The sequence below is a fragment of the Talpa occidentalis genome, unplaced genomic scaffold, assembly GCF_014898055.3.
Source record: "Talpa occidentalis isolate TD23 unplaced genomic scaffold, MPIMG_talOcc4v2.1 talOcc4.12, whole genome shotgun sequence".
NCBI classification, from domain to species: Eukaryota; Metazoa; Chordata; class Mammalia; order Eulipotyphla; family Talpidae; genus Talpa; species Talpa occidentalis.
The window spans coordinates 32,637,729-32,847,099 of NW_023601212.1; the positions used below are offsets into that span (position 1 = coordinate 32,637,729).

At 37.2% G+C, this 209,371-nt stretch overlaps 5 protein-coding genes across 8 annotated transcripts in view; 2 read left to right on the forward strand and 3 right to left on the reverse strand.

Moving 5' to 3' along the window:
• Window positions 1-3,742: 3,742 nt before the first annotated feature.
• Window positions 3,743-29,928, forward strand: CUNH11orf65 (chromosome unknown C11orf65 homolog). The gene is made up of 8 exons (XM_037507908.2): window positions 3,743-3,787; window positions 4,905-4,997; window positions 9,820-9,873; window positions 10,223-10,423; window positions 12,492-12,622; window positions 20,073-20,243; window positions 27,462-27,517; window positions 29,704-29,928. The coding sequence occupies exons 1-8, from the start codon at window positions 3,743-3,745 to the stop codon at window positions 29,847-29,849; spliced, it is 897 nt and encodes a 298-aa protein (XP_037363805.2). The 3' UTR covers window positions 29,850-29,928.
• On the reverse strand, window positions 6,072-6,430 carry LOC119239966 (26S proteasome complex subunit SEM1-like). The gene has a single exon (XM_037504350.2). The coding sequence runs from the start codon at window positions 6,428-6,430 to the stop codon at window positions 6,218-6,220; it is 213 nt and encodes a 70-aa protein (XP_037360247.1). The 3' UTR covers window positions 6,072-6,217.
• Window positions 29,929-35,426: 5,498 nt separating the features above from the next.
• ATM (ATM serine/threonine kinase) lies at window positions 35,427-143,191 on the reverse strand. Of its 4 annotated transcripts, XM_037505679.2 has the most exons (64): window positions 143,041-143,191; window positions 142,578-142,721; window positions 138,550-138,651; window positions 138,347-138,459; window positions 136,661-136,806; window positions 132,120-132,284; window positions 129,321-129,486; window positions 128,118-128,356; window positions 126,447-126,610; window positions 124,377-124,546; window positions 122,751-123,122; window positions 121,574-121,765; window positions 120,732-120,827; window positions 119,706-119,931; window positions 117,694-117,819; window positions 115,722-115,847; window positions 114,437-114,526; window positions 112,785-112,953; window positions 111,870-112,069; window positions 109,758-109,840; window positions 109,504-109,659; window positions 108,360-108,435; window positions 107,810-107,940; window positions 105,942-106,062; window positions 102,735-102,908; window positions 101,550-101,719; window positions 100,195-100,441; window positions 99,842-99,957; window positions 98,462-98,588; window positions 97,503-97,702; window positions 96,388-96,562; window positions 95,711-95,875; window positions 94,674-94,806; window positions 93,263-93,358; window positions 91,754-91,925; window positions 88,236-88,377; window positions 87,054-87,230; window positions 85,246-85,423; window positions 81,682-81,769; window positions 79,624-79,779; window positions 77,967-78,054; window positions 77,163-77,251; window positions 76,961-77,063; window positions 75,981-76,129; window positions 74,500-74,604; window positions 73,207-73,326; window positions 63,561-63,795; window positions 62,628-62,795; window positions 61,145-61,258; window positions 60,370-60,587; window positions 59,565-59,772; window positions 58,577-58,690; window positions 57,965-58,123; window positions 57,383-57,521; window positions 56,375-56,457; window positions 55,201-55,341; window positions 54,347-54,463; window positions 50,374-50,523; window positions 47,475-47,640; window positions 46,394-46,480; window positions 44,359-44,473; window positions 43,343-43,406; window positions 38,874-39,010; window positions 35,427-38,766 (listed from the first exon to the last, which is right to left on the reverse strand). In XM_037505679.2, the coding sequence occupies exons 3-64, from the start codon at window positions 138,619-138,621 to the stop codon at window positions 38,583-38,585; spliced, it is 9,168 nt and encodes a 3,055-aa protein (XP_037361576.1). In that variant the 5' UTR covers window positions 138,622-138,651; window positions 142,578-142,721; window positions 143,041-143,191; the 3' UTR covers window positions 35,427-38,582. The 4 variants fall into 4 exon arrangements, with proteins under 4 accessions (XP_037361576.1, XP_054549208.1, XP_054549207.1 ...); XM_054693233.1 differs by lacking the exon at window positions 142,578-142,721; XM_054693232.1 differs by lacking the exon at window positions 143,041-143,191 and having other exon boundaries at window positions 142,578-143,001.
• Window positions 143,192-143,451: 260 nt separating this feature from the next.
• On the forward strand, window positions 143,452-198,714 carry LOC119240887 (protein NPAT). Its single transcript, XM_037505681.2, is given in 19 exon segments — window positions 143,452-143,676; window positions 162,375-162,493; window positions 166,113-166,173; window positions 168,487-168,559; window positions 170,025-170,065; window positions 170,787-171,011; window positions 171,213-171,294; window positions 171,819-171,906; window positions 172,429-172,520; window positions 172,599-172,686; window positions 178,481-178,577; window positions 179,181-179,309; window positions 182,842-184,509; window positions 192,371-192,475; window positions 192,478-192,485; window positions 192,559-192,667; window positions 194,731-194,791; window positions 194,916-196,059; window positions 197,231-198,714. Coding segments are annotated over 19 exon segments (4,305 nt in total). The 5' UTR covers window positions 143,452-143,639; the 3' UTR covers window positions 197,309-198,714.
• Window positions 198,715-206,753: 8,039 nt separating this feature from the next.
• Window positions 206,754-209,371, reverse strand: part of ACAT1 (acetyl-CoA acetyltransferase 1) — a 24,757-nt gene continuing 22,139 nt past the window's right edge. The window contains exons 10-12 of the mRNA XM_037505682.2: window positions 209,220-209,284; window positions 207,476-207,633; window positions 206,754-207,078 (exon numbers count right to left, since the gene is read on the reverse strand). Coding sequence (XP_037361579.1) covers window positions 206,958-207,078; window positions 207,476-207,633; window positions 209,220-209,284 — 344 coding nt within the window. The 3' untranslated portion in view covers window positions 206,754-206,957. The remainder of the gene's footprint in view (window positions 207,079-207,475; window positions 207,634-209,219; window positions 209,285-209,371) is intronic.

A 209,371-nucleotide genomic window follows, 5' to 3' on the forward strand; every position in this document is an offset into this window, starting at 1 on the left:
AAATTAAAACAGTCCTAAGATGTAAAGAGAATACATTTGATCTTAATTCCACATATATTCTTGGCCCTGGTAGTGGATAATTTGCATAGCAGTGTTAAATGCATATTTTCTGTTATTTTAAACATTTTTGTCAAAGTAAAATGTGCATTTCTTTAAAGCAAGTAAAACAATGTAGACAAATTTATAATGAAAAACAAGCCTTTTAGCCCACCCCATTCTTCTATACCTTCGTATCTTAAAAGCAACCACTTTTAGCTGTATTTTGTTTTAGATATTCTGGTACTTACTGCCATGCTTCTAAGTAATATTCTTGTGTTGTTTTGTATTTATAAACTTTAGGAATGATATGTTAACTTTATGCATTGAAAATTAATTTTACTTATTCTCCACTACTAATCTTTTTTCCTAGTAACACATGATTATTCTTTATTTCCTCTATTTGTTAACCTTGCTGCTATAAAGAATATTTAAACCTTTGTTTCTGGTTCTATCATGGTAGCATAGGATTACTTGAATCCTTATCATATCTGATAAGGATATAAATATAGTTATAAAAATCACAATAGCTGCAGTAATTTGATATTGGACACACAGTGTAAAAAAACTTATGCATTATAACATCAATAGGCCAAATGACAATAGCTAAGCTTTGGAAACAACCCAAATGCCCAAAAATAGATGACTGGATCAAGAAGATGTGGTATATATACACAATGGAATATTACTCAGCAATCAAAAAAGATAAACTCATGCAATTTGCAGCAACATGGATGGCGCTGGAAGGGATCATGCTCAGTGAAATAAGCCAGAAAGAAAAAGAAAAATACTGGATGTCTCACTCATAGGAGGAATCTAGAAAACCTAAATAAGGGACCAGGAAAAAGAATAACTGTAATAAAGAAAAAATCAAAATCAACAAGCAACTATAAACCAGAGACACACTATGGGGGGTGGTTGGGAGAGGAGGGATGGGAGTCAAAATAAGGGGGGTGCAATTGTATGGGGAATATAAAAAAATAAATTTAAAAAAATGTTATAAAAAATAGGCAATTAATATTTGTCTAGAGAGGTAAGAATTCTCATTGGAGAAAAGATAGTTTCCTCAGTAAGTAGTTTTGAGAAAACTCGGTATTCACTTGTGAAAGTATGACTCCAGACCCCGATCTTACACCTCTCAAAAATTGTAAAGAAACAAAACAAAGCGTCAGACAAAACCAAACCAATAGCAAAACTTGGAAATCTGTGGAACTGAGACTAGCAAAGGGGGAGGTGCATGGTGCAACATGTGGAAGGTGCCCAGTGGACTATAATGGAGGACTATGGATGCTTTGGTGGTAGGTGTGGTATGGTAACATATGCTAAAGGGGTTTGATTCTGTGACTCTAAGTGAATACAGTATTATGAACCAATGTTACCTCAGTAAAAAAAAAGAAACATAAAATTACAGTGCATATGTAAATGTAGCTGGAGATACATGTACCATTTGTATTAGCTAGATTTTCATATAGTACAAATTTTCAAAATTGAAAGCTGAAATTTAAAGTGCTAATATTCAACTAACTAAAAAAAATGCTTTCAAGGGTCCAAGATTAGCAGAACTTTTACACTACAACATTTTCATCCCAATAGTCACTTCTTTTTTCTGAGAAGGAAAATTTTAATGACAATGAATGTGAACCTTAAGTTAAGTATCATACTGCAGATTTCCTCGGATAAAAATAAAACTTTATTGAACTCAAAAAAATTAGATTGGAAGACTTAAATGTAAGAACTGAAACTTTAAAACTATAGAAGAAAACATAGGGAAAATGTCCTTAACATAAGTTTTGGTAATGATTTTTTGGACATGACACCAAAAGCAAACATAAGCAAGTGAGACTTTATCAAAGTAAAAAGCCTACAGAACAAAAGAACCAAAGAATGAAAAAGCAACCTATAGAATATGAAGAAAAAAATTGAAAACCATATGACTAATAAAGGGTAATATCCAAAATACATAAGGAACTCATATGACTAAATAGCATAATAAAATAATGAATGATTATTCAATATATAAACTGACTTATAAAAACAAAAAATATAAACTGATTTTAAAAATGGACACAGAAGCACTATTCATAATAGCTGAGATATGGAAACAACCTATGTGTCCACTGATAGATGAACATGGTATGTATATATAAAGATAAAGATGTGTTATGTTTACATGGTGGAACACTACTCAGCTATTAAAAAATATATGAAATTTTGCCATTTGCAAAAACATGGCTGGACCTTGAGGGTATTATACAAAATGAAATAAGTCAGGGCCTCCCTGGTGGTGCAGGGGTTAAAGTCTCAGCACTATCATCAGCCACTGTGACATGACTTCTGTCCCCAGCCAGGGAACTAACCCACATGGTGCAGCATACCTCTCCTGTCTGTCCCTCTACTCCCCTCAGCAGTGTTTTCAGTATATACATCTGTTCTGCTCCCCACTCTGTCTCTGGTAAATTCTCTCACCCAACCCCTCAGAACCTCTGGCCTACACCCCAGTTCTTGTATGCATAAATAAATCTTTTTAAAGAATAAAATAATTAAGACAGAAAGACAAACATCATGTGATTTGATTTATATGTGGACTATAAAGAAAGCAAACAAAAAAATTAAACCAAAATTCAGATACAGAGAACAGATTGGTAGTTATCAGAGGGGAATGGAGTTGGGGAATTGGTGGAACAGGTAAAGGGAGTCAGTTGTATGGTGATGAATGGAAACTAGACTTTTGGTGTTAATCATGATGTAGTGTATATAGTTGTCAAATTATAGTGCAGTACACCTGAAACTTATGTAATGTTATAAACCAATGTTATCTCAATAATGATGTATTTTTTTAAATAAATAAATATTAAATTTTAAATGGAAATAAGGAAATTTTCTGAAGAACAGACATTTTTCCCAAAGAAGATACAGTGGGTGAAATGGACTACAGTGCATGAAAAAAGCACTCAACATTAGAAATAATAAAGGAAATGGAAACCAAATCTCATACCTGTTAGATGGCTATTATCAAAAAGACAAGGAACCAAGTGTTGGCAAAGATGTAGAGAAAAGGAAAGTGTTGCATACTGTTAGTGGGACTGTAACCTGGTACAGACACTATGGAAAATAGTATGGACATTCCTCAAAAAATTAAAGAATCACCATATGATGAGCAATCCCACTCCTGGATATTTATCTGAAGGAAATGAAATACTATTTTCTCCGAGATATCTGCATCCCTGTGTTTATGGCAACATTATTAACAATAGCCAAGACATGAAAACAACCTACATTTGCATTTATGGTGACTGGATAAAGACCCCAGACATTTTTGTCACCAATTTTCTAACCATGTTCTTTCCAAATCCTTAATCATACAACTAAACCATTGGTCACTGCCTATCTGTAGATCTGTACCTCTGGCCACCTTTCCTTCCAATACTATAGACAACTTAGTTGGTATTTTGCTTGACATTCCATATTGTCGAAGGATTGCTTCACCTCTGTCTTTCGTGGACATACTTCCTGAACTTTGAACTGACCTCCTGAGGCCTATAATGTCTTGGGTTTTTGACCAACAGAATGCAAAAAAAGTGATGCTGTATAAATTCCAAGACAAGGCCTTCCAACTTCTACTTTTTCCTCTATCTTTGGTGCTTTGAAACCTCAGTGGTATGAAGAAGCTCAAACTGAAAGTCTGTGAATTGAGAGAGGCCCAGGTATGCCGGATGTTTCAACAATCCAAGCTAAAGACCCAGATGAATGTGTGAGGCCTGAAAACTATCCAGTCCAGCTGATCTAGCAGTTAAAGAGAACTACATGCCTGAGTCAAAGCAAGACCATCAGAAGTTCCTTATCAACACACTGAAAATTGTTATTTTATGCCACTAAGTTTTGGGGTGGTTTGTTATGAATAATTAGATAAGTGATACAATAATCTACATATTTAGAAGACATTATTCAGATTTTCAACCCCCAATTTTTTTTCTTGATTTAATTTAGAGTTTTATTAGGGGAAATTATATTTTTCTTTCAGAAAGAAAATTACTTGTGTGAATTTGAGCTTACCATCTCCCACAGACAAATGCAGTGGGGCTTCAAATTGATATATTGGTGCTGTGCATTGCTTCTATCTGAATTTGTTCAATTTGATTTAACATCATCAAAATAAGGGAAAAGTTTACCAAGAGTTAGTAAGGATTTTATGGGGGAAATAGAATATGAGGAGAGGTTTATCAAAAAAATAGATTTCCAGCATAGAAAAGTTGTTTGAGGTTGCTTGACTAAATTTGTTTGACTAGAATAGATAGGGTTTGTAAATAGTAAAATCACTGCAGGAATATGAATTCTGTAATGATAATATAAGATAAAATTTATTGAGAGCTTTCTTCTGCCAGAATTTGTTCTAAATTTTTTATATTAACTCATTCATTCGTCACCATAGCTATTATCATGCCCATTTTTTAGATGAAGAATTGAGCAGGGAAGTTAAGCTACTTGTCATATAGTTTATAAGTACTAAGAATTTAATCCAGATAATAAGATGCCATACTCAGTGTTCTGAACCACTAGATTCTACTTTGTCTTTCTCCTTGATTACTCTGGAGTATACAAAAATGCCCTGACTAAAGTTCTGGATATTTAATTTATAATTACTAGTGACACAGTTACAAATATAAAGGTATTATTTTCTTGGTGAGAATGCCAGTATTGCCTGGCTTGTCAAAAAAAAAAAAAACCTGAGTGGATAATATATCTAAAATCTAGTGATATACATAAAATCTACTTTATGTTTCTTTGATCGTTTTACCCTAATTAGGCAAAGCTAATGAGAGTAGAAAATCTAGTTTTGATCATAAAATCTTATGTGTTTGGACCTTTAGAATGTCTCTGTATACCAACACTTTAAAAGTCTGATTAATATAAGAAGACAAGGGGAACCACATCAGATAGTGAGATATATTAATCCTAAAGAGGTAAGGACATTGGTTATTGATTTTGCATCTTTTTTTTCCCCTTAAAAAGTATGGCTGTTTTATTACCTCAATGTACTTATATTTGTTTCTTTTTCTTTTTCCCCCCAAGATTTATTTATTTATTTATACAAGCACTGGGTTCAGTCAGAAGCGCGGGAGGGTAAGAGAATTCACCAGAGCCACAGAGGAGAACAGAGAACAGGCAGACTGACGAAACACACTGCTGAGGGGAGCAGCAGGCACAACAGGAGAGGTCTGTCGCGCCATGTGGGACCCTCCCCAGTGGCCAGGGATCGAACCGGCGCTGCAGAGGCTGTGGGCAGCTTTGCAGCCCAGCGCTCAACCACTGCGCAACTAGGGGAGGCCCTATATTTGTTTCTTTTAAAAAACTTTTTTATTAAGTATTATAATCTTTAAAAAGTTAATAAAGCATAAATGTATTAACTCTATGAATCATCACAAGCAAATCCCTATGTAGCCATCACCCAGATGAATGTTTTCATATTTGAAACTAGTGCCTCTACGTGCCCTGCAAATCACTGTTAACTCCCTTCCAAAAGGTAGTCATTATTTTTATTTCTATCATTGCTTTACTTTTCTGTGTTTTCAAACTTTAGCCTTACCAGAACCTTATTGATTTTTATTGATCTTTTCAAGGAACCAGCTTTTAGCTTTTTTGTTTTCTCTGTTGATATTTCATTAATTTCTATTCTAAATTTTATTATTTCTTTTGTTCTGTTTACTTTCGATTTAATTTGCCTTTCTTTTCCTAGTTTCTTAAGGGAAAGTTTAGGCTACTGATTTCAGATCTTTCTTGTATTCTAATATATGTATTCAGTACTATAAATTTTCCTCTAAGCATTCTTTTGCGGCATCTCAATTTTTAATTAGTTGTGTTTTCATTATCATTTAGTTTAAATATTTTAAAATTTCTCTTGAGATACTTATTGGACAGATTTGTTATGTAGAAGTGGTTTGTTTAATTTTCAAGTTTTGGAGCTTTCCAGATATCCGTCTGTTTTGATTTCTACTTTATTTATTTATTTATTTGTTTGTTTGTTTTTAGAGCAAAACATTTATTTTTTGTGTTACAAAAACAAAAATAAGTTCAAACAGGTAATGAAATAAACATGTAATTTTTTAAAGTGTTCCATCCTGGGTCCTCTGTCCTGGAATTTAGGAAACAGGTCAAGTTTAGGTTGCTTCAACACTTCTGGATGCTATGAGGTCTCCATCTTATGACCATGTTTCTCTAGTTCAGCTCGTAATTGATTGGAAAAGTCATATTCTACATTGTCATCATCCCAATTATCCTCCCAGACATGTGCATCTTCATCTTCATCCAAACCAACCCAATCTTCCGCAGGGAACTCCTCGAATTCGTCGCCCTCCTCCAGGAGACCCAGGTCTACCCGCTGTTTTTCCTCTGACATGGCGACCCTAAGCACCCCAAACCTCCAGGCCCATCAGAAACTCGGATCTCACACTCTTCCTCACCGCCGCTGCCGCCTCAGAGGCCGGCTCTACCATACAGACGCTTGATTTCTACTTTAATTCCATTGGGCCTTAGGAATATTCATTGCATAATTTCTATTCTTTTAAATTTGCTAAATTGTTTTATGACCCAGCCTAAGTTCTAACCTGATAAATGTTCAGAAGATGATATTGCTATTGTTGAATGAAATATTCTGTACACATTAGTTAGATTCAGTTGATTGATGATGTTCAGCTTAATTATGACCTTATTGATTTTCTGTGTGCAGAATCTGTCCATTATAGTGGGGTATTGAAGTCTCCAACTATCACAGTGAATTCCTCTAGTTCTCCTTGCAATTCTACCAGTTTTCACCCCACATATATTTTTTGCAAGTTTTCTTTTTATTTTGTATGACATTTTAAAAATATCTTTTTATCTTTTTTATTTAATTTTTTAATATTAATTTTTTTAAGTTTTTTACATCATTGTTCATTTTTAAAAAATATTTGCTTTCCCACCCCCTCAGGTGTAGTCCCCATAGAGTTTCCTTCACCAATGCACCCATGCCCATCACCATAGTCCCCTGTGTTCCTCCCTCCCTCCCTCTGATCCCTCTCCCTCGTCCTTCCCTGCAGGATGTCTCTGATTTATAATTGTCTGTTTTTGCTTTGTTGTGTTTTGTACTGTTATTATTTTTTTACACTGATGTCTTATTGGGTTCCCCTATATTCCTGCTATAAGTGAAACCATCCAGTATTTTTCTTTTTCCTTCTGGCTTATTTCACTGAGCATAATTCCTTCTAGTTCCATCCATGTTGCTGCAAATAGCATGAGTTTCTCTTTTTTGATTGCTGAATAATATTCCATTGTGTATATGTGCCACATCTTCTTGATCCAGTCATCTATTTTGGGGCATTTTGGGTTGTTTCCAGGTTTTACCTATTGTAAATAGTGCTGCAATAAACATAGGCGTACAGGTGTTCTTTTGAATCAATGTATTTGTGTCTTTTGGGTAGATCTCTAGGAGTGGAATTGCTGGGTCATATGCTCCCAGGTTGAGGAATCTCCACACAGCTTTCCATAGTGGTTGGACCAGTTTGCACTCCCTCCAGCAATGTAGGAGAGTTCCTTTTTCACCATATCTTCCGCAACATTTGTTGTTGCTTGTTTTTTTGATAAGTGCCATTCTTACTGGTGTAAGGTGGTATCTCAGTGTGGTTTTAATTTGCATTTCCCTGATTATCAGGGATGTTGAACATTTTTTCATATGCCTGTTGGCCATTTGCATTTCCTCTTAGGAAAAATGTCTTTTAAGTTCTTCTTCCCATTTCTTGACTGGATTGTTTGTTTTGTTTTTGTTGAGTCCTGTGAGTTCTTTGTATATCTTTGTGATCAGTCCCTTATCGGTTGACTGGAGTGCAAAGACTTTTTTTCCCAATCAGTGGGGTATCTCTCTGTTTTGGTTAATGTCTCTTTTGCTGTGCAGAAGATTTTCAGTTTGATGTAATCCTAGCTGTTTATGTTTTCCTTGACTTTCTTTGCTTTGTCACCCTATGTATTTTTATGTTCTGTTTTGTGCTTACACATCAGGGGTTGTTAAGTCGTCTTAGATACCGATCACATATTCTGCTCCTCTTTACCCCTGATAAATTTCCTTGCTTTGAATTTAACTTTGTCTGAAATTAATTAAAATGCTCAGCTTTCATTTGATTAGTGTTATTTAATATATTTTATCTTTCTCCATCCCTTTGCTTTTAATTTGTGCTTTTTATATTTAATAATGGGGGTTTTTTGTAGGCAACATATATTTGAGTTTTATTTATTTATTTACTTGTTTTACATATTTTTACATCATTTTTATCCACTCTAACAGTTGCTGGCTTTTAATCTGTCCATTTATACCATTGATATTTAAGAGAATATTAACATATTTGATTGATATCTAGCTTATTTTTCACTGTTTCCTATTTTTTTGCCTTTGCTCTATTTCTTTTCTTTATTTTTCCTTTTTAGGTTTATAGTTTTTTTACCCTAGAGTTATTGTGAAACATTTACAACTTATCTAAGTCCACTATAAGTAACACTACTCCACAAAATAAAATCTTCCATAATCTTTCATAAACTCAGCAGACAAGTCATGTTCAAGGGAAAGGATCTGGCTCAGACACAGAGTTTACTCCCTATCCTCATTTGAGTATGCAAATGGTAGAAAGATAATTAAATTCAAATCTTCCACAAAGTATAACTGACTCTCCCACATTCTTTCATGGTTGAGGAAAATAGATCTGGCAAGACCACAACTCAGAAACTGGAAAAAAATAGATATAGACAAGCCAGATATAGATAACTAAACTGAGTTGGGTCAGTCTTGAATTGGACTGACATAATCAACCCCTCACCTTAACTGACTGAAAGAGGAAGGTTAAAAATTCATGAATCTATACACTTAAGATTTACCTGTTTTAGGCAAAGATTTGCCTTTTTTAAAAAAAGGTAATATATGTGGTGAATTTCATGAATATGCAATTTGAGATCCTATAAATGTTAAAAATATTAGAAAATATCTAGAGATAAGCTTGAGCTATGTTCTGATAAAGGGCCAAGAATTGTTTTCCTCTACTTCTAATTAGTACAAGGCACTAAAATTTAGAAGAACAGTTACATGCAATTCTTACAAAATTTAAATATGGATTTTTAGGGGCCTCTCTAGTGGCACAGGGGTTAAAGTCTCAGCACTATCAAGCTATCCACAGCCACTGCAGCATGAGTTCGATCCCAGCCAGGGAGCTAATCCACATAGCACAGCAGACCCCTCCTTTCTCTCCCACTGCTACCCTCAGCAGTGTATTTCAGTAAATCTGCCTGTTCTGCTCCCCACTCTGTCTCTGGTGAATCCTCTCACCCTCTGCATCTCTGGCCTGTACCCTAGTTCTTATATGCGTAAAATTTATTTATTAAAATAAAATAAGATAAAGCTTAAAAAATATATATATAAATATGGGTTTTTAATTTAACAAAAACTGGTAAGGAAAGGTCATCTGTTGTTAACTCAGATTAACCAGTCAGAAATATTTTTCTCTGAATTAATGCATAAGATAATATTGAATATACAAATCACTTGGCTTTAAATTTATATATTGCATAGGAAGAAAACTTAGTTTGGTATTATTTTTCCTGTTATCATGTATCCTGTTTAATTTACTGAGTATCCATTAGAAAATTATTTTCTAATTAAAAATTATTTGATATTTACATCAAATACTCAGTATTCAATGGCTATTTTAACATAATGGAGTGAGAAATAATATACAGAATGTTGAATTGAGCAATACATATTTTTTATAGGCAGAGCTTCTAGATGCTGCTGCTGGTGTTCAAGTACGATTCAGATTAGGTGGTGTAAGTATAGATGAATTCTTATTTAGTAGTTTTAAATTAACATTTCACATTTATATGAAATTTAAAAAGTATTTTTTAAGATTAAAATATTTTTATTATAAAATAATTGTACAACTCGCCTTTTATAATCTTTTTATAATGAAAGTTTAAAAAATAAAGTATATAAAACAAAGCTCCATGCTTCACAATTGTTCGACTTTTGAAAATCATTTATTTGTATCTCCCCTCTTGTTATTTTTATTTTCTTTTACTGCTGGAGTAGTTTATTACTTTTTTTGATGTAATTTTTAAAAACAAAACCATTTTTGTAATTAGATTACAATGGTCCTTTGAACTTTTCCATCTACAGGTTACCTTTCCACCTGATATATACTATAAAATTTTCACTCACAGACCCATTGAAGATCTGTGTGCTAATAGCCCTAGAGATTATGCAAAACTATCAGCAAAATATACATCGCATATTAAAAATAATAATCTTCACGAAGAGGATCATGGTGGCTGGTATCGTCGTGTAGAGAACAATGACTGGAGGCCTGTTTCTGATAATGTAAGAAAACAAAAATATTAATTTTGAATCGTATGTTTAGAAATCCCTTTGTATTTTTGAAAAATTAAATTTAAAATTATTTTTTAATAATCCTTATTTAGCTGACAGTTTGTGTGGGACTACTAATAATACTTGAAGTTACAGTAAAATACCTTTTTTTCCCTTTAAATTTACTTTTCCTTTTGATAATTAGCTTTGAATCTAGACCATCTGTAGATACTCTCTGGTACTCATCAACTTACTATCTTTATATCAAACAGCAGATCTGAAGATCTAGTTTATTCTGTATTAATCCTTGTACTAATGTGAGGGTTCTTGAGAATAATATTTCTTCTTAAAGAACATGCAATATCAAAAAATGGTGGTTAATCACATGAATTTTCTTGGTGTGGAATAATTCAACATATACTCAAACTGAACAGAGTGATTTTTTATTTATTTTTCTTACATCGTTTTTTATTTTTGTACAGTAATTGGAATCTCCCCTCAGGTTTACTGCATAGCTCTCCCACCACCATATTACCTGTGAACAGTCACCATAGTCTCCTGTGCTCCCTCCGCCCCCCCACCTCCCCTTTTGTATGCCTCAGATCTATGGTTTGCCTGCAAGTTTTGTTTTTTTCCTGATCTTTTATTTGGTTTTCCTATATTCTCCCTGTAAGTGAGGCCATCTGATATTTTCCTTATTCCTTCTGACTTATTTCACTTGGCATAATCCCTTCCACCTCCATTCATGTTGCCACAAATGGCATGAGTGTATCTTTTTTGATCACTGAGTAGTACCCGCTGTGTTTATATACCACATCTTCTTGATCCATTCATCTGTTTTGGGGCATTTAGGTGCTTTCCATATCTTAGCTCTTGGAAATAGGACTGCAATAAACACAGGAGTGCAGGTTTCCCTTCGAATTAGTGTTTCTGTCATATGTTAGATTGGATCATATATTAGATCCATTTTTAGTGTTTTAAGGATCCTTCACACAGCTTTCCATAGAGCTGGACCAGTTTACTTTCCCACCAGCAATGTAACAGGGTTCCCTTTTCTCTGCATCCTCTCCAGCATTTGTTGTTTCCAGTTTTTTAAATAATAGACCATTCTCTCTGGTGTAAAGTGCTGCCTCATTATGTTTTTGATTTACATTTCCCTGATATTTAGTAATGTTGAACATTTTATCATATGCCTGTTGGCCATTTGCATTTCTTCTTGGAGACATGTCTTTTTAGTTCTTTTGTGCATTTTTTGTCTGGGTTGTTTGCTTTGTTTTTGTTGAGTTGTATAAGCTCTCTGTAGATCTTAGATATCACTCCCTTTTCCATTGTATGGTGTTCAAATATGTCCTCCCAATCAGTAGGATTTCTTTCATTTTGATTTATTGTCTCTTGCTGTGCAGAAGCTTTTTATTTTGATGTAGTCCCAGCTGTTCATCTTCTCCTTGTTTTTTTGTTTGTTTGTTTGTTTTGTTTTGTTTTGTTTTGTTTGCTACTGGAGAAGAATCCTCAAAGATGTTTATATGGTTTATGTCATAGAGCATTTTGTCTATGTTCTCTTTTATATGTTTTATGGTTGCAAGTCTTACATTCAAGTCTTTTATCCATTTTGAGTTGATTTTTGTATATGGTGTGAGATAGTAGTCTAGTTTTGTTCTTTTGCATGCTGCAATCCATTTATCCCAATGCCATTTATTAAAGAGGCTTTCCTTCCAAACAGAGTGATTTTTAAATACACATAGTTTATATGTGATTCAAGAACTTTTCTATAGACACTTTTCTGTGTTTAGTCTCCCTTTTTGTGGAGACAGTTTCTACCTAAGAATATCTGTAAACTTGCATTTTGATCTGGTTCTATAGCTCTAGATGTCTGTTTATATGGCTTCAAGTATCTTCACTCAAATCCTCAATCCCTGGTATACAGATTGTAAGAATGATCTTTAAAAAATAAACAAATAGAGGGTCTATCTTCTCCTCTCTTTCTATCTTGGTATATTCCTAACAAGATCATAGAAGTTCTTGTCTATAGTCAGATAACCTTACAATCAGTATTTCAACATTTTGTTTTCATTTTCAATAGTTTTGGAAGTCTCCTGAAAATGTAATGATGGAAGACAAAAAGGAAAGTGAATTCCATTTCTCTAAACTGAAACGAAGACAAGATATGGAGAGAAAAAGAAAAATTAGAAAAATAGAATGGATGAGGCAAATGTAAGTTAATAAGTACTTACACTTACTAAAGAAGATTACAGTATTTTATTTTTTTAATTGTTTTCACCACTAAAACAACCACATTATTTGAAAAAGAAAATAATGAGATTACGATTATATTTTTAAAAATGCATAGAAAGGAAATATTTGATAAATACCCACTACTTTCCAAACACTGTTACTCTCTGGGATATAATAACCTTGAGGAAATTACAGTCTTTTGGAACATCAGATATGAAAGTTGCATTTACTCTTGTATGCTAAATAACTTTAATTCACCTTCCAGACCACTCTATACCTTCTCCCCTAAGAGATTGTCCTGTATGGTTTACATTAATTATTCTAGACCTAGTGAACAAATCTTAAAAGCAGATTTTAAAATAATCAGCTTGTTTCCAAATTCACTTGACTATTTACCAGACCAAAGCGCCAAAGTATTTAAAGGAATACAAAAACAAAAAACTCTAGTATCCAAAATCTTATCATGTTAACAGAAATCAAAAGAAAGCTGGAGTATGTATACTAAAACAAAGTAGATTTGAAACAAAATAGATTTCAAAGCAATGTGTATTTCCAAAAATAAAAGTCATAATTTAAAATAATAAAGGTGACATAATTTGAAAAAATAATAATACAATAAAATAATAAAGGTGTAAATTCATCAAGAAGACATAGCAGTCCTAATGCTTTTGTACTTAATAACAGTGTTTCTAAATACATGAAACAAAAATAAATAATACTGAAGAGAGGTATAGACAAATTCAAATTCAAAATTCAAATTTTGACAAATTCAAAATTCAAAATTATAATCAGCAATTCCAAAACCCTTTTCTTAGTAGTTGATGTAAAAAAAAATGGATAATAAATTGCTGAAGCTGTAGAAGACTTGAGCAATACTACCAACCAATTTGACTAAATTGGCATTTATAGAGAACTACACCCCACAATAAAAAACATACAGCTTTTAAGTGCACATAAAACATTCAGCAATGTATACTATATTCTGGGCCATAAATCAAATACCTACAAATTTAAAAGAAGTTTCTCATCTCATGATGAAATTAAAAAGAAATTAAAACCAGAACAGACTTAAAAACAGAAAGATTTGTGGGAACTCTCCAATCTGTTGGATATTAAATAGCATACACTGAATAATCCACACATCAAAGAAGAAATCACAGGAAAATTTGAAATATTTTTTACTTAAGAGTCTAACTAAAACAGAAAAAGAAGGGCCTCCCCGGTGGCGCAGCGGTTGAGCACTAGGTTGCGAAGCTGCTAGGTTGCGAAGCTGCCCGCAGTCTCTGCAGCGCTGGTTCGATCCCCGGCTGCTCCCCGGCTGCTCCCCGGCTGCTCCCCGGCTGCTCCCCAGGCAGACCTCTCCTGCCGCCCACTGCTCCCCTCAGCAGTGTACTTCAGTCTGCCTGCTCTGCTCCCCGCTCTGGCTCTGGTGAGCTCTCTCACCCTCCCGCACTTCTGACTGTATCCAGTGCTTGCATAAATAAATAAATAAATCCTTTTTTTAAAAAAATAAATAAATAAAACAGAAAAAGAAGAAAGATCATAAGTCATTGACCTAAACTTGCATCATATGAACCCATAAAAGAAGTAATTAAACCCAAAGGAAGGAAATAATAAGATTATAGGAGAAATCAATGACATTGCAAACAAAGCTATCAGGGAAAAGCAATAAAATAAAAACTGTTTCTTTTGAACAGAGCAATATAATTGTTAAATCCCTAAATTTTTAAAAAGAGAGTACATGTGTAAATCAGAAATATCAGAAATGAAATCAGAGATATACTATAGGCCCTACCATTTAAGACTATAAATATAACAAGCAACTTTATGCCCATAAATTTGAAAATTTAGATGAAATAGAAAAGTTCATTTAAAGACATAAACCAAAGTTCATATACACAAACAAAAGATGGCATGAATAGTTTCATGATTATTAAAGATATTTTTTAGTATAAAAAAATCCCACTAAGAAAACTCCATGCCCAGATGGATATCCTGGTGAATTCTGGCCAGCATTTAAGAAAGATGTGTTACAAATTCTACACAAATATTTCCAGAAAGAGAAGGAAACATACTCCAGCAATACAATCATATATAAAAATCACTCAAGGTTTATAAGAGAATAAAAAGATATTATAAGAGAATAGTGATATCTCTCATGAACATTATAATACAGTGTAATAAATAACATCATAAATAAGTAGAGTTTATCCCAGGATTATTAAGTTGACTTAACATTTGGAAATTAATGAGTACAATTCACCAAATTATCAGAATTAAAAAGAAGGTTGGATGTGATCATCCAATAGATATAGGAAACGGTTCTTACAAAAATCCAACAATCATTCATAATAAAAGCTATTGGCAGTAGGAATGAAGACAACCTCCTCAACTTGATGAAGGGCATCTATAAAAAGTCTACAGCCAACATTATACTGGCTATATTTGCCATTAATGGCAAAAGACTGAATGCTTTCTCTCTTAAGATCAGGAACAAGGCAAAGATATCTGCTATTACCAAATCCTTACAACTTTGCACTAGGGATCCTATCCAGTGAATAAGGTAAAGGAAAGTGGCGTGGGGGAGGGAACACTGAAATTAGAAAGGAAGAACTGTTAGTCTGTATTCACTGTAGACATGATTGTCTAGGTACAAAATCCTAAAGAATATGCAGATAAGTTACTGAAACTAATAAGAGTTTGTCGGGCCTCCCCAGTGGCGCAGTGGTTGAGCGCTGGGTTGCAAAACTTCCCACAACCTCTGCAGCACCGGTTCGATCCCCAACCTCCAGGGGAGGGTCCCACATGGCGCAACAGACCTCTCCTGCCTGCGCCTGCTGCTCCCCTCAGCAGTGTATTTCGTCAGCCTGCCTGCTCTGCTCCCCGCCCTGGCTCTGATGAATTCCCTCACCCTCCTGAGCTTCTGACTGTACCCAGTGCTTGTATAAATAAATAAATAAATCTTTAAAAAATATATATAGAGTTTGTCAAGATTGTGATACAGAAACCTATACATTGTGCTCCCATATTCCAGCAATTAATATAACCACATAGACAGATGTACACCAAGAAGGAGATAAACTTTGCAAAAAGTTAAGGGACTGCTGCATAACTAAAGCTTGCAGATATTTGGGGATATCCTTTCTAAAGTGACAGGCAAGTTGCTGTACCTAGCACCATCCATCTTAAAGATAACACTTAGAGGGCCTTTTGGCATATGGAAGGTAAAATATTCCACATTTGGGCTTGCTGCTCCAACCTGTTTAATAGCCAACTTAATAAGGCTATCTAGCCACAGTAGGACATGAAGTAGGAAGAACAAGGGTAGCGGGTCCACAATGTGATCAGGCTGTCCTACCACTTGGGCATTATGACCCAGCAGTGTAAACAATACTGGGGATGTTTTGGCAGACAGGGAAATACCCTAAACCTCTAAGGAGTCATAATAGAAGGATCACAGCACAGAAGTCTATGGCTTAGGAATAAGATTTTAAAAAGCTATTCTCCATTTGATCATCATTTCCAGGCTTGTTACTGAGCTCTGGTAGAAACAGGATGCTTGACAATGGGAATCCAAGTGCTTCGTGATTATGAACTGCTCTAGGTTTTGTCAAATTCATTTCAGTACAGAATAGATGTGGTAGGGCTTCCCTGGTGGCACAGGGGTTAAAGACTGCGCTATCAAGCTCTTGTCAGCCACTGCAGCATGAGTTCGATCTCCTGTTGGTCAGGAGCAACCCACATAGCACAGCAGACCTCTCCTGTCTCACCCACTGCTCCCCTCAGCAGTGTATTTCAGTAGATCCACCTGTTCTGCTCCCCACTTTGTCTCTGGTGGATCCTCTCACCCCCCTCCCCCACCACACCGCTGGTCTGCACTCCAGTTCTTATATGCATAAATAAATAAATCTTTAAATAAAAAAAAAAAGAATAGATGTGGTATGTAGGAGAATGAGTCTGAGAAAGTCGAGAAGGCCAAGGTATTCTTCATGAGCAGGTGGCTCAGATTCTTCAATAATTGTTCGTGCTTCATCTGCTCCTCTTTATCTCCATACCTCTGGCTTCATAGGGTGTTACCTGTGAGAAGTTAAAAGAGGGGAAATATATTGGGTCTAATTCACCATGGATCTGCACAGGATGCTGGCACCATCCAAAAATGGACTATATTACAATCTCTCAGTTGGCCCAGAAAATGGTCTGGTTCTCCCAGTGAGTACAACTGGAGCTGCTACATCTGGTTTTCTGCTTCATACGCAGGGGAAATAATTGGAGATAGGGAGCTTATTGACTGTTTCTTCGCTGATCAGGAACTTGGAAAGAATTAAAGTGGAAATTTGGTGGTTAGGTTTGGGAATGGGTATATTCAGAATTGACACAGATTATATTTATGTCCTCTAAAGGGCTTATATAAATCAGAAAGCTCTCAGTAATCAGATGGACAAGATGATCCATTCTGTGGATATCAGCCTTTTATTCCCATCACTTCTGTGTTTGCTCAACAGAGCCATCTACACAGTGGCCATGGTTACAGGGATAGAGGCTGTACAAGCTCATAAACATGATCTTTCCTTCACCAAGGCTGTTCTGGCTGTGTAGGCACAGCTGAGTATAGAGTGAAGGCTATTGCTTGGCCTCAATAATGGAATATGCAGGCTGCCTAGTGACAGATTGATTATATTATTCTCTGCCCATAATAAAGGGGCATCCCCTTGTTTTCACGATGATAAAGAAATATTCTGAATATGTATTTTATTACTCTGCTTGTATTACTTGTCAGCAATATCATTCATTTCAGAATGTCTTTATTTTTATCATCATTTTATTCCGTACAACTTTGCCTCTAACCAAGGGGACCCATTTGCAACATAGTAATGGGCTTAGAACAAGAAACAAGCTCTCCACATATGCCATCACCTAGAAATAGCTGGTTTTGACAGAATGATGGTACAACTTGCTGAAGCTCAGGCACAGCACCAGCTGGGAGACCCTTCATGATAACCCAATGCACATGCTTAATAGTCTCTTATTTTATTTCTTCTTTCTGCCTAGTCTGTTTACTCTCAAGACAATCTTCAGAACAGAGCTCTGTATTTTTTTATAAAGAGAATCCATGATTTAATGAAGTTTCATTTATTTATTTTTAAAATTTACTTACTTATACAAGGGCTGGGGTACAGACCAGAGGTGCAGGAGGGTGAGAGAATTCATCAGAGACAGAGCAAGGAGCAGAACAGGCAGATGGACCAAAGTACACTGCTGAGAGGAGCAGTGGGCGTGACAGGAGAGGTCTGCTGTGCCATGTGGGAATCTCCCTTGCCAGCGGGGAATCAAACCCAAGCTGCAGAAGCTGCGGACAGCCCCACAGCACTGCGCTCACCGCACTGTGCCACCGGGGAGGCCCCAGAGCTCTGTATTTTTATTTATATAGATACTTCCATCTCAGTTTAACAGGTCCAAAACTGAATTTCTGATCTCCCCCACCATGTAATTTGTTTCTTCTTGGCTTATATAAATTGTTTTGGCTTTAGTTTATGACACCATCATATACCAAGTCATGCAAGTCAGAAATGTGGGGGTTATCCTAGGCTGTTTACCTTTCATAAGCTTTGATGTGTCATCTGATGGCAGGTCTATTACTTCTGTTTCCAAAGTATCTCCCAGATCTGACATTTCTCTCATTCCCTACTGTAGTATCTTCTCATTCTCCTCTTCACTTCATCTTTGAGTCCTAGCCGGTCTTTCTTCCTAATCTCTTCCTTACTTCTATATTAACATTGATGATGTTTCCAAAACATAAATTACCTAGATGTTAGGGTCTCTCCCTTACCTATACAACCTCCCTAGGTTACTCTTTTCTGGCTCAGCAACAAGATCTTCCTATTTCGGTATTTAGCTCAGGTATCTCCGAAGACTTCTCTGACTTACCTAGACACAGTTTAATACCTCCTATTGATGTTCCCCCCCCAGATACTTTAGATAATCAGTTGTACTGTTTTTGCTATAATCTATATATTTGTCTGCATCCTCCACTAGACTTTGAGCCCCTCAAGAACAGAGACTGTTGCTCATTAGCACAGCATCTCAGATATTGTAGATGGGAATAAAAATAACTCACAAATAACTGTTTTCTTTTTTTTCCCAAATAACTTTTCTTAAGAGAATTAAACAAGATAATGTTTGAAAAGTGTCTGATACAAAAAAAAGATAGTACTTCTCTCTACTCTCTCTTATCACCACTTTCTTCCCTTTCCTTCCTTCTTTCTGTGTGCCATTAGCCACATGACCTTGTAAAAGTTATTCAGCTCTTCCAGGATGTATTTCCTCACACATAAAATGAGTGGATTTTTTGGTCTCCATGATTTTTTTTTTTTTAACAACACTGTAGCTAAGATTTTTTTTTTTAAGATTTATTTATTTATACAAGCACTGGGTACAGTCAGAAGCGCGGGAGGGTGAGAGAATTCACCAGAGCCAGAGCGGGGAGCAGAGCAGGCAGAAGGACCGAAGTACACTGCTGAGGGGAGCAGCGGGCGGCAGGAGAGGTCTGCGCGCCATGTGGGACCCTCCTCCAGTGGCCGGGGAGCAGCCAGGGATCGAACCGGCGCTGCAGAGGCTGCGGGCAGCTTCGCAACCCAGTGCTCAACCGCTGCGCCACCGGGGAGGCCCTCTCCATGATTTGACTCTGTGGTTCAGTGATTTTGTTAGGGGGAAAGGATGTCCTGAGCAAACTCCATACAGGCTTTGTGGATACCACTCCCACTCCATCAAGACACTGGGAACTACAAATCCCCTGATCCCCAAAGGGAAGTTTCGCGGACCTAAGAGCAGAGCTAAGTAGCCATTTTCTCTGTGAATATAACCAGCCATATTAGTGGGGTCTCTCTCTTGGCTCGTGCTCTTGGCCAGGCAGCATTTGGTCTTGGCAGGTCATTTGGGATTCCAGGTCGGCAGAATGGGTAGGACACATTTAAGAATTTATCTCCCTGTTTTCTCCCTGAGTTGTTCATTTCCTCATTTCCCCTTCCCTTGTAAATAAACCTTTTGTTAACCTTTGGTGTGTGCCTGCAGTTTTAAGTTCCCTTTAAGCACGCGGGTGAGGACCCACAGTCAGGCAACCCATTTTATATTGGAGTTGCCCTGTAACAATTTGATAACTTAGGGCTTGGTGTTTTGTTTTGTTTTGTTTTGTTTTTTTGGTATCATAATCAACTTAGTGAGAGGTGATTTTGAAATGAGGTTTCTCCAGCTAGTGTAGTGGATTAAGTTGTTTTGTTTTTTTGTAGAAGATACCATCACATACAACTTGGTTTATACATTATATAGGATGAAAAATATGTAAATAGTTTCACAGCAGCGTATTTCATTTTCTGCATCTGCTAGTAATCACTTATCCCAAAGCATTCACATATTTTTCCTTTTCTCTATTTAGGTACTACACAGGAAAGCTGGAGGCTAAGGCAACAAGTTACACTACTATAAATTTAATTCACACAGCAACAAGAGGGCTAATAAAAGCTTTTGAAGATGGTGGAATAGATTCTGTGATGGAGTGGGAAGTGAATGAAGTGCTGAACTGGACAAATGCACTGAACTTTGATGAGTAAATACATGTTGCTATTTTTGGGGACCAAAGGCAGGCATCATATATTTTCCATTCTAGTATTTCCTACACCTATGTTGAATCCTGGCACCATAAAAATAATTTTTAAAAACCAACAAAAATATTTAATACTGTCTAGAAAGAAAAAAGAAATAAGACAAAAAGGGATGATCTGAAGGTAAAAACAATTAGAATTATGTATTCTTTATTCTAAAACATTATTCTTATGCTTTAGTCTAAATCTACTTTGGAATTTAGACACACATCTAAAAACATGAAATTAATAACACAAAAAATTTCCCTAATACACACACATATACACACATGTGCATTTCCCTAGTACGCTGTGTATTAGGGAAATATATATTCCTAATCTTGCGGTGTGAAATACTAAAAGGCTCAAATTTTCAGCAACACACTGTATCTCTTGAAAAACATTTTTAGGATTTTTGTGTGGTGGTAATATAACCATCAGAGAAATGCAAATCCGAGCCACAGTGAAATCCTACTTCCCACTAAGATGGTTGTAAGATTAAAAAGATAGTTGGCCAAAAATGTAGCCAAAATTGGAACCCTTATACATTGATAGTGAGAATATATAATGATGCAACCACTTTGGAAAATAATCTAGTAGTTCCTAAAATGGTTAGAGTTGCCATATGATCTAGCAATTACACTCCTCGATATACAGAAGACATTTGAAAAAACACCTCCATATAAAAATTTGTGCATGAGTGTTCATAGCAGTATTGTTCATAATAACAAAAAAGTAACCCAAATATGCATCAACTGATCAATAGGTAAGTATAGTTATTCACACTGTAGAACCTTATTCTTCAATAAAAAGATACTGCTCTATAATAAAATGTTGGTGATCCTGCTATGAAAGAAGCCAGTTACAAAGGAACACATGTTGTATGGTTCCATTTATGTTAAATGTCCAGAAATAGGCACATCTGTATAGACAAAAAGTCAATTAGTGGTTTCTTAGAGCTGGGAGATAATGGCTAATGGGTATGGAGTTTCTTCCTGAAGTAATGAAAATGTTCTAAAATTGATTATGGTGGTGGATATGCAACTCAACACACTCAAAGCCATTCAATTATATACTTTAAATGGGTGAATTGTATGTGAATTATATCACATGTCAGTAAGACTTTTAAAAATATTCCATATTAAAGCTGTGTGGAGATTCCTCAACCTACTAAAGATAGAGCTCCCATATGATCCAGCAATTCCACTCCTAGGTATTTACCCAAAGGACACAGAAACATCAATTCCAAAGAGCACCTGCACCTCTATGTTTATAGCAGCACTATTTACAATAGCTAAGCTTTGGAAAGAACCCAAATGCCCAAAAATAGATGACTGGATCAAGAAAATGTGGTACATATACACCATGGAATATTACTCAGCAATCAAAAAAGATAAACACATGCAATTTGCAGCAACATGGATGGCGCTGGAAGGGATCATGCTCAGCGAAATAAGCCAGAAAGAAAAAGAAAAATACCGGATGGTCTCACTCATAAGAGGAATCTAGAAAACCTAAATAAAACCAGGAAAAAGAATAACTATAAGAAAGAAAAAAATCAAAATTAACAAGCAATTATAAACCAGAGAACACTATGGGGGGGCAGGAAGAGGAGGGATTGGGGTCAAAATAAGGGGGTTGCAATTATATGGGGAATATAAAAATAAAATTAAAATAAATAAATTTTAAAAAATAAAATAAAAATATTCCATATTTACTCAGATATAATGGTGAATGAATATTGCTTAAAGAGGCAGAAAAATTAAAATGAAGATGGTAAGTAAGGAAATAGAAGAAGAAATAAATTAGAGGGAGATAAGTAAGAAGGGCAGGACAGATCACCTTGACAGATATTGAACAATAGAACAGGAAAAAAAGAGACCAGAAGAAGCAGAGAAAACTCTTGTGGGGGTTGGGGGAAGGGAAAGAATGACAAGAAAATAGGAAGATGAGTAAAAGAGAAGGTATTAATTGGAAGGATATATATTTTTTATATTCCCCATACAATTGCACCCCCCTTATTTTGACCCCCATCCCTCCTCTTCCTGCCCCCCCCATAGTGTTCTCTGGTTTATAATTGCCTGTTGATTTTGATTTTTTTCTTTCTTATAGTTATTCTTTTTCCTGGTCTTATTTGGGTTTTCTAGATTCCTCCTATGAGTGAGACCATCTGGTATTTTTCTTTTTCTTTCTGGCTTATTTCGCTGAACATGATCCCTTCCAGCTCCATCCATGTTGCTGCAAATTGCATGTGTTTATCTTTTTTAATTGCTGAGTAATATTCCGTGGTGTATATGTACCACATCTTCTTGATCCAGTCATCTATTTTTGGGCATTTGGGTTCTTTCCAAAGCTTAGCTATTGTAAATAGTACTGCTATGAACATAGGGGTGTAGGTGCTCTTTTGAATTGATGTTTCTGTGTCATTTGGGTAAATACTTAGGAGTGGAATTGCTGGATCATATGGGAGCTCTATCTTTAGTAGGTTGAGGAATCTCCACACAGCTTTCCATAATGGTTGGACCAGTTTGCACTCACACCAGCAGTGCAGGAGAGTTCCTTTCTCAACACATCCTCGCCAATATTTGTTGTTGCTAGTTTTTTTGATATGTGCCATTCTCACTGGTGTAAGGTAGTATCTCATTGTAGTTTTGATTTGCATTTCCATGATTACAAGTGATGTTGAACATTTTTTCATATGCCTGTTGGCCATTTGCGTTTCCTCTTTGGGGAAGTTTCTTTTTAGATCTTCTGCCCATTTTTTGACTGGGATTATTTTCTTTGTTTTTGTTGAGTCTCATCAGCTCTTTGTAGATTTTTGTGATCAGTCCTTTATCATTAGTGTTGTGTGCAAAACATTTCTCCCAGACAGTGGGGTTTCTCTTTGTTTTGGTTATCATCTCTTTTGCTGTGCAGAAGCTCTTTAATTTTATGTAGACCCAGCTGTTTATCTTTGCCTTCACTATCACTGCTTTGGGTGATGTGTCTGTAAAGATGTCTTTGAGGTGCATGTCATGTAGTGTTTCACCTGTATATCCTTCTATATATTTTATGGTTTCAGGTCTTATGTCTAGTTCTTTAATCCATTTTGAGTTGGTTTTTGTGCACAGTGTGAGGTAGTAGTCAAGTTTTATTCTTTTGCATGTAGCAACCCAGTTTTCCCAGCACCATTTATTGAACAAACTTTCTTTGCTCCAGTGCATATTCTTTGCTCCTTTGTCAAAGATTAGTTGGCCATAAATCAGTGGATTTATTTCTGGGTTTTCTATTCGGTTCCATTGGTCTGTGTGTCTGTTCTGGTTCCAATACCATGCAGTTTTGATTATTATGGCTTTGTAGTATAGTTTGAAGTCTGGGTGTGTGACGCCTCCATTCCAGAAGGATATATTTTTTAAAAATAGGGAAAGGTAAGAAGAAATGGAGAACTAATTACCCATACTAGATGGTCTAAAATATTTAGTAATAAATGGCAAAAAGATTGTTATGATTTCATAACTCTTATATGTGAATTATTGGAATTTCTTATAAATAACACCTCTGTGGCTTTAGGGCCACAGATAAGTATAGTTGGTGATGATGCAAAAAATGACATCTGAAGGTACTTTAATGCTTCACTCCTGCTTGCTTTCTCAAGAGTAAAAATTGCTGGGTAGAGAAGGGAGAAAAACAAAGGGGAGGTCATTCTGATTGAGCTTCTACCAGCAGGATAGAGAATTCTCTCAGGTTAGCTTTTGAAGTGATGTCTTATATAGTTGGCTAATTGAAGCAAAGGACCAGCAACTTTCCAGGAAAGATGACCAAAAAATCTTATATTCTGTCACTACTGGAATACAAAAAGAATAAAACAGCTAAGTTCAAAGGGAATAAATAAGCAGCCATCTCAGTCTATCTAAGACTTCTCTACTATCATCCCCTGAAACACTTGTTTGGTAGGTGATGAAGATTCCTAATGGCTTTCCTTTGTGGAAAAGAAAATAAAAATACAATAAACTAATGAGACCAGAAGTAGGATTTTTGGGTCATATGCTCTATTTGGAGTGGCACTAATACATTGAGCTTTGATCTGGTAAAAATAACTGAAAATTTCCATGTTTCAAAATGCAGATACCTCTGGGTCCCAATGTATGTAAAGCTATCAGTTCATTCTCTGACTTGAACAAAATCATAATTTGACATCAACTTGAAACTCTTAGAAAGCAAGTTTTTCTTCTGAGTCTGGCACAACAAAAATTTCAAATGAATACTGCATGATTATTTAGAAATGTTTCAGTAGCATTACTAACTATAAACTACTGATTACCTCTGGCAGGACCACACTTTGCAAGGGCCTTCCCTTTGCTGACTATAGATATTAGCACTTCTTCTCAGATGACATCTTTGTCATCATCTAGGTATTTGTTACTGGCTTGTTGACACCTTGTTTAATGAGAATTTCAGAGTCTGACATTTCTCCTTTCACTAAAATTAGTAGCTATTGATTCCTGGGAGAGTATCAATATGAACAAAATCTGTGGACAGTTTCCAGTAGTTGGACTGTGAACATTAAAATTGAGTAATATAAGCCAGTTTCTTCCCAAAAGGCTTTTGTACAAGCCCCTTATTATGACATATGCCATAACATTTGGGAAGAAGTCATGAGCATATTCAGATACACATTGCAACAACTTCAACTGAGTACAATATTATTTTAATCTTGAAGAATGGACAGATAGAATTTTACTCTTGACACAAAGTCACTGATGAGCACTATTGCAAATTCCACAGTATCCAGAGATATGTTGTTGCTATAGAACTTAGAACATAAACATCCCTGCATCACTATCATTGAATTACCCACAGTGCTACATGGTGACTTTTGTGAGTGTTACTGGCATTTAGTCTCTATCAGTATGGATTTTCCTCTTACAAGATATTCATATTTTTCTAACCGCAGTGAGTTTTGGCGAAATCTGTTCAAGTGATCAGCAACAAGGATATTTAAACTAATTTCCTGATATTTTATTAACCTTGTTGGTGAGAGCTCTTTGCCTATGTGTGTTTGGGGTAGTAGCTATATCTGAAGCTGCTCCTTTGATTTTCTAAGATAGGTAGTTATGTGGCCTCTTTGGTAATGGACTTTCCCTAGACAGTTAACATGTTAAATCTGTATTTCTTGAAGGATTCATTGTAGACTTTATTCTGCAATTGCTATCTAAAAAGATCCCCAAAATTTCTAGTGAGGAAGAGCAGCTTAGTGAGAAAGATAAGCAATACGATAATGGTATCAGCATACTGCTGCTTCCATTTGTACTCTTAGATTGCGTATCAGTTACTCCTGGCATGTTCTTTATAAGCAGTTATTTTGAAATAAATCAGTAGGTTCATGTCCTAATCTCAGGTGAAGCACGGTCAGCAATCAACCTTTAATAAGGCACATGTTTGGGCCTCCCTGGTGGCACAAGGGGTTAAGCACTGCAATATGAAGCAATCCATAGCCTCTGCAGCACTAGTTTGATCCCCAGCCGACCAGGGAGCCACCCACATGGCGCAGCAGACCTCTCCTGACTCGCCCACTGCTCCCCTCAGCAGTGTATTTCAGTCAGTCTGCCTGTACTGTTCCCCGCTCTGTCTCTGGTGAATCCTCTCACCCCCACATCTCTGGCCTGTGCCCCTGCTCTTGTGTGCATAAATAAATAAATCTTTAACAAATAGGCACATGTTTGTACCCAACACTGTCAGGACTTAGCATATAATTGTTTAAGGGTCACTATCATGGTTTCTTGACGGTGGAATGAAAAGCTTTTTGGTATAAGGAAACAGGATGATTGACACCTAACTCTTCATAGTGTTCCTGAGCAACCACTGAAGTTCAGAGTTTAAGTTAAGGCCAAACCAGATTGAATTGTCTAAGAGATTCTGGAAGAGGTTTATACTGCATGTTGTTTTTCTTCATCTTTTTATTTAACAGTAATCTAGAAGTTTCCCATTTAAGGTCAGAGAATGAAGTCCTTGGAGGAACAACAAGTAGCTGTAACAAGAAGTCAGCTTTAGGGCCTCTCTGATGACGCAAGGGGTTAAAGCACAGCACTGTAAACTATCCTCAGCCTACTGCTTCAGTCTGCCTGTTCTGTTCCCCACTCTGTCTCTGATGGGTCCTCTCACCCGCCCCCCACCCCCCCCCCCCCGCTCCTCTGGTCTGTACCCTAGTTCTTGTATGCATAAATAAATAAATCTTTTTTTAAAAGTCAGCTTTAGACAGTAATTTATTATAATGAAATTCAGTTGGATAGTATGTTGTTTCTTGTAACAATTACAAAAAATAAAACCTTCAGGAACACAAAGTCAACAAAAGTAAAAATAATTCAAATGGAAAAACTACTTGGAAAATCATGGTGTTTTTTGAATTATGTGACATTTTTAATCCTCTTCATTCCTTCTCTGCTAGCTCCCTTTTCAGCACCTAATTTCTTGGGTGCAGTTGGAAGAAAGACTTGGGAAAGGAGGACACAGAGGCTAACATGAAGTGGAATAAGTCACAGGAAACTTGTCTTTGGAGTTTTCCCTTCATAACTCATCATACGTGTCTATGCTTATCTCCCTATTTCAGTCTATTTAGGGACCTAAGATGGTAGCTGCATGTGCCCTACTCGATTGTAATCTTTTTTTGTTTAATGGACACAGAAATTATAGCAGTTTTATTCTAATAAGACCATAAACCACACACTTTAAATTTCCATTGACATCCAGGGACCGGTAACTGATCCAGGACCCTGGAAAAAATTTATTGTTCTTTTAACCTGACTTTTTCCCTCTCAGAGAATATTGTCCATACTTTTAATTCAGAAGTTAATTAACATCTTAAGATATTGGGCTGATGATATGATCCTGTAGTAATGAAACAGGATAGAGAGAGGAGAAGTGAGCAGGAGGGAGGCCAAAGGGCACAGATGTGGGAAATAGTGGGCACCCTCCTGTCCCTCCTCCAACTCCTCCTCAGAAGGACTGTCTTGGGTGCATGAGAGCTGCTTAGGTGCAGATGGTAAAGTCATGTAAATTGACATTTGTGCTAGTGAGTTTGTCACCATTAACCTAAGATTTCATAGGGCAAGTGGAATTTTAGCAGTAGTTTAAGCATGTACTAATGAATCAATTTATTACTTACTAATAATCTGTTTAATTTATGAATGTCCATGTAATGTGCTTAGGTATATTTCCAACTGGAAAGAAATGGCTACAAGCAACTCCTCAGCTAACTTCACACGTAGGTGATATTGAGTAATACTTTATGGGAATTTCTTGTGAACCAAAATGATACATTTCCCACATGTACACCTTTCTACACATCTAATATTTCAACACTGAGCACAATATCTATATGTGCATGAATTTGCTAAGTCATTTTTATCTTTATATGTAAGATTGTTAATTGGGTATAGTAGAAATTTTTGTTTTATTTAGGGTTTAATGAGTTTTTTTTAAGTGAACCCTCTTTTTAAAAATTGCATATTCTCATAGTTTGGTAATAATTTTTAATGAGCAAACGTAAATTGGCAAAATAAATGCCTCAAAATGTTAGAAATATTTTTTAAGTTTATACAACTATTGTCCAGCCAGTGGCCTACAACACAGCTGAATGTGATAGCATGCTGAAAGCAGCATACCATCATACCCCAGAAATATCATAATTTTACCATAACCAAGGCCATCTTGTGCTTACTGGATAGTGTATGAGTTCTATCCTGTTGTCATCTGTGAGTTCCAGTAACACAGAGAGGTTATAGTCGTGGAGTGTTGATTTGGACTCCCTGATTTTTATTTGGGCTCTAGTGTTTACTGACTGTGATCTTGGACAAGTTACTAGCTCAAGTTTAATCATCTCTAAAATAAGAAGTAGCAACTAGTAGTAGTAGCAACTAGTTCGTAGGTTATGGTGAGGTAATAAGAGGTGATACATGTAAAGAGCTTAGACTAGTGTCTGGCACATGGTATGCACTCTATAAATGTTAGCTGTCATTTAGCCTTATCCACTTATTTCCAACTTACTGCCTTCACCACAGTTCAAGCTGCCATCATCCCTCTGCAGGGTTCTGCAACAGCCTCTGAACTGATAGTTCTGTAGTCCAGTTTCCACACAACAGATAATGCTATCTTTTACAAATTTAAATCAACACAATTAAAACACTTTAATTTATTTAACTCTTCTTTAGCAATTAGTATGTGCAAGTGTTGTCTTAAAATGCTTTCATTTGACCTTTAGAACAACCCAGTGAGACAGCTCCTATTATCTGCAATTTATAGGCGAACTGAAAGATGCCAAGTTACTTGCTCAAGGTTACAGTGTTGGTTCCTGTCAGGGCCAGAATTTGAATTGAGACAGCTAGCTCCAGAATCCATGCTCTTAACCATGACTATCTTAGTTTTCCACCACCCTGAAAATCCTAACTTTATCGTGGCCTTCTGACCCTGGCTCTGGCCTGGCTTTCCTCCCTTCTCACATCTCACTTTCCCCCTCACTCACAGCAAGCATGCATCACTGGCCTCTTATCTGTTCCTCAAAACAAACTCAGGGTTTCCATGTCATGGTTTTGTTGGAGTTGCTGGCCTTCTAGAGAATAGTTTTAAGGAACTCTCTTCCCTAGAGCCCATGGAGTGGTCAGTTTTGTTCACTGTTGAATCCTAAGTGGTCAGCAAGCACAGAGTGGGTTCTTAATGACAGCAAAAGAATAACATGTACAAAATGAAAGCAGAGAATATAAATTACTGAGTTTAAAAAGATTACTGTGAAAAGAAGAGAAGGTATAGCATGGTAGTTAGAAGAAACATAAGAGCAAATGAAAATTATGTCAAGTAGTGGAGGTTTGCATTGTAACTGAAGTGTGGAAGTCAGTACATTGAAGATGTTAGCATTGGAAAAGAGAGGATATGTATCCCTTTTTCCAGAAGCAAGAGGAACTCCAATCCAGAGCAGATTTGGAAGCTTCATCTTGAGAGAAAGGCTTCTCTTCATGAATAAAGAACTGTTTGCTAATAATTAATTATGGGGCACTAACTAAATGCCAAACTAACTAAAGATTAGGTTTTTACATATACTACCACATTTAATTCTCACAAAAATATGATGAGGTAGGTGCTACTAGCCCTGTGTTGCAGACAAGGACACTGAGACTTAGAGAGGTTAAATAACATGCCCCAGTTATGCAGCTACTTAGTAGTAGGCCTCAAACCCAGGTCCTGCAGACCCTTTTGTAATAATAGATAATGAAATGTGGTAGTGAAAAGTAGGATTCTGAAATTTGGGCCATTTATGGTTTCAGTTAAATAGAATATAAAGATAAGTGCTATAAAAGTGATGAAAGGAATATGGAATAGCTTTTACCTGGCATATAGTAGTTTATCTGTATCTGATCACATCTGGCATCTTTCTAATTATTTGTCATTCCTCTCTAGCTTTCAGATTTAAGCCAGCACAGAAAGAAAGAAGTAACTATGAAGAGGAGGAATATATATCAGAGGAGGAAAAGAGAGCACCAAATGATACTTCATTTGAAAATAATTATGAAGAAACAAATTTTCCCCAGCTCTTGTATAAATAAAAAAATAAATAAATAAATCTTAAAAAAAAAAAAGAAACAAATTTTACTAGATAAATGCCTACTTTCACTTAAGGAGTATAAAATTATTTTCTTTTTGGGCTATAGCCCTTCAAACCCTGTATCAATCAGTTATAGTCAAGAGATACATATTCATACGGAAATGACTCATATTTTTGGCACAGATGTAGCCCAATTTAAGCTAGGAGATTAAACAGAATGAACATAAAACATCAGATTGAATACAGTGGTCATGGAAAATGTAGAAATTATTACTGGTATTCCGAGAAACTAGTATTTCACAATCACATTAAAATAAAGATATTATACTTAGGTACAAAACATTTTTCAGATTATTCATTTGATGTATTTGCATATTTGGGCAGGTAGAGCTCGTTTTCCATTTATCCCATACCCAAATATATGGTACCTTTTCCTTCCCTCTTGTGCTTTTTGTCTTTCCATTTTCCCACCGCACCTTTTCCTCTCCTCCCTTGAGTCTTTGCCTGCATACTCGTCTTAGTTGTCTAGTTATCTTTCTGTTTCACTCCCATGCACTCCTACTACCTAATAGTTGTTTCTTGCCTTCCTTTTATGATACTCTTTATCTTTCCTTTTTGCATTTTTCTCTTCAATAGCTTTCACTTAGAAAAGATAGCTGCTCTTCCTTTTTTCATTTTTCTTTCTGGATTCTTTCCCTAATCTGTTTTTTCAGGGTCTACAATTTGTCTTCACTACTTTGAACCTAATAGATCTCTTGCATTCTTGTTCCTTCTCTTACCAATCAGTTGTGAATTAGTTATCTATCACTGCATAATAAATTATCCCCAAACTTTGCAGCCTAAAACAACATTTATTGCCTCATATAGTTTCTGAAGGTTAAGAATCTGAGAGTGATTTAACTGGCTAGTTCTGGCTTGAGATCTCTTGTGACGTTTCAAAAAGGATTTTGGCCATTGCTGCAATTATTTGAAGGCTTGACTGGGGTTAGAGGATCTGCTGCCACTTAAGAGGGTTATTGGCAGGAAGTCCCAGTTCCTTGATACTTGGATCTCTCCATGGGACTGCTTAAGTGTCCTCATAACATGACTAAGTGAGCACTGTAAGAGACAGGGAATGCAGAGGAAGCTGTACTACCTTACATTCCAGTCTCAAAAGTCACACACATCATTTCTCCTATATTTTCTTCACTTAGAAATGCATCAGTAAGGCAAGCTCATGCTCAAGGAGAGGCAGACTGGGCCTGATGTAACCACTATTTTACCAACAAATGATTGACTATTCTACTCAAGTGATGGGCACCATATCTAGGTCTGGGTCATTCTCTAGGGCTAATAGCAGTTGGAAGTAGCTAGATTAGTCTTTGTAAGAGGGGCCCCATAATTTTTGAACCTGTGGTTTCTACCCATGTTCTTGTGACTGTTTTGTTCATGGATTGATTGCATAAGCACTAGGTGCCCAATAGGTGGACTGGCCTTCATTTCCATTTTTCTTTCATGGTTCATGCTTTTAGTGTTTAATCTAGGAAATCTTTGCTTAAATCAAAATTGTAAAGGAGTTTTATACCAATTTCATAATTTTTACTTTCACATTTAGTTACAGGGTAAGAGTTATATATCATGGGAAATTTTGAGATTTGTTTTCTTGCATATAGATATGCACCACTTTTTGGAAAGACAATCTTTTTCCTTTTACTTTTGTTGAAAATCAATTAGTCATATGTGGGTTTATTTCTGGGTTCCTTACTATGCATCAATGATCTTTGTATCTTTAGAGAAATGCTATTTTAGTTCTTTTGCATTTCATACAAATTTTATGTTTGTCAATGATGGGGTGGGAAGAAGCATTCAGGGATTTTGATTGAGAGTACATTAATCCTATATAGCAAAACAATATTGATTCTCCCAAACCATGAACATTGTACATCTCTCTGTATATGTAGGTCCTTGGTTTCTCATGTATGTTTTATATATTTCAGTGTATACTTACTGCACACATTTCATCAAAATTATGCCAACTATTTCATGTTTTTTGATTCAGTTGTTTAATTTCAACTCCAAACTGTTCATTGCTGGTGACCAAAAATTTGGAAACTTAATTTCATGATCTAGTTGACTTTTATTTAACATTTCATGAATCAAAACGCATCCTGTCTAAAAATTAGTAAGGAGCTTCCAAAAACTGTACAAAAGGGTTTCACAGACCAAAGTACACTGGAACATGAATTTATACTGGGTATTTGCTGATTCGTTAAAGCATGGTCTAGTATATGGAGCAAAGAGAAGTTTTGGAGCTTAGTAGGTAACTTGTGCTGAGCAGGCAAGCACTGATTGGTTGGCCTAGGACTTTCTTTTCCAGGAGAGCAGAGTATAGAATATTATATTACAGTTTGCTGATTTGGGGCTTAGTATAAGCATCTCCATACTAGGCCTTGTCTTAACATTTTAACATTGGTATATAGAAATACTGTGCTGGCTGATAAATTGACCTTTATCATGTAAGCTTATTAAACTCACTTGTTAGTACTGCACTTTTTTTTTTAATAGAGAATTATTAGGATTTTCTACATAGACGATCATGCCATCTGCAAATGTAGATAACTGTACTTCTTCCTTTTCAAACTCAAGACTCTTTATTTCTATTTATTGCAATTGCTAGAAACTTTAATACAATGTTTAATAGAACTGCTAAGGGTGGCATCCTTGCATCCTGATCTTAGGGGGAAATCACTCACCATTAAATACAATGTGAGCTCTAGGTTTTTCATATACATGCTTTATCAAATTGAAGCTGTTCCCTGTATTCCTAGTTTGATGAGTTTTATAATGAGTGAGTATTGAATTTGTCACATGGTCTTTCTGCATCGATTGACATGATCATAAGATGTTTGTTAATTTATTAGCATTGATTGATTTCCAAATATTAAATCTATCTGGTATTACTGGAATAATGCCATCTGGTCTGATATATTATCTCTTCTTTATACCAATGGAATTAATTTGCTAATATTCATAAAGACTTTTATCTCTATGGTCATGAGAGATATTGGCATTCAGTTTTCTTTTTTTTTTTTATTTTGATGTAAGGGTAATACTGGCCTCATAAAATGGACTCATCTAATATTGAGAAAAGTTTGTGTAGCATTTCTTCCTTAGAAGGTGTGACTCATCAGAATTATTTTCAATATTTTTTGTTCTCTTTGAATGCATTTGCAAAGCCTATGAAGTCTTTGTTGTCTTTGTTGCTTTACACTGCAGTGATTCAAAAAAAATCTGCAACCAACTGACTTCATTTGTCCCTCATAAAATAATTCTCTTATAATTAGCTATCTTTAAAAATTGGTTAAGAAATAAGTTTAGTTTACAATTCTAATTCTATAGCAAATGTTCAAACACTAGAAAATACCAGGGAACATTTTGGGGTATTTTCCAGTAACCTAATATTAAGATCTGCTAGCCAGGTTAATGGCACTACACACAATCGGATTTTGAAATTTTCAATTAAAAGACATATTTTCCTTCTGAAAATTTTTTCTGCAGTATCGGTCACTTGTAGGATTTGTATAAAGTGTACGATGTTTTTACTTACAAAAATGACTCATCCATACCCATTAGGATAGCTACTATTGAAAAAAAAAAAAAAAAAACTCTTCCACTTATGTGCGGTATCTAGAGTAAATGCTAAAGAGAGAAAAAGAGAATGGTGGTTGCCAGGGATTGGGTAGAGGGGATAAGGGGGCTGTTGAGTGGGTATAGACTTTCAAGTTTGCAAAATGAAGAGGGCTGGTGATTTGCTTGCACAACAGTATGAAAATACCTAATACTATTGAACTGTACACGTAAAAATAGTTAAGACTAAATTTTATATGTATTTTACATTTTTAAATTAAAAAAATGCAACTTGCCATTAATGGAAGACCAGCTGCAGACACACACCTTGTAACATGGCAAGAGCCACCAGCAAAATCGCAACCTGTTGCAATGGGAACTTTGTTGCCACTTTGCTGCAGGAACACACAACAGTCATGGAGCAGGTTTGCAAGGTAAGACTCTGCTACTTGAGTAGAAGTTCGTGTGCCATTTAACGAAAGCATACAGGTTAGTAAAAGCTGATCAGGTGATGATGGTGTTAAGAATAAGGTCCTGGGAGCAGGGAGGACAAAAGGTTTATAAGGAACAGAGAAGGGAACATTGTGACCATACATCAAGGGACATTTGTGTCAGCAAAGTATGATGTTATCACAGGCAGAGTTATCCTGAGACCACCATGGAGATAGTCGCGTAATCAGGTCAATGGTGGTCTGGCGTCCCCGGGCCTGCCTCGTGATACGGGCTATAGGCAGTCAAGCAGAAATGCTCTGTTGTGCTTTGCAGATAGCAGATAGGTCACAGTTGCCCATAAATGATCAGCTCATACGAACCCACAATAACCATGCCTTACCTACGTGTTCCTGTCTTACTTTGGAAACTGAGTTTAACATTTAACAGTGCATGCCAGTATTTTGTTCTCACCGTTGTCAGTGACAATAACAACAAAAAATGCCTTGAGATATTGCCCAATATCTGCTCTGGGGATAGTGAAGCAAAATCATCCTTGCTTAAGGACATCTGCTTTAGACTCATACACTGTACATTGTTATAGTAAGTATACTTTTACACTGTGCTATACATTAAAAAATCAAGCATGCTGTACTTCCTGGTTAAAGTAAGGGATTTTTGAGGTAATAATTTCCATTATGAGATTTTTACCTTACCAAATTCTGAATCTAATCTGTATGAAAACTTCGACTATATTGTACTTATATAAAACTCAACTTTTTCAGAAACTACACCAAAGATCCTAAAACTCTGATGACAGCTGCATTTATTTAGAAAATGATAATTATGTGAATACTTATTTATACAGGATTTTTTTTTTTAAAGAGGCTTTTTTTTTTTTTATTTGTTTGCTTGTTTTTGTTTATACATGCACTGGGTACAGTCAGAAGCGCGGGAGGGTGAGAGAATTCACCAGAGCCAGAGCAGGGAGCAGAGCAGGCAGAAGGACCGAAGCACACTGCTGAGGGGAGCAGCGGGAGGCAGGAGAGGTCTGCGCGCCATGTGGGACCCTCCTCCGGTGGCCAGGGAGCAGCCGGGGATAGAAACGGCGCCGTGGAGGCTGCGGGCAGCTTCGCAACCCAGCGCTCAACCACTGCGCCACTGGGGAGGCCCTATACAGGATTTTTTTGGTCACATTCCAGTGAAACCTCTTAGACTTTAGGCATGTCAAATAGAGCACTTGAGTCCCAAACTCTGCTTTGTCCTTTTGTCATGGGGTAATTAAGAAAAACTGTGGCATATTTGGACCAAGCCTATTTAGACTGAGTTGCAGCGTACACAGCTGGTTATGTTGACACAGGCTTCCTAGCTACACCACTTTACAAGTTGTCTATCTGGTCTAGACTGTGAGTTCTGTAATAGCCAACTATGCTTGCTTTGTTCACTGGTATCTCCTTAGTAGGAACTAGCACCATGTCTTGCACACAAAACACTCAAATATTTGAACTAAACAAATACATTTTAGCACACATTTTCTCTTAAAATGATTTATTCAAAAATAGTTATAGTGTAACAGGACTCTGATAACAGTATAATAAAGAAATACATTCAATAGTATTGAAGTAAATCTACATAAAACATCTAATTTCATTATGGTATAATTAAAATACCTGAAATGGCACATATCTCTTAATTCAAGCCAATATATTGACTTTGTAATTTAAAAGACCAGCCTACTTTAATCCTTAAGAAGTCCATTGTTCCTCTTTGCTTTTACTTGCTTTAAACCATGTGTCTAAGTCTAGCATTTCTAAGTGCATGTACTTTAATAACTACTCATTTATGTACCCCCTGATCAGAGATACTTTGAAATGGTATGACCAACACAGAGAATGATGGAAGAACTATTATCTCCTTTAATCTGTACATAACTGCTCAATAGTTCATTTAGTAGTTTTTCTAGTAGCTTCTTAGTTTCCACTTCACCTTGTGAGCAGACTCATGAACCCTACGTTCTTTTACTTTAAATTTTTTTCAAGTTAGAGATGATCCAGATTCAAGTTGTACTTTCAACTTACTATATTGTGGCCTTGGAAAAATTAACTTATTTTGTAAACATCACTTTCTCCATTTTAAACTGGGATAACATTACTAATCTTGCAAAGATTAGAGATGTTATATAGGTTTGTGGTCTTCAGAATACACAAATATTCTATGATTGATGTTTTAAAAATCTAACCAATTCTGACAAATGTCTATCCTATTCATTTCTAGATAGTGTTCTAGACAATTTTACCTGTGAATTAGCTCTTCTTCCTAGGTTTGTCATCTGCAAATTTGTTAAATTTTACAAAGCCATTAGTAAGAATATTTGAATAGGAAAGCAGCCTTATGGTATACCATTCAAGGTTAAGAATATATTAGTAATAATATTCAATACTCTTTGGATATACAAGCCAAAAATAATTACTTACAAATTCACTCACTTATACTATTGTTTTACTTCTTACTCCATCTATGAAGATTTCAAGGCTTTACTTAAAGACAGTCTAAGTTTATTACAGTCTTTTAACTCAATAAAGTAATAAAACTAGCAACAGATAATAAACATTTCATTTAGGCAGCTAAGTGATATATAAAATTTGCATTTGAAATGCAAATTAATTTTAAGAACAATTCTCCAAAAACCAAACCAAGAAATTTACAGTCCAAAAAGTTCTGGAGATTATCTTTTTCTTTTTCTTTTTTTTTTTTTTAAAGATTTATTTATTTATTCATACAAGTACTGGGTACAGTCCGAAGCGCAGGAGGGTGAGAGAATTCACCAGAGCCAGAGCGGGGAGCAGAGCAGGCAGACTGAAGTACACTGCTGAGGGGAGCAGCGGGCGGCAGGAGAGGTCTGCACGCCATGTGGGACCCTCCTCTGGTGGCCAGGGAGCAGCCGGGGATCGAACTGGCACTGCAGAGGCTGCAGGCAGCTTCACAACCTAACACTCAACCGCTGCGCCACCAGGGAGGCCCTGGAGATTATCTTTTGAGGGAGACATAAGTGGGGAAATTAGATCTGAGTGAGTGTTTGCCACCAGCTGTAAGAAGAAAAACAAAAAACCCTTCACAATTTTCTTCATAAGAAAAAAGTGGGAAATATATTTACCAATAGGATAGAAAAGCATTGCTTCCCTGCTACCTATCAAACTCTGTAACAAACTCTTCCCCTCCAACACAACACAAATGCTAGGTGAGATGCAAGAAACGATCTTTAAATTCACAGAACTTAAAAGAAAGTAAGGGTCAAAAAAGAACTGAAAATCAAAGGGGCAAATATGAGCTGGTATTCTAGCTGTCCTGACAGAATGTGCCAATCTTATTAACCTAAGTTTCAGCTTTAACCACTAGTAGGGGACTCATGAAACTTTGAACTTGCAAAAGGCAGAGGATAGGAATTTAAAGTGCCTCTCCTCACACTTACCACAAAGAGGTGGGGGATGTTACATGGAACCTCATACCTTCAGGAAAGGGGAGTCACTCCAACATGCTGCCCACTAGCATAAGAAATAATGAAGAAGTATGTCTCTCTTGGCCTAGGAGTTGGTTGCGGTAATTTATACTATTCTTGAGGTTTGGAAATCCTAATGCCAAAACATTAAAATGAGAATAGTCTTCTGTCAGTTGATAGGCCCGGGACTTTGACAACACCGGAACCAAAACTTATTTGGGAGGAATTATTATTAATCCTGGTACTCAAGATTCCTCTTGAAATAAACTCACTTTTCACAGTGACAGAATACATAGATAAACAGAACTTGATTTAATAGAACCATTAAAGAGACTACAGGGATGTTTAAAATGTTTAGACGTGAAACGAAAAGTTAAAGAATTAGACACCATAAAACATATATAACAGGCAGATTTGGAGAGTGAAACATAGCTAGACATGAAAAGTTTTTGAAAGGAGAAACTCAATAAATAGATCATAAAATTGATGAGAATATTAATGAACTAAGGGCATCACAGAAAAACAACATAAATGAAAATACGGAAGGGCTTAAAAGAAACGAGTAATTTCAATATACATTTAAAAAATTATAACCATACTGTGTCTTTGAAATTTGTTCTCTGTAACAACTTTATTATTCAATAACATTGGATGATCTTGTTATTGAAAATTACATTTCTAAAATACTACTTTGTTTTTAACACTTATTTTTTAATGTAGCTTTACTACAGATAACGTATCTATATAATAATTTTTGAAGCTCATTTCTCCCTTTTACATGTTAATATCAAATAATTTATCACTTTATGATGTGGCAAGTAAGTTTAAGTTAAAAAAGCCACCTCAAGACTAATGGTATATTTATTTGTTCACCCTGAAGGAAAGGCTGCCAGTGGTGTCCTGCACTCCTGTCGCTTCCATTTCCAACTAATGCATCAAGTCAGTGGTTCAACTGAAAATGGTACAAGTGTAGACTTGAGGAGAAAAAAATATTTAGCCTAGACATAGAGCATTAAAGACAGTATTTTTGAAATGTGAGAGAGGAGCTATTTTTGAGACTATCAAAGCAAGTATTAAACATTTTTTAAAAATACAACCAGTAATTATATAGTAATACATTTCCAAGCCTATGGGTGAGTTAAAGATGAAAGCCAAAATAGAATTTCTAAATGTTGAATTCAAGGGTAATTCATATGCTGAAGCTCACACCCAAGCCTTCCATCCTGGGAAGAGTCGGCTGAGATTTTTGGGGTCCATGGCCTGTTGTATGAGCAAATTCACCTGTCCACCCACACTGAGCACAGTTCCTTCCTCCACTCCCTTCAGTTTCTCTTGCAGTCTCATCAAGACACGTTCAGCCACTTTGTTGAAACTCTGGTCGATACCACTAATGACAGAAACACAAGTTTTAAAAAGGTGGGACAGTTTCAAAGGGCATGAGAATAAAAAATGTGAGCAGCGACAATAGGTCCTTCCTAAAATACCAGTGCTCACCTGAGATTGCCTTTGCATTCTGGGTCATCTGCACTGGGGGTCGAGTGGAGCTCAGTTTCATCTTCTGGCCTCTGCTGTAAATATAAAGCTTTCAAAGGATTCATGGTCCAATCAAAGAGAGGATCATACAGGAGGACCTAAATAGAGAGAACTTGTATCAGAAGAACAGTGTGATGATGTATTTAGAAATAGTAGATCAGTATTATAAAAACTAGAGGTCCAGAGCTGTGTGGAGATTTCTGGACCTACTAAACATAGAGCTTCCATATGATCCAGCAATTCCACTCCTAGGTATTTACCCAAAGGACACAGAAACATCAATTCCAAAGAGCACCTGCACTCCTATGTTTATAGCAGCACTGTTTACAATAGCTAAGCTTTGGAAACAACCCAAATGCCCAAAAATAGATGACTGGATCAAGAAGATGTGGTACATATATACCATGGAATATTACTCAGCATTCAAAAAAGATAAACACATGCAATTTGCAGCAACATGGATGGCGCTGGAAGGGATCATGCTCAGCGAAATAAGCCAAAAAGAAAAAGAAAAATACCGGATGGTCTCACTCATAGCAGGAATCTAGAAAACTTAAATAAGGGACCAGGAAAATGAATATAAGAAAGTGAAAATCAAAATCAACAAAAACTATGAACCAGAGACACTTTTTGGGGGGTGGGGGGCGGGAGGGGAAGGATTGGGGTCAGAATGGGGCGTTTGCAATTGTATGGGGGAATATAAAAATAAAAAAAAAAAAAAAAAAAAAAAAAAAAAAAAAAAATAAATTCAAAAAAAAAAAGTGAGATGACCAGGACAAAAAGGAAAAATAAAATTGTTTTCTCCTTAAAAAAAAAAAAAAAAAAACTAGAGGTCCATTCCATGGTAAAAAAAAAAAAAAAAAAAAACAACGCATGTCTCCTTGTGGAGGGAACTATATTAGCACAGGATTCTGGGCTTCTTATCCATTCTGAATTCATTCTTCCTCCATGGTTGGGGGTGACATCTCCTGACCTATGTGTCCTGACTGGGTGAAACTATTCTATTAAAAGGAAATACACACTAATCACTTCTTTCATCTCCTCTTGAAGAGTGCAGACAGGTAAAATCATTTGCAGGCTTTGCAGGTCAAGTTTTCCAACAGCTGGGCTGTGCCAAAGTATAGATTAGGTTATGGGAGTTGAAAACATTAGCAATAGCCTATTTGGACCTCATTCCTAAGCCATGTTCATAACCTGCCATAGTGATGTCTATACTGTTTCTAAGATTCCTTCTTTTTTCTCTGTTACCAGTTTGGGTGAGGAGAAAGACTCTCGTGTACTGAAAACGCCTCAAAAACCAAGGTCTAGAGCCCTATCTGTGATATTGAATATATATGTGAGTAGAATTTGAGTACCAAAATAACTTGCACATCCAGAGGAAGTGGTTTTAGGTCTTAAATCTTAGTGAGGTCATGAGGGATCTTGACCCTGACAGTCCAGAACAGCTGGTGTTTATAGATTTTTTTTTTTTTTTAAGAGGACTTAGTAAATGCTTGCCATGCAGATTTTAGTTGTAAGTGAAGACTGAACTCTAGGGAAAGAATGAGGTTCGAGAGGCATTCAAATAGTAAATCTTCTGATGCCCTGAAGGAACTAACATTTTCTACTGAGTGTTGACTCAGGATACACCTCCTAAGGACTCCCTAATCTACCCAGGTATAAAAAATGATTCTGAGAATGAGCAGCATGAAATACTGGGTAATATGTTAAACTTCTTTGGCTCTTAAGTTAATTTGCTAAGTTTGGACTCTTAATTGTAAAGAAGGATAATTTTATTATTTTTACTCCTTAATTTGTATTGACATAATGTGGTTTACAACATTGTATATGATTTGAGGGTACAGGATCACACCTTTTCAGATGTATGTTACAACACCAAACCCATCACCAAAACACCCAGAATCCTCCACAATAGACCTTTAGATCCCCTCCTCTGTTTGCTCCACTTCTGATAGCTTCAAATTAGTCAGATTTATAGGATTTATTTTGTTTAGTGTCTCTGTATTCTACATACAAGTGAAATCATCTGTTGTTTGTCTTTTTCCTTCTTATTTCTCTTAACCCTTTCCAGTTCCATCCACATTGTTGCAAGTGACAAGATTTCATCTCTTATAGCTGAGTAGTATTCCATTGTGTATATGCACATCTTCTTAATCAACTCATCTGTACTTGAGCACTTAGGTTGTTTTCCTAACGGCTATTGTGAATAGTGCTGAAATGAACATACGAGTACACACATCCCTTCACATTAGTGTTTTTGCATTTTCTTGGATAAATACAAAGGTGTGGAACTGCTGAATCATATAGTACGTCTATTTTTATTATTCTGGTGCCTTCTATTGTTTTCCATAGGGGATGGACCAGTCTGTATTCCCACCGACACTGTACAAGGGCTCCTTTTTATTCACACCCTCAACATTCGTTTGTCTGGATATGGACCATTCTCACAGGAGTGAGATGGTTATCTCATATGGTTTTGGTTTGCTTTTGCCTCATGATAAATATGGTATTGAATATTTTTTCATATGTCTGTTATCCATCTGTTTTTCTTCTTTGGAGAAGTGTCTATTTAGCATTTCTGCCCATTTTTTTGATTGGGTCTTTTGTTTTCTTATTGTTGAATTATATGAGTTCTTTTTAGGTCTTCCGCAGGATTTCTTTTCATCTTAACGAGTTTCTTTTGATATTCGAAACTATTCAGCTTTTATATTCCTTGCCATTGAAGTCAAGCCCCCAAAGATATCACTGAAGACAATGTTATAGCATGTTTTGCCTATGTTTTCTTCTATTATTTTCTGGTTTCTGGTCTCACATCCAAGTTTTTAAATCCATTTTGTGTATAGTGTGAGAAGTGGTCTAGTTTCTTTTTTTTTGCTTAGAGCTGTCCAGTTTTCCCAACACCATTTGTTGAAGAGATTTTCCTTTCTCTTACTGGCTCCTCTGTTTGTAAATTCATATAAATGTTGTTTATTTCTGGGCTCTAAATTCTAAAAAAGACATATTATTCAGTGTGTCTATTTTATTCTACTACCATGCTGTTTTGATTACCAAAGCCTTGAGTATAGTTTGAAATCTGGGAATGTGATACTTCCATTCCTCTTTTTTTTTGCCAACATAGCTTTAATTATTTAGGGTCTTTTGTGGTTCCATATGAAATTTCATAATATTTGCTCTGTTTCTTTGAAGAATTCCATTAAAATTTTAATAGAGATTGCACTGAATCTATATTGCTTTGGATAACACAGACATTTTAACTATGTTAACCTTCCAATCTGTGAGCATGGAGTATCTTTTCATCTCTCTGAGTCATCTTCTATTTCTTTTAGCAATTCCCTATAGTTTTCATTGAATAGATCTTTCACCACCTTTGTTGGGTTTATTCCTAAGTATTTAATATTTTTTGATGATACTGGTACCTAACCTTAAAGGGAAAGTTTTCAATTTTTCACCACTGAATATGGTGGTAGCTGTGGGCTTGTCATATGTTATATTGAGGTGTGTTCCTTCCATTCCCATTTACTAAGAGTTTTATCATAAATGGATGCTTAATATTTTCAAATGCCTTCCTTGGATCTATTAATATGATATGATTTTTGTCTTTCCTTTTGTTGATATGGTGAAATACACTGATTGATTTGCATATGTTGAACTACCTTTGCATCCCAGGAAAAAAGCCCATTTGGTCATGATGTATGAATCCCTTTAATTGTTGGATTCAGTTTGCTGTTTGTTATGGATTCTTATATCTATGTTTATTAAGAATATGGTCTGCAGTTTTCTCTTTTTGTCATTATTGGTTTTTGAGAAAAGAACTATGTTGGCTTCATAAAATGTGCTTAGGAACAGTCCTTCTTCCTCAATTCTCACTTGAGTAAAGCTAACATCACAACCACTAGAAATGTGACTTCTTTTCCTTTCTGCCCTGATCAACATGAGGCAGTGGTGTGATTACAAGTGTTTGCTCTGCTGGCCCAAGCCCTCACTTAGTAGGCTGTCTTAAATTTAAAACAGCAGAGAGGTATTGCATGTGAACCAGCAGTCAGCCTGCCATGTTCCTGCCTGCTGATACTTTGATCTCCATGTGTCTGACTATAAGCTTCTGAACCTGGGCAGGGGAAAAGGAGCTATAATTTACTGTTTTTTCTTAAAATCCCAATTGGAAACCATTCTGAAAACATACCATGTCAGGTATCTAAGGTGTGAAAGTATTGATTTATGTATTGAAAACTAATATATAATTCTGTAACATTTCAAGAAACTTGAGGGGACCGAAGGCTCTTCTAAAGCAATAATCACTGACGTGTGCAATATCCTCGCTCCTGCTGCCCAGAATTGTCACATTAAAATGAAACACAGATCCTCAAATTGGTGACTGTGTAACAAAAAAATCTATATCAGCTAGAGAAATAAAAGGTTTCTTTATATTTTACCTCTACAATGGTTAACAAAGTTTCCTGAGAGTTTCTCATAACTTCCATGGTTTTCTCACAGCATCTACAATCAAACACATTATAAATATGAATTTGTTGTGCATCAACATTTTCACCCTGTCTTTACCTACATATATTCATATGTAATGTGCTGAGACTATTCATTAGTAATTCTCTTATTAACATTTCAACGAGCATAGTACTTGGCAGAGCGGGTTTTCAGTAGATACTTCTAAAATGCAAAATATATGTGTGAATATCTTATTTATAAAAATAACCACAATACTATTATAAAAAACTCTTTTAGTTTTGATGATAGTGCAATTATAAGTTTACTTTCATTAGAATGTGCTTCATTAAAAGTGCTGGGGAGGGCCTCCCTGGTGGTGCAGCGGTTGAGCACTGGGTTGCAAAGCTGCCAGCATCCTCTGCAGCACCAGTTCGATCCCCAGCTGCTCCCCAGCCACCGGAGGAGGGTCCCACATGGCCCGCAGACCTCTCCTGCCACCCGCTGCTCCCCTCAGCAATGAGCTTCGGTCCTTCTGCCTGCTGTGCTCCCTGCTCTGGCTCTGGTGAATTCTCTCACCCTCCGGCGCTTCTGACTGTACCCAGTGCTTATATAAATAATATTAAAAAAAAAAAAAAAAGTGCTGGGGAAACAACAGGCAACTGCGAGTTCCTTTTGCTGACATTTGTACTAGATCATAACCTCCTTTAGGATAGTTTATATCCTCAACAATAAGAACCCAACAGGAGCTTGATTCAGTAAACTGAAGTGGGCTGTTCCAGAGTAGGTTAGAGTAACTGTGTGTATGTTATATTGGTTAGGTCCTGTGTGGCCTGAGAAAAGGAAATACCCTTCCTTAATACCCTTTATACCCAGGGTCTTTTTATAGTATTCATAAAGCACTGGGATATAATTCTAGTAATGAACTCTGTAATCTAGAAAAATCCATAGTCCAAATAATTTTGACACCACATCATCTGTCCTACCTTACCGTATATCTATCACTCACCTTCTGAAAACACCTTCAACACCAGTAATACCCATCCCATCCACAATATCTCTGGTGAGTCTAAAAGGGACTGTCTCAGGAGTAGGAAGGATTTTACCCTGTTCAAAAGCAACTCCTAAAGTAAAAAATACAGGAAGATTAGGTTTCATAGCTAATTTACTTTCCTCCCAAGCGGTACTTGCAGAGGCAAAATTCATTTGTCACCTCTTGTCTAGCAGTACTGAAACACATAGGTGTTTATTCTGTTTCTCTTCTGCCTGCCTTCATTATCTCCACCATTGTCTAAGAAATCCACTACAAATTCAAGAAATTTAACTAAATGTTGGCATTATTACAGAATTCTAGATTAAGGAATGGTTTTCAAAAATAAATAGTAATAGGTAGAAATGTCTGTTCATGACTTTTGCCCATTAATAGCTGGATTGTTTTTGCTTTTGTACTATTGAATTTTGAGAGTTCTATGGACTATGCTTTTGGTGTCAAGACTGAAAACTGTCTAGCCCTAGCTGCTGAAGATTTTCTCATGTATTTTTAACTGTTTTCAGTTTGAAAAGGTTCTACTCTTCTGTCTTAATGTTCACTGACTCTTGTATCTCCTCATTCTGCTGTTAAGCCTACCCATTGAGTTTTCAAATTTTAATTACTATATTTTTCTGTTCCAAAATTTTTACTTGGTTCTCTTTTACATTCCTATTTCTATGCTGAGACATACCATATTTTCATTTATTTCAAGAATGCCTTGAAGCATTTTTATGATGGTTGCTTTAAAATCTTCATCAGGTAATTCTAATATCTCTCTCCTTTCAATGTTGACATTTATTACCATATTTCATTCAATTTGAGATTTTCCTGGTTGACAAATGACTTTCAATTCAGATCTGACCCTCTTGGATATTATGTTATTAGACTCTGGATTTTAATTAATTTCTTTTCTTGCTGACTTTGGAAGTCACCACCTTGCTACTGCCCAGTGGTGATGGAAGACAAGGTTCCCCTTTGGCCTCCACTGACATCCAAGGAGAAAGGGGGCATCTTGGTACAGCTTGTGAGGCTTCCCATGTGGATACCACAGGGAGAGGTGGGGGAAGTTAAAAAGAGACTAGAAAAAATACAGGAGGTAAGAGGCATAGATGATACAGTTGCACTGTCCAACATACTGTTATTAGAGTCCCAGAGAGTGATGGGAGAATCTGAGTGGGTCCTATGACACAACTTTGGCTAAGAGAATAGTGTGTGAGTGATACTGGCCAGTTTTAGGCCTTGTCTTTAATTTCTACTTCCTTCCTCTTGGAGTCCTGACATGCTATGTAAAAAGTCCAGATGACTGCTAGACAGATCACATTTAGGAACAGTGAAACAACAAACATGTATTTTAAAAGTTGGAAACTCCAGCTGAGTTTTCAGATGACTCCAGACTCCACTGCTGACTGTAACTGCATGAAGGATCCTACTTGAGAATTTCCCAGCTGAACTCAGTCAAACTCACAGGCCATGAGATAATTATAATGGTTTTAAGCTATTACATTTGGGATGGCTTGTTATACTGCAACAGATAACCAAAGAGCTACATACAGAAAACTATACAGATCATCCCAGCTATCAAAACTTCAGTTAGTTCTGAATTTTTAAGAGATTAAAGTTGAAACTCTTAACCTGGCTTTTGACAGTTTAATATAACAAAATTATCTACAAACTTCTCAACTACATGAAAACTTTACTCCAATCACAGTTAATGTCTAACATTTCTATAACTTGCTCTGTCTTCATTATTCCTCCTTGCATATCTGCTCTGTCTCCTATCTCAACTATCCAACATTTATTTAGACCTGGCACAAAGGTCACCTTTTCTGGTGTCACCCATGATCCCAGGCAGTGAGCCACTCCCTGCAGCATCACTGTTTCTATACTTTCCTTAAAAACAACATTCATTGCTTTGATGTGTCTCTATCACACTTGTAATATCCTGGCAGGTAAGCAACATTCCAAACCAAATATTTATTAGATAGAACAAAGATATCTATCTTTTATTACTTACCTAAATCTATATGTACAAGTTCCGCTGACTGCTCATTAATCAAAATATTCTGCACATGTCTATCACCAAGTCCAAGTATGTAGCCAACTGGAAAGAAGAACAACCCCAAATCACTGAGTTTATCTATTTCTAAAACATATTTAGCCACAGTTTCAACTAAACACACCTATTCTATATTAAATTTTGAGTATTTAAGACTAAAGGGAAATATGTATGTACCTATTCTGTGTTTAAGCCAAATCTTGCCAGCTATTTTCATGCATACTACATTTTATTCAATTCCTCAGGTATATATCCAGGAAAAACTGCATTTCCATTTTTTAACACAATGACATGCCTTGAAATGCCTTTAATAAGAGGAAAAACATACTGGCTAGGAAGTCAGGATGCTGGGGAGCTGGGTAACCAGGTCGACTTTATAAATGAAGTTACTTGAATCACAGGAGTGATTCTCACTGTGAGAAAGTTTTCATAATTACCCAGGAATCTTTCCAAACATACATGCCCTACCTTGCTAGGATATGGTGCCTAAGTGATGGAGGACGTCCTTTTTAGTTTGAAACTAATAAACTAAAATCTCTCTGATGTTTCTGTTAGTTTTCATTCTCTAGAATTTTGTTAGTTGTCCTATATAGCTATTCCATCCTCTTAGAAATTAAAAAAAGGCAAAATATATGTTGTACATCGAATTCTTAAATACACTGAATACTCATGATTTCTATAACACAGAATATAATCTCAGTGTAAAAAAGGTGGTAATATCACAGTATTATAGATGTTCTATGCAAAAGAACAATAGGTAAAGGAAATAAATGGAGTTAGCATGGGTTTTACTAATTTCCAAAGAAAATCTCAAAAAGTAATATATTGAGGGAAGAGAAAATAAGCCATCTTCATTACTAAACAAAGAAGAACCAATCTGCTCTTCTATAAAAGCTAAGAGCTGCAGTTAGAAGTTAAGAATTAGGATGAACAAGAAACACAATGATCTAATGATGAAATTGGTTTAACTACCACCATTGCCTCCCTGCAACTCAGAATATAGAAAAGTACTGAAATGAATAAAATGTAAGAAAATTACCAATTGAAGAAGTAGCCACACTGCGAGTGTAAGCCAGTCGTTTCTCAAACCAAACAGCCGGGTCCAAGAATTTTTCCATAAAGAAGTAACGGAAAACTGGTTTAAAATTTTGGCAAATATTCATGAAGATTTCATGTTTCTCTTCAAAAGATCTCTTTTGTACATCCTGTAAATCAATCACAAATAAAAAATTATTCTCAATATTGTGTTTAATTCAACTAATAAAAGTTCCTTTATGGAAAATATAAGAGCTGTAGAAGCAATGAAAAGACAAACGAGACATTATCTCTACTCACATAAAGCTAACAGTCTAGTCAGGGAAGCAATTACAGTCCCTGTAGGAATTTCATAGTAACCCTATGGGAAGGCAGCATTCTCAAATCTGTCCATCAACATCTTCTCACTATGTAACATTTTCTTGAAGCACAATTTATGTACTTAACAGATTCCACCCTCTGATGACTTCCAAACCTTTATTAGCACAGATATCTGTAGTAAGCTCCAGGTTGATGTGATTCTTCACCTGCCCCACTCAACACATTCATTTGGATCACTTCCCTATTCAAACTAATGCACCTCTCCTCTTTGGCAGGTCTGCGTTTCTTCAACACATAGACAGCCTCTCCATTGCCTCTGACACGCCAACCAGAAAACCAAGAAGTTATGATTTTTTTTTTCTAACAACCCTACTTCTAACCAACAAATTCAATCTATTCTCTCTCCTTAATATTTCTCATACATACCACCTATTCTCCATTCCCACTGTTATCCTTCTTAGTCCAAGCCTCCTGTCTCATGCCTTAGTTCACTTTCTCAAAAATATAACCCATAGTGCTGTCAGAATTATCTTTCTGAAATGCAAATCTGATATCACTATCCTTCTCAAGGGTATTTGACAACCAACAGGATGAAGTACAAACCTAATAGCATTTCATAAGATAACCCTCTATTTGTTGATCCACTGCTCTCCAGCCTCATCTATTTATTCCTCAAAGGCTACGCCTGTGCTCTCATTAACTGCCTATGTAGGCCTCCTTTCTTTCGCAAAGAAGCTCCTTGTGCTTGGAAAACCAATTAATTTACAAAACTCCTTGCAAACACCATTTCCTTTATGAAACCCTTCTTGAATTAAATTTTCTCCATTCCACCTCATCCCAGATAGTGCTAACCACTTCCTCTTCTATGCCTACACTACACCTTCTGTACCCTAGATGCTGTCTATCACACGCTCTCCTCATACATATGCTTTACCACACATTTTTAAAAACATGGAACATACAGCAAAATAAAAGGAAAGGTGTAGGGGACAGGAATGAGCACTGTGCAGGTTCTCTAATCCAGCAGACAGGTGAAGGAGGAAAGTGTCCTGGAGACCTTGGTGGCTTTTGCAGGCTTTTATTGGGATTACCAGGTACACGGCAGGCAGGGGTGCTGGGGGGCCAGAAGGCTGGCAGGCCTCCCAGCCCCCAACAAGTCTTCACTCTGTCTGGGCTCTCCGGCATTCTCTGGTGGTCTCTGCTGCTCTGCTTCTGTCTCGGCTTCTGTTGGCGTCCCCGTGACGCCACCCTTGAAAGTGCAGTATGAGCCCAGGTGAATCCTATCTACGCATGCCCACACCCTACTTCAGGTGCCCGCCATCAGGCATGCATTCGGGATCACAGGGTTCCGTCATCTATCCTAATGGTGGGAGGGCAGAAAAGCCTGATACTTTTTACCTTACCCTACAAAAGGTAAATGGACTTTACAGTTGGACAGACAAGGCTCAAACCCTTAGTCTACTGTTTATAATGTTATAGACCTTGGGCAAATTAAATTCTCTGAACTTTTTCATCTTAAAATGGGCTACTCTCCGGTGGCGCAGTGGTTGAGCACTGGGCTGCAAAGCTGCCTGCAGCCTCTGCACCGCCGGTTCAATCCTGGCTGCCAGCGAAGGTCCCACATGGCGCGCAGACCTCTCCTGCCGCGCCAGCTGCTCCCCTCAGCAGTGTACTTCGTCAGTCTGCCTGTTCTGTTCCCCGCTCTGGCTCTGGTGAATTCTCTCACCCTCCCGCGCTTCTGACCGTACCCAGTGCTTGTATAAATAAATAAATCCTTAAAAAGGAGAAAATATGTGCTAAGTACTAGTTCATTAGTCATGTTAATGAAGTATCAGCATAGTACTGGTAGAAGGCATTGTAGGGTAAGGAAAAATGTCAGGCTTTTCTGCCCTCCCGCCATCAGGATAGATGATGGATCCTTGCATTCTGAATGCATGCCTGATGGCGGGCACCTGGAATTAGGGTGTGGGCATAGGTAGATGGGATTCACCTGGGCTAAGACTGGGCTTTTAAGGACAGCGTCATGAGGATGCCAGTAGAAGCCGAGAGAGAAGCAAGAGCAGCAGAAGCCGAGAGAAGGCCGTGTACCTGATACACGTGCCTGCCGTGTACCTGGTAATCCCAATAAAAGACCTGCAAAAAACCACTGAGGACTCTGACTCCTGCTTCACCTGGTCTGCTGGATCATAGAAAACCTGCACTGTGTCTGTTCCTGCCCTTTACAGGCATTCAGTAAATGCTGCTGAGTAGGTGAATGAATGTCAGACCCAAATGGCAAGTGTGATGTGGCAAATGTCTTAGGTCTCTTTGTCTTAAAAATTCTCTTAATCTGTTTTAAGATTTAAATTACCCTAAAGTAGAAACAAATTGGCATACATTGAATAATTTTAAATTTCTCATCTGACAACAGCTGACACCTTAGTTTTAAAACCTTCCTTTTTCACTCATATACACTTTCATTCTTGTGAGATTACTTTCTTTTACTTAGACACCTGATATGCCTTTTGTACTCTGATTTTGCTAAGTCATCTTACTAAGTTTTTAATGATCTTGGAATAACATAATTTTGAGAGGAAACTCACCATCATCTTCTTTTGGCATTGGTAAGCACTGAAATCGTTTGGCCTGTATCTTTTGTGGGCACCATCCTCATTGTTAACAAGAAATTCACCAATAGGGACCGTTCCTGTGCACCACTCGAGAACGCCACTTCGCTGAGACAGAGGAACCACCTGAAATTACAGATTAATTACCTTTTGATTATAGAAAGGCATGATAGAGCATCTGACAATCATTCAAAGTCAATGTGAAACATTTTCTCTAGTTGTATGAACTACTCCTCTGTTCAAAGGAGACGAAATTCTGGTGAGGAAACCAACTGAAGATAAATTTAGATTTAGGATTTTCCAGTCTGCTTCTTAGACTTCTGAGAACCTGCTCCATAATTGCATGAATGGCCAGTCCTCTCTGAAGTTAATGATACTCAGCTTCATCTGTGATTAAGTCACACCTAGTCTGTACCTTTTAAGAGGAATTACTCTACGTTTTTACTTTCATTATCAATCCAATTTGAAGAATTTCACTTTGAAAAATACTGCGTGTGCTGTCAATTTTAATATACCTTAAAAATTGAGAGTACAAGTATTCTTAATAGCTTCAGCACGAGGAAATGCATTTCTAAACATAAAATGAGCCATTTCACCGGAAGGTTTAGAAAATAATGACATTATAAACATACATAATATAGAAAATGATACAAATAAGCACCTTTTTATCCACTAAACAAATTTATCAAATTTACAACTTTCTCTTATTTGCTGGGAAAGAGATGAAGCTCCTTTTGTGCCCCTTATTGACCTAAGACCCCTTCCCACTCTAAAGATGACTAACTTACTCATCAAGCTTCCCTCTAGTACCTCCTAGAACTTTAAAGTTAAGCACAACCTGCTCAAAATACAAATAACACAACTTTCACACCTTGGAGTAATCTCAAAATAACAGATCTACTGGCCAGTGCTGTAATTCTTTGCAAAAAAGCCAAGCAAACCTGAATTCTCATGTTCAGAGATGACCCTTTAATATTTAAATGTATAACATTAAAATAACTCAATTACTTAGTTGGTAATTTAATTCTGCACAAAAATTAGATATTAAGAAGTCGTAAGGTAGGTGTGGAAGTTTAGTAATTTCTGCCTTCAAAATATTCTAGGCCAAGGCCTTCTCTCTCTTCTGTGCTTTATAGCAGTGAATTCTGGAGGCTCAACTGTTTATCTGCTTGGATATCTTAGCTGCTTTCTGATAAAATTAGGAGGGTTTCCTATAGCCCATAATTTCTGTAACCCATTGTGGCCCAATTCATCAGCTATCACCTTTCCTACCTACAAGACTGGCATTTAGACCATAAAAAACTTTCATTTACACTGTACCCCTTCTAAGATCTTCTCAACAATCACTAAATTATCTGCCAGATAAGAAACTGTTATAGCTCATCAACTTTGTCCTACAACTAAGCTAGATTAACAGACAGCAAAGGAACTAGACCAGTGAGTCTCATACTGTGATCAGTCCTTGAACCACAGCTGCACAGTTATCACTTGGTGTCTTGTTAGCATTCTCAAGTGTATTCTCAGTACTGTCCTAGTATTAGACATTTTAAGGGGCCTCCCTGGTGGCACAAGGGGTTAAGCACCGCAATGTGAAGCAATCCGCAGCCTCTGCAGCACGAGTTCGATCCCCGGCCGTCCAGGAAGCAGCCCACATGGCACAGCAGACCTCTCCTGTCTCGCCCGCTGCTCCCCTCAGCAGTGTATTTTCAGTCTGCCTGACTGTTCTGCTCCCTGCTCTGTCTCTGGTGAATCCTCTCACCTCCCGCATCTCTGGCCTGTACCCCAGCTCTTGTATGCATAAATAAATAAATCTTTAAAAAAAAAAGAAATTTTAAGAACAGGACTCAGTAATCTGTTTTAATAAGCTCTCCAAGTGATTATGTAAAACTTCTGTTTTCAATTATAAAAGTCTAAATAAGAATTTTGAAGAATAACTATTTTTCCCATTCCTCTAACAATTTTGTTTTTTTCTATTTAACAACTATTTCTATAATAAAAAAATATTTTGGAAACTTGGAATATATAAAAATGCAGATGTTACCCACAATCTCATACCTGAGATAGCACCATTTTTAGGCTTATTCAGGAACTTTTAAAGAGTCATAGTTATAGGTTCAATTCTTATAAATATACACTTAGATATCTGCTTTGGCTACTGATTCTGTTTTATCTGTTCTTATGCCATGACACACCATCTTCATTACTAAAGCTTTACTACTTGTTTTAGTATGATGGATTAAAGTGCATTCTTGCCTATTTTTTTCAAAGACATTTTAGTCATTCCCATCAAAACATTTTTCAAGACAAACTTTTAGATCATTTTTCAAATGAGAAAAAATTTGATTAGATTTCATAATTTGAAATGAGCTGACATTTTCAATGTCTCCCTACTTAAGACATGGTATTTCTCTTTTATCCTAGTTTCCATTTACTCTTATTTTGGTTATATTTTGGTAATTTTTTTCATGCACTCTTGCATGTTTCTTGTTACTATTACTCCTAAGCAATTTATTCATGTAAGTTACTTCTAATTAATGTAAAAGGGGTGTTGTTCAATTACAATTTTAAACTTGTCTTAATTGATGGTTAGGATACCGCTAGGCTAAGAAGAACTATCTTGTTAGAGAAAATAAACACTTGTTGGTATTACCTTATTACAGGTATAAGAGTAAGTTACAGGACTATCATAAGAGTCTTCTTTACTGTCTAAATATTGTTTCTCTACTACACAGTGAGTTATCCATACATTTTCTTCTTGACTATATCCTCACAGAAACATGAAAAATGAATAAATAAATAAGCCCTGTTACATCAGTAACAGAAAAATAAAGGGCAAATATGAGATACAGAATATATGAATACAGACACTGCAAAAAAAAAGACCTCTGGAAAACAAATTAGATGCTTTTAGCCTCTGACTCATCAAGCCAACTTTTGGAAATCTATCCCACAGATTCACCACAGATATGAAATAGTCTGTGTTCAAAGTTACTCACTACAAAAAAAAAAAAAAAAGTTACTCACTGCAGCACTGTTTGCAAAAGCAAGACTACCAGCAATTTGAATGCCCAGTTTATATGAAGGACTTGAATAACTGCATATATACATATATAGCTCTTTAAAAAAAAATAAGATTTCCATAATGGTGAGATTAAAAATACACACACATACACACACACACACACACATAATGTGTTGCCTTTTCTCTAAGAAATGGGAGGTGTTGGGGGTCTCCCTGGTGGTGCAAGGTGTTAAGACGCAACCTATGAAGCTATCCGCAGCTACTGCACAATGAGTTCGATCCCTGGCCAGGGAGTTACCTATATGGCGCAGCAGAACTCTCCTGACTCACCTATATCCTATTTGCATAAAATGGGAATCAAATGAAAATGGGACTTACAGTAGGAGTGAGAGGAGAATGAGGTTGGCAGGGATGAGAACCTTTTCATTTTATACCTTTTTTAATTGTTTGGATTTTTGAATCATGCAAATGTATTACCTAGCTAAAAAACTAACAAAGTTTAAATATAAAAAGTCTATTTTATAAGCTACAGTCTTTGTTAAATCAGTATTTTCTTCTTAAGAGCACTTTCATATCAAAAAATAGGAAAAATGGGCAAAAGTGGTAGAAAACTACTCATTGATTATAAGAAACACCTAACTATAATTAATGTTAAAGAATCCTTTTTAAAAGAAACATAAAAAGCAATATTGTTGAAATCAGAAGTTGGCAATCCGTAAACTGATTTTGTATAGCCTGTGAGCAGAGAATGGGTGTTCGGGTTTATAGGGTTGTGAAGAAAAAATAAAGATATGCAACAGCTATGTGGCCCACAAAGTCAAAAGTATTTACTCTCTGGTCCTTCACAGCCAACATTTGCTGACACCGTTCGAAATAATGGCGTCTTTACATGTCCTTGGTGAAGCAGCAGCAATATAGCCGAGTTACCTTATATGTGCAGATAGTCAATTTCCTCTTCCTGGTTTCGGTGTTTCTCTGCAGTAAGGTATTACACATCTGGAAAACCTGCTGCATGACGGCATCTTGTCTCAGATCATCACGGCCCTTCAGAATAACCAAACACAGTTCATTTTCATATTAGAAAATCACACACAGACTCATTTGAGGGTAGCAAAAGGGCACTCAGAAATCAATCTGAGCATCTGTGCTCCTCTTAACAGTCTCTTAAATATTTAAGACCTAATGCTGTTCTTTCATTTAGAATAGGCAATAATACTGGGTCCACAGACCAGTTTAGAGGAAAGAATGTCCCCTAGCTTCTTTAGTGATGAGACTAATTGGAACTCTACCTGAGGGAACACAGCAGGAAACTGGGCCAAATGGTGGTTCTCTCAACCCCTCTTTAGCAAGACCTAGAGAGCAGTAAGGGAGGAACTTGGACCCTTTGGGGGATGTGTATAGGACTTGGCACAGTGCCACACTCAGGATCTTAAAACAAGAATCTTGACCTTGAACTGTTCAAGAAAATAAGCAAAATTACCAAAATTTTTTCTTTTACAAACAAGTAGATTATCAACTCCATCAAATGTATACATGTTACAAATGTTCTTTTACTTCAGTCAACTGTTAAAATAATGATGATCTTTCAGAGACACACACGAAAAATGGGGGAGGTACTCTGCATCTAGAAAATAAGTGTTTCAATCCTGAAAGTTTTCTCTACTTTTAACTATTGAGGATAAAAACAAAGATCCAAATAAAGCAGGAAGAAAATAGCAGTTATCATTCAGTTTTGACTTTTCCCCACGGGCCCTCTAAGAACCACGCAGCGAAAGGCTCACCTTGACAAGCTGCCGCCTCTCCTTGCCATCAGAGCCTAAACAGTCAATTATTTTTGGTAAATTTAAACCTCCTGCTAAACGAAATTCTCCTTTAAATGACTGTATAGTCACCAGGTTTCCATATTCTCCTGTGGGGTCCACCTAATAAAAAGTACAAGTATGATAATAGGTAGAAATGCTATTTGCATTTAAAGAAAAATGCATTATAAATGACAATTTTAATATTAAACACAGGAATGAAGAATAGTATGCTGTTTGTTAAGAACTGGAGCTTTATTATTTCTTTGACGTTAGAAAAGTTTAAAGATGACAAAAGAACACAATTTAACTCCCTAAATATCTCTTAATAAAACTAGTGCATACAAAATTAGAACAGTTATCACTATGAACCTTTGAAAAAGTAGGATTCAGATCTTACCATTTAACTTTCTATATGTTAAGGCATACAAGAAATAGCCGTCTCCTCAGAGACAGAGGTAAATTGTAGAAAAGGGTGGTGAGATGTTTTCTAGCATTTTCAGGAAATCTAGCATTTTCAGGAAATATTCAGCCAAATAACTTTCCTGGTATAGTTGGAAAGATACTACTTAACAGCTATGATGTAGCTACATTTCAAATCAAACAATTACAGATATTAAGCACTAAACCGCTAATATGAAGAAGAGATTTATAATGTTGTTAAAATAATCATATTCTAGACTGTGATCTTTATTATTACATATATCCTTGACCACATGGTACTTCTAGCAATAAACTATCATTACACATAGCTGAAAGTAGCATTGTGTATATTACAGCAAACAAGTATAATACATCACAGCCAACACATTCTAATGAATATAGAATTTTAAAAAATACAAAATAATTTAAAACTTTCTTGCCAAGTTAAAAATTACTCTTGGGAGAAGTACACTAACTCTTTCTTCTGGTTAATGAAAATAACCAGACTAGATATAACTAGACTTCCTTTCCAAGAAAGAGGGGAGTTGTAAAATTGAAAACAAGGAAGAGAAAGCAGGAGAGGCCTTTAATGATGTAAAAACTTGGGCAAAGGGAATCTAATAAAGAAAAACTATAGCTTAGTACAAATGAAATTGCAAAAAAAGGTGATTTCAAATGGTTGAACTTAATAAAAAAGAATTTAGTTTAATCAAAACAGTTAATGGTGACTTACCTTAATATCCATAGTAGGGACAATAACATCTTCTAAATTCCTAAGTTTAGTAATTGGCTGGTCTGCTGGAATAGTAATACCTTCTGTATTTAAAATAAAGAGGTTTTAGTGACAACTGCAAATTTAGAAACACCAAAAGTAAAGCAAGGGAATTCAGCAGATGCCATAGGCCCAGCAGATGCCAGGGGCTAACCTGTGGGTCTGGTCCTGCCTGCATGAACTGCCTGAATGTCTCCCAGGGCCTGGGAGATACTGTGCTCAGGGTCAGAGCACACCAACAGTTAGCAGGGCTTATATATGAATCTGCAGTTACCTGCCACTGTCATTAAACCATATTCCATTCAAGGTGCCAAGCAGAACATCTTTGAATAATTACATACAGTTTGTGTAGCACACAGGTCATGTGCTCTTGTCATTATTAAATGTGACTAAAGGATATGACAATATTCTTTGCTTACTTACAGGAAAAAATGCTATGAGAAGTTCTACTTTTAACCTAAATAAGAATTTAAGATATGATTCTGACCAGAAATAGGAACACAATTATTAAAGTATAAGGACAGAGATTCTTCTAGTGAAGTCACATAACCAAATACTACATCAGCCTGTATGTGAATAGACACAGCAGGAAGAGTGATAGATTACATGCAAGGCATTCTAACACTTATGGAGGAAATTTTTAAGTGCTAGGGCACAGTGATTTACCAATATCATTTAAAAAAACCTTGACCCTAAAACTCTCAATTATTCAATTATTTTAGTGTTTGCAACCAGATGATTACCCAGAAAAATCATATAATTGATTTAGTGCAGTTAGCTACAGTTTCACCAAAAGATATTAAGTAACGAAATGGATGATATGTAATTATAATCATTGGGACCTTCATATCTGTAATTACACTACTGTCTGTAATTTTAAACGGATCTACATATTAGGTTTTATAATTAATGCATTGCTATAGAGAATAACATAGCAAGAAAGCAACAATCATTCTTTCAGATACATACTTCTCTGCATCTTCCACTGAGTAGCATCTAGGTTTGCTAATATAATATAAGCATCACAAAGAGCCTCTACACTTTTGACCATTTGAGGTCTCCTACTTCTGATAGTTTGTATTATTTTGTTTGCAGCCTCTGTTCGATCCTATTAATAAAGGACAAAAACATTATATCAGGAAATATTCAACATTTTAACTTTTCAGATTTATAATAATGAGGAAAAACAGGATTTATGCACATATCCAGACAATGGAAAGACTAAGTCCCTCAGACAGAAAACAAAACAGTCACTCAATGAATGAAGTAATTAAAATATGCAATAGTAAATTACTTGGGTAGCTTTCCAAATCCATTTTTTCTTTGCTATTACTGGGAAGAAGAGAGTAAAACACAATTAGTATCTCCCATACTTTGAGAAATATGCAGAAATTCTGAACCAATTTTAGGCAGCATCCTAATAACAAAAGGATTTATGAACTGAATAGTGTCAGCAAAACACATTCTTAGAATCCCTGAGACTTAAAGGAATTTTGGGTGGAAAGAATGAATCTCTAAAGTCAAAAAGGTAGAAATATTAAATTCAAATACCTCATCCAGCTGAGAGCTTTGTTTAGGTGCATTTTTAGTTATTCTAATCCTTCTTGCTGCCTCTGGTTTAGTCAGAAATTCATCTTTGTTTGCATTTGCTAAGGCCAGTATAATAAACAAAGTATGATGGGGGTGATCCATTGAAATTCTAGAGATGAGCTGTCAGAAAATAAGGAATTATTACTTTTAAGCAAACAAATAGAAAATGCATAATCTTTTAAATTTTGCTTAATGTCCAGGTATGTGTTGCTATTTTAGATACTGCAGTGGATGGAGTGTATGTATATGCATGAGTCACAGGGGTACATAGGGAGTACGACAGAGAAAATGAGTAACTTATGTGGGGTAGGAAGAAACAAAAGGAAATCTTTATTCTTGTCCTTATATAATACCACGCATATGACTAAAATGTTTTTGTATTTCCATTTCCTAGAGTGGAACAGTAATATAAAGATTCTATAGTATATAATGATACAAAAACAAGCAATTTTTGCCCTCTGATTTGCTAATCTGCAAATTAAAAAAAACAGAATCTTCTGACCACTGGGTCGTTGTTTGCTGATCTGCCCTTTTGGTTCTTCTTATTTTGTTCTGATTGTCAGGTTTACTTACATTATTGAGGACTTCATGAAATCCTAGGCCTCCCATCATCTTGGTCCCCATTCTAGCAGCCAGTTGGTACATCAGAGGCAAAAATTTGTATGATGGAATCTTCATTCCATCTCTCTACCGTTAAAAAAAAAAGTTAAGAAACAATTCAATTTCAAAGTTTCATATCTAAACAAATAAATTATTCTAAGATAATGCTCATCTACTAGAACACTATCTAGAGCTTATTACTAAAACTTCATCAAGTAATTTTTTTGTCCTTATCACTTATTTTATTTGCCAATCTTTCTAAGGGTATTCTAGATCAATTCATCTCTAAGTCATATATTTGATACTAAGTTAAAGTGGAGTCAGAACTAGGATACTTGACATTGATTATATTCCAGTGAACTCAAAGAGGACGAATGTGGATCTGAAAGTCTACTGTGATCTTGCCTCCTGAGAAGTCAAGAGGGTAATAAAATGAAAGAACTATTTTCCCCTTTATGCTAAAGTAAAGGACTTAATGGACACGAGTAGCAGAGATTGGTTGTTTCTATTATAAATCTTATTCTTTTCACCCAGGACAACCACGTACTTTTAAACTTCAAACTGACTGCCAATATATATCTTGTTAACATAACCTTAGAATTAGGTATCATCAGTAAAACTTAAGATTTTTAAATAAAATCTTATGAAATATTGCCACCTTTGTTATCCATTTACCAAAGTAATTCACCGTAAACATCTCAGAAAAAGCAAAAAGCAGGAGAAACCCTTGCTTGTGACCACATTTTTACTTGCTTTCCAAATCCCCCAATCTAACATTCTGGGTAATTTCCTGTGGTAATTGCAAACACAGAGGAAAAGACCCACAGAAATTCTGTCACATCCACATAAACCTGCATCACCAGTGCTAATCATGTACTAGTGAGAAGAGCAACGAACCAAGTGGGGAAAATATGCCACGACAATGGGCGGCTAGAGTATCAGACCACAAAGGAAGACTTGCCTTCATCATGCCATTGACTTCAGAAACACCAGAATTTTCAAGCCAGAGAGAACAAAGACGAAATATCCACATATCATGTTCTTCTCCACTTAACAAGCAATTGATGTAATTTTCAACTGCTTTACATAAGAAACGTTTACGATCCTCTTTCAGTGCTCGGAGGGCACATTCATCCAGCTCTAGCTCTCGCTGCACCTTTACTGTGTATCTTGCGTGGGATAATTAAAGAAAAACACAAAGCCATTACATTTTATACAACTCCAAAATCATACAAAACATACAACAAACACAATGAAAAATCAGGTTTCCATTCCAGGAGAAAAAGCAAAATTCTAGGATTATAAAAGGAAGACATTTACTTTTGTCTGAAAATAAAAAATTGAAAAGCTATCCTAGGCAGCCAAGGTATTTAGTTAACTTTCTTCTCTAGTTATACAGGCAGGCTTAAATGAAGGCTTTCATTATATCAAAATAGGTAACTCTTCTGTATTTAATTTCAACACCTATCTTGTTTTCAACAGTGACACAAACCAACCAACCAAAAATGCACAACAAAAAACTAAAATCTATCTACTCTGCAATAAACTCAGAACCAGAGCATGAATTCTTCAGGAAAAAAGTATGTCAAAGTCTTACATATTAATCTAAGTTTGGGCTAACCACTTTAGAGCCAAGACATCTAAATATACGTAAGCCAAGCTTTAATGCTTTAAGCTACCAGATAAAAATAAGACCAAGTCACATTTTCTTACACTAACACATTCACTCAGTAAACTGGTGCACATCAAAAATGTAACCTAGTTACCTGTTGGTCTGAATTTTATGTTCCCTAAGAAGGCCCACTTCCTCTTTGGCCCTTTTTAGGAGAGCTTGCTTGTTTTCAAATTCTGATGATTTCATGTAGTTTTCGATTCTCTGGTACTGAGTGTCTGAGAACCGTGCTAATGACAGAAATGCCTTCATTTTTCCATTTCTGAGCTCATCATTGTTTTCTCCATCATAATTTCCAGCAACTTCCACTGCCTTCAAGAAAGCATAAGTCATTTATATTTACAGATACTGAATGCATCTAAAGGATCACTCAGATTGAAGTCACAGTTACACTAAAGTTTAACATATATAAACTAAGTTATATGAAGTACAGTATTTTCTTCACATTTCAAACAACTTTGGCAGTACAGAAATAAACAAAACAGTTAATATTTGTAAGGAACTATGCAAAAACAAAGGATTATATAGAACTTAAAAGTCTTGGTCCTATTTTTGAGGGTGGTGGGGCTACAAATGAATGAAAGCTGACTCATATCTTCCTTAGCTAGCTATTTTTGTAAATAAATGAAAGAAGATAAGGGTCAGAAACAACCTGCTGAAAGAGTAGATGCTACTGGGGAGACAGAAGACATATCTGGGTTTACTTTCAAAATATGCTTCTTTTGTTGTATTTTTCTACCTTATTTTGACCTAAAGATTATATAGAGCCAAAACAAATATGGAAAGGTGAAATTATACTTTTATTTGCCCCTGATGAAACAGTGTATTCATGCCAAACAACTATCTTAAGGGCTGTTCAAAAGTCTTACCTTTTCTAGATAGGTCTGCATGATAACTGTAGGATTTTCTAAGCAAGTTTCTGCCAACCAGTTACCACAAACTCTCAGACACTCTGTGTATATAAGCCTTAGGTTGGGATCATTCTGCACAGAAAAAGAAAAATCTTAAAATGTAATTACTTATCATAACTGTACCAAAAAAATTCTATGTAGGGGGAAAGGAAGGTCAAAAATGTTTTTTTTTTCTCATCTGTTTTCAACCAAGCACCTATTTTAATAAATCCAAGTATGTAAGTTTACAAACTAATCATCCTCTATTGTTTGTTATTATTACCATTATTGGAGCAACTCACATTTATTGAGTAGTTTATATTCCAGGTACTTTCTAATAGCTTTATGTATATTAACTCATTTAATACAATGAGTACTGTGAAATGAGTACTATTATTATCCTTAATTTGTAGAGTAGGAGACTAACACAGAGGGAGGTATATCTAGCCAGTCTTACTACAGCACCCATATTGTTACACAGTATTTGTTTTCTTTTTTTTAAAGATTTTTTTATTTATGCATGCAAGAATTGGAGTAAAGACCAGAGGTACAGGGGGTGAGAGGATTCACCAGAGACAGAGTGGGGAACATAACAAGCAGATTGACAGAAATACACTGCTGAGGGGAGCAGTGAGTGAGACAGGAGAGGTCTGCTGCGCCATGTGGGTCAGCTTCCTGGCCAGGGATGGAACTCATGCTGCAGTGGCTGCAGAAACTTCACAGTGCTGAGACTTAACCCCTTGCGCCACCAGGGAAGGCCCTGTTATACAATATTTCAACATCTTATATCAGCTCCCAGGGCTTTGGTATATTGATGAAACCTCTACTAAGGGAGACTGTAACTACAAGTGCCTGATACAACAGGAAGGTAAACTGACTGTTTACTACACTAGGTAAACTATACTAGGCAAGTGTAGGTCAGAGGAACACCACTGTGGCCAAACTTGAAACACTTCATGATTCCTGAAAATGCTCTACTCTGTCCACTGTGTGCCTGAGATAGAGCTGTAGAAGCAACCAAGTTTGCAGCAACTAACATACACACCATATGTCCAGAGTATTTGGACTGACAACTTGCTGACTTGCTTTCTCTGCCATCTGTTCTCAGGCATTTCTGCTTCCATTTTCTAATTTTCAGATTCAAATTTCAGTGTGAAAAATTTCATGTTTGTTTTCCACATACCCCTCTTGACTTGTATAGGAAGTTTTTTTAAAAAGGTTTAACACTGCGATAAATTAATCTGACACATGGTGGGCTGACAGAACTGTAAATAGGAGAAATGAACACTTTCCAAATTTCTTTTTCAAATATTACTTTTCAAGACTCCTTTTTTTAAATTTCTTATTCAGGGTCAGTAATTGTATAGCTTAAATAAAACCGTGAATTTATTAAAAACGCTTTAAAGCACCATAATTTTTATAACAGGTAAATACAAATTTAGCCCATTTAAAAAAAGCATACCTCTGTACAGCAAGCATCCAACTTCTTGATCATTTGTTTGAGAATATTCAGGGCAAGACTCTGCTCCTTTTTTGCCCAGAATACTTGTGCTTCCTCTAGTTGCCACTCAGAGACTCCATGACTGGCTGAATTATACTGTTTAATTTGAAATATCGCCCTTTCAGGTAGCTGAAATGACACATGGGAATATTTTTACTGTAACAACTTAACTACCATTAAGAATAATCATGAAATGCTAAGCAAAATAAGCCAGAAAGAAAAAGAAAAATACTGGATGGTCTCACTCATAGCAGGAATCTAGAAAACTTAAATAAGGGACCAGGAAGAAGAATAACTATAAGAAAGAAAATATCAAAATCAACATACAACTATGAACCAGAGACACTCTATGGAGGGTGGGGGGCGGGGAAAGGAGGGCTTGGGGTCAAAATAAGGGGGTTGTAATTGTATGGGGAATATAAAAATAAAATTTAAATTTAAAAAAATATTGCCTAAAAAAAAAAGAAGAATCATGAAAGCAGAAACTACTATTTGTTGAGGACATGACTGTTTGTCAGGGACTGTCTTAAGCATATCTCTACCTGCCTTCTCCAGGCCCTATTACTGTCTGTCTTTATATATACATATATATGTATGTACACACAGTATATAAAATCATTCAGTTGTTATCAATACAGCAAGTTAAGTAACTTCTCATTTGTAACAGGAAACTGAGACTTAGAGAAGGTGCAAGGCTTAAAGCCCTGTGCCAGGCTTAAACTCAGGTCTAATTCCAAAATGGAAGATTTTAAACAATTATGCTTTAAAGTATTTTAATAGCCAGCCACCACTGTCCCTCAATGACATTTCATTTTCACTCATGCTTTGTATTTCCTGAGTGGTAAAAGGAAAGCTCAAGAGGTGAGATAATATGCTTTTTTTAAGTCTTATTACCTGTATGTTCTTGAAAGTCCGGGCTAGTACAGAGAGCTCTACAAGGTGCTTGGTGAGAATGTCTTTAAGACATTCTCTTTGGGAGTGCGCCATTTCTTTTTCCATCAACATCTCCAAAATGACTGTGCGTAGAGCCATGATAGGCTCCTGAAAACTGAAATCACTGTCTTTAAGAAGCTGGGAGTGTTTCCGCCACTTCATGTACACCTCAGAAGGCTGTCTACCTGTGACTGATCTGAAAGTCAAATCATAGAGTTCGTGTGAGCAAGAGAAATGCAAACAAAATTGCTGTTATGCAGATACTGAAATGTAAGATATAATAAAAAGGCGTTTTTGCAGTAACAAACTGGAACTTCTAAATCACCTGAAATATGGACCAAAGTTTCGAAAAGTAAAAAATTATCAGAACTTTGAGACTCAGCAAAGAGGTCACAGATGATGAACATTTTAAAAGATTTTCTTAAAGACACCCTTCAACTTCACAAAAAGCTATCCTTTTAAATAAGTATTCTGCTGAAGTGAGAACACATTCATCAGTCTATGGCACAGAATGCCTACACCTCTAATCCCACTTCACTGATAAAAAGAGACATGTCAGCATAGGAACGGAGTAAAACCATTAAGTACTGTGCCTGCCAGGCCCAGGGCATGCTGCTATGCCTAACTCTAGCTGTTAAAGAAATCATAATCAGTACAGGACATGCTGGCATCTAGAGGAGGTTTTACTTAGCAACATCACTAAAAGAAGATGCATATTGTACAATTAGTTAGGTGAACAGTATGTTTCCTGCGTCTTCAAAATGAGCAATACTGTCCAATCCTCCAGGAATACTATATTGAGAGAAATTAAGATGAAGCAGGAAGACTAAGAAAGTGACAAGGTGGTAACTATGAAATGAAACTCTTTTAGCTGTTTGACAACCAGAGAAATAATAACACATATTCCAAGAACAGGAAGGTCTCAAACTTTTTAATGTCAGAAACCGCTTTTTACTTTATACACTTTTCATACAAATTATTAAAGATCCTGTAGAACAGGGACCTTTCTTCAGTAAAGACTGCTTGAAACCAGCAGAAGGCCCCCGGAGGAGCCAGAGGTGAGCTGGGAAGTTCGCCAACGCCAGGCCCCTTCTGGCCAGCAGTCTGAGCCCAGAGGGGAGCAGGCACCCACCGCTGGGGCAGACCGGGCGTGCAGGGGAATATGTCCCCATATCGCCATTTTAGAACAGGGACCTTTCTTCAGTAAAGACTGCTTGAAACCGGCAAAGGTCCCCGGAGGAGCCAGAGGTGAGCTGGGCTCACCTTCTGGCCAGCAGTCCAAGCCCAGAGGGGAGTGGACACCCACCACCTGGGCAGACCGGGTGCACAGGAGAGTGCGTCTCCCCATCACCACTTTAGAACAGGGACCTTTCTTCAATAAAGACTGCTTGAAACTGGCAGAAGGCTCCCTGTGGAACCAGAGGGAAAAGGTTCCCTGTGCAGTCAGAGGTGAGCTGAAGGCCCCCACAAGCCTCGTCCTACCTGGCAGGAAGTTGGAAACCAGGGAGGGATCCAGTGATCTGGAACCCAGAGTGCAATCCAGCTGCCTAACCTCCAGGGAAGTTTGTGGGACCTCAAGACACACATTTGTAATTAAACACAGAAGGAGGAAATATTCTGTGCCAGCAACAATTAACATACTTAAAGTACCACTGCCTCACTAGACTTCTGGCTAACAGTATTTCACTTGTTTAGACCGCCAGTTCCTGAACCCCACAAAGAGCACACCAAAAAGATGCCGGCCAGTACCAGCAACACAGTGTGCCAAGGCATATAGCAAATTAGAAAACAGGCAGTAGGGAGTAGAAAAACTACATGCAACCCAGCAACTCCTCAGGAAAAAGGCACACCACAAAAAGAAAACCACCCCCCAGATTGCAACGACAGTAACTTGGAAGAACTTCTGAGCCTTCCAGAAGGAGAATTTAAAATTGCTGTGATTATGACTGACACAAGTCATAAAGGAAAACAATGATAAGGGAAAAATAATCAACGATCAGAAGAATGAAATTGAGTCCCTAACGAGGGAAGTAAAAGAAATGCAGGAGATCAAAGAATTAATGGAGGAGCTAAAGAACTCTGGGAAAAGCAATGAAAGCAGAATAGATGAAATGGAAGAATGAATAAGTACTCTTGAAGACACAGAAATAAAAAGAACCAAAACAGAAAAGGAAAAAGAAGTATGAAGGAAAAAGACCGAAGAAAGACTTTGGGAACTACCTGACTTCATGAGGAAGGAAATATAAGAGTTATAGGAATCCCAGAAGGAGAGGAGAGAGATGTAGGAACAGAGAAAATATTCAAGGAAATAATAGAAGAGAACTTCCCAAACGTGAAGAAGGAGCTGAAAATTGATATACGAGAAGCAAGAAGAGCACCAAACTTCTATGACAAAAGGGAAAATACGGCAAGACACATAATAGTAAAGCTCCCAAGAATCCAAGACAAGGAAAAAATAATGAAGCTGACAAGAGGGAAGAAACAGATAACGTTCAAAGGAAAACCAATCAGACTGACATCAGACTTCTCCAAAGAAACACTATGGGCAAGGAGAGAGTGGAGGGATATAGTCCATAGACTCCAAGAAAACAAATGCCAACCAAGAATATTCTATCCCGCAAAGCTCTCCTTCCTCTATGAAGAAAGAATAAGGACCTTCCCAGACAAACAGAAACTCTGAAATTTCATTACGACTAAACCCCCACTCCAAAAAATACTACAAGGAGTCCTAAAGCCAGAACCTCAGAGAGACGAATAACAACGAAAAAAGGCCAAAAAAAAAGTTATTAATAGAATAAATAAATAAAATCAAAGGAAAGACAAACACAATGGCAAATACAGATGCTAACATATCAATATTAACTCTAAATGTAAATGGACTAAACTCTTCAATAAAAAGACACAGAGTTGCAGCCTGGATTAAGAAACAAAACCCAACCTTTTGCTGTCTCCAGGAAACACATTTAGCTACAAAAGATAAAAATGGGCTCAAAGTTAAAGGATGGAAAACAATCCTACAAGCAAATGGACCAAAAAAGAAAGCAGGAACAGCTATACTTATATCAGATAAAACAGATTTCAAACTCAAAAAGGTAAAAAGAGACCCCAACGGTCACTACATTATGATCAAGGGGACAATACTTCGAGAACAAATAACACTCGTTAACATATAGTCACCAAATGAAGGAGCACTAAAATATATCAGACAACCATTGTCATCTTTGAAAACAGACATCAGAGAAAACATATATGTAGTGGGAGACTTCAACACACCACTATCAACAATGGATAGATCAACAAGACAAAAAAATAAGTAAAGACACTAAAGCTCTAAATAAGGATCAAGAGCACTTGGGCTTAACAGACATCTATAGAACACTAAACCCAAAAAAATCTGAGTACACATTTTTCTCAAGCTCACACAGATCATTCTCCAGGATTGATCACATACTGGGACACAAGACAAACATCAACAGATACACCAAGATTGAAATCATACCAAGCATCTTTTCTGACCATGAAGGCATAAAACTAGAAATAAACAATAAAAAGAAAGCAAGGAACTCTCCTATCTCATAGAGATTGAAAACCACACAACTGGAAGACCACTGGACTAACGGGATCAAAGAAGAAATTAAAAAATTCTTTGAATTGAATGACGAGGGCATTTTCCAATTTCCTGAATGTATGGGATGCAGCAAAAGCAGTAGTAAGAGGAAAATGTATAGCAATAGAGGCTCACATCAAGAAACAAGAAAGAACTCAAAGAAAAACCTAATCCCGAAGCTCAAAGATCTCGAAAAAGAACAACAAAAAACCCCCAAAACCATTTGAAGAAAAGCAATAATAAAAACCAAAGCAGAAATAAATGAAATTGAAACTAAATAAACAATCCAAAAGATCAATGAAACCAAGAGCTGGTTCTTCAAAAAAAATAAATAAAATAGACAAACCCCTAGCCAGGCTCACAAAGGAAAAAAGGGAGAAAGCACAAATAAACAGGATCATAAATGAAAGAAGAGAAATCACAACAGACACAGCAGAAATCAAAAGAATAATCAGTAACTACTATGAACAGTTATATGGAAACAAGTTCAACAGTCTAGAGGAGATAGACAAATTCCTACAACTCTACAATCACACAAAGCTACAGAAAGAAAAAATAGAACACCTAAACAGACCAATTACAAGCAGCAAAATTGAAATGGTAATCAAAAACCTCCCCAAAAACAAAAGCCCAGGACCTGATGGATTTACAAATGAATTCTACCAAACATTCAGAGACAAATTAGCACCTATCCTTCACAAACTCTTCCAAAAAATTGAGAAGGAATGGATAATACCAAACACGTTCTATGAAGACAACATTACACTAATACCAAAACCAAACAAGGACAACACAAAAAAAAAAAAAACTACAGGCCAATCTCCCTAATGAACACTGATGCAAAAATCATCAATAAAATTTTAGCTATCAGAATCCAACAATGTATCCATAAGATAATTCACCACGACCAAGTAGGATTCATTCCAGGGACACAAGGATGGTTCAACATCTGAAAATCAATCAACGTTATCCAACACATCAACAAAAAGAAATATAAAAACCATATGATAATATCAATAGATGCCGAGAAAGCGTTCGACAAAGTGCAACACCCATTCATGATAAAAGCCTTTGAAATTCTCGGGATACAAGGAACATACCTCAACATCATAAAGGCTATATATGACAAGCCAACAGCCAGTATCATTCTCAATGGCAAAAGGCTGAAAGCATTCCCATTAAGATCTGGAACAAGACAAGGATGTCCACTCTCACCACTGCTTTTCAATATAATACTGGAAGTCCTAGCCAGAGCAATAAGACAAGAGAAAGACATACAAGGAATCCAAATAGGAAAAGAAGAAGTCAAACTATCACTATTTGCAGATGATATTATAATATACACAGAGAACCCCAAAAACTTCACAGAAAAACTAACTCAACTCATCAATTAGTTCAGTAAAGTGGCAGGATACAAAATCAACATGCAAAAGTCAGCAGCCTTCCCATACACAAACAATAAATCTGAAGAAGAAGAAATTAAAAAAAAAATCCCTTTTATAATCGAAACAAAAAAAAAATCAAATACTTGGGAATATATCTAACAAAAGAGGTAAAGGACCTATACAAAGAAAACTATGAAACACTGTTAAAAGAAACAGAAGAAGACACAGAGAAATGGAAAGACATCCCCTGCTCATGGATTGGAAGAATAAACATTATTAAAATGGCCATCCTACCAAAAGCAATATACAGATTCAATGCTATTCCAATCAAAATTTCAATGTCATTCTTCAAAGAAATAGAACAATTATTGATGAAATTCATATGGAATCACCAAAAACCCCGAATAGCCAAAGCTCTCCTAAAAAAAAAAATGAATGGAGGCATCAAACTCCCAGACTTCAAACTATACTACAAAGCCATAATCATTCAAAACTGCATGGTATTGAACAAGAACAGACACACAGACCAATGGAATCAAATATAGAATTAATCCAGAAATAAACCCACAGATTTATGGTCAACTAATCTTCGACAAAGGAGCAAAGAATATGCATTGGAGCAAAGAAAGTCTGTTCAATAAATGGTGCTGGGAAAACTGGGTCACTACATGCAAAAGAATGAAGCTTGACTACTACCTCACACCATGCACAAAAACCAACTCAAAATGGATTAAAGAACTAGACATAAGACCTGAAACCATAAAATACATAGAAGGAAATATAGGCGAAACACTACATGATATGCACATCAAAGACATCTTTACAGACACATCACCCAAAGCAGTGATAGTGAAGGCAAAGATAAACAGCTGGGACTACATCAAATTAAAGAGCTTCTGCACAGCAAAAGAGACAATAACAAAAACAAAGAGAAACCCCACCAACTGGGAGAACATTTTTGCATACAGAACTAATGATAAAGGACTGATCACAAAAATCTACAAAGAGCTGATGAGACTCAACAACAACAAAGAATAATCCAGTCCAAAAATGGGCAGAAGAGCTAAAAAGAAACTTCTCTGAAGAGGAAATGCAAATGGTCAACAGGCATATGAAAAAATGTTCAACATCACTTGTAATCAGGGAAATGCAAATCAAAACTACAATGAGATACCGCCTTACGCCAGTGAGAATGGCACATATTAAAAATACTAGCAACAACAAATGTTGGCGAGGGTGTGGAGAAAAAGGAACTCTCCTGCACTGTTGGTGGGAGTACAAACTGGTCCAACCACTATGGAGAGCTGTGTGGAGATTTCTTGACCTACTAAACATAGAGCTTCCATATGATCCAGCAATTCCACTCCTAGGTATTTACCCAAAGGACACAGAAACAGTAATTCCAAAGGGCACCTGCATGCCTATGTTTATAGCAGCACTATTTACAATAGCTGAGCTTTGGAAACAACCCAAATGCCCAAAAATAGATGACTGGATGAAGTAGATGTGGTACATATACACCATGGAATATTACTCAGCATTCAAAAAAGATAAACACATGCAATTTGCAGCAACATGGTTGGAGCTGGAAGAAATCATGCTCAGCGAAATAAACCAGAAAGAAAAAGAAAAATACCGGATGGTCTCACTCATAGCAGGAATCTAGAAAACCTAAATAAGAGACCAGGAAAAAGAATAACTATAAGAAAGAAAATATCAAAGTCAACAAACAACTATGAACCAGAGACACTCTATGGGAGGTGGGATTTGGGGAAAGGAGGGCTTGGGGTCAAAATAAGGGGGTTGTAATTGTATGGGGAATATAAAAAATAAAATTTAAATTAAAAAAATTATTAAAGATCCCAAAGAGCTTTTGTATTAGAAGCTAAAACTGAGAAAAATCTAATATGTATTAATTTATTTTAAAATAACAGTAACAAAGATTTTATATAGTATAAATAACATTTTTTTTTAAATAATAAATTTTATTTTTATATTCCCCCATACAATTGCAAAAGCCCCATTCTGACCCCAATCCTTCCCTTCCCACCCCCCAGCCCCAAAAAGTATCTCTGGTTCATAGTTTTTTGTTGATTTTGATTTTGACTTTCTTATATTCATTTTCCTGGTCCCTTATTTAAGTTTTCTAGATTCCTGCTATTAGTGAGACCATCCGGTATTTTTCTTTTTCTTTTTGGCTTATTTCACTGAGCATGATCCCTTCCAGCGCCATCCATGTTGCTGCAAATTGCATGTGTTTATCTTTTTTGAATGCTGAGTAATATTCCATGGTGTATATGTACCACATCTTCTTGATCCAGTCATCTATTTTTGGGCATTTGGGTTGTTTCCAAAGCTCAGCTATTGTAAATAGTGCTGCTATAAACATAGGGGTGCAGGTGTTCTTTGGAATTGATGTTTCTGTGTCCTTTGGGTAAATACCTAGGAGTGGAATTGCTGGATCATATGGAAGCTCTATGTTTAGAAGGTCCAGAAATCTCCACACAGCTCTCCATAGCGGTTGGACCAGTTTGCACTCCCACCAACAGTGCAGAAGAGTTCCTTTTTCTCCACACCCTCGCCAACATTTGTTGTTGCTAGTTTTTTTAATATGTGCCATTCTCACTGGTGTGAGATGGTATCTCATGGTAGTTTTGATTTGCATTCCCCTGATTACAAGTGATGTTGAACATTTTTTCATATGTCTGTTGGCCATTTGCATTTCCTCTTCAGAGAAGTTTCTTTTTAGCTCTTCTGCCCATTATTTGACTGGATTATTTTCTTTGTTGTTGCTGAGTCTCATCAGCTCTTTGCAGATTTTTGTGATCAGTCCTTTATCATTAGTGTTGGGTGCAAAAATGTTCTCCCAGTTGGTGGGGTTTCTCTTTGTTTTTGTTATTGTCTCTTTTGCTGTGCAGAAGCTCTTTAATTTGATGTAGTCCCAGCTGTTTATCTTTGCCTTCACTATCACTGCTTTGGGTGATGTGTCTGTAAAGATGTCTTTGATGTGCATATCATGTAGTGTTTCGCCTATATTTCCTTCTATGTATTTTATGGTTTCAGGTCTTATGTCTAGTTCTTTAATCCATTTTGAGTTGATTTTTGTGTATGGTGTGAGGTAGTGGTCAAGCTTCATTCTTTTGCATGTAATAAATAACATTTTTAATGAAAAGCACACAAAACAAAGTGAATGAAAGGACAATGTTTTTGCATTTCTGCAAATCTCTTTGATGTCTGGTTTGATAGTGATAATTGTATTCTCATCCTTGCTTGTGCTTTAGGTTTATTGTGATACAATGTTTTCACTGATTTAAGTGAAGACTAACTTCATACAGATGTGAAGTTGGAAAAGGGAGAAACGTGAATATTTGCCTATCTTTCTGTGTTACCTCATCAAAACTTTACTCATGAGAGTACGAAACCACAAAAAAAATCAAACAATACCTTCTTATAGTTATAACGACAGTTTTGTTTCATGGATGCTTGGAAAGTATCTTGGAGACCCCCAGGAATCTCCATACCACATTTTGAGAACTACTCTTCTCAAGCTTAAGCACATAAGTTCAAAGCATAAGTTGCTAGGGTGTAAGTATTTATTCACTAGTATATCAAACTTTTCCTCTGCCTCTCTTCCTTATAATGCCCATCAGAGAAAGAGCTATAATTACATATCAGGGTTCCTTGAGAAATTCTTTCCTGTTTTTTAGTTGAAAGCATCTTTCATTCAGAAGAAAAGTTCCTGGATTTTTGGCAGTGAGAACTACCAATGTATTTATTGGTGAAAGCAGAAAACAGTTTGTTCCTTTATTCTCTATTAAGAAGAGTGACATAAATGGCTCTGTCTTTTGCTATGCAATTTTGGAAAAAGTCATTATTTTCTGACTCTAAAATTTCCTTCTCTGCTTTCCTTTCTACTTACAAGTAATAAAGTTATGGTAATCGTGGTCATTAATAAGCACTTTCCTTCTTCTTAACAATGGTGACTCAGAATGACAGCGCTAAAAGAGGCCCTAAAGACCACCAAATATAAATCCCCCCTTTTCGAAGTAAGGAAATGAGGCCCAATGAGATCAATGACTTCTCAAAGTCACAAAGTACAAACTTAGATCCAAAGCATTCTGAGTAACTACTTCATCTCATATCCCATCATTTCTGGAGAAGCTATTTCTAGATTTCTTTTTACCATTTTAAGAGGCAACCTCCAAAAATTCATCAACATTCACCGAATATAAAAATCAATGAATGTTTACTGAAAATCAGGAAAAACACTGGGGTACAACAATAAATGAGAGAATAGGCCCTACTTTTTAGAGCTCCTAGTATCAGATGGCAGTGGACAGTAAATGGCACTAATGCAATGCAGTGCTCCACTGAGCAGGAACCATGAACATATAGTTTTGTCTGGAGAAAAACTGTAAACTAAATTTGAAAACTTCAATTTTTTACTAGGAAAATCTTTGAAAATATTTACAGGACACAGTTCACTAAGGCTAATCAACTTGTACCTTGATAAAAGGAACGAAATATACATCAGATCTCTTTTTAATTTTTTTAAAGTCATCATTGGTAACAGGAAAGCTGCACATTGGGATTTAAAGTCCTATGAATCACATACCTTGAGAAAAGGTCCCCGATGTTTTCAAGCTCGCCAATGGCCTGCAATCTACTAAGTGTGGGGTAGAGGGAATACACAGACTCAAGACTACCCTTACACAACTCTTCCACTTCCTTTACCCTGGGGGCAGAAAAGACAAGACACTCTGATAAGTAAGAGGTTTTCAGGAAAACCTCTAAATAGTTTCACAACGTAGATAAGTTATAAGTACAAGCATAATGCAGTGGAGACAAAGTCAGTTCTACGGACAGAAATATAAATCCCAGTTTTGCTTCTTAAGGCTGTATCGCTTTGGGCACATCACTGGCCTTCTGAGAACCTAAGGTTTTAACTTCCAGAATTATTCTGAGTAGAGTATACAAGTGGAAAGAGCTGAATAAAGCAGCTAGCCCATAATAAGCACTTAAATAGCAACAATGCTATTTCTGTAATAAAATGCAAGAGTTATTAGGTCACTTCTATTAAGCAAAAATAATATAGCATATTTGGTTATCAAGTTACAGTGAAGTACTTTCTTTGGTATTCTCCTACTTGTACCTCCAAACATACCTCTAAGAATTTAAGCATCAGTCACCACTTAGTAAAAAGAACCCTCATGCTAAGAGAAGTAAATGCCATATAACCACTTAGGGAGGCAAAATTTAAACTTTCAGTATACTAGTCCAGGAGGAAAATCAAAAGAGTGGAATCAACAAGACATTTTTGAGGGTTCAGAGTAAAGATTTGATCTGGAGATCCCAGAAAGAATTTTTTAAAGGAAAGAATATATGTGAACACATAAACACCAAAAAAAGTATTAAATAAAAACTTATGTAAATATCTAACATATACACATACTTGTATATCTAAAACAAAAAATACCAAGGTATGCATAAATATTTGCCAAGTGTACATTAAACAATCCTTTAACATAATACACTTAAAGCATTGAGAACGCCTTTGCAATATACAGAAAACAACTGTTAAAATAGGCACACCCCTAATTCTTAAAAAACATGATTGCAGAAGACAAATTCATCACCCCTCATTCCTCAGATATGCAAAAGGAATAAAATGGTTCATCACTGGATACTGCCCACCCTTTTGCACTTTGGAGTTTCAACGCTGATAGCTATGCATCACTATGACAAAGGGAGTGTGCAGTCTAGGAGAGGGCTGGAAATTTCAGGGAACCACCTGACCATCACTACATATCGTAGTCCCTTCACCACTGCAAATCCTTATGCTGAGGTTTCTTGCAGAAAAGACGTCATGACATTAAATGCTAAAATACAATAACTCTTTTTGTAATACCTGGCATATTTGAGTGTTTCATGAAATGTGGAGAATTCTTTATCTCTCAGAGATTGCAGAGCATTATACAGAGATTCATGGTAACTGATTCCTTCTGTTTTATTGCTGTGAGATAATTTAAAAAAATGAAAGAAAAAATATATTTAAAACCAAAACCTTATGATATTCATGCATAAATAACTTCATCAAGACACAAAATTTTAAACCTGAAATTAGGATTCCTCCTAACGTATTTCTGGAGATTTTCATAACACAAAGAATTTTGTGGTCACCTCAATTCTTCAAGGAGAAAAAGTAAATTTCTTTTATATTTTGCTAGATTCTAGATATGCTCTCTTCTTATGTGTAAAATTTATTCAGTGAAGACCTAATATGTGCCAGGCTCTGGGTACCAAGGTCTTGATATACAGAGGACCCACACATGGACAAGTTATATCCATTTCCCATTCTCATAAAGTTATGTTCTTGTTTGGAAAAGATAGACAAAAAGAAAAATATCAAAGAGTGACAAGAGGCATGCAGATAATTAAAATGTGTGCTACTTTAGAGTGAGTAGTTAGAGTGGGTTTCTCTGAAGATGTGACGTTATTAATGTGAGTCTAAATGACAAGAAATCAGCTATATGAAAACAGGAAAAGAGAAGGTACACAGAAGGTCTTCATAGGAAAAATTTGGCCCGCTGTGGCTAAAATATAGTAGGCAAGGGTAAGGAAGTTTTATGGTGACTTACAGAGGCTAAGTAGGAGGAACAAGTTCATAGAGTTTACTTTTTTAAAAACATGAACACATATCTCTAAGTTTATAACAATCTAACAATTTAAAATTTGAAAGACACCCTAATTAATGAAATTTATTTTCTATGGAGGCAAATAAACAGTTCATTTTTTTTTGGTATTATATCATCAAATGACTTTCTTACACATAAATAAAAAAACTTTTATTAGATTAAGCCATTGGCTTTTCATTCAGAAAACCTAGTGACCTTACAGAGAGATTATAAACACTCTCTTCCTGATAGTGATTTATTGATGCATACATATTTTTAATAAAAGAAAATATTTTCAACTGAGCTAGCTATGTGCCTCGTAAAAGAAAATATTTCATCAAAAAAAGATAAGCAGTCATTTATTTACCATCCAAACTATAAAAGTGCTATCTGACTAAAATCTCTGCAGTAGGGAGTGGGGAGGAAAACACCTGTACTTTCATTTAGATATAAGAAGATTCAATGACAAGATTCTCATTAGACACTTTATATTTCTATTTTCAAAAATACCCTAGGGGTGGGATGGAGTTGCTCTAGTGAAAAAGGAAGTGAAATTTAAACTTAAATGCTATCTTATTTAAGCATTTTAGACATATCTCTAATTTGCAGCATCAGCCAAAAATACAACTCCTGTTACATTCGTAGAGCAAGATAAAAAGAGTTTACTATTTGTAACTGGAGATATGACAATATAAAATATCAAAGCTCTTCTTACTTGACAGAAATGCAGTCATCCCACTGCATGTTCCTCCATGCTGCCTGGAAATGAAGTTCCTGGAGCTCAGCACACCACTCTTTATTTTCTTGATCTAATCCTTTTAAATAGACAGAAAGAATATGGCGGAGTCCCAAATTCTGCAAGGCCTGAGTGGGAGTTAAAAAAAAAAAAGATAAAAGAGGGTGTCCCTGGTGCAAGGGGTTAAGCGCCGCACTATGAAGCAATCCGCAGCCTCTGCAGCATGACTTCGATCCCCGGCCGGCCAGGGAGCAACCCACATGGTGAAGCAGACCTTTCCGGTCTCGCCCGCTGCTCCCCTCAGCAGTGTGTTTCAGTCAGTCTGCCTGTTCTGTTCCCCACTCTGTCTCTGGTGGATCCTCTCATCCCACCCCCCACATCTGACCATCTCGTGTATGCATAAATAAATAAATAAATCTTTAGGAAAAAAAAGTAAAAGATAACAGAGAAACAAAAATAGCAATCAACCCTAAATAGTAATTTTAAACAATTGTAGTAGTCATAATAAGTCCCTCAAATGTTTGTTTAGCATATTCCCTGTAAAACACCAACACAGAGTTCCAAGGGTTCTAATATTTGCTGGAAGAATGGCTAAGGGATATTAGCCAGTAACAGGCAGGGCACTTTCTGGGACCACCACAATGCAAACTAAGAGAAATAGTTCGCATCAGATTTTTCCAGTGACGCATTTAATATATACCCAGGCACACTGTACACAGTCAGGATGAGCCTTCCCCTGTTAGCTAACAAGATTAGGATCAATAAACCTACAATTTCTTTGAGGTGAGTGACCTGTCTGATTTTCCTGTGTACCCCTCTGAATCATAAGCTCAATGCCTGGAAAAAAGATAACTTCTTATCTCTAGAATTTGCCTGACTTGTGTAAATATTCTATGGACATCCTGAAATAACCTCAGCACTAGACTTTTAGAGCTTTACAAAAGCAGAAAAAAGCATACCTGAATTATTCCTGCCTGGCGGACTGATGAGGAGATTGCTGTCTCAAGGTCGTATGTTACTAGGGCTTTCCCCCACATTGCTTCATGTTCATATGTTCGTAGTCTATAAAAAAATATTTTAAAAATACCTTTAAGTTGTATATGCATGTGGCTCCTTCATAAACAGAATTACCAAGCCATCATCTAGAAAAATTCAATTCACCTAGTGAGAGGTTGTAACATTTTTCCTCCACCACAGCCATACAGACTATCTGGTTCTCCTATGCTTCTGTAGATTTCTAAGAGCAGGTCCTGGAAGCAGGTAAATAACAAAAATTGGAGGGGGTAAACATAACACTTTATGAACTTAACAAGTTTGAAATTATATCATTACTAACATATGACACCCAATACTAAATGCTATGTTAGAAAAGTGAAATGTGATATTGACATATATACTAAACACTGGGTCAGTAACATAACAAACTGATCCCAGGAAACGGGGAATAATAGTAGGCTACCTGAGAAGAATTGCTTACAACTTCATAAATTAGATAAGAAATAAATTCCAACCTACTAAGCATTTAACACCTACAAAAATAATCACAACAACAAAGCAAATAATCCTGTCAGCAGTTAAAAGCATACATGGGAAAATGAAGTCATGCAAAATCTGACTTCTGAAAACTGAATGTAGTTCAACAATTTTCAAATTCTTGAAAGAAAAGTAAAAGATGAATTGTTACAATGAGTAAAATGTAATATGGATAAATATGGTTGATACTCAAATTCTTGAGTATTTACTATAACAGTTTACTATATAATAATTATATATAATGTGAAATAAATTTCATGAATGAAAATTGCATTTTAATGACAATGCATATCATAATTTTAGTAAACTATTATTATGACAGACCAAAAAGTAACTTTAACTTGAAAACAAAATGACACCTGTATAGCCTCTATAACAAAATAATAATCCAAATATTATCACATATTTGGATTATACTTGGATTATACTTGCCTGTAAACTTATTCCAGTTTCTTCTTTACTTTTTTCACTCAAACTAGAAATAGTTGTATTTTGGCTCCCTTCTTCAAATGTAAGATTTCTGTTTGTCACAAAAGCACTTATATTAGTGAGAATATACCATTTGGAAGCTTGTTGATACATATGTTAAAGACTTTGACAGATCAACTAACAAAGGTCACAAATAAAACAGAATGAACCATTTATACTTTAAAACATAATGCCATTGAGCGGTTGAGCTGGGTTGCGAAGCTGTCCGCGGCCTCTGCGGCGCCGGTTCGATCCCCGGCTGCTCCCCGGCCACTGGAGGAGGGTCCCACATGGCGCGCAGAAGCAGTGTACTTCGAATTCTCTCACCCTCCCGCGCTTCTGACTCTATGCATGTTGCCATTGAGGCCTAGAATGAAAAGAATTTTACGAATGTTAATTCTTTGAATGAAAATTGCATTTTAATGACAAGCTCTTATATATAGGTAGGTTATATGTCAAAATGTGATTATTTATAAACCCCAATTCTCTTCCTGAATGTTCTACCAGTGGCTTTACCTGAAGTTCAACCTTATTAATAATCACAGGCACACAAATTTGTAAGAGCATAATCAGATACCACTTAATACCTGATAAATTGCCAAAAAATAATAAGTCTGATATTAGTAAATGTGGGGAAGGAAGTGGATTAGTAGACTCCACTGAAACCCAAGATTATAAAACTAATAAATGACACTGAAAGGTCAGAACTCAAATTTATCTCCAATGTGTTAGCTCTAAACCATTTATACCTGTGAGATTTGGTTGGTCCTATTAGTAATTTCAGTTTTAAAATCATGCCAGCTGCAGTGTCTATAACAATGATAATCCAATGTATAAAATAATGTCATGAATTGGTAAAACCTCTGTTATTTACCTATAAATTTACTCCAGTTCCTTCTTTACTTTTTTCACTCAAACTAGAAATACTTTGGCTACCTTCTTCAAATACAAGGGTTCTTCTTGATCTATTTCCTTGCAAATTACATTTCTGAGATGTATTCAAACTGGGATGAACACTTTAAAAAACAATTTGGCACATCAGTTGAAAATCTGCATGCCTTGCAACCCAGTAATTCTACACACACACACACACACACACACACACATATATACACACACACACACATATTTACCCATATATATATATATCATCAGTAGAAGAATGGGTAAATCTATGCTGGTACTCTCCCACTGTTGCCTCATGAGGCAGTGATATATTAATGAGCCACAGCAACAAACTGCTTCCATTAATCTTACAAAAATACTGAGTGGAAAAATGAGTTGCAGAAAAGCACACATATACTTTCTTATAAGGTTCAAAAACAAGGAAAACTAAGCTATATGTATGGGTTCATATTCAAATGACAAAATATCATTTAAGGAATGATAAGCACAAAAGACATGGTACCATTTACCTACTGGAGGGAGAATAGAGAGGTGGCACAAAGGAGACCTCAGACTGACAAAATGTACTCACAACATTCTGGTAATTACCATTTCATTTTAAAATCCAGAAAATATCTTTTAAATAGGGCAATGGAAACAAAAAAAAATCTTTAATAAATACCTTTACTGAAAAATATCACCAATTTTCAAAACCAAGAACTTTAAATTTCATTACCTTTTTTCTTGATCATCCATACTTTTCCTATCTGCGTAGATTTCTGCATAGAACAATGCCGTGAAGTGAGCAGCACAAGACTGAGCTACCTTGGCAACCTCTAGATAATTCAACTCCAGCCAGAAAGCATCATCAAAGACAGTTCCTGAAAAAGGTCTGAATAAAAATTAAACATGTTACCATGTCCAATTCTTTAATTTCAATATCAAAATAAAAGTAGGTTGATACCGAATACAATGGCAGCTAGGGCTAGTTAAATAGAAAATTACCTTCAAATAATCAAAGCCACAATTCCCTACGAGCCCAATTTCTCACTTTATTTGGATCACAAGCTCCTCAAATGAAAGCTACAGACCATCCTCCCATACAAATTTGGGATTTGTACTAGCCTTGCACGAAGGGACTCATGGATCACAGACTATAACTAGGTGGCAGAGAATAGCTAGTAACATACACAGAGATCTTTTTAGATGACCAACTTAATGAAAACATTATTTTTCTAAGACACAATTACATGTTTTTCCTATTGCAGTTCATATGCTCCTGAGTTTATTGCCTAGGTTGAGTTATTTCATAAAAACCTTCCATGGTAATAGTAGTAGAGCAGAATTGAAAGGGACCATAGATACTCTATTTTGGAAAACTAATGGAAAAGTGAAGAAGTAGTGGTTGAGAGCACACGTTTTAGAGTAGGATAAAGCTAGGTTCAAATCCAGTTGGATCAGCTACTTCAAGCTATAAGATCTCTGGCAACTTATGAAGTAGTTTCCTCACTTATAAAACCGGAGAACAGAACATACCACAAAGAACAGTGGCAGTGATTAAAAAATGTTTATAAAGCTGATGAGAAAATACCTATCACATAGCATACACTTAATCATAGCTATTCTGAGGCACTTGAAGTTCAGAGATCACAAAGCTTCTAAGTACCAGACTTAGACCTGAACGTAAGTCCATACCCTTCACTCTCTGTCCCATTCATATTTTCTGAAGGACTCTTATTTAAGGTCATATTCAGAATGAAAACTTGATTGTTAACAATTTTTACTTATTTCCAAGGTCTACCATTGTCCACACCATTCTGTCTAAATGATAAATCAGAAGTGAATAATTTAAAGGTGAGACTGCCTCCCAACATCAAGGAAGGAGATGCTCTCAGCTACCCTTAGAGCTTCTCATGGGGTTTCTCAGACAAGGGTCTGGTACAGTAGGTGAATCAGTACTTTTCTAGCCAGGAACAAATATACTGGAAGGCCTATCACTTGTCTAAGAGTGAAATGAAAATTTAGGGGGATACAGAGGAATTAATTAAGATGTAGATACATTTAAACAATTTTTCATTTGTTTCCCATTCTTTATCAACCACTGCGCCACAACCTTTCATATTCAGCAGGTAACAGTTCTTACCTATTCAAGTGCTAAGCCTACAACATTACTTCTTCAAAGTTCTGGTCAACTCTTAAGGGTACAGATCAGACCAACCACCCACTCCAGCAATTCCTGCCTTGAATCTCATTGAGAAATAACAGAAACCAAGTAGTCTAGTATATAATTTCTCAGAATCCAGAAAATAAACACTGCCATACACAGTGCTACTGTACAAAATCACAGATTTTAAGGACTAAGGTCTTCAAGAAAATAAAGATACACAAAGGGGACTTACATATAACCCTAGTTACTCTTATGAGTTAAAAAGTAGAGAGAAAAGTTAAAAGAAGGGCAATATAACTACAAGTAACCCTGGAAAATCACTTATTGTACTCCTATCACTTTATAGACAAAATAAACTAAAGGCCAAAAGACTGCGTGATTTCAAAAATAGTACTTTACTGTCACAGTAAGGACTAGAGTTCAGAGTTCCTGACATTGATATAACCGAATTTACACCATATTCAGCCATCCTGAATATGGATTATTAACAAGGAGATGTTAAGCATCACCCAAATTAAATACAGCACCTTCGAGCAACATCACCTAAAGTAATCATGTTAACATTCAGCCAGCAGAAACATACTACACTTTTATCTCCAAACTCAAGAGCATTAGTCATCATATTACCTCTTTTGTCTCCTCATGTAGTCCACAACAGCAAGCATTGTTCTTTGTGACTTTTTATCCAAACAGCATCGGGGAACATGCTCTGACTCTGAAAAAAAATCAAAGATATCGACTGTCAGTAACTGCAGACTGGTTTAAGACTTCCTCCATATCTGTCTTCCTCTACACTAAAAAGGTTCTAGTGGACTGTACCTAGCACAAAGGTGGTTCTGAATAAATAAACATGATTTGAAAAATGGAATGTAATGGCATTTTCTTTAAAAAAGAAGCCACTATGCTTAATAAAACTGAGGTTTTCTTTTTTTTTTTTTTTAAAGATTTATTTATTTATTTATACAAGCACTGGGTACAGTCAGAAGCGCGGGAGGGTGAGAGAACTCACCAGAGCCAGAGGGGAGAGCAGAACAGGCAGACTGACGAAGTACACTGCTGAGGGGAGCAGTGGGCGGCGGGAGAGGTCTGTGCACCATGTGGGACCCTCGCCTGGAGGCCGGGGATCGAACTGGCACTGCAGAGGCTGGGGGCAGCTTCACAACCCAGTGCTCAACCTCTGCGCCACCGGGGAGGCCCTAAAACTGAGGTTTTAATTCTGTATTTTGTTGAAGAAGGGGATAACTTCATTTATTCAATAAATACTTTCCTAGGTATTTTTTATATACTAGGTGCTCAGCATACCAAGCATGAATAAGACAGACTTCTTCTGACCATACAGAACTGACTAGCCAGAAAGACTCTTGATGTAGTGTGATAATGCTGCCACAGGGAAAGCTTAGAATGCTGTAGAGGTAGATAGACAGCAACCTACTCCAAACAAGAGAAGCTTTCAGGAAAAGTGGACTCTGAAAGTAAAGGGCCCTCAGGAGAAGAGGAAGAAGAGAGTTTCAGGCAACAGTAACACTCTCTGAGTAGGCAGGAAAAGGAAAGATTCTGAAGAATATCCTGAAAGAATTACAGTTGTGACTAGAGTGGGTGAATTTTTATATTATGCCTCAATAAAATTGTTATTTAAAAAATTAAAAGAAATAAAAAAATAAAAAAAGAATTCCAGTTGTGCTGCAGCAGGGAGCTGGAAAGCAGGATGCCAGAGACAGGCAGAACAGATGTACTGATGTGATTTATAACAAAGAACTGGCAAGACTGGGTAACTAGATAAGACATGGAAGGGGTTTCTGGCTTGGGTGACTGAATGCCAAGGGTGGGGAGGAACAAGATAAGTTTAGCCTCAGACAATTGAGTTAAAGATGCACATGGAGGGCCTCCCTGGTGGTACAGGGGGTTGAGCGCAGCGCTGTGAAGCTGTCTGTGCCTCCACAGCACAGGTTCGATTCCCGGCTGGCCAGGGAGACACCCACATGGCACTGCAGACCTCTCCTGTCTCGCCCGCTGCTCCCCTCAGCAGTGTTTTCAGTCTGTCTGCCTGTTCTGCTCCCCACTCTCTCTGGTTAATCCTCTCATGCTCCTGCACCTCTGGCCTGTACCCCAGTTCTTGTATAAATAAAAATAAATCTTAAAAAAAAAGACAAATTAAAAAAGACTAAAACAGAATTATTAAAAAAAAAAGATGCACATGGACATCCAAGTGAAATTTACAGACCTCAAAAGAAGATAAACCCTTTAATTTGATGGAAATCCAATTTACTTTCCTTTTATAAAAGAATTTTACATGTGATATTTAAATTTTCATTTAAGGCAATAAAAATATTGGCACTCTATACAGACATAAAGTGAAACTGGCTGATTTTACCCTTGAGTGCTTCTATCATAAATTTATGTGAACAAATGAAAAAGAATCTTGGCCATGTTCATGATAACAAATTGTCAGTTTATCACAGGCAATGATTATGTTAAGCTTGACATAATAAAACTCTTCAGTACTACTATAAATGATATAACATTTAAAGTTAAGTGCTTTCTGGCAAATACTTATATTTCCCAAATAAAGGATAGGAGATACAATCTAGTTTGCAAAGTATGAGAATAGTAATATTAGAAATTTTTTATTCAAAGGCCTAAAAAAATTCATGTAAGCATATTCTGGATCATTTACATGACCCTCTTATAATGTAATAGAACTCCAGAATGGGCATCCACATCTGTGTTTATAAGTACATTATTTCAAGTAGTAGATTTACAGTTGCAGTTAGATAATAGAAAATAACACAAAAAACCATGAAACAGAACAAAGTGAAATCAAAATAAGTCACATCAAGTAAATATAGTAGAGTAAAAGAAACAACTAGACCAACCAAATAATCACAATTGATGCCCCCATTGACTGGAACCACAGTCAATTTTGCGAAGAGCAATTCAGTTGCAGCAAAATAGGATATTAAATTAATATTTTTCTTAGAATTATACTAGTTTTGAAGTACAATAAGCAAATATGTGCCTAGTTTTATATTTTTGGATAATATAAATTAATAATGTATGTTAAAGACAACAGATTAACATTACAGATCTGTGAATATTTTTCTTTTTTAAAATTTAGATTTGAAAAACTAACTCTTAATGAGTCCTCAACTATACACATATGTATTATGTGTCTGGTAGAATTTCTACTCATAATAGCAATTAGTATGGAAAACACATAGCATGAAAAGAAAGTAGGTTGTAAGAATATATAAAATGTAAACTAATTATTATTTCTAAAAACATATCAAATGTTAATTGTGGCCATCCTAAATCACAGGATTACATGGATAATTTAATTTTTTTAATTTATGCAATTTTTCTGTATTTTATACAAAAATATAATTTTGTAATTTAAACAAAATTTTAAAAATGAGTTGGCCAGAGCTTTGATATGAAAGTTCCATCATAGGTACCATACCTAAAATATTTGGTTGCATTTATTTACTGGACAAGAGCAGTAAAAAGCTGCTCTTTTTTTTTTTTTTTTTTTTAAAGATTTTTTTTTTTTTTTTTTTTAAGATTTATTTATTTATTTATACAAGCACTGGGTACAGTCAGAAGCGCGGGAGGGGGAGAGAATTCACCAGAGCCAGAGCGGGGAGCAGAGCAGGCAGAAGGACCGAAGTACACTGCTGAGGGGAGCAGCGGGCGGCAGGAGAGGTCTGCGCACCATGCGGGACCCTCCTCCGGTGGCCGAGGAGCAGCCGGGGATCGAACCGGCGCGGCAGAGGCCGCGGGCAGCTTCACAGCCCAGCGCTCAACCGCTGCGCCACCGGGGAGGTCCAAAGCTGCTCTTATTTACTGGACAAGAGCATACCAAAAGGTCAGTGAGTTGCCACATATTAACCACCATCACTTACGGAGGAAGCATTATGCAATAAATATTACCCTAGGAGCCTTACAGACAACATTTCATTGAAAATTTACCATAACCTTTATCTCTACTGCACAGATGAAGAAATAGATGATTAGAGGTTATAGAATTAAGCCTATAAAGCACCTTAATGATTCAAACAAATTTACCTTTCTCTAGAACTGACAAGGTAACAGTACAAATTAGTAAAAAAAAATTGAAGATTCATGGACATATCTTGTTTTCAACACATACACACGCACACACAGAGTACACATGCTAGAAATTTAACAGAATACCTGAATCCAAATTTGCAGGGGTTGTGGATCTACTTGTTTGTAAAGACTGTCTGAAACAGCTGGTGAAGAATCCCTGAATGTGCGCAGAAAGCAGATTTCTCCATGATTTATCTGTATCTTGAAGTAAAACATCATGAATCAAGTATGGAAGCACAGTCTGACAAAAGTCACTTTTCACCTAGAATATACAAACACAGTCAACAGTTTAAGATACTATATTATTTAAAGTTTCCATTCCCTGTTACAAACATATTAAAATTTTTTCAGAATGACAGATGAACCTGTCATGAATTTAATGTACTGCTAAAAATAAACAAAACACACATGTACCTGGTAGTGTTTAGGGAAAAAAAAAAAATCACTAAACTAGACTATATCAAACACATATGAGTTACACTATAATTGCTCATTTCCAGTATAGGCCATTTGCAGATGAAATAGAACATTGTTTACAAATGAAATTATGTTACTACTGTAAATAAAATTTCATAATTGAAACAGAAGTAGTTTTCTACTTTGACATAAAAGAAAATGGGAATCCAAGTTTTAAGAGAAAAGCTGAGAATTTCATTTTCACACATTTTCTACACTCATTGAAGAGCTACAACGGTCATGTGAAAATTTAAAAAATTTCTTTTTTTTTAATAAACTCTGATTTGGGGATATAAAAATTGGATGTTTTAGTATACTCCAAAGTGCTTTAATACATATGGTACACTAAATCAGCACACAGCCTTATTTTTGCCAAGATACCATCTTTATATATTCACCATATACCACCTGAGACATATTTTAGATTACCAATGCACACTTCTTCCTTTTTAACTAAAGACAAATCTAAAAATCAGTTTTGGAAAGAGAGAATTTAAGGAGCTAGAAATATATATATGGATATTATAAACATTTTATCTTCTATCACAAAAAAATTTTTGTTTACTAGTGAGAAACGAGGTGTTTGTATGTGTGTGTGTCCTGCTTCTCTGCTGATGTGTCCACATGCAGTGTAGAGTCACAGAGTGCAATGATTTCCTCAGTCTACTCTTTCCCTGTAGAAACAAGGAGTTCTTTTAAAACTGTTTTTAATGAGGCCACTTTACCACATACTCATTTCCCTATTGGTTACTTTTGATGAGTTGGCAGGCATTTGGCCTAGTCATATACGTTGTGTTCTCACATTTCTGTTGACCCATGCTTGACACATTGTAAATCAGGTTAGCTTTTTTAAGCCTTTAGGGCATTATCATATTGTGCAGTTTTAGATGACACATTTGATAAAAACATTTATACTACTGAACTTTACACTACTGAAAAAACTGTATAATACCTTCAAAAATAAAAAAGCATGGCTAAAGACTTCCCCACCTTTTTCTCACTGCAGAAAGTCAATCAGGGAAAGTAAATGACGCTGATCTTATGAGAAGAGGCAAAAAGTCAGACTTTTGGTTAATAAAAGAAATTGCTATCATTAGTATTTTAACTATGGTAATAAATTATTCAAGGCCCCTATGCGGACCCATCTGGTATGCAGCTACCCTACCCCCCAGTGGAATCCCACTGCTTACCATTACAACTAAATAAAGAAGGCCTGCCTGCCTAGCTACAACTGCATTCTGAGATGCTGCACGGAGACCCCACCACCCTGTAATCAGAGGCCAAGACCACCCACCACCCAGCGCACTGTAGGCAGAGGCCACATACACAGAGACCATGGGATGGAGCAAGCAAAAAAAACTAGTACTAAAGAAAAAGCTTAAAAGGAAACAAGCAGAGGTAGAAAGGGATTAAGCCAAATTAATGAATGTTCTTACTTCACACATTGGCTTTAAGAATTGAAGAATTTCACTTTTTGTGCCCCCACTGTCCAGAAAAGCACAAGTCAATGTCTTTATCCAAGAGTCATGATTTTCATTTTGCGGAATCCACAGGCTTGTATCATCCAAAGTTTCTAAAGGGTTTTCTTTGTCAAGTCTGGGTACTTCTAAAAACTAGAAAGAGATTCAAAAATGTAAATAAGCTAATTAGAAATACATTTTACTCTCCCTACACAAAACAAACATAAACAAACCTATTTCAAATAAAACAAATATAGGCAAAACTAAATGGAGGCAATGGCTACCTTTTAAATTAAAATACATTTGTTTAATGACAGAGTGGTATGTAAAAAATGACTGGTGTAGACAACAGGAAATGGGAGCCTTACTCTCAGCTCACTATTAGTATAATATATGAATCACAAACTGTCTGCCTTGCCTCTCTGGTACAAAGCCAGTTCAAATCTAAATCTAACACACAGAATTGATTTCAAGAAGTGAGATTTTAAAACTTTTAAACCTATAGTACTTTACAGGTTATAGTGCCAGTTTTATTAACAGTTTAAGTTAGTAGTCATTTCAGCGAACCCCAAAGTTATATTTATGATATATTTAAAAGTACTATTTCCAAGATGAGTTTATGCTGCTATTAAATTGATGACAATTCAACTATATATTTCCCCGTCACTTTATGAAAATAAAATATTTAAAAAGAATGCTTAGACTAAAGGAGAAGCAAGAATTCTTAAAACATCTTTCAGAGAGAACTTTCCACAGAACCTTGATAATCAACATGGAAAAGGGAGAACTCCAGAGGTCACCTTATATTTCACTAGGGGCTGTGATACTCTAACTTGCTATGGAAATAAACACTTGCTTATTGGAAATAAACACTTGCTCAATGGGATAGAAGTAGGCCTTTCTACTCCTAAGAAAAAAAGTCCAGTCCTTAAGAACTGTCCCCCCAACTCAGCCATTACTTCTCTATCTCTACTACCTATTTCTGCTCTTCCATGCTGCCATAGTAAAAAAGCACATCTTTTGAATACAAAAAATGCAGCTGGAATTACTTTTAAGAAAGTAGAATATCATTTAAGCAACTTGGTCTTCATAACTCACAACAAATAGAACTGTTCTAGATATAGGAGGCATTCAATAAACGTTTATTGCTTGAAAGACCTTTTTTCTCGATGTTCTGAAAGGCTGTAGATAGATCAGCATGGGATCCGAGGTCACTTTGTAAATCTCCCAGAAACGATGTCCAGTCTTTGTGGCCAAAATGCTTTTCAAACAGGAAACAGCAGCTGATCGCACTTTGACACTAAAAAGCAGATACAATTCAAATGTCTACAAAACTATTAATCTTGATGATTTTTTCCAATGAAAAAATTAAAATTTAAAATTTAAAATTTCTTTTGGGAAATTTTTCTTTTTTTAATAGGAAATCCTTATATTTATCAATAAAATTCTATAACATCAAATCCAAAGTAATCAAAGGACTTTTAATATTTCTTAGTAAACTTGAATTACTCATGGGGGCAACAGCAATTCCCTTCATTCACTACAGTAGTTTCCTTTATAACTACTATAAGTTAAGAAGGACTCATAAGACATATTTCAAAACAGACAGAAAAAAATTAGTAGAGAGAATGAAAGAATACTAATTCACCTAAGAAAGTAATTTTTGATAATATAAGAGATACAAATAATTTGGGGTAGGGCAAAATGGCTAGAACTGTCTTGAACATTATTCTAGAACAATGATCTAGAATACTTTTAGACAGAAGTATATACTTATTCTGAGTAGAAGTGAGTTGAAAATCATTAGGAAAACATCTAAAAGTCACTAAAAAAATAAATTGAAGGTTCTTTTACAAAAACTAGAGGAAAGGAAAGAAAGGAAGACTGAACTAACCAGAGCACTAACAGTGTGACAGCTGTCAAGAATTGCCATAAAGCTCATACTGTAAATGAGGATGAGCTGCCAAGTAAAGGCTTACTTTTCTTTACATAGAAGAACTGGGGTGTAGGCCACAGCTGTGGGGGAGTGAGAGCATTCACCAGAGACAGAGTGGGAAGCAGAACAGGTGGATTTACTGAAATACACTGCTGAGGGGAACAGCAGGCAAGAGAGGAAAGATCTGCTGTGCCATATGTGGCTTAGCTCCCTGGCCAGTATAGAACTCAGGCCTATTGGTGATAGCACTGAGACTTAACCCCTAGGCAGCCAGGGAGGGTAAAGGCTTACTTAATCCCTTTTAGGTTTCTCAATATAAGACCCAGACACATGAACCGTAAATTTGCATTGATCTTCCATTCCGCTCTTTCCCTCACTCCTCCCTGTTTAATTCCTCAGCAAGTCCTGCTCGCTCTATATTAAAAGCACGCTCTGCTTCCATAATGCTTCATCTCCTCCTCACTGAGGTCACCATCACTTCCCCCACAGACTACTACAATAGCTTCACCGGCAGTCCTTGTTTTTCACAATACCCATCATGATCCATTTGCCATTTAAAAAGCTGAAGTAAAAATGTAAGTTGTGACATGACACTGCTTTGCTGAAAATTCCATACTTCCTTAAATATTTTAAATAAAATCCAAATTCCTTAATCAGATCTAGTCCTACCTTTCTAATTTCATCTCACATCATTTTTCTTTGCACCATCTTCTTTCTGTTCCTCAAACACAGCAAGTTTATTTCGCTCTTGCTATTCCCTGCCTAGCAAATCATCTAGCTATGATTTGTATCCTAAATCATCTTTCATGGGGCATTGGCAGGATGGTTTGGTGGAGAGTGAGTGGAACATGTGCACATATGGAAGAACAAAAATGCAACCCCCAAATAATTAAAAAAAAAATCATCTTTCAGCCAATTCCTGGTGGTTCATCTAGGTGGCACTTGACCTCAAGAAGTCATCCATAACCAGCTATTCTGGGAACAACTTGGTCAACCTGTCCTTTGTACACCCAAAGCCCCCTATACGTGTAATGATTTTTTCCTCTAAAAAAAGACAGGAAAAACAAATGGGACCTGTTCCCTACTGTTCTCAAATTGAAGTCACACTAATAGTTCTGTGCACCTTTTTCAGAACAGCCATTGCAAATTTCTATGTAACAAATGTAACACTTAATGCTTGCACATTTTCTCTGGAAAATCTCTTCAAGAGCTATGCCAGATATACACTGAGATACATAAATGACATGGCTTAATAAGTGGATAGAAGGATGGCTAGAGATGAAAGCAAGGATAGTAGTAAAATATTAATGCTAGATAGATAGATGATAGACAAGTATTTATTGTAAAATTCTTACAATTTTATGATGTTTGAAAATTTTTATAATACAACGTTGGGAAAGAAACGGTGCCAGCCTTTTTATTACAATAACAACAATAAGAGAAAGATACATGTTCATTAAATCAACAGTAACAGCACTGTAGGCAGACATACAGCCAATCATTTACTCCCTAAGAAAAGGGAAAACAGGGCCTCCCCTGGTGGCGTAGCGGTTGAGTGCTGGGCTGCGAAGCTGCCCATAGCCTCTGCAGCGCCCTTTCGATCCCCGGCCACTGGCGAGGGTCCCTCTCCTGCCGCGCACGCTGCTCCCCTTAGCAGTGTATTTAGTCAGTCTGCCTGTTCCATTCCCCGCTCTGGCTCTGGTGAATTCTCTCACCCTCCCATGCTTCTGACTGTACCCAGTGCTTGTATAAAAAAATAAATAAATCTTTAAAAAAAAAGGGGGGGGGGAAACAAATGCAAAACACACATTTACTTTAGAAAGATGTACAGTTGTGGGCAAAAATCATTTGAACCTACCATGCCGAGAACAGGTTGAAGGGGTGCTAAAATATATGAAAAATAAGTGGGTAAGTGGGAAAAGGGTAATAGAAAGCAAAAATAATTTCATACCAGCAAGGTGAAATTATAATATCTGTTTCAATTGTGTTTTGAATAGAGAATGGGAAAGGAAAAACCCTGTCTGATCAGTTTAAGACTTTCAGAGGCATGAAATTTCTGCTCTATAACTTATTTCTAAAAAGATCAAAACAGGGCCTCCCCGGTGGCGCAGCGGTTGAGTGCCGTGCTGCGAAGCTGTCCGCAGCACCGGTTCGATGCCCCACCGGCCAGGGAGAAACCCACATGGCGTGGATGACCTCTCCTGCCTCACCTGCTGCTGTCCTCAGCAATGTCTTTGGTCCGTCTGCCTGTTCTGTTTCCCACTCTGTGTCTGGTGAGTTCTCTCACCCTTCTGTGCTTCTGACCTGTACCCCAGTTCTTGTATAAATAAATCTTTGAAAAAAAAATAAAAAGATCAAAACAGTCTCATTGAGAGTAGAGTGGCAGCTCTGATTTTGATAAGTGCCTCAAATACATCTTCTCCCATCTTAACATTCTGTGTAGAACCACCTAACAGATTTCTTATTGTTTATCTAGTCTGCTCTCACTAGAACTTAACACAGATTTTAACACAGTCTGATAAGTTTATCGCTATCAAGTGGCTGGCACATAACAAGGTTTCAGTGATTATGTGAATTAAAAAAAAGATGATATTCATTAAATACCTGAGATTAAAAAGGCATGTCAATTTAAAGGAGAAAGCTTTAGTTACTGGAAATGTTAATTTATATGGGAAATTATTCTCCTAGCATATGAGATTTTAAGTAACTGCTATCAATAAAAGTATTACTAAATACTCACCAATCTTCTATCAGTGTATTATTAAGGTAGGTGAGCATTATGAAGGTCCACTGAACTTCTTTATCTTCACATAATTGAAGGGCCTTGGTATAGCATGTATCTTTACTATGTTGTATAGCTATGGTAGAGAAATCGAGAGGACCCACTTCTCCCAAGCAGCTTCCGACAGCCTCTATATACAGAAATTCTATTTTAGTAGTTATAGCTAAGAGATCTTACATAAAACAAACTATCTAATTTCAAATATACAATGGCATTTAGGCATCTTTCCAGATTCATATTACTTCAAATATTTTGAATAGGTAGAAGAAACTTCAGAATACTGTATTTTTTTTTTTAGAAATCACCTAGGTGGGCAACAGATATTTCCTCCCATAAAACCATATCCAAGAGACAGATTAATTAGTAACAGAATATAAATATTAAGGATGGATAAAATAACCACTATATGAGATTATTAATAAATTCTTAAAACATTTTTTAGGTGCTGCACACTCTTAAGCACACAGTTCAGTGAAAATTCAAATATGCATTTACTGTTTTTTCCACTTGTTCTCACTACTGGCAGGAATATAGAACGTTTTCAACATGCCAGAGGACCCACCCATGCTCTTTCCCAGTCATAGCAGAACTGATTCAAATCCATCACAATTTGTTTGACAGTCCTTCTTTCATAAGGTGAAGCCTAATTCCCCTCCCCTTGAACAGGGGCTACATATATTTACTGACTCACTTCTAACAAATAACGTATGTTCAGATCTTTTACCTCCTTGATTACACTTATCCTTGGGTTCTTATTTCTCTTAAATGCTACTGTCAAGGGAATTATAGATAAAATGGAATTCCCATTTCAGAGTGTTCTTTACTGGTATACAATTGAATTTTGTGGTCATCTTGTATCCTGCAAGTATAGCTCTCTTGCAGACTCTACAGGAATTCCTAAATATATGTTCATGTCACCTTTCACTGAGGTAGTTTTACTTCTTCCTTTCCAATTTGGATGCTTTTTATTTCTTTTTCTCATTGGCTTGCCCTGGCTGGAAGCACCAGTGTAATGCTGAAGACCTGTGGTAAAAGTGCACAACCTTGCCATAGTCCTGATTTGAGGGACAAGTATTCAGTGTTTCACCATTAAATAGGAGATAAGATGTGGGCACAAAACAGTAAGATTTTATGCTATGTAATAAAGTCACATAGCTTCCTGTATAAGTGGGGTTTGTCCCCAGAAGCAATGCTCTTAGGGACAAAGGGATAAATTCCTTGGTCAAAGTAAACTTCTAGGGTGCTGGAAAAGTAATGTTTCTTGATCTGAGAGCTATATATACAGGTGTGTTCTGTTTGCAAAAATTCTCCAAGTTAACATATCTATGATCTGTGTACTTTTCTGTAAGATATATTTCAATAAAAAATTTAACAAAAAGGGAAGTACCCTAGTACAAATAGACATTTCCAACTTTCCTAAGGTGACCACTCAAACAAAAAATTCATTCATTCAGCCAAATTGTTTACCTAAAACTTCTCTTTCACCAGTGTGGTTCACTGCCATCTTGGATAACTGCAGCAAGCTGATGACTAACTTCACCATTATGCCATCTTGCGGGTTATCTAGGAGCAGTTTTGAATAAATTAGTTTAAACTATCATGGAGCCAACACTTAACACATGCTTATATATTAACTTTTCAGACTGGGAAACTTGTATATCATTTTCTAAAAAAGGCTTCAAATCATGAACAGTTCAAAACACGAACTGAATGTGTATGAACGTCCCTAGGAAACAGAACCATGGATAAGAGAAGAGCAGTAAATTGTTCAGAGAAGTCCATACCTTAGCAAAATCACAAACAGAAACACAGGAGTCATTCAACATTACAAGAAAGGGTCTTGGGAGCATACTTGGTTTACTAACCTCTAGCTAGCATTTAGTCTAGACTAGCACACCCAACAGAACTTCTGGCAGATTATATACAGAACTTCTGTATATAATCTTGCAGATTATATACAGACAATATAATCTGTATTGTCCAATAACAGTCACAAGTCACCTGTTACTATCGAGAGCATGACTGGCTAGTATGGTAAAGAATTTGCATTTTAAATTTTATTAAATTTTAATTCATTTAAATTTAAACACTAGTGGCTATATTGGACAAGACAGGTCAAGGCCAATAAAATACCCAAAGGAGACAGAGGTGTTCACATTTTATGTGTGTATCTATGTTCTGTAGTTATTATGTACATTTATTGTCTATAGATATTATATATTTATGATGTTATAAAGATAGCTGAAAACAAGTTCACTAGAAACTGAGTTCAAATGGTCAAAATAAAAATTAGCTTTCAAAAGTACTGATAAAAATAACAATATAAATATGAAATTAATGGGTACTAAAAGATGAAAGTCAAAAGGGAAATAAATCAAATTAACATAAATATGGTTGTGTTCTTATGTTGGAAAAAAGCTAGAAATACTTATTCATATATGTATGTGTGTATATATACACACACATATATACATATACACACCCAACACATATTCATATACATATGTACATGGCTAAGAGGCTTAAAATGAGACACATTTATCTAAGGAAGTTAGAAGAATAGACAGAGATATAATCTTGCATGCTTTGACTCTAAACAATTCCAATTTTTTAGGCACTAGGAAGTAAAATTTTTTGAGTAGTAGAATCGCATTATTACATTTGGTTTAGAGAAATCATTTTGGCAGAGGTATAAAGAGGTTGGATTAAATAAGAGTAGTTAAAGTGGAAGAGACCACTTAGAAAGTGATACAGGTGATGCAGGTATGAACTAAACAGGTAGGATCTAAATTAAGTCCATGGCCAAGTAAACCAAGAGCAAGAATTCACAAGAGTATTTAAAGAACAGGTACAAATAACCATGTCATTAAATTAGTACCCTGAGATGCTCTCATAAGATCAATCATCTGATCTTTATGTTGTTCTAGTTGTCTTCTGAGATCTTTTAATCCTTCAAGCCTCGTCAATGGAAGTGCATCATAAACACTCACTGAGAGAAAATGGTTAATTTCCTAAAAGAGAAATTAGTTAAAAATGTAACTGGCTTTTGATATATATTGGTTAAGTCTATGAGGGAAGCAATAAAAGAAAAAACTGAGTGCCTTTTACAGATAATAACGAATCACTATTACTACCAAACAAGGTGGAAATAAATTTTTCTTCCATTTTGTATCCTACAGTGTTTTAATCATTTTAAATATTAATAGATTCTCTCATGATAATACAGATTTTAAGGTTATTATAGCATACTTGGGAAAAAGCTCATATTTCTATTTTTTTAGTACTTTAATTAGTTCTATATCTTAATAAATTTAACCACATTTTCATAGATATATAGTCAAACAGAGAGCATAATTTTAAAATTATATAGTAAGATTTGTAGGGAAAAATATACCTGGACAGAGATATTATTAATTTCAAATGGGTTGAAACAGGATTCAAACTTAAAATACTCTTTAAAACTTAAATATCATCTCCTTTGCAAACATTAAATTGTCCCTCCATGCAATTGTATGGGGAATATAACCAAAACGAAAATGCATACATTGTGCAAAGATGAAAAAAGATGTAAGAATTATATAAAATAAAATATTTAAATAAAAAATAAATAAATAAATTGTCCCTCCAAGGATCAGATGATAATGTTGAAATAATGGATCTTGATGTACACTGAAAATCAAGCTTACTTTATGACACATTTCATCCATATTCAAAGTTTACTAAGAAACTTTACTATTAATATTTTTACTGCAATGTGAGAGGCTATAACATTCAGTTGTTTGTTACATGAGAGCTTGTTTTATTTAATCAAAAAAGAGCATTACAGGTTTTCACTCAGAGCATTACAGGTTTTCAAAAAGTACTACTGTCTATGTTCTCTAATACAAAATAGTAAAATAACGGAAAATTTATTACCTCCAAGAGTGTAAAAGGTCCCCTACTGTATTTGATTTTCTGCTGAGTAATACGCAGATCCTTAAAGACAGCATGGTCAGGAAAAGGATCTAAGAGTTTAATTGTGAGATAGAGGTTTTCATTATTCTTGTTATCAATCACTAAGTATTTCAACAAGTCCAATACCTAAAGATAATTAAAAAAGAAAGTCAAAAGGGAGACATGATTTAATTTTTATTTTAAAGCAAAATATAACCAAGCCCATTGTAATAAATGACAAAAATTCTATAAACTGAGTTCAGATGAAATGTCTAATTACATCTAAAGTACCCAACTATTACTGTCTTTGTGCTTTCAAATTATTCAACAGATACATGAGGAGTTACTACAGATTCGCCACTGAAATACAGAAAGGCAGATATTACTGAAATATTTTTCATATGCACTACCTCACACAGTCATAATGAAGTGTTGACTACATCTACACTTTACCATAAAAGACAGAAACCATTGGGTTATTTATTAGTTCAAAATTATTAAGTGATCTGTAATTAAATGATTTACTGACAACACTTTTTTAGCCATTATGAGGAATATTTTCACTAAAATTACATCAAGTAAGCACAGTACTCCCAGCAACTTCCAAGAGTAACTTTATCAATGTATTTCAATTATCATTATGAAATGTGGGGAATTACCTCTTCCTGAACCTCCATCTGGTCACCCACAAGGGGTAGAAGTGTCCCAACAATAACATGAAGATGGTTTTCTAAAGCATCCTTACAGAAAGTGACAGCCGTGCGGCAAACCCGGCTTAACAGGTCACAACAAAGGGAGAAGCTACGCAATGACACATCCATGAAATGAGAAGGCCTAATGTAGGGAAAAAAATAGTAAGTTCTAGAAAACTACTTTGATATAAATTCCTGCAAAAGTCATTTTTATTTAGCATCTCTAACTTTGCTGTGGCTTCACATAAAAGCCACTTTTATATCAATCCCTTAATAGTTTTAAAGCCAAAAAGAGAAGTGACAGCAAAATTTCAGAGTAGGCAGTTCTAAGCTCCCAGCCTGACAGAAACATTGAACTGTCAGAACTTCCTCAGAACTCTATAAAACAACCAGAGGTTTTCAGCAATCAAGCAAACAGTGAATCAAGGAAAAGGCAACTTTAAACATACAGGAAAGTTTTATGGGGATTTTAATCAACCAAGCCCCACCACTCTCCCCAACTCGGAAGCAGTCATAAAAGTTGCAGTCCCCATTCCTAATGGGGGACCCTGGCCCTTGGCTCTGGAGGGAGCAAAGCAGACCTTATTCACCACGGAAAACAGAAATAAATAAAGAATTATTATATGCCCCCTCACCCAATACTACTCCTTGGTATATACCCCAAAGCAATGAAAACAATATCAGTCTTGTAGGACTGAGACCTTCACCTGTGGGATCTGACACTATCTCTGAATAGATGGTGTCAGAATTGAGGTGAATGATAAAACAGCCAGCTAATGCCAGAGAACTCTTGGATGTGTGTGTGGAATTGGTAACCAGAAATGCTACTGTAACACACATTTCAGGTCATCTAAAATGAGAATATTTTATTTAAAATGTGAAAGACCCTTAATGTTTAAGGTTTCTAGAGATGGAGTAGTTATACATTTTTTTTTTTAAGTAATACGTAAATACAACAAATATTTAAAAAGCAAAATTCAGAAACAATACTTTGGCTTTTACTTCTTAGAAGCATATACATTTTCAATTAAAATAATAGGGTATAAAAACTACTTATATATTGGCCTAAATATTTTATTTACCTTTTATTGATGTAATGAATCAAAGTATAAATAACATCTCGAAGAACAAATGCCCAAGCTCCTCCTAAGCCACTTTTTATATCTTTCAGTAATAAACTAACAAACAAGTGATATATTTTAAGGATTCTGTGCTTTTTATAAACATTATTTGTCTCAGCTGCTTGTTCACATATAGCTAGAAGAATTTTCTGATAGGAATCCTAGAAAATAAATACATATTTAGTAAAAACTTAAGTAATCACATGTATTCAGTTATAGTAAATACACTCTATATTCCAAACAACCAAATTGTAGAATTTCATTCTGGACTTGATATCAAATGCATAGTTTAACATTAAGAAAATAACTATCTCAAACTTTTAAAACAACTGTCTAATTTGTAGTACACTATAATTAAATAGCATATATATTATATTCCTGAGTTAATACATGACCATAGTATCACAAAATTCATGCCTCACATGTAATACATTATAATTAAAAATGAATTCAATTAATACTTAGTAAAATAGCAAGAAATAAAGTTGCAAATGAAAGCATTTCTTCATTTATTTTCACTTATTTACTTTTTTCTCAAGATGCACTTACACAGATTTTCTAGCTTAAAAATAAGAAAGTCTCCTGATGGGCCTCCCTGGTGGCGCAGTAGTTGAGCGCTGGGCTGCGAAGCTGCCCGCAGCCTCAGCAGCGCCGGTTCAATCCCTGGCCACTGGGCGAGGATCCCACATGGTGTGCAGACCTCTCCTGCCGCCCGCTGCTCCCCTCAGCAGTGTATTTCGTCAGCTATCTATTCTGTTCCCTGCTCTGGCTCTCGTGATTTCTCTCACCCTCCCTCACTTCTGACTGTACCCAGTGCTTGTATAAATAAATAAATAAATCTTTAAAAATAATAATAATAATATTAAAAAAAAAAAAAAAAAAAGAAAGTCTCCTGAGTTATAATCGTAACGTGTACTTACAGGGCTTTTGGAAAGAATTTCTAAAATGCTTTTATGCTTAGTCTTATGGCAGTTGCTGATATAGGCAAATGTTGCTTTGATAACATGTGATGGGAAATGAGGTGGATTAGGAGCAGGATCTAAATCCCTGAAAGTTACAGGAAAAAAAATGCAATCATTGTCAGAACAAAATTATCAAAAAAAAAAACAAAAAAAAAAACCCACAAAATAAGGTTTTGTTGATAGATCATTGAACTTCTAAAATGAAAATTTAGACTGTTAATAACTCCAGATTTTAAAATTATTTTTCTATTGAAGAACTACACTTTCAAAATCACAAGTGACTTATCAGTCTATCTACATCAACCAGAATATCTCAACACCTTTACCATCTAAGACTTAATTTTAAATGATTTACTTAAAAAACCTTTTATCCAGGGGCCTCCCCGGTGGCGCAGCGGTTGAGTGCTGGGTTGCGAAGCTGCCCGCGGCCTCTGCGGCGCCGGTTCAATCCCTGGCTGCTCCCCGGCCACCAGAGGAGGGTCCCACATGACGGCGCAGACCTCTCCTGCCGCCCGCTGCTCCCCTCAGCAGTGTACCTCGGTCCTTCTGCCTGCTCTGCTCCCTGCCCTGGCTCTGGTGAATTCTCTCGCCCTCCCGTGCTTCTGACTGTACCCAGTGCATGTATAAACAAATCAAACAAGCAAATAAATAAATAAAACATGCCTCTATTAAAAAAAAAAAAAATCTTTTATCCAGTTATGGCAAATCCACAAATAAGTCTTAGTATCACTTCCCTTCAGGTCTGAATTAAAGCCCTATGTTAACAGTACAGTCCAATACAATTTTAAGACACAGCAATCCATACCATAGATACTACTATTTTACGTGCATAGCACTGTGAGGTATATAAAAAAAGTTGGTGTGCTTTCAAGTAGCTTACAGGCAAGCTGGAAAAATAACTCCAACATTCACAACCAGGTTTTACATCCAAATTAAACTGTAGCACAGTAAGATTCTGATAGCTAAGGAACATGATAAAGAAAAGGAGATCTCAAAATGCAAGTCATGAATAAGGAGAAGAGAACAAAGAAACAATGAAGAACATTTCAACAGAAAACAGATGGCACAATGCTCAAAGATTACAGAGAGGTCAGGAACAAAGAGGTCCTGGATTTGCAAACCAGGGGATCAAACTAGAAAGTGCAATTACCATAGAGAGACACCAGTAGAAGCAAATAGTCATTACTTCAATCGAAGGTAGTTATTTTTAAAGAAACAGAATGCAAAAGCAGAGTATGTACCTAGAAACTGAAATACCCAGTGGAAGATGTCAACCAATAAATCTCCCAAGAAACTTCTGAAATTGCAGCTAATTCCCCAACTTGAAAATGCCCATACCCTGAGAAGTCACTGAGGTCAGTGCTTTGGCTGCCACCGGAAGTTGCTGGTTCGTGTAACGTCATCAACAACTCCACCACAATCTCTGGTAAATTACTAATGAATAAGTGATCCATCTGCAAGGACAAAATGAAAATATATTTAAGTTTGTGTACCTGTGATCTTTAAGATAGCTCAAGGGGCTAATGTTCTTGCCTCATTTCCAAATTTATTCAGTGACTATAGACGATGACCAAAAATGACATAACAAAGATGTCAGATCTCTAAAATATACTGCTAAGTCTACTTAAGATGTTCCAATTACATGTAAGACCAGTGAGGGCTTAAAATGTAGGTAATAGTGGAAGCCATACCTGTTTTCCCAATAAGTTCTCATCTTTAAGTATATCATAGACTTTGGTAGCAATCTCTCTTTGCTGCGCCATCCCACTCTCTCCAGAACCCTCATAGGCAAAGTAAGGGAGAATGTTTACAAGAATCTTTGGAAAGCAGTCTGTGAGAAGACTTTTACAATCCTCTTGAATCTGATTAGCAATGTACTTCACCTCATCAAATTGACTTCTAATCACCAGATGAGGAATCAAAACCTTATAACAAGATCTAAAAATACAAAATTTGAAAATTTTATATATATATAACTTTGCAAAGTAAAATTTTATAATATAGTTCTCAAAATAATAAAGTGCTTTATTGAGCATAAGAATATCACTTTATCTGAATCATTAAACATTCTTACTCTAATTCTATAAATTATGAAATGAAGCTAAGTCACATAATGGGTCTCCCTGGTGGCACAGGGGTTAAAGACAGGGCTATCAAGCTATGGCCAGCCACTGCAGCACCAATTTGATCCCCAGCCAGCAGGGACCTAAACCACATGGCACAGCAGACCTCTCCTGTCTCACCTACTGCTCCCCTCAGCAGTGTATTTCAGCAGATCTACCTGTTCTGCTCCCCAACTCTGTTTCTGGTGAATCCTCTCACTCCCTGCACCCCTGGCCTATACCCCAGCTCTTGTATGCATAAATAAATAAATCTTGAAAAAATGGTCACATAAAAACAGAGTACTTATATAACCCTAATTCTGTGATTAAAAAAATTAGAAATGGAATTCTTTTTTTTTGCATAATCAATTTATGCAAAAGCATTATAAAATGAAAGTGACTTATAAATTCAAAGAATAAATGTAAATATTGTTATAGCCAAATGAACAGACAATAAGGGTCACTAAACAATTGTGAACTACATTCCATCATCTTGATACCTAACTTTCTAGTTGTTTTTAAACCTCTTCACTTTCAAAATTTTCTTCTCCAAAGCAAGTATATTAAACTTTAAATCCAACAGAAATAATGATTAAATGGCTTATAGACAAGTAACAGAAAAGAAAAATGTAGAAATGATTAGTAATTTATTGTTGATTTTTCAAAAGCAAGATTATCAAATATCAAAACTGAAAGGGATTTTAAATATCTTCTAGTGTAATGGAGTATGGTGGAGGTCTGTAGGTGTCTGGGTGGTGGGTATGGTGTAGTGATAGGCATCTAAGGAGAAGTGTTATAAGCCAATATCAGGAAGAGGGGAGGGGAGAAGAGGGGAGAGGAGGGGAGCAGGGCAGGAGAAGGGTGGAGAGAAAGAGAGGAGCGGATAGAAGGTCATACCTAATTTTAAATTAAATATTTATCACATGTACCATAAATAAGCCTACCTATAGAAATCCTCAACACTTGTGTAGTTCAATAAAATAAAAGGAAAAGAAGATAATCTGTATGCAGTATCTTGAAGATTCAGCCATTCTAAAACCAGATAATCCAAATGAGAAGCCATGAAGTCCTCTAAATGTCTATATCCAAAAGTTTCAGAAACTTTTTGCAAAACCTGTAAATCAAAAAGAAGTCAATAGTTTTTTTAAAAATCAACAAAACAATAACATCCAAATCCCTGCTAATGTTTATATACAGTATAACTTTGAAGCATTCATTTTTAAGCATTCTATACCATGAATTCCTCACCCATGAGATGGCTAAATGAAAAGATGTATTTAAATATCATTGGCACTGTGCTTGGCACACATCAAATCTGTACCAACTGTAAAATGAAAAAAAATGGGAAAATGCTATAATTTTCCACATTTGATTATATTTCAGAGGAAGATTCTAAAGTAAAATAATTCTTTTCAGTCCAAGATGTGAGTAAGAAAAATCCAAACACTATATTCCCCTTATTTAACAAAGGAATCAAAGATTAACATGAGACCAATGACTAGGTCACATGTACATGGAAAACATGCTGGTAGACTGAGGAAAGGTCTATCAAGCTACTGGTCTATCACTGGTTTATCCTGTAAACATCCACAATGGAAAGGTTTGGAACTTCCCAAAGCATCATTGCTGAGGGGGTGGAACAGGCCAGGGAAGAGCATCCCACATTTTTTTGCTGATATAATTGTAAGGTTGAACCCAAGTCTTCCTCCCCAAATCATGCAAATTAAAAGCCTCACAGCTCTAAAATTTGGCTTCTGGATTTGCTCGATCCCAGTGCCCTGCCTCAGGAGCCATCAGGCAAAACACTTGCTACTCCCTTTTACCCATGTTTCCCTCAGTACAGGCTATTCCAGCGGGCCTGATCTGCACACCCACAGGTCATTCACTATTGTCAGTTTCATCACTGCCTTGTGAAATGCTTTTTAATTGAATGTATGAAATGACACTGTATATAAACCTACTTTTATACTTTTTAAAGAGTTACTGCTTAACAGCATTCCGAAATCTGTAAAACAAAACTGTCTCCAAGTTTTTAATAAGCACCACTTTAAAAATCTAGCTTTAACTTTTTTAACCATTTAAATGTTACTCAAGGAAGACCATAATGAAAAATAGTGATTCACATGTACCTTTTTAATGAGGTGAGGTTCTAATCCATTCTCTTTCACAGACTTACACAGAGCAAACAGAGCCTGTTTTTCACAGACAGGGCTACAGCATAAAACCACAGCTATCATCATCAATAAAAGAGATTTTCTATTATAAATCTCATCCAAAAGTTCATCATTCTCAGCTCTCTGGGACTGCAAAGGAATTTAAAAAACAATACTGTAAGTATTTAAACATTACAAATAAACTAATAAGGCTAAAATCAAAGTATACCTTGACAACACCTAAGCACTGACCAGTTTGAAATCCTAAAGTGATGGACCTAAAAGTAGATAAACACTACTTTTGATAAGATCTTTTGAAAAGAAATGCCAGGAATTTCAGTCAATATAAAGCACTTTAAAAAAAATAAAAAAGAAATTATAAGGAGGTAACTGAGCTTAACAGCTTCTCTTCAACTACCAACTGTATTTCTAAGATGCTTAGTATCATTATACCTCTTCATACTTTTTAAAAGACTGTTAAAATATTATCAAAGGGAACAACAGAATCAGCAATTACACAGAATGATAATGCTTCTAGTTTAATGATCAATCATTATAATATTCCAACAGATGCATTTTTTTTTAATTAATGAAGTACCACTGTTTTACATCCTTGTTAATATTTTGACAATACAGGACTTCTCCCTTCAGATTTGGACATCAGAGCTCTCCCCTTACCACATCCTTTTGTTTTTTTACTAGCTATACTTAATAGAGATTTCTCTTCACATTTAGAAAACTCTCCTCATTAGTCCCAGCTTTCTGTACAAGAGACAAAAGGATTTAATTCCTTCTGTAAATGTCAACCCTTGAAACGTTTGATAATGGCTACAAGGTATTTCTAGTAAGTCAGATCCATCTACACACTCCAACATCCTAGTTGAAGAAACTGTTCTACTTTTAGTCGGAATCAAACCCAACAAGCTAGCTGTTCTCCAAAACAAACAAGATCAAAAGTTCTTTTTATCAATTTGTTAGTTATAGCTATCCTCCCATTAATATATCCAAGACAGAATATGCTTTTTTTGATAACCATTACAATGCTGATTTGTATTGTGTTCTTGAGAGGTAAAAATTTGTAAGTCTTTTTTCAAAAGAACTGCTGTCAGGCCAACAGTTTCCCTTTTTGCATGTGACAGACTGATTTTTTTTTTAAATATTTTATTTTATATAATTCTCACATCATTTTTCTTTGCACAATGTATGTATTTTCATTTTGGTTATATTCCCCATACAATTGCACCCCTCCCCCTTATTTTGACTCGAGTTCTTCCTCTCCCTGTCCCTCCCTCCTACCCCCTCCCCCCATAGTGTATCTCTGGTTTATAGTTGCTTGCTTATTTTGATTATTACTTTGTATTAATTAGTCTTTTTCCTGTCCCTTATTTAGGTTTTCTAAATTCCTGCTATGAGTGAGACCATCGGGTATTTTTCTTTTTCTTTCTGACTTATTTCGCTGAGCATGATCCCTTCTAGCTCCATCCGTGTTGCTGCAAACTGCATGTGTTTATCTTTTTTGAATGCTGAGTAATATTCCATGGTGTATATGTACCACATCTACTTCACATCCAGTCATCTATTTTTGGGCATTTGGGTTGTATCCATATCTTAGCTATTGTAAATAGTGCTGCTATAAACATAGCCGTGCAGGTGCCCTTTGGAATTACTGTTTCTGTGTCATTTGGGTAAATACCTAGGAGTGGAATTGCTGGATCATATGGAAGCTCTATGTTTAGTAGGTCAAGAAATCTCCACACAGCTCTCCATAGTGGTTGGGCCATTTTAAAATGCATAATATATGTCATCTATTAAATTTTATAGTATTTATACTCTTCTTTCCAACCTATTGAATTTTTTTAATTCACTTTCATGCAATTGTCCTTATCAGTTGTATGCTATCACAGACTAGTCATTTAATTAAACTGCCCCATCCTTTTTTCCTTTTCTTTTTTTGATTCAACAGAAACTTATTCTCTAACAATTCTAAAGGCTGAAGATTCAAGATCCAGGCATCAGCAGAATTAGTTTATTCTAAAATCCTACGTACAGGGCCACCCTGGTGGCACAGCAGTTTAGCGCTGGGCTGTGAAGCTGCCCACAGCCTCTGCAGCACCGGTTTGATCTCCGGCTGCGCAGAACTCTCCTGCCGCATCTGCTGCTCCCCTCAGCAGTGTACTTCGTTAGTCTGCCCGTTCTGCTCCATGCTCTGGCTCTGGTGAATTCTCTCACCCTCCCGCGCTTCTGACTGTACCCAGTGCTTGTATAAATAAATAAATCTTTAAAAAAAAAATCCTAGTTATAAATGACCATCTTCTTTGTCTTCCCAAGATGTCCCCTATATACTATCTGTGTCTAAATCTCATCTTCATATAAGATATGAGGTCTACTCCAGTGACCTCATTTTGACTTGATTACCTCCTTAGTTTTTTGAGCAGTCCCTGAAATTAAAATTTTTATATACATATTTTACATCATTCCTCCTTTTTGTACAATGCATGCTTTCTCCTCTCAGGTACAGTCCCTGCAAAATTCCCATTAGCAATTCACCCGTGCACCATCACCATAGTCCCTTGTGTAAAAACACATTCCCTCCCCTGTTTTGATCCCTTTCCCTCCCCTGCAGAGTGTCTCTCATTAATAGTTGCCTGTTAGTTTTGTTTTTTAATTTATTATAATTGTTTTTTTTCCTGTTAACAGCCTCATCTTTTTTACAAAGCATAAATAAATGAATAAATTAATTTGAACATGAAGACAATTTTGCCACTTTAAGAAAAAATATTCTATAGGGATATATGAAATCACAAGTTCAGTGAAAAACACCAAGATAATATAATAGTCTGTTAACAGCATTTTTCTAAATCCATCTTCCTATGGCCATCTGTTCTCTGAATTAGTTTTTAATCAAATCTTACCCCAAAAGATGCTTTTAATTAGGAAAGGAAGCCATAATTTTGTTTTTCTCACAAAAATGTCACATGAAAGTTGGACCAAAAGAAACTGCCATTATTTTACCAATGCTGTCCTACAAATAAGCAATGTCAATCAACTCATACAGTTGCTTTAGTCCAGCTTGATACTGTAAACTGTTTACTACAGTTTGTCTTAGGCCAAACTTGGTAAAGTAATATATGGCATATTTATAGAAAGCATATGATAACAGCAAATATGCATTACTAAAATTACCATTTCTCTCATTCCTTCCTGAACTTTCAAGTATGTGTTGTCAAAGGCTGTTTGCTGAAGCTTCAAAGGAAGTGCTTTCAACAACTTAAAAGAACATCCTTGTTTCATATCTTGAAATAATCTTTAATAAAATGAAAAAGCAAAGGTGAAATTTTTTTAACTTAAACTTTACCTTCCAAAGCACATTACAGGACAAAATAAATCACTGTATGACATACTATCATTCTGAGTCTTGTTCCAAGACTTAAAGTACACATTCATTAGCAATCCTTATACTAGCTACGGTCTTACTGACAAGAGTACCACATCTGAGGAATAAAATACATACAAAAACATTATTGGCAGCATATTCAATATCAGTGGATAACTAACACAAGTTATCAATGGATAACTAGCACAAGTTTTTATATGACCACAAAGGCAATTTCTTTACAATGGTCTTTAATTATTAGTCACTTACATTTGAACAGTATACTCAAATTATTTTCAGCTTTTATGTTTTTAAAGCATATAATTTTTTTTCAAATATTCATTTCTTTTACAAATTATTAATACCTACAGCATGCCAAGTTTTGCTTAAGGTGTGAAAGATCAGACAAAACCAATGCCTTCTAGAAGCTTATATCTTAAGTAAATGTATTAAAATTTAGCAGTCTTTCAAGTGGTAATAAATACTCTAGAGAAAAATAAAGCAGAGAGGTAGATAAAGATTTATGTATCAGAAATGCAAAAGGAGACGGTAGAGGTAGACTGCATTTTAGTTTTAAAATAAACCTGAGGGCCTCCCTGGTGGCACAAGGGGTTAAGATGCAACCTATGAAGTTATCCGCAGACTCTGCAGCAAGAGTTTGATCCCCGGCCAGGGGGCTACCCACTTGGTGCAGCAGACCTCTCCTGACTCGCCCACTGCTCCCCTCAGCAGTGTGTTTCAGTCAATCTGCCTGTTCTGTTCCCCACTCTGTCTCTGGTGACTCCTCTCACCCCCCCCCACCTCTGGCCTATACCCCAGTTCTTGTATGCATGCATAAATAAATCTGTAAAAATAAATAAATAAATTAATGAATGAATAAATAAGATCAACCCAATAAGTTGATAAATATGTAATCCTAAAGAAATTATTTGCTTCTTTAGGTACTCAAATATGTTATAGAGCCCTATAACAGAATATAGGATATCTAATTGATATCTAATATGAAATGTGAAATTTTCATTTTACAAATTCATGTAAAACTATACACCTATTCAAAAATTCTATATATTGGACCTCCCCGGTGGCTCAGCGGTTGAGTGCTGGGTTGCGAAGCTGCCCGCGGCCTCTGCGGCGCCGGCTCGATCCCCGGCTGCTCCCCGGCCACCAGAGGAGGGTCCCACATGCCGCGCAGACCTCTCCTGCTGCCCGCTGCTCCCCTCAGCAGTGTACTTCGGTCCTTCTGCCTGCTCTGCTCCCCGCTCTTGCTCTGGTGAATTCTCTCACCCTCCCGCGCTTCTGACTCTACCCAGTGCATGTACAAACAAACAAACAAACAAATAAATAAATAAAAATACATGCCTCTTTAAAAAAAAAAAAAATTCTATATATCACAGAAGTGACAATAGACATCTCTCTTCAACTCAAATATTTACTAGTTATATGACATGGAGCAAATTACAAATCTGAGTCAGAGTTTTCATTCATAAATTGGACAAAGTAATAGAATCTGATAGAGTTGTCAGAATTAAAAAAAAAAATCAATGCCAGGCATGGGGTGCATTGGGTACATGCTCAGTAAGTGCTGGTTGTTTTTAACCTCACTGCCAGTGACTGGCTGGGCTAGCCTGACAATGCCATCTGTGGCACTACAGACACTTCAGGATCACATGACCAATACCTATTGATAGATGTTGCAGCCAGCATGCGGACTTGGTGATGATTATCAGCAAGAAATTGTGGAAACACTTCATTTACAGGGAAGTCTTTTCCTGTGACATTAAGAATAGCCCATTTTGAATAAGGATCAACCTATTGGAAAAGAAAAACTGAGTTTAAATAGGAAATATTAAGAAAAATCACCACCATAAAAAAAAAAAAGTGGCTTTCAAAGTTTCAGGGAATGGCCTCCTGGTGACACAGAAGTTAAAGTCTCCGCACCATCAAGATGTCACCAGCCACTACAGCATGAATTCAATCCCCAACCAGGGAGCTAACCTACGTGGCACAGCAGACCTCTTCTGTTTCCCTCACTGCTCCCCTCAGCAGTGTCTTTCAGTAGATCCACTTGTTCTGCTCTCGACTCTGTCTCTGGTGAATCCTCTTAACCCCCTGCCCCCAGCCCCGCATCTCTGGCCTACACCCAGTCCTTGTATGCATAAATAAATAAAAATAAATTTTAAAAAAGGTTCAGGGGAGACCATTCTATTGTTTAATGTGAAATAACTCACCTCTAGCAAAGTTTTCAGGCATTTTACTAGTGCCATTCTTACAGAGAATATGAATTTCCCCTCCTTTGTTAAGTGCCTGAAATAAAGGGTTTCAATGTCAAATAATTATTCCAATGAAAACACAATCAAAATAATTAATGGACATTCAGGTTATTCTAGGTTGTCTCTAAAATTTCTTTCTGGGCCTCCCCAGTGGTGCAGCAGGTTGAGCGCCATACTGTGAAGTTGTCTGCAGCCTCAGCAGTGTGGGTTCGATCCTGGCTGGGCCAGCAAGAATCCCACATGGTACACAGACCTATCCTGTCACACCCGCTGCTCCCCTTAGCAGTGTATTTCTGTCGTCTGCCTGTTCTGCTCCTTGCTCTGTCTCTGGTGAATCCTCTCACCCTCCCGTGCCTCTGGCCTGTACCCCAGCTCTTGTATAAAAATAAATATTTTTTATAAATAAATAAATAAATAAATAAAATTTCTTTCCATACTAAATTTAATCCTTATTCTGTGGCACATAATCTCACTGCTGACCTCCCAAATTTCAGCTAAAAGAAATTAATTTGAAAAGGAGTTTATTTTATTGTCTATTTATTTTATATGATTATGTCCTATTGTGGGATGACCAAGCTTCAGCTAATGATGCTATAGTAAAATTGTTTTACAAGGATAAAATTTTAATTTTTTGCTGTTCTATTAAAGATTACAAAACTGCATTCTGTACTGATGCAGAAGTCTTTATCACTCAAATAACATGATAAATGACATACATGTGCTGCTATAGAAGGATCATGGTGTAATTTCAGATTGTGACTGTATGTATCAAATAACCAGATAGTGACAAGTGTTCATTTTCGGAATATGAACAATTCTATTTAGTCTTATTATACTGTGCTTTATTCCCATATATGTTAACCTATTAATTGATTCACAGGGAAATACACTAGACACACTAAGAAAGGCAAGCTTTAAGAGAAAAGCAGTGTAGTTATTAAAGCAGTTAAGGAGGGAAAACAAATTACTTTCTACTCTTGTTAAAAGATGTCTATCATTACATTCCAGGACTGGAAGAAATCACTGAGAGAAATGCAATTTGCCTTTGTATCCAGAAATAGCAAAAGAAAAATAAGAAATCCACAAAATAGTCTGTACCTACCAAAATGCTCCAACCACTGACAGAAACTGGCCTTGAGCGTCCCTTGTGCTCTCAGCGTCCAGATCACTGTGACACAGGTTTGTCACTACATGAAGGACGTGGTTTAAAATTGTTTTACAAACATCTTGGTCACGGCGATACAAAGAACACACATTGCTGTGACAGAGAAAGTTTAGCTCTTTATAAGCCTAACAGAATATACAGGTTAGCTTCTAAATTTAAAGTGAAGATAATATATGATTTTAGTTTCTTACGATAGCGGTTTCAGAAGTTCAACAACATCTTCCATTGGCAAGGGATAGTCTTCTCCAGGAAGCTCCCTTAAAAGTACTAAATACTAAGATAATAGGTAGATGATGATTTTTCCATAGACCATTTATTTAAATAAGTATAAATATACCCAAAAATTCATATATAGGTACAAACACACACACACACACACACACACACACACACACACAAAGGGCAGTGAATTTTTAAAACAGGCAATGGTGTATAAAGAGGGTTTGAAGTCAAACAGAACTGGCATAAAATCTCAGCTGCACTAAGTATTATTTGTGGTTAAAAAACCTGACTTGTCATCTTAGCCTTTGTACTCTTACCTGAAAAATGGGGGTATAGCAACTACCTGGCCAGGTTACTGTGAGGATTAAGGAAATGAAGTAAACGTCTAGAATTTATTGCAGGAATTCAACAAATGATAGTTGTTAGCACTGTCTCAGCAAGAAATTGAAACTATATTATAACCCTACCCACTCAAAATAGTGCCTGTGGATAAGAGTTGAATGGTTGAAATTTACTCTATTAGTGAATTTTGGAAAGCAGGGAAGAAGTGAAATTAACTGGCTTTGCATCCCGGAAGGCAACATTGTAAGGCTGTCTCAGTACCAGGAACGCAAAGGGCTGCACAGCAAGTGCCAATCATAATGGCTTCTACCTTGTCTGAGAGCTGCTGCCAAGTAATTTCCTAGATAATGTCTAAGAAATCAGGAGACTTTCTTTCCTCTCATGTACATATATAAAGATGTTTCTTAATCCTTCTCAGTTATTATGAGAACAGTAAATTAGACCATTTTAAACACTTAAAATATTTGCCATAAGAGTCATACGTGATGTTACTCTGAGTATCTTGACTTTAAACAATGAAGTTGCAAGATAAGCATGCGGCCTTCTCCACTGCTCAGGGCCAGGGACTTTAAGCTACACTGTCTGCCAGGATGAGTCCAGGGTCAAAGGATTCGACCAAGCAAACTTCCCGGGGCCAGGGAGTGACCAGCATGTTCACAACAAGAACGTGGCCAAGACCTCTGCCAGCACTCACTCTGCATGTTTTCAAGAGGTTCTAATTAGAGGATCACCTGGCATGTTTCCCAGGGCTACGGAAAGCACCTGGCATGTTTGTCAGCTGCTGGCACTGGGGACATGACCATGGAATCCCCCAGCACACTCATTCTCTATGAGTACACTGGTGGGGGCTAAGGGAATACCCCACACGATCAGATTAGTCACACATAAGAATACAGTAAACCTGTAAATGTATTGAGGTTAAGTCTGAAGCCAGGATTCTGACTGTTGGAAAAGGAACCTACAAATTCAGAGAAAAAACCATTGGACTAGAAATGGAGATATCAGTAGGTAGATAGGTAGATAGGCAGGAGAAGGATTATTGTTGCAATATTCTCCTAAAGTCTAAGTGTAATCATGAAAAAACATGAAACAAACTCAAAGTGAGGGATTCTGCAGAACAAGTGGCTGTACTGTTCAAAAATTTGAAGGTCACAAAAGGAAGAATGAAGAAAGTTTGACTGTTTCAGACATGAATTAGACAACTAAATGCAAAGACACAGAGTTAGCTTCCTGATGAAAATGCTGTGGTAAAATATTACTGTCTTTAGGAAATATATACGGAACTATGAGGGACATCACCTATGCAACTTAATCTCAAATTGGTTCCAAAAAAAGGGGGGTGTGAGGGGGTGTATGTAGAGAAAGAGAATAAGGCAATGTGATAAAATGGTAAGTACAGAAACTTATGAAGGTAATATGGGAGTTCTTGTAGTATTCTAACTTTACTGACATTTTGAAATCACATCAAAAACTTTAAAGCATATAGACTAAGGCAAGATTCTGACTTCAACTATAATGTTTATCATTTTTTCATTCAAAAAGTGTTAAAGTTTCAGTATCAAGTTAAATTTTTTTCTTGGGCCATCTTTAAAAAAGTTTATTTTTGTAACTAGATTCTCAGCTTTTTTTCTCAAGGAAGCAATTTCAAATATGTTAAGGTACTATATGATTTTTCTACATCCGTCCATTACATTCAGCCTGCAACATCAGACAGAATCAAAGCACTTCACTTAACTCACCATATGTAAGTAGAGAGGTTTAGTCAGGTCTAGCATGCTGGAATCAGTTAACATTAACAATTTCCTCCGAATATCAGCTGCTCGAAAGGACACAGTATTGGTCTGAGCAGTAGTTACACACATACACAAGAACTTGAGCATGTCTAAAAAAAGTAAATCTTGCTTTGACAGATGTTCTTCAGCTAAAGGATTCATGGCACCTAAAAATAAAAAGCACTTGCAGAGCTAAAGGGTACAAAACCAGCATCTTAAACATCAATTCCATATGCTCCCCTCTAAAAACAAAAGAGAGATAAAAGTATATGGAAAGCAAAATTATGGTGAAATTGATTACATACTAAAAGCATCAAAATACTTCTTAAAAGGCTTCCTTATGATTTTGTCATTAAGAAATAATCTGTGGAATAATCTCTATAGACAACATTCACTGCAGTGCTGTTAATTATGGGAAGTAGGAATCTAAATTTCTGGCAATAAAAAATGGTCAGTTAAGATACGCTCTATGTGTTAACTGGAGTATTATGAAGTCATTAATGTATAACTATCAATATAAATAGCTACATGAAAAACACAAAACATTAAAAGAAAACAGACAAGGTATAAAAAGGCATTTGAATGTTAATGCTGATTACAAATTTCAAATGGTCTATATACAGTAACAGCAGTGGCACTATGGACACTTTTTCACTGTCCTATTTAGTGGTCATTTTAATTTCCCTCTATGGAGAATAAAATAGGAAGCTAATTAGTTTTAAAAAGTCAAAAACATCTAAAATGTATAGAAGGGGACAATCTTAAATAAGCTATACCGATGGAAAATGAAATAAGTATAAAATTGGTGTCTATGAGGCCATTTATACTACAGAATCAAACCAAAGAGGGAAAAGAAATCCCAAGCAGTAAATATATATTTACCAATAGTAACTTGGCTCTCTCCAGATTCATTTACATCACTAACACTAGCAGAATAATCACTAAATTGACTCATGGATGACTGATCTTCTACCTCCATTAGATTTTCATCAGACTCATCTTCCATTGGTTCTATTTCTCCATAATCAAGTGGCTTTCTGATAAAGGATGCCTAAAAATAAGAAAAAGAAGGATGGTCTTTTCAATTTAGTTCCTTTCAGAACAATGTTATACCTAAAATTTCCAGACAAACAACTTAAGAGTCATGTATATGAAGACTGCAGTATTATTTCTATCTAATGTAAAATAGGAAAATGCAGAAATAAACTGCACATCTCTATATAACAAAACAATATGTAATCTTTATAAAAAATATTGCATATTAAGAAATTTTACATCAAATAAATTTAAAACAAAAGAAAAATGTTTGGTAACATCCAACACTGATGAGGGTAAGGGGGGAAATATGCATTGTTATGCATATTACTTAGAGAGCAATGACAATACCCAAAACTGAAATTCACATTTGTTCTCAACATTTCTAGAATTTATCCTATAGCCTTCATAGCATAAATAAAAACAGACAAAAGTATAAGAATCTTATCAAAGAACTCCTTGCATGACAAAACCACTTAAAATGTTAAGATCCGATCATGTAAAAATGCCTATGTTCTATTCCCATATAATAAAGCACCAAGCTACTGCTACAAACAATGTAAAATACAGCAGTATGCAGTGACAGAGGAAACCACCACAATTCATTATTAGGCAAAAAAAATCAAGTCACAGAATATTTTTTCACTCAGTTGATACATGTATGTACTTGCTGTGTTAGGCACCATTCCAGACAAAAAAAGTAAGTAGAACATAAGCCCATTTGTATGGAAGAGGAAATATAAATACCACAGCAAGAGTTTTGTTTTCATGTTTAACAATAGAGAATTATTTTGAATTCTGGGTACAGTGTTAAACAGAAAGAGCATGTGCCTAGACGATTAGTTCCCAATTACAATTCAGACTATTACTACTTACTGAGAAAATAAAAACCACACTTGGTATTGACATTAAAAAGCAATCAAGGGGGCCTCCCCGGTGGTGCAGCAGTTGAGCACTGGGTTGCGAAGCTGCCGGCAGCCTCTGCAGCGATCCCTGGCTGCTCCCCGGCCACCGGAGGAGGGTCCCGCATGGCGTGCAGACCTCTCCTGCCACCCGCTGCTCCCCTCAGCAGTGTACTTGGGTCCCTCTGCCTGCTCTGCTCCCCGCTCTGGCTCTGGTGAATTCTCTCACCCTCCCACGCTTCTGAGTGTACCCAGTGCTTGTATAAATAAATAAACAAATAAATCTTAAAAAAAAAAAAAAAAAGCAATCAAGGGCCTCCCCAGTGGCGCAGCAGTGTACTTAGTCAGTCTGCCTGTTCTGCTCCCCCCTCTGGCTCTGGTGAATTCTCTCACCCTCCCGCGCTTCTGACTGTACCGATTGTTTGTATAAATAAATAAATAAATCTTAAAAAAAAAAAAAAAAGCAATCAAATATATTCCCAAACCAAATAACTCCACTTAATTTCCACATTTTAAAAAACATACTGCGTATTGTGAGGCATCTCTATAAGCATTTCCATGGAAGAAAAAAAAGCATAAGACAGGAAGCATACTTACTAAACTTCTACAAATATCTGCAATATCATTCATTAGCTTTGATGTTAACAATCGTAGGAAAAAGCCAGATGCTATCTTATGTGGATTGTGCTGTAATTAATTGAAAAAAAGTAAACAAAGAAATAAACAATTATTCCTGAGAGGAAATATTTTCTCTATCTTAAATAAAATGTAGTCTTTCTTTTACACTGGCTATTCTTTATCATAAGAAACATGGGAATGAGTTTACTATTTAGGTCCAAGCTATAAATTGCTTCAAAAACACTAACCTCTTTTGTTAGTCATAATAAGTGTAGCACATATCTTTCATAGTACATAAATAACATGAAAGTAAAATACCAGCTATTGATACTAAACATAAGCAAGCAATAATTGTAGCTTACAATTCTCTCCTTTTCCAGTTATTCCAAAATCCAAAAACATGTATTACAAAACCCAAAATCTGGGCCTCCCTGGTGTTAAGACACAGCCTATGAGGCTGTCTGCAGCCACTGCAGCACAAGTTCCACCCACCGCAGGTCAGGGAGCTGCCCACATGGCGCAGCAGACGTCTCCTGACTCGCCTGCTGCTCCTCTCAGCAGTGTATTCAGTCAATCTACCTGTTCTGTTCCCTGCTCTGTCTCTGGTGAATCCTCTCACCACCACCCCCACCCCCGCCACACACACACACACACACACACACACACACCTCTGGCCTATACTCCAGTTCTTGAATGAATAATAAAATAAATCTTTAAAAAAAAAAAAAAAAAACCAAAATCTATGCTGGTAATATTGCTATATGGTCATGTACTTAATATTAGCTTTCACAATTGTTTCCAACAATTAGCAACACTTGGGCCTGGCGCAGCTATCACTTAGGCCTCCTCCAAAGATAACATACAGTAGCACTTTTCTGCCAAATGTTATGCAAGACTCTCTGGGCAAAGAGTACTACACATGCTGGAGTTCTCCACCTCTGTGGCCCTGTATAGTGGTTTGCACATCACATAGTTACTAGTCAGTAATTTTTTATTCAGTAAATGAAAATAAGTCAGAATAAAAGCTACCTAAGTATCTTTATATAAAAGTGGTAAGATAATCTCAGAAACCTTTCTGAAATGATGAGTTTCATGAGAAACTCCAATGACCTCCAGCTCTATTCCTCTAGATACTACCTTTATTTACCATTCAGTTTAATTTAAAATCAGTATGCAATCTTATAAATGACCCAAAACATAGTAACACCATCCAGTGATCTGCCTCCTAGAAAGGCTCCACTGTCAAGTAGGAAGAATATCTTACCTTGGTACAGCTACACAAACAACTTGTACATAGATGCATCATATTTCTCAATGAAGCAATTCTAGATTCCTCATTTGTCTTATTTTTGAACAAAGTGATACTTTCTCCTGCACACTGCATTAGAGACTATTAAGAATAAAAGAAGGAAAAACAAAATTAACAGTTGACTATAAATCAGAGATATTCTGCAGGGGAGGGGGAGGGAGAAAAATCAAAACAGGTTTGGGAAGAGCACAAGTGACTATGGTGATGGTGCATGGGTGAATTGGGTGGTGGGAATTTTACAATAATTATACCTGAGAGGAGAAAGTATGAAAGCATACCTTATATAAAGTTTTACTTAAGAGGCAAAATTGTTTTAAGAAGTTACACTTGATGAGAGCGTATAATTAAAAATTATGAACAATTTTTTTAAATAAAAAACTCATCTTGTTCTTTTTTTCCATTAAATTTTTTTTTGCTTTATTCTTTTTTATTTAAATTTTATTTTTATATCCCCCATACAATTACAACCCCCTTATTTTGACCCCAAGCCCTCCTTTCCCCGCCCCCCAACCCCCATAGAGTGTCTCTGGTTCATAGTTGTTTGTCGATTTTGATATTTTCTTTCTTATAGTTATTCTTTTTCCTGGTCCCTTATTTAAGTTTTCTAGATTCCTGCTATGAGTGAGACCATCCAGTATTTTTCTTTTTCTTTCTGGCTTATTTCACTGAGCATGATCCCTCCCAGCAACATCCATGTTGCTGCAAATTGCATGTGTTTATCTTTTTTGAATGCTCAGTAATATTCCATGGTGTATATGTACCACATCTACTTCATCCAGTCATCTATTTTTGGGCATTTGGGTTGTTTCCAAAGCTTAGCTATTGTAAACAGTGCTGCTATAAACATAGGGGTGCAGGTGCTCTTTGGAATTGATGTTTCTGTGTCCTTTGGGTAAATACTGAGGAGTGAAATTTCTGGATCATATGGAAGCTCTATGTTTAGTAGGTCAAGAAATCTGACCAGTTTGCACTCCTACCAACAGTGCAGGAGAGTTCCTTTTTCTCTACAACCTCGCCAACATTTGTTGTTGCTAGTTTTTTTAATATGTGCCATTCTCACTGGTGTAAGATGGTATCTCATTGTAGTTTTGGTTTGCATTTCCCTGATTACAAGTGATGTTGAACATTTTTTCATGTCTGTTAGCCATTTGCATTTCCTCTTCAGAGAATTTTCTTTTTAGCTCTTCTGCCCATTTTTTGACTGGATTATTTTCTTTGTTTTTGTTGAGTATCATCAGCTCTTTGCAGATTTTTGTGATCAGTCCTTTATCATTAGTGTTGTGTGCAAAAATGTTCTCCCAGTCAGTGGGGTTTCTCTTTATTTTTGTTATTGTCTCTTTTGCTGTGCAGAAGCACTTTAATTTGATATAGTCCCAGCCATTTATCTTTGCCATCACTATCACTGCTTTGGGTGATGTGTCTGTTCCCATTAAATTTAATAGTGGAAAGTTTAATCTCAAAACAAAGAAAAAAATCTACATAATTATGAGTTCTTCTCCATGGAATTAAAAGAGGATCTTATAACTTTCAAGAACCGATTCTTACAAATACTGACATAGTATGTAGAGCTGAAAATAAGTTTCATGGTTAGAGTCTACCTGATTAACACTCTTGGTCAAGAATTCTTTAGGGTAGTTTATCACAAGAAAATTTGGGGGGAAAAAAAAAAGAAAATTTTTGAAAAACACAGATAAAAATCTGTTCTTTAATGAGATTAACTTTTGTGACATGCTCTTACTACAGTTATCTTAAAATAATTTCAAATCTTATGGAAGGACACAAGTATAATTTCTTTTCAAACTGCATAAATGAAAATAATAGGGTTAACCTCCATAAAAATTTGTCTTTTCCAAACAAATATATCAATTTTTCCAAGAATACATTTCATTAAAAATAACATAAATGTTATTAGTGTAAATTGTCCTACCTTAGCTTTCTGGAATAACTCTGATTTATACACTTCCTCTTCAGTTATTACACCCACAGAACAATAGCAGCCAAGGACACCCACCAAAAGACTTGAACATCGGACAAGTGTTTCTGAATTTGTAGTCTTAAAGTAAAACACAAATCAATACATATTTCATAATAATTTTGAATATTTTACAATTATCTTTTCCAAAAACAAATTTTATGTACCTATTAAAAAAAACAAAAGTCCAGGGGGCCTCCCTGATGGCGCAAGGGGTTAAATCTCAGCACTATGAAGCTGTCCACAGCCACTGCAGCATGAGTTCCATCACCGGCCAGGGAACAACCCACATGGCACAGCAGATCTCGCCTGTCTCCCCCACTGCTACCCCTGGCAGTGTATTTCAGTAGATCTGCCTGTTCTGCTCCCCACTCTGTCTCTGGTGAATCTTCTTACCCACCCACCCCCTGCACCTCTGGCCTACACCCCAGCTCTTATAAGTATAAGCTCTTATAAATAAACCTTTTTTTAAAAAAAGAAACAAAAGTCCAGTTAATTGAGTTGTTAGTGAAATATTCTGATGATCGCTAAAAACAGAACTGGGATAACCTGGAATCTCAGGAAAAATAAATGTATTTCCTAATGGCCCAGTAAGGTATCTTCTCATAAAATGAAACTGTATACTGCACATGAAGTGTCTGAGGTAGAGGAAAAAGACAAAAACTGATAGGCAAATAAATGTCTGTAATGCTTAGTACATGAGTAGAAATTAGATTCATATAGAGAAACATTAAAGTGACACTCTGAGCATCTGAAGGACACAAGCCTTGACTTATTCACATTTTTTAACTACACAAATTAGCACAATATATTTTTGTAAGTAGGTACTGCTTCCAACTTTATAGGATTACATAAGAATGTGCAAAGGTTACCAAGGTTTTTAGATTATTTTTTAAATTTGATACTATAGGAAATGTTTAGTGGTTAAATGATGAAAAAGAACCTCTCAGTACAGAGAAGAGATACTGTAGGAAGATACTGTAGGACATGGCATTTTGGGAAAACATAGAAGACCATTATTACTTTGCAATCAAAGTAGTTATAACTATAATGCAGAATGTCAGTAATGAAAGGTGGGACAGATGACACAGTCACATCATGTCTTCTGGTTCTTTGAGTTATTCTCCCTGGCTACTGTATCCACACCTTAGAGTAGTTTATAGATTTTATTTTGTTCAACAAATATTGTACCATTTACCGTGCAACAAGGCACAGCGGATGATAAAATGATTAATAAAAACGTGTATGCCCTTTAAGGAGCTCACAATACAGGTTAAGAGATGCTTGTGTGTTAAACTTACATACAAATATCCACAGCATAAAGAGGCTGTGTCATTTAAAAATAGATATATTAACTACTGTGCCTATGAAAATTAAAACATGAGCTATTATGGCTGACATTATGGCTTTAGCAAAGATTCTGACATGTGGATGAGTTCAGCACACAGTCATAGAAAGACATTTCATGTTGAAGAAACTGGATTTTTGGTAAGAGAAGAACACACACAGAAAATTTGTAATTTTAAGAAGACACAAGAAAATGGTATGAGAAAAATTATCCAAGGACCTCTAAAATAAAGGTGACTTCAAATTAATTTATTACAATAACCATGTCTACCTCTCCTACCGGTGCCAGTCCCATCCTATTACTGTAACATTTCTCTCCTCTGTACTGAGAGGTTCTTTTTCATCATTTAACCACTAACCATTATTCCCCAGTAGCTTACCCAAAGAATTCTATGTTAATGTCTACTGGAATTCCTGATAAAAATGAAATAACTCATTATATTTCTTCAGTTTTTCCTTTTTCATGTCAATTTTTCTCTATTGTACTTCTGTACTCATCGCTTTGCTTTTAAATCAAATTTCTCACCATCCTTAGTGCTTTTCCTGCCTCTGTTTTTCCATCCTAACAGTCTACCAAAATTGAACCAAAACCAGATTTTAGTTCTTTTAAAAAGTCTCACCTCAGATGTGTAGTTATTGAGAAGCTGCTCTGATAATCCCAGAAGATAGCGATCCAGTGATTCCTTGAGATTCTGATGGACAGAAAGGCCTACACTGGACTGGTGCTTTTCTACAGTGCATTCTTTCCCAACAGTTAAAAAGTCCATCTTGTCAAAAGTTGTCTGGAGAAATAGTTCTTCTACTTCTGAGAATGAAGAATCTTCCTTCTCTTTATGGTGCTGTTCACTTGAAAATAATTAATTAATAATCAGACTACCTAATACTCCACCTACACATAGCATCAGTATATTAAAAATGAAAATATTAACTTAGAATCTACATTATTTAAAGACTGCTTAGACAATTAATAGAGTATTTTTTTAAATGTTTCTCTTCTTTGAACTTTGAGACACATGCTATCAAATTAATTATTCAATAGCAAATTTTACTAATAGCTGAAAAAGGAATACCAGTTACAACCTCAATGGCAAAGTTTCAGAAGGAAAACATTAATACCAATATAAGCCCTAAGAATAGCATCCCTCTGATTTCTCTGAAATGCAGGAATATTTCTTATCTTATGCCCTCTTGAGGCAGAGTAAGAATCTTCAAGTCAGTGCATCAGTTTAAGTTACAGTGATAAAACATTAGCTTCTTAAGACAATCAACAAAAATGAAGTTTTATAATATATGTTTTCCATATCCCCAATTATCTTTAGTTCTAAAAGCTAAGTCATTTTACTTGACATATAAAAATGGGTTACATCTTTAAAGAACTCATTTCACATAATTTTGTGTTCTTAATTTCCCATCACAACCATTCTTTTTCTTTCAATGATGTGTCATACTCTATAGCATTCAAAACGGTAAGCTAGATCTAAAATTAGAGATAGTTTAAATCATTCAATTCAAAGAACCTTTGCCTAACAGTGGCGATTTTTTAATTGACCTAAAGTTCATAATTATAAGATGCAGCTGCCAAAATCATTACCATTGTAATTAAAGCTATATCTTCAAATAACACAGAATTCTATTAGATAACATACCATTCTGGCAGACTTTCAAAAAAATTCATTGCAGCTTTACAGTTTTTCATAGTGAGACTCACAAGAATTTTCTCCAATGAGAGAAGAGGAAAATTACTATAAAAAAAAATAAAAATCTTCACTTAGCAGCAAAATGCATTAAACTTAAGTGTCTATGATTATAAATCTTGGCCTCAAGAATTTGAATCCAAAATTAAAACTGCTTCCATGTGCACAGAATTTCATAACATCTAAAAGGAGAATTTATGGAGCATACACTAGGTACACTTCCTAGAAACAGACTTATGTCCAAGTTTTAAAGATTATTTCTGAAATAAACATTATGAGACTCAAGTGAAATCACCATGATCCAGAGGTCTGTTTGTCAATCATTCAGTTCAATTACCATCAGCTGAAAGGCTTACTGGGCAGTAAAGTCCCATCCTAGAGCTTACGTGCCATTTTTGCCTTTCTTTCATTTCTTTACCCCAATAATTTAACCTGTTTCATGTACAAGATACTCTCTTTATGATTCCAGAAGACACCCTGGATATATGTTCAGATGAGCCAATTGACAAAAGATCACAAAGGAATACTTCAGCACTCAAAAAATTTTAGGCCTGCTCTTCATTCGCATCCCCCTATTCCCTCTGTCTAGGCAGAGACCGAAACAAAGTAAAAAAACCTAAACACAGAATACAGAAACCTAAAAGCACTACAAAAAGGGTGCTGTTTAATACTGAGAGCTAGTTCTGGGAAATTCTGCGTTACCACTGTGAAATAAAGCCACCTAGCATCAAATTAGTAATGGAGGGCAATTTATGAAATAAAAAACAGCACATGTTAACTGGAACTCAAGTTACCTGTACAAAATTGGAGGTACTGTACTGTCTTCTAAGTCATCCTCTAAATGACAGGATAAGAGCCATTTCATTATCAATTCCTTTAAAGAAAGACTTCTATTTACTTCACATATATTCTGTTCCATTCCTGTTTTTAATGTTTCTGGAACTACATAGATGGTCAATGCCAAAGTCAAGCAGCAGACTGCAGGACTGAAACAGAACAGGATGATCAAGGTTAAAAGTACCTTGGGAACAAAAACTTTATCTTAGTTACTGCTGTGCTGTCAGTGATACATGGTAAGCATACAGTAAATTTTTGTTGACTAAGTAAACACAAAATGTTGAAAAAAATCTGACTACATTTAAGAAGATGTTTGACAATATGCAGTACTAGTTAAAAAAAATAAGGTTTAGGGGCCTCCCTGGTGGTGCAAGGGGTTAAGACACAACCTATGAAGCTGTCTGCAGCCACTGCAGCACGAATTCGATCACCTGGCCTGCCTATATGGGGCAGCAGACCGCTCCTGACTCGCCGCTGCTCCCCTCAGCAGTGTACTTCCATCAATTTGCCTGTTCTGTTCCCCACTCTGTCTCTGGTGAATCCTCTCACCCCCCACACCTTACAAGTAGCAAGCAAATAATTACTTGTCAATTAAAATAATAGAAATTTAAATGCTTAATTTTTCAAAATTGGCCTTAATAATTGCTCCACATTTGAAACTAACTTGATAGTTATTCATTTATTAAGACGTTTTGGAAAAACAACAAAGTTTTTGAAATACAATTTATCATATCTTTTTTGTTTTTAAAGATTTATTTATTTATTTATACAAACATTAGGTACAGTCAGAAGCGTGGGAGGGTGAGAGAATTCACCAGAGTCAGAGCAGAGAGCAGAGCGACGAAACACACTGCTGACGGGAGCAGCGGGGCCGCAGGAGAGATCTGCGCGCCATGTGGGACCCTCACCCGGTAGCCGAGGATCGAACTGGCACTGCAGAGGCTGCAGGCAGCTTCGCAACCCAGCGCTCAACTGCTGCGCCACCGGGGAGGCCCACAATTTATCATATCTTTAACTGAAGTTTCAAACTACAAAAATGAGCAGGGTAAGGGAGATATGCACATATATGCTCATGCATGCCCACACACATTCACTCACATACACAGAAAAATCTAGTACAATGCAGTCACTTACCATGAGGGTTTGCAGGCTGATCCAGTAAATAACTTCCAGAATTCTCTGTCAAACTCAACTAAATTGCTTTGAATTATGGCTCCAAGCAAGCCAAAATTTTCAGTTTGTATTTGTTCAGAACTTATACCACGAAAGGTAAGAGACCAGATTTTAGCCCAGAGTCTCAATAAATCTGACTTTTGTGAGCTTTCTAGGTGTGATTTCCCACCTTGACACAATGCAACCTCTGTAAGGCAGCGTAACACATATGGCGTGCGCTCCCCACGGCGCTGTTGGGGTAGAAGCTGGCATAATATCATTAGTAACGATGACATTTCACTGTTAGGTAGACTTGCAGGATATTTTGATATTAATTGAGTCACAATCTGTAACCTAAAAGAAAAAAAGGATATATAATTTGAAAATCATTCTATTAACAAGCTAAATGAAAATACAGACATTGTACCCATATAATAATCCTACTTACAGGATCACCATCATCCTTTTTCATACTACTTTCAAATAAATCTTAATATCTATTAGTCATTACTGCCTAAATAGCAAGAAGTTGACAGTTTTTTGGCTAGCTGGGTAAGTTATATTTTCTTGACCTAAAAACTTTAAATAATAATTAAATTAGCAATATTCTATATTCAAAGTTATTAGACCTAACCCTGAGCTTCAGCCACGAAAAATATTCCTCTAAAACAGAAAAACAAGTAAAGAAATTTTTTTCTTGACATTAATTAATTCAATATCTGAGGCAAGTCCTCTAGAATGTGAATTACTCAAGCTAGAAGCTTTATCTTATTCATCTCTGTGTCCTTCAGGCTTAGCACACAGCAGGTATCCAAAGATAACTCCTGACTGAATAGGCAAATTAAAGAATCTGAAATAGGTATCTTCAACTATCTAAACTAAATATGAGCTTAAGCAATGGTGTCTAAATCAACACACTCCTCCCCACCCCCATTTCATCTATGTTTAAACATTCCATCAACATGGTAAAAATCAAAAGAACACCGATCACAAAACTTTTTGACAAGTTCCTGATTGTCCTTAGGTGACTCAAACTTTCTAGGTTTCAGTTTCCTTCTTCGTAAGGTGAACAGGACAAATTAAAAGAATTCTAGAGTCCTACGTGATCCCACAGAATCCCACAATTTCTTTGTTTAAGAAATTGTGACTGTTTTAGGAGACTCAAGAACATAGCAAATAAGAAAAAAATTACTTTTCATCATGGCATATAGTCAAAAATTATTCTATGATTTCTAAATGCTATTTTCAATTTCTTCCTAATTTAATAGTTTGAGGTGCTATGCATGCTAACCTCTTTGTGCTAAGGTATACAACTTAGTAAATTCCAGGAGGCAGATATTACCGACTTCCTACCAAGCAGCCATTCCCCCCTCTTTCTTCCTATGGCAATATTCTTAGAAAGGTGGCTCTGGCCCTGGGCCAGCAGCTGAGCCATAGTGGTCGAACACAATATATCCTGGCAATCAACTGTCACCTTCTTCGCCTTTGTCAGTGGCTGGCTTGGAAGTGGACAATTGACCTAATCTGGCCAGTGAGATTACAGGATTCAACTGGAAGTCATGCAAGAAAAACTACTAAAACGACACTGACTGAAAAAAATAATTTTACCAAGGTATAAGATGAAAATCATTCTGTGACTTCTGCAGATTATCTTTTATTACTTCCCAGCCTAATTCTATTTTCTTCTTTTTGCAGGGTGAACTGTAATCATTAAAATCTCTTTGTGTGATAGTATAAGACTGAGTAATCTCCAATGATTTGCTATCTTCACTAAAAACCTGTAAAACAACAAAAAGAAAAGTACATGTTTTCATCACTATTGCTTTCTAACAGTTCATTAGGAAAAAAAAAAGTTCCTCCCAAATAAAGATACAGGGAAGTCATAACGCCAGAGAAATTACAGAAAGATATATATGATAATATAGTAAGAATCAAACATTTTGCATGATTGTGGTGGTGGCTCTCTTGAAAGCAGATATGCCCAAGTAATGTATTAGTTTTATATCTTTGGAACATTTACTGAAAGCATCAAGATGTCTTGGTAAAGTGAATACCTGTATTTTCAAAGGGATTAAATCATAAAGTTAGCATTAAGAAAATCTTTGACTTGCATATCATTTGAAAATTATTACATAAAATCTTAAATCTCCAGGATAGAAAGTTTTACTTAAACATTAAGCCTTCCACCCCTATGTTTATTGCAGCACTATTTACAATAGGTAAAAGCTGGCAACAACCCAAATACCCAAAAATAGATGACTGGATCAAGAAGATGTGGTATATATGCATAATGGAATATTATTCAGCAATCAAAAAAGACAAACTCATGCCATTCGCAGCAACATGGATGGAGCTAGAAGGAATTACGCTCAGTGAAATAAGCCAGAAGAAAAAGAAAAATATTGGATGGTTTCACTTATTGCAAGAATATAGGGAAACCAAATAAGACATCAGTGCAAAAAAATAATAACAGTACAAAACACAACAAAGCAAAAACAGACAATTATAAATCAGAGACATCCTGCAGGGGAGGAGGAGGAGGAAGAGGGATCAGAGGAAAGGAGGGAGGAGAATAGGGGACTGAGGTGATGGCACAATGATATAAAAAATTTTAAAAATTTAAAAAAAAAGGGCCTCCCCTGTGGTGCAGCAGTTGAGCGCTGGGCTGCGAAGCTGCCTGCAGCCTCTGCAGCGCAGGTTCGATTCCCGGCCCCCGGGTAAGGGCCCCACATGGCACGCAGATCTCTCCTGCCGCACCTGCTGCTCCCCTCAGCAATGTGCTTCATCAGTCTGCCTGCTCTGCTCTGCTCTCTGCTCTGACTCTGGTGAATTCTCTCAACCTCCCGCGCTTCTGACTGCACCCAGTGCTTGTATAAATAAATAAATAAATCTTAAAAAAAAATTTTTCAAAAAAAAAAAAGAAAATGATGAATGAAATGAGGAGATGGCTAAAATACTAGTAATGTGAGTGTATAAATCGTATAAAACCTTTTAATGTAAATCAACCTTCAAAGTTCCACAGTCCCATTAATAAAATTAAGTCTTTTATTTAAAAAAAATTTTTAATAGGTAAATAAAATGTGACATATCCACACAATTGAATGAGATACTGATTCATGGAACAACATGAAAGAACCTTGAAATAATTATGTAAATGAAAGAAGTCATACATGAAAGACCACAGAGATGATTATATGATTCCACTTACATGAAATATCCTAAGTAGGAAAATATAGAAACAGAAAGTTGAGACATAGTTGCTTGCCAGGGAGTAGACAGCAGCAAGAATTGTGGAATAGGCTGCTAAGAGGTATGAGTTTGTTTTGGGGGTGAAACAAATGTTCTAGAATTTCAGTATTGATGGTTGCAAAAATCGCTGAACTATATACACTTTAGAGAATTTTGTGCAATGTAATTTCCAGTTCAATATAAAAAAAAAAAAGTTACAGTATTTCCTATAAACAATAATAGAAGAGTTCATCATTATTTTTCATTAACTCTATACATGTAAAAGAGTCATCTTTTACATTAGAAGATTAATTCCACATATTTATGATGTTTGGAAGGAACAGTTACAAGTCCAGAGTAATTTTGCAAGATTTTTACCCAAACAGAGGTTTTTAAAGCCCAGTAGAATGAAAATTAATGGTAAATTTAAAAATGTGAGATCTACTATACCTGGTGACAAATATCTGCCATCAATTCAATCAAGTTTTCCTTGACAGCAATATTACGAGATCCTGAAGAGTACTTTCCTCTGCTTCCTATGTGACTTATCTCATTTACTAATAGGTCATATAAGTTGTATAAGATACTTTTCCATTTTGTTGATTCATAAGCCCCTGCAATCCAAAAAATTAAAATTAATTTCTATATGGACTCCATTTGTATTGCCAACTCCCATGCATGTTGGTAAGGATTAAACAACATCAGAAGACACCTGGTCCAGCCTTCTATTCCGTATTTGAAGCGTCTCCTGAAAATATCCTTTATAAGTTTTATTTCATAACAGTGTCCATTTTACTCTAGTCAACTAAGAATGAAATTCTCCCATATTCAGATCTAACTTTTTCTCATTAACACAATCAAAATTGCAATCAAACTTTCTCTAAATTCTTTTCTTCCCTGAGGTAACTACAATTAATAAGACCTTCCTTTTCTATAAGGGCCAAGTTCTCCATGCCTTTATTTTCCTCTCTTAAATTGCTGACTCTGCAGTCTGGTAACCATAATACTCCAACTGTGGTCAGACCAGTATGGACAGTAATGGGGCTATCATTTCCTACAATCAAGGTACCACAAATCTATTACTGTGGGCTAAAATTACATTTGCATCTCTGGCAGCCTCCTCTTCCTGCCAATTTTCAATTCATCCAAAATATGTAGTTTAATAAAGCCCTAAATGTGTCATTAGGAGCAGGCTTATCTCAGTGAGAGCTATGTGATTTCATCTGAGTGAGAGCTATGTGAAAGAGAAAAACTAAGAAAAGGCACCATTCCTTGACTTACAGTAGATTCAGAAGGTACCCTTAACTCTACATATTGGAAGCGCCCACAAAATACACATCTACATTTGATAAAAAGTGACTACAGCAGTGTTTCTGTTTTCGCTGCTATTATTCAATGTAGCATAATTTCTTAACAAGTTTTCTGAACTAGCCATGATGAACTGGTCTGAAAGCTAGTTCAAGCCCAAGGGCTATGATAGCCTGAGCACGAGGAAATGCACTGAGCTCCAAATCCACCCAATAAACCTCCTATCCACTAAATGGAGCTATTCTACCCATGTAATACTCTTTTGGTGAAACAAAAAAGTAAGGGAATTAAGGCAAGGTAAGTCATTTATTTCTGGTTTCTCAGCAAACAGATTTGGAGCAACTTAAAGGTTTAATGCACTAATTTTCTTTCTACTTCATGTTTCTATAAAGTAATAATATGTGCTTATCTTCCTCTGGAACTGAATAATTTAACCGGCTGCTCAGTCTGTATTTACCTATTTGATCTTCTAATAAAAGCAATAGAGAGATAAGCAAGATCCTCCTTTTTCTAAACTCTTTTGAGTCTCTATCATACCTCTTAGCACATAATTAGTGCTGCATAATCAGCAACTTGAGGGAGCAGTGTGCTGTATTTGTTTGTATTCTTCCTAATCCCTAGCACTGTACTGACAAATGGTAAGGCATAACACAGCTACCACAGCTCTGGATTCTAAAATTATAAGTGAGAATTATTCTCATTAACATGCACAGCAATCCAGAGGAAGGTGATCTCCTACAAGATACAGTTTTCATACTTATGCTTCTAAGTCTAAATGAAGCAAATTTTAAACAGTAAAAGCTTTCTTCCTACCTTTTTCTTGGGTCTTGGCTCCCTTTGGATGATGGATATAAATTTGCAGTTGAAATAATTCAATGATTACTTCTTTTAAGGAATTATTAAGTCTATGTTGAGCCCAAATATAAAGCAAGGTGGGTAAAATTTCATCTCCTAACTCACATACTCGAATTCGAAAATTAACAGCCAAAGTCTTGAGGAAGATAATGAGTGCTGCCAGGATATGATTTAGACCTGCAGTGCTTTTTTCTTGTCTATGACAGAAAATAAACGGAAACAACTTGGGTGTGGGGAAGGCACAAACTGAAGACAACTGTGAAGTTACATGCTCAAAAAAAAAAAAAAAAAAAAATGACTTGGTGCTAAAGAAAATCACCTATTCTTCCTGCTTTAAAACACTATCTGAACTAATTTGTAATAACTACTATTTAAAAATTTTTTCAGGGCCTCCCCTGGTGGCGCAGCGGTTGAGCGCTGGGCTGCGAGGCTGCCCACAGCCTCTATAGTGCCGGTTTGTTCCCTGGCCGCCCAGCGAGGGTCCCACAAAAAAAAAAAAAAAAAGTATTTGGGCCTCCCTGTTGGTGCAGTGGTTGAACGCTGGGTTGCACAGCTGCCCGCAGCCTCCGCAGCGCCGGTTCAATCCCCGGCTGCTGGGCGAGGGTCCCACGTGGCATGCAGACATCTCCTGCCACCCGCTGCTCCCCTCAGCAGTGTACTTCATCACTCTGCCTGATCTATTCTCTGCTCTGGCTCTGGTGAATTCTCTCACCCTCCCATGTCTCTGACTATACCCAGTGCTTACATAAATAAATAAATAAATAAATAAATAAATAAATAAAATTGGGGGGGAAATAAATAAATAAAAATTTTTTCACATTACAAATTGGGTAATGTTACACAAATGTAAGCTACTAATATTTCCAAAATATATTCCTATTTTATTTTATTCTTAATTATTTTGGTCTTCAAAAAACGGTATAATCAAGCTATTTAGATATTAGGAAGAATACAAAAGGTCTACCACTTAATATTCTGCATTTTGGATATTCAGGAGGTACTGGGTGACTGACAGTCTTTGGAAATCCAGCAATCCTATTACAATGGGCAAATAACTTCTAAAACTTGGTAGTATTTTTAGTTACTGAACGAAAAACATGGTGTTGCAAGAAGAGCAAATTAATTTTCAATATCAAACAAATCAAAAAGAGATGAAATTACCTTGCATGTTGAATAGCCTTCGAAAAAAACTCCAGATGTTTGGAATTTAATCCATCAGTTTGTGAACAACATCCTTTGGTGACAGCTTGAATTATACGGGCCACTAAAACTCTATTAATATCTTGTGAAGGCCTGAGATACAGCTTGAAGTATACAGAGAACAATTCTTAAAAAAAAAATTTTAAAAAAACTTGTTACATTTTTAAAAAGAAAATTATCAAAGCATATAACTTAAATGTCACAGTTCAACTGACATATTTAATAATTTCTCATAGAAAGATTTAAAATGATGCTAATTTCTATCAATACAATTGAAATAGTCCACCAACGATGGTGCATGGGTGCCTTGGGGAAGGAAATTCTATGGGGACTCAATCTGAGGGGGTGAGGGGAAGCAAATATTGTCTAAAAAAATTTTTTTAAATAATAAATGTTAAAATAAATTAAAAAAAGAAAAACTAAGTTTACGTATACCACTTTTCAATATTATTTTTAATAAACTAATGCTATATTTCAAAGTAAAAAAAAAAAGAAAGAAATAGTCCACCAACATTTAACTATATTTTATATGAACTGCCTTCAAGGAAGAAACAACTACAGGCAGCAGAGTGTGCAAGCACCGGTTGAACAGCCAGCACTCAGATAAGCATCCTTAAAACATTAGTGTAGGAAAAAAGCAGTCATTGTCTCTGTTGATAAGAAATGTAGAAATGTGAAATGCTTTGAAAATTATATCCCAACAAATGAAAACAAAGTTACTAATTCAGGATTTTCTTCCCATCAACAGATCACTAAAAGGTCCTCAAGAACAACAATTATGGATATCTTCCTTTTCACATGTGTATGTCATGTGGATTCTACAGAAATATAGTTTAAAATGAGAAAGATTAAGCACAAGTGTATAGGGATATAAATACCTCAAACACTAAATAGTAAGGTAAACAATTTTGAAATGATTGCTATCATATCTGATGTTAGTTAACAGAACTGTGAGCCAGTGGTTCCCAAGGTTTCCTCACTATCTAAAATAATCAAACAATGTTTAAACCATGAGTTAATATATAAAAATCTGGAGGTAAGGAAACAGGAGAGACTATATCATTTCTCACTTATAGAGAGGTGAAAACAGAAAATGCCAATAAGGACAGTATACTATATCTGACTAAAGCTCAAGCCTCAGGTCTTTTAATATATATTAGTTGGGGGAAACGATGCAAATTCTCTAAGAATCCACATGACAAAAAAAGCTGATATAAGTGAACAAAAGTCTCAGAAGAATAGAGCCAAACTTCTTCAAAACAGGCTACAGCAGTCCCTCCCTGGTGGTGGGAGGGGTTAAGTCTCAGCACTATGAACACTGCAGCATGAGTTCCATCTCCCGCCAGGGAGCTAATCCACATGGTGCAGAAGACCTCTCCTGTCTCGCCCACTGCTCCCCTCAGCAGTGTATTTCAGTGGATCCACCTGTTCTGCTCCCCACTGTGTCTCTGGTGAATCCTCTCACCCTCCCGCACCTCTGGCCCACACCCCAGTTCTTGTAAGCATAAATAAATAAATCTTTAAAAAAAAAAAATAGGCTGCAGTGAGGAGCACTGCCCCGTGACTCAGGAACACACAAGGAGCAGATGGGAAATAATATGATATTAAAAAGGAGTAAAGAGAATAAAATAAAATCCCAAGGAACATTAGATATGGATTTCTTGAGGACTTTATACATACTCATGCCATCTGCAAACTGAAAGATATATAAGACATCTGGCTTAAAGTCATCTCAAAGACAAATCCTACTTTCACCCATTTAACACATTCTGACCTAGCAATCAAGAAACTCCAATATATTGGTCTTAATCATAACTTCCTTCCTTTGTGGTCTCTCAGTACCACTCACCTATAAATTGTCAAAAATACCAGTTTTGTCCCTGGTACTCACACTCCCACCTTTGTGGTAAATCACTGGGTCCTCCATATTCTACTGTGATATGTTTGACTTCCATTACCTTAGTAGTGACCTGACAACTGTCTACGCCAGTGGATATTTGTGAGTCTTATTCTTTCTACTACATTTAACAAAGCCAGTCACACAGTTGAAAGTCTCTTGCTTTTGCTTTTATGAAACCTCAGTCTGGTGGTTTTCTTCTTTCTGCCTTAATTATGATTGAGCTTAGGTATCAATGATCTGTGAATTCACTATACTCAAACATATCTATCGATATATCATGTTGAATTATCATTTTTGGTTTGTTTTTTTCTGCTACTGAATTGTCATCTCTTTGAGGACAAGGGATGTCATCTTTCAATTCTGTAAGTCCAGTTCTGATAGCAGGCACCCAACATATTCTTAGCAATAATAGTCCAAAAAGTATATAATAAATAAAAAATGTCACATTATATAACTACATAATTTTATTAAGACACTGTAACTCTCTGAAGTCACTTGAGGGATGGGGATTCAGAAAGATTGTCTGCTTTCTTTTTGGTGAAATTTCATAAGCAAAAACTCACAGAGGGCCTCCCTGGTGGCACAAGGGTTAAATTCTCAGCTCTATCAAGCTATCCCCAGACACTGCAGCATGAGTTCGATCCCGGGCCAGGGAACTAACCCACCTGGTACAGGAGACCTCTCCTGTCTTGCTTATCGCTCGCCTCAGCAGTGTATTTCGGTAGATCTGCCTGTTCTGTTTCCCATTATGTCTCTGGTGAATCCTCCCACCCTTCACACCTCTGGTCTACACCCCAGTTCTTGTATGCATAAATAAATAAAATAAATCTTTTAAAAAAAAAAAATTACAGAAAACATACCTAGCCACTGTTGCTGAGATATTTCACACCAGTATTTTCTCACTGAAAGAATGTCCTTTAGCAATATGTTGCTACAGTCAGCTCCATAAATGGGACCGTTAGATGACTCTTTCACTGTATCCATAACATAATTCAAAAGTTCTGGACATTTTAGCCTGGGTGCTCCTATTTAAAAATAAAATCAACAAACAAAAACATATAAATTTAAATAAATTAGCAGACAAATGGGATAGAATTGAGAGACCAAAAATAAACCCATACTTATGTGGACAATCTGTGACATGGGAACCAAGAGTATAGAATGAAGAAAGGAAAGTCTCTTCAAAAAATGGTGTTGGGCTCAAAGAGCTAGAAAAACAACAACAACAACAACAAAAACCCTAAAGCCATTGGAAGAGAGAAAATAATAAAAAATAAAGCAGAAATAAATGAAATAGAAATTAAAAAAGTAATCCAAAAGATTAACAAAACCAAAAGTTGGTTCTTTGAAAAAATAAAAATAGACAAACCTCTAGCCAGGCTCACAAAGAAAAAACTGGAGAAAACACTTATAAATAGGATTATAAGTAAAAAAGGAGAAATCACAACAGACTCAGCAGAAATCAAAAGAATAATCAGAGATTATTATGAACATTTACATGCAAACAAATTCAACAACCTGGAAGAGATGGACAAATACCTAGAACAATGTAATCATCCAAAGCTGGATAAAGAAGAAACAGAACAACTAAACAGACCAATTACAAGCAGTGAAATTGAAGCAGTAATCAAAGCACTCCCCAAAAACAAAAGCCTAGGCCCATACGGCTTCACAAATGAATTCTACCAAACATTCAGCTGCAAATTCGTGCCTATCCTACCCAAAACTCTTTCAAAAAATTGAAAAAGAAGGAATACTACCAAATACATTCTACAAAGCCGCCATTACACTAATACCAAAACCAAAGAAAGACAGCACAAAAAAAGAAAACTACAGGCCAATCTCCCTAATGAACACTGATGCAAAAATCCTCAACAAAATCCTTGCCAACAGACTCCAACAATGCATCAAAGGGATAATAAACCACAATCAAGTAGGATTCATCCCAGGGGCACAAGGATGGTTCAACATACGAATATCGGTAAGTGGAATCCAACACATCAACAAAAAAGAAAAAAGAAAAACCATACGATCATATCAATAGATGCTGAGAAAGCATTCGACAAAGTCCAACATCCCTTTATGATGAAGACAGTTGAAATTCTCGGGATAGAAAGAACATACCTTAACATGGTAACAGCCATATATGACAAACCCACTGCCAATATTATTCTCAATGGAGAAAAATTGAAGGCCTTTCCTTTAAGATCAGGAAGAAGACAAGGATGTCCTCTCTCACCACTGCTCTTTGATATAATACTGGAGGTCCTAGCCAGAGCAATAAGACAAGAGAAAGACGTACAAGGAATCCAAATAGGGAAAGAAGAAGTAAAACTATCACTATTTGCAGATGCTATGTCAATATACATGGAGAACCCCAAAAGCTCTACAGAAAAACTACTCAAAATAATCAACCAGTTTAGTAAAGTAGCAGGATACAAAATCAACACACAAAAATCAGTAGCCTTCCTATACACAATCAATCAATCTGAAGAAGAAATCAAGAAAACTATCCCTTTTATAATTGAAACAAAAAAATCAAATACTTGGGAATAAATCTAACAAAAGAGGTGAAAAACCTATACAAAGAAAATTATAAAATACTCTTAAAAGAAATAGAAGAAGACACAAAGAAATGGAAAGACATCCCCTGCTCATGGATTGGAAGAATTAACATTATTAAAATGGCCATCCTCCCAAAAGCAATATACAGATTCAACACTATTCCAATAAAAATTTCAATGACATTCTTCAAAGAAACAGAATAAATACTGATGAAATTCATATGGAACCACAAAAAACCACGAATAGCCAAAGCCCTACTGATGAAAACTAAAGAGAAAGGAGATATCACACTTCCAAACTTCAAGCTATACTATAAAGCCACAATAATTAAAACAGTTTGGTACTGGAACAAAAACAGACACACAGACCAATGGAACCGAATAGAGATCCCAGAAATAAAATCACACTAATATGGACAACTAATCTTTGACAAAGGAGCAAAGAAAATGCAATGGAACATGGACAGTTTGTTCAATAAATGGTGCTGGGAAAACTGGACCACCACATGCAAAAAAATGAAACTAGACCACCACCTCTCACCATGCACAAATATCAACTCAAAATGGATAAAAGACCTGGACATAAGACCTGAAACCATAAAATATATAGAAGAAAACATAGGTAAAACACTACAAAGCACACATCTCAGTAACATCTTTAAAGACTCATTACCCAAAGCAAAGAAAGTCAAGCAAAAGATAAACATCTGGGATTACATCAAACTGAAAAGCTTCTGCACAGCAAAAGAGACAATAACCAAAACAGAGAGACACCCCACTGATTAGGAAAAAATTTTTGCACGCCAGTCAACTGATAAGGGACTGATCACAAAGATACACAAAGAACTCACATGACTCAACAAAAACAAAGTAAATAATCCAGTCAAGAAATGGGCAGAAGAACTTAAAAGACATATCTCCAAAGAGGAAATGCAAATGGCCAACAGGCATATGAAAAAATGTTCAACATCCCTTATTATCAGAGAAATGCAAATCAAAACCACATTGAGATACCACCTTACACCAGTAAGAATGGCATCTATTAAAAAAACTAGCAACAACAAATGTTGGCAAGGATGTGGTGGGAGTGCATACTGGTCCAACCACTATGGAAAGCTGTCTGGAGGTTCCTCAGACTTCTAAAAATGTAGTTACCATATGACCCAACAAAAACACTGATTCAAAAAAAACACCTGCACCCCTATGTTTATTGCAGCACTATTTACAATAGGTAAAACCTGGAAATAACCCAAATTCTCAAAAATAGATGACTGGATCAAGAAGATGTGGTATATATACACAATGGAATATTATTCAGCAATCAAAAAAAGATAAAACTCTTGCCATTCGCAGCAACGTGGATGGAGCTAGAAGGAATTATGCTCAGTGAAATAAGCCAGAAGAAAAAAGAAAAACATCGGATGGCTTCACTTACAGCAGGAATACAGGAAAACCAATAAGACATCAGTGTAAAAAAATAACAACAGTACAAAACACAACAAAGCAAAAACGGATGGATAATTATAAATCAGAGACATACTGCAGGGGAGGAGGAGGGAGAGGGATCAGAGAGAGGGAGGGAGGAGCACAAGGGACTGAGGTGATGGTGCAGGGGTGCACTGGGGAAGGAAATTCCATGGGGGTGAAAACACTTGAGGGGGTGAGGGGAAGCAAATGTTGTTTAAAAATGAACGATGTGGGGCCTCCCCAGTGGCGCAGCGGTTGAGCGCTGGGTTGCGAAGCTGCCCGCAGCCTCTGCGGCTCCAGTTCGATCCCCGGCTGCTCCCCGGCCACCGGAGGAGGGTCCCACATGGCGCGCAGACCTCTCCTGCCGCCCGCTGCTCCCCTCAGCAGTGTACTTCGGTCCTTCTGCCTGCTCTGCTCCCCGCTCTGGCTCTGGTGAATTCTCTCACCCTCCCGCGCTTCTGACTGTACCCAGTGCTTGTATAAACAAAACAAACAAACAAATAAATAAATAAATAAATAAAACATGCCTCTATAAAAAAAAAATTAAAAAAAAAAAAAAAATGAACGATGATGCAAAAAAACCTTTTTTTAAAAAAAATTGCACATGTTCTAAGGACATACATATAGCATTAAAAGGACAAATATTTAATTCTTTTAATTTTTGGACCAAGTCATGATAATATAATAAATTTCCATAATACCTTCTTAAAAAAAAAAAGTGTTGGGAAAATTGAACAGACACATCAAAAGAATGAAACTACACCACAATCTTACACCATATACAAAAAATGCCTCCAATGTAAAAAAGACTCGCACATAAGACCTGAAACCATAAAATGCATTGAAAAAAACATAGGCAAAATACATTACCACATCAGCTTCACAGATGTCTCTGGGGATTCAACTCCAACAGCAAGGGAAACAAAAGCAAAAATAAACAAATGGGACTAAATCAAACTAAAAAGCTTCTGCACAGTGAAAAGAAATTACCATTAAAACAAAAAACACCCAAATGAATGGGAGAAAATATTTACACATCATACATCCGACCAGGTACTAATATCCAAGATCTACAGAGAACTCAACAACTCAATAAAAAGCCCAATCAAAAAATGGGCAGAGAAGTTAAATAGACACTTCTTCAAAGAAGACATATAAATGGCACACAGGCACATTATAAAATGCTCATCATCACTCATCTTTAGGGAAATGCACATCAAAACCACAATGAGATACCATTCTCACACTTCTCAAAAAGGATCATGTCAGAATGACCAAAAACAAGTGTTGGCGAGGATATGGAGGGAAAAGGAACCGTGGTACACTGTTGGTGAAAATGTCATTTATTTATAATAAGTAACACTACTTACTTTTATTTGCACATTTGATGAAATATTTGACCAAGCTGCTGATTTCTTGCATCTTTTTCTGCCTGGAGGCTTGTTTTGAGGTTGATGTATTTGTTTTTGCTATTCTGAGACATTCTGTTTCTTTCTGAATATATTTCTGTAAAAATCTTCAAGAAAACAAATGGAATTTCAGAAACACATTTAATGCTTAAATTGTCATAAATTTCAGAAAGTCCTTCATGCCATCATAAAGAACATCTTTTATACCACACTGCTTTGAACAGTGTACCAGCTAAGTGAAACAGTCCTACAATACTAGTTTAAAGTATTGTCTTCAAAGATCTTAATCAGTAATCTCATGATTTTCTATTGCTTTACTGACTAAGGGCTCTCGATGCTTTCTCATCTGTTTGTTATCTGTATATGATTTGCCTCTTTCGTAGGCAGTAAGCAACATTGCTAGTCTTTACATGAAGACTGACTGGAAGATAATCACGATTAGTTGGGAGGGTCAGGTACCTATTTGGCCTACCTGATCAACTTATAGAAAACAGTACTCTTCTTTAGACAACTATATTTGTGGTATCTGAAAAAACTAAGTAGTCAGAGGAAAGGAGGCCACCTATTTTAAATGTAATCTACATTCAAATCTATCAGTCGATCTAATTACCTTTGAGCTAAAAGTAAAAGAAGAATGCTCACCTTTTCTATTGACTGCAAATGTTTCAAGCTTCTTAATATTCTACATTAATTTAAAATATTTTATTCATTTTTTTTCCTAAAGCTTACTATCTATTTCTAGTTGGAAGTGAACTTCAACTTCTGGTGGAAAATAATGTCTTAATGTAAAAATGCATCAGTTTTGTTTGCCACTCCAGTCCTGCAATCATTTGTGTCTTTTCAATATCTGAATTTTGTTTAACTGCAGTAATATGGAATTATTCTAATTCCTTTTACTTGTTGTATTATAACTTAACATATAGCAATGACAGGATAATATTTCAAGATGTCAAAGTAATAATCAAGAATGTATTCTTTCATCGATTGATTTACATATTAGTTCTTTCCACTATCATTTATTCTCTCACGGGAGTCTAATTAAAAAAAAAAACCGGGCCTCCCGGGTGGCGCAGCGGTTGAGCACTGGGTTGCGAAGCTGCCCGCAGCCTCTGCAGCGCCGGTTCAATTCCCGGCTGCTCCCTGGCCACCGGAGGAGGGTCTCACGGTGCGCGGACCTCTCCTGCCACCCGCTGCTCCCCTCAGCAGTGTACTTCAGTCTGCCTGCTCTGCTCCCCGCTCTGGCTCTGGTGAATTCTCTCGCCCTCCCGCGCTTTTGACTGTGCCTAGTGCTTGTATAAATAAATAAAAATAATCTTAAAAAAAAAAAGGACTTAAAAATTTTTAAAAAAAGGAAAAAAAAATTAAAAAATAAAAATTTAAAAAAAAACCCACAATATATTGTTCAAGGAAATCCATAGAGTGGATTTATAATTTTAGTGAACAAATGATTTAAAATTTTTGACTTTCCCTATATGAACAGCCTTTAAAAATCATGCTTCTGATAAATATTACACACCAATTTCATATGCAATGCATCATGCTATATAGACAACAGAGGTAAATCAGAGCTACATACATCAAAAAAAGACATTATAAAAAATAAATATGAAAGAGCAAAATGACAGTAAAAAAATTAGAATGGAATACCTAAAAACAGCATCCCAGTTCAAATATTTTCCTTGTTTGGAATCTGAATGTCGGTCTAAATGTTGAACAGTTTCAGGATCCCGAATCAGACGCTTAAATTTCTCAACTTCTTTCTGCAAATGAAAAAAAAGAAAAAAATGCTAATGAGTTACCAATCACATACTTGTTTCAAGAAGAGATTAAATTTAAGTAATTGATATTACCCTTCGTTCTGTAGCTCTATCATGTTCTAGTTGACGGCAGCAAATAAGCAGGTCATTTAGTGCCAGACTCATGGTTCAGAATTTCAGAACACATATCATTGACTGGGGGAGGAAAAAGAAAAATATATATATCTACACACACACACACACACATATATACATAAAACTATTTCAGACTGTGGTACTAATCTACAGTTAATATTAATATGTAGTTGGTACATAGACAGCTCTGTGTTAATAAGTGTCAATAACTGTGTTATTAACACAGATCTAATTGTAAAACCAGAAAAATTGTCACCAAAGGCACCATAACTTTTCTTAATGCTCCTATATTTAAATTGAAATTTTTAACAATATATCAAAATAAAGCATCACCATACACATGTATGCTTTGTCTACAGTAGCAAACCAAATAAACTGGATAAAATAACAGGATGAAAATAACAAGAGTATAATATACTCTATTGTTCTGAGATCTTTTCTAAGAATCATGACATTCAAATTGAAATATAAAATAGAAACAGAAGTTAGCTGGGCAAAGAATTAAGAAAAAGCACTCAAGGATTTAATGCTCACTGTCAAATTATTTAAAAGCACCTTTCTTGCATGTAGTAACTTATCATTTTGCTAAGCTAGGTGTCAACTGTTAATGCTTTGGAAGCAACATTTAGGAGGTTATCAGTCTAGCACTTGCATCTCAACTGGCTTTATGGTTCTCACTTAATACATAAAAACAGGAGGAAAATGGTATTCCTGGTTCCAAGGGAAATAATATGTTACAGTGATATCCTTTATAAAGGGCAAATGTCAACTATATTTTACTATGCCTTTTGGCCACTATGGGGGTCTTTCTCCTTTCATGTCTTCTGATATAATCAAACCCTCCTTTGACATTCTTTTTATTAAAATCTTACATGGATTCTGTTTCAGTATTTCTGAGGTTTTTTACAGAAAAGTTCCACTTTTATTAGAATAGACATATGTACAATTTTCCCTCTGTTTATAAACACTAATACTCTATCTACTTGTACAATTATCTCACGAGGAAAAGAGGTGGAGAAAGTTCTTTTCCCATCCATCCAAGTAAATTCTATTCAATACTCAGCCCCTGTGAAACCTCACAGAATCATGAAACTGGGAGGAAAAGAGAGACCATGTCTGATCTTCCCAGAGAAAAAGAAACTGCTCCTGCAAAATGACTGCCCTGTCTGTGGGCACTCAGACCATGTGTATCATTGGCACATAGCTCTAAAGCTCTTCTCCATTTGCATTTATCGGTTGTTCTTCTAACCCCATTATCTCTATTACAGCCTCCTTCACGCAACTTGTATATTATAGATTGTTATTTACTTTATAGCCTTTTTTACTTGATTCTATACTTCTTGATTGTCATTTTTATTTTCACATTCTTTATCGTTTTACTGACTCTTCTCCCCTCTTATTCAATCTTAGTTTAAAGCGTTAACTGAGTCAATAAGGAAAATAAAAATGGGATTCTAACCAATATAAACATCTTAGCAATAGCCAAAGACCCACAAAGGTAGACAACTTTATTGTTAAATAGTAAAGATGTCCTCAATGTGAAAAAATGCTTGTTTATTGAACAAGTGACACTTCCAAGAAAAGGCAGTCCTACAATTTACCCTTTCTCTTCTTCCGTTTCTCAAAGACTGAATACTTTGAAAAGCAAAACAGTCCAGTACTACCTACAGAAACAGGAAATGTTCATTCACAGATACATGCAAACAATATTTCCTGGGTAACAACCACGTTTTAGGTACTTTTTAGGTGTACCTAGACAAGTAATCAACTAAATAGACATAATTCTGACCTAGGTGCTGTCAGAACTATCAGGTCAAGGAGACAAGGAGCAAGTACAATAATAAATCAATGACTATTCCAAGTTGTGATGTATGACTCAAAAGAAACAAATATATAAAAACAGGAAAATACAATGGAGATCATTTTTGGTAAGCTGTCAGGGAACACTTCTCAGGTTATAAGAGTCAAGATCTGAATGAACAGTTGCCAGATATAGGGAGGCTAGAAGACCAGCATTTCAGAGAAGGAGACTGCATAGCCAAAGTGTGCTAGGGTATAAAAGCTCATGGTGGGCTCGAGGAACTGAAAAAGATTGGGGAACCACAGAGTAGTTAGCTGGAGTAAGAGTGTCACCAGATAAAGCTGAATTCAACTAATCTAGAACTATCCAGGTTCTATTCCCAACATGCAGTTAAATGATACACATTTCCTAAGTAACACTGAGTTGATAAATCCAGTATTCTTTTTCAGATCTCAACCAAGCTGATCCCTTTGCAAAATTCAACAATGATATCTACATTTCATCTTCTTTTCTTGATATATAATAATTCTGCCTTGGCCCCACCATTCTTTTCTAGTGGTAAGAATATGAGCTTTGTGCTTCTGCACAGCAAAAGAGACAATAACAAAAACAAAGAGAAACCCCACCAACTGGGAGAACATTTTTGCACCCAACACTAATGATAAAGGACTGATCACAAAAATCTGCAAAGAGCTGATGAGACTCAGCAACAACAAAGAAAATAATCCAGTCAAAAAATGGGCAGAAGAGCTAAAAAGAAACTTCTCTGAAGAGGAAATGCAAATGGCCAACAGGCATATGAAAAAATGTTCAACATCACTTGTAATCAGGGAAATGCAAATCAAAACTACCATGAGATACCATCTTACACCAGTGAGAATGGCACATATTAAAAAAACTAGCAACAACAAATGTTGGAGAGGGTGTGGAGAAAAAGGAACTCTTCTGCATTGTTGGTGGGAGTGCAAACTGGTCCAGCCACTATGGGGAGCTGTGTGGAGATTTCTGGACCTACTAAACATAGAGCTTCCATATGATCCAGCAATTCCACTCCTAGGTATTTACCCAAAGGACACAGAAACATCAATTCCAAAGAACACCTGCACCCCTATGTTTATAGCAGCACTATTTACAATAGCTAAGCTTTGGAAACAGCCCAAATGCCCAAAAATAGATGACTGGATCAAGAAGATGTGGTACATATATACCATGGAATATTACTCAGCATTCAAAAAAGATAAACACATGCAATTTGCAGCAACATGGATGGAGCTGGAAGGGATCATGCTCAGCGAAATAAGCCAAAAAGAAAAAGAAAAATACCGGATAGTCTCACTCATAGCAGGAATCTAGAAAACTTAAATAAGGGACCAGGAAAATGAATAACTATAAGAAAGTGAAAATCAAAATCAACAAAAAACTATGAACCAGAGACACTTTTTGGGGGGTGGGGGCGGGAGGGGAGGGACTGGGGTCAGAATGGGGGGGGGTTGCAATTGTATGGGGAATATAAAAATAAAATTTATTATTTAAAAAAAATTAAAAAAAAAAAAAGAATATGAGCTCTGTAGTCACACTATCGTTTCAAACCCTGGTCCTTCCAACCTACAAGCTGGATAACTTTGGCAAGTTAGGACATAATTTCTGAATGATAAAATGAAAAACAATATGGGTACTTACCTCAAAGAGTTATTGTGAGGATTCATGCATATTTAAGACAATACTGGACACAACAAATGCTCAATATATTTTAGCACTTTTCCTTATTCCCTTCCTTTCTGACTTTTTTATAAGTCTCTGTTGATAGTTCTGCTCACACCGGATAGAACATCCTTGTCTCCTTGCTTCTCACTCTAGGTTCTTCCAGTGTGACCTCATCCATTCCTCTGCCTTCAAAATGCTGAAAATGCCCAAATCTGCCAGACCTCACTCTTGAACTTTAGAAACCTCCTACACTTTGTGCCTTTACATAAGTTTCCCTTCTGTCTACCATCCTCCAGAGCAACTTGACATTGAAAGACATCATCCAAAACTGAACTGATTCTCCCAAACTGAATTTCTGCAGAAATGTCACTCAGTCCACTACCATCACAGTAGTTCTCTAGCACGTTATCACCATAAATTACAAGTCTTTTTACTTATCTGCACGTGGTAAAAACATCAGTAAACGCTGTTAAGTGCTCACCACAGGCAAGGATTAACACAAGACAGTATGTCTAGGTCACAGCTGACAAACAATTCCAATTCCGGCAGTGTAATCCCAGAGCCCGTTCTCTGTAATCACGAGTCTGTAGTTTAAGCCTCAATAAATGCTCCCTGATTTAAAAGACTGAGAAAAGAGAGAGGGTTGAATTAGTCAAGTCAGCTAACTAAAATATGGATCCTAAGGGGAAGGGGAAGTGCAGAGTAGCAGGAGGACTCAATTCAGTGCGTTCAGAAGCGGCTTCAAGGAAACCCGCTGGAAGCTAGGAAAGAGGGCGGGAGACCAGGATGAGATGGAAGGGCTGGTAAAGATGGGGTAAAAAAGAGGAGTAAGGGGACGCTCTTAAAGAGTGCATGGGATTGGCCCTCGAGGGCGAGGTCTGATCGGCAGGGCCACTTTCGAAAGCCCCAAAGCATTAGCCACCGCGTAGCATCCGCGCCCCTACCGCTGGACGGGACGGCCACAGCCAGATCGCTGAAGGGGGCGGTGGCCGCAGCCCAAGGCCGCGCTCCGCGCGCCTGCACGGGCGAAGACTGCAGCTCCAGCCGGGTGTCCAAGCGCTATTCCCGCTTCCGGTTCAAACCCGGCGTGACCCCGCAGCGTGGGTCTCGGGAGGAAGGGGTGAGGCTCACGCCAATGCCGGAACAGCCCGCCCATGCGCACCAAGCAGCACGCGCTCTACTATCCACGTACTAGCCGGCCCAAAACATTCGCCTCGTCGGCGCCAACGCGCCTGCGCGCTGCCCACCAATGACGAGCGACCTTGCGAGGGCCGCTCGCCCTCTAGCTCGCCTCTTCGGCCGGAACCGCCGCACCGGAGGACGGAAATGACGACAGTTCCCAGGCGCACGGAGGCGGGTTGCATTTCGGCGCCTTTCTGCCCTCCACGCTCACGATTGGCTGGCGTGGAGCGAAAGAGGCGGGACAAATTGCCGCGGGTTCAGTGCCGCCACTGGAACCGGGAGATGCGGCGCAGAAGCTGTCGCTGTGTTGGCTTTTCCCCGGGTCTCGTCTTGTACTGCGGCTCCTTCTGCGGTTTCGGTCATGTTGTTACCTTCGGACGTAGCCCGGCTGGTCCTGGGTAAGCGGGACGCCTGAGGGAGGGTTATTGGACCCGGCTGAGGACGGAAGGACCTTCGGGGCCAAAGGTTTTCCCCGGGAGTGAAGCTTGGGGGTTTGTGCCTCCCCGCCCACAAGTTCCGACGGTGCTTCTGCCGCCGGTGGCTCGGGCCGTTCCGGCGTCTTTGTGTGGGGATGCTCCGCTCCCCCTGCGCGGCGCGGGGAGGGCTCGGGAGGCTCTCCGGGAGGGACACCTGAGGCCCGAACTCGGAGGGAAAGACTGGCCTGCGCACTTCCTGGGGCCCCGGGTTCGAGGGTTGTCGGTGTGGGGCACCGACTGCGTATTTTTCAGTCGCGGCCGTACCGGCCCCCGTCGGGGTTGGCACCAAGATAGGAAAAATAAGGACTCCCCCAGGCACCCGGCTTTGTGGAGAGACTTCTCGGACGCCCTTCTCAGAATTCGCCGTTAGAACTTTGAATTGGGGGCTCATGGGGTTGATCTTCCCTCTCCAGCCCGGCGCCCCAGTAAGCCGTCGGGTGGGGAGGTTTAAAATGCCAGTTGTTTATTTCGAAGCTACAGCCATTCCTCTTCTATCCGTGGAACATTTTCTTGTCCCGGTTAGTTTTTCCTCCATTTGAGGAAAAACTTGGTCGCTTTAGCCAGTCTGTCAAGGTCTGATGGGGGAGGATGAGGGAATGGGTTTGGTTGCTGTTTTCTCCTGGAAGAATAACGTGGTTTCTTTTTGCCGGGACTGGGAGCCACATAACGCTCAAAGCCCAAACCAGTGCTATCATGAGCGACAGTCCTGAAAGTAAATGGTAAACATCTGTGATGAATCTTCCCGTCGGAGCCACAGCCATTACTGCCGTTATTTTATTGTTAGGAAAACCCACTTGTCTTGTACCCAATCCTGTCCCAAAAGTGGTATTTGTTCATGAACTCTTGATAAGCAAGGCTTGCAGGAAATATTAGAGGGTAATGGTTCCGCCATCCATTTTTGGAAAAACTAGGAGACTTAGGTTTCACTTAATACTTGCTTAATGTTTAGTTAATCTTGTTCCCACATTGGAGAACTAATTTAATGACTTAAGATTAAACATCGCTGTTTTCTTAATGCTTGCTTAATCTTTTGCCCATATTATCAGAATTGGATCTAATTGTTATATATATATTAGGCTTATAAAAACCAGTACAAAGTCGACTTGACGGGTGTTGGTACATTGATAAGCTTTATTTTTCCTCCCAGAGTATTGTTTGCTTAAAAATTTTTGAGTTTTGTCAATTTGGTAATCCATTTGAGTTTCAGTAAACAATCTTCAGTAGTTTCTGAACGTGGGCGTTGACATTCTAAGCCAGGTAATTTTTTGGAGCTGTCCTGTGCATTGTGGGATGTTTAGCAATATCCTTGGCCTCTGTAGACTAGATGCCAGTAGGACTACCCACTCCCAACCTCCCATACATTTGTGATAATGAGAAATATGTTGGGATAATATCAGTATGTTCTAAAAGAATGTGATTTTCTGCATAAATCAACTGCTCTACTATGCTTCCTACATTTTTTAATGGAGAAACACTTCAGAGTCATCATTTCTTATCCTGAAAATCTTTTGTCAGTCTCACTCCATTTTCATATGCCTCCCATTACTTTTCTTTGGAATTTTTGTACCAAAACTATAGTTTTAGCAATTCACCTTAATGTTACAGAAATCCACCTAAAGCATTTACATTACATGACATTCTAAAAGTTAAAACAATCACACACCTAAAAATTTTCAGGTTGTGCAAAGTAAATATATAATGAAAAACCTGCAAATCTCCCCATACTCACTGGTGCTCTTTTCATTTGGCATTATATATTTTGAAGCTCATAGCAACACATAGAAGATCTAGTGTTCCAAAACAATTTTGTTTATGCTTATTCAGTCAATGACCATTTCCCATCTTCAATCCCTCTTGTTGGCCCTTTTTTTCGTAATGTTCTTTCAGCAAATCTTTGGTGCCTGGTATGTTCTGGACACATTGTGCCAAATGCTAAGAATAGAGAGAAGTAAATTCTCCCCTTAGAGTTAATATAATTAACTTTTTTACCCTTCCATGTAGACACCTAAACACTTTCCTACACTCCACATTACATTCTCTAATGTTCTGGGTCAACCTTCACTACACAGTTTTATTCAAAGAACTCTTAGTTGTTTTACTTCCTCACATACCTTTCATTCTTCAACACTCTAGCTTTCGCACCTAACTGCTCTACTTAAACAGCCCTTGCTGCTCAGTAACAGGCAGTTGCTGCCTTGCTGGAATTCCTTCAAATATCGAACAAGCCAAAATGTGTCAGTGTTTCTTTAGTGCCTCTGGGCCAGCAGTTTGGCTATCAGTGTATGTTTTTACCACTACCTTAAAGAGAAGTAGAATGTTCTTATATGATTTGGGAATGCTATTATATTTTTGATCATTAATTTATATGGAAAAACTTTTTAGCATTTCCAGACCATGCCCTTGCTTCCCCCACCCCCAAAAAAGAACCTACTAAATCATACTGGATAGGAACATTCTACTCCAGGATAGCAAGGGAAACGTGTGTGTTACACAAGGTGCCCTTTGGAACTGGTCCCGCCTGCCTCTCCTGCTTGATCTCATCTATTCATCATCTCCCCGATGCTCCAGGCATACCAAATTACTACTTGGAGTTTCTCCAAGTAGTCTTATGTATTCTGTTCCCCTCTACCTGCAGTGTTTCTCTTCCTGTCTTCCTAATACACCTGTATTCAATCAAGGTTCAGGTCAAACAATCTTTGAAACCTCTTCCAGCAGGTACAGTTATTTTCCCCTTAAGAGCTCCCAAAGTATCACATATTACTAATGTTTAGTATAATTGTTTACTTACCTTTTTTCATGTATGTGACAAAATTTAACCATTTTGCCACTTTTAAGAATACAATTCTCTGACATTAAGTATTCACATTGTTCTGTAACATCGCCATCATCCACCTTTAGAACTATCTCTACTCAACTTTTTTTCTTATTTAATAGTATTCTGAGATTAATGGACAGGTTTTGAGCGTTCTGGGAGCCCCCAAAATTATCTTTAAAGGTGGGGGGAGGGGCATTTTTATAGGGTAGAATCCAGAACTTTGTTTAGGCTCCTAAGTAGATTTGTTTCTTTCTGTATGAGTCAGTGTCATTCAGGAAAGCTGAAACCAATCTAGTATTTAACTAGGAGCCATCTAATGAGAGAATTGGTTATACTGGTGATAGAAAAGCTACGAAGACAAGTAGCTTATATGAGCCAACTGGGAGGGTGACTATATTGGGAAGACAGTACAGTCATCGGGAGGAACCCTCAAACTGGGTTCACTGTGTGGAAAGTGGGAAGTAGTCTTGTCTGGTGAGAGAGCTGCAATCGTAGAGGAGGTTCTTCCAAGGCAGAGAAGGAATGGGGGTGAGGGGAGTCTACCCTCTAGTTTCCCCCTAGAGCTTCCCATTAACCACAGTTAGAAGACATCTGACATGAAACCTACAATACATTGCCTATATGGAGTCAGGTTTCCTATCATAGAACGCAGAGCAGGGGGAGGACACTAGATTTGAAGGCAATCAACCAGGGCCTGTGAGGTCAAGAGCCATGGTCCTTCAAATTAGCGGTCACTAAAAGGGAAGGGGGAGGGAAAGTGGGATAGTCAGTTAGGAGGGTTCAGTTGTATGGTGAAAGAATTAGTCCAGTGGTGAATGTAAACGTGCTTTATACAGTGATTTATAATGCACATTTGAAACGTATATAATGTTATAAGCAAATGTTATAGATATTAATAAATATTTACAAAAGTACAACTGTGGTCATGACAGTTCCTGTTGTCTACTGAATTATAACTATGAGCTGTTTCTCAGATTCAGTTTTTTTGTTCTGGTTTGTTATTTATTTATAATAATGTCATTACTGACATTTACAACTTTTCGTATCAATTGTCTTCAGTTGTTTGTCCATCTGTTCTCCATCATATATGTTATGCTTCATCCAAACTGGGCGTCTTCACTAAGCATGCTCTCTTTCTATGCTGTGTATCAGTTTCATTGGTATTCCCAGCTATCCTTCACTGCTCATTTCCTCCTTGAAACATTTGCATAATTTTCCCCAAGCCTGTAGTATTTTTGCTAACCCTTATCCACCCACGAAGTCCTATGGTCTCACCACCTTTGCTTTGTATGACAGTTACTCTTGTATGTATATTCTGGATCATAGTAGATCTTAACTTCGTAGATAAGACTGTCTTTATTGTTTGGTAATATAAAGCACTATATGTTCAGTCTTTGTAAGACAGTTACCTACATTTTCTTAACATCAAACCACTGATGTTTCTGGGGAATTGTTAGAATGTGTAACAGAGTTGTTTTCAGATAGCATGATTTACTATCTCGTTTCCTTCATAGGGCACTTTTCTCTTTATTTTCCCTCTATAACTAGGAAGACGAAAGGCCACACTCTTGGCATCCTAATTCCTAAAACTTGAATATCCTGAATGGAGTTAGGATTTTATCTTGCCATTTTTTGTGTGTTTTTTTTTCCCCCTTCAGTCTATTTTAATGCTTACTACTGCCACCATTGAGAAGCAGGTAGAAGACATTATTAAGAAAAAAGGAAGCTAAGGCATTCTTTCTTATCTAACATCCTTTTCAGTAAGTTTGCACAAGAGATAGTTATTTCAGTATAAACTTTTTAGAAATAAAAGGGAGAAACAATAGTTTCTACTTCTAGTTTATAAATTAATTGTAGCATTTGAGATTTAGAATACACTTGACCCTTGAACAATGTGGGGACTACTAGGGACACCACCCTGACCGCCATGGTGAGATAACTCATAGTCAGCCATCTGTGTATGTGGTTGAATCTGGGAATGTGGAACCAAAGGTCGAAAAAAATCCATGTAAAAGTGAATATGCAGGGCCTCCCTGGTGGTGCAGCGGTTGAACACTGGGTTGCGCAGCTGCCCGCAGCCTCTGCAGCGCCGGTTCGATCCCCGGCCACCGGCGCAAGGGTCCCACATGGCGCGCAGGCCTCTCCTGCCGCCCGCTGCTCCCCTCAGCCGTGTACTTCGTCAGTCTGCCTGTTCTGCTCGGCTCTGGTGAATTCTCTCACCCTCCCGCGCTTCTGACTGTACCCAGTGCTTGTATAAATAAATATTTTTTTAAAAAATGAATATGCAGGACTCAAATCTTAGTTGTTCAGGGGTCAGCTGTAATTTGTATCTACAGTTTCCCCTATTCTTGCTGAAAATTGGTTATGATCAGATACATAATGATTATAAATAAGATTTTTGTAGCCAAATAACTGGTTAATTATATATACACACAATAATAAGTGAACCTGAAAGTGATCAACTCCTACTTACAGCATTATTTTGGAACGTCTAAGACAAAGCTAAAGTAAAATACATTGTCTAGTCAAAAATGGGAGCACTAGATTATCCAAAGTTGGGCTTGTTTTTAAGAGCCTGCTTTTCAGATACTATTATTTTAAGATGTATTGCAACTTTCAGACACTTCTCTAAAGGTAATGTAGCCTTTTTAACAGCACCTTTTCTCAGGTGCATATAAAAGAATGTCTTTTTTAAGCCATAAACTCTGATCTGTGACAGTCCCTTTCCCAGGGAATACTAGAACAAGTGACCTTTGGTTTTCTGTTTTGTTTTTTTCTGAGAAAGCTTAACTGTATATTCTACATTTCATCTAAGACAGTGTTTCTCTTTCATATATATTTTTTTACATTGTTACTCATTTTTGTACATTGTTTGATTTCTCCTTACAGGTGTAGTCCCCATAAAATTACCACCTCCAAGACACCCTGGAACCATCACCATAGTCTCTTGTGCTCTGCCCTCCCGTTTTGCTCCTCCCTTGCTGAATGTCTCTGATTTGTTGTGTTTGCCTGCTCATTTTAAGACGGTGTTTCTCAGCCTTCTTTTCATTATCATACCCTTAATCAGACTTTGTTTATCATTCATTTGTATAACTAATTTCAGGAGTACAGCTTCACACCTCGACATGTACACATGCTTGCTTTACTCACCCACCACCAAAGCTGTAGTGCCACTACTCTGTAACATTATCCCCTCTTTCTTCTCCTCCTCCTTCCCCTGCCTCTCCCCCATAACCATATTTTTTGCAATCTTAAAGAGTTATTTTTGTAGTGTCTAAAAGCAAATTTAAGCAATTACATTTAGTGTCTGTGGATATGAATACATCCTGGGGTAATTAATACTTTGAAACTATCATGAAAAGAAACTTTGAGTCTTCTATTTAAATCTTGCTTGAAACATATGGTGAAAAGACTCCCAACTGTCCTGATTTCATGGTGATTCTGATGGTTTGTACACATTTTAAATTTTTGTGTTCATGAAATCTTGGTAGCAACTGACATCCTAAATAACATAATCTGCAAAAAGCCTACATGGCAAAAATTATTTCAGCTTTCTATAGTTTTATAGACACTTGTGTTGGCTTGTTTATATGTGAAAAATAGCAGTTTAACTTTTATCCATTTAATTTAACTTCTTAGGTGATTTCACATCACCTGATTTCCAAATGCTTAATAGTCCCAAGTATTGGTTTTTGATGTGTTTGTTTTTCCCTATATAGCACTAGTTAGAAGAGATTGGGAAATGATTCATCAGTTACAGGTAGACAACTATTTAAGTATTTCCAGATCCCAACTAAGGCATTCCCTGAGATGGGATGACATTTCCCTTGCCCTCTCCTTTTTATAACCCTATATGTGATTTGTGGACTCCCTGTCTTGTTTTTTAACTTGTGGGCCCTGGTTAGTTAAAAAGATACAGTTCCAGGTGAAACGGTTATATCCTTAAAATACTTTTTTAAAGATTTATTTATTTAGGGCCTCCCCAGTGGCGCAGCGGTTGAGCACTGGGTTGCGAAGCCGCCCGCAGCCTCTGTGGCGCCGGCTCGATCCCCGGCTGCTCCCCGGCCACCGGAGGAGGGTCCCACATGGCGCGCAGACCTCTCCTGCCGCCCGCTGCTCCCCTCAGCAGTGTACTTCGGTCCTTCTGCCTGCTCTGCTCCCCGCTCTGGCTCTGGTGAATTCTCTCACCCTCCCGCGCTTCTGACTGTACCCAGTGCATGTATAAACAAAACAAACAAACAAATAAATAAATAAAGCATGCCTCTATAAAAAAAAAAAAGATTTATTTATTTATGCATACAAGAACTGGGGTACAGGCCAGAGGTGTGGGGGGTGAGAGGAGTCACCAGAAACAGAGTGGGGAACAGAACAAGCAGACTGACTGAAGTACTCTGCTGAGGGAAGCAGCAGGCGAGTCGGGAGAGGTCCACTGTGCCATGTGGGTCACCTCCCTGGCTGGGGATCGAACTCTTGCTGCAGTGGCTGCAGACAGCCTCATAGTCTGCATCTTAACCCCTTGCACCACCAGGTAGGCTCTCCTTAAAATTTTTAAGTAGAAAGAGATCTTGGAAATAACTGTGTTAGTAAAGTACCGACTGGTATATTAGCACAGAGCAAAGTGTACTGCAAAGTCAGTTATAAGGGAATCTAGTATCTGGTAATAGGAGTGCGCTACATTGTGAAAGGCATCCAAAAAAGAAAAAAGATTCTCTGAGTAACTGATAGTTTTATCTGACCTGAAGAATGAATCCATATTAGCTACACTGAGAAAAGATAAGCTGTCTAAGCAAAGGCAATAGAGCACACAGATTGGCCTTGAAATCAAAATAGCATGTGGTTGTAGAATTGGAAGACTGTTGGCCACAAACAATAGGAAGCCAAGACTTGAAGCTAAACAGGGAAAATAGGATGTAAAACAATTAAAGCCTTTGAAATATGAGCAATTTAGGATTCTGTTTTCTCATTGAGATATAATTCACATATCAAAAAATGTAAAATTTGTTGACTTTTAATGTATTTACAGTGTTGTGCAACCATCCCCACTAGCTTGATTCCAGAACTTTTTCATCACCCCTAAAAGACACACACCATACCTGTAAACAGTACTCAGTTTTCCCCTTCCCCCATCCTCTGGCAACTGCTAATCAGCTCTCTCTCTTTGCATTTCTCTGTTCTGGATATTCCATGTACATGGTATTATACAAAACACAAAATGTGAACCTCTGGCAGAGTTCTTGAATGTAACATGTCACTGTTCTTGAATTTGCATAATATTTTCAATGTACATCCATGTTGTCATAAAAAGCATAAGTATTCAATCCTTTTTATGTCTAACATTCCATTATTTGGAACTACCACGTTTTGTCCACTCGTTGATAAACATTTGGGTGGTTTTCATTTTTTGGCTATTACGGAAAATGCTGCTAATGAACATTAGTATACAAGTTTGGTTGGAACATGACTTCAGTTCCCTGAGTTTTATCTTGGAGTGAAGTTGCTTGGTCATATGGTAATTTTATGTTTAATATTTCTGAGAACTTGCCAATTGGTTTTCCAAAATGATTGCATCATTTTATATTCCCACCAATATAATAGGTTTCCACTTTCCCCACATCTTGGTCTTTCTTACTCTGATTTCTCAAATTCTAGCTGTTGAAAAGTGAGTATGAATTGGTGTAACTAATTTTTGGTGTTCAGATTTTATGTTTTCTTAATGATTAATGAAGTTATGCCTCTTTTCATGTGTTCATTAATATGTCTTTGGAGAAAGCTGTATTCAGAACTTCTGTCCATTTTAAGGTTTTTTTTGGGTTTTTTTTTTTTTTTTAAGATTTATTTATTTATTTATACAAGAACCAGGATATAGGCCAGATTCGCGGGAGGGTGAGAGGATTCACCAGAGACAGAGCAGGGAACAGAACAGGTAGACTGACAAAATACACTGCTGAGGGGAGCAGCCGGTGCGACAGGAGAGGTCTGCCGCGCCATGTGGAGCCCTTGCCAGCCGGCCAGAATCAAACCGGCACTGCAGAGGCTGCGGACAGCTTCACAGACGCAGCGCTCAACTGCTTGCACCACCAGGGGAGGCCCTGTCCATTTTTTAATTTTATTAAAGATTTATTTAATTATGCATACAAGAACTGGAGTGTAAGCCAGAGATGTGGGTGGTGATAGGAATCACCAGAGAGAGTGGGGAACAGAACAGGCAGATGTACTGATACAATACTGAGAGGAGCAACGAGTGAGAAAGGCGAGGTCTGCTGCACCATTTGGATTGCTACCTGGCCAGCTTGGGATCAAACTTGTGCTGTAGTGGCTAGCAGTAGCTTGGTAGCGCAGTCTTTAACCCCTGCGCCACCAGGGAGGCCCATTTTTTTTATTTTATTTTCTTGTAAGAGTTCTTTATTTTGTTTTGTTTTTTTTTATAGAGACATGTTTTTTATTTATTTATTTGTTTGTTTTGTTTATACATGCACTGGGTACAGTCAGAAGCGCGGGAGGGTGAGAGAATTCACCAGAGCCAGAGCGGGGAGCAGAACAGGCAGAAGGACCGAAGTACACTTCTGAGGGGAGCAGCAGGCGGCAGGAGAGGTCTGCGCACCATGTGGGACCCTCCTCCGGTGGCCAGGGAGCAGCGGGGGATCGAACTGGCGCCGCAGAGGCCACGGGCAGCTTCGCAACCCAGCGCTCAACCGCTGCGCCACCGGGGAGGCCCGAGAGTTCTTTATTTTGGATTCTAGTCACATAGCAGATATGATCTGCAAAAATTTTCATCTATTTTGTCAGTTGTCTTTGCACTTTCATGTTAGTACCCTTGAAAACATGCAGGTTTTTAACTTTTTATGCTGTTTATTTGATTTTTTCCCCTGTGTTTACTTGTTCTTTAGATGTCATATCCAAGAAACCATTGCCTCATTGAGATCAGAAACAAAAATTACACCTCTGATGTCTATTTTTAATAATTTTATAGTTTGAGCTCTCACATTTAGATCTTTGATCTAGTTTTGAGTTATTTTTGTATTTGATGTAAGGTAGATATTCACTTTTATTCTTAAGACTGTGGCTATACAGTGGTTCTAGCCATAACTGGAAAATATATGTGTCCTTTTGGCCAGAACAGTATTGCTTTGATTACCGTAACTTTGTAGTGTGTTTTAAAATGGACTACTTGGAACTTTAACATCTTCATCTTCAAAATTGTTTTTGGCTTCTCTGGTTCCTTTGCATCTCCTTGCAGATTCTGGGCTTATTTTGTTTAATTTTGTCACAAAAGGCAGTGGGAATTTGATAGGGGTTGTATAAAGTGTGTGGATCAACTTTGGGAGTATTTACATCTTTAAAATATTGACCTCACTGACCTAACAATATGAGATATCTTTACATTTATTTAGCCTTTAATATTTTTCAATGATGTTTTCTAGATTTTTTGTTGTTTTGTGTGGAAGAACTGAGGTGTGGGGGGGTGAAAGGATTCACCAGAGACAGGGGGGAGCAGAAGAGGCAGTTTTACTGGAATACACTCCTAAAGGAGCAGCAGGTGAGACAGGAGTGGACTGTGGCAATATATGTGGGTTAGCTCCCTGACCAGGGATGGAACTCAGACCATAGCTGTGATAGTGCTGAGACTTAACCCCTAGGCCACCAGGGAAGCAATATTTTCTAGTTTTTAGTATAGTATTATACATTTATTAAATGTATTCCAAAGTATTGCTGTTAATGGCATTGTTTCCTTAATTTCATTTTAAAATTGTTTGTTGTAAATGTCTAGAAATAAAATAGATTTTTCTGGGCCTCCTTTGTGGCGCAGGTGGTTGAGGGCAGCCTCTGCAGTGTGGGTTCAATCCCGGCCGACCGCGGAGATACCCACATGGCGCGGCAGACCTCTCCTGTCTCGCCCACTGCTCCCCTCAGCAGTGTATTTCAGTCATTCTGTTTGTTCTGTTCCCTGCTGTCTCTGGTGAATCCTTTCACCCTCTCGCACATCTGGCCTGTACCCCGGTTCTCGTATAAATAAATCTTAAAAAAAATTTTGATTTTTCTGTATTCATAATCTTGTGTCCTGAAGGCTTGCTGTAGTATTTGTTGGGTTTAGTAGTTATTCTCTTTGTGTGCATGAATTCATTAAAGTTTTCTGTGCGGATATCATGTCACCTGCAAATAGAAATATCTGACTTCTCCTTTCCAGTCTGGATGATTTTTATTTCAACCTCTTTCCTAATTTCCCAGACTAGAACTTCACATACAATGTTGTCTGCTCTTGCCATTTATATACATCTTTTTGTTGTCCCTGATCTTATGTGGAATACTGAGTTTTGCCCCATTTAGTCTAACAGGGGCTGTCGAATTTTCATAGATGACTTTATTGTTTTGAGAAAATTACCTTTATTCCTAGTTTTTTTAAATCATAAAAATGTATTGGAGGCCTCCCCGGTGGCGCAGCGGTTGAGCGCTGGGTTGCGAAGCTGCCCGCAGCCTCTGCGACGCAGGTTCGATCCCCGGCTGCTCCCCGGCCACCAGAGGAGGGTCCCACATGGCGCGCAGACCTCTCCTGCCGCCCGCTGCTCCCCTCAGCAGTGTACTTCGGTCCTTCTGCCTGCTCTGCTCCCCGCTCTGCCTCTGGTGAATTCTCTCACCCTCCCGCGCTTCTGACTGTACCCAGTGCATGTATAAACAAACAAATAAATAAATAAATAAAACATGCCTCTATTTATTTTTTTTTTTTTGCAGGTGTTTAAAGTAACATTTATTTTTTTAAAGTTAACATAATAGGAAAACTAAAAAGCACAAGAAGCAAAGAACAAAGTCATCCATAATTACAAGCAGTTTAGTTTGACACGTCCTCTGAGGTCCTGTGTTTATTTCTACATAACTAAGCATCCACTTTTATGTAATTAAGATTGTATAGTTATGTAGCATGCTTTCCCACACACTATGAATATTTACCATTTCCAAGTTCCAAAGCGATACAAGTATTTTGATAGCCAAGAATACACACACCAACTCAATCTGGAAGAAAAAAAAAGTGATCCTGCCTCTCTTGGCAACAAAAATTTCATAAAGACAAAAATGGCAACATGCCTCTAGATAAAGATACTGGCAGAATTACAACTATTAAAAAAAAAATGTATTGGAGTCTATGCATCTGTTGAGGTGATAATGTAGTTGTTGTCCTTTATTGATAATAGTATATCAGGTTTTTATTTTTTCATTTTTTCAGTCTTGAGTTTAGGCTCAATGCCTTTTATTCATAGTGTTTAATCATTTTTAATTGTTGTTGAATTTCATTTGCTGGTTCTTTTTTTTCTTTCCTTAAGAATTCTTACATCTACTTTTTCATTAGAGATATTGGTATATTATTTTCTTATGATGTCTTTGTCTGATTTTAGTATCAGTAACTAGTGGTCTACGAATGGGAAGGTTTTTGTTTTATAAGGATTGGTGTTAGCGCTTATGTTTTTTCTAGATTTTATAAATTGTTGCCATACTGCTATTCATAGTATTCCTCTACAGTCTCATTTTTATCTGTAAGGTTCATCATTGTGTTCCCGCTTTCATTTATAACTTTATCTTTTTTTTTTTTTTTTTTTTGGTCTAGCTAAATATTTGTCAGTTTTCTTGATCTTTTCAGAGAGCCAACTAAAGTCATTGATTTTGCTCTTTCTGCTTTGATACCTGTCATTTCCTGCCACTTCATTTGAGTTTAGCATAACCTAGTTTCTTAAGAGGAAGGTAAGTTATGCGAGAGCTTTCACCTTTCTCAATACAGCTATGAGTATTTCACTAAACACGTTCACTGCATCCCCTAAGTTTTGGTATGCTGTGGTTTTGTTTTCAATTATCTCAAAATATAGTCCACTTTTCCTCTTTTTTTTAAAGATTTATTTTTTTATGCATACGAGAATTGGGATATAGGCCATGGGGGGGGCAGTGAGAGGATTCACTGTAAATAGAGTGGGGAACAGAACAGGCAGATCCACTGAAATACACTGCTGGGAGGGGAGCAGTGGGTGAGACAAGAGAGGTATGCTGTGCCGTGTGAGTCGGCTCCCTGGCCGGGAATCGAACTTGTGCTGCAGTGGCTGTGGATAGCTTCATAGTGCTGTCTTAACCCCTTGTACCACCAGGGAGACCCTACTTTTCCTTCTGATTCACTCTTTTAGCCCTCTGATTATTTAGGAGAATATTTTTAATTTTCATTTGTATTTCCTGTATTTTATTTTTTTTAAGGATGATTGATTTATTTATTTATATGAGCACTGGGTACAGAAGCACAGGAAGGTGAGAGAATTCACCAGAGCCAGAGAGGGGAACAGAACAGGCAGAAGGACCGAAGTACACAGCTGAGGGGAGCAGCGGGCGGCAGGAGAGTTCTGTGCACCATGTGGGACCCTCGCCCTGCGGCTGGGGATCTAACCGGAGCTGCAGAGGCTGCGGGCAGCTTCGCAACCCAGCGCCACCACGGAGGCCCCTCCTGTATTTTCTATTGTTATTGATTTCTAATTTCATTGTGTTGTGGCCAGAAAATATACACTGTGATTTCAGTCTTTTTAAGTTTATTGAAACTTATATTATGTCCTAAAATGTGGTTTATCCTGAAGAATCTTCGTGTGCACTGAAAAGAGTGTATATTCTGCTGTTGTTGAATGAATGGAGTCTTCTATAGATGACTATTAGGCCTCGTTGGTTTCTAATGTTCACACAGTCTATTTCCTCGATCTTCTCTAGTTGTCTATCCATAATGGAATGTCTGTCCATAATTGAAGTTTGTAGCTATTGTTGAATTATCTTTTTCTTCCTCTGCTTCTTTTAGTTTGTGTTTCGTGTGTTAGGTGGCTCTTTGCTTATGTACCAATATACTTGTAGATGCTGTCTTTTTGGTTGATTGACTTTTTTTTTTTTTAAAGGTTTATTTATTTATACAAGCACAGGGTACAGTCAGAAGCACTGGAGGGTGAGAGAATTCACCAGAGCCAGAGTGGGGAGCAGAACAGGCAGACTGACGAAATACACTGCTGAGGGGAGCAGCGGGCACGGCAGGAGAGGTCTGGGCGCCATGTGGGACCCTCGCTGACTGACTGGGGATCGAACCGGCGCTGCAGAGGCTGCGGACAGCTTCACAGCCCAGCGCTCAACTGCTGCGCCACCTGGGAGGCCCTGTTTGACTCTTTTATCTTAGTCACTAGTAAAGAATTTGTTCCAATATGTATTGTGATATTAGTAAAAACCTTTACAGCCATCATTTGGTTAGTTTGAATATATAGATTTTTTTTTTTTTACTTGTGTTTTTGAATCTGAGGTGTGACTATTCTTGAGAATTTGTAATTGGGTTATAATTTTTATCCATTCTGTGAGTCTCTTTACCTTTTGATTGTTTAGCCCACTATTATTTATTATAAGTACTGGTAAGTTGTGGATTACATCCACTATTAAGTCAATTGTAGTTCTTATGTCTTTTTTGTTTTGTTCCTGTATTATGTCTTTTTTTGCATTACCTCCTTTTTAAGTATTTCCAATTTACCATTTTAATTTGGTTTTTATTTATATATATTCTTAGTGATTGCCTAGAGATGACAATTAAAATGTTTTTGTTCAGATTAGTACCAATTTAATTTATGTAGTATAGAAAAACTTTTCTTCGGGCCTCCCCGGTGGCAAGCGGTTGAGCGCTGGGTTGCGAAGCTGCCGGCAGCCTCTGCAGCGCTGGTTTGATCCCTGGCTGCTCCCCGGCCACTGGAGGAGGGTTCTGCATGGCGCGCAGACCTCTCCTGCCGCCCACTGCTCCCCTCAGCAGTGTACTTCTGTCCTTCTGCCTGCTCTGCTCCCCACTCTGGCTCTGGTGAATTCTCTCACCCTCCCGCGCTTCTGACTGTACCCAGTGCTTGTATAAATAAATAAGTAAATCTTTAAAAAGAAAAGAAAAAGAAAAACTTGTCTTCTGTATCTCCACTCTCTTTCCCTTACTTTTTGTCATTTGGTCATATAAATCATATAATGTCTTACATTACAGGGCCTCCCTGGTGGCGCAGTGGTTGAGTGCTGGGTTGTAAAGCTGCCCACAGCCTCTGCAGCGCTGGTTCGATCCCCGGCCACTGGGCGAGGGTCCCACATGGCACGCAGACCTCTCCTGCTGCCCACTGCTCCCCTCAGCAGTGCACTTCGCCAGTCTGCCTGTTCTGCTCTCTGCTCTGGCTCTGGTGAATTTTCTCACCCTCCTGCGCTTCTGACTGTACCCCAGTGCTTGTATAAATAAATAAATAAATCTTTAAAAAAATCTTATATTACAGTTGTCTTTTTAAAGTAGAGGGGAAATGAACAACTATGTAAAAAAAATTTTTTAATTAAAAGGAAAAAAAAACACAGTAATTGCTATCCTCAGGGAATTAAGAGTCTAGATTTATTGAACAAGATAATAAATGTTTGGTGTATAGAGTGGTAAATCCTATGAAAGAGAAAAAAAGCATCTGTAGGGATACAGAAAATGGGCATCTAAATCAGCATCAAAAGATCAATAAATACTTCGAAAAAGAAAGAAGTGGGAGAAAAATAATTTACAAACAAAAAATCAATTTATAGTTTTATATTTACATGTACTGTTTGCTAGCAGTAATATCTCTCCGGTTTTTTCTTAGTTGGGGATATCTTAATTTCTTCATTTTGAAGAAGTTTGGCTGAAGAATCTAGGTTAACTTTTTTTCTATCAGCATTTTGAAGATGTCATCCCATTACAACTAGCCTCCATGGTTTCTGATGGAGAAGCAAGCTGTTAATCTTACTGAAGCTCCCTGGTATGTGATGAGTGCTGTCACTCTTGCTCCTTTCAATATTATTTCTTTGTGTTTATCTTTTGACAGATTGATTATGATGTGTCCGGGTATAAGTACTTTGAGTTTATCCTCCTTAGAGTTTATTTATTTATTTAAAGATTTATTTATACAAGAACCAGGGTACAGGCCAGATGTGCGGGAGGATAAGAGGATTCACCAGAGACAGAGCGGGGAACAGAACAGGCAGACTGAAGAAATACACTGCTGGGGGGAGCAGCAGACATGACAGGAGAGGTCTGCAGCACCATGTGGGACCCTCGCCGGCCTGCTGGGATTGAATCGGCACTGCAGAGGCTTCACAGCGGTCACTCAACCGCCTGCACCACCAGGAGAGGCCCCCTACTTAGAGTTTATTGAGCTTCCTGAAGTAGATTAATGTGTTCCCTAAAATTTGGGTATTTTCAGACATTTATTCTTTCTTTCTACTTGTTTCTCTCCTGGAACTTATATTCTACTTATGTTGGCACACTTAATAGAATCCCACAGATGTCTGAGACTGTTCACTTTCATCCTTGTTTTGTTTCTATTCCTCATACTAGATACATTCATTTAATTTGTGTTCAAGGTCACTGATTATTTCATCTGCCTTCTCAAATCTGTGGAATCACCTCTAGTGAATTTTTCATGTCAGCATTAGAATCGTCAACTCCAGAATTTGACTTTTTCTTACAGTTTCTCTTATTTTCATTTGATTAAACATTGTTCTCACAGTTTCCTTTAAATATTGAGCTGTGGTTTTCTTTGGTTCAAGTTCAGTGAATTGGCTTCTGTGAGACAATTTCTGTTGACTGCCTTTCTGCACTCCCCAAATAAGCCATATTTACTTGTTCCTCTGGATGTCTCATATTTTTTGCTGAACATTGGACATTTTAAATAATACGACAGCTCAGTCATTCTCCCCCATGTTTGTTGTTGCTTTTTGTTGTTGTCATTTTAGTGGTTACTGTTTAGTTTCCTGAAATAATTCTGTGATATCTGTATTCTTTGAGTTTATATCCTGTGATTATAAGTTGATTTCCTGAGATGTTTGGAGTCAGTCAGCCTCCTATCATTTGCCAGTAAGCTCTGTGCACTTAGGGACATTCTTCAACCTCCATCTAAACAACCTTGTCCTTTACTTTCTGGTTGCTCAGAGCCTTGTGGTCAGCCAGAGATGAGGACTTAGGCCTTGTCATGTCTCTTTGAGTATATTCGCTCCCTTATATGTACACGTAACCTAGTATCCCAGGATACTATGTCAGAGCTTTCAAAGGCCCCTATGGATTTCTCATTCCACTTTTGTTGTTTTGGCTTGATGTTTGTCCCAACTGTAGCTCTGTCTCAGACAGTGGTAATGTTAAGCAATTCCTGCTGATTGTTTCAAGCAAAGGCCTCTAAGGAGAAGGTTGTTTGCATTGGGTGAGCTCTGATTCACTTCAAAGACAAGCCATACAAGTGAAGTTTTACAGGGTATTCTCACATAGGTCAAATAATTAGTTTCTGAGAACAGGGTTTTAGAATAATTCCATCCTCCTCTGATCCTTTCGTTGGTGCCTAGATTAGTGATTTTCACTTTGAAGACTGTTGATTTTCAAGTATATTGCTTAGGTAGAAAGATTACTGATGATTAACCACCTTTTTTTTTAAGTACTCCCAGATATTTGTAAGACATTGATTATTTTCAGACTTCGTAAATGTTGACTTTAAGTTAAAGAAATAAAAGTTGACTTTAATAATTTGTGCCCATATTCTCATTGCAGTTAGGGGGAAGATAGGATTTTGTAGGTGCTCTGCCTTTTCTACTGAAGTTGCTCAGAATTTAAGTCAAAACTGAGAAGTAGGGGACTTGATTGAACATATTTACACAAGGCAGTAATTGAACCAGATTTGATCCATAAGAAAAGGCAAGTGTGATGCCTTAAAGCTGAAGTGTCTTTATCCTGAAAAATTTAAGTAATTCCTTCCTCCCCTGCAAAGTCACAAGGCATATTTTGACAGAATATCAATAGAATAAGAACCTCTACTGATATCCTATCCATTGTTCTTTTTGTGCTGTGTTACTGTTTTTAATGAAACCCCATAATCCTGAGAAACAAAAGAATAAGAATAGATTGCCACTGAGGAAAAGTAGAACTTTCATATGTGTATCAAGCACTGGCATATAATACTGTTCCATAAATGTCAGGTGTAAATGATAAAGTTCTTGTTGAAATGGCCAATGCTTTGATTCCCACGGGCATAATTACAAACCAAAAAAGTTCCTTTCTTGTCTTTGATGCAAAGGTAAGTCTTTTTGGTTTTGAGGCGAGGGTTCCAAAATCCTTTGGGCAAATAAGTGAAGTAAATAACAATATTGGGAGGATGTAGTTTTTATAATTCAGGAAGCGATTTATACCATTCACTGACCTACCAATATAGAATAAAGGAGTATCTCTCATTTCTCTATTGATTTTCTTACCTGTTTAGTGTAGTGATCATCAGGTTTGTCTGTTGGTTCTCTTGTTATGTTCTCCTATGTAAGTATGACTGTGTACCACCAAGCAGCCATCTATTTTATTGTTTCTTCTTTGTCTTGCAGCACAATCTGGTATTTCTAGGCAAGTCTGTAGAATTCTAGCACATTCCATCTGAGTTTCCATTTGTCATATTGAAACTGCTGTAGCATTTTTTTTTTAAAGATTTATTTTTATTTATTTATACAAGCACTGGGTACAGTCAGAAGTGCCGGAGGGTGAGAGAATTCACCAGAGCGGGGAGCAGAGCAGGCAGACTGAAGTACACTGCTGAGGGGAGCAGCGGGCAGCAGGAGAGGTCTGCGTGCCATGTGGGACCTTCCTCCAGTGGCTGGGGAGCAGCCGGGGATTGAACCGGCGCTGCAGAGGCTGTGGGCAGCTTCGCAACCCAGCGCTCAACCACTGCGCCACCAGGGAGGCCCTGCTGTAGCATTTTTAACAGCAGTTTGTCAAAAGTGCAGAATTTACTGAAACTTTATTTTCATTTAGGTTATTTACAACAGGAAAACCTCACTTCTACCTGCCAGACTTTTATTTTGGAAAGCTCAAATTTAAAAGAATATGCAGAACACTGTACAGATGATGGTTTTATCCCAGCCTGCTTACTGGTAAGTGATTTGTTCTTAAGGGATGTATTTAATCATTGACCAATATGAGAGTCTATAAATACAGTCTTAAAACCAGCTCATTAGTGGCTTCAGTATTGACAATTTTATGTTTTTTATTCATGTGTGACTGGAATGACCCAAAGAAAGGCCACCTTTTCTTTTCACACATCTATGTCAAAGCTGTTTAGTAAATTTCAACTTTACTTAACATGAGACTCATGTTTGAGTCTCATATCTAGGGTTAGAGCATTTCCAATCTGATCAGTTTCAATACTGCTTGTCTGGGAGCTTATTTACTGTCTCTTAGGATCTCAGAATAGTCTTGTTACCCCCAAAATTCTTATGTTGAAACCCTAAACCCCAGCATGATGGTATTTGGGGGTGGCACCTTTGGGAAGTTAATAGGTTTAGTTGAGGTCATGAGTTTGGATCCTCATGATGGAATTAGTGTTTTCATGAAAAGTGGGAGAGTGTCTTTCTTTATCCATGCACACACACACAAAAGGCCTTGTTTGTACCCTGCAAGAAAGGGGATGTCTGTGAAAGTGCAGACAATTCAGTGGAACAAAGATCCTATCAACAAATGTGTTAGAACAATTTCCAGGTACAAAAAAATCTGTATACCTCATACAAAACTTAACCATAATTGAAAATATACCAAAATGTGAAACACTGAATTATAAGGCTCCTAGAAGAATGCATAGGAGAAAATCTGTATAATCTTGGGTTTGGCAGTATGTTTTTCAGTATACCAAATGTACTGATTACAAAGGGAAAATTTGATAAATTCAGCTTTATAATACTCTCTCTAGAGACATTGTTAAAAGAATGACAAGTGACTGACTAGGAAAAACATTTCTAAGTCATATCTGATAAATGATTTGTACCCAGAATATGTAAAAACTTTTTTTAAAAACTCTCGTAAATGGGAGAGAGATCTGAAGACACTTCCTCAAAGAAAATATAGACCTAGTATAAACATGAAAAAAATGTTCTGCTATGTAAGTGATAAGGAAAATGCAAATTAATATCCCATATTACACACTGTCATATCTTTGCTGGCAAAGATATAAAGCAGCAGGAACTCTCCTTCATTGCTCATGAGAATGCATAATCATACAGCATTTTTAAAAACTGAACATATACTGACAGCTCATTCAGATAGTCATTCAAATGAACTGTAAAACTTGTGTTCTCATAAAAATTGGCACACTAATATTTGCTTGTGATTTTCATAAACTGAAAACAGCCCAGATGTCTTTCAAATTGAATGAATAAACAGAGTTCTATATTTATACAATTGAATACTACTAAACAATTTTAAAAAACCCACTTTTGATTCATACGTATCACAGAGAAATCTTAAATTTTTCTGAATATTTTGTTAGTAATTCTAAATAAATACGTTGTCGATAACGGGAGAGCCAGGTTTCTCACGGTGTGTTTGTAACAAAGTAGGTCTTTGGCAAGATCCAAGGTCAAAGTGCCTTTGATTCAGGGCCTCTCTAGTGATGCATGGGGTTAACTCGCAGCACTATGGCACTATCTGCAGCCACTGCAGCATGACACGAGTTGGATCCCCGGCCAGCAGGGAGATAATCCACATGGTGCAGCAAAACTCTCCTGTCTTCCCTGCTACTCCCCTCACCAGTGTATTTCAGTCAGTCCGCCTCTTCTGTTCCCCACTCTGTCTCTGGTGAATCCTCTCACCCCCCCTGTATCCCAGCTCTTGTATGCATAAATAAATAAATCTTTAAAAAAAAAAAAGTGCCTTCGACACATTCCTGGAAGGCTGTCTTCCTGGCTGGTAGATGACCTCCTCTTCACTGTGTTCTCATGTGAATCTTGGAGGAGACAATTTAGTCCATTCAGTCTTCAGCAGTAATTCAACAGTTATTTATTATATCATGATACATGGAGAAAAGTTTATCATTGTTTTTAATAAGGGATATGTAGGTTAAAACCACAATGAGATATCACTGCACTCCCATGAGAAGGGCTTAGATAAAAAAGACCACCAACAGGGCCTCCCTGGTGGCGCAGCGGTTGAGCGCTGGGTTGCGAAGCTGCCCGCAGCCTCTGAGGTGCCCGTTCGATCCCCAGCTGCTCCCCGGCCACCGGAGGAGGGTCCCGCATGGCGCGCAGACCTCTCCTGCTGCCCGCTGCTCCCCTCAGCAGTGTACTTCGGTCCTTCTGCCTGCTCTGCTCCCCGCTCTGGCTCTGGTGAATTCTCTCACCCTCCCGCGCTTCTGACTGTACCCAGTGCTTATATGTATAAATAAATAAATAAATAAATCTTTATTAAAAAAAAAAAGACCACCAACAAATGCTGGAAAGGATGTAGAAAAAGAAGAATCCTGTTAAACTGTTGGTGGTAATGTAAACTGGTACAGCCATTTTGGAAAGTGATCTGGATTTACCTTAACAAACTAAAAATGGAATTGCTGTATGATTTAGCAATCCCACTCTGGGCTTCCATCCAAAGAACATGAAATCATAAACTCAAAAGTTACATGCTCTACAGTGTTTGTTGTGGTATTATTTATATTAGCTAGACGTGTGCCCACTGGTAGAGAATTGGATTGAGAACATGTGGTATAGCCATACAATGGAATATTTTCTCATCAGAAGGAAAGACTAAATGTTGCCATTTATAGCAAAATGGAAGGAGTTACGGGAATCATGTATAGTAAGTAAAGCAAGTCAGAATCACTGACAAATGTAAGACATTTACAACATCCAGTGCTTGCTGCTTCAACAAAGTAAAATACCTATTAAAAAGTGATGGACACTAATAATGAAGTAAGACTTTAAATTAGGGAGAGAAAGGGTCATGGGGAATAAGGGATGTTGGGGGGGTGGAGATAAAGAGTAAATATTTTTTGTGGATATTCTGTACATACATAGAGAACTGAGTTTGTGAGAGAGGAGAGAGAAGAAATGGATGACAAGTCATAAATGATAAAGAAATAGATCAACAGCAGGAGAGGAGGAGGGAAAGGGATTGGAGGGAGGGAGGAGCACAAGGGACTGTGGTGATGGTGCACAGGTGCATTGGTGAAGGAAACTGGGGACTCCACCTGAGGGGGTGGGGGAAAGCAAATACTGTTTAAAAATGAACAATGATGTAAAAATAAAAAAAAAATTTTAGAAAGATCCACAGGCAGATGTTGAAAGAAAAGTTACAAAAAGGCAATGAAAAAAGACAAGCCACAGACTGGGAGAAAAAAGGTAGTCATAAAGTCTTGTTCAAATAGATGAAGTAAATAAATCTTTAAAAAAAAAAAAACAGGGCCTCCCCTGGTGGTGCAGCAGTTGAACGCTGGGCTGTGAGGCTGCCTGCAGCCTCTGCAGCGCCGGTTCGTTCCCCCACCACCAGTGAGGATGCCACAAAAAAAAAAAAAAAAAAAAAAAGCTGTAGTTCCTTAATCTTAGGAGGTGTAATGCAGCCCCTAACTTATGTGACATCCCATTTTTGATGACCTACACTTTATTCTTTCATATCTGCTACTCTGCAATCCAAATACTTAATTGGCATTTATGTGGTAAAATGTTTCATAGTAGGAAATTATTCATATTATTATACATTTTTGGTAAAACTTGATCTTTTTCTTTACAGTCCTTATTTGGAAAAAACTTGACAACAATTTTGAATGAATATGTAGCTATGAAAGCAAAAGGTAAGGGTTTAGGTTTTTTTTTTTTCTTTCTGTTTTATGCAGTATTTATATTACTGTTTTAATTAGAAGTTTCTCTAGAGGCTATTAATGCCTCATAAAACCCAGATTTGTCTTAGTTATGATGAGATCATTGTTACTGGGAAATACCTGATTAGATTGTGTGCATATTAAGTGATAATTTATAATGATTATAAATATCTATTAGCAAATATAACAAGAAAATACTTTTTATAAAATAAAACAGCTCTGTGTATCTATCTGATGAACAGATTTAGACTACAAAGTTTTATGCTAATACTATATAAACTTTTTTGTGGTCTAAATCTGGACGCAGGAAACAGGCATAAAATCTTGGTTTCTATTTACCATAATAAAAAATAGTATTTTCCTGAATTAATGTTTAAGGGGGAAAGTTAAAACTTTATTTTAGTCTTTAATATCAATTATTTCCATGGCTTACAGCATTAACAGAAGAATTAACAGTAAAGAGTTAATTAGCATGAAAAGATAACATTAAAAGAAATAAGCTTAAGGTCTACTGAATACTGTCTATATGCAGCATTATGCTAAGTGCTTTTGTGTGTAAGCCAATGAGAGGTATTAATAGTTTAGATCCCTTTAAACTATGAGGAAACTGAGAATTGGCAAAACAATATAACGTCCCAGATCACCAAACTAGAAGTTATAGGAAAGTAATAGACCTTGAAGTCAGGGCTTGATTTCATGTTTTTCTTCAAGAAAGTAACTTGATCTTTCTGCCAAAAATTTTTTCCCCAAACTATCTTACCAGGAATAGATCAGAAACAATGTACTATTGCAATACAAAGGTTTATATCCCACTTTATTTGGGGGAACTTTCTCTGGTTTGAGCTTTCTCTGGTTTTTTTTGTAAGTATATGATGATCTTAAATGTCTTGAGTTTTTCACATTTGTGAATTTGAGCACATTCTACAAAAAAGATTAATTTGTCCACAGGCCTCTGACCTATAATTCTTAAGTTACAGTAACAGATGAGCAATCAGTGACTTGGATATGAAAATCCTGGATTTAAAATAAATTTCTACACTCAGGAGTTTGTGAATTAAAAACTGAATTTTTAATTCACTTTCAAATGTCACAGGATGTGAAGCAGAACAAAGATCAAAAATAGCTTGTGGTTTTTAATTTTTAATACAAAGTAAATATAACATTGAGCAAAAAAAGATTCAGAAATTTTGAAACAGGACAGGGAGGCCACCCAAGAAAAGAGAGAAACCAAAAGACTAAAAGCCAAACCAATGGCTATAGTAATACAGCACTTATACAGTAAGGGCCTATAGCCAATCAAAGGTCAGTGCCCAATAGAGGATAGGTGACAGTCTGTGGATTCTCACCTGAGGCTCCAGGAATAACAATGGGGTTTATTTTACAAACGGGAAACAGAGCTTATGGTAGACACGGTAAGCTGTGGCTGGCCGTCTCACCCCAGATAGTGTCCACCAGAAGTACAGATGTATGCGGAGTGCCAGTAACCTGTCACCAAAGCTGCACAGCACTGGCCAGTAGTGATGGTCACTACTGCTCACCCAGAGGTGATATCAGAGACACCAAGTGGTAACGTAGCTTTGTGAGTTGTATTGATACCAACAACAAACAGCTCTTTAAGATACCAGGTCCGGGACCTTAGGTGCTCTTTCCAAGCGAAGTCAGAGACAGGACCAGAAGCCTGATCTCTGACAAAGGTCTTCCACTTCTCTTCCTTCCTCAGAGGTAAGCTGCTGAATGCTGCTGCTTTCTTTTTTTCTTCAGAGGCCAGGAATGGAGTCTTCCCCTTCTTCCTTCAGAAGCTGGAATGATGTCTTCTTTCTTCAGAAGGCTGGAACAGTATCCCTCATCTCCCTCCAGTCCTGGCTTATATCCTCTTTCAGGGTGCCCCATTTACAAGTCTGATTGGACCATTTTTTCAGTCAGAATAGCTCTCACCCGATTGGCCCATTTCTATGATCCTGGCACCATTGATAAAAGGGAAGTTGCTAGGCTCTGAGGAGCCACAGACTGAATGGGCCTGTGGTAGAGCAATACAGGGTGAGAGCCCACCACCTATCACTGAGACAGGGTTCCAGTTTCAGTTTCACAAATGTCTATTTCTATTCATGCTGTGTCTGACACTCAATAACTTGAGAAAAGAAAGACTTATTACAGCTTTGCAGATCATTTTACAAAATAGACTTTTCTCTGTTCTCAATATGATGTCAACACCTGAAGTTGTCCATACTGATTTTCTTTGTGTTTGTTTGAATTAAATAATCTCCCACTTTTCCTCTTTAATTTTAGAAACATCAAAAGATGTCCCAGCAATAATGTCATCTCTGTGGAAGAAGTTAGACCACACACTTTCTCAGATCAGGTAATAAAGCGCTTACATAATAAGCTTATCAGAATGTCCATAATGATTGGGAAATGCTGACACATGTAAGAATCACTTAAGGTTTAAATCATGACCTACACTGTATTGATTGCATGTCCCTTTGGTTCTTCCTTTATAGAACAGAAGCTTAAATAATAATGCTACATCTAGAATCTTGTACTTCAGAATTTTCATGTAGAACTGATAGTCCACCCTTTACTTAGGTCATGGCTTTGAAATGCCAATTTGGACATCATTGAAAGGATACCAGCCCTGTTGGTATCAATTTTATAATATGTCTTATTTAACTCTAGGATCTGGTATGAAATTCGTAGTCTCTTTTCTCCCAGAACCACAAGTGAATATTGTTAAATTCAGCAGTCTTCATTTCCTTCCTCAGTTTAAACTACAAAAATGGCTGCAAATGCTTTTAAACTGTACCCCATCTTATTTGGGGTATTAAAGAGGGGATTTATTCTTCCTCTCTTAGCATTTCTCCCCTAAAAACTCATCTTCAAAAGTATTCAAAATATAAAACCTATAAATATTTATAAATTATTAAGATATTTAATCAACTGGATAGTATAAAAAAAGAAAAGGCTCTTAGCCAGGGTATTCTGCAAGGCTGATTATCTGTTACTAAAAATAATTACTCCATTTACTAAGTTTTGTGGCTCTAGATAGCGTTGTGAATTTTCAGTGTTTGCTTTGTTCCCTCTTCAGAGGTTGGGTAAAATCATTTCATTGTCAAATTTGATAAAAGCAGCATGTCTTTCTGTGTCAAGTTTCGGTTCTTAAGTATTTATATATGGGCTCGTATTTGAAATCAGAATTACTCTGTGAAGGTATCTAAAGTTATAAAAAATAATCTGTAATTATAGAAGTTTATACATAACTTTTTAAATCAAGTACATAGTTCCTAAACTTAAGTCAAATTGTATTCTTAATGGGATGTGTACTGATGTTTATTGTATTGGATAGAAACTTGATTATTAATGTGTGTGTGTTTTACATGATACTGTGTTTCTTGTAAAGCAAGTAAGTTTAGTTACCCACCAAAAATGCTGGTTTTGTCAGCGATCTATTGCCTTTTAAGTCATAATTCAGGTCTTATTCTAATTAAATCAGAGTAGGTGTCTTTTTTAAGACTATTTTTTATTTATGCTTATAAGAACTGGGGTGTAGGCCAGAGGTGGAGGGGGGCGGGGGGTGAGAGACACAGTGAGGAGCAGAACAGGCAGATCTACCAAAATACACTGCTGAGGAGAGCAGCAGGCACAACAGGAGAGGTCTACTGCACTGTATGGTTTAGCTCCCTAGCTGGGCGTGGAACTCATACTGCAGTGGCTGACGATAGTGTGATAGCACTGAGACTTTAACCCCTGCGCCACCAAGGAGGCCCCAGAGTAGGTATCTTAACATCAGAAATTTTATTATGGATAATTTCTTTGTTTTATTTTGTTAGGAGCATGCAAAGTTCTCCAGGGTTTGCTGCCAGTCAGAGAGGTTGGTACTCAACTTAAAACTGTATATAAATGTTCAAAATTATTTCAAACTCAGGTGAACAATACATGTTTGCTAAGTATGTTACAAAATTTTCCTAGAACACTTATATTAGTCAATATTTCATCAGTCATATTTTAATGCTCCCTAATTTATTCACTGGCTGTCATGTGTTCAAATATTTTAGTTCCATTCCTTAAGCCTGTTTAAAGATTTATTTATTTATGCATACAAGAACTAGAGTAAAGACCAGAGGTGTGGGGGTGGGGTGGTGAGAGGATTCACCAGAGAGAGAGCGGGGAGCAGAACAGGCGGCTTGACTAAAATATACTGCTAAGGGGATCAGTGGGCAAGTCAGGAGAGGTCTGCTGTGCCATGTGGGTTAGCTCCCTGGCCGGGGATCAAACTTGTGCTGCAATGGCTGCAGATAGCTTCATAGTGCTACGTCTTAACCCCTTGTACCACCAGGAAGGCCCAAGCCTGTTTCTTATTTTGGGGAGGTATTTTCAGTATATGTTACTGGGGAAGAAATGTACTCACATTTATAAAATTTGTTTCTTAAAGTTTGTTTCTTAAAATGTTATCACATAAACTTAGTTAATACTTTTTTTCAGTCTGTGCATCTGAGGATGTTAAATACTAGGACATGTCTCTTGTAGGCTTCTTAAAATTTCCAAACTACTGTGACATTATGCTAATTTCTAAAAATGCTCATGTGTTTCAGTCCGAACAAGAAATGGAATTGCTGAAATCAAGCGGCAAAGAAGACTTGCATCTCAAGCAGCTCCTGTCAGCTCAGAATTGCTGACTTTACCTTACCTTCCAGAACAATTCACTGCTTCTCCTTTGACAGCTACACCAGTTAATCGGCCAACGGGCCAGATTTCAGCTTCTTTAAGATCAAATTTTGTAGTTGTCAACCATTCACAGTCACAAGACACTGTGACCAGTAAGTTTGAATTTTGCTTTCTTAAATCTTAAATTGTATAAATGAGTGGCACTTCTTTATACCATTTCATATAGTAGGCAATTAGGTACTAGGCAGTAACTGAATTTAGTTTTTAAAAAAATCGTTAATACTACTTACTAATTAAAGTTTACAAAACTATTCAGTTTCCTTGACTTACTGCTTTGTTTTCTTGAAATACAGCTGGAGAAACTTTAAATATCATTCCTGGTCCTCAGGAAAAGAAAAATCATGCCAGTTTAATGTCACCTGGTAGGCGCAAAAGGTAAATGCCTTTTTTTTTTTTTTTTTTTTTAAGATTTATTTATGCATACAAGAACTGGGGTATAGGCTAGGGGCAGGGCGCGGCCAGTGAGAGGATCCACCAGAGACAGAGTGGAGAGCAGAACAGGCAGATTGACTGAAATACACTGCTGAGGGGAGTAGTAGGTGAGTCAGGAAAGGTCTGCTGCGCCATGTGGGTTGCTGCCTGGCTGATCAGGAATCAAACTCGCGCTGCAGTGGCTGCAGATTGCTTCATAGGTTGTGTCTTAACCCTTTGCACTGCCACGGAGGCCCCTATACTTTGTTCTTTATGCTGTTATAAATTAGGTCAAAGGGTTAGAGCTTAACTTGCTGCAAACTACATAGCTTAGACACTTCTTGTTGAAGTCTAGCAATGCTTTTTTACTCTACTGTCCTTTGTTCCTACCGCAGAGAAAATATCTGTTCTACCATGATCTTAAGATACATGTTTCTATACAATTTGTTGCTCATATTGATTAAAGACAAACTTTTAAAATATTTCAGTGACTCTCAAAGGAAAACAATCACTCTTTCTGGGCCTCATTCAACAATACGAAATTTCCAAGATCCAAATGCATTTGCAGTAGAAAAAGTAAGTGGCCTTCCCAATCTCTGCAACTTGAGATATTCCTGAGTTTTTAAATGCTAAAATATGCACAAATGTGTGTGTGTGTGTGTGTGTGTGTGTGTAATTCAGCATTTCTCTGTGTAGTGGAATTGCCATGGGATAGAGTAGCAAACTTTAACAGTAACAGATGGTCCATTCAGAATAGCTTTTATAGATGCTCCGAGTAAGAAACAGCAACATATTTAGGAAACTTGTAAATCCATTGTTCTTGCTGAATTACGTAGTCTAATAGGGCACTTTACCGAAGTCAGATTATTGAAAACCTTGCATGAAAAGCTAAAGTGTTTAGAATAAACTATATTCTTTGTTCAGTGAAGAAGGGGTTGGTGAAGGACCTGTGAAAACTCTCATAGAGTATAGTACTAAGTTACTGATGTGCACAGAGCCACCTGACTTCTGAGTTTCTAGCTAAATTTATTATGCTATCCAGTTTCCATTAACTGGCACTTTTTAACAATTGGATCTTTTTAATACTTTCTTTTCTAGCAAATGGTTATTGAAAATGCACGGGAAAAAATACTAAGCAACAAATCTCTTCAGGAAAAACTTGCAGAAAACATCAATAAATTTTTGACTAGGTAAGCAATATGTGTTTAAAATGCCTAGTTTTTGCCTAATTAAGAACTGTGCTAAAATATCTCAATTCTGTATTACAGTGACAACAATATTGCTCAAGTACCTAAGCAGACAGATAGCAGCCTTACTGAGCCAGAAACCTCAATTGATGAACTATTTGGACTTCAGGTATGGTTAAGTGTGTGTGTGTTTGTGTAAGTGAGAGAGAGAGAGAGAGAGAGAGAGAGAGAGGGAGATACATACACTCATAGTTAAAACTGATGGAATTTTGGTTTCATTTCAAAAACATTGCCAACAGATGAGATATAAAAGATTTAAATTAGGGCCTCCCCTGATGGCGCAGCAGTTGAGCGCTGGGTTGCAAGGCTGCCTGCAGCCTTTGCAGCACCAGTTTGATCCCTGGCCACTGGCGAGGGTCCCACCAAAAAAAAAAAAAAAAAAAGATTTAAATTAATACATACAAATTTATTGCATTAGTTGAATATAAGTGTTTCTGAAAAATCCTTAGTGAATTTTTAAGTGATCATTGTGAATTGTTTAAGTGGTAAAATTTATAAGACTGTCCTAACCCATCAAAGATTCACAAGTGGATATTTTTGTGTGCAATAAATATGCTATATATAGTGTATATATAGATTCTATTTTTTTTTAATTTCTTTTATGCTGCTACAAAAAATGTTAGAGACATACAGTGAATCCAAGTCATAATTAACAAAATGAACAAGACACTTTAAAAAACAAAGGTTACAAATTGAATGAGATTTTCTGCTAGGAGAAGGAATTGAGTTGCTATTCAGTGACAGTGAAGGCGAAAGAAAGTGAGCTGAAGAATTTATTAAGTTGAAAAGTCTATCGATGTACAAATAACCCTTGAAAAAAGCAGCTGAGATTGTTACTATAGGACTTTTTTAATAAAAAAACTATTGGATACATTTTCCCACAGAAAAATTCAGTAAACTAGCAAAATAGGAAAAGCTTTTTAAAGCAACCTTGAAATTATCTACCAATACTACTTTTAAAAGTTTTTCCTATCTTAATATTTAAGAAATGTATATATACTCTTCTGAATTTTTATTGTCTCCAAGTCATTTTTTTCTCCACAAATACAGCAGGTACTTAGCCATAATTAAGCACTCAGATTCCATGAGAAATTATAAGAAAGTAAAGACAAAACCATTGCTCTTGGTTGTTCATAATATTATATATTTGAGAAAAGTTAAAAATATAGATTAAAAAAGAACAGCAAGACATTGTCAACCTGAGTAGTGTGCCTCAGCTTCACTAAGATGTGAACAGCCAGTTGTACAAACAGGTAAAACAGGAATTTTTAATATACTTACAAATATGCAAAATTTCTTAGATTACACAGATCATTATAATTAAAAAAATAGGTTTCCTTAAAATAGAAAATGTCTGTATTTAAAACATTAAAGAAAATTAAAATCAGACCACTAACTTGGAGAAAGTATTCCTAATATATATATCTGGCAAAGAATTTGTGTCCAAGGTACATAAGAAGCTCCCACAAATCAGTAATAAATTACCCATTTTTTAATGGAAGACTGGACTAGACAAAGGAAAATACAGGAATGGCTCGTATGCTCATAAAAAGATACCAGCATTGTCATTTGGGGAATGAAAGTTAAGAACACAATGAGATGCCATTTTTCATACTCTCTAGAATGGTTAAAATTAAAATGTCTGAGGGACCTCCCTGGTGGCTCAAGGGGTTAAGTTTCAGCACTATCAGGTTATTGGTAGCCACTGCAGCATGAGTTTAATCCCCAGCCAGGGAGCTAACCCACATGGCACAGCAGATCTCTCCTATCTTACCCTCTGTTCCCCTCAGCAGTGTATTTCAGTAGATCTTCCTATTCCGCACTCCAGTCTGTCTCTAGTGAATCCTCACACACACACCCCCCAGCACCTTTGACCTACAACCCAGCTCCTGTGTGCATAAATAAATAAAAAAATCTTTAAAATGTCTGACAACAATAAATGTTGGTAAGGATATGAAACAACTGGAACTCTGGAAAATGGCTGGCGGATGAAGTAAAATAGCACAACCAGTATAGAAAACTGGTAATTTCTTAAGTCATCTGTACACCTCGTGTACACCTGACTGTATACTACTAAATAGTAAAATGTAATAAATTGTTAATACACATAACAACTGGATGAATTGCAAAAGCATGTTGATGGGTGAAAGTAGACACAAAAGAATATATATTGTATGATTCAATTAATATTAGGTTTTAAAATAGGCAAAAATAATATATGCTGATAGAAATCAGAAATTTTTGCCTGACTAAAGGCAAGGGGAGTGATCTGCCAAGGGGAAAAACTCTAGAAAGATGTATGAATATCTTGAATGATAGAAGGCTTCTACATTTCATTTTGATTGGAGAGGTGATTACATGGTCCTTAAAATTGTCTAAGTTCGTTGACCTTGTGACTTAAGATGGGTGCATTTTATTGTATGTTATAAACACTGTATATAAATATACCTCTATTCTACCTTTGTTCCACATGAATTTCCTGTCCCTTGAGGTTCAACTGTATGCTTCACCAAAATTGAATACTGCGTTGCAAATGACTTATAAATAAATGAAATTGAGGATTTGGTTTTTATCTATTTTTTTACATTTTTCAAATGGCAGTTTATTAAGAAAAAGAGAAGGGAAAGGAGATACCTGTGTAAAAACAGATGGGCAGTCTTGGGAAGAGAGTTGCCTAAATTAAGAATTTGAAGTCTAGGGCCTCCCTGGTGGCGCAGCGGTTGAGCGCTGGGTTGCGAAGCTGCACGCAGCCTCTGTGGCGCCGGTTGGATCCCCGGCTGCTCCCCGGCCACCAGAGGAGGGTCCCACATGGTGTGCAGACCTCTCCTGCCGCCCGCTGCTCCCCTCAGCAGTGTGCTTCGGTCCTTCTGCCTGCTCTGCTCCCCGCTCTGGCTCTGGTGAATTCTCTCACCCTCCTGTGCTTCTGACTGTACCCAGTGCTTGTATAAATAAATAAATAAATAAATCTTTAAAAAAAATTATTAAAAAAAAAAAAAGAATTTGAAGTCTCCAAGTATTAAAATAAATGAATAGCCCTAGCCATAGTGTATTGAAACTTCTTTGAAACCTAATGTTTTAGCTGAAAATAATTTCATCAACTTCACTTTCTCATTCTATAATAGCATGCATGTTTTCATATTTTAAAAATCTCTTAAATCTCTGTGTAAAACTGATGCAAGTAGAAAATAATATCGTTTTCATTCTACTGCTTTCCATATCCTCTAGCTTACTACTATTGCCTTTCACTCATAATGTCATATTCCAGTGTAAGAAGTTTCAGTTTAATCTGTTTGCAGTGACTTTTACAGAGAACAAGGTGGTGATGGGGTTTTGTAATCCAATAGTTTGTAAACATGAGAGCTCTCTTTTCCTCAGCACTAGTGGGTGGGGCTCCCTGTATCCCATGGTTGCATACCAGCTTGAATAAGTTATTATAAAGCATGTTCAGTATCATTCTGTTAAAATCATATTGACCTCAAAAAAAGTTCAGATGTCAATAATAAGGACATAAAATTAAGTCAAAATTATTTTAAGTAGATTGATGCTTGAAAATTGGTATTTCTTATTATTGGTAAGAATATGTACTTTGTTAGCAGAACACAAGTACCATCCTTACACAACCTCTCTAAAAGGCTGCTTGAATGACAGGTCTCAAAACTTTATTTTTTTCCCCAAGTTTCAGATACTAATCAGTATAAGCTGATTACAACACAGTACACCAACATGATCTCACATATTTAGAGAGGATGTGTCTCCTTATTAAGTGGAAAATTGTGGCTTCTGGAAGACCTTTATATTAAGCAGCAAAGTGAAATACTTCATTTAGAAATCTGGCCCTTTTTTCTTCAATTTGCTGTCAGCTGCATTTTCTGAATAGAACTTGTATTAGTCATTGGGGACCCAGTTTGTTCTAGGCTTCTGAGTTATTCTTTTTGTCCCAGAACAGTCTTCCATCTTAGTGTAGTGTTTGCAGGTAGCTTTTGTCATGCTACTTTTTTTTTTTTAAATGAGGCATGTTTTATTTATTTATTTGTTTGTTTGTTTGTTTTGTTTATACATGCACTGGGTACAGTCAGAAGCGCGGGAGGGTGAGAGAATTCACCAGAGCCAGAGTGGGGAGCAGAGCAGGCAGAAGGACCGAAGCACACTGCTGAGGGGAGCAGCGGGCGGCAGGAGAGGTCTGCGCGCCAGGTGGGACCCTCCTCTGGTGGCCGGGGAGCATCCGGGGATCGAACCAGCGCTGCAGAGGCCGTGGGCAGCTTCGCAACCCAGAGCTCAACCGCTGCACCACCGGGGAGGCCCTGTCATGCTACTTTTAAACAGCAGATCAGGCAGACCTCTCCTCTCTCACCCGCTGTTCCCCTCAGCAGTATATTTCAGTCAGTCTGCCTGTTCTGTTCCCTGCTCTGTCTCTGGTGAATTCTCTCACCCTCCCACACATCTGCTGTACGCCGGTTCTTGTATGCTTGAATAAATAAAAATCTTTTAAAAAAATAAACAGCAAATCAGCAAGGATTTATACATTTGAAGAATGCATTGAATATTAAGAGACCAAAGAAGATACATAGAAGGGGTGAGGCGCATTTTTTTCTATATTACCATTTGTTTATTTTTAAATTTAAGATTTTTTAATTTTTATTTCTAATTTATATATATTTTTTTCACATCATTCTATTTTGTACTGCGAATGCTTTTTCCTCTCGGGTGTAGTCCCTGTAAAATTCCCATCACCGATTTACCCATGCACTATCATCATGGTTCCTTGTGCTCTTCCCTCCCCCATTTTGATCCCTCTGCCTCCCCCCGCAGAGTGTCTCTGCTTTATAGTCATCTGTTAATTTTGTTTTTTAATTTATTATAATTAATTTTTATTTCCTGATCACTTATTTGGTTCCCCTACATTCCAGGGAGGTGAATTTATACTGGAGGACCTAAACAACAATATACAATAAACTAATGTGACAAAAGCATACTAAAGAACATTATGAAATAAAACTCAGAAAAACATCAGATTTGGGGCCTCCCTGGTGGCAGAGCGGTTGAGTGCTGGGTTGCGAAGCTGCGCGCAGCCTCTGCAGTGCCGGTTCAATCCCCGGCCGCCGGGCGAGGGTCCCACATGGTGCGCAGACCTCTCCTGCCACCCGCTGCTCCCCTCAGCAGTGTACTTCGTCAGTCTGCCTGTTGTGCTCTCCGCTCTGGCTCTAATGAATTCTCTCACCTGCCTGTGCTTCTGACTGTACCCAGTGCTTGTATAAATAAATAATTAATTGATTTTAAAAAAATCAGATTTGTGGTTATCAAAGATAGCGTTATTGAATAAAGGTGGTCAGAAGATTTAAATGTCTTAAGTACTGCAGATGTAATGTACAACATGCTGACTAATTCACTCTGCTCTGTGGTCTATTTGAAAATTCCAAAAGAGTAGCTCCTAAGAGTTATGGGAAAGAAAGAAAAGCTTTTTATTTTGTATTTATATGAGTTGATGGTTGTTAACTAAACTTACTATGGGTATCATATCATTATATACTTAATTCAAGTCTTTATGCTGTACGCCTTTAACTTACACAATGCTGCATTTCAAATTAAAAAAAAGGTGATTTTATAATTACGTATGTAGTTCCTATATTCATTTTATTTTAAGTTTGGAAATATGTTCACATTCACACATAAAATTTTTGGAAGTTTAAACAAAGTGGTACCAGACATGCAGACCCATTAGCTCTAAGGGGTAAAATTAGGGAATTCACTTTTTATTTTCTGGTCTTATTTTAAAAGAACATGGTGTTATATATAACAAGTTTTCTTAGAAAGACTTCTACATGAAAAATCAAATATTAGCTATCTAATTATTTTGCTGGGATTAAAGCATAGTAATTCAGTTAGGACCACTTCGTCCTTTGCAGAGTGAAATTCACATGTCTGAAGAAGTTATACAGGATATATTGGAACAAACAGAATCAGATCCAGCATTTCAGGCACTGTTTGATCTCTTTGACTATGGTAAGTAAGCCATTTCTTTCAAAGCACTTAGAAGAAAGTTTTTTCCAGTTTCTTTGGCAGCTTAGAGTAAAGCAACATTCCTTGGTGCATCTGAAAAAAGCTATTTACAGTAAAGCAAATGTTGCATATATATTGAAGAATGTTTTAGTGTTATTACTCAAAGGTTTAGCTGTAAAAATAGAGAAATGTTTTGTATTCATATACTTTTTTTGCCACTCAACATAAATGTTTTGTACTCTGAAATATATACAGTTTACTAAATTCAGTCGGGTAATACAACGGGAATGCAAAAACCTGGCTGTTGCCCACAGAATTACTGCCTCATGCAGTATTTCTCAAAATGTGATCTCCAGCAGTATTAGCATTATCTGAAAATACTTTAAAATTCTTTAACCTCTCATGTGACTAATATAGGCTAGAGTTTAAGAACTACTGACCTGGTGGAAAAATCTTCATACTTTTCGAGGTGCAATTTTAAAACATTCATAGGACAATAATGGAAATCACAGTTTAATGTTACATGACCACTGTCAAGCTGTGTAAGTGAATGGTTGTTTTTATTTTGGTTATTTAAGCAGTTGTTTCCTGTTCCCTTTTTAACAGGTAAAACAAAGAATAATAAAAATATATCACAAGGCATTTCTGACCAGCATATGGAAACTGATGCCAATGTTGTCTTAGTAGATGAAACAAATCTCTCAGTTAAAGATTCTTTTAAAACAGAAGAATCTGGTAAGAATTTGATTTTGTTAATATCATCAACCCAAATATTAGTCATAATACAATTTCAAAGACAAGAAATACTGTTGTTCAATTTGGAAGTTGTTCAGACTTACACATAGATCATTACTGTATTTGTAAATCTGATATAAAGGTGAATTTTTAGTACCCATTCTTCCATGATACAGTAGATTCCTGACTTGCACAGGGTGATATTAAGAGTGTCCAAGTCAACAAAAATCTGTCACATCTAATATAATTTTATTCATTTATTTTGAAGATTTATTTATGCATGCATGCAAGAACTGGGGTGTAGACCAGAGGTGTGGGTGGTGAGAGGATTCTCCAGAGACAGAGTAGGGAGCAGAACAGGAAGATCTACTGAAATACACTGCTGAGGGGAGAGCAGCAGTTGAGACAGGAGAGGTCTGCTGCATGCACCATGTGGGTTAGCTCCCTGACCAGGGATCCAGCTCATGCTGTGGTGCCTGGGGATGGCTTGATAGCACTGAGACTTCAACAAACCCTGTGCCACCAGGGAGGCCCTAATACAGTTTTACTGGATTACAAGTTTCAATCCCTGATATGTAAGGTAGTAATATTCATTGAGCCTGTTAAGCAGGTTTAACTGACCATTCAGCATCTGTATCTCATTTATTTGGAGGAAACTATATGCTGTGATGATAGTCTTGTCTTAATGGACTTAATGAGATTTTAAGTCCTGTGTACCTACCGTGCCTACTAAGTCAATTCTTTCTTTGTACTTCCCACGCTGTGTCAGTGTGACACATAATGACTATTTATTGAATGAGGGAAGACAATAAGCTCATCTTAGATCTTTTTTTTTTTTTAAAGATTTATTTATGCATACAAGAACTGGGATACAGGCCAGAGGTGTGGGGGGTGAGAGGATTCACCAGAGACAGAGTGGAGATTAGAACAGGCAGATTGACTGAAATGCATTGCTGAGGGGAGCAGTGGATGAGATAGGAGAGGTCTGTTGCTCCATGTCGGTTAGCTCCCTGGCCAGGGATGAAACTTGTGCTACAGTGGCAGCTGATAGCTTCATAGTGCTGACACTTAACCCCTTGCACCACCAGGGAGTCCCCCCTCATCTTATATCTTTTAAATTGGCCAAGGTATTTTATTGTATTTTCATTGTGGAATATTACATGCACAAAAGTACACAATAAGAATGTATCAGCTCATTGATTTACAATCATGGAAATACCCATGTAACCATTTCCCAAGCAAAAAAAAAAAACCCTGAAACACCACCAGCAAGACAAATTCCTGTTCATATGCTTTCCCAGTCTATTTCCTTCATCCTTGGCCCTCTTACTGCTAAACCATAGGCCTCTCTAGTACCACCTCTGTCCATTCTGTCTACAACACACTGTGCCAAAATATTCTTTTCTGCTCATCTGTTTATAAATGCCATTACCTCCTAGCCAAAAAAAAAATGGTTTCCAAATCTCACAGAATGTCTTCCCAAAACTACTTTTGGAGTATCTCATACTACATTTCTACTTTGAGGATCTGCCTGCACCCAAGCCTAATCCTCCATTTTTTCTGAGGCTGAATAATAATGTGATGTGTTTTCTCTCATTATATATTATATATGAAAGTGTGTGTTTCAGTCAAGCTCCGCTGCAGAAAATGAAACTTGAAATCCTATCTCCTCAGTTCTCCTTCAAGTCTCAATCCTTTTCCAGTTCCACTTAATTGAAACTGACTACCTCTAAACTGACGTAGGCTGGAAGTAATCTCCACTAATCTCCACCCTGTGATCGGGATTCAAATGTCCTATATGCCTAATATTATTTTCCCAGTGTCACATTAACAATTATTTGATAGTGGTTATTTTCTGGATTTTTATCCTTATGTTTTTCATATTGTTAATTTTACATGTTTTCTATCCTAAATTGCCTGTATACCCAGTTTATTAGTGCTATTGTCTTCTGAAATGACATTTTTTATTCCAACTACCACCTTTATTTTGTGAGATTTCATGTAATACTTCCTCTACAACACTTTCTCACATCCCCTTATTTTCCTATACTATTATAAATTTTACTATGTATTATTCTGACTTCCTGTTCTGTATCTGCTTCACTGACCTTTCCAAGGGCAAGAATTGAGTCATTACATTGGGGTACCCAATGTACCCCAGCACCATTCACATGATTAACTTCAGTAAATGTGTGTTAAGAGTTAAACAGTACACAGTAAGATCAAATGTTAATCATGCAAAATGTTTTTGGCCCCATTTCACCTTTAAGAATTTATCAGAAAGGGCCTCCCCGGTGGCGCAGTGGTTGAGTGCTGGGTTGCAAAGCTGCCCGCAGCCTCTGCAGCGCCAGTTCCATCCCCGGCTGCTCCCTGGCCACCGGTGGAGGGTCCCACATGGCGCACAGACCTCTCCTGCCGCCCGCTGCTCCCGTCAGCAGTGTGCTTCGGTCCTTCTGCCTGCTCTGCTCCCCGCTCTGGTGAATTCTCTCATTCTCCCGCGCTTCTGACTGTGCCCTGTGCTTGTATAAATAAATTAAATAAATAAATAAATCGAAAAAATATATATATCAGAAAAATAATAGAAATGGTAGAAGTTGAAAAGTCAACTCTTTGAAAAGCTGCAGTTTGGGGCCTCTCTGGTAGCGCAAGAGGTCAAGTCGCAGCACTATGAAGCTATCGGCAGCCACTGCAGCACAAGTTCAATCCCCAGTTAGGGAGGTAGCTTACTTGGTGCTGCAGACGTCTCCTGTCTCGCCTGCTGCTCCCCTCAGCAGTGTATTTCAGTCAATACACCTGTTCTATTCCCCACTCAGTCTCTCACCCCCCGCACCTCTGGCCTGTACCCCAGTTCTTTTTTTTTTAAGAGTTTAGCAGTTTTTTGTTTTTTTAAAAGATTTATTTATTTATTTATTTATACAAGCACTGGCTACAGTCAGAAGCGCGGGAGGGTGAGAGAATTCACCAGAGCCAGAGCGGGGAACAGAACAGACAGACGGACGAAATACACTGCTGAGCAGAGCAGTGGGCGGCAGGAGAGGTCTGTACACCATGTGGGTCCCGCGCTGGTGGCCGGGGATCGAACCGGCCCTGCAGAGGCTGTGGGCAGCTTCGCAGCCCAGCACTCAACTGCTGTGCCACCAGGGGAGGCCCAGTACCCCAGTTCTTACATGCATAGATAAATAGACCTTTAAACAAAAAAAAAATGCAGCTTTTATTTGGTGTCCTTTTTATCTTTGATAAATATGGGTGTTCTTTAACCTGTGTGCTTTTTCAGAATTTCATTGTGTCATCTATTTTCCCAGAATTTTGAAAAACAGGTTGGTAAAAACAGTTTTGTGCTTGTTAAAGAGATACCAGTAAAACTTGACTGTAGTTGTTTTGGTACTCAGAAAACAAGAGCTACAGTCTATGAGACTTCCACTTACTGATATGTCAGATTATTTTCTTGGCAAAATGTGTTTTGAGGTAAAGAATACTATCTCAGAATCTGTACATACTTACCATATCTTTCTGTCAACTTGATATTTTACAGATGCACGATCTGTTGAGCCCCCATTTTGTACATCCTACCAAAGTGAAGACTCAGCAAATGCTTTGAAGGATGGCACCAACCAGAATGATCTTAGACAGGAAGTCCGGGAACATTTTCCCCAAATAAGCCCTAGCATACAGAAAAAGGCCTTTAAAACAGTTGTACCTTCTCAACAAAAGTGTACCCTTGATATTACCTTTGAATCTGTGCCTAACTTGAATGACTTTAACCAAAGAGTAAATTCTAATGCTGAATGTAATCAGCATTGTGCTGAATTATACAGCAGTCAGGTGACCGCTGAAACTGAAATGGCTCTGGAAGTTGAAAACAATTCTTTGTGTCCAAGTGTGCCAAATGAGTCTCATTTACAGCCTCATCAATGTGATATACCAATAACTTCATTTGTTTCCCTTGGTGGTGAAACTAACAATGAAAACTTAATCCTCTCTGGGAAAACTTCTCAATTTTTATCCCATAATACTCCATTAACTGGGAAGCCAACTAGAAAAAGTCAATTTTGTGAAAGTTCTAAGGATACAGGAATACTTAAAACTAGTCTGCTTGGTTCCAAGTCACCAGATTCTAGTGAAATTCACCAGAGTAAAATTGAAATTAATAATGTATTACCAGTTGCATCACAACAGCTTTCAGATTGCCAAGGTAATTCTTCACTTCAGAGTAAAATATTACCAGTGTCTGTTGAAAGTTCATGTTTAAATATATCTGAACAAGTAGAAATTTGTGTTGGCGATTCATTATCTTCAATTAAACACCCATCTAATGATTCATCACCTATTGAATTAAATCATACAGACCAAGAAATTCTGCCCTCCAAGTCTGAGAAAGTTGTTTTGGAGTCACAAGAGCCTTCATCTTCTGTAAAAGAAGGTGGAGAAAGTATTTTTCTCTCTTTAGGTGAAAATGAAAACTGTAGGGAAGTTGCATTGATCCCTCCAGAAGGTAATCCTATAGAAGATAGACACACTCTTCCTTCTGAACCTGTGTGTTCTTCAATGGGAGATTCTCGCCCTGAGTCCCAAAATACTGGTAAATCTGCTGGTGACAACTCAAATGAGATAGATGCATCAAATATTGTGTCTCTGAAAATTATCATCAGTGATGATCCATTTGTTTCCTCGGATGCTGAACTTAATAGTGCTGTTTCTAGTATCAGCGAAGAAAACTTGCCAACTATAATTTTGTCTTCTGCTAAATCACCTGCAAAAAATGCAGAATTAGTTAAGTGCCTGTCTTCAGAAGAAACTGCAGGTGCCACCACATCTGCTGAAGGAATAGAGGATTCAGCTTCAGTGGAACAGAGCCTGCTAGGGCTCAAACCTGAAGACTCTGCAGTGAACGGCACTCAGAATGAGGACAGCATAGCTTTTTCAGCGAATGTTTCACCGTGTGTTTCAAAGGATGGAGGATACATACAGTTGATGCCAGCCACAAGCACAACTTTTGGCAATTCAAATAACATTCTAATAGCTACCTGTGTGACTGATCCAACAGCCTTGGGAACAACTGTAAGTCAGTCTAATGTTGTGGTGTTGCCTGGAAACTCTGCACCTATCACTGCTCAACCTCCACCACCTCAGTTACAGACACCACCCAGGGCAAACAGTGTATTTGCTGTCAACCAAGCTGTGTCACCCAGCTTTTCACAAGGTAACTTGAAGAACATAATGAACAGTTGGATACATAGGCTTACACCTGTGTATGTCCGGGTACAGATGTACACATGCACACACACATACTGACCCATGCCAAGGAGTCCCACTGTGGTGAGTGTTGGAGGCTTAGAAGAAAAGGAAAAGGACATACTGAAGTTTATTTTTCTGGCTTGTGATCTGATGTCTCGTGTAGGCAGTTATTGTCTCAGACAATAAATCACTAGCTAGAGAGTAGGAGAAAGGATTCTAAAATTTGTGATTATGATACTTCTTCAGCTTATTAATTCAGGGAGACCTTGACCTTTTTTAAAAATACTCTGGTAAGCTGTGGAATTCAGTGATTTAATTTTTCACTTTTCTCCTTCCACAATTACTTCCTAGTCCATGTGGTAAGCTACCACATACACACACAGACTGATTCCTCACGTGTATCTATACTAAAACCCAGTGTTGGGGGAAGTTTTTTTTTAATCCAAAAAGGACAAGTTTATTAGGGGAAAAAAAGGAAAGGAGAAAATGATGCAGGTGAACAGAAGGCACCTCTATTGTGGGAGATTTTTTTAAACAGCTTGCATGGTCTTAGTTTTCAAAGAATCTAATAACTATGTGCACTTTTTTTTTTTTTTTTTTAAATATTAAATTTTATTTTTATATTCCCCCATACAATTGCAAACGCCCCATTCTGACCCCAATCCTTCCCCTCCCGCCCCCCCACCCCCAAAAAGTGTCTCTGGTTCATAGTTTTTTGTTGATTTTGATTTTCACTTTCTTATATTCATTTTCCTGGTCCCTTATTTAAGTTTTCTAGATTCCTGCTATGAGTGAGACCATCCGGTATTTTTCTTTTTCTTTTTGGCTTATTTCGCTGAGCATGATCCCTTCCAGTGCCATCCATGATGCTGCACATTGCATGTGTTTATCTTTTTTGAATGCTGAGTAATATTCCATGGTATATATGTACCACATCTTCTTGATCCAGTCATCTATTTTTGGGCATTTGGGTTGTTTCCAAAGCTTAGCTATTGTAAACAGTGCTGCTATAAACATAGGAGTGCAGGTGCTCTTTGGAATTGATGTTTCTGTGTCCTTTGGGTAAATACCTAGGAGTGGAATTGCTGGATCATATGGAAGCTCTATGTTTAGTAGGTCCAGAAATCGCCACACAGCTCTCCATAGTGGTTGGACCAGTTTGCACTCCCACCAACAGTGCACAAGAGTTCCTTTTTCTCCACATCCTCGCCAACATTTGTTGTTGCTAGTTTTTTTAATATGTGCCATTCTCACTGGTGTGAGATGGTATCTCATGGTAGTTTTGATTTGCATTTCCCTGATTACAAGTGATGTTGAACATTTTTTCATATGTCTGTTGGCCATTTGCATTTCCTCTTCAGAGAAGTTTCTTTTTAGCTCTTCTGCCCATTTTTTGACTGGATTATTTTCTTTGTTGTTGCTGAGTCTCATCAGCTCTTTGCAGATTTTTGTGATCAGTCCTTTATCATTAGTGTTGGGTGCAAAAATGTTCTCCCAGTTGGTGGGGTTTCTCTTTGTTTTTGTTATTGTCTCTTTTGCTGTGCAAAAGCTCTTTAATTTGATGTAGTCCCAGCTGTTTATCTTTCTCTTCACTATCACTGCTTTGGGTGATGTGTCTGTAAAGATGTCTTTGATGTGCAAATCCCGTAGTGTTTCGCCTATATTTCCTTCTATGTATTTTATGGTTTCAGGTCTTATGTCTAGTTCTTTAATCCATTTTGAGTTGATTTTTGTGTATGGTGTGAGGTAGTGGTCAAGCTTCATTCTTTTGCATGTAGCGACCCAGTTTTCCCAGCACCATTTATTGAACAAACTTTCTTTGCTCCAATGCATAGTCTTTGCTCCTTTGTCAAAGATTAGTTGACCATAAATCTGTGGTTTATTTCTGGATTTTCTATTCGATTCCATTGGTCTGTATGTCTGTTCTTGTTCCAATACCATGCAGTTTTGATGATTATGGCTTTGTAGTATAGTTTGAAGTCTGGGAGTGTGATGCCTCCATTTCCTTCTTTTTTTTTCAGTAGAGCTTTGGCTATTCGGGGTTTTTGGTGATTCCATATGAAATTCATCAATAATTGTTCTATTTCTTTGAAGAATGCCATTGAGATTTTGATTGGAATAGCATTGAATCTGTATATTGCTTTTGGTAGGATGGCCATTTTAATAATGTTTATTCTTCCAATCCATGAGCAGGGATGTCTTTCCATTTCTTTGTGTCTTCTTCTATTTCTTTAACAGTGTTTTATAGTTTTCTTTGTATAGGTCCTTTACCTCTTTTGTTAGATTTATTCCCAAATATTTGATTTTTTTTGTTTCGATAATAAAAGGGGTGGTTTTTTTGATTTCTTCTTCTTCAGATTTATTGTTTGTGTATAGGAAGGCTACTGACTTTTGCGTGTTGATTTTGTATCCTGCCACTTTACTGAATTGATTGATGAGTTGAATTAGTTTTTCTGTGGCGATTTTGGGGTTCTCTATGTATATTATCATATCATCTGCAAATAGTGATAGTTTGACTTCTTCTTTTCCTATTTGGATTCCTTGGATGTCTTTCTCTTGTCTTATTGCTCTGGCTAGGACTTCCAGTATTATATTGAAAAGCAGTGGTGAGAGTGGACATCCTTGTCTTGTTCCAGATCTTAATGGAATTGCTTTCAGCTTTTCACCATTGAGAATGATACTGGCTGTTGGCTTGTCATAGATGGTCTTTATGATGTTGAGGTATGTTCCTTGTATCCCAAGAATTTCAAGGGCTTTTATCATGAATGGGTGTTGCACTTTGTCGAAAGCTTTCTCAGCATCTATTGATATTATCATATGGTTTTTATATTTCTTTTTGTTGATGTGTTGGATAACGTTGATTGATTTTCGGATGTTAAACCATCCTTGTGCCCCTGGAATGAATCCAACTTGGTCGTGGTGAATTATCTTATGGATACATTGTTGGATTCTGATAGCTAAAATTTTATTGAGGATTTTTGCATCAGTGTTCATTAGGGAGATTGGCCTATAGTTTTCCTTTTTTGTGTTGTCCTTATTCGGTTTTGGTATTAGTGTAATATTGGCTTCATAGAACGTGTTTGGTATTGTCCCTCCTTCTCAATTTTTTGGAAGAGTTTGTGAAGGATAGGCACTAATTCGTCTCTGAATGTTTGGTAGAATTCATTTGTAAATCCATCAGGTCCTGGGCTTTTGTTTTTGGGAGGTTTTTAATTACCATTTCAATTTCGCTGCTTGTAATTGGTCTGTTTAGGTGTTCTATTTCTTCTTTATCTAGCTTTGGGTGATTGTAGAGTTGTAGGAATTTGTCCATCTCCTCTAGATGTTGAATTTGTTTCCATATAACTGTTCATAGTAGTTACTGATTATTCTTTTGATTTCTGCTGTGTCCGTTGTGATTTCTCCTCTTTCATTTATGATTCTGTGTATTTGTGCTTTCTCCCTTTTTTCCTTTGTGAGCCTGGCTAGGGTTTGTCTATTTTATTTATTTTTTCAAAGAACCAGCTCTTGTTTCATTGATCTTTTGGATTGTTTTTTTAGTTTCAATTTCATTTATTTCTGCTTTGGTTTTTATTATTTCTTTTCTTCTACTGGTTCTGGGGTTTTTTTGTTGTTCTTTTTCTAGATCTTTGAGCTTCGAGATTAGGTTGTTTCTTTGAGTTCTTTCTTGTTTTTTGATGTGAGCTTCTATTGCTATATATTTTCCTCTTATTACTGCTTTTGCTGCATCCCATACATTTCGGATATTGGTGTCCTCCTTGTCATTCAATTCAAAGAATTTTTTAATTTCTTCTTTGATCTCCTCATTAGTCCAGTGGTCTTCCAGTAGTGTGGCTTTTAATCTCCATGAGGTAGGATAGTTCCTTGCCTTCTTTTTATGATTTATTTCTAGTTTGATGCCTTCGTGGTCAGAAAAGATGGTTGGTATGATTTCAATCTTGGTGTATCTGTTGATGTTTGTCTTGTGCCCCAGTATGTGATCGATCCTGGAGAATGATCCGTGTGCGCTTGAGAAAAATGTGTACTCCGTTTTTTTTGGGTTTAGTGTTCTATAGATGTCTGTTAAGCCCAAATGCTCTAGGTCCTTATTTAGAGCTTTAGTTTCTTTACTTATTTTTTGTCTTGTTGATCTATCCATTGTTGATAGTGGTGTGTTGAAGTCTCCCACTACATATGTGTTTTCTCTGATGTCTGTTTTCAGAGAGGACAACAGTTGTCTGATATATTTTGGTGCTCTTTCGTTTGGTGAGTATATGTTAATGAGTGTTATTTCTTCTTGAAGTATTGTCCCCTTAATCATAATGTAGTGACCATTGGGTCTCTTTTATTTTTTGAGTTTGAAGTCTGTTTTATCTGATATAAGTATAGCTGTTCCTGCTTTCTTTTTTGGCCCATTTGCTTGTAGGATTGTTTTCCATCCTTTGACTTTGAGCCTATTTTTATCTTTTGTAGCTAAATGTGTTTCCTGGAGACAGCAAAAGGTTGGGTTTTGTTTCTTAATCCAGGCTGCAACTCTGTGTCTTTTTATTGAAGAGTTTAGTCCATTTACATTTAGAGTTAATATTGATATGTTAGTATCTGTATTTGCCATTATGTTTGTCTTTCCTTTGATTTTATTTATTTATTCTTTTAATAACTTTTTTTTTTTTTTTTTGGTCTTCTTTCGTTGTTATTCGTCCCTCTGAGGTTCTGGCTTTAGGATTCCTTGTAGTATTTTTTGGAGTGGGGTTTAGTTGCAATGAAATTCCGGAGTTTCTCTTTGTTGGGAAGGTCCATATTCTTTCTTCATGGAGGAAAGAGAGCTTTGCGGGATAGAGTATTCTTGGTTGGCATCTGTTTTCTTGGAGTCTGTTGACTATGTCCTCCACTCTCTCCTTGCCCGTAGTGTTTCTTCAGAGAAGTCTGATGTCAGCCTGATTGGTTTTCCTTTGAATGTTATCTGTTTCTTCCCTCTTGTCAGCTTCATATTTTTTCCTTGTCCTGGATCTCTGGGAGCTTACTATTATGTGTCTTGCTGTGTTTTTCCTTTCGTCGTGGAAGTTTGGTGTTCTTCTTGCTTCTTGTATATCAATTTTCATCTCCTTCTTCTCATTTGGGAAGTTCTCTTCAATTATATCATGAATATTCTCTGTTCTACATCTCTCTCCTCTCCTTCTGGAATTCCTATAACTCTTATATTTCCTTTCCTCATGGAGTCAGATAGTTCCCGAAGTCTTTCTTCATTCTTTTTCCTTCGTACTTCTCTTTCCTTTTCTGTTTTGGTTCTTTTTATTTCTGTGTCTTCAAGATTACTTATTCGTTCTTCCATTTCATCTATTCTGCTTTCATTGCTTTTCCCAGAGTTCTTTAGTTCCTCCATTAATTCTTTGATCTCCTGCATTTCTCTTACTTCCCTCTTTAGGGACTCAATTTCCTTCTTCTGATCTATCACTTTTTTAATCATGGCAATTTTAAATTCTCTTTCTGGAAGGCTCAGAAGTTCTTCCAAGTTGCTGTCGTTGCAATCTGGGGAGTGGTTTTCTTTTTGTGGTGTGCTTCTTTCCTGAGGAGTTTTTTAGGTTGCGTGTGGTTCTTCTACTCCTACTGTCTGTTTTCTAATTTGTCGTATGCGTTGGGACACTGTGTTGCTCGACTGACTGACATCTTGGGTGAACTTCTCCGCTCCCCTCTGGCTCTTCCAGGAGCCATCTCTGTCTTCTGGGGGAGCTTTCTGCTGGTTTTAGGCAGTTTTTACTGAAGAAATGTCCCTGTTCTCAAATGGCGAAGCGGGATGCAGTCCCTGCGCCTCCGTTTCAGGCACACTCTTCTGCGCACCCGGTCTGCCCCGGACGTGGTGCCTGCTCCCTCTGTGGGCTCAGACTGCTGTCGGAAGGGGCCTGGCGTGGAATAACTTCCCGGCTGGCCACTGGGTCCTCCAGAAACCTTCTGCCCTTTTCAAGCAGTCTTAAGAAATGTCCTGTTTTATAGGGTGTTAGTGACTTTTTTCCTGGTCGCTAGGTGGCGCCAGAGATCTCTCCTATTGTCCTTGGGGGGCTGTTTTTCGCCTCCCCCACCCCGTGGACAGAGAACAGAGCGGGAATGGTAGGGTACACCTCAACAGCTTTGGGGTGCTGTGTCTGCTTGTGCCCCACCGTCGTGGAGAACCCACGCCCCGAATTTTCGTGCCCCGGGTCTCAGTTCAAAGCCCTCAGTTCCAGGACGCGGGCTGTAGCCCAGTTCAGTCGCGCGGGAATGCGCCTTTTGCACCCCGCTTCCGTGCCTGGGCGCCTGGTTCCTGCTCACTCAGGGAGGGACCTTCACCTCAGTGAGGACCTCCGTGCGTCTCCCCGCAAGCCTAGGTCGTCTCCCGCAAGCCTAGGTCGCAGGCGCGGGACCTGGGCAGCCGCAATCCAGGTCTGCACTTGCTTTTCAAGCTCCCGAGCGCGCCGCGTTTCCGCGCCAGCTTACCGGCAGCCCGGGCTGTGTGCGCGTCTCCCGGGGTCTTTGTTCTTCTCTAATTATGTGCACTTTTTTTAAGATTTATTTATGCGTAGAAGAACTGGGGTTTAGCTGCTGCGGGGTGAGAGGATTCACCAGAAATGGAGTGGGGAGCAGAACAGGCTGATCTACTGAAATACACTGCTGAGGGGAACAGCAGGCAAGACAGGAGAGGTCCACTGCACCATATATGGATTAGCTCCCTGACCAGGGATCAAACTCCGGCCATAGCTGTGATAGCACTGAGTCTTAACCCCTGTGCCACCAGGGAACCCTTACATGGAGAGATTAAAACAAAATTTGAATTTCTCTGTCCATAAAACCCTTTGAAATTCCTTACTGTCTTTAATATCCAGAATTGACCCCGTCCTTAGAACTCTTGTTTATAGAGGCACTTGTTGCATTTATTACATGTCATTTTATATTTAGTTAGTGGTTGGCATGACCATCCTGCTCACCTTGATAAGATACTCCTTTAGGAGAGAACTTGTGGCATGTTTTATCTACAGTTCCTTCTATATTGGTTCCAGGCTCCTTTTCTTTTTTACATTATAGGCAGACAATAATTAAATATCAGAAATTGAGCATTGAGCCTGATGGATCAGTTCGAAGTGCTATTTAAAATAAAAGAAACTGGTCAGAATTTGGTAGAGAATGTGGGTTTGAGCTACAGCTTAGAGAAAGAGGAAGGACTTTGGAATATATGATATCTCTGAAGGTATTTGAGAGGCTGAAGAAGGTGTGCACGGGAGTGAGGAAATCAACCCCACAAAAGTAGTGAGTGAATATTAGGAATAGATTGATTTATAGTGCAAGCAAGGCTCAGTTATAAATCTGTACTACCATATAATAGAACTATACTATTCCTAATAGAAGAGTGTCCAACCTTTGCCATAGACTATATTGTTGACATCTAAGGACTATGTAAGTCTAGTTTTAGTTCATTGTGCATATATCTGGACCTTTTTGACAGTACCATTGAGAGAATAGTTGGAGTTATGAGCAGGTCTTGGGTTGTTAACATTTAGTTGGGATCCTGTTTTTGTAATATGTAAGATTCAGACCTCACCAGTTCTCTAATGAGTTTCATGATGCTTTGTAGAGGAGTCAGAATATAACTGTAATGATATGATTTCTTGGCTATAGAGTGTTACGCTTATGATAATTATCTTGATTAAACGCCATAAGGCTACTTGAATGTTCACATTGACTATGATTAGTCTTGATGTTCGTAAATTAATTTTTTAAAGAAGAACAGATTATAAAGAAAGAATGTTACAGAATTTCACAATAATTACTTTGGTGTCTAGTGTTTAGGAGAGAAAATCTTACTGAGAAATTTTTTTTAGGATCTGCCATCATAATCGCTTCTCCAGTCCAGCCTGTACTCCAGGGAATGGTGGGAATGATCCCTGTGTCTGTGGTTGGACAGAATGGAAATACCTTTTCTGCTCCTCTCGACAGGTAAAATTTATGCATTCAAAACAGCATTGATGCTTTTCAAACGTAGTGTAGCTAATGACATCTTCTCTTCTAGGTCCTTCATATGCCTTTGGCAGCACCTGTATGCAGTAGAAGTATCTCTCAATTCCCCATCCCTCCAAAATCTCAGAAGACTCAGGGAGTAAGAAGCAAGCCTTGTACAGGTACATTTTAAGTTCATCAGTGTCACTTTATGTTGTGTGTTCATTTGTTTTTGGCAGCACCACAGCCTTTCTTTTTTAATAACTAATCTGTTCATTGCAGTAATTAAAAAGATAAATGGAACAAAATAGTTTAGAAAAAGATGGTATCTGCAGGGCCTTGTGTGTGGGGAAGTAACATCAAAAGTAAGAGGGGGCAGGGTGGATTGTTTGATAAGATTTTTTAGTTGTTTTATATAATCTGAAAAATACTGGATGCCTCCTTTTTGTTACTATTTCTTATTATTTTGTTACTATTATTAAACCTATACAGTTCATAATAGTGTTTAAGACACTTTCATATATCCATTAAATGTCTTTCAGTGAGATCTATTGTCACCTTTCACCTGAACTTTCAGTTGGTTTCTGGATTCACCTCTTCCCCATACAGGCTCAATTCTGCAATGCCTGTTTTTCCATGTTATTCTGCCATACCCAAATGCTACCTTCAGCACTGAATCTGTCCAACCACCTCTGCCTTTGACCTAGGCTTCTTAACATTGTTTGGAAGTGATGACATTCAATACCATTTAAAAATTTCTTACCCTTATTGCCATTTTACAATCATTTTTAAAATGTCTTCCTGTTCTTTTTCTCTCCCATTTTCCCTTCACACTGCTCTGGAATTCACAGCTACTCTCAAAAACTACTTTCTTTTTCCCTTCTTTCTTAGAGGAATGATTTTGTTATTCTTAAAGTTAATATCATCTACCTATGATCTAGATTCTGTCTTCTAGATCTTTAGCTTTTCTTCTTTTACTCCTAACTGTACATACAGATTCTTGGGTTTGACCACCTACCAACCCTTATTTCCCATTCCTCCTTTATCCACATCATTGTCTTTTCTATCTCCATTAATATCACCATATACATTGGGTTTTTTCTAATCTTTTTCTTAACACACAAGGCCCTCATTATCTCGTCTTTGCTTTCCTTTCTAACTTCGTATCTTCGTACCCCCTCACATAATCTCTGAAGTCCATGGAAATTGAAATATGGCTATTAAAACTCCAGTGCACAGTCTCCGAATCAAGTAGATTTGCAAATTCACAGTTAAATGGGCAAAATTTTCAAGTAGGACTAAAGTAACTATGTATGAATCTAAGTAGTACCTTTAAGTGCTGCATTGAGCATTGTAATGTATAAATCCAAAGACTGAAGTTGGGCCTCCCCGGTGGCACAGCAGTTGAGCGCTGGGTTGCAAAGCTGCCCGCGGCCTCTGCGGCACCGGTTCAATCCCCGGCTGCTCCCCGGCCACCAGAGGAGGGTCCCACATGGCGCGCAGACCTCTCCTGCCACCCACTGCTCCCCTCAGCAGTGTACTTTGGTCCTTCTGCCTGCTCTGCTCCCCGCTCTGGCTCTGGTGAATTCTTTCACCCTCCCGTGCTTCTGACTACCCAGTGCGTGTATAAACAGAAGAAACAAACAAATAAATAAATAAATAACATGCCTCTATTTAAAAAAAAAAAAAGACAGAAGTTGAATCATGTCATTGCTCCATATTTTTATTTTGAAATCTCTATAAAAATGAATGAGTGACTATCTTGTATAATTACAAGGCTGCTTTTTAAAGACTAGTTTGTGAACATTTCATTTGTATATTAGCTATCATTTTTAAAGTTTTCTCTTATTAAAAAAAAAATAAATAAATGAGGGCCTCCATGGTGGTGCAGGGGTTAAAGACAGCACTGTGAGGCTGCTGCCAGCCACTGCAACATGAGTTGGATCCCCGGCCAGGGAGCCAACACACATGGCACAGCAGACCTCTCCTGTCTCACCCGCTACTCCCCTCAGCAGTGTATTTCAGTACATCTGAGTGTTCTGCTCCCCACTCTGTCTCTGGTGAAGCCTCTCCCCCCCACACACACCTCGGCCTACACCCCAGTTCTTATATGCATAAATAAATCTTTAAAAAAATTTAGGTGTTTTCTTGTAATACCGTGGCCTATCATATGCATTTTCAAGCAAGTATATTCTCTTAGGAATGTTTTGTTTTCCTTTTCTAATTAATCCATTTATAATTTCAGGAAAACAGGTAAATAATTTGGTGGATTCGTCGAGTCATTTAGTTGGATGCTCTGCCCAAAGGTGAGAAGGAAAGTTCTTAACAGATTCTTTGAATGGCCAGAGAAAAAACGGGATTTTTTATGTTGCTAAATTTTTTTCTTTTTTTCTTTTCTTTTCTTTTCTTTTTTTTTTTTCTAATTGGTAGAGTTGAAGTTTCTGACAAGAAGTTGACCACAGATCTTGGGAAAAAATTGGAAGAAACCACCGTTCCCTTGTCAGCAGAGAATGTAGTTCCAACTAGCAAGCCATTTGAAAGCCACAGGCGTGTACTTTGTTTTGATAGCACTGCTTCTCCTGTGGCAAATACACAGGGGCCAAACCATAGGGTGGGGTCCCACAACAAAGAGAAGAATGACGTTTTACTTCCTAATCTTGACTTACCCCTTTCGTCCTCCACCTTAAAACCCCCTTCTCATAATGCTCTCAAAAGAGAGAAACCTCCTGTGCCTAAGATTTTATCTAAATCAGAAACTGCCATTAGTAGACATACCACCATAAAAGAAACTCAGTCAGAAAAGAAAGTTTCACCAACAGAAGCTGTACTTGAATCTTTCCATAAAGCAACAGCTAACAAGGAGAATGAATTATGCAGTGATATGGAAAGAAAAAATCCAGAAACCTCAAAACTGTCTAATGGACAGCAAAATGGGGGTTTAAGAAATGAGAAAACTATAACTTCACTGCAAGAACTAACCAAAAAACAAGGCACAGCCTCAAATGGTAAAAATGTCACTTCAGTGGGTCCAACTGTGAAGGATCTGAAACAAGAACAGACCAAATCTGCCAATTCTTTGATGAGCCCCCTAACCAAACATCCTTCAGAAATGTTACAAGATGTTCAGTGGCATAGTCCAGTCAGTAGGCTCCCTGATAGCGCTGACTTACCTGTTCCCCGGACACCTGGCTCAGGGGCAGGGGAAAAGCATAAGGAAGAACCTGCTGATGGTATCAAGGTCCCCTCCAGCAGGCGTTTCGGTGAGGACAGTAGCGTGCCCAAAGTGATGGTCCCCCCTGTCACTCCAGACTTGCCTGCCTGCAGCCCCGCCAGTGAGACTGGGAGTGAGAACAGTGTAAACATGGCTGCCCACACACTGATGATTCTCTCTAGAGCAGCCATCTCAAGAACTGCTTCTACTCCTCTGAAAGACAACACGCAGCAGTTCAGGGCCTCTTCAAGGAGCACAACAAAAAAGCGGAAAATTGAGGAATTAGATGAGCGGGAGCGCAGCCGTACTTCTGGTAAAAATCTTGCAAATTCATCAATACCAATGAAGAAGAAGAAAATTAAGGCAAGTTTGAACATCTTAATTTCAAAACCATACCTCTGCCTTTCTTTCACTTGCTCAGATTAGCGACCTCAGCATTTTTTCCCCACAGCTATCTACCCAAACTTAATCAAGACAGCATTGAGTTTTGACTGAGAAAATACAGCCTATATAGCAGTGTTTCTCAGCCAGTGTGGTACTCGGTGTGTCTTGGTGGAACCGCATTTTCAGAACGATTACTAAGACATTTATTTTTAAACATATTCCTTTGGGAAGGAGGTTTTTGTTACTGTCATGATAGGACCTTAGTACTTTGGGGAGAATGACATAAGCATGGAAAGCCATTGTGTGTGGAATAACCAAGTAGAAGCCTTCTTTGCAACTCCTCCTACCTCTAGGGATTTTTTCACATGACCTGCCATCTCTTCCATAAGCCTTTACAGAAGTTGGCATGTTAAAGCAATATAAAATTTAAGTTTACTTGTTTCCTCTTTAACACTGCTTATCTATAGAAAGGCAATGCAGGCATAGTATTGCTACATGAAACATGAAACTTTTCTCCTAAAGCCCTTTAGCCAATTAGTAAGTGAATTGAATAGGAAGAAAGGTGTTTACAGTGTCATTGAGGAAATAGATTATGAGGGGAAAAAATATTGACTTTATAGCCAAGTAAGCCAGGGTTTGATTCCTGATCACTTGCTTATTGGTTCCGTGACCACAAGTAAACCTGTAGCTTAGTCTCAGCTGCTTTGTTTGACCTCAAGTTACCCATTTTACCTTATTACATGTACTGTATTATCAAGTGTTTAGAACTTGAGAAAGTACCTGTCACTCTGAAAATCTTACTAAATTTTTAAGGTTTGTGGTTTGGCAATAATGGCTACCTTATAGAAATGGCTACCTTGTCTCATTCAGTTTTCACACACTCTGGATTTATGTAATATATTTTGCCCTAAACTAATGTTGAAATATCAAAGCACATTTTAGTAACCTTAGATTTATAAAATTTGTACTTCTCTATGTAACTGAAATTCTAATGAAATAAAAATGTTGGCAAAGATATCAGTATATGTAAGAACCTGATGAAAGGTTCTGAGTGACTGAATAGGAAAGTTTTGGCCTTGAATTGAATTCACAATGTTAACTTAGGCTTATTTTTTCTTTTTTTTTTTTTTTTTTTTTTTTTTTTTGACAGAAAAAGAAGCTACCCAGTTCATTTCCAGCTGGAATGGATGTGGACAAATTTTTGTTATCATTACATTATGATGAGTAAATATGAACGTATTAGAATAATAGGTGTAAAACTCTTATCCCTTAAGCTGTGAGTGTAGGGAATGAGATATTGACAGACTCTGAAAGCATGACCTGCACTTTCCTTGTACTGAAATTTCACTTTATATCTAAATCATGCTGTTTCTGAAGCAGCTTCCTACTTGTAAATAGATTTAACTGGTATATTTTTTATTTTGAAAAAAATTTGCAGAAATGTAAGTAAAGCCAATCTGCAAAACTGTATAGCTTTGACAATTGCATATGTAAATGTTGTATAAATCTTATTGAAATAGAGCTTAGATCAACCTAATATTCTTACACTGTGTTTTTTGACTTATGATCCCTCATTCTGAGGCTTATTCATCTGAAATAGTTTCTCACTTTTGGGGGGAAAATGCTTTTCCTTGTAGATTGCTTTCAGTAACTGTCCAACTAGACACTGAAAGACATAGCCACTAAGTAATACAAAATGATAACTACTTCACCTGGTAGTGATCAGAAAATAAGTGTTTGGAGTTTTTCACCCCTTCTTATAATTGCAGTAAAGAATATATTTCTGGACTTTACACCTTAATTGTTTCTTCTGGTCATTCTGGACTTCTCTTTTAAAATGGGAATTTTGTAAACCATTTGCGCGTCCTGATCCTTTGTTTATAACTTTTAAGGTCTTTTACAGAACTAAGTCTCGACTATTGAGCCATATAAAATTTGGTTATGTAGTTGGAATTTCTTGGTATGTATATTATTTTCCCCTGAATACTGGGGATCTAAAGAATTGCACTAATTCATAAACCTCTTTACATAGTAGTGACCAATGCACATTTAATTTAAATCTTGTATTCTATATTAAAGTGTGTGTGAAGGATTATCTTCTGGTATTATTTTAGAAAGCCATGTCCATCATAAGATGTAAAAAGAGGAATCATAGTTTTATATTTTAATTTAGTTTCTTCTAAGTGGGCTGTTAAATGACTGTATCTGTATAGCACATTGTCTTTGAGCCCCTCAAAGTGTCATAAAGAATTATTCTCAAAAAAGTCCTTAAGGAGAAAGAGGTGCCTTTTCTGTATTAAACATAAACATCAGTCAAGTTGAAGAATTGGCTTAAACTTTTAAATGAGAACAGAAATTATGCAGGTTCCCCCTGCTATCCAAAAGTAGGACATTCCTATTTGGTATGATCTGGTAGGTTATTTTAGGAGTCTGAGAACACTGAAAAGGTTTTCCATATAAATGGTAAAAGTATTCCTAGACCCAAAAAATAACCTGCCGAAACATACCAAATCAGAACATTGTGCTTTCAGATTGCGGGGGAAACCTGTAATTTGTATGTGACCAATTGTGCCTAGATATTAAAGTATGTTCTTTTAAGTGTTTTCTGTTTGGTTTCATATCAATATATTAAAGTTTTTTCTACAGTTGTGTATATTTTCCTCAACCTTTTTTTGTCCTAGGCTTTAAAAAAAAAAAAAATCTTACTCATCTTACTCTAACACAGCATTTTTCAATGTAGAAATCACATCTAAGGCTGACCCTTACTGCAGAAATTTGTGTTGTAAAAATTTTTTATGATGTGGCAGTGGTCTGTTTCTAAAGAACTAAATATACAATTGTTTATTTAACTCAACTTGATACTGTACCACAGTTAGGTTTAAATAAATATTTTCCTTCAAAAGTTATTTTATATTGTTATTTTATATTTAGATATTTTGATAAATTTCTTTGCAAGGCAAGTCTTTTTTCAGAATCACATGTTGAAAATTACATTTTCTTCAATATATGTTTATATGTCCTGAGTACTACGAATTCATGTGCATATTAAAACACATTCACTCTGAGATTGTTAGTTCACTAAGAGCCACTAGATATTGTCAAAAGGAAATATATGTATTTGTAACTTTCTTTCATTTTCAAGAGCAAAACATTAAGCCCCGTTTTATCTTGGAAGTACAGATGTCATGGACTTAATGATTGTAGTGGTGTCCCTGGTAACCTGTTTTAACAGTCAAGTGCCCCGGTTGACTACATTTCAGTGTTCATATATACTACATGCTATGTGTGGCTACTTTTGTAACTACAGGTAAAGATATACTCTTTTAGGCATTATTTAGTGATTAATGTGGTTGGTGTATGCCAGACCTGACAAGTCCTGTATTTAAAATACTTGATTATTTGAACCTTGAATATTATTAGAACCTAGTAGTACTTTGAAATTGCACATGAAGCGAAGCATCCATCAGCAGTCACCCAAAGATGAAGGTCATGACTTTCACAGAGCCCACAATTTGAGCTTTGATGAGGAATAATTTCAAAATAATTCATTTCTCCAGCCACCATCTTTCAGGATCAGGCCCAACTTCTTGAGATTATGTATCAGTTTTAACTTTATTATTATACTTCCTGTCAATGGACTTTTTATATACATTAACATTTTGGCATTCTTTGCTAGTTGTTTTTTTCCCTCCTATTTTGTCTGCATAGTTAAACTGTAAGTATAAATTCTTAATGCCTTTTTTCAAAAATGAACAACAATGTAAGAAGATAAAGTTTAATAACAAAAATTAAGTGTAAGATCCTAATACCTGGTATGAAGTGAGAAAGTAGGTTTTTTCCCCTAAATATTTAACCACTTGACTCAGCATATTTTGCTGATAGACTTACTCTTCCCCTACCCATTGACTTAGTGTCTCTATTCTGTGCAAATTCGATATTTTGTTCAAAATTCTAAAATCAGAAAAGATTATGACAGCCCATTCCTCTCCTAAGTTTAACATGAAGACTCATTTCATAGCAAACCTGACCTGATTGGACATGAGACGGAGTCATTAAGTATGAATATTCCCATTTTGTTGTAAAAATAGTAATGTGCTCAGTTGGTGTGCTGCGTCAGATTCAGGTGAAGGTATGTGATACATACTTGGTATCAATTGTGGGGGTCCTAAATATTCTGAATTATGAAACCCAGCTAACTATAAAGATGGAAGACGAAACATTTTGGATTTACAATGTATTTATACATATATACATGGACAGTATATACTACAGTCAATGTGCAAATTATTTTGTGCCACTGATTAAATAATTACAGCTCTGTGTGTGTTAAAATTCAAGTATTCACTACCTTTTAATTTTAGAATCACTTGTTTCAAATTAGAATTCTTTTGTGAAACTCATTTGAACTATTAATACTGTAACTTACACTGAAAGAAACTAATGGTAATGATAATATGGTTTGTATCACTAGCTTTGTAGCTTTCCATCTCAAATTTCTCGCTAAACTGGATATTTTGTTTTTGCTATTTTTAGAAGACATTGTTCTATTGTTTTTTAGTGAAATTTTTGTGAAAGGATACATATAAAAAGTTTAGATTCAGGCCTCCCTGGTGGCCTAGGGAATAAGTCTCAACACTATCACCCCTGCAGCCTGAGTTCAATCCTCAGCCAGGGAGTTAACCCACATATGGCACAGCATATGTTTCAACCACTGTGCCCGCTGCTCCCTTTTGCAGTATATTTCAGTAGATCTGCCTATTCTGCCCCCCATTCTGTCTCCAGTGAATCGTCTCAATACCCGTACTTCTGGCCGACCCTCCAGATCTTCTACAAAATATTTTTTTAAAAGGTCAGACTACTGGGCCTCCCATGGTGGTGCAGTGGTTGAGCACTGGGCTGCGAAGCTGCCCGCAGCCTCTGCAGCGCCGGTTCAATCCCCAGCCCCCGGAGAGGGTCCCACATGGCGCAACAGACCTTTCCTACCGCCCGCTGCTCCCCTCAGCAGTGTATTTCGTCAGTCTGCCTGCTCTGCCCTCCGCTCTGACTCTGGTGAATTCTCTTGCCCTCCTGCGCTTCTGACTGTACCCAGTGCTTGTATAAATAAATCTTAAAAAAAAAAAAGGTCAGACTATTGAGTACATCCAGTTAAATGAATTTTCTAAAAGTACTACATCCACTTAAAACTAGATGCCAGCAGGACCCTAGGATCCCATTGTATGTCATTCCAGTAACTTCTAGCCCCAAGAGCAATTAACAATTCTGACTTACAGCACCATAATTTCAGCTTTAAAAACTTTGTGTAATAGCCTTGTCTATTCATATGACTTCTTTTGCTCAACAATGCAAGATACACTCCTGTTGTGTGTGATTCAAGTGTCATCCTCCATGCTGTGTAGTTTCATGTTGTGTCTGCACACATTTTCTTATGCCATGGTTAATCTGTTTTATGGTTGGTGAACATTTCTTTCCAGACTGAGACTCTTATGAATAGGACTGTTGTGAATATTCTTCTGCATGTGTCCTAGTGACTGTATTAACACTTTGAGTTGGATATCTTCTTAGAAGTGGGCTTGCTGGATCCTAGAATTGTATGTATCCAATCTTACTCAGATTTTCCAGTTTTCCAGACTATACTGAGTCATGCTACTGTCTACAGTGTAAGGAGTGTTCTAGTTCTCTCTTGACAGTAGGTGGTATTTTCATTCTAGTCATTTTATTTTTTTTTTAACTTTTTTTTTTTTAAAGATTTATTTATTTATATATACAAGCACTGGGTACAGTCAGAAGCGCAGGAGGGTGAAAGAGTTCACCAGAGCCAGAGTGGGGAACAGAACAGGCAGACTGACGAAATACACTGCTGAGGGTAGAGGCGGGCGGCAGGAGAGGTCTGCGCACCATGTGGGACCCTCACCGGTGACCGAGTATCGAACCGGCGCTGCAGAGGCTGCAGGCAGTTTTGCAGCCCAGCGCTTAACTGCTGCGCCACCAGGGGAGGCCCTCTAGTCATTTTAGTGGCATATATTGGTATCCCATTATACCTTTAAGGTATAATGCCATTTCAAGTGTTTATTAGCCATTTGGAGATCTTTGTGGAGAATATCTCATGTCTTTTGCCAGTTTTCTATTTCAGTTGTCTTGTTCTTACATTTATGTATATATTTTTCCTGTATTCTATGCATAAATCCTTTCTCAGATGAACATGTCTGAATATTTTACCGTATTTTCTTCCAAAAGCTCATTGCTCGGACTTGGGTTTGATCAGTCTTCCATCTGTAATCAATTTTCCATAGGTATACCAATTTAGCCAAAACATTTATTGAGAAAGACTGTCCTTTCCCAAACACAATGCAGGCTATCTTTGTCATAAGCTGGTGAACTATGAAGTTTTGCTTCTGGACCCCAATCTATTCCATTGGTCTACTTCTTACAATAATACCATCTTAATTACTATAGGAAATCTGCCCTGTTTTATATCTGGACCACTTACTAAGCGATCTCTACAAAGGTAATGGCTTTCCTGATACTTATTTACTAAAGATCAATCATTGATAAGTAATTTTCCAATTTCATCCCTTCTTAACATACTGTTTAGCACAGGGAAGTACAAATAATTAACTAGGCTACTTGTCTTACTCATTTTAGTGGGAATGTGGAGTGTAATGTTTACTTCAGTTTTTAGGGTTTTAAGAATGTCCATTAGTAGGGCCTCCCCGGTGGCGCAGCGGTTGAGCGCTGGGTTGCAAAGCTGCCCGCAGCCTCTGCAGTGCCGGTTCGATCCCCGGCTGCTCCCTGCCACCGGAGGAGGGTCCCACATGGCGCGCAGACCTCTCCTGCCGCCCGCTGCTCCCCTCAGCAGTGTACTTCGGTCCTTCTGCCTGTTCTGCTCCCCGCTCTGGCTCTGGTGAATTCTCTCACCCTCCCGTGCTTCTGACTGTACCCAGTGCTTGTATAAATAAATAAATAAATCTTTAAAAAAGAATGTCCATTAGTAGTATCCATTCAGGTAATGTTCATATATCAATTGTAATTTTTAATAGATCCATGAATTTGAAATATATACAATAATGTTACTAAAAATGTGTGATAATGGGCCTCCCTGGTGGCACAGCGGGTTAAACGCAGCACTATAAAGCTGTCCGCAGTCTCTGCAGCACCGGTTCAATTCCTGACCGGCCAGGGAGAAACCCACATGGCGTGGCAGACCTCTCCTGCCTTGCCTGCTGCTCCTCTCAGCAGTGTTTTTCAGTCTGTCTGCCTGTTCAGCTCCCTGTTCTGTCTGGTGAATTCTCTCACCCTCCCTGTGCCTCTGGCCTGTACCCCAATTCTTGCATAAATAATCTTTAAAAAAAGCATATACTACATTTTAAATAAATTTAACAATATGTCAGCATATAAATAAAATACTTGTGAGGTTGGTTTCAAATGTATGCCAATTTTTCTTTTTTCTTAAATATTCACCCATGCATACAAGAGCTAGGGCACAGGCCAGAGGCACAGGAGGGGCCGGGGAGGACTCACCAGAGACAGAGTGGGGAACAGACAGGCAGATGGACCAAAGCACACTGTTGAGGGAGCAGCAGGGCAAGTCAGGAGAGGTCTGCTGTGCCACATGGGCCGCTCCCTATCTAGCCAGGGATCAAACTCATGCTGCAGCAGCAACGGACAGCTTCATAGGTTGCATTTCCACCCTTGCGTGACCAGGGAGGCCCATGTATGTCAACTTTTTTTTTTTTAAAGATTTATTTATACAAGCACTGGGTACAGTCTGACGCGCGGGAGGGTGAGAGAATTCACCAGAGCCAGAGCGGGGAACAGAACAGGCAGACTGATGAGATACACTGCTGAGGTGAGCAGCAGGCGCAGCAGGAGAGGTGTGTGTGCCATGTGGGACCCTCACCCAGTGGCCGGGGTTCAAACCGGCACTGCAGAGGCTGCAGGTAGCTTCGCAGCCCAGCGCTCAACCACTGCACCACTGGGGAGGCCCCATGTATGTCAATTTTTAAAATGAACTTGAAACTTTTCATCTTCTATTTTATCTGAATATTTAAATAATAAACTGTGCCTATCTTAAGATTGTGAAAAATAAAACTGTATGTAGAACATAATATGTACTTTAAAAACTAACTGCTATTCTAGCTGATGCTGATTGTTTCTACAGTAGTTGAGTTAGATTGGGAAAGAGGGCCTCCCCGGTGACCTAGGGGTTAAGTCTCAGCACCATCATCAGTGCAGCCTGAGTTCAATCCCAGCCAAGGAGCTAACCCACATGGCACAAGAAGCCTGTCTTACCCACTGCTCCCCTCAGCAGTGCATTCCAGTAAATCCTATTCTGCTCCCCACTCTGTCTCTGGTAAATCCTTTTACACCCCACACACTCACCTCTGGCCTATACCCTAGATGTTCTACAAAATAAATATTTTTTAAAAACTGAGTTTCCTTGAAACTAAATCAGCACTAAATCATCTAGGCGGGGAATGTTTTATACAAGTAATCAAGTTGTTTTAACCCAAATTTCTTCCAGGTTGATTGGTCTAAGTAAGGCTGTGAGATCTGGTCTGAATTAAACAATACATTATTCCTCTCTAAATTTTGTTTTCTCTTTAAATTAGATGTACTAATTCTGACAATCATTTCTTACATTCAGTAACTATATACTTTTCTAATTTACTAATTTCTGATTGTTTCCGTTTTCCTTAGAGTTCTTTTTGCATGTTTAATGACAAATCGAAACGTTACCTCTTTCTTTTTAAACCAGGTAAGCATTTAATTAAGGCTGTGAATTTAGTTTTGATTTCAACTTTGACATCAAAATTCGGAGAATGGGGTAAGTACTTCAATTTTCATGTTTGTGTTTTATATCTTAGAAATAGTGTAGCATGGTCAGGCAATAGGCTAAAATATGTAAACATTGCGTGGGTGCTTGAAAGTAGTCTGCTTATAAAGGGAATTTGTTCAGTCTTAGACTATCCCAATCCTGTCTGACTTTGCTTATTTTACACTTTTGTCATAAATGTTTCTCATTACAGTAATCTTGGCCATAGTCTTCTCCAATTATCTTGGTGTTCTTGCTCAGTGCTTTCAGCTTCTCGCCACTGGATATATTACTTGTGGGCCTTCATTATGTTGAGGTGTATTATTTCTGCATGCAGTTTTTTTTAATTTATTCATATAAGAACTGGAGTGTAGGCCAGAGGTGCTGGGGTGAGAGGATTCACCAGAGACAGAGTGGGGAGCAGAACAGGGAGATCTACTGAAATACACTGCTGAGGGGAGTAGCAGGTGAGATAGGAGAGGTCTGCTCTTCCAGGACTGAACTCAATGCTGCAGTGGCTGGTGATAGCTTGATAGTGCTGAGACTTAACCACGTGTGCCACCAGGGAGGTCCTCTACATGCAGTATAAATGGAGGTTTTTATCATGGTTGGATGTTTCTTTCTCAAGTTCTGTTGAGCTGATCATATTTTTATCCTTCATTTTTGTTAATGTGGTATATCACATCAGTGTATAGCCACTGAATCATACATTCCTGGAACAAGCCCCTTTTAATTATAGCATGTGGTCCCTTTGATACACTGTGGAAGGGCCTCGCTGGTGGTGCAAGGGGTTAAGTTCAGCACTATGAGGCAACTTGCAGCCACTGCAGCACAGAGATTGATCCCCAGCCAAAGAGCTGACCCACATGGCACAGAAGACCTCTCCTGTCTTGCCCGTTGCTCCCCTCAGCAGTGTATTTCAGTGGATTTGCCTGTTCTGCTCCCCACTCTGTATCTGGTGAATCCTCTCACTCCATGCCCCTGCATCTCTGGCCTGTACCCCACCAGCTCTTGTATGCATAAATAAATAAATCTTTTTAAAAAAATACACTGTTGAGTTCAGTTTGTTAGCATTGTATTGATGATATTGGTACCTGCTTTTCTCAGATATGGGCCTGTAATTTTCTTGTCATGTTTTGGTATCAGAGTAATACTATCCTTGTAAAATGAGTTTAGAATTGTTATCTACTATGTTTTGGAAGAATTTGGCAAGTATTCATCTTGAAATATTTGGTAGAACTCACCTATTCCTGGATCTTTGGTAGCTTTATGATTACTGATTCAGACTTGACTAGATATTCTACTTCATGAGTTTGATTGGTGGGTTGTATGTTTCTTGGAATTTATTTCTTCTGCGTTGTCCAACTCATTGGACATAAAAGTCTCTTTTTGATGCCTTATTTCTGTGATACTAGTCGTACTGTTTTAGCTAACAGTCGTCTATTTTGTATTGTCTTTCTAGTCTCATTTCTCAATTTCTTTAGCCCATTGTTCAGTAGCTAGCAAAGTGTTTAATCTCAGCAATTGTGAATTTTCTACTTTGTAATTGATTTCTAGTTTCATATGCGTGATATTTCCATCTTAAATGTTTGTGTGGCCTAATGTGAGATATCCAGGAGAATGTTATGTATGCTTGAGAAAAATCATTGTGCTGCTCTCAGATGGAATGTTCTATAAATATCTGTGTTGACCTGGCCTCACTTGTTGTTTAGGTACATCTTTCCTTACTGATTTTTCTTTTGAAAATGGGATAGTGAAGCCTTCTGTTTCTAGTAAAAGCTGCACACACTGGCATCCTGACTGACAGTATGAAGAACTCACTTGAGGAGGCTGCTATATCAAAATTAGGTGTAGCTCTTATGCACCACCCAAGATTATAAGGAAACATAAAGCAGAAGAAAACATTTATTTGCGATTTAAAAGGTTTTGGGATTTGATCTTTTTAGCTTATAAAAAAGTTAGAAAATAATAAAAAATGAAACATTATTTTGGATATAAGCTGATGAGGGTCGGCTGTCACATGTCCTTCTGGCCATGTAGGGTTGCTGCCTGAAGCAGGGGTTGTCTACAGCTTCTGGATCAGTATGGCAGAAGCACCTCCTCCTCCATTGCAGATGCTGGCAAGACCGTATTGTCCCTGCTTCAAGGCATGAACTAAATGAACGACAATCCTGGCTCCAGACATCCTAGGAATAAAGAGGCATATTGGTTCTTTAATGAATTACAGTATTTATGGCTAGAAGAAAGTTCTCAATTCCAGGTTCTTAAAGTTAATTTAGGTGTAAGAAACTGCTAATAAACTACTTTTCTTATTAAACTTGGGAGACTTGTTTCAGAAACAGGACTATTTCATGAAGTCCATGTTTGAGCTTTAAAAAAAAACCTAACCTTTAACATAAAATTTCAAGCAGAAATGTGATTTGTGTTTGTTGTCAGTCCCATCAGAAATGTCTGCCTAGGAAGGGTGGGTGGGAAAGAAAACTGCCCAACCAACAGTACTAGGAATCATTATGAAGCAATTTAAGTTTAGATAGAAATACAGAGGCAGGCCGTGACCTAGACTTCTGTTAGGATTTTACCTACCCGATTGGATGTCCCAGGGAAACAGCTCCTCCATTGATATTCACTTTTTGAGGATCAATCTCCAGCATTTTAATGTTTGCTAATACAACCACGCTGAATGCTTCATTTACTTCCCACATTGAAATGTCTTCTTTTTTCAATCCTGCATCTTTAAGGACCTAAACACAGATTATGTTCAAATTATTTCATTGCTTTGCATTCCCCTTTGATGTAACAAATATTTAAATACAGAGATTTTGTTTGTACTATCTTATTTCTGCTTTGGAGAGAAAACATGATTTTTTTAATGTGCTCTATTTTGGGGATACATAGCATAATATTCTTAAGATACATTTACTGATGCCATGGGGTTATTTGGAGCACAAATATCTAGAGCTACCAAATCTTCATATTATGGTGCTGGTGGTTAACCCTAGTATCATAAAATATTATTAATTCCCTTTTACTGTAGAAATGGTTTTGCTCTGAGCAACAGTAAAACTAACATGAAACTTCCTCTCTCCCTCCAGTGGGCTCAGGTAGCTTTCTAAGCTGAGCAGCTCAAACACCTTCCTCCATTCCACCACCCTAAGACAAAACAGGGTAGGTACCTAAGTCAAGACATATCTTCAGGGGCCTCCCCGGTGGCACAGCGGTTGAGCGCTGGGTTGCGAAGCTGCCCGCGGCCTCTGCGGTGCTGGTTCGATCCCCGGCTGCTCCCCGGCCACCGGAGGAGGGTCCCACATGGCGCGCAGACCTCTCCTGCCGCCCGCTGCTCCCCTCAGCAGTGTACTTCGGTCCTTCTGCCTGCTCTGCTCCCCGCTCTGGTGAATTCTCTCACCCTCCCACGCTTCTGACTGTACCCAGTGCTCGTATAAATAAATAAATAAATCTTTAAAAAAAAAAAAAAAAAAGACATATCTTCAGAGCCTCCCTGGTGGCGCAAAGGGTTAAGCACAGCACTATGAAGCAATCCGCAGCCTCTGCAGCATGAGTTCGATCTCCGGCCGGCCAGGGAGACACCCACATGGCGAGCAGACCTCTTCTATCTCGCCTACTACTCCCCTCGGCAGTGTATTTCGGTCAGTCTGCCTGTTCTGTACTCTGCTCTGTCTCTGGTGAATTCTCTTACCACCCCCCCCCCCCCACACACACACACACACTCTTCTGGCCTGTACACCAGCTCTTGTATGCATAAGTAAATAAATCTTAAAAAAAAAAAGACACTATCTTCAGAGTCCAGGGTGCTGACCACCACACAGTGTGTGCTCCCAGTACACACACTGCCCTGTTACAGGTGGTGTCATGCTTTCCCATCTGCTACCTTCCTATCCCCACTGGCTTCTGCTCCTTTTTAAAATCTGGGTGTTGCCTGCAGTTGCTGTCAAGGATCTGCTAGAGTATTTTGACGTCCCTCACCCCAGCCCTCCTCGGCATTCTTTTCCTGTGACTCGGCAGTTTTTCACAGAGACTTAGTTTGGAGGATGTAAGTTTCTCAGTCTCTCGTTACCCTCTAAGCTCAGCTCCCTTCTAGCATGGAGACCTCACCATTTAGTAGTGACTGCTTTAATTCTAGAATCAGGACCCTCATCGCCTTTTTCTCTGCTGCACCCACCTCCCACGTTGTCCCCATACCAGACAGTAAGTTCAGAGTTATCCTTATTTCAGTTTTGTGATTTTGTTTGTACCACTGAAAGATGTAGTTTGTAGTGTGCTTAGAAAACCAACAGTTAGCATAATGGAGCATGGTCCTTGACTTTCTTACCTTAGGCACAGCATATGCAGGTGCAATGGGAAAATCAATGGGTTCTACAGCAGCATCAGCGAATCCTTTTTTATTAAAAAAAAAATCATTAAATCCTTTTATAAGCATCCAAAGTTAGATCTAACATTACATATAATATGTAAAAATGCAAG

Coding starts and splice junctions, on each gene's coding strand:
- LOC119239966 (XM_037504350.2), bottom strand. CDS start 6,430: ATGTCAGAGGAAAAACAGCGGGTAGACCTGGGTCTCCTGGAGGAGGGC.
- ATM (XM_054693233.1), bottom strand. CDS start 138,621: ATGAGTCTGGCACTAAATGACCTGCTTATTTGCTGCCGTCAACTAGAA. Junction 108,436..109,503: donor TCAGTGGTTGGAGCATTTTG/GTAGGTACAGAC, acceptor CCTTTATTTCAG/GCACTTAACAAAGGAGGGGA. Junction 57,522..57,964: donor AAAGCTCTCAGCTGGATGAG/GTATTTGAATTT, acceptor CTTTATTAATAG/GATCGAACAGAGGCTGCAAA.
- CUNH11orf65 (XM_037507908.2), top strand. CDS start 3,743: ATGCCGGATGTTTCAACAATCCAAGCTAAAGACCCAGATGAATGT. Junction 9,874..10,222: donor TACGATTCAGATTAGGTGGT/GTAAGTATAGAT, acceptor TTCCATCTACAG/GTTACCTTTCCACCTGATAT. Junction 10,424..12,491: donor GGAGGCCTGTTTCTGATAAT/GTAAGAAAACAA, acceptor CATTTTCAATAG/TTTTGGAAGTCTCCTGAAAA.